At 43.1% G+C, this 260,211-nt stretch overlaps 5 protein-coding genes and 1 long non-coding RNA gene across 37 annotated transcripts; 3 read left to right on the top strand and 3 right to left on the bottom strand.

Annotated features, from left to right (window-relative positions):
* Positions 1-21,813: 21,813 nt before the first annotated feature.
* On the bottom strand, positions 21,814-46,110 carry MANBAL (mannosidase beta like). 9 transcript variants are annotated; one of them, XM_070589171.1, is made up of 4 exons: positions 46,050-46,100; positions 36,559-36,767; positions 22,876-23,008; positions 21,814-22,447 (listed from the first exon to the last, which is right to left on the bottom strand). In XM_070589171.1, exons 2-3 carry the CDS (start codon positions 36,706-36,708, stop codon positions 22,901-22,903), a joined length of 258 nt encoding a protein of 85 aa, XP_070445272.1. In that variant the 5' UTR covers positions 36,709-36,767; positions 46,050-46,100; the 3' UTR covers positions 21,814-22,447; positions 22,876-22,900. The 9 variants fall into 9 exon arrangements, with proteins under 9 accessions (XP_070445272.1, XP_070445273.1, XP_008533460.1 ...); XM_070589172.1 differs by lacking the exon at positions 46,050-46,100 and adding an exon at positions 45,707-45,985; XM_008535238.2 differs by having other exon boundaries at positions 21,814-23,008; positions 46,050-46,110.
* An 18,929-nt stretch (positions 46,111-65,039) lies between these two features.
* Positions 65,040-69,684, top strand: GHRH (growth hormone releasing hormone). The gene is made up of 5 exons (XM_008535251.2): positions 65,040-65,118; positions 67,631-67,731; positions 67,992-68,096; positions 69,253-69,372; positions 69,546-69,684. The coding sequence occupies exons 2-5, from the start codon at positions 67,652-67,654 to the stop codon at positions 69,559-69,561; spliced, it is 321 nt and encodes a 106-aa protein (XP_008533473.1). The 5' UTR covers positions 65,040-65,118; positions 67,631-67,651; the 3' UTR covers positions 69,562-69,684.
* A 5,565-nt stretch (positions 69,685-75,249) lies between these two features.
* On the bottom strand, positions 75,250-130,229 carry RPN2 (ribophorin II). 2 transcript variants are annotated; one of them, XM_070588365.1, is made up of 18 exons: positions 130,090-130,229; positions 126,368-126,561; positions 114,332-114,427; positions 113,607-113,782; positions 109,111-109,186; positions 107,999-108,133; positions 105,715-105,891; positions 104,059-104,177; positions 102,426-102,531; positions 91,728-91,819; positions 89,668-89,782; positions 87,142-87,336; positions 85,850-85,936; positions 83,726-83,821; positions 81,805-81,880; positions 79,860-79,989; positions 78,302-78,349; positions 75,250-75,581 (listed from the first exon to the last, which is right to left on the bottom strand). In XM_070588365.1, the coding sequence occupies exons 1-18, from the start codon at positions 130,100-130,102 to the stop codon at positions 75,569-75,571; spliced, it is 1,944 nt and encodes a 647-aa protein (XP_070444466.1). In that variant the 5' UTR covers positions 130,103-130,229; the 3' UTR covers positions 75,250-75,568. The 2 variants fall into 2 exon arrangements, with proteins under 2 accessions (XP_070444466.1, XP_070444467.1); XM_070588366.1 differs by lacking the exon at positions 78,302-78,349 and having other exon boundaries at positions 130,090-130,228.
* On the top strand, positions 129,858-179,756 carry MROH8 (maestro heat like repeat family member 8). 14 transcript variants are annotated; one of them, XR_547310.2, is made up of 24 exons: positions 129,858-130,236; positions 137,472-137,593; positions 138,233-138,378; positions 140,841-140,963; positions 147,400-147,479; positions 148,222-148,366; positions 149,801-149,896; positions 151,088-151,192; positions 155,286-155,421; positions 156,941-157,059; positions 158,170-158,322; positions 160,222-160,382; positions 163,523-163,658; positions 167,184-167,374; positions 169,333-169,470; positions 169,750-169,864; positions 170,199-170,339; positions 171,472-171,636; positions 172,348-172,503; positions 174,684-174,806; positions 176,283-176,378; positions 176,640-176,705; positions 179,167-179,374; positions 179,511-179,756. XR_547310.2 is itself a non-coding variant. In XM_070588358.1 (24 exons), the coding sequence occupies exons 1-23, from the start codon at positions 129,950-129,952 to the stop codon at positions 179,349-179,351; spliced, it is 3,117 nt and encodes a 1,038-aa protein (XP_070444459.1). In that variant the 5' UTR covers positions 129,858-129,949; the 3' UTR covers positions 179,352-179,374; positions 179,511-179,756. The 14 variants fall into 14 exon arrangements, 11 of the variants coding, with proteins under 11 accessions (XP_070444459.1, XP_070444457.1, XP_070444456.1 ...); XM_070588358.1 differs by having other exon boundaries at positions 167,256-167,374; positions 176,283-176,382; XM_070588356.1 differs by having other exon boundaries at positions 176,283-176,382; positions 179,167-179,279; positions 179,433-179,756.
* Positions 177,191-190,309, bottom strand: LOC103560903 (uncharacterized). Its single transcript, XR_011530819.1, has 3 exons — positions 190,168-190,309; positions 187,893-188,050; positions 177,191-179,347 (listed from the first exon to the last, which is right to left on the bottom strand). It is a non-coding gene; the product is annotated as an uncharacterized lncRNA (long non-coding RNA).
* Positions 190,127-254,326, top strand: RBL1 (RB transcriptional corepressor like 1). 10 transcript variants are annotated; one of them, XR_011530817.1, is made up of 23 exons: positions 191,396-191,821; positions 194,804-194,937; positions 205,051-205,251; positions 205,640-205,704; positions 205,811-205,939; positions 206,047-206,207; positions 208,636-208,685; positions 209,284-209,470; positions 210,309-210,475; positions 214,406-214,518; positions 214,708-214,811; positions 219,377-219,514; positions 222,002-222,166; positions 224,048-224,180; positions 228,774-229,040; positions 229,821-230,032; positions 236,053-236,229; positions 237,677-237,748; positions 239,240-239,330; positions 248,469-248,635; positions 248,897-249,045; positions 250,862-251,026; positions 252,528-254,326. XR_011530817.1 is itself a non-coding variant. In XM_070588350.1 (23 exons), exons 3-23 carry the CDS (start codon positions 194,885-194,887, stop codon positions 252,696-252,698), a joined length of 2,970 nt encoding a protein of 989 aa, XP_070444451.1. In that variant the 5' UTR covers positions 191,578-191,821; positions 192,007-192,171; positions 194,804-194,884; the 3' UTR covers positions 252,699-254,326. The 10 variants fall into 10 exon arrangements, 8 of the variants coding, with proteins under 8 accessions (XP_070444454.1, XP_008533465.1, XP_008533464.1 ...); XM_070588350.1 differs by lacking the exon at positions 248,469-248,635 and adding an exon at positions 192,007-192,171 and having other exon boundaries at positions 191,578-191,821; XM_008535242.2 differs by lacking the exon at positions 248,469-248,635 and having other exon boundaries at positions 191,392-191,821.
* The last annotated feature ends 5,885 nt before the right edge of the window (positions 254,327-260,211 follow it).

The raw sequence follows: 260,211 nt of genomic DNA, 5'->3' as shown, positions 1-260,211 counted from the left end.
TAACAACCCCACCAACCTCCAGGATTATGCCGACGTAAGAGTCGCTGGTCTGGCCTGGTGGGTAAGTAAGTGACTCGGTGCATTATTTTGCTTAAAACATTATTTGTTAGTAAAATAGCAGCTCATTGCTTCATACCTGCAAATCATCCATCATTGTTAATGGGCAGCAACTTATTGGCCACCGACAGTATACACAGCCCTGGCCCGGGTCTGGAACATCAAGAAGGACAATTTCCCAACTCAAAGCACCCGGCAGATGACAGATGTTATTGGTGTCAACAGTGTCGAGATGGTGAGCACCGGTTGTACTCAATCATCTATTTCCAGAAACCTCCTCTTCCCTTCTTCCCCATCCCTGGGTCAGAGCCACAGCTGAGGGCAGGATGGAGAGCGTGGGGAGAGGCCTGGTCCCACAAGACTGGCAGCAGGCCCATGGGTGAGAGCTTTCCCGTGAAGTGGGATCAAGGGTGCCCCCCACCTCATCCAGGGCCCTGGTGACTCTGGCTCAATGGTGGCCTATTTGCCGCACCCACCCTGAGCCCAGCTCATCCCTGGAGCAGCAAGTGGGGAGCTGGACCCGTCACAGGCACCCAGTGGGAAGTTCCAGACCAGCCCTGCTCTTCCCCAGATGGTTTGCTGTGAGTTGTCTATTCAAAGCCACCAGGCTCAGGGCTACAGGACAGGGTGGGAGAGTGGACAGGCTCCAGCCTGAGACTGTGGAATGGGCTTGGCACCTCCCGTGGCACTGCACTCTACGGTTTACACAGAGATGTCCAGTGCATCAGTGCATCAGGCTCTTGCCAACTGCTCAGGCCTCTCTTGCAGGCCCTGGTCCCCTTCCCTCCTTGTCAGGCCTACCTCCTTGCTGTCCCTCCATCACAGCAGCGCATTCCCGCCTAGAGGCCTCTGCACTTGCTCGTCCCTCTGCGTGGAGTGCTGTCCGCCCCCAGCCCCTGGCTAAGCCTCGCTCTTCCTTCCTCCAGTCAGTCAATATTTACTGAGCATCTACTGTGTGCTAGGTGCTGGGGATACAGCAGTGAGCAAACCAAGTCTGGTCTCTGCCCTCGAGTTGCTCACAGCCTGGAGGAGAAGACAAGTGCGACCAGTGCACTAGGCACAGAGATGGGGCCAGCACTGGGAGCTGGAGGGTCCCCTAACCCAGGATGTGTGTTGGAGTAGGGGGGCTGATGAAGGAGGGAGGTCGTCCATGGAGAGTGTAGACGCCTGCGGAGATGGGACAGAGGGGGTGTTCCAGCCAGAGGGAATAGCATAAGCAAAGACATAGGCGGAAAACACCGCTGGGTCTGGAACTCGGCCCCGCTGATGGAAGGCAGTGCTAATGGAGCACAACATGGTGGGCGGGCTGGAGTGGGGGAGTGAGGTGGGCAGGGTGGCCGGGGTGAGCCCTGAACATCCTTGAGGGCCGGGCGTGGCTCTGTCCTGGAGGCAGTGGGGAGCCCTGGAGCACTGTGACCAGAGAAGGGCCTGGGGAGAGGTGCTGTCACTGAGTGGGAGACAGATGTGGGGCCGCAAGGAGCAGTCTGGAGGCCTCTGCGCTGACGGCGGCTGCAGCCGAGGAGCAGCTGAGACAGAGCCTAGCTCGCCTGGTGTGCATGCGTGGGCACGCACGCGTGTTCCGGGGACCGAGGCCAGGGTGGCCTGAAGGCCTAAGACGCAGGGCACTAGAGATGCGTCCCCCGGCCCCATGAGTCAGAAGGAGCTGGGAGCAGGGGAGCATGTTTGCCCTCAAGGCTGGTTCCTCCAGCATTCCCCCACCCTCCGGGGAAGGGATAGAGACAGTGGGCACCTGAGCGGGCGGAGCCCAAGTCCAACATGCCAATGACGGCATTAACCATGAGCACCGCCCTGCACGGTCGACATCCTCGAGGCCGCACCTGCAGGGGTTGAGCGGCCAGTGCACAGGTGGGAAGGCCGAGGCTGCAGTGCTTCTCCGCCCAGCTCAGAATCTAGAGACAAAACAGGGGCTGTCACAGGCAGAAAAGACCTGCTCGCGTGAAAATGAGAGACTCCTGGCCCCGCCAGCTTCGTGTGAAGGTCGAGTGCCACGAAACTCAGTCATTCATCACAGCACTCCCCTCAGACCACAGTAGAGACCAGAGAGGGAAAGACACTCTCCCAAGGTCACAGAGAGTCACCGGCAGACAGAGCCAGCCCTGCTCCAGCCCAGGCCTCCTTCCGCCATGTCTCAGAATGTTTATGAGAAAAGATAAAAGGGCCCAGGGCCCTTGATCTGCCTGGCCTGGCAGGAGGGCAAAGGGCAGGGCGGAAATCTGCAGCCAGAGCTGTGACCCCCAGATCAGAGGGGGTTACAAACCCGCTGAGCAGAGAGGAGACAGTCTGCAACGGGAGACCTTCAAAGAATAACTGTGAAAACAAGCGTCGCAGCCGCAGCTCTCAGCGCCACGGGCTGAGCTCCAGGCAGCACCCCGTCATCCTGGGGGCTCTGTGTGTGGCGTCTCGTTCATTCTTCACAGCACCACGAGGTCGGGGTATTTGTCTCCAGTGGACAGATGTGGAAACTGAGGCGAGGCGAGGCAACAGGACACCGGGAGGAGGGCAGGACCTCGAATGCAAACCCAGGCAGAATTCAGGCCTCCGGAGCCTGGAACTCAGGAGCTGTGGTTCTGTCCTGCCCTGACCCGCTGGGAGCCGTGGCGGCCGGTACTTCACTTGAGGGGGACAGGCAAGACCCGCAGAGCCCGCCCCAGGCCCTGAGCCCCACCCCCTCCCCAGCCTCGTTTCCCAGGCCTGTCAGGAAGATGGAATGTAGCCACGCTTTGTGGGAGGACTTGGTGAAGTAGATCCTAGAGAAGAAAAAATGCTAATGCTCTACCCGCCCTCAAGGAGGGAGCAGAACTCCCCACTCCTCGGTGAGGGCCGCTCCGAGTGACTTCCTTCCAAGAGGACAGCATGGGGGGGACGCGTGACAAACCCTGCCTTAGCCAGGCCACCAAGGTCGACATCAACAAGGACAGGTCCTGGTGGCGACACGTCCCCTTAGTATGATGTAATGAGAACGGTACCTCACCTCGTGGTCTTCCCCCCAGAGCCCTGATCCCAGTGTAACAATGAGGAAATCATCAGACAAATTCCAATAGACATTCTACAGAACAGCTGACAGTGCTCCTCAAAAATGTAAAGGGCACCAAAAACAAGGAAAATCTGAGAAATTGTCACACCCAAGAGGAGCCTAAGGAGACACGAGGACAAAATATAATATAGTGCCTGGGATGGGATCCTGGATGTGAAAAGGGACATTCAGGAAAAAAACGAAACTCCGAATAAAGTACAGACTGAAGTTAATGATGAGACATCAATACTGGTTCATTAGTTCTAACAAATGTCCTGGACGAATGTAAGATGTTAATAAAGGGGAACCTGGTGCTGGGTATGTGCCATGTTATGTTCTAGAGCAAAGGACAGAATTTGGGGACAGGCAGGCAGCCAAGAGAGCTATCTCTAAATATTTCCTTCTAAAGCTGGGGAAACTGAGGACCAGAGAACAGAAGCGACTTGTGCAAGGTCATACTGCAGGTTTATGACAGCTTGGACTGGCAGCAAGGTTTCTTCATTTCACAGGCATTTATTAAATCCCTACTGTATACAAGGCACCAGTTTAGGTCTGCATCACGGTGAAGGCAGGTGGAGAGGTTTAAAGATTTGTCCATGGGTCAGCACCTCCTCGGGGTCAGGTGTCCAGGGACACACATCCTGCCTGTTGGGGGCTCTCAAGCCAGAAGGGGACACAGATGCTGAAACACCCTGAGCAAGAGAGGCAGAGAGCCATGAGCTTCCGGTCCAGAAGCCCCAGCCCCACCGTCTGCACCCCATGTGCCCTTGCTAAGCCTGGATGTGCTGCCGGCTGAAATGGAGCTGGTGAGAGTACAACTCTCAGTGATGCTGAGAGGATCCACTGAGGTGTTGAGGCCAGAGGCACCTGCCGAGTGCCGGGCGCCCTGTGAGCACCCAATGAACAGAGATTCTCTTTTTTCACTTTTAAGTGTGGTCTGAGTCTGGAGAAGCTCAGAGAGGGAGCGATCTGTTAGTTTGCCCTGGTAGGGGTTTCTTGGCTTCCCAGATGAGGAACATTTAGATTGGGTCTTGAAGGATGGGAAGGAGTTTGCCAGGCAGGTAGGATGTGGAAGCTGCAGCCCCAGCCTCCAGAATTCACGATCTAGCCTGGCAGAGAAGGAGATGCGTCAGGCCCCTCTCCCAGGGCATCCACACGTGATGGGACTTCCCCATCTCCTGGCCTTGATGCCTCCCTCCTGGCCTCCCCAGGCTTCGGGGTTCACCCTTGCCTGACCCAAGGGCCAAGACGGCAGGCGATGGGCAAGGGTGGGGGTAGGCGCCAGAGCAGAACAGCTCCAGGACTCGCCTGGAAATGAAACCAGGCCCTGCCGCCCACTCACAGGCTCAGTGTCACTTATACAACTTCCTCCTTCTGTTCCTGTTCAGGAATTACCCAGGGAGGGCCTGTGGTGGTTGGGGGACTGCCCAAAGGCTGGGCCGGGAGCCTCTGTGGGTCTAGTCTGGCCACCCAGACTCCCATACCCTTTGTCTTGTCGGTCTTCTCATTGTCCATTCCTGCCCTCCAACATAGCTTTTCTCCTTCCTGCCTCCACACATCTGCCCTCGCAGTCCTGCCCGCTGTCTCCTCTCTCTCTGCTGGTCCAAACCCCACTCACCCTCCTCAGCCCGTCCCAGGCCCCTCCTGGAAGCTTCCACAGAGACCTCTCCCTCTGCTGGCCCATCCATGCGAACCTCCTGCACGGCAGACCCTGTGCTGCGGTTGGGGACAGATGCCGCAGCGACCAAAACCGGCACATCCTCCATCCTTTGGAGCTTGGGTCTCCAACTCCTATGTCCTGTGCATCCTGCATGCTCTGTCCACGCCCTGGGTGGGGAATCGGAAGCCAGGCCCCTGGTGCAGCCTCTACACAGTGTGGCCTTGGGCAAGTCCCTACCCATCTCTGGCCAGCATTGCCTCCATAGCTGCTGAGGGAAGAGGTTCAATCGCACATCCAGGGAGACTTCAGGGAATGGGAGGAGGGACGGTGACGATGGCCCCACCCCACCCTGCCGGCCCCAGCATAAAGCTTCGCTCCAAGTGGAAACGGTAAACTGCATACACAGGGCTTCGGTTCATCAGAATTTCTGAGTGGAAACAAACGTGGGGGGACAAACAGGGGACCCACCAGCTGGCCAAATGCCATGGTTAAGAGCCCTATGGAGACCTGGTTTTGAATCGGCCTCGAGAGCCATGTGGCCTCAGGCAAGTCATTGCACCGCTGTCACCCTCTCTTCTCTCATTTGTAAACTAGGGGTAACCGTATGCACCTCACGTGGCTGTCTAGTGACTAGCATGACACACACATGCTGGATGTTCAGTACATGGCTATTATTGTTTACTATTATTATTATTTCTGGTGCAGCCAACCTAAGATTCCATTAATGAAGTGGTCCACTCTGGCAGCCTTAGAATTAACAAGGTGGATCAATACATTTTGCCATGGAAAGAGTTCATGCTACATTAGTAAATTAAAACGTTATAGTATTAACAATGTAATCCAATTTCTGTTAAAAAAAAAAAGTGGACATGGGAAAAACAACAGGGTAAACACTGCCATGTTTCCAGCAGTTGTCCCAGGGATGGGGGGGTCACAAGTGAGCTTAATAATTTTTTTCTTTTGTGTGTGTCTTTTTTAGGTTTTCTAAGTTTTCTGTTTGTTAAATGCGCTCATGTTACTGAGGCAGTAGAAAGCAGTATAGATCATTTTTTAAGTGCCATCACGGCTCCCTCTGATCACAGTAGGTCTTTGCTCCCCAGCTGGTCTGGATGCCCAGTGCAAGGCCTGGACCCCGAGCTCCGCAGCTCAGGGCTCCCGGGGGCAGAGCCCTCAAGGGTGAGCTGGTCATGGCCTTGACCTCTCCCGCCTGCTCCGGGCTAGCCCCGAAGGTGTATCTGCCTGGGATGTTGTTGCTCATTTTGCTTCTGGCCCCACCTGAGGAAGAAGAGAGAGACTCCCAGGGGAAGTGCCCAGTTCTCTCCCGGGACGTTCTGGGACCATGCTCTTCCCCGTCCCCTTAGCCTTGGCTCCCCCTGTTTATGTCACAAACCCTCCCGGGGTGGGGGGGCAGAGGCGGAGAATGAGTGGGAGAGGGCTTCTCAACCCGGGCCTGAGTTTGGGGCCAAGGACACAGCCCGTGCCAGCCCAGGAGGAGCCCACGGTTCCGTGGCTTCCACTAGACTTTATTTTAGTCGGGTTTTCCCTAAGCAGAGCCTGAGGGGCTGGCCTGGTGGCACAGTGGTTAAGTGTGTACGTTCCGCTTCTCAGCAGCCCGGGGTTCGCCAATTCAGATCCCGGGTGCGGACATGGCACCGCTTGGCACACCATGCTGTGGTAGGTGTCCCACATATAAAGTAAAGGAAGATGGGCATGGATGTTAGCTCAGGGCCAGGCTTCCTCTGCAAAAAGAGGAGAACTGGCAGTAGTTAGCTCAGGGCTAATCTTCCTCAAAAAAAAAAGACCTAAGCAGAACCTGAGACAAGTACTCACTTGGGATGTGATCCCAGAAGCCGCCGTGAGGGAACAGGAAGAGGCAGAGAAGGAGAGAAGTCAATATGAGGAGTGTCATCCAGGTCACCACAGTTGGCAACAGTCCGGTCCTCTGAGGCCTCAAATGACTTATAGCATGCCTCCCGGACACGTCTGTCTGTCCTAAGGAGGGAGGCTGGAACCTCTGTCCCCGACTCCTGACCCCCTGAGGCTGCAAGATGCCCGCAGGGCCGTTAACTCCCTCACACTTCCTGACCAAGCCTGTTCCTGCCTCCGGAGAGCCAGAGGGAGATGGTCTGAGAAGGGACCAGTCACCCAGCTTCGCCCATCCCTTTCCCAGCCCTGGCCTCTCTCCAGAGCTCTGGACCCATCTGACCATCATCCTCCAGACCTTTCCCTAGGACAGCCCCCACCTCAACCACCACCCCGGTATCCTGAATATTCAACTCATCCCAAGCAGAACACATCCTCTGTCCCCTGAAACTGGCCCCTGCTGGGTCCCCAGCTTGGGAATAGCTGCTCCATCCTCAGCCAGAAACAGGGCATCCCCAGCCTCCCCCCCACCCCGACACCCAAGACCTCCTGCCTGAGCCACCCCAACGCCCCTCCTATCGTCTGCTCCCCCATCCTCAGGGGCGCCTGGCTCATCCAGACACTCTCCTGGCCTCTTCACGGTCTCCTGGCCTCTGGTCTCCCCCTCCCCGATTCATCCTGTAACAGCCCTTATCTTCCTCTTTCCAAAACACAACTCTGGTCCTTCAGGGGCTCCCCGGTGGCCTCAGGCCAAAGTCCATACTTTGGAGGCCACCCAGGGCCCTGCCAGCCTCTCCAGTCCCATCTACGTCTTTCCCCACCGTGCCCCGTCTCACCTCCTGGCCTGTGCTCCCACCTCCTCCCACTTGGGATGTCCTTCTCCCTGCTTCTCCTTCCTGGTTAACTCCTGTTCGTTCTTGGGCCTCTCCTCTGACCCTCTAGCCTGGGCCAAAGCTTCAGGGACACCATCTGCACTTATCACAAGGAATGCTCGCTTTAACCCATCCATTCCCGCCCCCCACTCCCCCACAAGCCAAGAGCTCCCGGGGGTGTAGTTGGGGCCTGGGTCGTCCTTGTGCCCTAGCACCGCCCAGACCAGGGCTTGACACTGAGCAGGCCCTGTGCTTGTCAGGACAGGAGTCTCAGGCCTGGATTCCCCAGGTCTGCTGGAGCAGTGCCAGGCCAGTCCCAGCCCCTGCCTGAGGCCGACACATTAGCTCCGGCTTCCAGACCAGGAACGGAGCCAGCCACCCTGCCCCAGGTCACACCCTGAGTCTGGCCTCACCTTCTCCCCACACCCCTGCCAGCTCAGGGAGGGGCTCAGGGAGGGGCTCAGGGGGCGGGGATCCCAGGAGGAGTCAGGAAGGATCACAGCCCCCTCGCTGGCCCAGGCCTCAGCCCCGTGGGGTCACAGTCCCTGGCTGAGAGCTCTCTCACCCAGATGGTTTGATCTGGGGGGGGCCACAGTTGGCAGAAGGCTCCTCCCCACAGCCCGAGTCTGAACCCGGCTTCTTGCCTCTGTTGACTTCCCACCACAGCTGTGCCCCAACAGTTACACGTGTTTAATCACCCCGTAGTTCACCCAGCTCCCCCGGCCTCGAGCTGGCTCCTCTGCAGGCCTCTCACTCCTGGAGGGGCCGGCATCTGTGTGTCCGGGGCCTTAGGACAGGGCTGTGTGACTCCATTCAACTCAGCAAACACTTGCGGGTGCTCTCTGTGTCCACAGGAGGAAATGTACCCCAAGCAGTATACAGCAGGTGAAAGGGCCAGCCTGGGCAACCTCCCCTCCCCACTGCGCCTTGGGTCAGCGTGAGGGGGAGCTGTCCATTACCAGCCAGGCCTCTCTACCTGCCAGGCACCAGAAACTCAAGGCCCAGAGAGGGTAAGAAACTTCCTCAAGGTCACAGAGCCCAGGTCTGGAGATCTGGTTGAGGCCTTGGGAGTTGATGAAACACTTGCTGTTTGGTGGGTGGACACTGATAAAATACACACAGCTCCTGCCTTTGTGAAGTCCACAGGTTGGTATGAGAGGTGGTCGATAAAAAGGAGGACAGACCCACGGATGCAGAAATACAGACTGTACTACATGCTAGGATGGGAGTAAGTGGGGGACAGGATGGGGAGGAGGGGAGCACTGAGGACAGGAGGTCAGGGAGGGCTTCTCAGAGGAGAGGAATTGTAGCTGAAGCTTGAAGGATGAAAAAGAGTGGCCATACAAAGATTTGGGGGAAGAGCATTCAGACAAAGGCCCTGAGATGAGAACTGGTGTGAACTGATCTGGGTGGAGCGGTGGGTGGGGGAGAGAGTAGGGGAGAGGCAGGTGGAGCCCCCTGGGCTGGGCTAGGGGGGGCACTTGAGCTTTCCTTTATGCACTGGGGGCCTCTGTGATTGTTAAGCGAGGAGGGGTAGCAGCTGCAGGGAGGGGGCTGAGGGGGCAGGTGGAGGCAGGGAGGCCAGCAAGGAGGCTGGGAAGCCCTCCGGGAGCGGGCAGAAGGGGCTCAGCCCCGGCAGGGAGATGGCCAGAAGTGCGTGATTCAGGCGCCTTTGGAGGAGCGCCCCCAGTCCTCGTGAGGTCAGGAGTGTGGGCGGACGGAGAGGGTGGGAGGAGACTGACTCCCAGGCTTGGTCTTTGAGTGGATGGAGTTGCCATTTACTGAGATGGGGAAGCCCGGGTAGGAGCCCGCTCAGGGGAAAAAGTCAAGAGTTCAGTTTTGGCCAAATAATGTTGAAGAAACCCGTTAGGTATCCATGGAGACGTTGAAAAAATTAATGATACTTTAGCCAACACTTACTGAACACCCTCTGCATCAGGCACTAAATGCCTTGTGTGTGTGAATTCATTCAATAATCCCTTCATCAACCCCTTGGAAAAGGCCCGTTATTATGCCCATTTCACTGATGAAGCGACTGAGGCTCAGCGTAGGATACTGTATATAGATCCTGTATACTGTATAGAGCGAGAAGAAAGCCGGGCAGAGCCCTCATGTCTAAAAAGCTGCAGGAAGAGGCCTCCAAGGGGGCTCTGGGCTTCTCAAGAGGGAGTCCCCCCAGGTCAGATGTTGCCAGAAGGACACACGAGAGAAGACAGGCAACGACGTGTGCAGAGGATTGAGCCACAGGGCAGCAACAGCTGACCTCAGGCAGTGCGGCTGCAGGGGTGGGTGGGGGCTGGAGCACAGGAGGTCTGGAGGGAATGGGAGCAGAGGAGGTAGAAAGAGCAAGCGGGACTCACACTTTCCAGGGGCCAAGCCTGGCTGGTAAGGGCAGGAGAGAGACAGGGGCAGCTAAGGGGGACTGAGGATCCCAAGACACTGCCCTGCCCATCTGGGCTCAGGGACTCCAGTGATGTGCCAAAGAGATGGACACTTCAGAAGAATAATTTCCTTGCTGATACGGTCCAGCCGGCAGCGTGCCTGGGTCTCTGCTAGCACTGAGAGCTCTCCCGGGCAGCAATTCTCCAGCGGACGGAGGAAGGGCTCCGGGTCACGGAGGGGAGCGTGACTCATTGCCACTTCTCTCAGTGCAGGGTGTTCCCACACGAACTGGGCCTTGGTCCAAGCTGAGAGGGCTGTAGGGTGCTCCCATGCTCCCTGAGGACTACGGGCCTGTCGGAGATGAGGAGGGTGGAGGCCTCAAATGCCAGAACAAGGAGAGTCTCTCCTGGCCTCTGGACCAGGCGCCCTCCAAGCTCAAAAACTATTCAAGGCTTTCCCCACCCCAGAAGTCCCGAGTGGGGAGACCAAAGCTCTCAGCTGAGTCAGCCATGCCCCACAACTGTATTTTGGGGAGACTCAGGACCAGAATGGGCAAAGGGCTTGCCCAAGGTCTCACGCCATTTGGTCTCCCCTCCTTTCATCAGGGTCACCAGATGCTAATCTGCTGGCATTGTCACCTCCCCCGAGAAGCCCTCCCCGACTTCCTCCAGGCTGGGTTAGGGCCCTCCCCTGCATTCCCACAGCCCCTCAGGCATAACATCACCAGGCTTGCCACAGTCTAGTATAAGGATCTGTCCATGTGTCCACCGGCCTCGCAGATTGATCCACCTTAGTGTCCCCAGTGCCCGGCTCAGGGTCTAGACAGAGTGGGGGCTGAACTGAGCCACTTGGTGCCTTGTGAGGCGCCACAGGCCTTGATCCTTGTCTGGCTTGGAGAGCAGAGTGCCACATTTCAGGTTTGGCACTCCTACCAGGTGGCTGTGTAACTGCAGAAGGCCCCGAATGAGAGGAAACCAAGGGGGCAACCGCTTCACAGCCTCACTTTCCAGAGGAGGAAGCCGAGCGGCAAAGGCACAATCCTCAGGCCAGGAGCAGTGGGGATGAGTTACCCTCAGATGGCCTTCGCCCGCTCCACAGCTCCCCTTGTAAATGATGAAGGCTCGGTTTCCTCATCTGCGAAACCGGCTTGGCCCCAGCAGCCTCTGGAAGCTCAGCCGCGGTCCAGTTCTGGGAACGCACAGGCCCCCGGCCCAGAGGTGGCGGGAGGACAGATCATTCGAGAGGCTGTTTATCAACCGGTTGTGCCCCCTGGAGCTCTTGGAGCAAAGCATTCCCAAAAAGCAGGGGATTCATCCACAGCACCATTTGCCAGTTCCAGAGAAAAGGCAGAGCACGGAACACATTCTGCGCGACCATTAAAGAGAAGACAAAGAAACTTTAAGATGAAGTTTCTCTTTCGCGGACAGAGGCCAAAGGAGCTGGGACGTATGTAGTTTTCCTCCCAGAGAGCTAAGCGTTTTTGGGAGGAAACTCTCATGGTTTGAGCCAAATTCTCCCAGAACACATGGCGGGACACCCAAGACAAGGCTGCTCTTTAAACAACCTGGTGGGCCGAAGCCAACAGCAGCCTCTCTGAACGTTGACTGATGGCATGTGAGTTAAAACCAGATTACGCTGGCTGTTTGTGTTGTTCTTGACATGAATCCACGTTGAACTCTGCCTATCAAGGGGAGGACGAGGAACGCAGGCTTGCTCCTCAACTGAAGCCGAGGGAAGCTTGCTGGAAGCGTTGGAGGGTTTGGACATCTTGCGACCCAAGAAGACACGGAGAGAGGAAGCTGGTGAGGCTGCAGGGGTCTTGGGGCAGCACGGTTTAACCGCAGGAGAGGGAACGGTGAACGTGCACATCTCACAGAAGAGCCTGGTGGGCTATTCGGGCAGCGCAGAGACAGGCGAAAAGCTGTGTCTCACTTTAAAGGCACAGGATGTCTATGTCCCGTGTCTGGGTCTTCTACGGTATGAATGTTATACTCGACTCTTTAAAAATTGTACTTTTAGCTCCCAACCCCAAGCTGAGCACAAGTAGCAGTGAGCTTGACCTCTGTGCCCAAGTGAGGATGGATGATGCAGGAAGAAAGCTCCAGAGATCTGGGTTCTAGTTCCATTCTGATTCCAAAGAGCTAAGTGGCATTGAGCATGTCTCCAGCCCTCTCTGAGAGTCAGTCTCCCCATCTGTAAAGTCTTAGGGAAGAAAATGGGTTAAGGGAGAAGAGGGGAGCCTTGAGGCATGAGCTTTGGAGTCATGTTGCATGGGTTCTAATCTCATTTGCTTAACTGTGTGTCCTGAGGCAAGTTGCTTAACCTTTCTGAGCTTCGGTTTTCTCATCTGTAAACCAGAGACAATAACATCTACCCCATGGGATTTGCTGACAAGTTAAATGACATAAGGTATACAAAGCATACAGCTTAGTGCCTGGCCCATAGTAAAATGTTTTATTATATAAATTTTTATTTATTTTTTATGTAATTTACACATAGTGAAATGTTCCAATCTTAAGCAATCAATTTTGATGACCACATATCAAGACACAGAAGATTTCGGTCACCCCAGAAAGTTTTCTCATGCCCCTTCCTAGTCAGCCCTTCTCCCAGGAACAACCACTGATCTGATTTCCATCACCACAGGTTGGTTTTGTCATTTTAGAATTCCCTGTGACTAGAACCAGCCAATATAGCTATTTGTGTGCTGTGGGCACGTTTGGCTTCTTTCACTCAACATGATCGTTTTGAGATTCATGCATGTTATTGTGTGTAAGAGTAGATCATTTCTCTATGGTGCTGTGTAGTATTTCACTGTGTAAAATACACTACAGTTTACCCATTCTACCGTTAATGAGCATCGGGGCTGTTTGAGTTTTTGCCCATCCCGAGGAGATGTGCACATTCCAGCTAGGAGTGGATGCTGGGTCATAAGGGAAGTGTATGCTGAGCTTTTTAAAGAAACTCCCAAACAGTCTTCTAAAGTGGCTGGACCGTTTTACACTCCCCCCAGCAGCGTATGAGGGCTCCAGCCACCCCGTACCCTCCCCAACATTTGCTAAGGTCAGTCTTGGTGATTTTAGTCATTCTGCTCTCGCACTGTGGTTTTCATTTGCATTTCCCTGGTGACTAATGATGTCCTTTCATGTACTTATTTAGAATTTTTTTTGAGGTAGTTCCTCTCCCCTTTGCTGCCACGTAGCTTTTAATCCCCATGATTTCAAGGACTGTTGAATAAATGAGGAAGGGAAAAACTGATGGCAAAATCTATGAGATGGGGCTGGCCTGGTGCAGAGGTGGTTAAGTACACGGACTCTGCTTCGGCGGCCTGGGGTTCGCCAGTTTAGATCCTGGGTGTGAACCTACACATCACTCATCTAGAAGAACTAGAAGGACTTACAACTAGGATACACAACTATGTACTGGGCGCTTTGAGGAGAGAAAAAGAGAGAGAGGAAGGTTGGCAACAGATGTTAGCTCAGGGCCAATCGTCCCCCCCACAAAAAGAACCTACTAGAAATATAAAGAGCTCTGCAAAGACAAAAGCAAGCAAGAGCCCAGCTCTGGAACCCTTCCCTTAACCTTGGTTTCCCAGGACTGGGGGCTGAGGACACACTTGTCTTCTGAGGAAGCCAAGATCATGGCTGACTTGAGGTCAGAATGTTTTAATGATAAATTTGTCCCTGATTGGGTAGCCACTAAACTAAAAAACAGAATAGAGACACAAAATATAAATAAGGAAAAAGCTAAGAAACCCAGCATAAGAAACTGTAGAAGTCAATGGGTAGGCTAAAACACACAGGACGAGAAACAAAGGAAACACAGGAAAACCGGAAAACGAGTGACAGAATGACATCATTAAGCCCTCATGCATCAATAATCACCCTCATGTAAATGGATTGAACTCTCCAATAAAAAGACACAGAGTGACAAGATGGATTAAAGAACAAGATTCAACAATTTGTCACCTCCAGGAAACACATCTCAGCTCCAATGACATATACAGTCTCAGAGTGAAGGGGTGGAAGATGATACTCCAAGCTAATAGCAAACAAGAGAAAGCAGGTGTTGCAATACTTATATCAGACTAAACAGATTTCAAGATAAGGCAGGTAAAGAGAGACATAGAGGGCCAATACATAATGATCAAAGGGACACTTCATCAAGAAGAAATAATGCTTATAAATATCTACGCACCCAACACAGGAGCACCAAAGTTCATAAAGCAACTATTAACAAACCTAAAAGAAGACATCAAAAATAACAAATAGTAGGGGACCTCAACACCACACTCACATCAATGGACAGATCATCCAGACAGAAAATCAACAAGGAAACAGTGGAGCTAAACGAAAAGCTAAAACAGTTGGACTTAATAGACATATATAGAACACTTCATCCAAAAACAGCAGAATACACATTCTTCTCAAGCACGCATGGAACATTCTCAAGGATAGACCATATGTTGGGAAACAAGGCAAGCCTCTACAAATTTAAAAAAATTGAAATAATAACAAGCATCTTCTCTGATCATAATGCTATAAAGCCAGAAATTAATTACAAGAAAAAAGCTGAGAAAGGCACAAGGATGTGGAGACTAAACAATATGCTACTGAACAAGCAATGGATCATTGAAGAAATTAAAGAAGAAATCAAAAAATACCTGGAGACAAATGAAAATGATAACATGCCATACCAACTCATATGGGATATAGCAAAAGCTGTATTAAGAGGAAAATTCATCACAATACAGGCACATCTTAACAAACAAGAAAAATCCCAAATAAGGAATCTTAAACTACACCTAACTGAACTAGAGAAAGAAGAACAAATAAAGCCCAAAGTCAGCAGAAGGAGAGAAATAATAAAAATCAGAGCAGAAATAAATACTACTGAAATGAAAAAGGTGGTAGAAAGGATCAATGAAACAAAGAGCTGGTTCTTTGAGAAGATAAATAAAATTGACAAACCCCTAGCCAGACTTACAAAGAAAAAAAGGGAGAAAGCTCAAATAAACAAAATCAGAAATGAAAGAGGAGAAATAACAACAGACTCTGCAGAAATACAACGGATTGTAAGAGAATACTACGAAAAACTATATGCCAACAGAATGGATAACCTAGAGGAAATGGATAAATTCTGGGACTCCTACAATCTCCCAAAGCTCACTCAAGAAGAAGCAGACAATTTGAACAGACCAAGCACAAGGAAAGAGATTGAAACAGCAATCAAAAACATCCCAAAGAATAAAACCCCAGGACCAGATGGCTTCCCTGGGGAATTCTACCAAACTTTCAGAGAGGATTTAATACCTATCCTTTTCAAGCTATTCCAAAAAATTAGGGAGGATGGAACACTTCCTAACACATTCTACGAGGCCAACATCATGCTGATACCAAAGCCTGACAAGGACAGCTTGAAAAAGGAGAACTACAGGCCAATATCACTGATGAACATAGATGCAAAAATTCTCAACAGAATTTTGGCAACCAGAATTCAGCAATTCATCAAAAGGATCATACATCATGATCAGGTGGGATTCATACCAGGGACACAGCGATGGTTCAACATCTGCAAATCAATCAACGTGATACACCACATCAACAAACTGAGGAATAAAAACCACATGCTCATCTCAATAGATGCAGAGAAAGCATTTGACAAGATCCAACAGCCATTTATGATAAAAACTCTGAACAAAATGGGCATAGAAGGGAACTACCTCAACATAATAAAAGCCACATATGACAAACCCACAGCCAACATCATACTCAATGGGCAAAAACTGAGCGCCATCCCCCTGAAAACAGGAACGAGACAAGGATGCCCTCTATCACCACTCTTATTTAACATAGTACTGGAGGTCCTGGCCAGAGCAATTAGGCAAGAAAAAGGAATAAAAGGAATCCAAATAGGGAGGGGAGAAGTGAAACTCTCGCTGTTTGCAGACGACATGATCTTATATATAGAAAATCCCAAAGAATCCATGGAAAACTTTTAGAAATAATCAACAACTACAGCAAGAGTAGGGTATAAAATCAATTTACATAAATCAGTAGCATTTCTATACTCTAATAACGAACTAACAGAAAAAGAACTCAAGAACACAATACCATTCACAATTGCAACAAAAAGAATAAAATACCTCGGGGTGAATTTAACTAAGGAAGTGAAAGACGTATACAACGAAAACTACAAGGCTTTTCTGAAAGAAATGGATGACGACATAAAGAGATGGAAAGACATTCCATGTACATGGATTGGAAGAATAATCATAGTTAAAATGTCCATTCTACCTAAAATAATCTACAGATTCAACGCCATCCCAATCAGAATCCCAATGACATTCTTTACAGAAATAGAACAAAGAATCCTAAAATTCATATGGGGCAACAAAAGACTCTGAATTGCCAAAGCAATCCTGAGAAAAAAGAACAAAGCTGGAGGCATCACAATCCCTGACTTCAAAACATACTACAAAGCTACAGTAATCAAAACAGCATGGTACTGGTACAAAAACAGGTGCACAGATCAATGGAACAAAATTGAAAGCCCAGAAATAAAACCACACATCTATGGACAGCTAATCTTCGACAAAGGAGCTGAGGGCACACAATGGAGAAAAGAAAGCCTTTTCAACAAATGGTACTGGGAAAACTGGAAAGCCACGTGTAAAAGAATGAAAATTGACCATTCTTTTTCACCATTCACCAAAATAAACTCAAAATGGATCAACGACCTAAAGCTGAGACCTGAAACCATAAGGCTTCTAGAAGAAAATGTAGGCAGTACACTCTTTGCCATCAGTATTAAAAGGATCTTTTCGGACACCATGTCTTCTCAGAGAAGGGAAACAATAGAAAGAATAAACAAATGGGACTTCATCAGACTAAAGAGCTTCTTCAAGGCAAAGGAAAACAGGACCGAAACAAAAAAACAACCCACTAACTGGGAAAAAAATATTTGCAAGTCATACATCCGACAAAGGGTTAATATCAGTAATATATAAAGAACTCACAGAACTCAACAACAAAAAATCAAACAACCTGATCAAAAAATGGGCAGGAGACATGAACAGACATTTATCCAAAGAAGATACATGGATGGCCAACAGGCACATGAAAAGATGTTCATCATCACTGATCATCAGGGAAATGCAAATCAAAACTACACTAAGATACCACCTTACACCCATTAGAATGACAAAAATAGCAAAACAAATAGTAAAAAGTGTTGGAGGGGTTGTGGAGAAAAAGGAACCCTCATACGCTGCTGGTGGGAATGCAAACTGGTGCAGCCACTATGGAAAACAGTATGGAGATTCCTCAAAAAATTAAAAATAGAACTACCATACGACCCAGCTATCCCACTACTGGGTATCTATTCAAAGAGCTTGAAATCAGCAATTCCAAAAGTCCGATGCACCGCAATGTTCATTGCAGCATTATTTACAATAGCCAAGATGTGGAAGCAACCTAAGTGCCCATCAACAGATGATTGGATAAAGAAGATGTGGTATATATATATACAATAGAATACGACTCAGCCGTAAAACAGAACAAAATCGTCCCATTTGCAACAACATGGGTGGACCTTGAGGGAATTATGTTAAGTGAAATAAGCCAGATAGAGAAGGACAATCTCTGTATGACTCCACTCATATGAGGAATTTAAAAATGTAGACAAAGAGAACTGATTAGCGGCTACCAGGGGAAAGGTGGGGTAGGGGGTGGGCACAAAGGGTGAAGGGGTGCACCTACAACACAACTGACAAACAACAATGTACAACTGAAATTTCACAAGATTGTAACCTATCATTAACTCAATAAAAATTTTTTAAAAAGATTAAAAAAAAATTTGTGCCTGATTGAATAGTCATTTTCACTGCTACCATTTATAAACTACCTACTATGTATGCTCCAGGCACCTTATATACACACAGTATGTCTAATTCTTACGATAGCCCTGCAAGGTTGTTGTCTGATCTCTGTTTGGTGAACTCTGAAAATCAGAGACGTGAATTCCTTTGCTTAACACCACACAGCTACATCTCTTTGGGATCCAGATTCAAAGTGCAACTGTCTGTCTCCAAAATCTCATTCACCAGCTTGCCTGCCCACCAAAAAATACACACACACATGCATACGCACACGTGCACACACACCCCCGCACACACACATATATAATAGAATATTATTCAGCCATAAAAGCAATGAAGTGCTGACACATGCTACAACATGGATGAACCTCAGAAACATCACGCTAAGTGAAAGAAGCCAGGCATAAAAGGTCACATATTGTGTGATTCCATTCATACGAAATATCCAGAATAGGTAAATGTCTACCTATAGACAGACAGCAGAGTGGGAGTTGCCAGGGGCTGAGGGGAGAGGGGAATGGAGTGAAACTGCTTAATGCGTATAGGGTTTGCTTTTGAGGTGACAAAAACGGTTTGGAACTAGATGGAGGTAGTGATTGCACAACACTGAAAATATAACAAATGCCACTGAATTGTACACTTTAAAATGGCTAATTTTACGTTATGTGAATTTTGCTTCAATAAGATTAAAAAAAAACCCTCCACACTAGCGTCTCTTCCTCATTGATGAGCATAATTTTACCATTAGTGATTTACTCCTTTGAGTAGTGAAGCCTCCAGTACCTGGACCCAACCTTTTCTCCCCTGGAGAACTCTGCCTTGAGAATTCCAGGGCAGAAAGGGAGGAAACAGCAGCATGACTCAGAGAGTGAGCACTGGCGTCAGGCTGCCTGAGTTCAATTCTGGGCACCTCATGTCCTCATCTGTAAAATGGGGATGTTGATGTCACCGACCTCACCAGGTTGCTGTGAGGACAGAACAAAAACACGTGTGTAAAGTATCTGGGCACATGTGACGTATTCACTAGGTTGTATTGCGAGGGCAGCCACCTTCTCCTACTATCATCCATGCCACAGATATTTACTGATCACCTACTATGTGCCGGGCACTCTGCTAGGCCCTGGGGACGCATCTATAAGCAAGAACAACGGTAAAATTCCTTTCTTCTTGGAGCTCACCTTCCAATTACAGGATAAGACAATAGACACAGTAACTTAAATGTATATGTTAGATGGTGGTATATGCTAAGGAGAAAACAATAAGTAACGGATGAGAAATAGAGAGCTTTGCGGAAAGGTTAAAATTTTTAAAAAATTTTATTAAGGTCATATTGGCTTTTAAGGTTGTGTACATTTCAGGTGTACATTACTATATTTCAGCTTCTGCAGAGATTCCATCATGTTGAAAGGTTACAACAGGATGGCTTCCCTGAGTGATGACCCGAGGGAAGCGAGGCATATTTGTCTCCCGCTGCTGCCATACAAGGCACTGTGAACTCAGTGGCTTAAAACAACACAAATGTAGTATTTTACAGTTCTTGAGGGCAGGCATTCAAAAACGGGTCTCAGCGGGCTAAAGTCAAGGTGTTGGCAGAGCTGTGCTCCTTCTGGAGGCTCCAGGGGAGAATCCATGCCCCATCTCTTTCAGCTTGTAGAGGCTGACCACTTCCTTGGCTCATGGCCCCACATTACTCCAACTTCTTTTTCCGTCATCACACCTCCTGCTCTTTGACTTTCCTGCCTCCCTGTTTTCCTTATAAAGGCCTTTGTGATTCCATTGGGCCCACCTGGATAATCTCCCATCAGAATAATCCCCTATCTCAAGATCCTTAATTTGATCACATCTGCAGAGTCCCTTTTGCCATATGAGGTGACATATTCATGGGTCCTGGGGATTAGGATGTGGACATCTTTGGGGAGCCATTATTCTGTCTACCATATGAAGCATAGTATCTAGAGGAAGTGGGAACAGCAAGTTCAAAGGCCCTGAGGCACGGGTTGCCTGGCACGTTTGAGGGAGACGGAGGCCAGTAAGGATGCAGCAGAGTGGGCAAGGGGAGCGTGATCTCTCACGAGGTCAGAGAGGTGAAGAAGGTGGAGCGGCTTGTGCAGACCCTAGTGGGTCCCAGTGAGGACCTGGCCTTTACCTGAGTGAGGAGAGAGAAGGTGGGACGTGGTCTTACAGGTTTTAACAGGCTCCCTCTGGCTGCTGCATCGAGAAGAGACTATCCACAAGGGGGCTGCTGCAATATCTAGGTGAGATAATGGGGGCTGGACCATGGTACTAGAGGGAAGTAATGAGATGGGTCTTATTCTGGATTTTGAAGGTTGAGTCACAAAGAACCATTTAAGGTCAAAAATGGAGAGTCACAGAAAGCGGGGGGAATCAAGGATGACTCCAAGGGTTTTGGCCTGAACTGGAAGAACTAAGGTACTCTTTAGGGTGGGGAAGACCACAAAAAGGTCAGACTTGGGGCTGCTGGTGAGACAAGGACTTTGCTTTGAAACACTGTTTTTATCCAAATGGAGATGCTGAGCCGGAAGTCAAGTGTATGAGTCTGCAGCTTAGGAGAAGGGTCTGGGGGAGTCGTTTGGGAAACAACAGAGAGGTGGGATTTAAAGCTGTGAGCCTGGAGGAGATCTCTGAGGCAGCACATGCAGAGACGAAAGGACAGAGGACTGAGACCTGGGCCCCTCTGATGAGGAGGAATGAGTGATGGAGGAAGCAGGTGAGGGCGGGGTCCTGCAAGCCAAGTGTGCCAAGTGCCGCAGGCTCTGTCCACAATAAGTGTGGAACGAGGAGCTGGTGGAGGGGAGGACGACCCCTCTTGCTTTCCAGGGGCGTTCTCTGGCAAACAGTCTCTATGGGAGCCAATCTAAGGGAGTCGGACCTGCTGAGGCGGCCCTGCTCCTGTGAGCCAGAAGCTGTCTCCTTCCAGGAAGGTGGAACGGGTCTGCTCTGGAGGCGCGGCCTCTACTCTCCCAGCATAATTTCCCTCGGCTCTCAACTCCAGCTGGGCCTCTAAGACTCAGCTCAGTTACCTCCCTTCTGCCAGGTGGCTATGCTGACCCCCCAAGACTGAGCTGGGTGCCCCTCCAACCAGCTCCCACAGGACCCACTGCTCCCTGCTGGAGAACTCCCCACACCAAGCCTGCTTACATGTCTCAGCCTCCGAACAGGCTAGGCACACCCTGGGTTTCTGGGAAGCTTCCTTATTTCTGCATCCCCAATGCCTAGTGTGGTGCAAGGCATCTAAGAGACTCCCGTAAATGCTTGTCAACAAATACTCAGAAGTCCATTCTGCTGGTGTCTGGCCACGCCTGGCCCTCCTATGCAGAAGCTCCAGCCCCTAGACTTCTTGGGAAACCTAAGGCGCTGGGGGATGCCGTCCCACCCTTGGCAGCTCAGCAGGGACCCTCACAGCACTTGGCCTACTGACTCTCACTGACTGTGTGTTAGATGCCAAGGAAAAGGTCACGGACGTGGGCCCAAGTCCGAGTCCTGGCATTCTCAAGTAGTCAGGACTGCAGTCTCCCGTGTCTAAAATGGAAATGATACACGCTTATCCTTGAAGTCACTCCTCATCAGTTGTGACAACATTCGGGAAAGTGTTTGGCAAACTGTAAACCAGCCAGGCAAATCGGAGGCACGTTGAGGCTTTTCCTTGGCAGCTGATCCTGGGCACATGACTGGGCCTGTATGACCCATCCCACGCCACGTGAGGCCTTCTCCTTGGTTCTTCTCAAGCCACTGAGGACAAGCAGCATCTTCCTCAGACAACAGGAACTGGGGAATAAGTGGGGTCTGGCCCAGCGGAAACTCTAACACACATATGGACGTGCACAGTGTTTCCAGTGACTAAGGGCCACACGAAGCAGTTGGCTGGACCCTTCCTGAAACTTGTCCCAGAATGGGCTCAGCTGCGGAACTGCTCTGACCAGAGCTGCCCCGACTCTGGCCATCCTTGGCCCCACTGTCCCGCTTTTCTGGGGGCGAGCCCTCTCCTCCCCTCAGGGCAGGGACCCAGGCTCCCCCTTTCCCTCGGCAGCAGGCGACACACAGGAGGTTCAGCATGCAGGGTAGTTTATTGATATTTGCTTCCCCAAATAACCTTTTCTCACCAGTGAAGGTTGAAAGAATGGGGGTGGGGAGGCAGGGAGGGCGTACAGATGAAAGCCAAAAGGCACATCTTGAATGTGCTGGGATGGGTTCAAAACAGGTTGGTCTGAGACTGACAAGCCCCCATTTCAGAGGCTCGGAAAGCTTGGGCCTGGGGCCGGCCTCGTGGCCGAGTGGTTAAGTGTGCACCTTCCGCTTCGGCGGCCCAGGGTTTCGCCAGTTCAGATCCTGGGCACGGACATGGCACTGCTCATCAAGCCATGCTGAGGTGGCATCCCACATGCCACAACTAGAAGGACCCACAACTAAAAATATACAACTGTGTACTGCAGGGATTTTGGGAGAAAAAGGAAAAAATAAAATCATTAAAAAAAAAGAAAGTTTGAGCTCAAAAACGTGCACTCATTCAGCCAAATCCCGTCCATCTGCTGGAGAACAGGACGCTACACCCGTGCAGGTCTTCTGCTGGTCTTCTTCTGAGGCCGGGCATCTTTCAGACCTGGCTGTTGCACCAGTGAGACCACGAACACTGCAGTGGTCCTGGCGTCTTGAACTAAACACACAGGGGAGGCCTGACCTGGCTTCATCGGCACAGGCAGAGACAAAGGTGACTGGTTAGCAGGAGCTCCCCAGTTCACAGATCGGGGGAGAGGGCGGTGCTTGTCAGTATTAGATAATGACTCTAAAATGTAGTGTAAACCCCACGAGGTGGGTGACTAAAGGCTGGACACAATGATAAGTAAGAAAGTGTAACTCTGTGAGCTGACTCGACTTCTGAACAGACTTCTAAGACCATCTCTGCTCACAGGGTGTGTGCTCCCCTTGGCTCTAAACCGTCACAGAAACAGAAGGAAGAGGAAGTGGTGGTCTGCCCAGATGGGGCCTGGGGACTGTCATGACTGTCCAGATTGCTATGGTCAGAGGGCACCCCAGCCAGACCCTGAGCCCAGGGTGGAGCGAGGGAGCGGGACGCCAGGTCCCAGGAGGGCTGCCCGAGGCCCTCGCCCACCTGCCCGGCTCTGCAGGCTCCTCGTCTACCGCTTCTTCTTGGCCTCCTTCTTGGGCCTCTTGTTGGCGGAGGGAGCAGCAGCCTTGGGCTTCCTCGTCACCTCTGCACTTCTGGGCTCCAATGGTTCTGCCTCCTGTGTGGTGATAGAAAGAAGAGTCCTACTTAGACCAACTAAGCCAACCCTGGCAAAATGAGAGCATGTCGGACAGGACTTTGCACACTGAAGCAAGCCTCAGAAACACAAGGGATGGAAACCACGATTGCCAGGACCCAGAATCCACACGTCTGCAGGACCACCCCTGGGAGCAGGGCAGTTCTCAGTGAAGAATGAGGGAGGAGGCCCGAGGGGAGGAGGCAGTCTTTGGACTGGCTGGAATCCAGGTTCCTCCAAGTGACCTTGTAAGCAACTCACTTCCCCTTTCTGTGTCTTGGTTTACCCACCTGAGAAGTGGAAATAGTGATGCACACCTTGGAGGGCTGATGTAAGGAGGCAAAAATGCATGGACAGCACCCAGTGAATGCGGCTGCACCCAGGGGCTGGCTGACCACCCTACAGAGACTAGGCAGAATTTGGGTGAGGAGCAGCTGCGGGGCCGGCGTCCTGTGGCTTGCTCTCCTTCTGGCCCTGCTGTTCTCCTCCTCTCATTCAACCCACAGAATGCCAGGGCTGGGAGCAGGGAGCATGCCAGCCGGCAGGTGGGCAGCCACCACACTGTGTTCCGTGGGGCCTGGCAACGGTGCCCTGTGGGGGAGGGCAGAGGGCAGCCTCAGGGCAGAACTCCAGACCCTCCCTACAACTGGGGCGGCTCTGACTTTTATCTGTCGTGTAGATTGTGATTTGTTCCCTGAAAGATTTGGTTTAAACAAAGGGTCTGCTGCTAAAAAAGCTTCAAAACCGCAGATCTAGTCTGGCCTTCACTGTGCTGATAACAAAAATGGGCTCTGGGGAGGGGACTCGGCCTGCCCCGGCCACAAAGGCTCAGGTCAGAGAAGAATCAGATGTGGACTCAGTCCTATCGAGTACTGCCTCCTCCCAGGTGGTAAACCACACTGGGCCTGGCCGGCAGGACATTGGCAAGGCCTGCCTGGCCCAGAGAACACCAACCACAGCCCCCGGGCCTAGTCCGGCCCACAGGTAGACTTCATTTGACGTGTACTGTTTATTTTTAAGAATTTGAGCCAATTGGGAGAATTCTCATTCAATCTGGATTCCTAACTTTTCTTGAAAACTTTAAACATCCGGTGACACTGGCCCCAAATCCCCTCATGGAAGACATGGGCTGAGCAGTGACTGCCCCTTCATTCAGGTGCCCACGACCCCCACAGCCCCGCCACCCCCAGCACCAGAGTAAGGAAATGTTTCTCGCTTTCTGTGTTCTTTTATTAAAAATGGGAAAACAAAAAGCAGACTAAGAATACTAGGAGGGAGCACACTTTTTCTAGAAGAGAAAACTATTTCATGTTTAGTTGGCCTACTCCCAGCTTCCAGCTTGCTTTCCTCTAGCCCTCCCTGCTCCTGTCGGCCCCTGGCCCAAGCCTCCAGCCTCGTCAGACAGAAGAGGCAGGACTGCGGTTGGAAGGGCTGCTCCCCACCTAAGGCCCAGTCCAGAGCTCCGTCAGCTCCCTCTTATCACCAGCACTGTCTGCTCTCCACCCTGCCAGCCCACCAGCCTCGATAGCAGATATAAAGGCCCAGCGCGGTCCCAGGCACCCATGGGTGATCTTCCCAAGACAATGAGCCCTCCACACCCTGGCCAGGTCTCTGCTCTGGACTCCCCCCAGCCTGTCCCCTGTGCTGATACTGTTTATGTAACTTAGCAAAAAAGAAAAAAAAGTTAGCCCACTAGAAAAACAAACAAAACAAAACCTCCGAGGAGCCAGTGTGTCAAGTGCACAGGCTGCCGGCTGCAGAGCCCAGCGGGAAGGCTACTGTTTAAGGCAAGCCCCACAGGGCACAACGCCTTTGGGGACCCTGGGAGCTGGAAACTGCCCCCAGTGCAGTACCTGTGAGGCCAGTGGAAAGCAGTCAGGCCTGAGTGCCCTGGGCAAACAGGCCCTGACATGGTTCATACACGGGAAACCTGCTGAGGCCTGCCAGGGTCTCCAGGGATGGAGCCCCATGAGCTCAAAGCTGGCTGCCTCCTCCGGTTTCAGTGGGGGCTGGTTCAGAATCCAAAGAGATGGTGATACCCAGCTGCCATCCCCAGGGCTTCCCTCTCTCTATAGACCCTCTCCCGGATGCCTCATCCTTTCTGGCATCTCCCAGACCTCTCTCCTGATCCAGCTGTCCGTCAAATAACTGGGACAGGCACCTCCCAGGCACATGCAACTCAACCAAGCAGACCAAACAGGGCCCCTTCTCCAGCAGGCCTGCCTACCCACCAACAGGCAGACCAACCAGAGTCCCACTGACCCCACCCACCATCTCCCTCCTCTCCATCGTCCAATCAGTCACCAAGTCCTATTGATTCAACATCCTCTTTTTTTTTCTTAAGATTAGCCCTGAGCTAACATCTGTTGCCAATCTTTTTTTTCCTTCTTCTCCCCAAAGCCCCCCAGTACACAGTTGTATATTTCGGTTGTGAGTGCCTCTGGTTGTAACATGTGGGATGCTGCCTCAGCGTGGCTTGATGAGTGGTGCCAGGTCCATGCCCAGGATCTGAACCAGCGAAACCCCGGGCCGCTGAAGCGGAGGGCGTGAACTTAACCACTCAGCCACGGGGCTGGCCCCCATCCTCTACCTCTTGACTCAGCCACTCTCATTAGGATCAAAGTCCCCACTTCAGTCCCCCCACTGCCAACTGCCCTCTCCGCTCCCTACGCCATTCCTCATACACCTGCCAAAGGCATTTTTCTAAAATGCAAATTCTCCCACCTTCAACCTTCCAATGGCTTTCCAGCACCCATAGCCTCATGTCCCACCCCTAGGATGGCATCTAAGGAGGCCACCTCTCCAGCCTCCTCTGGGCTTTTTTCCACCCCCACACTGGGTCAGGCCCCAGAGCTTCCCCTAGTCACCCTTTATAAGAGGAGCACCCTGCTTTCCTTGCCCACCCAGCAAACCCCTCCTCATGGTTTGGCCCAGTCAAGAACACACTCCTACTCACTGTCTAGCCTCCTCTGCTTCTCACCTCCTCCTCCACCCCGACTCCTCAGGTCCCCAGGAACCTTATAATGCCACTATTATTCTACCATAGTTACATGTTCTCATGTAGGTCTCCCCTACTAGCCTGTGAGCTCCTTGGAATAGCTTCAACTGTTGCTGAATGAATGAATGAATGAATGAATGAACAGGCAAAATCTCCTATAATCATGGGAACTTCACTGTTATTTATTAGCATGAAAATACATCAGTTAAGAAAAGGCCACCCTTTTTCCATGGGCACAAAGGACACGGGGAGATTTTAAACCCAATATACATACCATAAAGTACGGCTAGACATAGCCACCAACAATAATAATAATAACAACAATAAAAACAACAGCCATGACAGCAGCTAATATTACTTACAACATGCTAGGCCCTATGCTACATGGTCTGCACATATCTTGGCTTCACAAAGTGCCACAATGAGCCCCACTTTCTAGATGAAAGAAGAGCCTCAGAGAGGTTATGCAACTTGCCTAAGGGCCCGACTGGCGAGCAACAGCAACAGAGCCAGGAACGGAACCTCGGCTCTTAACGGTTATCTGGGATCTCTCCGTTTCCTAGGACCTTAGGGCTAAAGGAAACCAAGAATCCGAGTTAACTGTGACATCTACTTTCTCTCTAGTCAGCAGCCCCTGCAACCACAGGCGACGACAGAACGACAAGAACAGCTTGTTCTAGATCCGCCGAGGGGTCATTCAGAACCCCGTTTGTGACTACAGTTCCTACAGGAGTCAGGAAAGTGGGTTAGTGCTCCTCGACTCACGCTTTATTTTTTACAGTCGAAAGCGGCTCTCTGTGGGTGTGTGTACATATTACAGTCATCGAGTCATCTGAATGTATTATCTGTCTCCTCACCCCAGACCTCCTTTCTTCCACATCTCAGTTTCTGGCATCGTCACCCACCCAGTTACCCAAGCTAGAAACCCCAAGTCATTTCTGAGTTCCTGCCATTCCCTCATGCCCCCTCATCCAATCGGTCCCCAGGGCCTGTCCATTCTACTTTTCAAAGGGCTCTCGACTCCACCGGGTTCCCTCTGGACACACACTCCTGTGCTGGTTCAGACCCCACTGTCTCCTGCCTACCCCTCTCATTGTCCCAGCCTCCCACACGGTTTCATCACCATTGGCTACATTGTCTTCAGTCTGTTCTCCTGAAACAACAGCCTTGACCATGTCTGTTTTCTGCCTTAAACATGTTGCTGGTTCCCTTGCTGTATAAGACAAATTCCAAGAGTCCCGTGTGGCCTCCTGGGCCATTCCACCCCAGCCTTGGCCCTCTCCTGGCGTGCCCCCTCATGCAGCCCACTCTCTGTCACTCTGGGCTACTGGCCAGCTGCTATCACCCAGATCCTCATTCCCTTTCACGCTCTGCACAGGTGCTCAGCATTTAACACCTCTCTATCTGCACCCAGTGTCTGCAGGTTCTGTGCCAGGCACCACGGGGCAATGAAGAGAATACATACTTAGTGCTGTGCGCTATGTGGGTGCTTCATAAACATCAGTTCACTAAGCCTCCCATCACCCTGATGAGCCAGACACGGTGAGCCCCATTTTATAGGCGAGGAAACTGAGGCTCACTGAGACTCGGTGACTGGCCCAATGGGCACAGCCGCCTTCCCCCTAAGCTGCCAGGAAGCAAAGGCAGCTTCAGATGATTCAGATGCTGGAGTCCTAGCCACACAGAGCTGTAGCTCCAAATTCCCAGCTGACAAGAATAACTCTGAATGAGGGCCGGCTCGGTGGTGTCGTGGTTAAATTCGTACTCTGTTTTGGTGGCCTAGGGTTCACAGGTTCGGATCCCGGGCAAAGACCTAGCACTGCTCATCAAGTCACACTGTGGTAGCATCCCACATAAAATAGAGGAAGACTGGCAACAGACGTTAGCTCAGCGCCAATCTTCCTCAAGCAAAAAAAGGAAGACTGGCAACAGATGTTAGCTCAGGGCCAATCTTCCTCACACACACAGAGAAAAAAGAATAACTCTGAATGAATGGCTGACTTTTAATTTCTCCTCAAATGCATGTTGCCAATACAAGCCAGGCAGACGGCAGACTCCAAACACTACAGCCCCATCTCTAAATCTGGGAAGACCTCTCCTTCTCAGAAGCAGGTTTTAAGTTTCCTCAGCAATCACACCGTTGGGAGAAAAAGAAAACCTCCCCGCCAGGTGGTTCCTGGGTCTGCAGAGGCATCCTCTGCAGACACAGGCCTCATCAATAAGGAAGCAGCTCCACAGCCGCATGAGGCCAGCAAACTGCTGCTGTTCACCAGATTCAAACAATCGAATCTGTGCCACAATGCACCCAATCCCTTGCAGCAGGGAAAGCACAGAGAATTTTACAATTTCCACTGCACAGTGCAGTGTGGATTCAGTCCGATAAATCAGGACAACACGTCATTCAACACAGACTGAAACCGTTCTTTCCCCTGAAATGGTCCAGGGAAAGAAAACCACTGCACTGAGCTCACGTGGCCTCACGCACCTCACCTCACCTGATCCTCAGGAGCTCCGTGGGTCGGGCACGAACGCCCTCCTTACAGCTCATGACACGGGCTCAGGGAGGTTAGGGCGGCTGGCCCTCAGACCAGGCACACCTAGTGCTGAAGCTCCTGCTCGCCCCGCTGTGCACTCTTGCCTGAGGCCCTGGGCAGAGTCGGGGCTGAGAAGACCTTGCAGAGATGGAAGCAACACCGGCCTCGAGCAGAGGATAGGACCACCTGAAAGAGGGAGCAGGAAGGCCAGACATGTGGGCTCAACAAGGCGAAGAGAGACACCGAGTCCAGGACTCGCCTGGCAGGCGAGGAGAACTGTGATTAGAACAGCCCCAGAGGGGCTGGCCCTGTGGCCAAGTGGTTAAGTTTGGGCGCTCCGCTGGAAGCGGCCCATTGTTTCGTTGGCTTGAATCCTGGGCGCAGACATGGCACCGCTCATCCAGCCACGCTGAGGCAGCATCCCACATGCCACAACTAGAAGGACCCACAACTAAGAATATACAACTATGTACCAGGGGGCTTTGGGGAGAAAAAGGAAAAAGATAAAATCTTTAAAAAAAAAAAAAAAAAAGAACAGCCCCAGAGTTCATTCCAGGCACAATTCAGCCAGACTGCAGGTCCTTCCCACTGGCTGGTCCTGGGTCCTTGTGTGTCCTGCCGTCTGTCGAAACGCTGTTCATACCTTCCCCCTGCCCACCACACGGCCATCTCTCAGAGGTGGCTCGTTAAGCAAAAAAGACCCTGCTGCCCAATTCAACTGCAAACTCCCCCCAGGTCTAAAAAATACAGCACAGAACCGCAAAGCTGGTGCTGCAGCCTGTCTCCCGAAGTGGTGAGAACGGGTATACACTTGCCCAAGTCAATTATTTACTATGGGAGCCTTCACTGGCAAGTGAGGCCGAGTTTAAAATCAAGACCCTCATGGAAAATTTTCCAACAGGGTCTTGAACTTCCAGGCCACCGGCCAAGGGTCCCCAGGAAGGCTCCCTCCTCGTCAGGGCTCCAAACACTGTAGGGCTTTCTGGCTGACAGTGGTGAAGTCTACGTGGCATCACACTGAAAGCCCGCACTCTTGCCACCAGTTCTGGCAAGTTCTCCACTGGATCACAATGCCGGGCATCAGCTATCTTCATCCGCCCAGTACCCCCTTTCCATTTGGTTCTGGGGAGACTCTCAGTCACTGTGGTCACAGGAGAGGCCAGTTAAATGTGGCCTGGCAGAAATGGTGCCCTTCACCCATTCCCATCTTTGGGGCAAGGTATGAGGATGTGGCCAAGCAGAGGCCTTCCATGAGTCTGAAAGTGAGCACAGGCAGAAATGGCTTCTCTTGCTTATAAATCATGAGCGGTAAGGATGCAGACAGGGTCTGCTGCAGCCATCTTCCTGACACATGGCAAGGGCCTAAGAATGAAGTCAAGAGTCACAGGAGGTGTTGGCCCCATGGCCGAGTGGTTAAGTTCGCGCACTCTGCTGCAGGAGGCCCAGTGTTTCATTGGTTCGAATCCTGGGCGCGGACATGGCACTGCTCATCAAACCACGCTGAGGCAGCGTCCCACATGCCACAACTAGAAGGACCCACAACAAAGAATACACAACTATGTACCGGGGGGCTTTGGGGAGAAAAAGGAAAAAAAATAAAATCTTTAAAAAAAAAAAAAAGGGTCACAGGAAAGCCAGGAAGGAAAGAGACAGACAGAGCCCTGAACCCAGCCTCTGAACCCAGCTCTGCCTTGAAATTCCCAGTTCTAAGAGCCAACACAGTTTCTTTCTGGGGAAACTGGTGGAGCTGAGTTTCTGAACTTTCAACAGAAAGAGTCCCCATTAATACAAGAAGAGATGGTGGCAATCCACAATGACAGGGCAATGGAAGTGAAGATACCTGCCTAGGGGCTGGCGGCTGGCTGGGGAGATGTGACATAGCACATGAGGAGATCAGAACAGTCGGCATTCCAACTACGGGAGAGTTGATGATTAATCCCCAGAGGAACTGTCACTATCTGCTCCGTGAGTCGCTGAACTAAAAGTCAACACCCACTTGCTGAGGGTGGACTGGATCAACACTCTGTGTAGACACTGACCCCAGAGAGGCCTGGGAGTCAGCTCAGGCAGACTTGGGAAGGGCGAGAGGGGCTCCCCACCTTTACTTCCTTGTTACCCATTCCCTGAACTCCTGGAATTTGGCTCCCACCTCATTAAACTATTGCACTCCACTTTGAGAAAAACTATAGACTATCTTTCCAGAAAATGTGCCTGAGCATAAACACATCACATTTTTGTACACAATTTCAGGGACTTCTGGAGCCTATCGAGGGACCCCCTAGGGATCCAGGAACTCCCTGTTAAGAACTTAGTTCTACTGAAACCAAACTGCAGGCGAGCAGCCTGAACACGGCGTCAGCGTCAAACTGAGCAGCTTTTCTTCAGTCGCTCGGTTGCCCTCCCGGCCCTGTCTCGGGGAGGACTGGTTTCACGTGTGCGCTCCTTGAACTACTCGGTGGTTTTCAGGGAGACCACGGTCTCCTGGTCCTCTGCCCCGTCTCCTGAGAGAGCGAGAGGAATGGAGACTCAGCTTTGTCTGCACAGCACTCATACTCCTTCGGGAACAGATGTTCCCCGCTACCCCTAGAAGTCAACCCACAGAACTCTCCCCACCCCCACACTGGCCATGGCGGTCCCAAGCTGGGTCAACTACAGTTCCTTCCCTGGGGATTTTGGAACTGAGACCAAGCAGGAAGGCAGTCTCTGGACACTGCAGCTGAAAGATATAAACTTTAGGAACTGTTAGTGGCCATGTTTCATCTTACCACAGAGACAGTGAGCAGAGGAAGCAGGGCCTCAGTAAGAGAAGTGAAAGGAGACAGCAGGGGAGGCAGATGGCAAGTGATGGGGGGTCTCACCCCTTCCAGGGGCCCAGCTACATCCCTGTTCTGGGACAGCACCTGCATCTTTTCCATAGATCTACATTGCACAGAAGCTACTTCAAGCAGGTTAAGCATGTCTCAAGTTCAGGCCTTTCCTGAATCTTAATTTCCCTTGAAAAGCTCTGCAACTCATTCTTAGGGTTTCAAGAAACTATGCTATGAGGGTAAAATAATTCCCAGGTCTCTATGCCCCACTTCTCACTGGCTCTCCCTCTTCCACCTGGAAGTCTTGCTATTATTCCAAACTTACCACATGTAGAACTGAGTATCTCCTGTCCTCCCAAAATTGGTTTGTGCTTCAGGGAAATGGTCTAAGGACTAGACCAGTGGCTGCATAACAGAATCACCCGGGCACTTGAAGAAAATACTGATCCAAGGCTTCAGAGAACAACTGAATCAGAGTCTCCATGGGTGCAGCCCAGGCCTTTGAAAATTCTCCAGGTGGATGCAGCCAGATGAAGAAACTTGGACCAGCCCAAGGATGGGCAATTTGGGCTACCACCACCTCCTAGCTCCTTGCTCATAGCAGACATCACTAATCAATTTCTTTACTCTGGAGCCTAGCAGCAGCCCAGAATCCTGTTCACCATGGCCACCATACAATCAATCAGACTTGGCCAGAGATGAAATGTATCTGCATCCTGGACTAGACAGAAATGGTGTAAGGATCTACCTTCTTAAATTTTAGACTCCAGCCTACAAGAAAACGCTTGGATTAAGTGTGGCCCAGACCTTGATCAGGCTCAAACAAATGTTTGTTTTCTCAGGTCTTAGTTTAATGAGCTATCAATGAGAAAACGGTCTCATTTGGTTTAGGATTCTCGGGGGCTTTGGTTTTGATTTTACGAATTGGTTCTTGCTCCTACTATGAAAAGGAAGGGGGTGGGGTGGGAAGCATTTGTATGTGTTCCTTTTTTCTTCCCTGATTGCCCCCAAAAGAGCTTTCAAATAATCTGCTAAGTATTGAAGTACTGAAGCCATAAACTAGTTGCAAAAAATCAGCTTACTCCAACAACAGGAAAGACATTCTTTTGCCTTTCAAAGGCTTTCCCATCATCTGGAGCCAAAAATATTATCTTCTGACCCAAAAAGCCACTAATAAACCTTGTTTCTATAGGCCAAGCGAGAGGGATGATTTTGCCCTAAGCAAAACAGCAAAGAGAGCTATTGTTCTCTGGGTCCCCCCACCTCCTGCGCCACTTCCAGGTACCTCCCTCCTGCCCTTGGGCTGCCTGCAGTCCCCACAGGCTGTCCCCATTCCCACCAGCTCCCTTCCTCCCTAAGAGCCAAGCCCCAAGTTAAACCCCCTTCTCTTCCCCTCCCCATTCAATTCCAAATCCCATCTAGCTGCTGGGCACAACCTCGAAGCACAGCCCTAACGCTCACCCCTCTCTGGAAGACTGTTTATGCACAGAATACTGTGTGTCCTTTCCATCTACTGAGGAGTGTGGGGGAAAGAAAAGGCTGCCTTATGGGCCACCCAGAGGAAAGCGAGCAGCAGAATCCCTGAATCCCTGCATAATTGGGGGCCGTTTGCTGGCGTGAGGCACCAATAAAAAGTTAAATTAATGGTACTGTATTTATTTTTTGCTACTGATTCATTGAAAAACTAAAAATAAAAAGCTAAAACAGTAAGGTTCAGTTATGAAGACAATTCACTTGAGTGAGCCTTATTCCCCTAAACTACAAGATAAATTAAAATGAGATGTTACGTACTACATTTATATTTTAAAAGATGAGGTTTTTGTCCCAAATTAACATCTAAATGGTAGCCACAGTGAGAGAGGAGGGATGAATGAAGGCAGACTGAGGACCCTTTGCCAACTCTCTGCCTCAGAAGACCTCAACCCACTGAGCCACTAAAAACCTCAAAGAGATCAGCACAGGGCACCCCTCCGCTGAAAGCATGCTCAACTAACCAGGCCTCTGTGGCCAGCCTTGAAGGGGTGAGAACCAACAGGAGGCGCGCAGCAGCGCTCGGCAAGGTTACACACCTCTGACTCTACATCTCTGCCTACAACACAGGAACATTCATCGCCTCTCTCCCTCGGGACTCTGAGCAGGCTTCATCAGTGGCCAACGACAATACAAATGTTTGTTATTTATAATACCCAACAGCATGCCATGTCTGAGGACAGAGCCCCAGAGCACAGGGATTACGTTTTTAGAGTGTGATACAACTGTGGGTGGAAAAACTCCAATCGTGACCTCCTTCTCAAAATGCCAGAACAAGAAATGGAGATAGACAGAACAATCCAGAGGCCACGAACCTGTCCATGTTCCCCAAAGTTTTCCCCGCCCTCCCGGCTGGTCCTCCCTGCCTGGTCCCCGGCCCAGGCCCTCTTCTCATCTCCATATTCTCTCCTTAGGAGAGCTCATCCTCTCCCACGCCTTCAATTACCCAAATATTGATCAACGCTCAGCCCAGACCCTCCTCCTGAGACAGACCTGTAGATCCCACCGCTTACTTGACAGAACCACGTGGACATCTTAAAGGTACCTGTTGAAAACTGAACTTAGTACACTCCTTTCCCTACCCCCACCCCAAGCCTGCTCCTTCGCCAAGGTTCTTCGTGGCATCAGTAAATTCCCATCAACCTCCCAGCTACACAACCAGGACGTCTGGGACATAGTCATTTCCAAGATACATGGATCTCCAGAATATACTGTATACTGTTAACTGAAAAAGAAAGATGTGAAACTGTGTTTACTAGTATGCTATCTTTTGTGTATCAAATGAGGAATGTAATAAATACATATATCACACACACACATGCATTTGCGCATGTTTTCAAAAAGAAACAAAGGAAGGATAAATCAAAATAACAAAAATGGTTGCCCATGGAGGGAGGAAGGGAAAAGGGTGGAAGATACTGAGATTAAAGGAAACTTCTGTGATTGCATCTTTTTACATAGTTTTGACTTTGGGAAATGTCTATAAATGTTTTACATAATTTTTAAATTAAATCAAAAAGGAAAAAAAATTCCTAAAAATTAAAAACAAATCAGCAAGTTAACTTAACTGTCTGTCATGGTGGGAGGATACCTATATGAAGGAAAGAATTCCTAGACACAGTCCTCTGACCATATGTCCCTACTGGGACATATCTGTAGGCCAAAAAAGAACAACAAAGAAATATTAAATTTCATTCTGAGTCTTATTGTTAGTAGTGAAAAACAATGTAAGTTATTCTAAAACCATAGTAAGTATATTGTAGGTGTGCAGAATATTAAAAATAAAATATTAAAAAACCTGCTATCCTTAGAAAAGCCAGCTTGCAAGCTCGGCCCTTAGCTGGCATCTGGAAAATTGGGTTGGGTGGTTCCCAGAATTCCTAGAACAGATAAGAGTGGCTCACTGTGCCAAAACTGTTTGTGGAAACAGTATGTTTTATGCCGAATAACCTGCTTTCCTTTTGGAAGTCTGGAATTTTGGTCTAGGCTAGGCAGAGTGCTTATGTGACCTGTCCCCAATAAAAGCCCTAAACAGGGCCAGCCCAGTGGTGCAGCGGTTAAGTTCGCACATTGTGCTTCTCGGCAGCCCTGGGTTGGCCAGTTCGGATCCCGGGTGTGGACATGGCACTGCTTGGCACGTCATGCTGTGGTAGGTGTCCCACATATAAAGTAGAGGAAAATGGGCATGGATGTTAGCTCAGGGCCAACCTTCCTCAGCAAAAAGAGAAGGATTGGCAGTAATTAGCTCACGGCTAATCTTCCATTAAAAAAAAAAAAAATCCTAGGCAACGAGTCACTCTAGTGGGCTTCCCTCGTAGACAATATTTCACACAATTTGATGGGGCTCCCATTGAGACCATTTGAGCATTAAAAAAAGCTAAAATTAATTAAAACATATCAAATATATAAAAACATATGTCCAAAATGATATGAAAATCAAAGCTTCATTGGTCAAGATTGGAGGTTGCTAGAGCTCAAACTCACTGAAAATTAATAAATAAAGGGAAAGAACCACAAGCATTTATCTTGCCTTTTCCGTATGAAGATCATTCTTCAAAGTAACCATACAGGTGATAAGGAAAAGGTCTTTAGTGAAGAATTCCAGCTAATAAATGCTGAAGAACATAATGAATCTAAGAAATGATCACCAGTGGAGGCTCAAACCATTTTAGTGAAAGATCGATAGGGATTTTATAAGAGAGGGATCAGCTAACCACCTGAACCCACCAATCAATCCTAGAATCTCTGAATGTGTGACAACCAGACACCACGCACCTGTTGATGACACACAACAGGAAGTACACAGCACCAGCTACAAGGTGTTCCCCCAAACAACCTGATGGCAATTGAATCAAGCCTCCAGATCAAACTTCCTGTTGATAGGAAATATGGGGAACAGAGAAATATGTTAAATGACACCACAGAGAAGCAATCAGCCAAATCCTGGAAATGGATATCGTACATGACAATGACCTGCTTTCTCCAAAAAATCAGTGTCATGAGAAAAGGGGGTGGTGGTGGTGGAGGGAGGGTGTATAGCAATAGAGTAAGAGTCAAACAATAAAAAGGCCAATTTGATCATGTCACTCTCTTCCTTAAAACCCTCTGGGCCCTGCCCACCCCTCTGGCTGCACCTGTCATTGTGTCCTCTCGGCTCTGGCCACAGTCACCTTCACTCAGTTCCTTGAACTAGCCTGTACCTATTCTTTGGGTCCTTACACATGAAGTTCCCTCTCCCTGGGAGAGGGGGAAGAGCCTGGCCCCTGCCCCAGAGTAAGACCAAGTCCTCCCTCTCGTTACACACCTCTGAGTGCCCTGTACTCCTCACAGAAACATGTGTGAGGGTTAGTTTCCTATCTGCCCTTCCCCTAAGGACGAGAAGCTCCTGAGGGCAGACACCACATCCTTCAGCAGGGGCAGACACCACATCCTTCAGCAGAGTCCGACAAGCAGTAGGCACTAAATAAAAACATGCTTAATGCATATGTAAACTAAGTATTGATCACGTGGCTCAATGCCACCAGGAGGGAATTTGGGGACATGCTCTATTAGTAAAGCCCAGCATAGTCCCTGCGGATCGTCATGGCTGTTCATGGCTGTGGTGACTATTTTTAGTACCTAGAACCGAGCCTGAGGAGCTGAGGCTCACAGGGAAGGACTCACCGCCTCATGGGACTTGGGAAGAGGTACGATGATGGCCAGCACACAGATGAGCTGGAAGATGGCCCCCAGGAAGAGTCCATACCGTAGCAGGTTCTCCAAGAAAGTGGGCTCAGGCACCTCGGGAGGTGAGAAGTCCAGGTCGGAGGCCATGGCCCCAGCTGCCTGCTGCCTGAGGTCTCCTCTGACTCACCACTCTCCAGAACCGATTTCTAAATGCAAAGGGTAAGTGTCATGTCTCTACAACTGACTTTTAAATGGTTCTGCTTGCGCGCGCGCACACACACACGCACACATACACACATACACACAAGAACATATAAAGCAATCGTGGTGAAATGCCAACAATTCTTGAATCTAAGTGGAGGCTATATGGATAGTCATTGGACGATTCTTTCAACTTTTCCGTACATTTCAAATTTTTCCAAATATGAAAGTTAGAGAAAATAAGTAAGTAAATGCAAAAACTTCAACAAAAATCTCAAATCAACATACACTTACCGAAGGCCTGCTATGTTTCAGGTTTTGTTTATTTGTTCATCCAGTCATTCACTCAACAATACTTATTGAACACCAAGCACTGAAAAGTGAGCAAGAGAGATATAACCCTGCTTTCTTGGGGCCTACATCTTAGGACAGGGACCAACAAAGGACACACCCAGATGTGTTATGACAGCTAATGTTAACTGTTTTGAAAAAACTTAAGAAGGGCATCATTTTATTTTGTATAGTGTGAGAGGGAGGGCCTCTCTGAAGAAGAGACAGGAACAAAGTGGCAGAGATATGAAGTGTGAGAGTGAGCCATTGGGACATCTCAGAGAAGCATACTCGAGCCAGAGAGAAAGGCAATGCAGAGGCCCTGGGGCTGGGAAATGAGTCCAAAATGGCCAAAGAGGAGTGCTGAGGAGGGAGAGAGGAAAGAGAGAAGATCAGAGGCCTGGGGGCAGACCTTGCAGGACCTAGACACTTCCAATTTGACTGAGTAAAATGTGAAGCCACAGAAGGGCTCTGAGCAGAGAAGTAACATTATCTGAGTCACATTTTAAGTGTGTGTGTTGGGGGGCGGGGAGCAGAGTGAACACAGGGAGACCAGTCAGGAGGCGACTGCTAATTACCCAGATTAGAGATGCTGGGGACACGGACGACGGGGGCAGTGGTGGCCAGCGGTGGAAGGTCCGGCCTCAGCCCACCTCTAGCCTCTCCTTGCAACAGAACCCCCCACTCCTAATACCCTGGTTGAGATAAAAGAAGTGCCTGTAGTTCTCCAAGAGCACTAGGCTTTCAAAATTCTTGGCCTCTACCCAAGCTGTGTACTCTGCCAAGAATGCCCTTTCCCACTTTGACCGCTTCGCAAAGCTCCCACTCCACCTCCAAGGCTGAGCTCAAGTGTCACCTCTCCAGCATGCCCTCCCACTCTAGGATGACTGAACTGCTCCCCCTCTACCACAACACCCACAAATGGCTTCCTTCTGCCCACCCCAATGAGAAAGGGGCAAACTTACTTTGGAACCAGGCCTATCTGACTCCAAAACCCTTTGTGTTTTCAGAGATCTGTGCCATAATGCAATTTTCTGCTAAACCTAAGCTGCCAACATGGTGGCCACAAGCCACACGTGTTTAGTGAGAGTTGAAATACAGCTAGTCCACACTGACATGGCTGTTAAGTTAAATACGCACTCAATTTAGAAGACAGTATGAACATAAGAATGTAAAATATCTCATTAATGTTTTTATACTGATTACATGCTGAAATGATACAGTGAGTTAAATAAATTATATTATTAATTTCACCTGACCTTAAAGAAGAACAAAGTTGGAGGATTCACTTTCTGATTTCAAAACTTCCTACAAAGCTATAGTAATCAAAATAGTGTGACACTGGCATAAGGATAGAGACCAATGGACTGGAGAGCCCAGAGATAAACTCTCACATATATATAGTCAATTGATTTTCAAATAATGGTGCCAAGATTATTGGATGGGGAAGGACAGTCTTTTCAACAAATGGTGCTGGAAAAACTGGATATCCACAAGCAAATAATGAAGCTGGACCCTTACCTTAGAGCATATACAAAAATTAATTAAAAAACGAATCAAAGATCTAAACTCAAGAGCCAAAACTATAAAACTCATAGAAGAAAATCTTTATGACATCGGATTCGGCAAAGATTTCTTGGATGTGACGCCAAAAGAACAGGCGATAAAAGAAAAAGTAAACTGGACTTTCTCAGAATTAAAAACGTTTGCGCATCAAAGGACACTACCGAAAGAATGAAAAGACAAACTGGAAAACAATTTGGTGGTTTCTCAAAAAGTTAAACATAGAATTACCACACGATCCAGCAATTCTACTCCTAGGTACACACCCAAAAGAACTGAACGCAGGCACTCAGATACCCGTACACCAACGTACACAGCTGCGCTACTCAAAACAGCAGAAGATGGAAACAACCAAGAGTCAGGAGACGAACGGATAACAAAATGTGGCATATACACACAAAGGAATATTATTCAGCTATTAAAAGGAACGAAGTCTGACACATGCTACAACATGGAAGAACCTTGAAAACATGCTAAGTGAAGTGAGCCAGATACAAAAGGGCAATATTGTATGATTCCACTTATATGAGGTACGCAGAATAGGCAAATTCATAAAGAAAAAACTAGAATACAGGTTACCAGGGGCTGGGGGAGGGGGAATGGAGAGCTATTGTTTAATGGGTACAGAGTTTCAATCTGGGGTAATGAAAAAGTTCTGGAAACAGATAGTGGGGATAGTTATACAACACTGAATGTCACTGACTTTGCAGACTTAAAAATAATTAAAATGGTAAATTTTATGTTATGTATTATATTTCACCAAAATAAGAAACATGACTTTATCGCTTTCCTTTTCCTTTTAAAATGTGACTACTGGAAAATTTAAAATTACACACATGACCCGTATTGTACCCCTGTAGCCTGGGCTGAAGGGACGGCCCGAGACCTTCCTCCACTTTGGCTCTGTGCCTCTGGCTTTGCGACATTTTTCCAACATGGAGGAGGAGTGACTGAAGGATAAGAAAAACGGCCCTCTGGGTGAACAGACTGGGACTGATGCAAACGCAGACGTCTCCCTTTCAGCCTGGTCCTGGAGGAAGATCACGTGCCCGTGCCAGCAGGGTGGCCACTTGTCATGTCACATCTGTCTTCTTTGGGAATGGCCTTCAAAGCCTGAGGCCCATTTTTTAAAAATCCACAGAGCTGGCAGATCTTCCTCCTCCCAGGAAGGATCTGACTTCTGGAAAGAGCCCAACATCATCTGGATTCAAGTGTGGTGAATCAGGTGGGGCCTCCAGCTCAGGAATACCATTTTTGGTCAAACACAAGGTATACTGCTCAGCCACCAGGCAGACTGTTTGGGGTGGCTCGTAAACTGGCCCTGAAGTGAATTCCAAGGCGGCTGCAACAACAGCTCCACGAACCGCTTCACGGGAGGAAACAGACAGCCGCGACAGGACACCACCGTGTCACCACGGCGTAAGAAAGCTTTCATTTCTTCACAGTTGCACCTCATAAATGCACATTTTAAAAAACGCCCTTGGCCCCAATCTTTATGCCTAAGGCTGTAACAAGCCTACTGGGCTTATCAACACTTACATTTATTAGTGTTACTAACAGCAACATTATTATGAACATTCATAGTACAACAGGAAGATGGGGCCAGGAGTCAGGAATTGGAGCGCAAACCCTGACTCTATGAGCAAGGAGCTACCCTTTGGGCCGACCTCTTGACCTCCTGGAGATCTGATGTTCTCGAGAGCCAAACAACAGTATCTGTACAAAGCTTTCATGCATTTAGGCTTTTTAAAAAAATGGCAATTAGGCAATATATAACAAGAGCCATAAAAGTGATTATATCCTTCGAATGAATAACTTACTTCCTAGAATTTACAGGAAGGAAACAATTCAAAAGAAGAAAAAAGCTTCAGATACAAAAAAGTTCATGGCAGTGCTATTCATAATCCTGAAAAACAGGAAGCAACTAAAGTGTCCAAGAGTAAAGAAGCAGGCAACCAACGACAGTGCACCCTGGCAGGCTCCCCCTTCACTAAAATGACAAAGGCAAACGCGTATCAGGTCAGCAAAAGTCTTCACCAAACAATATTAATTGAACCATGAAAACAAGTATTTAAAGACTGTGACTGCAGACACACCTAAAGTGGGATTTCACTGACTAAAGATCAAAAGAGGCCACAGGAAAACGGAAAGGGCTGCTGTGAAAGCGAAGCGGTGTTAAGTTTTAATTTTTTGGAATATTATTGAAACAATGAATACAATTTAAAAGAAAACTCCATGCCCTTTCTACTTCCTTCACGAGACTTTTATAGAGCCTAATGAAGCACTGTCCAATAGAACTTTCTGCAGTGATAGAAATGTTCTATATTTGTGCTCTCCAATATGGTAGCTACCAGCCACATGTGGCTATTGACCCCTTCAATGTGGCGACTGAGGAACTGAATTTTTTAATTTTATTTAACTTTAATTAATTTAAATATAAACAGTCACATGTGGCTAGAGGACTCCCATATTGGGCAGCACAGGTGTAACAGGGGCTGGTTATAAAAAAGTTCTGGAAAACAAAATGCTCTACAAATACTGCACATGCCGTAGAACTCCTGTCTTTTCTCTGCACTCCCGTGTTTTACTTCCAGCCTGCCTGCAGTATTTCTGGGTTTCCTTTTCCTGATAACAGAAGTCACAAGAGTCCTACTCATCCTTCAGCTCTCAACTAGGAGGCGCTTACTCCTCAGACTCCACAGGACAGGCTTTGTTCCCCTCCCCCCCCCAACCCCCAGCCACTGTCGCAGTAGTAGCAGTGAGCAAACCACTTGCCAGATGCGCACAGCACCACCACTGTGGGAGGCGGGGATTACTAAGGAGGATGAGGAAACCGAGGCTGGGAGAGGCTATGTGTAATCCCCCTACCCAGGGATTACTCGGCTGAGAAGTGGCAGTCAGGATTCAAACTGGCCGGGAGGAGTCGAGCTCTTCCTCACTAGCTCAGTGGTGTCCCAACTGCAGGCTGTGAGCCATGGGAACGGCTAAAGAGTCTGCAACCTGCACCTTTTCTTCTTAAATTTATTAGCTTTATTATTCTTACTTATCAGCCAGCACTTTATACAATTAAATAAATGACAACAGAAAAGATCACTAGTAAGGGTCGGTGTTGTGTCCAGAAGCTTTTTGTCATTTATATCCTTCTACACCCCAATGTGTATGTTCTGGGTCAAAACTCAGAATGTATTTCTTACTGTTTGCGAAATACTACACTGGCGTCCAAAGTTTTCTTACTTGCTGACCTGTAAGCTCCTGGACAGCAGGGGCCCTGAGTCCCTCCTGAGTTTGTTCCAGGGTCTGACTCAAATATTTGGTAAATGATGAAGCCTCTGCCTCTGTTTCCCACCTTTAAGGCAAGGGCAAACGCCTCAACCAGCTGCCTCATTTCACGGTGTGGATGAGGAGCTGAGAGGCGTGGGGTTCCCGCGGGCCTCCAGTGAGTCAGGGCCTGGGGACCTTCCTGCAAGGTCTCCAGCCCTCTGGTGCTCCAGACTTGCTCAAGAGCAGAGGTTTTTACACCCTTGGGAAATCTCATATCTCTAAGAATGTAATTAAAAAACACATACCCATTTGTTACCAAACATTGCAAATAATTTCAGGAGATTACTGGACCCCTTGGGGCTCATCCCTGAATGCCAGACACCAGTGGTCTGAGACATTCATTTACTGGACACAATTATTGAGCAACTACTGTGTGCCGGGTACACATATAACGTAATGTCAGGGGTGAGTATTACGAGAAAACATAAAAAGGAAGGAGGAGGGGGCTATTTTCTATGAGGTGGTCAGGCTAGGACCTCTCTGAGAAGGGGACATTTCAGCAGAGGCAGGAAGAAAGTGAAGGAACAAGTCACTTAAGTATCTGTCAGAGTGCCCTAGGATGGAGGAACAGCAAGGGGGAAGGTCCTGAGGCAGGAATGAGCTTCGTGGTCGAGGAGAACGGGAGAGTGGGCAAGCTGCGTAGGGCTAGGAGGCCACTGGAAGGATTTTGGCTTCTCCTCTGAGTAGGTTTTTAGGAAAGAAATGACATAGTCTGACCACTTTAAGATGGTCCCTCCAGCTGCTGTGTTGAGAACAGACTGCAAGGGGACAAGTGTGGAAAGAAGGAGCCCAGTCAGGAGGCTGTAACGGTGAGAGACAGGCCTGCACCAGCGTGGTAGCAAGGGGATGTAAATGCTCAGGTTATAGATGTATTTTGAAGAGAGGGCCAACAGGATTGCTGAGGTAAGATCTGAAAGAGAGAAGTTAAAAATAATCCCTGAAGGTGAAATTATTCTGTGTGACACTGCAATGGTGAATGCAAGACAGTAAGCACTTGTCAAAACCCACAGCACTTTACAGCATAAAAAGCAAACTTCAATGTAGGCAAATGTTTAAACAAATCATTTAAGAGGTGAGGGTATTGCAGAATGTGACATTCTGAATTTAAATGTAACACAAATATATTAAGCACCTTCACTGAAGGAGCAGGGCCAAATCAGGTGCTGACCTCGTAACTTTGGAAAAGAGTGGAGTGTCTAAGACTAGAGGCAAAAGGAACTGTCCATGTGCACTATACCCTAGTGGATAAAACTGCTTCCCACAGGGCAGAGGGTAACAACTCTGAAACCACTATGCGGGTACACCAGAAATGAACAATTAAATAAATGGACGGTAGATAGTGGGAGCTAGGTTTGCCACAGTTGGAGTGGGAGCTTACAGACAAGCCAGTGGAGGAGGTTAGAATGACCCATGTGGAATGGATGAGAGTTGCAGACAGCAGTACCAACTCATGTTTAGCTTAATATAGACACAAGTGGCTACAGACAGAAATACTTCTAGATCTGTGTACATATACAGTTTAGCACACACATATATATCTCCTGCTCTGTCCATGGAGAGTTTGGAAGTAAGGGCATCCCAGTCGCAACGCGCACACTAACACCCAGATCTTGGGCTCTAACACCATCCTCCAGGAAAAGGAGCCAGGGCTGCCTGCAGAAATGGTTAATTCTAGGACTGAGGCAGGAAATGTACAAGATGAACCTGGAGCAGGAAGTAAAAAACTGCTCAAAAAACATAACAACACAATGACTGGGGTATGTCAAGGGATACAGGAGCCAACTGAAAGAGCTCCCGATGGGCAAAGCTGGAACAATTTGAGCAATTAAAAATAAAGCAGTGGGCCCGGCCCCATGGCCGAGTGGTTAAGTTCGCACACTCTGCTTTGGCGTCCCAGGGCCTTGCTGGTTCGGATGCTGGGTGCGGACATGGCACCGCTCATCAGGCCACGCTGAGGCAGCGTCCCACATGCCACAACTAGAAGGACCCACAGCTAAAAATACACAACTATGTACCAGGGGCACTTCGGGGAGAAAAAGGAAAAAGAAAATCTTTAAATAAATAAATAAATAAATAATATAGTACTGGATTATAACCCAAAGTATGAAAATAAATATCCATGAGTCCATACTGATATAAATGATGGATAAGTAAATAAAGAAATGGAGATGAACAGACAAATTTCCCATGGAGAAGAACTCCAAGTAATTTATGTAGATAATCTGCCCTTAAGCATGAAGCATAACCCCACGCTCCTCAAGTGTGGGCTGTACACAATGACTTTCTTCCAGGAGTACAGCCTGGAAAAGGGCGGGAAAGGGAGTAACCTTACAGTGCAAAAACCTGACTGCCTCAAGCTCGCGATGCAGGCTATCATCAACAGTGGCAGCTCACATTCACAGCATGTACCTACCTCTGGGGTGATGTGATGACAAGGGCACTTTACCTCTGTGGTCCTCCTCCCCAAAACCCACAACTCCAGTCTAACCACAAGAAAAACATCAGACAAGTCCCAACCGAGAGTCATTTTACAAAATATCTGACCAGTAATACTCAAAACTGTCAAGTTTATCTAAAACAAGGAAAGTCTGAGAAACTATCCTTTTCTACCAGAGGAGGCTACAGAGAAACGACTACTAAATGTAATGGGGGATCCTAGCACAGAAAAAGGACACTGGGGGAAAAACGGATCGAATCTGAATAAAGCATGGACTTTAGTTAATAACTTATCACTATCAGTTCATTAATTATGAAAAAAGTACTATACTAACGTACAATGTTAATAATAGGGGAAATCGGATGTGGGGCATATAGGAACTCACTGTAGTATCTTTGCAACCATTTTTAAATCTAAAACTTTTCTAAAGTAAAAAGTTTATTTTAAAAAAGCCAACATTTCAAAATAAGTAACTCCTGAGACATGTATAGCTCCCCAGACTTGACAAATAGAAAGTACATCTTCAGGGGCTGGTTCAGTTGCCTAGGGGTTAAGTTCACACACTTGGGCTTCAGTAGCCCTGGGGTTCCTGTTCTGACCCCAGGTGTGGACCCACACACCACTCAACAAGCCATGCTGTGGCAGCAGCCCACATACAAAATGGAGGAAGACTGACACAGATGCTGGCTCAGGGACAATCTCCTTCAAGCAAAAAGTGGGACAGTGGCAAGAGATGTTAGCTCAGGGCCAATCTTCCTCACCAAAAAAAAAGTATATCTTCTCTAAGACTGAAAAACCCAGATTCCAAGTATGCTGGTAAGGAATTCTTGGCTTCTAATTATGCAATTTTAAAGTTCTGTTCTGAGAATTCAACTGAAACGGACTAGGGAACAGAAAACCAGCGTCAGGAGTTACTCACTGTCTTACAGCAATGGGCTGGATACCCAATTCCCAAGAGCTGCTCAAAACTGTTAAGAGTTTGTCCTAAGGAAGGCTAACTGACCTCCCAGAACAGAAGCACAACTGGCAGCCAGTGGGCTGAAACTGGTGTGCAGATGTCCTGCAAAAGATAGTTATTATGTCCGAATTTGTCGCCACCATTTAAGAAGTGTGAGATTTCATATATTCACTTCCCGCTTCACTTAAGGAGAATGATCCAACCAACACGCACTGAGCACCTTCTTAGGAGTTTGCATCACCATCTCACTCTGGCCTCAGATCAAGCCTCTGCGCCCATTTTACAGACTGGGAAACTGAGAACCAGCGTGGCAACCAGAGGGTGCGCGGGGTTACCGGGCAACACGGCGCACGCTCAGGCCCGGACCCCCGGCCGCCTGACTCCGGAGCGCCGGCTCCTCCGAGGCTCCACCCGCGGGAGGAAGGGCCAGGTCGCGGCCGGGAGGCGCCGGGCGGCAGCAGGCGCGGCCTCCGCCTCCCCGGGGCGCCAGGTCCCCTCCGCAAGCAACTTCCTGACGAGCGCCGGGGAGGTACTCGTGCCGCGCGCGGAGCACGCCCAGACCCGCCGAGCAGCGCCGCCGGGGACCGCCGGGGACCGGCCACCTCCCCGCTCCCGCCGCCTCCGGGGCTCCGCCCCGGCCCTAAGCCCCAGCCCGGCCGCCCGCGCGGCCGCCCTCACCTCCCGCGCCGCCGCGCCGCTCCCCCGGAAGTGGTTCCCCGTGAACCCGGATCCCGGAAGTGACGTACCCGAGCCACCAGCGAGGTGGCCTCCGCCCGCGTTGCCAGGGTGGCTGTTCGTGGCTTTGTCCGGCTTTTGTCCCCGGCGTGTGATTGAGCTGAACGGAGAGGCTTGGGGAAGCGAGATCCTGACGTTCTCGAGGCTCCAAGCCCCTGTATCGCTCAGACCATTTCCGCAAACGCTTATAGACGTTTCTAGAAGCCTTCATTCTTTGTCAGGAGCGTACAATGCAGAGGGAGACAAACAAGCACAGTCTTATAATTCAGACAGAGGCAAATTATTCGAATTGGTTCAGAACATTCTGCGAGTACCTGCTCTGAGCCTGTGTCGCTCTTGGGCGTATCGTGCTGAACCGGACAGCTGGGGTCTCTGCCCTCATGGAGCTTACCGTCTGGCGGGGGGAGTGAGACTGAAATAATTAAATGAACATGTAATCATATAATGTGATCGGTGTTTGGAGGGCAAAGAGCAGGGTTTCATGAGTATGGGTGGAGCAAGTAGAGGGGGAAAGGAGATCTAGTTTAGATAGAGTTTGGTCGTGAGCCTGCGCCACGGACCTGGATGGTTCTCAGCTCCTGGTGTCCGTGCCTTTGGGTAGCCCCTTCCCACACTGTATAGGCCTGACCATCTAACCAATAAGATATTGTGAAAATCGTGGAGGATAAGTTCCAAGATTAAGACATAAAAGACATTGCTCTTCCTGTTTGTCCTCTTGATCACCATGGGGAAGCCATGTGTGAGACACTCAGGCAGCCCTAGGCAGAGATCCACGTGTTTAATAACAAGCCTCCTACAACAACCACCTCCAGCTTGAAATGCATGTAAGCCCTCTCGGGAGTGGATCCTGCGGCCCCAGTCCAGCCTTCAGATGACTGCAGCTCTGGCCAGAATCTTGAATATAGTTTCACGACAGACTTTGAGCCAGAAACACCCAACAAAGTCACTCTTGAATTCCTGACCCACAGAAATTGTGAAATAATAAATGTTACGGTTCTAAGCTCCTAAGATTCAGAATAATTTGTTATGCAGCATAGATAACTAATAGATAGGAGATCAAGGAGGAGGGCTTGGATGTGAGAGAGTCAAAAAAGAATGAGACCTAATCTTACCCTCAAGGAGCTCACTCTCTCTTGGGGGACACACACAGAAATAATATATTCAGTCAACACCCACTAATCCATGCTATGTGAGGTAGGATGGAGGATCCAAAGATGCACAATTCAATCATTCAGTCATTCATTCAACAAACATTTATGGAGTTTCTACTCTAGATCATGAGCTATGCAACTGGGAAGGCATGGAGGGCAGGTGGGTCCTTACCTTCACTGTGGTTACAGACTAGGGGATAATATCTGCCACCTCCATTAATCAATCACACAGATTAACGTATACTTAGGAATCATGAGACGTGTTGGGAAGAAAGAAGGAGAAACCATGAGAGAATAAATAACATGGTAGCTACAATCAAGAAAGGATGATAAGGGAAGGCCTTTTTGTGGAGGTAACATTTAAACTAACAAATGAAGAATGAATAAGAATCTGCCAGGCAAAGAGAGAGAGGAAAGGGCATGGAGGGAGGAGGAAAGGCTGTTGGAAAGTCTTGGAGCATAAGAAGGGGGCAGAAGTTGAGACCTGAAGGGTACAGCTATTAGAACAAGACTTGGTACTTGCCCTGGAGGGGCTCACCATGGAGTGTGGATGAGGAGGGTCATAGAAGACAGAGAAGTTTTATGTGTCAAATTATGTCCCCAAAAGAGATATGTTGGAGAACTAACCCCCAGTACCTCAGAATGTGATCCTAAGTGGAGATCGGGTCTTTACAGAGGTAATCAAGTTAAAATGAGGTCATTAGGGTGGGCCTTAATCCCATACGACTCATGTCCTTACTAAAGGGGGGAATTTGGACACAGATGCACACATAGGGTGAATGCCATGTGATGATGGAGCCGGATATCGGGGTGATGATTACAAGCCAAAGAATGCCAGAGATTGCCAGCAAACCACCAGAAGCTGGGGAGAGCCATGGAATAGATTCATCCTCCTAGCCCTCAGCTTTGATTTCAGATTCCTAACCTCCAGAACTGTGAGAAAATAAATAAATATCTGTTGTTTAAGCCCCCAGGTTTGTGGTACTTTGTTCTGGCAGCCCTAGCAAACTAATACAGATGTGCAGGTGCTTTGAAACCTGTTACTCTTTGCATCTAAATGTAAAGGGTCCCCAGTGTGGCAGCTGTGGGCATAGCTACTCTCTCCATCTTTGGAAGCTTGTGGAGGGCTCCAGCTGAGTCTTGCTCATCTCTGTGCCCTGCATGGCTCCATTAGCACCACGGCATGGTGGAGAGCTCTGTGGCCTGCCTGTTCTATCCACAATATCTGTGCAGGGCACACTGCTTGCACTGTGAAAGAGTAAAATTTAAAAAAGCATGCTCTCTGCTCTGAAAAAAATTTCTAAACTAGATTAACACATGACAAGGTGAACCTGTTTCACATTATTAATTATAGCTGCCATTTATTGAGCATTCACTAGGTGCCGAGAGCACTTTACATATATCAGCATTCTCCCTCCTGCAACCTGATAAGGTAGGTATTATTATGCCCATTTACAGGTGAAGACACCTAGGGCTGGAGAAGTTAAGCAACTTCCCCAAGGCCTCACAGAGACTGCATGCATAACCATTGCACTAGTCAGCCAACCCCTGCAAGCTAGATGAGCACTCCAGGCCTGAGTGCTCTAGGAAGAGGGGAAGGCCCAGCAGGGACTGAGGTCCCACCACATGGAGGTGGTTCCATGTGGGTCCTAGATGTTGGGCTGCATTTGGACATAGGAAAAAGAAAGTAGAGGTGCAAGGCTCACTCCTCCACCTCCAAGCCTTTGCCTTGGTTGATCTCTTTGTCTGGAATGCTCTGCTTTCCTGGCTTTTCACAAGACAGCTTTGCTCTCATCCCTCAGCCCAAATACCACCTTTTCTGAAAGGGCTTCCCTGATCACCCTTTCTAGCTGATTGTTTTTTCTAAAGATGGCTCCAGCAGTATTGCCATCCCACATGCTCTTCTGCCCCCTGACTGCTTTGACCAATAGCATACTACTGACAAATAAAAATGGCAAGCAATAGGATATATTGGAGAATATGAGGAAGCCATGTGGTATAAACCTAATTCGGCCTGACCTTGTCTTTCCAAAAGGGCCTGACTGACCAAGGCCATTGAGCATGCATTGTATATCTGCTTTAGAGATTCCCTATGGCAAGAGCAAAGGCCCTTGAGATAAAGGTGCAACCTCCCTCCCCCTCCCAACTTTGGCGTCTCCTTAAGGATTAAGCATCTTTCCTTAGGCTGGAAACTGATTGCTGTGCTCACCTGTGACCGCCCAGCTCCAGACAATAGACTTGCCTCCTGCTACGCCCACCAAGATGGCAGACCCACTACCTGCTGTGTCCATCAAGCGCTGTGCTGACAGGGCAATCTTGTGACTATTGTGGGAGGGACATTTCAATCATATGTAAAGCACCCTCTTTGGGGGTATATAACCACTCTGTACACCTCATTTCTTTGGTGCCCCTTTCTTCCTTCGGGAAGAAAGGCCCCAGGCCATGGTCCTCAGATTTCAGCTCAGAATAAACTCACCCAAATTTTCATTTACAGATTGGTTATGGATTATTTTCGTCGACACTATGGAGGAGACACTGTGTCACTTTTAGTCATGGCACTTAAATGGCCTGGAAGTCAGCCACCAAAAGGAGTATGACTAGCCTGAGACCACTGAGCTGTGAGAAGTGCAAGCCATATGGAAGGAGGAGAACCCAAGAAGGCTCAAACACCAGACCCAGGAGTGAAGGAGCCATCTTGGAGAGGTGGAGAGATGGATAGATGTGTGATAAAACAAAGATGGTAGGATGTTAAGTGTAGAATCTAGGTGGTTGGTGTGGTGTTTGCTGTACAATTCTTTCAACATTTTTTATATATTTGAAAATTTTCACTGCAAAATTTTGGATAAAGAAGAAACCATGTTGGAAGTGGATTCTCCAGCCCCTCAGCTGATAGCACACGAAGCAGAGATGACCGTCCCAGCCTGGCCTTTCCCAAATTCCTGACCGGAAAATCATGAGCTAAATAAATGAGTATTTGAAGCCACTAAGTTTTGGAGTATAGACAACAAAACCTCTCTTTCCAGGTAGACCTCCCTTACTTTCTATCCTAGCTCCCTGCCCGTTTCTTTTATAGCATTATCACAATCTGTAATGATCTTGTTTGCTTACTTATTTATTATCAGTCTCCCCACCCACCCCACCTCGCCAACTAGAATGTAATCTCCATTTCTGTTGTTCACTCGTGTCTCCCAGCACCCAGCACACTGCCCGGTACATGTAGGTATATATGAATGTTTGTTGAGTGAATGATTGGGACCAGGAGATAGAGCCCTTCTGAAGGTAATGGAAGAGAATATTGTTCACAGAGTGGGAGAAAAACTGGTGTTTGTCAGTTGGGCTGCCCAACCTCCATTTGTGGAACTCTCAAGAAGCAGGAAGAGGCAGCCCCTTCTCCCACTATGGCAGATGGATGGGGAAGACTCACTGTCTTCTCAGTCTCTGCCGGAGCAAGGATGCTGGACCTAACCATGACCGGTCAGAAGCCCCCACCGGAGAGGTTGAATCTGGAGGCAGAAATGCCAGCTGCAAGGATCAGCTAGAGACTGTGATGAGTCCAGAGTCCAAGGCATTGTTCCGAGCAGGTGGTCCTTGGAGCAGGATCTTGGCCGCACCTGGCCTTGGGTGGTTCCTGCCCGAGCCCAGTTCTGCAGTGTTCCGTCAACTCCTTCTCTGCTGTAGATTCAGCTCCAGTGTGAAACCAAGAATGCTAAGCATGGCAGATCCTGATGAATCCGCAGGACCAAAACAAGGGGCCTCTTTCTTCCAGGCAGTGGGGACATCTTCTAGGCACTGGAAAGGCCAGGGACACTTTCATTTCAGAGCCAGCAGGGCCCAAACAGTAGTGGGGACTCAACACATTCTGGACTCTTTCTCTGGGCCTCTAGGAGCCTCACAGCAGATAAGCAACTTTGATTGTTCAAGGTCTGCTCTTCTATTGCTTTCTACAAGGTGTGAACTCAGGGCTGGGCTCCACTCTCAGATGTCTATAAACACATGGTGCCCGGATCCTATTCCTGTGCTCTAGGACCTTCCGGCAAGTCTGCTACAAAGATGAGGCTCACATTTCAATGTTGGCCTCATTAGAGAGGGCATCAAACAAAATTTCCACTGGAAGATGATTTCATGTCAGCACCGCAGAGGGTCTGTCCTTCCCAGGAAAATCTAAATGCCCTAACTTGTTCTTGAGACCCAAGATCTCCCACAGTTCTGAGACCTGAAAAGCTTTATTCAGCAGACATTTACTGAGTACCAACTGTATGACAGGTAAACACTGGGAACAAGATCTTGGGCTCTAGTGGGAGGAAATAGACATAGAAACAAACTACAAGATGTTTTGAGTTCTATAAAAGAGGTGTGTGCAGAGGGACATGAGAACCCAGGAGAAGCATCAGATTCTGCCTTTTGCAGTTATGGAAGGCTTCCCAGAGTAGGTGATATTTAATCTCCAGGAGGAGGTTACAGAAGAAGCCAAGTCCCAGGCCAGGGCTCACACTCCCCATCCCCTCAGAGGAGAGAGTCCAGAACTTCATGCCTCTGAAATGCTTCGGTCATGGAAGCAGCACGAATTTCACACGCAGCCAGCATCTGGATGGCGTTAGCTACCTCCACGTTTACTAAGTGCCCCATTAAACTTGACTCTAAGCAGCAGCACAGTTGGCTCCCTGGGTTAAATCCACAGTAGATATTCGATTACACACAGCACAAGCAGAACCGTATTTGGCAGGGGTTAGTTCACTTGTCCTGTGAAGGCACTTTTCCAGCTGAATAATAATGGTGCCTTTTAATTGTGTGGCATCTTCCTCTTGATGGACTTTAAGCCGGACCATTCCCCAGAGGGAGACAGAAACTGGGTGTTGTCATCTCCATTTTCTAGTTGGATGAACTCAGTAAAGAGACCTGGCCCTAGCCACCAAAGCTGGAATCTTACTCCTCCTTCAGGGCCCAACTCAAATTATCTCCTCTTTGAAGATTTTTTGGTTCCCCCAATAGAATTTCTTGGCAGTACAGGACACTGAAAAAAACAAATAAAAACGGCTGAGCTCTCACAGTGCACAAGGCCCTGTGACGGATACTTGACTGCATTCGTTTGCTTGACCCTCTGAGTAACACCCAGGGAGTGTTTCCATTTCACAGTTGAGGAAACTGAGGCATAGTGAAGTTGAGTGATGGGTCTAGGATTATACAACTAATAAGTGTTAGAGTCAGGATTCAAATCCAGGCCGCCAAGCCCATGGTCTTAACCACACACAATCCTGATCCATTCATTCACTCATCCAACAGGTATTTATTGAGTACCTACTGTATATCCAGTGTTTGCTAGGAGTGTAAAACATGCAGTAGTGAGGAAAACATGGTCCCTACCCTAACAAAGATTATCATCTAGCAAGCAAGACATATTTAAATACTCCTACAAACAATTATTTAATTACATATCAGGCATTAGGCAATGTTACCAGAACTTAACTGAACTAGATAAGACACTGGAAGGGCAAGGAAAGAAGTCAGGTCTCTAGATGGCCCTTTCTTTTCTGTAATTCAGGGGTCAGTCAACTCTTCCTTTTTTCTTAGATTCTGTAGCTAAGCAATGTCTACGGATGCCAATATTTGCTTTGGGAATTTCCAGAAAAATCACTTCCTGCTCTGAATCACAGCTTTCCTAGCTGTGAAATGGGGATGAAAATAGCAAAAGACTGGGAGCAATCCAAATACCCATCAACAGAGGGCTGCTTAAAAAAATAATGATACATCTACACCGTGGAATATGCATCTATTAAAAAGCATGAGGCAACGCTAGATGCTGGAAAAGGATCACTAAGACATATTGAGTGTAGAACAAGGTACAGAGCGGTGGGAATGGAATGCTGCCAATTGTATAAATAAAAAAGGAGAAGGGAGATAAAGGAATATGCTTATATATGCTTGGGCTGGCTCAGCAAAGATGCGCAAGAGATAGGAAATGGGACACCTCCCCTCCAGGGACTGGACCTGGACATCGGGGATCCTGGGGAGACTTACTCTTAATGTGTGCTATTTTGTACCTTTTGAATTTTGCACTGTTCATTTACCTTCTCAAAAGACAAATTAATCAATTCAAGAAAATTTTAATACAGCAGTTTGATGGGAATAAAAATGCAGTCAAATAGCCCTGCTCACCTCCGCCCCCCTGGTGGTGACATTGTTAGTTTCAAAGGAGAGGTCAGATTTGGCAGCCCTTGGAAAATCTAAAACAATGAGAGGGCACGTTGCTCCTAATGAGGCGAGGGAGGAATAAGGGCCAGAGAAGAAAAGAGGAGGAAGGAGGCGGAAAAGAGGAGAGAAACAAAGAGGCCCCACACAGACAGAATGACCGGCAGAGACAAAATCCACAATTACTTTAGTGCCGCTGAGACCCCACGGTGGTTGTGCTACCTGCTTCTTTCGAGCCAGCTGCCAGTTTGCCATGGTAATGTAATAGTCTGCAATAAGCTTATTTACGATTCTGAAAACATTTTAAAAACACACACACACACCAGCAAGCTGTAGATAGGCAGTGATGAGCAGAGAAGTTGCCGCGTGAGAGGAGGCATCAGGGTGACCTTTCTGGAGCTTGAGGTCCCCCTGTGCTTGAAAACTGGTGGGATCAGCCCAGAGCAGAGGGTCGCAAACCTGAGCGTGTGTCCAAATCACCTACAGGGTTGGTTAAAACACGGATTGCTGCAGGCGTCCCCAGAGATTCTGATTGAGTAGGTTTGGGTGGGGCATTTCTAACAAGTTCCCAGGAGGTACGGACTGTGGTTTGGGGCCCATATTTGGAGAACCACCATCCTAAATGATCTCTTAAGGCCTCTCTGCGAGCTGTGGGCTCCAGATTCCACTTGCCCTGAGCACATGCATTCCCTCCATCAGCTCCTCTGTTTATGAAGCAGCTACAATATCTTGACGGAGGACGGAGGGCCCAGTGCAGGTTGTAAGGTAGCCCACAGCGCCTGGTGGCCAAGGGCTTAGAGGGCAGTTTCTGAGGCAGAGGCCAGAGCCTCATACAAGCAATTGCATGGGAAGATTGGCCAGCATTCCAGCTGTCTTTGCCAGAACTCTCTCATGGGGCAAATTCACTAGGTGTGATGGCCAACAGGTGCCACTGGTCCAGAGGAAAGGCAGCTGCCAGTCAAGGCTGTGGCTAAGCAAGGGCCAGTGCTGGCTGGAGAGGATTTGAAGACGACAGAAGCCAAATCTTCAGACACTATAATTTACCGCAGTGGGGTTCTGATTCCCCACAGAAATGGAGATAGGCAGATGCATCCACACACTCAACCCCATCCAACACACACGTCAGGCCGAGCGAGACTGCTCAGGCCTGGGCTAGAACGCAACATTCACAACAAGTCCCTCTGAATTCAGGATTTCTTAACAAATATTTCTAGAGCACCGGCAATGTGCCAGACACATGCTAGGTGATGCACACATGGGTGGCGAGCAAAAGTGGCCCCCCCTCGTGGAACCCACGTTTAAGTAAAGGAGACAGACATTACTCAAAGAATCATGCAATTTAATTGTACTGTGGTTGTATAAATGAATGATTTTGTTCTTAGGAAACAATACTTAAATATTTAGGGGCAAAGGGGCAAGATGTCTGCATTCTATCCTCAAGTAGTTCAGAAAAAAATAACTATTATACATATAATATTTTATCTATACAAATATGACTGTATATATAACCTACGTAATCTATATTTTATGTATATTACACAGAGAGAGAGAAAATGATAAAGCAAATGTGGCAAAATGTTAATTGTTGAATCTGGGCAAAGGATATATGGGAGTTTTTGTATCATTCTTGCAGACCTTTCTGAAAGCTTGAAGTTATTTCAAAATTAGAAATCAAAAAAGAATCACATCAATACAGGAAAAATGATCACAGTGATGAGTGCTATTTTTAAAAGGTACGTAATGGTGTAAAGACCTAAAATTGGAGTGGTTTATCTCAGATGGGGAGGCCGAGGAGGGCTTCCTGGAGGTGGCAGTTTTGAGCTGAGTTCTGAGCAGAAGTTGACCAGGGGAAGAGAGTTGCCTTCCAGGCAGAGGACACAGCTCTGACAGAAGCCCTGTCGTGGGAAAGGGCAGAGCTCACTGGAGGAATTGAAACAAAGAAAGCAGGGCAGCTGTAGCTGAGAAACCCCCTGTTGTCTCCCCGCCACAAGATGGTGAGGAGCTGGGTCAGAGGGCAGGGTGTCTGGAAAGGGCTGCTCCTCTGGCCCGGGATGGGGTCTCTCTTGTTTCTCCCCTCTCCCTTCTGGTTCACGTTCTTGTGTGTCTTCCTCTGGCTCCCCTCCAACGTCAGTTCTTAAGACTCCGCTCAAATGCAGCTTGGCAGACCAAGGTCCACAACCCCAGCAACATAGGGCAAGATGACCTGACAGCTTCTCACAGCCCACTTCCCTTTTGTTCCATCTTAGCCCCAAATCCCTCGTTGCCATCAACCCCTTTACCTCTCGTAAAACAAAAACAAAAACAAAACACCGTACACTGGGCTGTCATTTAAACTTATTTCCACAATTTGCTTCCTGGGCCTTAGGCAACCGGCTCCGTCTGTGGATGGCTCTGTGCGGTTTCCATCTGCTCTCCGTCCACCGCTGGTTTCACGTGAGCTCACATGGAACTGCCTTTCGGATTTCCTACCGGGGGCTCAGCCAAGTGCACCCTGGGTGATTTTGAAGCACGAACCTGCATAATAAATGCATGGCGTCTCCGTGGCATCCTTCATCTAAGTTATCCAAGCATTTTGCAGACACAGGGCAACATCAAACCAAATCCTGGTAACACTTTCTAAACCCCAGGGGATGAGCACCATTTAATCAGGTGTTCGTTGAATCAGAGAATTCAGAACGTAAAGGGAACTTTGAGATCTGTGGTCTAACACCCTCATGCTGCAGATCAGCTCAGAAAGGTGAAATAACCTGTCCAAGGTCACAGAGCAAGTTTGTAGAGGAGTTGGACCTAGAAACCAGGTTTCCTGATGCCTAGTGAAAGGGCAGAGTCCAGTTAATAAACCCATTAATAAACAATACACAGAACGTGCCAGGAAGCTAGCATTCTGAACAGCAGCAGCGTAGTAACAGTCATTATCTGTGAAGTGAGCAGTGTGGACAGCTCTCGTGGCAAAGGAGCCCCATGAATCTGCCTTGTTGCATTTAGCAACTACGTATTGTGCTTTTTTTATCCGTTTGGTTTCACTTTAGGCCTGGTTCCTATTTCACATTTATGACTGGGTGAGGAAAAGGGAAGTCAGGAAGAAGGTGCTTTTCCTTTGTACTCTGCAAACCTTTCCAGACTTTTTTTTCTTTATAACATTTCCTTTCTTGGGCCGTGAGAAGCTGCTCAAATCTCCTGCATTTCCAATCCCTCATTCGCCTTCACTGTAATTATCTTGGGAAAATTTAAATTCCTTATCATGCCTTTGTGACAATACCAGCTCAAGATAAGCAAGCTGGGCTCCCATTCTGAGGTCTTGTCAAATTGCCCTCAATAGCTTCACTTAATAGGAATTATTGTTAGATTTTTTTAAGTGTGATAACGGTATCCTGATGATGTTAAAGAAAGAGCCCTTATCTTTTTGAGATACATACTGAAATATTTGTGGGTGAAACGATGTGAAGCCTGGGATTTGCTTCAAAATAGTCTATGGGGAGAAAAATATGCTGCCTTAATACACTGTCCTCCACTGCCTTTCTCCTGCAAGTCCTTTTTACCACATCTTTGCCACCTCCACCCTCCCACCCCAATCTATGAATGTGGTTTTTTTGTATCAAGGGACGGGATTTGCCTCCTGGAGTCTCAGCAGAGAAAAGAGGTTGGGTGCTGGAGCCAGAGAGGCTTAGGTTCAAAGTCCCAGCTCCACCCTGATGAGCAGAGTGACCGAGGACAAGCCATTTACAGGCTTTAGTCCTAGTTTTCCATCTGCAAAGTGGAGATAATGAACTGACAGCAGCCTGCTCTTCTCTCATGTTCTTCTTACCCACTTTTTCTCATTCTGCCCCCACCTGCTCTGAAGATGTGTGTGCTCTCTAGGATCCCAGCCATGCCCCTTTGCTCTTCAAAGGCTCCTCCCCATAGCTTCAACTACCTTCTCTGTGCCAGCCCCTGGCCCAGATCCGAGCTCCGCACTGGATCCAACTGCCTGTTACCACTTCCTCCTGGAGGTCCCATGACACGTATAGATCGGAGCTCAAGGTTCCTCCCCCCAACATGCCCCCACCAAAGCATCTGGTCACCCCCAAGGCCCCCAGCTGGGAACGTCAGCTTATTCTCAACACCTCCCCCTCCTCCACTTCCATCATCCCATCTACCCCGGGCGGGTGGTCCCATCTTCCACAGACCTCTCAAATCCAGCCCCACATGCTCCCTGCCACCTCCTTGGTGGGCCTTGGCTCAGGCCCGAGGGCCCGGGGGCCTGGACAGCTGTAAAAGCTTCCTAACCAGCTTCCTCCCTGTGGCCGCTCTGCTTCCCAGCCCCCACTCCAGGCTGCTGGCAAAATTCTCCTTCCAAAACTGTCACTCTTGGTCTTGAAGGCCTCCCAAGGGCTCTCTCCACTGAGAAGAGAAAAGACCCCAAATTCCTTAGCACGGTATTTGACACTCTGCACAGCTTGGCCTTCACATATTATTTCAGAATCATCGTCTACATTTCCTGCCCATGAAGCCCTAGGTTGGCCAGGGTGTCTCAGACTATGGTCTCCCACCCCTGCATCAAAATCATCTGGGGCCTTGGTTAAAAATGCAGAATGCTGGGCCCTACCCCAGACAACTGAAGCTGGGGTTCCAGGCCCCGTGCACACAAAAGGCCTGAGGACCCTCACTCTAGCCACGCCAGACAACTTGTCAGTCACTGACCACGCCTTCAGGCCTCTGCTCATGACCTCTTCAAGATCCAGCTTACATGTCATCTCCTCTGCAGAGCCATTCCTGCTCACTAGCAGAGAAAATTCCCCACCCACTCTGCTCCTGTAGCACCTGACACACACCCCTATCATAAACTGTGTGTACCACACTGTGTGCAATTATCTGTTCGCCCGCCTGCCTGCCTGCCCAGCTAGAATGAAATCTCCACCAAAGCAAGTCCACAGAATGCCTGGGGCCCCCAACACAATGGCACACAGCAGGCACTTGATAAATATCAATTAATTTGAAACGTATCTTACTACTTCTTGGCTCCCAGATACTAAACATGATGCTTAGCACCCAGCAGGTGTCATTACATTGATGTTTGATGGATGAATTATCAAAGGATGGATGAAAGCCTGAATGAATGATGAAACATGCAAATAAATCAATGATGAATTTTCACCATTGATTAGTATTCTGGAATGCCTGTGTATGGCTGAGACCATCTCCGACCTGAAGGATATGTGAATCGGGTCAGATGGAAGCCCGGGACTTTTGGTTCCAGGTTCACTGGTGAAATCACCAGACCCAAGTTCTGATGTTAATCAGAAATGTCGCTATCACCACGAAGTGCGTGTGACAAGTACAGATCTTCCATCACAACTTCCCTGTCATCAGCCATGGGAAATCCTCACTTAGTACATTCATCACTTCATCTCGCAGGATCCACAGAGACCCTACTGGTACAAAGGGAAACCTGATATCTGTTGTGAGGAGCTGGCAGAAATCAGCCTTAAGATGCTGTGGTTGGGAGTATCACTGCCCCAGGGCGGCAGGGCTTGTCTGGAGGCAGACAGCTGCCACTTCTAGCCCTGGCTTCCCCATTCACTGTCCGTGTGAGGTTGGACAAGTTACCCAGTGGCTCCAACACTCAGCTTCTTCCACCATAAAGTGAGATCACTTTGTGCTTCTAACCGTTAAGGTTATTGAATGAGATCATGTACGTTAAGTGACTGGCACTGAGAGACGCAACTGTTACCCTGCTGTGATGCAGGACCACTAGATTCCTGTCAGCAACTGGGTGGTGCTGAATGGGGCTGACCCAGGGGCTGGAGTGACAGGAGTTAGGCAGGAAGCCAGGTCTCAGCCATGGATTGGGGATGGATTCTGGGGTTTCGAGGAGAGTTCCAGCTCCAAGGATGGGGCTGGGCCTGAAAGCTGATCTTTCTGCTCTATGGCCTGGGTGTTCAGGGACCAAATGACACAGGATGGGGGAAGGCCAAGAGGATGTGGCCAGACTGGGAGCTTCATCCCCGGAAGGAAACCCCTGCCACTCTGCTTCCAGGCTGGAGTGTGGGCTTTTTAGCCCTGACTCTGGAGCTTAGGTTTGCTGCATCCACAGCTAATGGGGCTCCCTTGAGTGCTCTGTAACCGCAGAAGGGAATTGAAGCCACAACCTGGCCCCTGACACTGGGCGCTGATTTCAGATGGGAAACAAACTGGAGTCCCAGGCGGGCCTTGGGGTTTTCCTGTAGACACTCAAATAAGGGGAACTTCCTCTTGCTGTGTCTGCAGGTCCTGTTGTCACCAAGATCCTCCCATCCAGACTCCAAGTGAGAAGGGGCCTCCCAACAGATGCCCCCTCCTCACTGGGCCACGTTCGTGCCTGATGAGCCAGGCTGGAAGGAGGCTCCGAACGGGCAGTTTTCTCCTTCAGGCTTCCTCCCGGGGAGCCTGGGGCAGGGGCTGGACTTGGGGATCACACAGCCTCCCCTAACTGGAAACATAGCTGAGAACCCAGGGCAGGAACTGGGCAGAGAAAGATGGAGGGGAGGCCCGGGTGGCTGAGGAGGGGGTGGGCGGACAGACATAACCGTCCTGGAACCCTCCATGTTCCTGGGATTTCACAGAGAACAAAGCCCAGCACATGTGGCCTCTGGCGTTTGTAGGGAAGCCTGACATCGCCAATGACTGGGAAACAGCGACATCTCCTGGCAGCCTGTAGCCACGGCCACCTCCCTGGTCAGAGAACCACAGGGCTTCCAGGTGCCTGATGCCTTTAGAATCCTGGAGCAAGAGGTCTGGCCTCTGATTGGGCGGGTTTGGGGTGGAGCCCGAGAGCCTGCATTTCCAGCGAGCCCCCAGGCGATACAAACGCTGCCGGTCTGGGGACCACACCTTGATTAGGAAGCCTTATGTGTCAATTATATCTCAATAAAGCTGGGGGATAAAAAAGAAAGCTTTAGGGGGCTCAAAGATGAATCAGATCTGCTCCCAGACATCCTAAGGATCTCAGGAAAGGAGATACTCCTCCACGTATAAAATCAGTCAACCACAAGGCAAGGCCAAAAGGGAGGAGCGGGCTGTAGGAATGCTTCTTGGAGAGGTGGGGTCCAAAGGCTGGTCAGATCTTCACCAGGAAGAGATTACCTGAAGGATCAGCTGGGGACAGGCTTCCTGTGCCAGCGTGCCTGGCACCTGCACGCGTCTCCCAACCTGGAAAACCAACCTGGTTAACGTTTGTAATAACTGACCTGGGGCAGGCCAAAGATTCCAAACCAGGTGAGTGTTTAAATTACACAGGGGCGTAACATCTCCAAGCAACCCAGAGTCGCTTAATTGATTCGCTAAGTACAATCGACCTCCCCTCTCAAAAAGAGCTCTTCTAATGACCTGCCCAAATGCAGACTTTTCCAGAAAGAGATGAACTTCTGACGGTGATTGGATCACCATATAATCATGGGCTCTTCTGCTTGGGTAGGACGTGAAGTAGGAGAAAGGACCCCATCGGCCCCATTTTACAGAAGAGGAAACTGAGGCTCAGGGAAGTCAAGTGACTTTGCCTAAGGCCACCCAGCAAGACCAACCACTTGAACCCTGGTCCCTCACTCTGACACAGCACTCCTAAGACATCTGCCGCTGCTGACTCGATAAAACAGGCCTGGAAGGTGCAGTGGGTGCTGGAGATGGGTATCAAGGGAGTCTGGGGGTCTGGGGTCCAGGCCTCCCTTCCTCGCACAGTGGCCTCGGGCTGGGAACATTGCCATCATCCAGGGAGGGAGATGAAAGCAGCTTTTACAAAGCAGGGTCTGAGTCCCTCAGACAGGCCCCCTTTTGTCACGCCTTCCTCTGCCCTCCCCACCCCCGTGCCCACTGCCGTTAGCATCACCCGCTTTGAATGGCTGGCTCCAACACACTGGAAATTTGCAACACAAATGCACGTCTTGTCTCTCTTGGTGGAGCCTCACTGCCTCAGCCTTTTGGGGCCTTTTAAAGCCCTCCTTTCTCTGGGGCGCTTTCTTTCCACAGCTCAAGCCCCCAGCCCCTAGACACAGGCACGACCGCTAATTAACACTGCGTTAAAACTCGTCCTGGGAAGAGAGCCGGTGGTGAGCGAGAGTGAGCGAGGCGTTCCCACCACCTCTCAGAGGATAAGGACCAGGCAGCCAGCAACGGGAATTGGTGGAGGGGGCTGATTCCTCCCTCTTAAGGCTCGTTCTGCCTTCCTCCCTCGACAGGTTTGAGAATTTACTGCAAATAAAGCTTGTCACCCAAGATGGCTCCCGGCTCTTCTTGCCACTTCTCTGCCTGGCTTTCAGAGCTCAGCTCTGATCATAAGAATTACAGTAACAGCTACCACTTGCCAAGTGTATCAGACCCTTTACAAGGATATTGCTGATCCTCACAGCAACCTGGGGAGGTAGGTATGATCACTCTCATCCTACAGATGTGGTAACCGAGGTTCAGAGAGATTAAACGCCTTGCCCAGAATCACACAGCTTGCAAATGGCAGAGCTGAGCTTCAAATCCAGATCCCTTTGCCACCCAAACTTGTGCTCCTGTTTTAGGCTCCTCTCTGCTCCTGCCTGATGCTCTCCCAGTTTTACTGTGACTTCTCCCTTCCCTTCATTCTTGGAACACTTAATGGTGTGCCCGTCTCTGGATCTACCTGCCTGAGGGAATTAGCTTCTCACAAGCCTGCCCGCCGCCCCGCCCCCGCAGCTCTCAGAAGACAAGCACATGCCACTTTCCTCTGGGCAGCCAAGAAAATGCTGTGCACGGGGGAAAGGCTCGTCCCACTGCCCTAATGGCAGAAATGGGACAAGCCTTTCAGAGATGGACAGCTAATCCAGCAAGTTCTGCGTGGGCCTAGTTAGGTGCTTAAGAGGCGTTTGTGGGATGAGGAAATAAATGCTCATTTAAAAACTGGTCGGGGGGGCCCTCCATCACTACCGGCAGGAACGTAAATGGTACTGCCACCTTGGAAAATAGCTTGGCAATTTCTTAAAAAGTTAAATGTTCACTTACCATATGACCCAGCAATTCCACTCCTAGGTATCCAGCCAAGAGCAACAAAAGCATATGCTCGCACAAAGTCTTGTACACAAACATTCATAGCCACATTGTTCATAATAGCCCAAAACTGGAATCAACCTAAATGTTCATCAAGGTGAATGAGCGAATAAGAAAACTGTCGGACATCCATACAATGGAATACTACTCAGCAGTAAAAAGGAACAAACTATTGACACATGGGTCAGTATGGGTGAATCTCCAAGACATCAGGTTGAGTGAAAGAAGCATGACCCCTCCAAGACATCAGGTTGAGTGAAAGAAGCATGACACCAGAGTACATATTATATGATTTTTCCATAATTTAGATGAACTTTCCAGCAAAGGAAAAACTATAGAGACAGAAAGCAGATCAGTGGTTGCCTGGGGCAGGAGGTGGGAGCGGGAATCGATGGCAAAGGGCGGAAGGGAACTTTGGGCGGATGGAAGTGCTCTAAAGCAGGATTGCAGTGATGGTGGCGCAGCTGTATAGACGTATGAAAACCTGTTGAACTGTAGACTTCAAACAGGTGACTTTCACGTTATATGAATCACACTTCAATAAAACTGCTAAAGTTCTTTTTAAAAAAAAAAGTAGAGGGAGAAGAAGAACTGATGGGCCAAAGAAGGGTGTTAGGAGACTATTTGCTTGGTGTGGGGCACTGAATTTGGAAGTCAGAAACCTTTGTTTGAGTCCTGGCTCTACCACTGCCCAGCTGGGTGACTATGAATAAGTAGGTAACCTCTCTGTGCCTCTGTCTCCTTATTTATAACAACAACAATAACAGCAATGGTAAGAGCTAATTTCTGAGGCTTACTGCACGCAGAGCCTGTACCTTACGCACTGCCACAGCATCGTGAATTGAGCTTCATCACTTCCATTTTACAGATGAGGAACTGAGATCAGGCCTGAAGTCCTTAGTGCGATGCCCAGCACAGAGCTTCAACAGGGTTGAATCCTGATCCCCACAGCTTCTCCAGCCACCTCTGTGTGTCCCACACCTGCACTCTGGACTGATGTCCGTGCTGGGTGCCCAGGTCTATGTGGTCCCCACCTTACATTTGCTGAGATAACCCCACACCTCCTGCTGGTATAATAGCCCGTTGCCCTGGCGGCGCCCAGCTGGTCCATCCATCTGCCACCTGCTGCTGTGACCCATTGGCCCTCTCTGAATCCCTGGGGATCTGGCATGACCTGACCACTTTGTGTCCAGGCCAGCAGGGTGACATGCCATTCAGTTTCTGCTTCTATGGGGAACATCCCATGTTTGCCCTGTGCCACGAACATGGCTCAGTGCAACTAAGAAGCAGGATACAAAATATCGTTGCCAGGAGTTTCCTTCAGAAAGTGCTGGTCCTAACTATGACCCAAGGCAGGGTCTTAAGGGGAGGCGAACGGAGTCCCTTTCTCCTCTCTTCACTCAAGCAGCCCTGTTCTAAAAGTCTGTTCTATACACTGCACTTCCATCGAAGACTTCTGAAGAAAGGTCTATGCCACTCTTTTCCTTTTTGTGTTTTTTTTTTTTTTTGAGGGAGATTGGCCCTGAACTAATATCCACCACCAATCGTCCTCTTTTCACTGAGGAAGACTGGCCCTGAGCTAACATCCGTGCCTATCGTCCTCTACTTTATATGTGGGATGCCTACCACAGCGTGGCTTGACAAGCGGTGCTATGTCCGCCCCCGGCCGCTGAATTGGAGCATGCGCACTTAACCACTGCGCCACCGGGCAGGCCCTCACTTTTTAAAAATTTTGAAAGGTGCTCTTCTGTCAACGCTTGAGTTTCCAGGTGTGAAAACTGAGACCTGGAGGGTAGAAGTATCTTGCTGAGGGTCTCAGAGGTCGTGAGGGGCAGCAGGCCCCTGGCCTCCAAGCTTGCAGCTCCTTCCACTCCTCCAACACGGCCGCCTGGGAGCCAGCGCTTCTGCCGTGCACACTTCTACGCCGTTCCTGGGGATTCTCTAGCTGTAGGCTAGAAAAACCTGGAAGCACAACTCTCCCAAGCCTCTCCATGTCTCTCCTCTCCGCACATCTCTGAGGCAACTACCGGCGTTTGGCTGCCTTGACCCGCGTCGGCGGATGCTCCCGGGCTGGCTGCCGCCGCCGGCCTGTGACCGCAGCACGTGCACCTCAAGTAGAGGCAAGTCTGGATAAGTGGACGACCGGGGAGATAGCAGACAACCTTCCGCACGAAGGAGAGAAAAGCACCTGTCTGTACTGTTGACTACCCTCCAATGAAATAAAGTCGCACATGGACAAAACAAAATTATATGAACTTTTAAAAAGGCGCATTTATCTCAGAGAGTAAATGAACGCCGGGTGTTTCGCTGTTACGAGGACTCCAATTACGAGCAGCATTACACGCTTTATTCCTCTTGGAATAATATTGTAACTTTGTGCTCTGTCCGTTCCTTCGAAGAGAGAGAAAGTTCGCTATGAGTCTTAGTTCGCAAGGGGCTAAACCTCTTTCGCCTGTTAGGTTTGCCAGCGTGATGCTAAAAGTGGTCCATTGGTTGACTCGCGGTAATTGATTCGCTGACGCTGGCAACACTGACAAAAACGAAGGTATAAATGATGAGAGCGCCACGCAGCCGCCAGAGCAAACAGCGAGCTCGAGGGCCGCGTGACCGGAGCAGCGCCGCCTAACAGAGGAAGACCTGCCACATCGGAGGTGAGACGGGGATGTCCCTGGGTCCTGGGTGGATGGGGCGAGAGACGTGACCTTCTCACCAACTCAGAGAAACCGAGTCAAAGAGGCCCAAGACCTTCCTCTTTGCCCACGGACCGGTGAGTACATTCAGGCTTCTTGGTAAGGGCTCCGGAGCATGCTTTTGATGTTTGGCGCCATTTTGAGGTTGTCTCGGGTACATGGCGTTTCACCCTTGGAGGAGCGGCAGACAGACAGACACGTTCTAGGTGTTTGTCGGAGGCGGATGCGGTCTCAGAGCTCCGTCAAGGGTGAGCAGGCAGGTGTCTGGGGCAAGACATGAGCCGGCTAGATCCTCTTGACAACAATGGGACTCTACCATGGCTCCGAAAGGAGCCAAGCAGCCGCGTAAATCAACACCACTCATCTATCCCTCGGAATCGGTTCGATGTAATTGCCTGCAAATTGATAACATTCTGCTTCCTTGCGCGGTTGCAGCCATGCTCCTTACTCTAGGTTCTAGACACAGTTATCTGCCCTTGGAGCGCTCTGTCATCCCACGCTTGTCTCTTGATCTGTGCTTTAATTAATGGTCCTCAAGTATTTGTATCTTTCACCATAAACCGCCTCAAACCCCTTCTGAAAGGAGGCCAGGTCTCACTCTTTTGAATGATGATTCAAGATGTTTCCTCTAAAAACTTAGATCTCTTTCGATTTGGAACATTATTGCTGAAACCGTTTATAAATTGGATCAGGATGTGCGTGCTTTAGGGTTCTTAAATTATGGAGCAGAATATGTAAAAAGGGAAAAGATTTTTTTTTCCTAGGTGTTCAGAAGCGGCCTTGCTAGTATTGAGAGCTGACCTCTGCCGTTAGCGGGAGGCGCATCTGCATGATTCTTGTGTCGTTCTTGGCGTGAAAGCCGGCGGAAGGTGCCAACTGACGTAGATCAAGTGCCCATTTATCCTGAATCCAGAAAACCTCAAATCTCTGTAATCACAGGTTGCGTTTGTAAGTGCTGCGGAGAGCTGATACTCATCGTGATAGATGGTAAGCCCTAAAATGCCCTTTGGAGCCATCAAGGCGTTGTCGATGAGGCTGTTGGATTTGTGCTACACTTAATTCAGTGAATTTTGGGTCCTTAGATTGGTCATGTGGAATATGTCTGTTAACAGCTACTTTATCCTTGGTGACCAAGCTCTATTCTTTTCATATTATAAGCTGGATAATTCTTGTTGTTTCCCGTCTTTGTCCGGTGAGTTTTTGACCCCCTGTGGATTAGGTTCTCATAGCCCGTAGGTTGCAATGGCGTCTTGATGCATCCCGGGGGCTCGTGGTTTATGGTAAACCTTGTGCCTCTTGGTTGACCAGATTATGCTGTTGCTTGGCCTCATTCTGGATGAGTCGGGGGTCACAGTATTTACTGTGACTCCCCCGTCAAAGTCTGCCCTCTTCTCAGGTTATTTTCAGCTCCCTAAAACCACTGGATGTGCATACGAAGGTGCCGGCCAAGCAGCTGTCCCTGTTTGTCTCCCTTTTTTCTTCCCTAGAAACCCAGTGACAAAAAGCAAAAGCTTTCCGTTTTCTCAGAACCGTTTCCCATGCGCAGGTGATGAATTCTGAAGCGGCCTATGAATAGGGAGCGCTGTGAATAGGGTATTGTATCTTGGAGGCTGCCACGCGGAGCAGGAGGAAGTCTGCTGGCCTGGGAATTGCGAGGCCCATTCTGAAGTGCCCACTCTGAAACTAATTTGATGGAGAAGCATGGGAAAAAGGCCCTTTCCCCCTCTGGGCTCGTTTCCTCAGGTGTAAAATGAAGATCGTGGCACCTGCCCCAGAGGGCAAGTGGGGGGTGGGCTGTGTGGGCCAGGAGGGCACAGGGGCTCTGAGTGGGTCTAACATTAGGTCATCACAGCAAAGGTTTATGGAGAATTCCCTGTGTGCCAGGCTATTGTCATCTCATCTCATCCTCACAAAGACCCTCTGCAGTTGGTGCAGTTATTGACTCCATCTTACGGATAGGGAAACTGAGGCCCAGAAAGGAGAAGCCTCTTGTCCTGGGACACACAGCTTGTGATGGCAGAGCCTGGAGATGAACTCAGATTTGTCTGACTCGAAGCCTGAGCTGTTAGCCCCGCTCACTACCATCAGGGCCACACTGGGAGGGGTGACTTAGGGGACTAAGGGACGGTGCTTGCCCCTCCCCTGCCCCTTGCTGAGGCCTGAATTTCATGTATAATATGCTGCACAGCCACAGGCGGTTTCCCCATTATCGTTAATTTTCTCTTCAATCCCATGAGGTCAGCAGGGCAGCTTTATCATGCCAGTCTTACAAATGGAGAAAATGACTGGCAGAGGCAGAACTTGAACCCAGGTCTGTCTGACTTCCAGAGTCTGGCTTCTTTTTCCTACCCCAGAACATCCAAAGTATCGGGACCAAGGCTTGTACAGAGCCGAGCCAGGGCTGGACCCAGCCAGCAAAGGGCGTCCCTGTGGCTGGGCCTTCACTTAACCTTTCCTTCTTGTCGTTTTCCAGGTGCCACTGCAGGGGTGAACGATGCGGCTCTGGGCGCTCTTCCTCGCGATCCTCATCTTCAGTGGTGGCTGCCACTGCTCCCCACCCTCCCTGCCCCTCAGGTAAGCAGTCCTGCCAGCAGCCCCAAAGCCATTCTTGCCACCCAGGGGGTGGTTTAGGGGTGCAGAATAGAGCCATAAGCTGGCCCCCAGCTATCTCCTCAGGCAGCCCCCCACTGTCCATCTCTGGGACGGGGCAGACCCTGAGTTCCGGAGAGGTCACCCAGCCCGGGGTCCCTCCCTGTCATCGTGAGTGCAGCCTCCGCTGTCCCCTCGCCTGGCTGCACCATCCCACCCTTTGACCTCTGACTCCTTCCATATAGGATGCCTCGGTATGCAGACGCCATCTTCACCAACAACTACCGGAAGGTGCTGGGCCAGCTCTCTGCCCGCAAGATCCTCCAGGACATCATGAGCAGACAGCACGGGTGAGCAGAAGTTCTCGTGATTTCTTCCCATACTTCTATGCATCAGAGTTTGGAGGGACCAAGTTTGGTCACTTCTCTCACACAGCATCTGTCATTTCTGGACTTGCTATAGCAGGAGGCCCCCCCTGTCAAACCTCAGCTTACCTCTAACCATGAAATGATCCTTGAACACCTGCCAAACAGCCTGACCCCATTTTGTCGTTTTTATTTTGAAAAATTCCAAACTTGTGGAAAAGTTGCAGCATTAGTACAATGGGCTTCCACATACCCTTCCCTATATTCAACAAATCCTAATATTTTATTTCATTTGCTCACTCTGTGTCTATACCTAGATATGGATCTATGCATGCACACCCAGACACACGTACGCACTTGTTACTATTATTATTTTACTGAACCATTTGAGAGTGAATTGCAGTCGTCAAGACCCTTTACCCTTAGGTACTTCTGCATGTGTCTCCTAACACCTAACAGAAGGACGTGCTCAGACATAGTCACAGTATCGTCACTTAGAGTCCATGTTCAAATTTCACCAGTCGTCCCCAAATGTCCTTTATAACAACTATTTATTTTCCTGATCCAGGATCACAGTTCGCATTTAGTTGTCACGCCTCTTCAGTTTCTTTTCATCTGCAACAGTTCCTCTGTCTTGCGTGACACTGATGTTTTTGATTAGTAAAAGCTAACTATTTACAGAATGTCCCTCGTATTGGATTTACTCAATGTTTCCTCATAATTAGATTCGAGTTTGCATTCACAGAGGTGATGTGGTGTCCTTCTCAGTGGGTCACATCGGGAGGCACATGATGTCAGTTTGTCCCATCACTGGTGATGGTAACTGATCACTTGGTTAGCATGGTGTCTGCCAGGCTTCTTCTCTGTATAGTTAATATTTTTTTCTTTGTAATGAATAAGTAATCTGTGGGGAGATATTTTGCAAATGTGTATTTCACAGCCTATACTCCTCACTACTATATAGGCTGCCTTCCTAAATGTGGCTCAGTCTAATTCAGTTGGGTGGAAGCGTCCCCACTAGACGTTGGAATAGGCATCGGGACACACCCTACTTTGCTCGCTCTGCCCTGGCCCTCCCCAGGCCTCCCCACATCCTACCCAAATAGCAACCTTAGCTGTTTCTCTTTTTCTAATCTAACAGAGAGAGAAACCAGGAGCAGGGAGCGAAGACTCGGTTTGGCCGTCAGATGGACAGCATGTCGGCGGAACAAGAGCCAATGGCATTGGAGAAGGTCCTGATGGCCCTGCGGCAGAAGCACGGGTAGGAATATGTGTGTGCATCTAGGGGGCTCAGTGGTTTCCTTCACTGTGGGGTTCCAGGAAGAGGAAAGAATCCCCTCACTGCAATACCCATCACCCAAGTTCTAGGGGTCCTGCCCTAACTCCCCCTTACTGCAGTCCCCTCATTGAGCTTTCTCTTTCTTTCTGCCACAGGAATTCCCAAGGATGAAGATTCCGCCTGCGTCTTATGCGACCTGCAGCCAAAACCCAACTGCATCCAGTTAATCCTATTTAACTTCTAACCCACTTTTCCCCTCATAAATACAATAAAATTCCCCCATACTGGTCTGCATCTCAGTTTTCTTTTTATCTTCTGCCTAATTTTTTATGTGTTTTACATAGTTACTTTCCCCAAAGTGATATTACAAGGTGTAATAAAAATAGCTAACATTTACCCAGCAGTCAGAGCACCAGCCGGGCGGCTTCACGTGTGAAATCTCCTGTGCTCCTCAAACAGCCTAATGGGAGGGATGGGCATCCTTCTCATGTCATAGACAAGGAACACAGGCACAGAAAGTTTCACTGAACTGCCATGGTCACAGCCGACAAGGGAGAGAGCTGGGATTCAAACGCAGGCAGGCCAGCCCGGAGCCAGGCTCTCAGCCGTGTTTGTCTACTCTGGGCCAAAGTCATCCTTCCTCCACTGGGGACTTGTTTGTCTATGAGCAATGCCATTTATTCACTCAACAAGCGTTTGCAGAGCACTCACGGTGTGCCAGGCACTGTCCTGGGCACTGGGGCTACAGTCGTGAGCAGACAGACAAAGCCCTGATCTCGTCGAGCTTACATTCTAATGGGAGGAAGAATAACAAAAACAAAGAGACAGAGAATATGTCAGATGGTGGCAATTGCAAAGGAGATAAATTTAAGGCTAGAGAGTGCTGGGGGGCATCATTTTATCTATAACATGTATGTGTGCTGTGTAGGGGTCAGGAAAGGCCTCACGGAGGAGGCGACATTTAAGTGAAGACCTGAAGGAAGAGAAGGGGTTGGGCTTGTGAATATCTGGGTAGAGAACATTCCAGGCAGAGTGAAAACCCAACACAAAGGCCCTGAGGCAAGAGTGCGGAAGGAGGAAGAGCAAGGGGGTCAGCGCAGCCAGCTAGAGCAGGGTGAGGGTGTGAGTGGAAAGAAAGGAGGCTGAGAGGGGGCAGGAGGACAGCTCAGGGGGGCCCTTGGAGGCCACGGTAAGGACTTTGGGTCTCCCCCTTGGAGAGATGGGAGCCATCGCAGAGTTTAAACAGAAGAATGACGTGGTCTGACTTGTATTTAAAGTCACAGTGAGAAAGGGTCAAATTCTGGATACATTCTTAGGGTAGAACTCATTTGCTGATGGAAAAGGGGTGGGGACTGGAGAGGAGTCAAGAACGACTCCAGTTTAGGGCCCGGGCAACTAGAAGGATGGAGATGCATTTAGGAGCTCTGGGGGTGGAGGGAGGATTAGGAGCTCGGGTTTGGACGTGTTCAGTCTGGGATGCTTTGAATTCCCGGATTAGCTGTGTGTCCTTAGGCCCCCTCCTTCCCCCAGACCCACCTGCTCATCTCTTTCCTCCGCCTGTCTCGACAAAAGCAAAAACTGAGCGCTCTCTCAACTTCCAATTAGTTTTCGAGTGAAATAATTACCACTGGGACCCGCTGCTCCTTGTGGTTTTCAAGGTGAATGCAATTATAAGGGAGAAAACCAGGATGGCACAATTCCGGTGCTTTATGACCACTAACCACAACACTAACGGCGTCTCAAAAGACTCAAGCCCTCGCCACAGAGGTGCTGGGAGGTCCCCATTCCCGCGGGGGTCCTCCAGATGACCGAGCGCCGTTTTTGTTCCCTAAAGAAATGCTCTAATCAAGGGGGACTCGTCACTTTTAATGACAATCCCTTGTGTTTGTATTAACTTAAAGTTCACAAAGAGGGTTCCCACCCATGGCTTCCTTTGCTCCCTGCCACAGCCCTCCCTCTGAGAAAGGCAGAGCAGGGTGGCCGCCACCCAGAGAGGTGAGGGGTCAGCCAAGTCCTCCCCCCACTCAGAGGCAGCAAAGCTGGGCACTGACTCCTGATGCCAGGGCAGTGCTCTGGTGTTGGTTCCAAACTTCAGGCCCCTCAGGAAAGGGTAATCGAGTGAATTAAACAAACAAACAAACGTGGACCTGGTACAAACTGTGTACTCGGCTCCTGCTGACAACACACAGGAATCAACAAAGGTAACAACAGTATCCACACTAATCAGTGTAAACACTGAGTCAATGCTAAGTGCCGGGCACTGTGATATGTATTTTGGTGTGACCTCATTTAATCCTTATAAAGCCCTCAGAAGTATTATCTCCTTTTTTTCTTTCTTTTCTTTTTTTTGGTAAGGAAGACTGGCCCTGAGCTAACATCTGTTGCCAATCTTCCTCTTTTGGCTTGAGGAAGATTGTCGCTGAGCTAACATCTATGGCAATCTTCCTCTATTTTGTACGTGGGATGCCACCACAGCGTGGCTTGATGAGTGATGTGTAGGTCCACACCCAGGATCTCAACCCATGAACCCTGGGCCACTGAAGCGGAGCCCGCAAAGTTAATCACTACATCACTAGCTGGCCCCTTTTTTTGTGTGTGTGAGGAAGACGGTTGCTGAGCTAACATCTGTGCCAGTGTTCCTCGTCCATTTTTACTGATGGAAAACTAAGGCCCAGAAGGGTAAAGAAAGGTGCCTAAGGACACACAGCTAATCAGGGAATTCAGGGCAGGTCAGTTGGACTATGAACTGCTATGCTTAGTTATTTCCTAGAGAAGCCCAGGCCCAGGCCCTACCGTGATGTCAAAGAAACACCAGAGCTGCACCGTAGTTAAAGTGGTACAAACAGATTTCGCTCAGGACTATTGCAGTGGGGGAGAAGAGACCTCAGGATAGAACGGGGCTCAATTCCGAATGCAGCGTGGCCAAGCGGGCACTTACAGCCCAGGAGCAGGCTGGGATTGGTGGATGGAAACTTACTAAGAAGAAGATCAGGAGTCAGGGGATTCGGGGTAAACTGACCCAACAGGATTCTTGCTGCAGACAGGCTGGGGCGATCAGACACCACCTGGGCAATGGCGGAGGATGAGGGACCCCACCAGATATCGAGGGGATCAGATATCAAGGGTGGGAGGTTCCGGTTAAACCAATTTAGCTGGGTTTTTGCTAAAATTGATTTTACAAGGCAGTGCACTGAGGGGCCTAGGAGCAGCTTCAGGAATCTGACTAGAGTTTGGTCAAGCAAAGACTCTGTCAGGGGGAATAACTGGAGCAGCACATCTGGTGGACTTCATAAGACGGAGGAGTCAGGCCTGCAGTCAACTCCAGCCTCTCCAAACCCAGTGGGCTGAGTGCAAGCGGACTCTCCCCTCAGCCTCGCTCCAGAGCTGAGAGCCAAGAGCCCTTCTCGAGGCTTCGCCCAGAGGTGGGGCCCGAGAGCATGCGAGGTGAGATTCTGCCTCTGCTATATCCCAGCATGACTTTCAAGTTGCCTAAAATTTGCCGTTAGTCCTCAAATAAAATCTATCCCTTTGACCATGGCCCTTAAAGCCATATTTGTTCTGGCTTCCACACTCTCCTCCTTGCTGACCACACCCTACATACACTGGCCTGCTTTCAGGCCAGGGTTGCCACGCTCTGGCCTCAGAGACTTTGCACATGTTGATCCTCCGCCTACAGTCCCGTTGCCCAGCTCTGTAAACGCTCCCTCTTGTCCTCCTGGTGTCAGCTCACCCTTTCCAACCCTGTAGATAAAAGTCGCTTCCAGGAAGCCCTTCTGAGATCTGTGATCACTCTGCTCCCTTTCCCCGTCCCCTTCAGGCCGTAAGTGGACCAAGCGCAGGGAATGTACGTCTTGCTCGTTGCCGGAACTGTGGGTGCAGCACAAACGCCTGCTGTGCTTTCTTCTCCAGCTCCCGTCTGGGTCTGCAGGCCAGCCACTCCTCCAGGAAGCTGCTCCTGACCTTTTCTCCAGCCACCGTACTTCTGTCATCAGGCTCTACGACCCCTTCTCTACACCACTGTCCATCAGGCCTCATCTGGTCTGTCTTCCAGAACTGTATAGGTCTGCTTAAGGGTGTGGAAGTCCTGGCTGGGTGGGCTCCCCCTGCTCCCATCCCTTCTTCACCACTCTGAGCTGCTGAGGTCTCAGCCTAGCTAAGTAGGGACACTAGGAGCCACCCAACAGCAATGGGAGAACATGATCCTTTCCCCTCATGGTGTGATAAGAAGCTAAAAAAAAAAAGCAAGGAGCCAGCCCTCATGGCCTTGTGGTTAAAGTTCGGGGCTCTCACAGCTTTGGTGGTCCAGGTTTGCTTCCTGGTCTCGGAACCACACCACCCGTCTGTCAGGTGCTGTACTGTAGGGGTGGCTCACATAGAACTAGAAGGACTTACAACTAGGATATACAACCAAGCACTGGGGCTTGGGGAAGGAAAAAAAAAAAGAGGAAGGTTGGCAGAAGTTAGATCAGGGGGACTCCCTCCCTGTCTATAGGAGCCAGGCAGGTATCAATGGAGTGAAGTTGGCCCATGGAACTGACACCTGTGAGGAGTGGGGCTCTGGCAAACTGGAGAGTGCAGCCCCCACCCCAAGGAGCCTGCTATTCAGCTCCAGCGGATCACTGTCGTGCAGGAATCAGGCCCTGATTTTTTCAAGAGAATCCAAAACCCAAAACCTAGAGTTTTCTATGAACTTTCTCAGTTTATAAATGTTGGCAAGTAATTCCTTTTTTTTTTTCCTGAGGAAGATTAGCCCTGAGTTAACATCTGTGCCAATCTTCCTCTATTTTGTATGTGAGTCACTGCCACAGCATAGCCAAAGAGTGGTGTAGGTCCACACCTAGGATGTGAACCTGTGAACCCAGGCCACTGAAGGGGAGCATGCCAAACTTAACCAATAGGCCACAGAGCCAGCCTCCTAATTCAGTTTTTTAAAACACTATGGGTCAAATAAAGCATATCTATGGGATATGTTTGCAACCTCTGGGAAACAGATATGCCTGCCCTCTCGCCTGTGGAATCCCCTTCAGAACTAGCCCAAAGTTCCAGAATCTCCTTTTCCCTTTCCCTAATCGAAATCCCAATTTCCTCTCTGTAGTGGAGTTGGAGTGGAGTGGAGCTAAGTTGGAAAGCAATCTGATTAAAATAATTTCTACCCCCCAAATTCAACGAATACTGTTAGAATTACCTGAGTTTCAAAAGTTATCTAAATGAGACAATGAACCAAAGAACATAACTGGGGGCCACTTAGGAAAGATGCCAAGCACTGAGCCACAGATGCATGAAACTCCTTCAGTCACAGGAGGTAGGTACTGTTACTCTCTCTCTCTTTTACAGAAGAAAAAAGGAGGCTTAGAGAAGGTAAGCCACTTGCCCAAAGTCTGTCACTCTAATAAGTGGTAATAGCAGGTTTGCCTGACACTCAAGTCTGTATACCTAACCAACCTACTCAATATTACTCCCTAAGTGATACCATATAACCTCCACGGAGTGGTGGTGCTAGGCCCTTCAAAAGGGGCATTCTTGAGATGTGCATCCCTCCAAGAGCCTGAGATAACTCAGGTGGTCAACCTTCCTTTAAGACAGCCTCTACCCTCCCCTACTGCGGACACCACACTTCCAGGGCAAAAGTAGAGGGGCCTTCAGATACCCTCGGGGCTCTATGCAGACACTTGGTCCCACTGCTGGAAAGGAAGAGAGGATGCTGGTTTTTCCAGGCAGTTCTCAGTTCTGTTAGAAAAGAGGTGAGAAGGCCCAACGTAAAGGGCCTGCAGAAACACCCTGGCCGTCGTGTAAAGTCCTCAGGAACGTACCCCAGGCATCCCACCGCCAGAAGTGCTAGAGTAAACTCTCAGTCAGGCCTTTGTTCCCGTTATTCTCTTTATTCCCAAACAGATTAATTACATATTTCAACTTTTCGAATGCAACATGTGGGTAAGTTAGGAATATTCACAGCATCTTGCTAGGGCACCATGCCAAAGAAACAGAATATCTGGGCTCAAAGGTGTCTGCTCTGTGCTGGGGAAAAACAAAAACAACAAGCAAAAGTATAACCACAATTTTGACCTTTTTCTTTTTAAGTAAGTTTTTTTTTAATTCCTCTTTTCAATCGGTGAATTGTTCTTGACTCCTTTTCTTGATATTCATTTTAGCTTTCAGAATTTCCTTCCTTTTTCTGGAACTAATGTGCTGTTCTGAAAGAAAATGGAGACAAACAGAAAATTACTGAAGGTTTCAATTCACTGTTACAGTTCCTAACTGGTGACAACAGAGAGACCAAGGTACTCCCCCACTATAAGATCCCATTTATAAGGGGATCATCATTTGTCTGTTCATTCTATTTGTTTCTGCTCCATCTCATTTCACAAAAGAATGTTCATAGCTAGTTCCAACTAAAGCCGATGACAAATAAAAACAATGAAATCCGATTATAACTAGCTCAGAAAGGGGTATGTGAAAATTTAAGGAGATGAGGAAATTCCAGGCACACCTCTCACAATTCAAGGCCAAAAAGACGCTGTAAATTTCAACGAGATGAACAGAGAGGAAGATTTAAGAATGTTCATCTTCAATTTCCCAGACTCCAGGTCCACCAACCAACACGTGGCCCTCATGTAGCTTGGAAGACAACATTCGGGCCATTCAGCACAGAAACCTGCACCATATTCCTGCCACGCAGTCACATTCTTGCCAGTGATCAGACCCGATGCCTAAACTTACAAAAGAATGATTCTCAAAATGGGACTCAGGTCACAGGAAAATTTCAAGAGGGGATAAACCATTCAATCTCTTTATACAGTCTTTCCCCACAGCTGCCTTTCCCTAGACTCCAAGAAGTGATGGGGAGACACAAGAAAGCAAATGAAAATCTAGACAGACACTGTGCGACCAGAGGGTGACAGCAGCAAGTGAGTGACAGGGCGGCTCTGGCGAGCAGAGGCGGTGCCGAACCACAGGCCGTCCTGAGCAGGCAGCCGTGCCCAGTGCTGAGGGCTGAGTGGATGGCGATGCAGTCTTGCAGAGCGGCAGGCTCCAAACCAAGTAATCAACAGTTCCCAGGGGCATGCACGAGCTGGAACTACTCCCGAGGGCCGAAGAGAGCACCCCGCATTCCCGGCAACCACTCAGAGGTGCCCGGGTACAGTAAAATGAGTGTGTTCTGAAATGCTCACGCAGAGATGAGAGCAAAGTTAGAAATAAGAACCACTGAGAGGGTAGTGACCACCAGGCCGTCTTGGCTAAGAAGTTACGGCCTCTGTTATGCCCGATCAAATCAATCTGTCCTCAGAGCCAAAGCACTTAGCTGCCAGGGACGCTCCCTCAAAATATGAGGTCCCAACTTCAGGAAGCCCCAAATGTGCAAATGATAAAGTGACTTTCCTCTCTCATAGGCAGCATGATTTGGCGGTAGTAGGATGGGGGCGGACTATCCAAAAATCAAGAAAAAAATCAGTCCAGAGTTATTTTAAAGAATTAAAGAGCTCAATATTTAGCAGAAAGGACCACTTCTGAAAACAAATCTCAGACAGAGCAATTATAATCTAGGACAAAACCAAATGGATGTGGCGGGGGTCGGGGTGGGGAGAAGGAATGACTGCAAAGGGACATTTGGGAACTTTCTGTAGTGGGGAAAATGTCTATCTTGATTGAGGTGGTGTTTACACGACTGTATAAGATTTGTCAAGATTCACAGAATTGTACACTAAAAAGGGTGAATTTTACTGTATATAAATTAAACCTGACAAAACCCAAACAAAACAAACGTAGTTTCTTTCTGTGTTGAGAACTAGATGTTCCCACTTATGCTCACCGTTCAGTGGAAAAGCTCTACATTCTATGCTTTGTGGATTTCTCCTATTTTCAGAGGATTAAAAATTAGATGGCTTCGTTGCTTTGTGGAAAAAGACATTTCCACGGTGAGGGACGAGAGGGAACATGACTTGAAATTCAAATACCTCCCTCCTCTTTATTGTCTAGTACAGGGGTCAGCAAACTATGCCGCATGGGCCCAATCCAGACCACCACCTGTTTCTGTAAATAAAGTTTTATTGGAACACAGGCACGCTCATTTGTTTCCATAGTCTATGGCTGCGTTCACATCACAGTGGCAGAGTCGAGCAGTTATAACAGAGACCATGTGGCCTGCAAAGCCTAAAACATGATCTGGCTCTTTTGAGAAAATTTCCGCCTAACCCTGGTCTAGAGGAGCTGACCAACAAAGCATCAGACACTCTCTCCTTGCCTGCACTTGCATCCTCATCCCAGGACTAACACCTCAGTGGAGAATGGGTGATACTTCACTTGGTATTTTAGTCACACAGGGAGCGGCCCTGAATCCTACCCTGAGCTCTGGGAACCTGGGTTCTGCTGCCGGCTTTGATGATGGCCATCAGTCCTCCATCATTAGAGCCTCACCAAATCACACAGTTTGGCCCAACCAGAGAATCGTGTTATAAACAGGCCTAGAAACATGACGAGGTGCGCCAGGATTTGCCACGAGACCATCATCTAATGAATTCAGATGTTCTGAATGGGGTCCCCTTTAAAGAAGTGCAAGGTTGGATCTGTCTTATCCTCAGCTCTGCTCTCCTATAAACAAGGAGAGAGGGGCTGCTGTCTGTAAAGGACCCCACAGGACACAGGGAGGATGGAGTCACACAGTCAAAGCCAGGTCGAAGTTGCTGTGCTGCAGTTACTCCATCAGCTGGGCCAACTCAGGGGCTTTTGGCTTTTGCCCTGGTGCAGTCACAACCTGGTCTAGGAAGTGGGAAAAGGGCCTCAGAACTCAGCTTTGGCTTAGGGAGGGTGGGGAGGAACGAGTGGGTTGGAAATTAGATAAATAACTGACATGCACGAGGTGGGCAGGATGGGAAAGGGACCCTGCTTCTGGGAGGAGTCCGCCCTTCATCTTTACCGTAGTGTCCTATATTTTGCCAATCTACTGCTCTGCTCTGCAGCGATCCTGCCAAAGGAAAGAGGGTTTGAGAATCAAGAAAGGACAGTGAGAAGAGAAATAAGCTGAAGAAAGAAATGGCAAACACCCAACCAGAGCTTCCATTAAGGTCAGTGATTTCCCCAGTGGCTGAGTTTGTTCTAGGACTCACGACAATGGCAACAGAAGAGTGGGCTTTAACTGTCCTCATGGGACAGGGGTGGAAGGTGGGAGGATGAGAACTCTGGTCTCTCCCCCCGAGAAAATGGACACAATGTTAGGACTCCAGATTAGGAGCTCTTGCCAAACAGCATCTAAATCAAATGGTTTCCACCCCTCATCTCCTCTTGATTTTGTTCATCTTGTGTGGGCAACTTCCAGAAAAGACAGAACTCAGCAGAGCACAGCCTTTGGCTCCCTGGGGCCTGGACTGGCTGCTGCGAGGGAACAGGGCTCGGCTTAGAAGAAACAGCTGAGTCCCTGGTTCTTTCTCAGATGCCATGCATAGCTGCCAAGTTAAGGCTGCTGGAGGGGCATAAAAATGAACCAGCTGCCACTGCTGGTGCTAAGGGAAGCTCTGGTGGAACCTGGATTACAGGCGAGTCAAGCACGTCAGGGCCCAGCATCCACAGTGAGGTACAAGGAAGCTCATGATGGAGACCCGGGCAGGGATGAGACGCGTGGCTCTCCCGCCCACTAACGGTCCCCCAAAAAGCCTCTCTCTGATCCGACCAACTTAAATGGCAGGCATTTGGAGAGCACACTATTGAGTTACATTCTTCCAGCAAAAGTCCTGGAGAAGAGAAAGCATGGCACGTCTGGAAATGTTAACTTCCAAAGATGAAAGCAGTTCTGACCTTTTCTTATTGACCTTTACATGGCTGAAATCACCCAAGTTCTAATAAAGTCAAATCAATGAGAAACACCTATGTGACATTTAAATTTGCTTCTAATCCAGGTTTGAAAGTCAAGCTGCCAGCAAGCTGCCATCGCGTCAAGGTCTGACCACTCATGTGAACCTAAAGTTGTCTGGTTCTCCGGGACACGGTGTGGGCTCCTAAGCAGGGCTCCCCACTGGGGGCCTCTGCAGACCCTGCAGCAGCTTCTGCGGGGAAGAATACGCCCTCACAGGTAGGAGGAAAAGCTCCGGGAGCCTGTTGGGGGTTAGAGAGCAGTAACTCTCTGGGGCCCAGGAGGAGGGCAGAACAGGATTCTCTGTGGCAGCAGAGGAGAAAATTTCTAAACAGCCAGCACATTAATAACAATCTTCTGCCACGTGTTCTAATCCATTTTAATCTTCATAAAGCAATTATTTTCTTCTCTTGTTCTCATGTGTCGGGGCATAAATTGTTGTGATTTTAATACATTTAAAGCTGATCACCAAGGCCCTTCTCTGACTTAAAAGGCTTCTGGATCAGGCTGGATAAGGTGTTACACTTGCCCCTTCTGTCACAGATTGTTCTTCAAAGAACTGGGTGAGCAGAGCTGACAAAAATATTTCTAATCCCACTCTGGGTCCCTGGCCCATCCCCAGCATTACCTCTTGATTGCCTGCTGGGCCAGCATCCGATTGCCAGCCAGAAACGTCACGCTGCCCAAGATGGCCAGGTACTTCAGGGTCTGGAACATGTTGAGCTGAGTCCAGTAGACATACATGAGCCCCAGCATAGCTACAAGAACAGGTGTCATGATAGCTAATTAAATGAGGTAGTGACAACACCCTGGGCAGAAGACAGTTACGAACAGTAACTCCTGGATCCTGAAAAGGCCTGTATTCTAGACCAGCTTATTTTATTCCTCTTATTCTTTTATGCCAGAAAATAGATAACTCAATATACTTGCCCCTCAGCCTTGGCTACCAAGAAATCCAGAGGTAAAAACCAGATCTCAGCTACTTTAAATTATTTTGTTCTACCTTCTGGCTCATATCTATTTCCTTTAATTAGGTTTTTTTGGCTTTTTTTTTTGAGATTGGCCCTGAGCTAACATCTGTTGCCAATCTTCTTTTTTTTTCTCTTCTTCTTCTTCTCCCCAAAGCCCCCACAGTACATAGTTGCATATGATAGTTGTACGTCCTTCTAGTTGTGGCATGTGGGACGCCGCCTCAGCATGGCTTGAGGAGTGGTGTTAGGTCCATGCCCAGGATCCAAACCGGCAAAACCCTGGGCCGCTGAAGTGGAGCGTGCGAACTTAACCACTTGGCCACAGGGCCGGCCCCTAGGTTTTGTTTTTAAAAGTTACCGTCACGTTATATTTGGGATTCACTTCATTTTTCAAATTCTGAATGAAAGCACGCAGGACTAAATAAATGGTTTCCTTTTTAATGAAAAAATTTTTCAGTGATAATCTGCCACTGTGACTAGGAAAGAAGCGAGGAGGACTGAGGAGGAAGGTTTGGTGAAAAGGACTCAGACAAGGGCACTGAGAGCCTGGGTTCTGGTCCAGGCTCTGACCTTCCCAGCCTCTTATTTTCTCTGAACCTAAATTCTCTGACTTGTCAAATGGGATCCTAATTCCTGCCCTGGTCACCCCTACCATGGGTGTGATGAGAATCCAATGAGGGAATGTGCACAAAAAGCACTCCATAAAAGTCATGGCTCTAAACAAATTTATATTCAGGTTTGGTTCTCGGCCCGACCCAGGAGAGCTATCACTCAAGTCCAGGAACTAGGCTGGAGAGAAAGGTCATCCTGTCAATTCTGCCCAGAAGGATGGCGGACGAACTACGCGGGGCTCCTTAACCATTCTTCAGGCCACGGACCACTGTGAGAGTCTGATCAAAGTTATGGACTCTCCCTTTCCCCTGAAGATTACTGAAACACATTTGCCTAGCATTTCAAGAAATTCACCTGTGGGCCCCTACAGAATCCGCACACTACGGACACACAGAGGGTGATTCCGCAAGAGGGAAAGAAATGAGAAAAGAATATTGAAGTCTCAGTGAAACGCAGGGCACCTCTGATCCAACAGTGTCAAGTCTCTGACATGCTTCCCTGATTTATGAATTCACCATCTTGTTACCTTTAGGTCCTAAGAACAATGAGGGACAACGTGTCTGATCGTGGAAGGGACTGTTTTCTATTACTGCCCAGACACAGCCGCCAGTAAATGTGAAGATCGATATGGTGGGGCAAGATAACCTTTGGAAACTGCATTAATGCTCTTCATCCAGGAAGATGGCTCAATGCAAAGATACGATAAGTGAGTAATCTCTGGAAATGAACAGGGCTATTAAATGAGGGTAAATGGCCTGCCCACAGCAGCCTAGTACAAAGAAACCCAAGCTAATGACAGCTGTTCTAAGCTGATGGACCAAACAGGTTTATCATCATATTAACTGTCCTAAAAGGCCAGCAGGAAGAGGGAAATGTTATGCTATTAAGTCATTATAGTTAATAGGTTGTGGATCTACTTAACAGGGCTTTTGTGTGGGCAGGCTAAATGTCAGAGGAGGTTAAATGGAATTAGCAGCCTCGGGTGCTTACCAGCATGTCCCAGGTGAAAGATAATCGTGCTAGGAGCAAAAGTGAAGTTGGAGACATTGGCACCAATCCGGATCCACTAAATGACGGGGAGAAAGAAATTAAAGACATTCTTACTTGAAAGGGAGGCAACACATGTCAGGTCAATGCTAATCCAATGAACAGCCCTAAGGACTTAAAAGTTCATGCATACTTGAAGGACAGGGAGTTTTTCCAAGTGACAACCACCCTTTTATAAGTTGTCAGGAAAAATTGTTCCTTTTTTCTTTAGAAAGGCATTCCAACATCTGCTCTCAAATGTGCTTGGGTAACTCAAACCTGAACATCTTTTTTTTTTTTTTTTTAAAGATTTCATTTTTTTCCCCAAAGCCCCCCGGTACATAGTTGTATATTCTTCGTTGTGGGTCCTTCTAGTTGTGGCATGTGGGACGCTGCCTCAGCGTGGTCTGATGAGCAGTGCGATGTCCGCGCCCAGGATTCGAACCAACGAAACACTGGGCTGCCTGCAGCAGAGCGCGTGAACTTAACCACTCGGCCATGGGGCCAGCCCCTGAACATCATTTTTAATGACAGCACAGTCTTCTGTTTTAAAACAGCTGAAACCATGATGCTAAAAGGTCAGAAACTGAAGTTATGATGAAGTAACTGGCACCCCTGCAAATTTCCCTAAGTGTTGGTAAGATAAACCCACTGGCAGCTGGTGGGATGCATGCTCCTGCTGCAGGTTCTGTGCCTTTTGAAATTCTGCTCACTCAGATATGAGAGCAGGTGCCCACACCCTGGGTCCGGTGTCTGAAAGCTTGTGGCATGCCTTCCAGATTTAGATTGACCAATAATTCTTTTATTAAAATCAATGAATGAATTAGGAACATAGGCAACTTTCCAAAGGTAAGATGTAATGAGTTTTCTGTACAGTTCTCAAAATTTTCTGAAATTTGAGACTATGCATTTATACTTCTAATTTTAAGAAAGAAAACAAATTGGTAAAAAAAAAAAAAATTCAAACAGCACATTCAAGTATAAAAGATAAAAATTCCCTTCCTCAATACCCGCTAAAAGATGCTCTCGTTAGGTGACTGACACTGACAGATAACGAAAGGGCTTTTACACAGGCTTGTACTAAAGATATCATCCTACCCCTTGCCTTCTTCACTCAGGAGGACATCTCGGCAATCTCGTCACATCCGCATGAAAATCTATCCATTCTTTTAATAAGGTGTATACTATTCCACTGCATGGATGCACCACAATTTAACACTTGCTTTGATGGGGACTTCAGGTTGTTTCCAGTTTGATGCTCTAAACAGTGCTGAAAGGCACAGCCTCTGCACTCTATTTTTTTTTTTTTTTGAGGGAGATTATCCCTGAGCTAACGTCTGCTGCCAATCCTCCTTTTTTTGCTAAGGAAGACTGGCCCTGAGCTAACATCTGTGCCCATCTTCCTCTACTTTTATACGTGGGACGCCCACCACAGCATGGCTTGATGAGTGGTGCCATGTCCACACCTGGGATCCAAACCGGCGGACCCCGGGGCGCCAAAGCGGAACATGCGAATTTAACCGCTGTGCCACCAGGCCGGCCCCTGCACTCTATTTTTATGTAGCCGTCAGCATTGGGCTTGGTTTTATCACACTTGACCTCATCTGAACACTCCTATGAAGCATCACAGTCCATGTCCTTTTATCATTTTCAATGGCTATTAGGTGCTTTCTTATGCCACCTGTTAGTGGATCAGTTTACTTGGCTGCTCCCTCATAGTGGGGAATTTTAGTTACTCTAAAACTTTTTGACCATTGGTTCAGGTCACAGCTGCTAGACCCCTCTGGAGCTGTGCTGAGGCCAGAGCACAGAGCCTCCTTTGGATGGCTACATCTGCTGAGTCTGGGCCAGACACACGGGGCCCATGCTAACCACAGCCACGCACCAGAGCAAAGAGCAGGAGCAAGGGCGAGAGGATCAGGGCGGTGAATGTATTGGACACCACTGTGGGGGGCCTCTTCTCAGGCTCGCGGAACAGGTGCTGCCAAAAGAAGACACAGCAAGATATTTAAGAATGTGCCCTTCCCAGCAGCGGCTGCCACATATACCAGAGACCAAAATGCCAATGACAATCGAGAAGAGGAAACGCCTCCCAGAGGTTACAACCTCCTGGTAATGAGTAGCCACTTGGCCTTTTGCCTCTTCTCAATGCTGGCTTCTGATCCCAGAGTTCCTTCCAAAGACACTATACCAGTCCCAGCCCACTACTTGGCCAACCCTCCTCTTTCCTCAAAGACTCACTGCCATGAAGAGGTTGAAGAATGCAATCCATCAAGTGGCATCTGCCTATATCCAAGAGGGTGCCCAGTATATGGATGGCTTGGGTGACACATCCGAGGTAGGACTCTGGATTTCATAATGCTTCTGGGTTCCCAGGGTGGCACTATCATACGCTGCTGCCCACTTAAGTTAGCTAACTGGTGGTAACCTCATTCTCTTTTAAAATGTAACAGAGCCTCACTATGAATGATTCCACCCATAACTTATCCCTCTTACCTCTAGCCCATGGCTCTAAGGGAGCCCTAAATAAACTTCCTCCCTTACCTACTCTGCCTGACTTCCAGAATTGAACCAGAAAGCTGGGTGAGCATTCCTCTGATATTTGTTTTATTTGTCTTTTCTGCTAAGCAATTCTACATGAAGATCTTTGGGAAGCTCATCAAGACAGTGACACCTAGCAGAGGCAGTGCTGGGCTGGGAGCCAAGACCTCCATCTGAGCCCAAACTGATATATCTGGCTGTGTGACCAGGGTCAAGTTGCTTTGCTAACTCTTTCTCTCAGTTTCTAGCTAAAAAACTGGGGATGGGAGGATGATGACTATCCTACTCAGCTTGTAAGGACACTCTAAGGACCAAATGAAATAGGGCATTCGACAATGCTTTGTAACCTGTAACATGTAACACGTAAATTCAACTTTTTTTTAGACTTTCTTCCAATGTATAAACTTGTGGCTGTCTTTCCTACCTGCTGACGTCCAGCCAACCCAGCTCCATGATGAGGCAGCCCCACCTGAGACTCCCGTTCCCAAATTTTCACCTCAGCTCCTCTTTGCTGCCACTGCCATTAAGGGATTTCTAACATTGTCTGTGACAGTTGCTGCCACCTACTCCACCCTACAAATCACTCAGCACCCTTCATCATCATGGTTTACCATCTACTATTTAACTGCATTTTACATTCTTAATGCTATATATCAACATTAGGAGGGTTTAAAAAAAGAATCTGACAACTCTACTCTTTGGGCCCTTGTCCTTTTTAAAATAGTGAAATGAGAGTAAGTAGTCTGCTTGAAACAATTCAACATTAACTCATTCATAGGTTTCCAAGTTACTATAGTATGGTCATTTCTCATGATTGCAAAATAGTCCACTGAGTGGATCCACCTCAGTTTCCTTAACCAATGCCCAACTGTTTAACAATTGTTGTGTTTACTTTGTAAAATGCTTTAGAAACTTTTCAAAGCCTTCCTTTCCTTATCTGTTATCTGTTTTAATCCTCACAACAGTCCTGTGTGCTGGGCTGGGCAGGGATTGCTAACATTTGTGTGCCAGGAAGGTGGATCCCAGAAGAGAGGAAGGACTTGCCTAGGGGAGGAAAGCCCTGTTCTCTCAGCTGAGGTTTCCACCTGTAGGCGCCATCAGCCCTGACTTACGCAGGAGCAGAGAGGAAGACAGCCAAACCCATCCATGCTGTAGCTGTCCAGCTGTGACCTGAGGGCTGAACCTCCTGGATGTTTAGGAAAAAGAGACTCAGGTTCCGAATTTGTCTCCAACGATCTGTTTTCTGGGAGCTAGCCACTGGCTCTTTGAGCCTGTTTTTTCAGATCAAAGATGAGACTGATATTTGCCCTACCTAATTTACAAGGTGGCAAGGACCAAACTACAAAACATCATATAAACAGGTTAAAGAAGGGACCAGAGCCACAGTCCGGGGCTTTGCTGCCCTCTCTCATTGTGCTCACTGCACATTGCTCCTCTGTGTTCAGTGGAGAAGCCCTTTGGGATATACCTGAATTTCCTGTTTGGGAGTAAAAAGTTTCTTGGACAGGACAGTCGACGGAGCATCCTCTTCAGGGAACTTGATGACCACGTCAGCCTAAAAAACAAGTGCAGTCTTTAAAGCCACAGGAACAGAAGGGGGGGTGGGGCGGTGAAGCTCATCAGCAGGAGAGCACCCCATTAACACACGTCCAGGGCCACAGCTGAAGAAGCTCCAAGCAGTCCAATCACTCCTCATCCATTAGTTGATAAATTGAGGCAGGAAAAATTTCAAGAACAAAATATTTGTTGAAAATGGTTTTCAGAGCAAGAGTTCCGATTTCCTACTGGTCTGGTGAGCCCCACAGAGCTGCTTAATACAAAAATCCCAGCTGGTACTCAGGGTGTTACAGTTGCAATCAGAAACTGCTCAGTGTCCCTGGGAAGTGTGATTTAGTCACAGGAAAAAAAAAGAAATAAAAATGTGCTCTCGTAAAAGGAGCCCAAAGTCCAGGAGAAGAAAAGGAGCTTTGACTACAACACAAGAAAACGCAGCTGCCCCTTTGTCTTACAAAGGGAGCTAACCACCATTCGAGGCCTGCAATTTGGCCTCTGCCACCTTTCCAACCTCATCACCTACTCGCCTACTGCTCTTGACCAGATTCAGGTGCTCCAGCAAAACGGACCCACGCACGGCTCACTGAAAGCGCCTTCAGCTGTTCTGCAGGCCGGTCCTCAGCAATCATCCCACAGCCCGCAGACAACAATCTGATAAACCTTTGTAATTCTTCGGCCCCTCGATCAAATGCCATGTCTTTCAAGAAGTTTTCTCTTATCACACCAATCAAAAGTGAGATATGTAGGTGAAAAATATTTGCAAACTATAACATGCTTTGCAAATGTTGGATATTAGTTTATTAGTGTTTTGCGTATCCCACAATTCATTACCCCACACCACCCTGAATTGTTATCAGAATTCAAATCTTACCCTATGCGCTCCTACCCTGTGAGACTATACCATATCTCAGAGGCCAAGGCCTTTTTCTCTTTCATCTATGTATCCCCCACAGTGCTTTGCTGTAAGAAGAAAACCTCCTTCCAGTATAACTTTTATAGAAATTCACTAGAACCCATTAGGGCAAATTTATACTTCATTCATTCACTCGATCACTATATACTAAGCCCGTATGTGCCAGGCCATGTACATGCCCCTAAGACTACTAAAGGAGACAGCATACAGCCCCTTGCCTCACAATGCATATTTATTGCCCCGTGGGTGGCACAGTCACTCTTGCCTGGGTCAAGGTTCATTCAGGCACATACCACATTCCAAAGGATCGGATTCTTCAAAGTGGCATCTCCGATGATCAAGTACAGGGTGTAGGTACCGGATGCAGAGTCAAATTCGATCTTTCTTTCGGAGGTATCCAGTTCAAACTTGTATACATTCTTGCTGTCTGGCTCAGCAACAAACACCACTTCCTGGCCAGTCTTCTGGTTATGGAGTCGGACAAATGTCTGGGTGGAACAATAATACAACCTTTCATTCGATAATTTCAAAACTCCCTCTGGGCCCAACATCGAATCAAGGAGGCAACAGACACTGTCAGCTGTCGTCACAGCGGGAGCTCTGGGGTCTGCCAGATCTGCCTGAGAGAGCGGGGAAGGAGTGGCCATCCCACCCTGGTTCCCAGTTCAGAGATGAGAGAGAACTTTTTGCTAGTAAAAGAAATTTAACTTAGGAGTCCAGCCAATTCTCGACTACTTGGAGGCTGACTGCCCAGTTTGCGGATGATTTAAGCCTTTTGCTGTTACTGCGATTTCTTCTTCCTGCCAGCCTTTTGGCCACTTTGCTGCCCAATTAACTTCTTCACCAGAGGGTGAAAAGAAGGGAAATGAGGTGGAACTGTAAGAGGCCCGTTTTCCATTTCCTAGTGCCTCCAGCTGAAGATTTAGTAGAGGCGGCTTGGGGATTGAGAGCAAGGCAGAGTTCTAATCGAGCAGAGAAGCCTGGTGTCACAGAGAGAGCCCAGGCTTTGAAGACAGACAGATCTGCTTCCACTCCTTATTAGCTGAGCAGTCACTTAACCTCCGTGGGCCCTGATTTCCTCATCTTCAAGACAGAATGATTAACTTCCACATGCGGTGCATCTGCGTGAAGACGCACAGTAATGTACGCAAAGCATTGAGCGCAGGACCGAGTGTATACCAGCTGGTCAACGAGCAGTAGCTGATACTATCATCAATATGATGGTACAAGTCTAATCATCCTATGCCCCCAATGGCACAGGAAACTAAGGCTTCTGCACATTAAAACTGCAGCAAAACTTAATATCCACTCAGAGCTTTTTTTTCCAAGTGTCTCAAAATAAAGAATTTAACAAAGCAGGTAGACTGGTTCTATTTTACAGATCATAAGGCACGAGGATTAAATGAGTTGACATTTAATCCTTAACAGAGCTAGTGCTGGATCCACAGAAAAAATATAAATCTCATTTGTTACTCTACACCTGAGCAACAAAGAACCACCATCAAAGTGTTTAGGGAAAGCAGCCCAGAGATGTGAAGCATCCTGACCACAGCAGTCTCGGCCAAGAACCGGATTGAGGAGCCTGGATACCTCATCTTCCTCCTGTCACAGCCAAGTGCAGGCAGCAACCAGACTCATCTGCAAAATGCTCTCTCTACCTGGGAGGTCTCTAAGCCATGGCTTCCAAAACAGAATCTTGGAGGAGACAACTCTTCAAAGTTACGTTTCCTAACTCTCCCCCCGACCCAATGCCAACCCCACCAACTTCATCTTGTAATTTCTTCTTTTCACATTCTTTCTTCCCTTGTGCTGTCTGGTTGGCAAAGGTCATTCTGAGAAGGAGCTGGGAAATGTTAAGAGGGTAAAGTGCTTAAAGCTCAGTTAGCCATGGCTAGGCGCTCTGACCAAGCTCTCTAGAGCCTGGGCGAGGAGGGGAGAGAGGAACACAGAAGCGCCGGGACTGGGGTCAACACTCTGGGGCCCGGGCACAAGTGCCGCAGCTGCAGCTACGAGAAGCAGAAAGGAAAAGGTTTCCTAGTAAACCTACTCACCTCAGTGGTCTGCTCTGAAGCCGCCTCTCGGCATGGACACAGGTCTGCTAGCTCTTGCTAAAGTATCGCTACAAACACCTAAACCACAGCCACTAGAGCACATTCCTTCCTATCTTCAGCGTTCAAAGTATTTCTCTGAATTTCCCTTTACAATATGACCATTCTGGGGCAGGGCTGTGAGCCGTTGTTCTCAGCCAAGAGGGATGACAGAGGAGGGGAGGAGGAATCTGAGAGGACAAGGGGTCGTATCAGAGTTTCTGTGGAAAGGGAAAATCTTTTAAATAATAATTATCATTATTTTATATATGGAAACCAAAAATGAAGTCCTTTGCTTTCAGACTATGAAGTAGGCACAAGTTAAAAAGGGCTATTCTCCAGATTCCCACAAATAGAAATATCTGCTTTGGCCACAACAAAAATATGCTTTGGGCCCACTGCCTAGGTTTTCCTTTTTTCAAAATTATTTCAATATATGTTTTCTTTGTCAGAAAAAAGAGCCTCAATTAAGTACTAATCTGCCTTCAATATATGTTCTCAATACCAGCTAATCTTTTAAAAAAGAAGAGCATACGCCAGGGCCAGGGTTACAGCCAGTATGAGAAGAAGTAGAAGTCACGGGGGAGAACCCAATGGACCTTCAGGGTTCTGCGTGAGGAGCTGAAAGCAGGAATCTGGAACTTTTCTCTAGCCAGCGTTCCATGGTGCAACAACAACTCTAGTGTACACTAATGTTTCAGACCAAGAGAACTGTCTGGGCTTTTTCCTGACCTGGTGAGGGGTGAGTTCAGCGCCAGTGTTCACATCTACCAGCTGGAAGAACAAAGCAAAGTTCTGGTGGCTGTCAGCGACGAATGTGCCCTTGGCTTTGGCTGGGTAGGTCACCCTGAAAGAGACATTTATACAGTAAATCTTCTGAGAGGATCTGCATATCTCGAGAACAGGGTAAAGAACACAGACTTCACTTCCTTGCCCAATCCTCCCTCTCCCACTGTTAACACTTTTCTGCTGTGGGAGGACAGAGTGGAGAGCTGTCTGTGGCCTGACGGCAAATTGGACTGATAAAGCCAGGACTGAGAACAGCACAGAATGAACTTCCATCAGGGTCTGGGGAAAATGCTCTGTGCATATGCTCCAGGCTTTCACCTGAAGGACCTAAGGATGTCTATTCAACCAAGTCAGGCACAAGAGGGGCTCACACGTCCCCTTGCAGGCACACAGGTGGACTGGAGAGCTAGGCTGGCAGAGTGCAAGGAGAAATACTCACAGGATCGATGCTAGCAGCATATGTGAGCAAGGTCGAGAGAAGAGGGGGTGGATGTAAAGGAAAGAAAGGCACTTAGAGCTTTTTCGTTTTCTAATGCTGTATTTTTTTCCTAGGCACTGTTTCAATTTATTTTTCTGCTTGAAATTAGGTTTTAAAAGTCATTTTCTCAACAGGCAGACTTGATGAGAAAACTATTCTTTTCATAGCTATCTCCTGGGATTTTAGATTAAGATGGCCAGGGGATAAAACAAACCAAATGGTTACAGAGCTCACACTTGGCTATATTTTATCCTTTGGCTAAATATTTACTTATGAGTAACACCAACTCTTCATCTATACAGAGCATTAAATTTTGCCACGCACTCTCACAGACATTATTCCAGTGGGTTCTCAACAGTGCTCCCATCTCCAATGTCACTATGAAAATATCTAAGCTGGGGCAGAAAGGCCAGGCCTTGCACGTGACTTAAAAGGAGCGAATGCTTGGCTTCTAGGCTCTGGCTAACATTCTCCATCTTCAAAATGGCCTTGAGGGTTCATCTACTTTCTCTAGCATCTATAGCCACCCCAGCTGACTAAAGTTGGGGTCTGAACTATACCCAGAGGTCTACACGGGCTCCCCCCCAAGAATAAGGATCTGGGAAAGGGCTGACAAATGAGCTTCATACAGTGTCCCGGCCCAACTCTGATCAATTGCTAATGGTTACCCAGAAGGTTGCGTTAAAAGGATTGTGTTCAGCAGGAACAAATGCTGTGACTGATTAGTGATGCCTTCCACTGACCTGAGAAAGGGGATAGGAGCCCCAGTGTCAGGTATCTGCTGGCTCAGCTCTAAGGGCCTATGAGGCTTCCAGCTGATTTCAGACCCACTGTGGGCCAAAGAGAGTTGCCATGAGGCCACTAAAAGCAAATTCAGGATTGTGAAGAGAAAGAGATTACACTAGAATACAAATTAAAGCACTGCTTCCTTCATTGAGAAAGTCTTGTTTTTAAAAATATTGTCATTTGGGGCCGTCCCCGTGGCCGAGGGGTTAAGTTTCCACGCTCCACTCTGCGGCCCAGGGTTTCGCCAGTTGGGATCCTGGGTGCGGATATGGCACTGCTCATCAGGCCACACTGAGGCGGCATCCCACATGCCACAACTACAAGGACCCACAACTAAAAATATGCAACTATGTACCAGGGGGCTTTGGGGAGAAAAAGGAAAAATAAAATCTAAAAAAAAATAAAAATAAAAAATAAATTGTCATTTGAACTAAATAACGTGCTTGGTGACGTGGCTGACTGACTCGGATTTACATTCTGAGGTAAGCTCCTCATCTCACTGTGGACCAGGAATCAACAGTCTGCTCAGGGACTGGCCACTGGTCTAGACAAGCCCCAAGTCTGCGAGCAGGCCAGGCAGCATCCCTGGGGCGATGCCAGCGGGACTACAGCCTCTTTAATTTGGAGAGGGAGCTGCCTCACCGCTGACACAGAAATGACACGTGGAGGGCTCGGTGCCTAGGCTGCTCCTCTCAGCTCAAGCCAAGGCTCCTCTGTGCCCAGGAGGCACCCCACCTACCGGGTGGTTTTGGGTGCAATGCTCTGATCCTTATCCACGGTGGAGAGATCAACGTTTGTGATGCCGACTTCAGTAGAGATCTTGACTCTGAGCTGGAGAGAAACAGAAAAAATTGCCAAGTCAACTGGTGGATATGCCAGGAATTAACATGCTTACCCCAATTTTTCTCTTCAAGGTGAGTAAAGGCATAAAAAAATCCGAGGACAGGAGTCTTCAATGATTTTAGTAAAATTGACCCCGCCGGGTGGTATTTCCACCTCTCCCAACCTGAGGCCTAAAAGTAACTCCTTGATTCTTATCCTTTCTTCGGCTTTGGTTGGATGGTATAAAAAGAAAAGAGGAGGAGATGGGAGGGGAGGGGAGGACTGGGGAGGAAAAAAAAACATCTTTTCACATGTACTTTAAAATAAATAAGGGGGAAAATCCTTAAGCATAACCTTCAAATAACTTAATAAGTACTCAATTCTAATGACAGCTAATATTTATCGAGTGTTTATTATGTGAAAGACACTGACCTTATAAAGACTATCTCATTTAGTCCGTACCCTGTAAGGTAGTGCTATTTCAGATGAGGAAGTTAACGATTAGAGATGAAGCTACTCGCTCAAGTTTAGAGAGCTAGGAAGTGACGGAGCCAGTATTCAGCCTCAGGCATTTTGACTCAGAGCCCGTGTTCTTTCGCACCTTGCTATCCAGCCTCCCAGTAACACTCACTCTGTGCCAAGCAGTACTGTAAACCTGCCCATGAAGACCTAAGAAGCCACGGCAGCCACCTGTGCGTTCCCCAAGACTCCCTGTTCTCCTTCGACGAGTGGGGTAGAGTGCACTTCCCTGCACCCCGGGAGTCAGGCGTGGTCTCGCTCTGGCCAAGGAAATGTGAGCAGAAGTGAAGTATGCCACTTCCAAATGAAACCTTTAGGAGTCCCTGTGGGATTCTCTGCCTCTGACATGGACATGGACAACATGCAGAGAGAGGCTTGCTCCTCCAGCCCTGGGCCTGGAGTAAGGACGACATGGAGCAGAGCCTCCAGCTGACACATTAAGGAGACCCAGCGTGGGCAAAAAAGACCTGTGTGGTTTTAAGCCACTGAGATTTGGAGTTTGTTAGAAGCACAAACTAGACTCTTGCGGCGTTTGAATTCTATATGTTCCTCATAAATATTTTCACAAAGAGGAACTGGGCTAGCTAATGCCAGTAAACAAGAAATTTTTTAAAATTAGATGAAAATAAATGCAAAATTCCAAAAGGGACAGAAAACATGCTAAAAGTCTGTTCACGGGAAATTTCTGATTTAAAATCTAAGTCTGAATGTGCAAATTATGCAAACCCAAGGCACTTTTTATGTGTAAACATATCTGTCAGAGTTGCAAATATTTGATAAGCTTGAATGTAATGCTTAAGGAAATCCTTGCCAAATCCACTGGTTTACAGCCTAAGGCAGGATCAAAGAATATAGAGGGCGGGCAAGGAATTGAAGGATAGATTCAGCATTTTTCTAAAATGCACTATCAAGGTGTGATAGCCTCAAATCAAGGGCAAAGAAGAAAAATTAAAAAGGGATAAGATAGCTATCAAGTGATTCCTCTTAACAGCCTTCTCTCCTGCCGCCATAATAACTATTCTGCAACAACTGCCTCAATTATCAGGTTGAATAGGGGTGTTCTATTTTGCTTAAAAAAAAAAAACCTGAATGGAAAAGATTTATTACCAGAGGCTGTAAGGATATCATTACCTCCTACTTTTCAATACACAGCCACCTGTTGGCAGAATTATATTTAGCATCATTGCTTGTCACTGAGTCTAGGCAAGTGGGTGAACTTGGCAGTGGGGGAGGGGAAGAGATGGCCTTCAAGTTGAGTAAAGCCCCAGGAGAGAGCTGGGAGCCTCCACTTCGGCTCTTTGGGCTCTCTGCTGAGCAAACGGCTTCACAACTCACCTGGGGCTCGGGACCAGGGCAAGCTTTGCTATATAAAGCTCAACCCAGAGAAGCAGTGACACCACTTCCATCTGAAGAAAAACTAGCCTTGAGGAAGGCTCAAGCAAAGACGTAGCCCAAGAGCTTTGATTAGGCTACCGACTGGTAGCAAGACACCCCACTGAGAGCACTTTCCCTACGACACCCGAGAGTATCTGGAGTACTAGAGATACAGAGAAACGGCAAGATGCACTTCCTGTCCTCAAGGGCAGTAGATACCAAAGCCAAACTCCAACAGACCAGCCCACTGCTTTAACAGAGGGATGTACAAAGCGCTACAAAAGCACAGGAGAAGAACAGCGGGGGAGCCCTTGGTTGGGGGGCGGGGAACGCGCAGCAGGAGGGCTGAGGCAGTCCTCCAGTTTGGGAAGAGGTGAGAGTTTAGCAATATTCCATGCTTTAAAAATAACTGTCTTCATAGTTAACTACGCTGCACTCTTCATCAGCATTAACCAGATAACTTCCTCTTCACTTCGGTGACTCATTCGCTTAAGAACTCACTCATTTAATCTGTAAATGTGATCTTGAAATCATCATCCCACCTAAATCTCCATAAAGAGACTAGTTAAATAAATAACAGTACACGTACACTATGAATTACTACAGAGCAATTAAAAAAAACAAGGTAGGTGTCTACACGCAGATATGGAGATATTACCTCCTACTTTTGAATATACAGCCATCTATTGGCAGAATTATATTTAACATCACTGCCTGTCACTGAGTCTAGGCAAGCGGGTGAATTACGGATGGGGAAGGCCATCAAGTTGAATAGACCCCTGAGGGGAAAGCTGGGAGCCTCTACTTTCTGACAAAAGCAAAGAATACAACCATTTATAGAACAATTCTTTTTGTGTAAATAAGAAAGAATATGCATTCACTCATTTGATATATGCATCCTTCTTTTTCTTAAAGTGCACACAGTTAACTGTGAATAACATTCTTTTGAGCAGAGGAACTGGACTGAAGGGAGGGGAAAAGGCTCTTAGACTTCATTACATATATTCTTGTACTCTGAAATTTTTTAAACCACATGGGTATTTTACTCCTATTTTTTAAAAAGTAGGAATTATCTGGGGCTGGCCCCGTGGCCAAGCAGCTAAGTTCACGCGCTCCGCTGCGCTGTTTCGTTGGTTTGAATCCTGGGTGTGGACATGGCACTGCTCATCAAACCACGCTGAGGCAGCGTCCCACATGCCACAACTGGAGGGACTCACAACGAAGAATGTACAACTATGTACCGGGGGTCTTTGGGGAGAAAAAGGAAAAAATAAAATAAAATAAAAAAATCTTTAAAAAAAAAAAAAAGTAGGAATTATCTGAGCAATAAGATTGTATGCCAACTACTTTCTTCTTTATAAACATTTTTGTATTAAAAACTACCAGCCAATAGGGGCTGGCCTGGTAGGGCAGCAGTTAAGTGCACACGTTCCACTTCGGTGGCCCGGGGTTGGCTAGTTTGGATCCTGGGTGCAGACATGGCACCACTTGGCACATCATGCTGTGGTAGGTGTTCCACATGTAAAGTAGAGGAAGATGGGCACGGATGTTAGCTCAGGGCCAGTCTTCCTCAGCAAAAAGAGGAGGATTGGCAGCAGACATTAGCTCAGGGCTAATCTTTCTCAAAAAAAAAAACGTACCACCCAATAAATATGATTTTAAAAATAATCACTCTCCTTTCCAGCAGATGGATAAACATAAACAGATGTTTGAAGGCATGCGTAAGGCTCCTCAGTGTATCCTAATTATAGTGACAGGGAAGCCATCAACTTGCGAGTTTTTTGTTCAAATTCTGACTATAAACTTTCAACAAGAACTTGGTCGCTAAGGCCTGCTAATCAAGGTTCAACTGTGTGTTTGTTTTAAAGCTGTCATAAGCATTCCCAGACAATGCAGACACATGGAATGATAAAGGGCAAAGCGCACTTAACTCAAGGCATTCTGGGTTTGCTCTCGGCCCTGATTTTAAAATGCCCCTAAGTTACAGCTTTCTTTGTTGCACAGAAACACTGTAGGGCTGTTCTTGAACAGGGAACAGTTTAAAACAAGTCCTTCTGCTCCTCAAATCTTACTACAAATGGGTCTCTGGAAGCATTTAAAAGAAAAGCATTTTTAAGCTGCTTTTTTAAAGCAAACTGAGAAGCAAAAATCATTGTGACTTTTTCAAAGCCCTGTTGTAAAGAGTCCAGAGTAGAATCCCCATTGGTCAGCGGCTCCTTCCTTCACACTAGCGCTGCAGGGCTAGTTTCCTAAGAGGAAAGGGACTTGTTTAGCCACTTCAAGACGCAGCCAAGGCTGCTTTACAGTGAATCACGCTACTCCTGTCTTTGCCTGTGCTGCATGCCACAAACACCTCAAAAAATGTTTCAACACCAGGAAACATAGTCTTTTTGCTGAGAATAATAACCCTCCTGCTCAGCTCATTATTGTCAAAAATGATGGTGCATTAGGGGCAATTAATGTTAATGACAGCTTCTAAAACCCACGCTTCCCCTGACAGCAAGTCCAATGTCAATGAGTGCTATTACAGGCCTTCCACACCAAACCACCGTTAATGCACTCTGACCAAAGTGGAGCATCTCTCAGGAGAGTAAACAGGGCCTGCTGACCCGCTCTGAGGCCCTAAGTATGACTATTACTGAAATTACAAAGTAAAGTTGCATATGTGACAGAGGTCAGAGCAGGCACACGCATACCTCCCCACACACACATACACACTCACATGCGCCTAAAAGTCTAACGCAACGAAGAGGAACAGAGGAGATTTTGCAACACTTAGCCCATCACCAGGAAGGAAAAAGACAGCAATAGCCTCCATAGGGGCTTATTATCATTGCATGAGTAACAGCTATTAGCCATTTCTTCTATTTTACACTTAGAGAATTTTTCCAACCACCACAGAAACACTTGGACAAACACCAGATTTGATGTTACAAAAAGCCAAGCTGTTATAGGGATCAAGACAGCATAGTTTGGTATAAGGATAAAAACACAGATCAATGATGCTCAATATCATTAGCCATCAGGGAAATGCAAATCCCAATCACAATGAGATATCACTCCACATGCACTTTGGATGGCCAGGATGAAAAAGACAGATAACAACAAGTGTTGATAAGGATGTAGAGAAACTGGAACCCTTATACACTGAGCGCAGGAATGTATAATGATGCAACTTCTTTGAAAAACAGTTGTCAGTTCCTCAAAAAGTTAAACACAGAGTTATCATATGACCCAGCAATTCCATTCCTAGGCACATCCATAAGAATTGAAAATAGGTGTTCAAACAAAAACTTGTAAATGAATGTTCACAGCAACATTATTTATAATAGCTAAAAAGCAGAAATAGCCCAAATGTCCATCAATTGATGACTAGATAAACAGAACATGGTATATCCATATAATGGTGTATTATTTAGCCATTCAAAGAAATAAAGTACTGGCACACTCTACAACATGAATGAACCTTGAAAATATGCCAAGTAAAAAAGGCCAGACACAAAAGGCTATGTATTGTATGATTCCACTTATGAAATGTCCCAAATAAACAAACCATAGAGACAAAAAGTAGATCACTAGTTGCCAGGACTGGGAGAAGGATATATTCCTAGAATAGGGGTGTCTACTAATAGGCACGGGTTGCTTTTTGGGGTGACAAAGATGTTCTGGAATTAGATAGTGGTGATGGTTGCACAGCTCTGTAAATATACTAAAAACGCTGAAGTGTGTACTTTTTTATATATGTTTTTTTTTTGGAAGATTAGCCCTGAGCTAACATCTGCTGCCAATCCTCCTCTTTTTGCTGAGGAAGACTGGCCCTGAGCTAACATCCATGCCCACCTTCCTCTACCTTATATGTGGGATGCCTACCACAGCATGGCTTAGCCAAGTGGTGCCATGTCCGCACCCGGGATCCAAACCCGCAAACCCTGGGCTGCTGAAGCAGAACGTGCGAACTTAACCTGTGCGCCACTGGGCCAGCTCCATGAACTGTATACTTTTAATGGCTAAATTTTATGGCATGTGAATGATATCCTCAATAAACCTGTTATTAAAAAAAAAGCCAAGCTACTCTGTGTAGGGCACAAGGCTCACCCCTGGAAGACAAATTACCATGGTTCCAAGGTCCCTGAAATGGGAGAAAACATCTTTAGATCACTCCATCCTTTTCTTCTTCTAAGTGGTCTGAGATGGAAGCTAAGCGCCGAAAAAATATTTGGTGTCTGCCCACAGGGGGCTCCCAGCCCAAAGAAAGAGCAAAACATACATAAAGGCAAACAATGGCAATACAATGCAATAAGAACAATTATAGATGGAGTGTAAAATACTATAGCAACAAAAATAAACTTTGGTAGATTGAAGCCATAAGTAAAATGGGAAAAAACCCTTAAAAGCCGTCAGAAGAAAATATTGGAGAATATCTTTTTGACCTTGGAGCAGCATGGGACTTTTTTAAAAACACAAAAAGCACAATCTAGGAAGAAAGACCTTCAAATTAGGCTTCACTGAAATTAACTTCTATGCATCAAAAGATGCCATAAAGCAACGCTGGGGGAAGACAATCTAGTGCTAATAACTAAGGATTAGTATCCAGAACATATATAGCTCCTAAAAATCAATAATGAAAAGACTAACAAACCAGAAGAAAAACAGATGAGATATATGACAATTCACAGAAAAGGAAACCTAAATGGCCAATAAACATAAGAAAAGAGGCTCAGTCTCACTAGCAACCAAGGAAAAATATTAAAACAATAAGATACCATTTCATACCCATCAGACTATCAAAAACTCATAGTACCAAATATTGGTAAGAATGTGCAGAAAAAAGCAATTTGGCAACATTTAATAAAGCTGGAAGATGAGCACACCCTACAACCCCAAAACCTCACTCTGGACAAACAAACAAAATGCACACAAGGAGACGTGTGCTAAGATGTTCACAGTAGCACTGTTTGTAACCGTGACAATCTAAATATCCAACAACAGGAAATGAATTAATAAAATCTGATCCATTCATAAAAGGGGGATGATAAATTTCATGACAATTATCCATATTTATGCATATAGCTCAAGTTCTACACACATCACTATGTCTTGTCATAAAATTAATATTGAGTAAAAACAAGGAAAGTGCAAAAGGATACGTATAGTATAATGTAATGTTTAAAATCTGAGAAGATGCAAATCAATGCAATATATTGTTTAAAAATACATATATGTGCAGCAGAAACATAAAAACTGGCATTGGAACATCAAACTCCAAATCTAGGGAAAGAGAGAACAAGTGTTCGAGAAGTACACAGGGAGCTTAAATACAATCTATATGGTTTTATTTCTCACCTCCCCCTCAAAAGGAGCAAATATAGCAAAATGCTGGTGTCTGAAGGAGATGAGTGGCCACAGGTACATAAGGATTCATTGTATTACTCTCTGTTCTTTTCTGTATATTGAAATAGTCCATACTAAAAAACAAAAATAAAGTACTACAGGAGCACAGATGAAGGAGCAACATTTGAACTAGATCTTACAGGATGAGTACTTCAGCATATGAGCGGGGGAGAGGAAGAGCGTTTCCCGTGGAGGAAACAAGAGTCGAAGTCCAAGGGCATGTGCATGTAAAGTTCATCTGAGGACCAGTTTGCAGGCAAGAGGAGCCAGGGCTGAGTGGACAGGGATGCGCTGCCCTGAAGCACGTGCCTGTGTCCTGCAGAGGACCTCCTAAGCCAGGCTGAGGACTCTAGACCTCACTCACAGGCAACAGGGAACCAAAGAAATGTGTAACCAGAGGAGCGAGGCGATTTTATCACTCCAGTGGCACTTAACGAAAAATTAAATGGAAGGGGCAGAGATTAAAGACAAGGAAACTAGTTAGAAACTACCTTATCAGTCTAGATAAATAACACAGGGCTCTAACCAAGGAGGAACACTGGGACTGAAGAACAAAGGACTCAAGCAAAAGACTTCCAAGGTGGAATCAACAGGACTTTGTGACTGAACAGAAGTCAGAAAGGGGAAGAAAGGAAGAGGTTAAGAAGGACTGTGACATATGGTTATGGCACTTAAACTGGATAGGTTATTATCAAGATTGGAAAGGCAGAAGGAAGAAGAGGTTTCGGGCAAAAAGAAAAAGTTTGCCATTTAATGTGTTCAGTTGCAAATAAAGCCCCTTAATGAAGGAAATTAAAGTTGAAAGAATCTAGACTGTAGAGGTTCAAGGTACACACTACAATAGTTGCTGTCCAAATTCTGTGTTAGTAAATGGACTAGGATCAGATGTCTCATGCCCAAAAAGGTCAGACATGAAATAGAGAAAACGCAGAGACACTAGAGTTCCAGAAAATATCTTCCTTTCTGCCAAACTTTAAATATAAGCGTTTAATCTACCTATGTTAAGTAATGCCCAATTTTGAAAAGGTCAAACTTTCTAGCTGCCTTGTCCTTTCATTAAAAGAAAGTGAGTGTCACAGGAGCCAACGTGAGGAGCTCTCTAAAGGCCATATCTGGGATAATATGAGCAACAAAATAAATGATAATAACCTATACAGTAAAATAAATAGCCATGAGTCCAAAGTGTTATAAATAATTGAATAAATAAATGGGAGGGGGAAGAAAAAAGGAACAGCTTTTTCTTAAAGCAGAATTCCAACTAACAAACGTAGAAGAAAAGAAAGAAAGAGAAAACCACCTTAACAACTGTTGCAGGCAAGATCATCAGGATATTTGAGGAGTATCAAAGTATCATTCCACCAGGCACTTAATTACAAAGTAGAAAACAGCAACTTTACAATGGAGAAACCCAGCAGACACCACCTTAACCAAGTGATCAAGGTTAACATCACCAGCAATGAGACATATCAACATCATACTTCTCAAGACGATGCACTGAGAAGGGCAGCGCATCACTTCTGGCGTATTCGTGCACAAAATGCACGACCTGAATTTAATTATGAGGAAACATCACACAAACCCAAAAAGAGGGATATCCTACAAGGTAACTGGCCAGTACTCTTCAAAAGTGTCACGGTCAGACAGACAAACTATCCTACATTGGAGGAAGCAAAAGGGACAGGACAACTAAAGGAATATGAGACCCTAGGTTGAATCTTGGCTCAGAAAAGGGACATTAGTAGGACAACTAGTGGAATTTGAATTCAAGTCTATAGATTACTTACTAGTATTGTATCAGTGTTAACTTCCTGGTATTGATAATTATATTATAGTTACATAAAATGTAAACATTTGGGGAAGCTGAGTAAAGGGTATATGGGAACTCTTTCTACTATTTTTGCAACTTAAGATTGAAATTATTTCAAAATGATAATTAAAAAAAGAAAAGTGAGTGGAAAATGACATTAGAATACTGAAGAAAATAGTTGTCACAAATACCATAATACTTAATTATTCAGGAAAGGCACAGTACCACTCCAAGTTGCCCTGACCCATCAGAATACATGACAATGTAGTCAAGTAGATGCAGCAAAGACACAGTGGCAGAGAAATGACAGCTGAAAGGAGAAAGTAGTATTATAAAAAGGCCAGCTGTGGGGCCAGCCTGGTGGCTTAGTGGTTAAGTTTGTGTGCTCTGCTTTAGTGGCCCGGAGTTTGCAGGTTCAGATCCTGGGCGCAGACCTACAGACTGTTCATCAAGCCGTGCTGTGGCAGCATCCCACATACAAAACAGAGGAAGACTGGCACAGATGTTAGCTGAGGGACAATCTTCCTCACCAAAAAAAAAAGGCCAGCTGCTGGAGCTGCACACAGCTCTACAGCCTCTAGGCTAGCTCCATATTCACCAGGGCACACTAACTAAACTAGCATTGGGCAGGGATCTACCCAAGCACAGGCTGGATGACCACGGACAAGTTACTTTATTCCTTTGAGCCTCATCTATGAAATGCAGATGACTCCACCCATCTCTTAGAGTTGTTGTTTAGAATAAATAATGTGAGCAAAAGCATACAGGACTGTGCTTCTCATGTCACAGGCATTCAATAAAGGGTTCATACTGATGATCCTAATTCAGAATAAGAAAAGGTTAAACCATATCCCATAGTTTAAGAAGGTAGGAAAATGTGTAATTCACCTTAAATAAATTTCTAGCCAAAAAGATTAAAATGAGAGCCATAGTGCCTGAGGGGGCAAAATTAGCTGGGAGAACCACTAATGTGAAACAGCTCATTCCCACAAAGCATCAGAAAAATGAAGCATAGCTTTCCACCCTTGGATCCTCAACAAAACTAGAGCCAGCCAAACATCTGAAACACAGCTCATTAGGAAAGATGAGCGATTTTCTTCTGTACTTCACCTACACAGGCTCACTACAGTGCTATATGCCACGTGATACTTTTTGTCACCTAATTAGCATCAAGCAATTTTCTAAACCTATTAAGGCCTACCACAAAAAACATTTTAAGAATATTTATGCCTCGGTGGAATTATGGGTGATTTTTATTTTTTCTACTTCCAAATTTTATGTAAGATAGTAGTGCTGAATTATAATGGAAAATAAGTAATTTACAAGTAAAAGAAAACTCCCTACGATGAAGTCTTGGCTAAGTCTGTCAAACAGTATGGTTCGAACTTATCCCTCTCTTAACATATTCACATAACGTGGTCATAAAGAGAAGTCAATATAGCAGACGATTAACGCCACGTGCCTATGTGGTCATCTTCTTGGATATATTGACACAGCAATGGGGATGATGAGAAAAGCACTTACCTCTACAGAATTTGCAATATAACGGTTGTCTCCTTCAACTTTGACAGAGAAGTCATAATAACCACTGGAAAACTTGACATTCATGAAGTTTAGTTCAAAAACATCCCTGTTAAGAATGAAGCAAGGTTAGCAAGAACTCACATAGGAAAGTCAGGAATACAACAAGCAGGCTACACTGTGAGGCACTCCCTGGACAGGCCAGGGCCACACTACCTCTTCAGGTTCTGACTCCCCCCCGCCCCGGGGCAACCTCCTGCTCAGTCACAGATCACAATGTGGGGAAAACTTCAGGACAATCTAAATGACCCCCTCTTTCAAGTCTCCAAAGCCTCCTTTTCCTTTGTTTCCCCCTCCCAGCCCCTAAAATCCCACGTAAGCCTACAATATGATCCCAGTTATGTAAAAAAAAAAAAAAAACCAAACAGGAGAAATGTTCAAAGAGGTTGGTGAGGGTAGTATAATTGTAGGGAATTTTGGGTATTATTTCTACTTCTCTGTTTTGTGAATTTCCTAAAAAGGAGATATCTTACTTTCATAAGAATATTATTTATTTTAAAAGGGGGAAAAAGGTAGAGAATTCTTAACTCTAACTACAAAGCAAAATCCCCAATGTTTTCTATCATTCCACTGATCATCCTAAAAATGATTCTGCTTTTTAATTTCATATATTGTCTAGGTATCTTTTTTTTTTTTTTCCCACAAGGAAGATTGGCCCTGAGCTAACGTCTATGCCAATTTTCCTCTATTTTGGATGTGGGATGTTGCCACAGCATGGCTTGATGAGCAGTGTATAGGTCTGCACCCAGGATCCGAACCTGCAAACCCTGGGCCACTGAAGCAGAGCATCCAAACTTAACCACTATGCCGTTGGGCTGGCCCCTGCCTACGTATCCTTATGACCAAAAAATACATTTTCTCTCTAAAACTCAAAGTTCCTGGTCTCATTAATTTACTAATTTAACATTTAACAAAGCTTCATATAAAAATTGACCCTTAATTTTTAAAAATTTTACATAACAATAATATGCAGCCATTAAAAATAAGACTGCAGAACAATATTTAATCCTATGGGGAAAATGTTCATGATACATTACTATAGATAAAGTATAATTCTAATTCAATTTTTAAAATATATTCATATGCATAGAAAAAGGATCCACAAAAAAAGAGTAAAATGTTAAGAGGAAGTATATCTGGGTGGCAGCAGCATGGGTAATTTGTATTTTCTTTTCTCTGCTTTTCCATATTTTTCCTACAATAAACACATATTACTCATACATCAGAAAAAAAGAATAAATACTAAATTTAAAACTTGCTGCTTATACAATGACAAGACAGAGACAACTGGAAATAGGGAAAGAAAGAATAAAACAAAATTCTTTTAGTTTTAAAAATCCTTTTCTAGATGGGCATGGATGTTAGCTCAGGGCTAACCTTCTTCCAAAAAAAAAAAAAATCCTTTTCTTATATAACTAAAGCATTTTGACAGGGTGGTTAGGATTTTACCTAACCAAAGTTCAGGTAAATTTGGCTTTATGATTTTGGTAATAGCCACATTAATCTGGGTTATACTGGCTGCAAGTTAACTTTCCAAAAGAAGTTGGCACCCTGCAAGAACATGCTCAGGACTTACCCTACGGGGGTGAAAGACGTCTTCTGGAGAACAGTGGCTCTGGAGGCAGCGGATTTGGCATGTTCTAGTTTAACAGTGGCCTGAGTCAGAGGCTGGGACAGAACATTGGTGACCTGCAACTGGAAATAAATTTAAAAAGTTATCTATAGAAACAAAGGTTAAGAGAATCCAGAATTTTTTTCTGGGGTGCTTTATCCATAAGAAGTGAGCTCTGCAGGGGAAGAAACACCTCATTTCAGGAAATCTCCACTGACCTTTCGTCTACTGTCCATCAGAGATCAAATACAGGAAAACAATCAGGTCGGGAATGGGACAGATTACAGAATGTTACAGGTGGGAGGATCCTGAAGATGATCTTGCCCAATGATCCCATTTTTCAGATAAGGAAACTAGAGCCCAGGGGAGGAAAATGACTGGCCCCGGATCACACAGGCAGCCATGCTTCCTTTTTTCTGATCTCCTGTTTTATCCACTCTACTAAAGTATCTTTTAAAAAAATTTATTATCAAGAAAAATACTTTAGGAAGGTATGGGCAATGGGAAAACTGAAGAAATATGGGTAACATTAATAGTTATCATTCATTGAAAATCAACTATTTGCCAGTTACTAGGCTAGGCCCTTTACACATAGCCTCCCATCAATCGTCCAAGAGAGCTGGAATAATCTCTATTTCACAGATGAAGAAACTGACGCTGCAAGAGGTTAAGGGACCGTCAAAGGCCACATGGCCAGTGACGTGGCTGGTCTAGGACACAAACCCCAGCCTATCTGCTTCAAAGCCAACACTTTTGCTGCTTTGCTCTCTTAGCCCCCGCCGACTCATGGCGAACTATGTCAATCAGGTTATTTCCCACCCGAGTCTTTGCTGCGGGGACGTGAGTTGTAAGTATGGAGAGGAGAGGCAAGTTTGGAGTACAGGGCACTTCCTCAGGGGAATATCTGCAGGGCCTCCAAAGCAGAAGAACTGATGGGACTGACAAACCGTCCTGTGTGGAGCACCAGTGTTGAGACATAAATAAATAAAATGCTAATTTCTTATGACGATCTTCACTTATCACTTTTCCAAACAACAGCAACAAATGCCTCGCTTGAGATGAAAACTCTACGTATTTGAGATTTGTGCACTTGCTCTGTCCAAAGAGCTGACACAAAGGAGAAGTCTATGCTTACTGTTGAGTGAGAGGCAGGATTATGCTACCAAGACGCACAAGAGACACCATCAGCATCAGGGAGGAAGAGATCTGAGACTTAACAACTATAAGCAGCAGAATGACTTGGGAATTTAAAAAGCTGTCTTAAAAAAATGTATTTGGACAGTTTTGGTACTGGAAAATGCATTATAGAAGCAAGACTTCTCTATACATCTGGAGTTAAGACCCCAGAAATGCAATTTTCTTACACTTAATTTATTGAAAGCCTTACTATTTAAAATCCTCTAAAAAAAAAAAAAGCTTTCTTGATAGTTTTGAAGGGTTCTGTGACTAGTTTCAGTGGTCATGTCCCCATTTCCGGGCTAAGGGAAATGAGCCTTGCTCCACAGTTGATGGGTATGTCCTCATGGGGTTACGATCGGCTGTGCACCAGCCTTTAGGTTTCTGAAAGCCTCACACTGGACAGGGCAATCAAAGCGGCACATTTGGGCATGGAAGTCATACCCGCAGGATGGCCTGTTCGTGAGTGTCAGAAGGAGTGCCCTCGGGCACAACCACTACCGGCACGTGGTAGCGATTCTGGGAGAGTGCAGCGGCAGCAGAGGCCACACTGAAGGCTTCCGAGAGAGACTCAAAGTTCTTCTTGCTGAAGATGGCGTTCATTAGCTGGATGACCTGATCCTGAAAGAAAACGGAAACGTGACCTGAGATTTTCCTCCGCAGGAAGGTGGGAGAGCCACACTCCCTCCCCATCTGGCTCAAGTCACTCCTCATCTGTTTACGAGGTGTTCACATGGAAGCTCTTTTAGTCATTAATCCAAATAGGTAAAGGGGAGGAAAGAGGCAAATATTCTGCACTTAAGCTTAAAACTTGGAATAAGTTGCTTTTTTCCATCTTCTAGTACAAAGTGAAATTCATGCATTTATTTCAACCATTTATTGAATGCTTACTATACAAATGCAAGGTCCTTCGAGATAACTACTGAGACATGAGAGTATGTTATAAAATACATAAAATAGTAACCACCTGTTCAATGCCTAAACGTGCCAGGCTATGACAGGTGCCTTACATGCATTAACTCAAATCCTGACAAAAACCCTGAAAAGACAGATATTATCAATGTTTTCCAAACGAGGAAACTGAGGCTAAAGGAGGTTCAGTAACTTCCAGAAATTATAACAAAAAAAAAAAGCAAGATCAAAATTCACATGCAGGTCTGTTTGTTTCTGAAGTCGTTCCACAATAAAATATGTTCTTTCCTGATTCCCCACACCCTCCCAGCTAAGCAACTTTCCCTCCCGGCCCACCTTGAAGCAGTACACTGGGGCTAAGTTCATATTTACAAGACCAAACCTTATAGCCAAAATGTACATTAGAAAGAAACGAAAATAACTCTCCATTAAGAACTAATGGGCTACTTAGAGGAGAAAACTGAAAGCAATTTTTTAAAAAAGTGGAACCAAAAAGGCATTATTAAAATTCTGGAGGTTGTTTGCTTAAGAGGAAACATTTTCTGCTTCAATCAGTTTTGTTTTTTAAAACCTACCATCTAACAAAAGAGCTCCCTTGTTCCCGACAGTGTTATTCACAGTCGACATGAAATAATTTTCTTTAATTGTACCAATTACATTTTTCCATCACTAGGCTGTTGATATGTTAAAATGGGTGGCTGTTCACCAGAATGGTTATGTCAAAAGCAGTGACAACAAAATTACTCCAGACAAATACCTGCTTAGGAGAAGCTCAGGAACAAAGCAAGAAAAAGTTTAAGTTGCATAAGCAGAGTATTGTTAATTCACCTACAGGACTGCATGTAGGAGACTCCCTAAATAGTTCGTACACAGGACCCACAATCCTGCACTCACACTCAGAATTAAAAGAGTGTAGTATCTTTAGACCTCCGACACTTAGGATGAAGGAAAAGACAATATAAGAATGCCAATAAATGAATAAATTATTGGATCCTATCCTCTGGAGAAACTATGAAATTAATTCAAATTATCTAAGACATAATTATTTACTGTTTATTTGAAGAAACGCAGTGCAGAACTCATAATGCATCAAAGAAATGAACATTCTAACTTGGAACCCAAACCTCTCCTCCCCAAATTTAAACAACAGCAGCTTGTATTTCAAGTCTTTTAGATCAAGGGTTGGTAACCTTCTCACAGACAAGGGGTACAAAGAGGGCCCTACACAAAAAGACTGCTCACACACACTCCACCTAAGGGTTCTTTCAGGTTAATGAGCTCTTCTTGAAAAAAAAAAAAGAAAAAAATGACTAACTCTTGGTAGATGTCTGGTAGACACACATGCCTCAGTGAATTATGTCAATCACCCAAGATTAGCTAAGATCCAGCCGATCCTGAGATGGGGGGAGGGAGGAGAACAGGCAATTCTGAAGGACAGGGCACTCCGCAGGACAAAGGGGATCTGCATGGGCCACCAATGTGGAAAGCACTCATGAGACAGTAGGAAGGAGTATCACGAAAACAGAGGGGAAACGAGTAATACACTTGGCCTTCTTGCCACTACCTTGTGCCATATCCACACACCATTTAAAGCAAGTATAACAATTTGTTTACCTGTCTATCCTACTGACAACGAGTTTCTCGAGGACAGGCATTACATCTTTCTATTTCTCATTCTTAGTGCCTAACCCAAGACACTGAGTGACTGACTATACCCCAAGGCTAACTGAACAGTCCTCTCTGAAAAAACCTATTCTTAGCAGATAAAATCAACAACTGCTGTGGGTTTCATGCCTGAGAATTGTTAGACAAGCACCTCCTTAATGGATGGCTCAGTCCCCACATGGTCCATGAGCTTGTAGGTGGCAGCCACAAATAACGCTGTTGTTTCCAGTCCTTCTTCAAACTGGAGATACACACCTCCCAGTTCATCCAGGCGAGCAACAAGGTCCTGTCACAACCAAACAGAAACATGTTGGAAGTCAAGTGATAACAGAAATGAGATACACAAGCTATTGTTACCCTAACGCAGACACAGTTTTGAGAAATCTCCCTCTGAATCTGGAGACCACTTGTCACTTAACACTTTCTCAAAAAAAGGGGTTAGGCAGAGAGTAAAGTCTATCATACAGGCATCTGAAGAGAACAGGATCTTCTGCAGCTCCTGTGAATGCTCCTGCCCTGACCCCTTGTGCTCAAGCCCAAGCCCAGCAGTCCAGGCTGCAATGTATCCAGGAAGCATCATGACACAGACGGATTTCATGGCCATCCATTTGGATACAACCTACAGAGCACAGCATTTCTCTTTCTTACTCAATGCTCCAAAGGACAAAGAGAGACATACTGCTCTCCTGGGTAACATGAGGCAGCTGGTGTGCCTGTGGGGCATCCAGTGATGACACTGTCAGGACTGCCTGTCATCACTGGCTCTGCAGTCCCTGAGAAGAGTCTGAGCAGCAGAGGGTCCTGGGCACAGGAAAGGACAGAGTAATAATAAAAAGCACAGTGACTACTTGATGGGTACCTATTATGTCCTAGGCACTTTAGAACCTTACTTGTTCCTACAACCACCATACAAGGAAATTGAGGCTCAGACATTAAATAATTTGCCTGAGATGACAAAGTAGTAAGTGGCAGAAAAAAACACTTGAATTTCAGGTTTGTTAGGCTGTAAAACTCTGTGGACTATGAGACTATACCTACAAAAGGCTGAAAAAGTAGTTTGTTGCCTAATTGATGGTATAACTATATCAGCCTAACAAATTTTCCCTAGGACATATTGCTCTGATACAAAGAACCTAAGTGCGCCAAGGATATGAAAAGAAATGTAACTGGCCCTAACAAATTATGCACGTCTATCTGCAAGACTCTTCCAAAGGGTTTCAAAGACAGGAGCTGGGAAATTCATTTGGCAAAATAAATTCACACCTCAATCTCCTCCACAACGGTCCTCAGGTCAGCCTGCTGAGACAGATGGGATGCCGTCTGCAGAGCCTGGATGGTTCTGGAAGGTGAAGAGTAGAGCCCCAGTGAATGGCAAGTCTCCTTTCATCCACTCACCCCTTCCTGCATCAGTACACCTTCACAAGTCTTCCACTCTCACTCTTTAGAAGTATAAGACAGTCTCAGTCTTTAAGGAGCTTATTTAACATCCAGCTCGGAAAGACGTTACAAAGACCATGTTATAAAGATCACGACAGCTAGAGAGAAGGCAACCCAGGCAACGGGACCTGTGGCACTGTGGGCACAGGGAAGAGAGGGAGCACAGGTTCACCCCCCTCTGAAAACCTGTGTTGCTCCTAACGGTGTCACATGGAGAACACCGAGACTAAGACTTAACCGGGTTTCTAAGAGCTGTGCTCTTAGGGAGAAGAGGATTCAGTTCAGTCAAGGTGTATCTGGCGCCACCCATGCTGTACGAGGCGCTGCGCTAGGCAGAAGCGGGCTGCCTGTTAATTGACTTTTCTTACTCCTAGGCCACAGAAATATTGCGGAATCTACATTTGTAGATTACTGGGCAGCATTTGGAGCAAGTTTTCTGAAACCAGATTAATGCAGTATGAACAGGAAGCATTCGGTAAACACGTGCTGAATGGCTGATGCTTGTGCCACCATCACCCTGCTGCGAGATCTGAAAGCCATTCATCCTTCAGGCATAAAATAAGATGAAACAAAAGATTTGGTTCCAAAACTAAAGTCTATTCTGTTTTCCTTTTCCTACCATTTATTTCTGATTATAAAAGTACATATTTGTCAAAAATTCAATACATTATTAAAGAAGTTAAAATTCCTGTAACACTTATCCCTAAAAGACAACTGTTCTCCAATTTATTTTTAACTTAATAATATATCATATACATCTTTCCACACGAGTACATAAAAATGCATTTCATTCTTATTAACGACATTGCATTGCACTGCTTAGATGTACCATAATTTACTCAATTTCCAAATGATACACATTTGTTTTACTGTTTCACGCAGTACTGTAATTGATGACCCTTACTCATATATATACCCATATATTTTTAATTTATTGAAGTGAAATTCACATAACAAAACTAACCATTTTAAAGTGAACAATTAAGTGGCATTTAGTATATTTCTCAATATTGTGCAATCATCACCTCTATCTAGTTCCAAAACATTTTCACCAGTTCAAAATAAAACCCTGTATCCATTAAGCAGTTTCTTCCCATTTCCCCCTCCCACCAGCCCCTGGCAACCACCAATCTGCGTTCTGTGCCTATGAATTTACTTACTCTGGATATTTCACATAAATGGGTTCATACAATATGTAACCTTTTGTGTCCGTCTTCTTTCACTTAGCATAATGTTTTTAAGGCTCAACTATATTTTAGAATGTATTCAGGACATCATTCTTTCTTATGTCTTATTCATATATTTTTACCCATTTATGAGTATGTTTCTGTGAGATAAACTTTTTTAACGTAGAATGTGCTAGGTATGTGCACATGAGATTTTTTCCAGATAACGTGGAAAATATAAATGGTTCTTTTCTGGGTGGAATGGAGAAAGCTGAGGCCCCCTGGTGGTAAAACAGACTTCCGCTCAACCCGAGGAGGGTTCCCTAATTCCCCAGAGATGACTGGGCCCTTGTGCAAGACCACCATTCATCCATCCAGTGTGTCGGGGAATGTGGAGCGAGAACTTGTCTGCTTTCACCAAGATCATAACAATTTAGATTCCCTCCATGGAAAACTAATTCCATTAAGATGACAAATTGGAAAACAGAGGAGTCACGACTCATGGAGAAGCCCCAGAGTATTTGATGACTCCTACGGGATGCCTGTTGTTGTAATGCACTTGAGAAAATGAAACCTGAATTTCCAAACAAGATAAAAATCCCGCATCTGCCCATGATAAATGCTGAGCCCAAAGAAGGCTGCTAAGACAGTCTAGAAAGAACTTACAATTAAGATAGCATTTTTCTCTTCTTTGGAACAAGTGAGAGTCATGCTGGTAACAACTTCACAAGTTTTTAGAATGAAATTAATTCACTTAGCTTTTGAAAAGTTTTGTCACTGGCTTTAATTACTTATTCCCCAGTTAGCAATTTCGTTCCCTCTGGAGTACTATATTCAAACACTAAGAAAGCAGATCCTATTTTGCTAATATACAGCAGACTATTCAAAGAAACTGGGTTATGAGAAACCACAATGGCATCTTCTCAAATGGTTCATTCAAACCTACAAATATTTTTTTCCATTCTAGACAAGTTTACGGACCTTTACTTCCTTAATGTAGTCAAGTTAAATGAAGAAGGCCCAATTAGAAGAGTCCTCATCTATAACCAGATTTCCTTAAATGAGGCAAATTAGCAGTAACATTATATAAGGCATCCTGCCAGTTTGATCTTCACAATAACCCTATGAGACAGATACCATTCCCCCTGTTCTACATATGAAAAAGCCAAGGTTTAGGGGGGTTACACAGCCTGCTCATGGTTACAGAGTAATTAAGTAGAAGAGCCTGGATTTGAACACTGGTCTATCCGATCCCAAGCGTGTGCTCTTTCTACCTGTAAGCTTTTTAAAAGAGAACAGAAACACAAAAGTATAGTTTCAGCCTTTATTAACTCTTTGTGGGGTACGTACCATGTGCCAGGCTCTATGACACCACAAATAAAGACACTTACAACCTAATATAGAAAGAACTACAATACGAACAAGGAAGCAACCAGCTCTCGGAGAAAGGGACCTCAGAAGGAAGTCCTCTAGAGGAGAAGGAACTCCGTTTGTCACATGCCCACTAAGAACCAGGCCTTATGCTAGGCTTTTCACATGTGTCACCTCATTTAATCCTGACATTTGTTCTATGAGGTAAGGATGATTGGTCTCATTTTACAGATGAGGCTCAGAGAGGTTAGGAAGTTGCCCAAAGTTACACAGCAAGGAAGGAACAGAGTTGGTGTTCAAACCCAAGTCTAACTGACTCTAAAATGGACGTACTTTCCTTGTACTTCTTCCTTTCTGGAGTTTTGAGGAGGGAGCTTTTCTTTTTTTGCTCAGAAGGAAATGGGAAGATTTTTCTGTAAAAGGTAGCATCAGAGTGAGGCACTGGCAGTGACATCATGACATGAGATGGTGGAGACTGGGGAGGCATCCCACAAGGGATTATGAAAAAAGATCAAAATAATGTGACCTGATACCAGAGGATCACAGGGCCAAGCCTTGGGCAAAGTCTGTACAAAACATGAGCCCTGGGAAAGCATCAGCCCCAAAATCACTGGTTCCTGACCCTGGGAATATGAGTAGCATGTGAGAGTGACAGAGGGAACACCAACTGACTGTGAAGCCTGCCCTCAACAAAGCTTCAAGTTCAGAAACATTTTGGTTCTTAGCAAAAAAAAAAAAAAAAAAAAAACCTGGGGGGGCCAGCCCCATGGCCTAGTGGTTAAGTTTGGCATACTCTGCTTTAGTGGCCCAGGTTCGGATCCTGGGCACAGACCTACACCACTTGTTGGCAGACATGCTGTGGCAGAGACTCACATACAAAATAGAGGAAGATTGGCAGAGGTGTTAGCTCAGGGTGAATCTTCCTCAGCAAAAGGAGAAGAATTGGCACTGGATGTTGACTCAGGGTGAATCTTCCTCAGCAAAAAAACACAAAACAAAGCAAAACAAAACCTGGGAAATGACTGAACTGTTCTGCAACAGGGAATTGGTGGCACCAACCTCTTGCTAGAGAATTAACAGGAATCCAGGTACTCTACTCTTTCAGGGTTGCAATTAAATGGATGACACATAGAAAACAAAAAAACACATACGCTGTTCTAAATGAGAAGTTTCAGTGATAAAGAATAAAAACTACATATCCTATCACTGTGAAGTTTAGTAAACATCCTTAAGTCAGTTATGACATTTAAATTTATCATCAACAGGAAAGTTGCTAGAGTTCCTTTCCTACAAGGTGCTTCTCAGCTAAGCCTTTTGCAGAGTAGCAGAGTCTGATTCCAGAATACTCCCCGCTCTGAGCACCCTCTCCCCTCACAGCTTCAGGGGATCCCTCGAGCTCTCCTGCAGCGGGGTCTCCACGGCCACATCCCACCGTGCCCTGGCTCGGCCTCCACCAGAGACCACACGGCTCCCTGGCCTCACTCCCCCTTGGTTATCACCTACCCTCGCTTCAGCCTCTAACCTCAAAGGGCAATTTGTGTCTATGTTTATGTTCTGACTCAGTATTTGCCTTCTGCCTGAGCAGCTTGGGGAAGACTGTGTCTAGGTGAGCTCCATGAGGACAGGGACCTTACCTCCCTTAGGTCAATATTACGTCTGCAGTGCCTACAGAGCACCTAGCAAACACTAGGTGTCCGGAAAACATTTGCTGAACCAAGAATGAACCCTCTCAGGATAATACCCGACACAAATGAAGCCTGAGAGGTGCTCAAGATGACGACTTACGCCAGCACAGTCTCTTCCTTGCTGAGGCGAGTGGTAAGGGCACCAAGCGCCTCCTGGGACGCCAAGGGAAGGCCAAAGCCACTCAGGGCTGCAACTGCGTGGTAGATCTGGGTAACAGATGAGTCTTCACTGACAGCTGCCAAAAGCAGATCTTTGGTCTCATTTGAAATAGAGATCTAAGAAAGGATTGGCAGACACAGAGTTTTAGAACAGGGGCTGACAATGTGTAGCAGCACATCAAAGATGGCACGCAGGGCAACGGCCAAAGCAATCCCCCCCCACCTAGCACACAACCATTCCCCCTCGACTCCTCAGATGCCAGAATTAATTGTTTGTAAAATTTTAGCACTTTAGGAAAGAGTCTGGCAAGTCACTTGTCCACTTACATGGTTCTCCTACGTTCAATAAAGTGGATTTCCAGAAAAATGGTGCAGGGACATTCCTATTTTACTGTAAACGTTTTTAAATGTTAAAGGGAAATGAAAAGAAGAACCAAGGCTTCCCAGAAGAGAGGCAACTATAGGAAAAAGTTATTTAAAATCTATGAAAAGTGAAAACTCAGGGGAAAAATTAACTTCCTTAAGAAAAAAAAAAAATCACAAGAATGGAATTTCCACCCACACTAATGGATTCTCAATGATAAAAAATAATCTGACATGACCTTCCCTCTTGAAAAATACACCTTACAGTTTAAAGTAAATATAAAAGCAGGAAGCTGGACTCACCTCACACCCTGAGAGGGCCTGGCTGGACTGGGCGGCATAGAAAAGGGAATCCACGTTGCTGGGATCGAGGTTTGCTTTAACAAAGGCACATGCTTTCTAAACAGGGGAAAAGTCAATGATAAGTGGTGATACACACAGTGACTGAGAAAAGCATACGTGTTTTTTAGATGACAAAAGTCTAAGCACTCTATGATGACTTAAAGTATGAGCTACACAAGACTTTACTTTTTATGCATTTTCCATAGGACACTGTATTCCCCAAAATTGCTGACTTCACAGAAGGAGCAACAAACCTGAAGGCACTCCAGTTCTTCTGAACCTTAGAAAGGACGGAAAGAAACCACTGTCATTCATCCCCTGCTCTGGCCACGACCCATGCCGGGTGTTCGTGATGTTCTTCCTTTTAATGAACATAAGGACCCTGTGGTAGCTGCTGTCAACCCCATTTAACAGAAAAAGAAACTGAAGCTTGGAGTTTACAAGTAACCTGATGAAGGTGACAAAGCTAGTAAGTGGAAGAGAGTCTTCTCTGATTCTAATTGTACTGGGGTCTCCACTTAGATGTCTCCAAAGCTAAGTCAAGTTCAACACATCTAAAACAAGCTTGAAACCTTCTATTTCTTTACCTGGACTTTCCAGCTCACGCCCGGCATCACCATGCACCCACTACCTACAGCTGATACCGGGGAATCATTTTCGACTTTTCCCTTACCCTCCAAGCGGATCGCGCCTCTCCCCTTTGTTTCTCAAACTCAATCCCTGCCCTCTGGCTGCTCTCATTGCTTCATTTCAGGTCCTCGCCATTTCTCACCTAGATTGTCACAATCATCTCCTAACTGGTCTCAAGCCATGCAGTCCACTCCGTATACTGCTTCAAGAGTGATCTTCTCACTCTGCGAATAAAACCCTTGGGTGGCTCCCTATTATTCTCAGAATAAGACCCACAGTTTCTGATACAGCATAAAATGCCCACTTGAATCACCCTCTCTCTCTGTGCCAGCTTCATCACCACACTCCCACCCCCAACTCCAAAATCCTACCCTCCAGCCCACTGCAGCTCCCCAGACACTATGCTCCCGCCATTTATGGTTTTGACCTTGCAACTCCCCCTGCTGGGAGGACCTTTCCCTTGTCCTGCTTGTCTGCCAAACCAGGTCCTCTCATCATCTCTGCTCAGATGTCACCTCCTCCAGAAAGCCTTCACTGACGTTCATTCCAAGATAAGCCAGGTGCCCTCTCTCCTGAGTGCTCCCCAAAGCACTGACCACACTGCAACTACCTCCCCGGTGACTATTTATTTGCCTGAGAGCAGAGACTGATGGGCGCCCATCCCAGCGCCTGCACAGAGTAGGCCCATAATAAAACCCAAGCTATTTCTACTACAACAAATCCAAGGAATATTACTTAATAGTTATATCACTAAATATTTTGGTTGATGTAACACAAAATTCAAAATTGAATGGTAATAAAAACAGTTAAACTGGGTGCTTCTGGGGAGTAGAACAGGGAGTAGGACAAGGTGGACCATGAGATGGATTTTTGCTTTTCACTATTCTGTGTCATCTGATATTTTACCGTGTGCATGTGCTATTTCAACCAAAAACCTTTTTTTTAATTTTATGAATAAAATTTAAATAAGAGTCTCAAAACAAATGAACTTCAACCAGAAGTTTGAAAGAAACCACAGAGAGAAAGGAAAGAAACAAAATACTTCACCTGCACTTATGACAAAGTGGCTACAAATTCAGGGGTTCCTGCTATGACTTTAGGTTTGATAACTTACTAGAACAACTCAAATAACTTAGTAAGTGCTATACTTAAGTTTACAGTTTAAATATAAATGATACAAATCAGAATCAACCAAAGAAGAAACCCAGAGTGATGTCTGGGAGTTTCCAAAGGTGATGCTTTCATGTCCTCAGGAGGGCCCTTCAATGTGTACCACCTGTGGGGAATCTCAACCAAGCCCCAGTGTCCAGAGTGTTTACTGGGGGTCTTTACGTAGGCATGATTGATTGAATCGATTACATAACTGAATTCAACCTCCAGTCTTATTCTCCTCCCATGAAGTTGGGCGGACATCAAGTGTCTCACAAATTAGGGATCTGAAGACTGAAAACAATCTTTCAAGGAGTCCTTTCAGTAGAATGTAAGGTTAAGACAGGTGCTTTGTCGCCATCTGGTGCTTTAACAATGGAATAACAGCACACAAGGCCAAACAATGATTATGGTCATTGCTACCACTTTTTGAGCACTTAAAACGTGTCAAGCTCTGTTCTAACAGCTTTATGTGACTTTCTCATTTAATAAGGGGACCTAATGTACAGAACCATGCCTTAGGTCCTCTTACTATCTTAAGTGTACAGACAAGAAAACTGAGGCATTAGAGAGGAAAAGTAATTGGTCCAAGGTCACTCAGCTCTTAATGGAGAAGCCGGAATTCAAACCCAGGCAGCCTGCTCCAGAGTCTGAGCTATACAACCTCTGTCCCTCAAGGGACCACTACAAATGATCTGTTCCAGAGTAAAACCAGCATCATGCCTACTCGAATTCTTTGTGCAGACAAAGCAAGGTAAACGGTACCAGTGGTCAGTGGCTTCCAAGCTCACGATGCTGACAGCATGGTTTTAAGAGCAGCAGAAGTGGGGAAGACCTCATGAAACATGTTCTGGACTCTCAGGAAGCCCACCCAGTGCTGAGGCTCCAGCTGGCCACTTTCAGGGGATTTGTAAATCTGATTCCAGCTGCCCTCCCCTGTTCCAGGCTCATCTTCCCAAGTGACAGCTGAAAATCACCCCCTCCAAGTCCACTCCCTATCGGCTCCCTTCCAATCTCCTGTGTGCCCTGTGTGAATCCTCCAGTTATCTGAACATCCTGCTGAGTGGAGAACATCAGTGCTTTCCTCTACCCACTCTTCCCTACAACTCCCTGAACCAAGAAAAGACAGCCAATCTTTCCCTTGGCTGCCCTTTCTCCTCCTGTATTTCCTCCCTTAACTGCCCCCAGCTACTCCTATCTCGTCTCAGACTACACCTGTAACCTTGCCAGACTTTGTCACCATAACAAGCTACCGAGGCACACCTGGTGAGAGCCCCATCCCAGGTCCTTTGTACCAGGCCCACTTTATTCTTGCGCGTGTCTCACCACACCTCCCCACACCTCTGCTCCAGCTGCCCCAGACAACCCACTCACTGCTCCCCAAATAAACAAGCATGTTTAAGTCTCCAGGCTTCATACAGGTTTTTTTCTCCGTCTGGAAGCCCATTCATCCATCAGTTCAACTTCTTCCTCTCAACTGGTAACTCCCAATGTATTAACGAAACTCAAGACTTACTTTAAAATAAAACTTCCCTTGATCCTTTTCTCTCCCCTCTAGCTGCTACCTTCTCTCTCTTCCCACCAGGGACCTCCAAACTGTTAAACCCGAAGGACATTTCCCAGTGCTCATTCCCTCAGCAACGGACAGAACTGATCCCCTCCTCGTGCTGAAACATTCGCGTCCCTTCATTTCCAGGGCTCCCCGGCACTGCCCTGGATCTCGTCCCACCTCTAGGCTGCTCCTCAGTTTCACCCTCTTCTGCCTGACCAGCCAACCCTGGAGTTTTTCAACTCCCAGGCCCACTTCTCTCCCGTGCTCTCTCTCTCCCTAGGCTGTCTCGTTCATGCTCATGGCTTCATCCAGAATCTCTATGCAGGTAACTCTCAGATTTGTACCCCGAGCCAACGTTTCTCAGTGGACACCTACACGACTCAAAGACATTTTAAGCTCAACATGCTTAACACCAAATTCACGATCTTTCCCACGCAAACCTGACTCTGTTCCTGTGTTGCTATCTTATGAAAGAGCCCAAGCATCCATCTGTGTAGCAAAAGTTGGAAGTCTGGGTGTTATCCTTCATACCCTTTCTCATTCAGTCTTGGCCTGTGTCTCCCTGCTGATGCTTGTCCTCCACAAAGCAGGACAGAAATCTTTCCAAAATGAAAGCTGGAACCTGATCCTTGCTGCTTAAATCAACTGCTCTTTCGAGATAGAGTGAAATCATTCCCTGGGCTGCCAAGGCACAGAGGCTTGGCCCCCTCTTCCTCTGTCTCTCACCCTCTGTTCGACAGACGGCCTCCTTTCAGTCTCTCAAATGTAATCAGCTCCCTACCAGCACAGCCCTTTGCACATGCTATTCCCTCTGCCTGAAGTCCCTTCCTTCCCCATCTCCTCGTTACTTTCCCTTTAGAATTCGGATCACTCATACCTTCCCTCACTTAATAAACAGCTACTGAGTGCCTACCACACATCCCCTGCTATTTTAGGCGCTGGAGGTACACAACACATAGAATGAACAAAGTTCCTGCCCTCAAGAAGCTGTAATTTAGGGGGACACAGAGTTAGATTTAAGTTCAGAAATTTCCGTGGGGGGCCGGCCCGGTGGTGCAGTGGTTAAGTGCACATGCTCCACTTCGGTGGCCCGGGGTTCACCAGTTCGGATCCGGGGTGTGGAGATGGCACCGCTTGGCAAGCCATGCTGTGGTAGGCGTCCCACATATAAAGTAGAGGAAGATGGGCATGCATGTTAGCTCAGGGCCAGTCTTTCCCAGCAAAAAGACGAGGATTGGCAGTAGTTAGCTCAGGACTAATCTTCCTCAAAAAAGAAAAAAGAAAAGACATTTCCTTGGGAAAGCCTTCCCTGACCAGGTCAAAGGGCCCTATTTTACACCTGCTGAAGTCCCCTATTTATAACACCACGTATCTCACCTTCATAAAACTTACCATTGTGACAAATATTCACGTATATTTTTGATTACATGTTAATGCCTATCTCCACTATCAGAGAATACATTCTAACAGGGCAGAGGCTCTCTTTTTTGTTCAACGCTAAATCCCCAGTGCTAGCACCATCCCTAGTACATGGCAGAAACTCACTAAATATCTGCTGAGTGAGGTAAGGATTCATGCAGCAGCCAGCACAGACGGCGACTCCCCCTATACAAGTCTGGGGCTTATATAAGTTTTCTCGGCAGACGGTGAGTGAGCTGCTCCCTCTGCTGGACTCCCATGGTACTTTAAAGCCACATACTACATGTGTCTGTACTCAGCATGGGATCTCACTAGCATGGTACCTGTCTCTCGGACAGGTGACGGGCTGTGCTGTCTTCTCCGCTCTTAGCAGAATGCCTGACACGTAGAGATGTTCCATAAATGATTACCGCCTGAAGGAGTATCTGATTCTCTGCCATCTCCAGCAACTAGCTGAGTTCCTGGCACTCAGTACTCGTTGAACGCAAACAGATATACTTACCTTTATACGCATTCACTATGGGCCAGAAATATACTTATTATCTCATTTAATGCTCCCAACAACCCAGGAAGGTAGATCTTATTATCCCCAGTTTACAGATAGGGAAAGTGCTCAATTGACTGACAACCATGAACACTGTCTAATGTTTCCTGACTTCCGTCATTTGAATACTACCACGACAATTTCTGCCAGAGTATGGATCCCATTTACTTAATATTTTCATGAAAATGAATACAAAACAACCCCCATTGTTCTTAAGTCTTTTATAAAGCTAGGCAATAATATCTATAAAATCATCATTCTCGTGCTTTTTAAACATACACATACAGTACCTGACTATCAAAATGAAAGATGTTCACTCTTCATAACACCTAAAACCAACTCCCCACTGTGTTGGTCCCAGAGCTGCTTTCTACTCTCATATTCTCATTAAACCCCATTTCTCCCAGTTTTGCTGCTAAAATCCCGTCACAAAATAACCAAAATCCCCCCCAACGGTCGATCTGTGAGAGCAACCAGCTGAGAGCACCCAGCAGGGCTGGGGGAGCTTTCCTCAGCTGACAGCAACGACAGGCGAGCAGGGCCCACAGCACCACACGGAAGCAGCAGTCAGAGACCTTCTCTCGAGGGCTGATCTAGAGCGCACACCTAACAAGGAAACTCAACTGCTCTGCACCATCCCCACACCTCCCTTCCTTCCATCACTGATAAAGCACATGCCGCATAACCACCACAGCACATTTCATAAGCAATTACGAGAATGAAGTATATGATTAACCCATTTATCTTCTGATTAGGAGGCACATTTAGAGAGCTTCCATTCTTATTAAGCTAAACTTTACAGTTCCTTCATTCAACAAATATTTGTCGAATACTTTCTGTTCGTTAGGCATTAAGAAATGGGAATGACAGTTTGAGAAAAAAATAAAATGTCAACCAGTGTACATTAACCACTACTTTATATAACAGTACTACTACTAAGAGCTAACAGTTTACATACTCACCACACGCCATCACCATGCTAACTACCCTATGTACATCACCCATGAGCTGAGTACTATGATTATCTCCACCTCACAGATGAGAAAACAAAGATGCTGAAAGGTTCAAGAAGCTGCACAGGACACTCAGGTGTGAAGTCAAGATCTGGAAGCCAAGTAGTGTGACTTCAATGTCTGCATTAGAAACATAAAGCCACAGGGGCCGGCCCACTGGCACAGCAGTTAAGTTTGCATGTTCCGCTTCTCGGCAGCCTGGCCCGGGGTTCGCCAGTTCAGATCCCGGGTGAGGACATGGCACCACTTGGCAAAAGCCATGCTGTGGTAGGCGTCCCATGTATAAAGTAGAGGAAGATGGGCATGGATGTTAGCTCAGGGCTAGTCTTCCTCAGCGAAAAGAGGAGGATTGGCAGCAGATGTTAGCTCAGGGCTAATCTTCCTCAAAAAAAAAAAACAAAGAAACATAAAGCCACAGCTGCCTAGTCATGCAATTACTCCAAATCACACTGCACATTGGATGGTTTCAGCCTATGTCTTCAACCCTGACCAATGTCCCCTCAAACTCAGGACATCAGCAGAGAACAGCTTTAGGAGTATGTGTTCAACCTATACCCACATGGAACTCCACACGGTGAGACAGATAAAAGGGTAACACTTCGGTTACAGCGAGAGTGCCTCCCACTCCACAATCCACCCCCTAGACTGAATCCTGCGGTTCCACACAAGGTTGGAAATGATCAGAAGACACCTCTCATCCTGCACTCAAATCTGCCAAAATTTAACGCTAACGTAATACTCCAATTTTATCTCCTACACTTTACAACACAAAACCTCCACTAGTCAAGATTGCTCCACTCTACATCTCCAATTTGTTCTCTCTCCCCGCCAGGCCCTCTACGGACACCACGGGCCTTCTGGACACTACAGCACCTGCACCAGGAATCATCTGAGCTTGCCTGAATAAGTTATAAATAGAAGCAAAACTTTTTAAATATTAATAATAATAAGAGCTACCATTCGAATGACCTTTTGCGGCCAGTCACTTACCAAGCATAATATGATTTCACTTTATCTTTACAAAGATCCACTGAGGAAGGCATCATAACTCCCATTTTACAGAGGTGAAGCCAGAACTTGGGCTAACTGACTGTGATGCCTATATTCTTTATTTTGAGCAAAACTAATTTTATTAGGAGGTGCATTCACCCAGAGGGCTACAACGTTGTGATCATGAGAAAAGTCTTTCCTTAATACAGTCACACACAGGAAAGAAACACTGAGCAGGAACAAGAGAAAGCTGTCAGGAAGAAATCTAAGTAAGCGTGGGTCTCATATAGCAGGGATTAGCAAACTTTCTGTTAAGGCGCAAAGAGTAAATATTTTAGGTTTTTTGGGCCAGTCTCTTTAGTAACCACTCAATTCTACTGTTAAAGTGCAAAAGCAGACACAGACAACATTAAATGAATGGGCATGGCTGTGTTCCAATAAAACTTTATTTACAAAAACAGGCTTCAAGCTGGATTTGGCCTTGGAGGCCATAGTTTATCAACCTCTCTGCCAAATGGTATTAAGACAACAGTTGGCAGACACTGGGCAATTTTCTTAACCTCTCTGAGCTTCTATTTCCTCTACTGTAGGGTAATATTTCTAACCATAGACAATTAACTCAAGACAACAGATCCAATGTATCTGACACATATGAGGCATTCAATAAATAATAGCAATTACCGATTCCTGTCTGGGGCAGGAAATATAAAGGCTAAGGCTCAGACATCAGAAATTCTCAGACTATTGGATCATATAAAAACAAACAAAGAAAAAACAAACACAGAGGGGTCAGTCCCATGACATAGTGGCTGGGTTCACACACTCCACTTTGGCGGCCCAGGGTTCACTGGTTCAGATCTGGGTGCAGACCTACACACCACTCATCAAGCCATGCTGTGGCAGCATCCCACATAGAAGCACTAGAATGACCTGCCACTAGGATATACAACTATGCACTGGGGCTTCGGGGAGAAAAAAAAAAAGAAAAAAGGAAAAAAAAGAGGAAAATTGGCAAGAGATGTTAGTTCAGCTCAGGGCCAATCTTCCCCACCAAGAAAAAAGAAAAAGAAAAACAAAAAATACACACAGAGAGACATTTTGGCCCACGGGCAAAAATGGGACACTTTGAGCATTTAAAAGAATAACAACTTCAATGGATTGTAAGACATCAACTGGGACTACCAGTTCTCGCCATGACAGAATTAAAGGTACTAAACTTATCCTCCTGCCATAAGTAACTATAAAACTGAACAAAACAGTTGAAGTTGAGACACTGGACAAGAGACAACACAAGGCTGTGACCCTTGAAAGAAATTAAAAAGTATGACGACAACACACAAATGATGGGAGTTTAAATAGAAATATATTGTTATAAGGTCCTTTCATTACTCATGACATGGCAAAATAATAATTCAAAGTATACTGTGAGAAGTTAAAATGCACATTACAATCTCTAGAGCAACCACTAAAAAAATAAGTACAGCTAAAAAGCCAATAGAAGAGATGAAATGGAATATTAAAAATGTATTCAATCTAAGACAGGAAAGGAGGAGGAAAACACAGATAAACAAACAGAAAACAAATAACAAGATGGTACACTTAAACCTACAGTATAGTTACAGTAAATATAAATGGACTAAATTCCCCAATTAAAAGATAGAGATTGTCAGATTAGATTGAAAAAACAAAGGGCCGGCCCCGAGGCCGAGTGGTTACATTTGTGCACTCTGCTTCAGCGGCCTAAGGTTTCAGCAGTTGAAATCCTGGGCGTGGACACTGCACTGCTCATCAGGCCATGCTGAGGCCGCATCCTACATGCCACAGCTAGAAGGACCCACAACTGAAATACACAATTATGTACCGGGGGCTTTGGGGAGAAAAAGAAAAAATAAAATCTTAAAAAAAAAAACAAGCCTCTACCATATACTGTTCACAAGAGATAGATTAGTCTGACAACACCTGAATTCGCTGATCCAACTTTGTCATAACTAAGAGTGAAACAACCAGCTATTGCACATCCATCAATAGGAAGTACACAGCACCACCACCTACGGAATATTTCTGCCAAGAAAACTGACCCTGAATATAATTAAGCCTCAAGAGCTAACTATCAGTTTACAAGAATACAAGAGATAGGGAAATATGTTCAAAAACAGCATGAGCATGCAATCAATCAAAGGCAGAATGCAGAAAATTCTCCACATCAAGTGACCTGGCTTGTTCTATAAATAAAAGGTATGGGGGGATGTGAACTGTTACAGATGAAAAGGGTCTTGAGAGAGATCAACAAATTCAATGTGTGGACCCTGTTTCGACCCTGATTCAAACCAACTAATCAACTAACCAACAAAACATTTTTGCAGTAAGTCGAGATAAATGAACATAGACTGAGAATTAAGTGACATTAAAAAATTGTTAATCTTGCTAGGTGAAATAAAAGGATTGTCATTATGTTAAAAAAATTCCCACGAGAGATACAAGTAAAATGATACGTCTGGTATTTGCTTTAAAACACTCTAGCAAAAAATAAAATAAATAAGCAGAGGGAAAGTAAATGTAATAAAAATGGCAAAATGTGAGTAACTGTTCAAGCTGGCAAAGGATACAAGGAGCCTCGTAATATGTTCTCACCACTTTTGTGAATGTTTGAAAACTTCCTAATGAAAGGCCAAAACAAAAGAGTTGTTACTCTTTTAATTTCCACTACAGTGTAAGCTCTCTGAAGGCAGTGCTCACGACTGGTTCACCACCGCAAGCCCAGGGCCCAGCACAGGTGCTCAGTGAACAACTGCTCAACGAATAAAGAGCTCATCAGTTTAGTGAGCTAAACTGTCACTCCAGTGGGTCAGGGTGCATTCTGCTCTCATGAGAAAACGTTTAGCCTTGAAAGAAGCAAGGGGCAGGAGCTCTGAGACCACAAGCAAGGAGGATCACAGGACAGCCCTGAGACAAAGGGACTCAGGTGGCTAGTTGCACGAGTTACCATTCTCTAAAATACACTGTTCTTCTCTGAAGGGGGATTACACTTCCCTAACCTGTTGAACTCAGGTATGGCCAAGTGACTTGCTTTAGGCAACAAAATGAGAAAGATAAAAAGAAGCGACACTTATCTCTTCTGAGCAGAAGTTTTAAGAGCCATGCTTTCATTGGCACACACTCCAGAAAGAGACTGCTCCAAGAGGTGAAATCCTGGACCGAAGGAACATGGAGCAAAGCCCCAGGTGACCCATGATGGCCATATAACACAAGCACAAAATAAGCTTCTGTCATAAACCACTCAGATTTGGGTTTATTTCTATGCTAATACAAGAAAGGGTGGGCAGAATTCTAAAGGTGCCATCTTTAGATTTCCATTCATTGATTATTTTATTTGTCCATCCACTAATCTAGGAACCACTATGAACGGATCTTGGAGGTTTAATTAAAGCTCCAAGTCAGCTGACCTTAAAATTTGGAGATTATCCCGGTAAGACTGACCCGCACAGGTAAGCCCTCCAACAGCGGAGAGTTTTCTCTGGCTGGTAGCAGAGATCAGAGAGACTCATTATGCCATTACTGATTTAAAGCGGGGAGGGGGCCACATGAGAAGAAATGAGCGTGGCCTTGAGGAGCAGAGAACAGCCCCTGGCTGACAACCAGCAAAAAAATGGGGACTTCACACTTACAACCACAAGAAACTGGATTCTGCCAACAACCTGAAGGAGCTTGAAGCAGATTCTTTCCCAGAAGCTCCAGACAAGAGCCCAGCCTGGCCGACATGTTTATTTTGACCTTATGAGACACTAAGCAGAGACCAGACACAAGCCAAGCCTGCCTGGACTTCTGACCTACAGAACAATCAGCTAATAAATGAGTGCTGTTTTAAATCACTAAGTTTATGGTAATGTGTTATGCAGCCATAGAAAACTAGTACACAAGGCTTATATGAGAAACCTGGGCCTAATTTCTTACTCTAGCTGTCCACACTACTATAATAAATAAAATGTAAATTCACTTAAGACTGTTCCTAAATCCAGGAGAGGTTTTAGTCATGATGCATTTTCCTCATCAAAGGCCCAAAGAGTATACCAAAACTGCCTGATGCTGTGACGGCCACTGTTTAGTAAATTTGGATGCTCCTCATCTTGAATTCCTTCATTATTTATTAGCCACACACAGAGGGCACTTAACAAGTATATGTGGTATTGTACAGTCTCACTCAGAATTTTTCACAACTATCATTAATAATATAAACAGTAAAAGTTTCTAGAGGATCTGTGACTTGCTCTTCTTTATAGTCTATTATCTGGCATGGTCCTAAACATACATTAGGCATTCAAATAAAAAGGATCTGTCGGGGCTGGCCCCGCGGCCGGGTGGTTAAGTTCACACGCTCCACTGCAGGTGGCCCAGTGTTTCGTCGGTTCGAATCCTGGGCGTGGACATGGCACTGCTCATCAAACCACGCTGAGGCAGTGTCCCACATGCCACAACTAAAAGGACCCACAACGAAGAATATACAACTATGTACCGGGGGGCTTTGGGGAGAAAAAGGAAAAAAATAAAATCTTTAAAAAAAAAAAAAGGATCTGTCAGATTGGTATAAATATCTATTATACTGGCTTGGCCTTGGCTATCCTCAAATGAGCAAGAGTTAGTTTTCACGTACACAAAAGGAACACAGTGAAGGCATGAGGCCAGCAAGACAAAAGTGGCCTTACCTTGACATCTGGCACCTGGGCACCGAGGCTGCTGAGTCCCACGATGGAGTAGAAAGCAGATTCCAAGCTCGTGAAAGGGCGGTCCAGCGAGGCTTTCAGTCTCTCCACGTCGTGCTTGGTGAGGTAGTGAGTGGGCGTGAGAGCCTGGGCGCTGGCTATGATTGTCAGGGCCGACAGGAAGACAGTGCTTGAACCTTGGGGGGAAATGACTATTAAATATGCTCCACACTACTCCAAAGTTCTCTAACAGTTCCAATGACAACACGCACCAAGGTCTGGGAACCGAATCACGCGAGGAAGGGTGAGGGAACTGGGAGGGGTACCCTGGAGAGAAGCCTTGCGGAAGGGGTGGGCAGTCTCCAACTATCGGAAGGACAGTCCTGCCAGCAGCCCACACGCATCTAAAGCACAGGTCTCATCATGCCCCTCCCCTCTCAGGCACATTCGTAACTCCCACGCATCTCAGGACAGATCCGATCCTGACTCCTCACCACGGCCTTGCCTGCCTCTCAGCTGGCTCTCCTCCCTCAGCTGTGGCTCTCTGGCCTCCTCTCTGCTCCTCTAAGGAGTCATGCTCTTTCCTACCCAGCACTTCTTCACGCTCTCCCCTACTTCAACTTTGCTTAATTTTTACTTCCAGATTTCAGTTCAAGTACCTCTTCCTGAAGAAGCCCCCAACAGCTGTCCCTTGGATTAGGTCCCCAGTACCATAAAGTAGGGAAGAACATGGCCTCTGGGGCCAAGTTTAAATCCTAGTCTGCCATTTACTAGAAATGTGGCCGTGGCAGTTGGAACGTGGCCAGCCTGTGCCTCAGTTCCCTGAAGTGTAAAGCAGGGTCATAATAGTACCTACCTTAGCGTTGTTAACGGCATTACATGAAGTTAATATAGAAAGAGCTTAGAATAGTGACTGGCATTTAACAAATGCTATCTAAATGTTAGCTACTACTTCTGTTACCGTGCTGTTGTCGCTGTTGTTGCTATATCTACTCAGAGCAACCTGAACTTCTCCTAAGCAGTGTTTTTCACAACTATAAGTAATAGTGTAATGTCTGATTCGTCTGCTAAACTCTCAGCTCCGTGAGGACAGAGACTGTTTCTCTTGTTCATCCCAGTATTTCCAAGTCTTGCACACTACCTGCCACAAAGCTGTACTGAATTAATATTTGCTAAATAAATGGAAAAAAAAAAGTCTTCATCTATTATGCCCCAGGGAACAGAAAGAAGTTATAGGAGTGGTATATTCCTACTTTTCACTAAAAAACAAGAACACTTTGACTGGACTGCTATATGAATTGCGTCTGCCATTCATGTAACAGTTATGACAAGACTAACATCAATGGTCCTAAATCCTTTGCCCATGGGGTCAAATTTAGTTTGAACCAGAACCCCTTAAGAAAAGCATTATATCCCTTTTACAAATAAGAAAACTGAGGCCAGAGTAGCTTGTGCATAGCCAATCACGGACTCAAACCCACGTCTAACTGTAGAGTTCAGGCTACTGTATTTCGGAGAATGTTATAAAAGGGATGCCTACGTTAGGGGCACGAACATTAGTTCTATTTAAGTTCTTATGTGTGTTAAATAATCTAAAGAATGTGAAAGCTTTTTTAAAAAAACTAGAAAGAGAACCACAATGTGGAATATTCATTCATCAAGTATGTACTAAACACCTACTATGTACCAAGCACTATTTTTGGTGTTGCAGATACAAAAGGAACAGAACAAAAACCTCCAACCTCATGAAGCTTACATTCTAGTGGAAAAAGAAAGATATCACACAAAATAATAAGAAACTATTTATCACGTTAAAAGGTGAAAAGTGCAATGGAGAAAAATAAAGCACAGAAGAGAGAACTGGGAAGAGCTATAATTTTAAATATGGTAGCCTGTAAAGGCGTAACTAAGAAATAAAGATATTCTGTATAGACCAAAGGAAAAGAAACAGGAAGTCATGAAGAGACTGGGGGAGAAACTACCCCAAGGAAAAAAGTCAGTACAAAGACTCTGAATCAGGAGTGAAAATAGTGGGTTTTTTTCATTATCAAGGAGGAAAGTATGGCTAGAGTGGAGTAAGCAAGGGGTGAGACGAGGTGAAGGGACAAGGTGACAGAGGTAGTAGAGGCCAAATCTAGAGGTCCTTATAAGTCATTAGAGGGACTCTGAGTTTTACTGAGCAAGATGGGAGCCACTGGGCAGTTTTGAGCAGAGGAGCGATTTGATTTACATTCTAACAGGATCATTGCATTGAGAATAAACAACACTGTGTTGAGACTATGCAGGAGCAACGACCTAACATGGGACACGAGTTAGGAGACTACTGCCATAATCCAAGTAAAAAGATGACAGTGGTCTGAGCCAGGGTGACAGCAGTGGCAGTGGTCAGAAGTGGTTGGAGTCTGGCTAGAATTCAAAGTTAAAGGCAGGACTGCCAATGGAGAGAAGGATGCAAGAGAAAGAGAAGTCAAGACACTAATGCTGAATCCCCAGTGCCTTGTGTACATGTATTCAATCTATTAAGATCTAGTGAATGATTATGACTAGCATCTTCCCAGCTAAACTGCAAATTCCCCTACCACAGCATTTGTGTCAGAATCCTAATCTTCCCACCTCATGTGAAAGATAACAGTAACTTTTTTAGCTAAAATTTGGGCACTTAACATGTGTGGGGTATGCGCATACTATGCTAAGAACTTTGCATGCATTCAGTCATCAAATCCTCACAACATCCAAGTGAGTGCAGTTTACAGACTCAGAGGTTGAGGCTCAGAAGTAGCTTTCTGCCCTAAGACACATAACTAGCTGAGAATCAAACTGCAGGCAGTCTGAATGCCAAGTTTGTTTCTAATCACTCTGTTGTCCTCAACTTATCAAATAATAGAGGACTGACCCATTGATTATTCACTGGTATCTTGGGCAAGTTACTTTCCTTCTCTGGGATTCCATCTTTGTCCAACGGAAGTAACAAGAGTACACATTTACCAAGTCGTGGTGAAACTACACGAGATTCCATCCTGCAGAGCCCGCTCGGTAACTAGCAACGCAGTCAACTTTATTGAGCGCTTACTTAGTGCCACGCGCTGTGCTAAGCTATGCACGGAGATCGTCTCATTCAATACTCACAGCAACTCAGGAGGCAGATAATGTGACTAATCTACTTTACAAACGAGAAACCGAGCTGCAGAGGAGTTAAGGAACTTGCCTCTGGGTCACACAACGACTACGTGGCGGTCTGCAAGTTTGCACCCGGAGAAATTTCTACCTTCGGAAATTATGCTCTAAGTTCCCAGACAGAGATAAGTGGTTTTCTTGCCCCTTTTTACTAAAGAGAAAACTATGGCCCCAAGAAGGACGATTTGGCCAAAAGCTCACTCTTAGGGGGCCTGGCCCAGGAGCTCGCGCGAATCAAATGAATGAGCGAAGCCGGACCTGAGGTTACGGCGGCCGCGGTCCCCCAGCTGGGCCTCGGGGGCACCCGTAGCTCCGCGCCGCACTCACCCCCACCCCCTCCCCGGGTTGCCGGCAGTCCCACCCGCTCGCCGGCCCTCCGTCAGACCCTCGGCCCCAAAAGAGCCCGAGCCCATGCCCCTGCCCCGGAGGGGAAGGGGACCCCGCCCGGCCGGCTCCCGAGGGGCGAGCACTAGCCTCCCGCTGGCGGCGGCCCACTCGCCAAGGCGCGCCGGCCGCAGAGCCCCGTCGTTTAGCCATGCGCAGCGCCTCACCCGGCGGCGCCATTCCTCCGAGCAGGTCCCACCAGAGCCCGAGCCGCAGGCTGACTTCCGCTCGGAAAAGTGGCTCCAAGACCGCGCCGGAGGGGACGCCAGGAGCCCGCGGCAGGCTCCGCGTGCCGGGATGGGCTCCAGGCACAGGTCAGTCCCCGCCGTCCCGCTAGCCCGGGCCGCTCCCAGCAGCCGCGGCCGGAACTCCAGTCCCCGCGCGCGAAGGGCCCCACTCCTCGCGTACCGGCCCGCTGTCCCCCCCGCGTCCTGGCCCCACTTGGAACCGACCGCCTCGCAACGGTCTGCTCCCGGCGTCCCCGGGACGCGATTGGACGAGGCTTCGGGGGTGGGCCCGAAACGGGGCCGCCGCTGATTGGCCGATCGCGTTGATTGGCCGCCCGCACTGTCACTCAGTCGTCTCTCCGCAGCCCGGCCAATTTTAAAGGAATGGGAAGGGACTGGTGGGGAAGGACGAGGAATATTCGAGGGTTTTTTTTTTTCTTTAGAAAATTATGACAGTTTCCTCCAGAGATTTTTCAGTTGTTCGTAGCTGACCTATGAGTGATGTGTTACCTGATTTGCAAAATATTACGTGGACTCAGTGACTTCTCACAAATTCCTTAAGGAGTATGTTGGCCCATTTTACAGACGAAGTAACAGGCTCAAAAATGGAGGCGACTCATCTAAGAACTCAGTAACAACTATCTCCAATTATTGAGCGTTTACAGGATAGCCCGACAGTGCCCTAAGAGCTCTGCGTACACTATTTACCCCTTATCACCGTTCTGTGAGCTGTGTACTGTTGTTACTCCCATTTTATGGAGAAAGAAACAAAGATTTGAACCCATGCAGTCTGACTCCGTAATCTGTGCCTTTAACTCTTATGAACATATAAACTATGCACAATATGGTAACTCTTACTGTTATTAGTAGTGTCCCAGATATTATTATCCCAAATAGGGGAGAGTCAGGTCTTTCTATGTCTGGTACTGTGTTGTTCAATATGATAGATACTAGCTATATGTGGATATTTAAAATTGAATTTAAATTAATTAAAATTAAAGATGGAGTTCCTCAATTGTACTAGTCACATTTCAAGTGCTCAGTAGCCACATATGGCTAGTGGATATCATGTTGGACAGCACCAAATTATAGAACATTTTCACTATCACAGAAAGGTCTGTTGTACAACGCTGATCTAGAATATATAAAGAGCTCTTCAAACTCAATAGTAAGACAACCAGTGGTGTGCTGGAGCCATCTCACACTGGCTTGCGAGAGTCAGTTGTTAAATTTATCCGGAATTTTGCAAATTGGTTGTTAAATACAGCTACTTAGAAAAATTAAATTATGCAAACTTACAATCAAGTATAGTGAAAACTAAACTCATCATTTCCTAATTATTTTACCACGTTTTACATTGTCCATACTTTTCTGCTTGCTTATATTTATGGTATCTGTATGGTGGAAATATGATATGATGGTGTGCTACTGCACATCTCTTCCCAAAGTAGCATTGGTAGCTTGATTTTGGCCACCGTGAGAATATTTGCACCATAGAATCAGCAAATGCTACAAACCAGAGATTGATTTATTGCTTTGTTATTGTCTAAACTTAATGATTGAGAAAATGTTAATAGAGATTAAACTTAAAAGTGTGTCCTGTCTGGAAGAGGCTCCTTCCACAGGCATAATGGGTCTGTCAAGTTCCTGGTCATGGCCGTGGCCACCCTGAAGACGGATAAGGACAAGCCCAGGATGAAGACCAGAAGGATGCACTCCCCAGCAAGGAGGCAGGGCCCGGCCTGAGTCAGAGTAGCCCTGACTCCCTTTGGCTGGGGAGTTCACTGGGCTCCATGACTCACAGAAGTGATTTCTCATCATCATCCAGGTCCTTGACGCTACCCCATGGCTCCAGCTCCCTGGAGCCCAGATTTGAAGACAGCATCATCTGTGACCTCCTGCGGCACTCCAGCATCTAGCTGACTAGAGGGTGGCCTGCCAGGAAGGTGAGAGCCAGCTCCTTGCTGGTGGCATGTGGAGTCCAGGGCCACTGGCGGGTGAGCAAGAAGACCAGGCAGCAGCACCCGAGGAGCTGGCCTCCTCCCTCATGGTCTGGCAGATCCCCCTGCTGAATGTGTGAGCCGAGCACCCGCTTCCCAGTGTCAGGATCCACAACGGGAGATTCCTTTTCAGTCAAGTCAGGTGACCTGAGTGATTTAGGCCATGTCTGCACTGGTTGGGGATCAATTAAAAACCGTCTTTGGGGAAGAAATGTGCAATATCACACTGTTGGCATTTCCCTGCCAATTCATTCTTTCTCTTGCGGTGGCAGAGCTGAATATAAACACCTCTAAATAGGACAGGAGATCAACGCTGTGTTTGAGTAGTTCGAAGTTCTGGGAGAACACCACATTCTTTTTGACTTCTGTAGTCCATATATAAATATGAAATGCTCCAGACCTATTCTATTACTTAGAGTGTTTGCAAACTAAGAACTTATGGGAAAATACAGCGTATTCAGTAGTGTAGGAATTTATTAACAATTCTTAAAATAATTTTACTTTGATTCAGAGTCACTACTTTTATTTATATTGTATCTTTTAATTCCAGAATAGAATTTGTAACAGTGAACAAAGCCAGGTAACATATACCAGTCCAGATGGTGTTATTTGCTTTCTGAAGTAAGCTGGGTTTTCCAAAGTGGTATAATGTATGTGTTGTATATCTTAACAAAGTAGTATTTTTATATTGCATTTTTCTATTTAAAAAATTAACAGTTGGAAAAAAATATGTCATATCTGTAGACTTTACATTGTGAATGGCACCAAAACGTGAGGAAATATTCTTGTACTGTTTGAAAACTATTATCCAGTTCAGAAAAGAAGTCACTTCTGGACCTGTCCCCATGGCCTAGTGGTTATGTTCGGCACATTCCACTTTGGTGGCCTGGGTGCTCAGGTTCAGATCCCAGGCACAGACCTACACCACTTGTCAGCCATGCTGTGGCAACAACCCATATACAAAGTAGAGGAAGATTGGCACAGATGTTAGCTCAGGGCAGATCTTCCTCAGCAAAAAAAAAGTAGAAGAAAAAGAAGTCAATCTGAAGTTTCAATTAACATGTTACTCGTTAATGTAAATGAAAATATCGACCAGCATTCACTTATGAACTACACTTAGAGAGTCTGTTGACAAGGATGTGGAGTAACTGGAATTCTCATACACTGCTGGTGGAAATGTAAAGTGGTACAACCATTTTGGAAAACAGATTGATAGCTTCTTAAAAAGTCAGTTATGCAACCTACCATACGACCCAGCCATTCTACTCCTAGAGGGTTTGTTTTTCATTAACTAGGTTTTTAAAAAAATTATTAAAGAAATATATGCACACAAGAAAAAGTTCAAACTTTATGGGTTTGGGCTTTTCCCCCAAAATTGTTGTACTTACTATTGGCCAGATGAAAAAATAATATTTGTAAAACATACATAAGGAAAAAAGAATAATGATACAGTGAAACTGTGTACCTGCCATCTTGTTAAAAAAAGAACATAACTGTAACTTTTAAGTCCTCTTTCTAGTCCTACCCATTCTATCCCCTTTTCTCCTGCCTCAGAGATCCCTATCCTGCAGGTTATATTGTTTCTTTGCTTTTCTTGATAGTTTTACCATGTATGTTTATAACTCCAAACAGTGTTTGCTTACTTTTGCATATTTCTTAACCTCATATAAATGTAATTTACTGCATATTTTTTTCTGTGACTTTCTTTTTTCTCTCAACATTGTAAGTTTATCTGTGTTGTTGTGTATAGCTAGAACCCATTCATTTTCACTGCTGTGTAGTACTTCATTGAATGAATATACCGCAATTTATTTTACTGTTGATAGGCCATTGGGTGTCTCCAGTTTTTTGCTATGATGACTACTACTATGAAGATTATTTTTTTTTTTTTGCTGAGGAAGATTCACCCTGAGCTAAAATCCACTGCTAATCCTTCTCAGGTTTTTTTTTTGCTTGAGGAAGATTATCCCTGAGCTAACATCTGTGCCAGTCTTCCTCTACTTTGTATGTAGGTCACTGCCACAGCATGGCTGATGAGTGGAGTAGGTTCATTCCTGGGATCCACATCCAGGCCATTGAAGCGGAGTGTTTGGAACTTTTAACTACTAGGCCATGGGACCAGCCCCGAGAATTCTTAGATATATTCCTGGTGGACATGGGTAAGAGTTTCACTGGAATACATTCCTAGGAGTAGAATAGTAAGTCATGGTATATACACATTTTCAACTTTACTAAAGAATGCCAGATTATCTCCAAAGTGGTGTACCAATTTATACTGCCAACTGCAATTTATAGGAGTTCTCTTTGCTCCACATCTTTGTCAATATTTGATATTCATGCCAATATAAAAAAATTCAAGAAATATAGAAGTTTAAAAACTAAATTTTGGGGGGCCAGCCTGATGGCCTAGTGGTTAAGTTCAGCACACTCCACTTCAGCAGCCCAGGTTCAGTTCCCAGGGGTGGACCTACACTACTCGTTGGCGGCCATGTTGTGGCAGTGACCCACATACAACATAGAGGAGGATTCACACAGATGTTAGTTCAGGGCAAATCTTCCTCAAGCAAAAAGAGCAAAATTGGCAACAGATGTTAGCTCAGGGCTAATCTTCCTCAGCAAGAGAAAAAAGCTAAATTTTTCTCTCAACAGTTCTACTCCACAAATATTTAGTTGAATTACGTAAGTTTTTCTACATGTATCTCAACATTTGTGTGTGTGTGTCTGTGTGGGTACACGTATGCTTATCACTTTTGTGAAAGTATTGTTTTGTTTTAACAAAAATGGAATTGTATTATACCCACTGTTTAGCAGCTGGCTTTTGCATTCATTAATATATGCTAAACATTCAGCAAATAGAGCTCTGTTAAGGCGTTTACTCATTGTTTATTGAGCACTCCCATGTGCCAGGCACTAGTCTGGTCTCTTGGAGTATGTGCATCAACAAAGCAGCCAAAGAGCCTTGCCTTCATGGAGCTTACATTTAGCAGGAGGAAATAGACGATAAGAAATATCTTAATGGAAAACTATTAGAAATAATGAACAACTACAGCAAAGTGGCAGGGTACAAAATCTACCTAAAAAAATCAGTTGTCTTTCTGCAATAACAAACTAACAGAGAACTCAAGAATACAATCCCATTTACAATGACAACAAAAAGAAGAAAATAATATAGGAATCAATTTAACTGAGGAGGTGAAAGACCTATACAGTGAAAACTATAAGACGCTATTGAAAGACATCGATGATGACATAAAGAAATGGAAAGATATTCCATGCACATGGATTGGAAGAATAAATATAGTTAAAATGTCCATGTTATCTAAAGCAATCTACAGATTCAATGCAATCCCAATCAGAATCCCTATGACATTCTTCACAGAAATAGAATAAGAATCCTAAAATTCATATGGGGCAACAAAAGACCCAAAATAGCTAAAGCAATCCTGAGAAAAAGGAGCAAAGCTGGAGGCATCACAATCCCTGACTTCAAAATATGCTACAAAGCCATAGTAATCAAAACAGCATGGTACTGGCACAAAAACAGACTCACAGATCAATGGAACAGAAGTGAAAGCCCAGAAATAAAACTATACATCTATGGACAGCTAATCTTCGACAAAGGAGCTAAGAACATACAATGGAGAAAGGAAAGTCTCTTCAATAAATGGTGTTGGGAAAACTGGACAGCTACATGCAAAAGAATGAAAGACCATTCCCTTTCACCATACACAAAAATTAACTCAAAATGAATCAAAGACTTGAACCTGAAGCCATAAAACTCCTAGAAGAAAATATAGGCACTACACTCTTTGACATCACTCTTAGAAGGATCTTTTCAAATACCATGTCTACCCAGGCAAGAGAAACAAAAGAATAAACAAGTGGGATTTCATCAGACTAAAGAGCTTCTGCAAAGCAAGAGAAACCAGGAATAAAACGAAAAGACAACCCACCAACTGGGAGAAAATATTTGCAAATCAGATATCCGATAAGGGGTTAATCTGCATAATATGTAAAGAACTCACACCATTCAACAACAAAAAAACAACCCAATCAAAAAAATGGGCAGAGGATAAGAAAAGACATTCTTCCCAAAAAGATATACAGATGGCCAACAGGTGCATGAAAAGATGTTCAACATCACTAATCATCAAGGAAATGCAAATCAAAGCTACACTGAGGTGTCACCTTACATCTGCCAGAATGGCTATAATTACCAAGACAAAAAATAACAAATGTTGGAGAGGCTGTGGAGAAAAGGGAACCCTCATACACTGCTGGTGAGAATGCAAATTCATGCAGTCACTATGCAAAACAGGATGGAGATTTCTCAAAAAATTAAAACTAGAAATATCACACAACCCAGCTATCTCACTACTGGGTATTTATCCAAAAAACTTGAAATGAACAATTCAAAGAGGCTTGTGCACCCCTATGTTCATTGCAGCATTATTCACAGTAGCCAAGACATAGAAGCAACCAAGTGCCCATCGACTGATGAATTGATAAGGAAGATGTGGGATATATATACAATGGAATACTACTCAGCCATAAAAAAAAAAAAATCATCCCATTTGCAACAACATGGTTAGATCTTGAGGGTACTATGTTAAGCGAAATAAGCCAGACAGAAAAAGACAAACAGCATATGATTTCATTCGCGTGTGGAAGATAAACTAACACACAGACAAAGAGAACAGATTAGTGATTACCAGAGGGGAAGGGGGTTGGTGGGTGGGCATAAAGGGTAAAGGGGCACATTTATATGGTGACTGACAAATGATAATGTACAACTGAAATTTCACAATGTCATAAACTATTTTAACCTCAATAAAATAAATAAGAAAGAAAGAAGTGAATGATATATTAGAAGGTATTGTGTGCTATAGAAAAAAGACAAAGTAGGAAAGGGTAAGGGAGATGGAGTGAGGCAGGGAGGATGCTCTACCTCAGTCTCTTTTTAACAGGGGCATAGTATTGCTCACCTGTCCATTCACTCCCCGTGCGGCTGACAGTGTGCTAGGTGCTGGGGATACAACTCTGAGGATGTAGACAAGGTTTCTCCCCTCGTGGAGCTTATAGTCTGATGGGAAACAGCCAATAAACAAACACAAGTGAACTTGATAATTGTAGGTAATGGTTAAATATTATGAAAAAGGTAAGAAAATAACTATGAGACTGGGGTGGGGAGAGACTACTTAACCTAGACTGGTGGTCAATAAATGCCTCTCTGAGAAGGTGACATTTAAGCTGTCACTTGAACAATGAGACAGCAGCAGCCCTGAACAACTGTAATGTTTCTGATCTTCTCTTCATTCCTAGGATCTGTGGTCGAGGAGAAGTAGTGATCCCTTATGCTTCTGACAATGATTCAGGAAGTGTGGATTTGCAGCTGAGCAACTTAGAGGATATTAAAAAAGACCCAAGTAGCCTTGAAGTTACAGGTGAAAAGGGGAAGGGATTAAAAAAGTGGGGGGAGGGGGCGGGGAAAAGCGAATCTCTTGTCAAGTGAAGTTGCGAGGTAACCAGACCCTGACTAGACTTTGACAAGGAAGAGATCAGCAAGGGGCTTCTAGTGTATTTTAAGCTCTTGTCACCACAGAGTCATAGACTTTAAAATTTGAATAATAATATCTACCGTTTAAGTGCTTACTAAGGGCCCCATACTAGGATAAATCTTTTCTATGTATTGCCTCACTTAATCGTCACAATAACCCTGTTTTACAGGTGAGGAAACCAAGGTTCCAAGAGGCAAACTGACTTGATAAAGGGGTTACAGCTAATAAGTGATAGAGCAGGGATTCAAACTAGTCTCCAACTGAGATGTAAAGCCCGTGCTCTTAACTCCTCTGCTGTAGCTCAGTCGTAAAGGTTTTGTAGTTTAGAAGGCCCTTAGAGAACACTGAATTTGTAGTTGAGAAACTGAGACTCAGAGAGGGGAAGGGACTTGGTCAAGGTCACAGAGCAAATAGTAAAGGTGAGAAGAAGACCTGTCCATCCTAATGTCCTGTGGTTCTCCCCACTAAACCATAGAGCTTTACGTAGCACAGAGGTATCATCCAATGTCTTTCTTTCGGTGTTAGACTCGGACATCTTTGACATCCCTGGAATCCCTCAGGAATCCCTCACAGATGGCTTCAGACCCCTGACCCACCGGGACCCTCTTGGCAAGGCCATCGTTGAGAGGCTGATCCCGTCTATCCAGGAGTTTTTTAATGGTGAGCTGAAGGTATGCACAAGCAATCTTTACGAGTTATCCAACTTACTCCTCCATTTGAACAAATATTTTAAACGTTTATTATTTCCTTATTATATAAATAATTTATATCAAGGGCCACAAAATTTATTTATGCTCTCATCTTTATTTTTATACTTATAATAAATATATACATTTTTAAATTATATTTATACTTATAAAAATTAAATGTTAACCTTCCCTAATCCCACTTTCCTGAGATAACTACTAACATTTTGGTGTATATATTTTCAGACTTTTTCTCTGTATATAGATGCATGTAATTGTAGAAAAATAGACATCAGAGATGGTGGGAAAAAATTTTTTTCTAGGTCAACTATAAATCTATATTATTCTGCTTAATACAGTATTCCGTCGTTTAGGTGAAACATTCATTTATTCATTCATTCCATGAGAGCATATAACAGAGGAATTTATCTTAACTGGGGTAAGGGAAGGCGTTTCTGAGGAAGTAACCCTTGAGCTCAGATCTGAGGAAAGAGTAGGAGAAACTAGGAGAAGTTAGAATTGGTGGAAGTCTTCCAGAAATAGGAAGTGGTAGGTTTAACAAGCTTGTGGCAGAATGGAGCAGAGCATGTTTGCTGAACTCAAAGAAGCCTAGGATGTTAAATCATAGTGTCGTGGGTGACTGCCATCTGTAACAGACACTGAGGCTGTCTCCGTGTCTTGGCCATTGTGCGGAAAGCTGCAGCGAGCAGGAGGGTGCGGATGTATCGTTGAGGTCCAGATTCCATTTTCTTTGGATATATATATATATGGATGTTTTGGTTTGTGAAAATTCACCAAGCTTTACATTTTCTCTATGGATTATGCCAATAAAAAGTTTTTTAAGAAAACTTAAAGCCGGAATGTTGGTCTTCACCTCTGACTTGACTGTTCTTTATTCTTCTTGGCAGCAGGCATCCTTTATAAAGGATTTCTTTGTAATTAATAAAGGGCTTGGATTGCTGCAGTGAATTGACAAAAAAAGTCTGTTCCCTGCTTTGACCTGAATCCACAGCCCGTCAGGGAAATAGATGAATAAGAAGGTAATTTATGACAAATGCGATGACAGCAATGTACCATGTGGTTTATGGGTACAGTTAGAAAGGGTACCTGACATGCTTCAGGAGAAAAGGTGTGATCCAAGTCTTTTTTTTTTTTTTTAAGCTGCTCATCATGAGCTGTTTTTTTTTTTATTTTTTTTATTTTTGGGGGAAGATTAGCCCTGAGCTAACATCTGCTGCCAATCCTCCTCTTTTTGCTGAGGAAGACTGGCCCTGAGCTAACATCCGTGCCCATCTTCCTCTACTTTATACGTGGGACACCTACCACAGCATGGCTTGATGAGCAGTGCCATGTCCGTACCCGGGATCTGAACCGGCGAACCCTGGGCCGCTGAAGCAGAACATGCACACTTAACCACTGTGACACCAGGCTGGCCCCTGTGATCCAAGTCTTAAAGGATATATAGATTTTAGTCAGTGAACAAAAAGTGTAGAGAACTCAGATGATGCAAAGGCCCAGAAGCAAGAAAGGGCAGCATAAAAGTTACTTTGGCTAAAGCTTAGAATGCTGCAGGGGCAAGGCAAGAGATGAATTTGAAAAGGTTAGCGGGGGTCACACTAGGAAGCGCCTTGACCTCCATGGGTGCTTTTGAAAGATTTTTGATGGAGAGTTACCTGATGGAATTTGTTTTTTATGAAGATGAATCTGGCGATAGCTGGGGGAATAGTTGGAGCGGGGCAAAGTGGGGCAAGGAAACCTAGTGCTGGATTGTTGTGCTCATTCAGCTGAGAGGATCAGGCCATGAAGTCAGCTTCTTGCTATATATTGCTGCTTGCTGTGCAGACAGCTTGTACCGGTTTACAGCATCTATATGCAGGGGGAAAATACTGGAAGAAATTTTCTCAAATCTGTGGAATTATTGGTGTTTTTTATTTTCTTCTTATACATATTTTTTCAAAGTTTCTATGATATAAAACTTTCTTACTTTTTTAATCAGAGAAAGAAATACAAAAGAGGTTTTATTCTTCAAATCAGAACTTGCATTTTAATAGGAAACTTTAAAGACTCAGAATAATGAATCTTTAATGACATCAGGAGAGCTAGAAGTAACAACATCAGAGGTCACCTTTAGGAAGCTTAATCAGACAGCAGTATACGTGGGGGCCGGGGGGTGCCGCAGCAAAGATTAAAAGTGGGGAGAGCCATTATGGAGCACTTAGCAGTCTAGCTGAGAGGGAGAATGAGGTCCCAAACCCAGGCAGCGCCAGTGGACAAGGAATTTCATTCCTCTGTAATTTATTCCTTTGTTATAATAGAAGACTGACATTGGATTGAATGAGATATCAGATGTTTAAAACATTCCTGATAACTTTTCAAAACCCATCTATAATTATCAAATGAGATTATAATGTATAATTGTGTTTTTGTCATTTTTTCCACAAATTCAGAGTGAACCTGAGAAGCTGACATTCCTAAGGTCTTTGTCTTCTCTCAGCCAAACTTTACCTTATGATGAAACCACAGAATCTTTCATTCGCAGCCACATAACAGACATTGTGCATATCCTACATGTAAGTATTGTGACCTAATCACAAATTACTGGGACTGTGCAAATTCAGTGCCTTGGCAAACCAATTTTTTAGTGGCTTCACCTGTATTATCAATTCCTGTAGCCTCTTCTCATATTGGTATCTCTGCATAAGGGAGAAATACTCAGGGGTACTCTGCAGTATAATCAACCTTGAAAACCAGTTGAAAGAGGAGTAGAAAGGAGAGGAACAACATTTAAATTCCTCAGTAAGGACAATGCTGCATCCCATTAATCAAGCAGTAGTTTTGAGGCAGACTCTGTAATCAGGTGCCTAGGTTCAATTGCCAGCTCTGCGTTTTTCTAGCTGTGTGACTTTGGGAAACTACTTAACTTCTCATTGCCTCAGTTTCCTTATCTATAAAATAAGAATAGCTGTATCTACTTCACAGAGCTTTAAAGAACATTAAATAAGAAATAAATGTCCATGTAGCATGGTACCTAACACATATTTTGCTTTGGAGTAGCATGATCATATTCCTTTTAGTATTGTATTTTGTCCTGTTTGTACTTAACTCCAGCCACACTCTGCCGCTAACTCGTTCACTCATTGCCTTATTAAGTACCTGACAGTTCTGTGTGGTGTCCTGGGACACTACAAAGACAAAGAAGACATAATCCCTGTTCCTTCAACCAAGCAAAGTGCAATCAAGTGTCACAGAAACTGTGACAAGAGTCTAAATAGGTATAGTGAAGGCACAGAGAAGAGAGTGAGTGGTCAATTGCATGTCAAACAATCCAGAAGGGCTTTACAACAGAGGTGATGTACTCAAGCAGAAACTTTTTTTTTTTTTGGTGAGGAAGATTGGCCCTGAGATATCATCTGTTACCAATCTTCCTCTTTTTGCTTGAGGAAGAATGTCCCTGAGCTAATGTCTGTGCCAGTCTTCCTCTATTTTGTATGTGGGATGCCACCACAGCATGACTTGATGAGCAGTGTATAGATCCACACCAGGGACCTGAACCCACGAACCCCCGGCTGCCAAAGCAATGCACGCAAACTTAACCACTATGCTACTGGGCTGGCCTTAAGCAAAAACTTTTTGATGCTTTAGTTTTCTCATCTGTGAAATGTCCCCTTCAGTTTCTCTAAAGCTCTGAAATTCTGAATCTGAGATTTCTTATACACTCCAGGAAAATGACGGTTCTTTTTCAATCCACAGATCTGTAAGACTAGTTAGAATGATGATTAGTTTTCAGAATTGAAGGCTAACAAGCTAGCAGGTTTGTTAAGCAAAAGACAGTTATCAAGGATCCTCTGAATCTAGAACACTATAGCGCTTTGATAAAGGATACAAATTTCCAGGAAGTGTTAATCCTTGCCCTTCAGGAGTTTGTAGTCCCTTGGGAAGTGATCACATCTTAAATGGGTTGAGAACTATTCCAAATAATACATCAATGGAACAGAATGATATATGCAGATTTAAGAATGAATGCAGCTTTCTACTTGGCTATACCCGTGGAAGGAGGGTTATAGGCAGCCACAGGACCCAGCCAAAATGGCATGATTCTAAAGTCCCACTTCCACAAGAACTGGCAGCAGTGGGTTGCTACATGATTCAGCTAGCCAGCTCAGAAAATATAAAATGTAAGTCTCAAACAGCAAAAGAACACTGAATTTCCCTATGCTCTGCATCTAAATCTGCCCGGCTAGCCATAAAATACCCACTGTTAGGTATCAGCTGAAGTTTGGGCTGGCAAGGGGTTCAGCCTAGAAGAGGTAAGAGTGGTTGGTGTCCATGAAGGAATTGCATGGATCATTGCATCATCGTGCAAGTCCACAAAGTCCTTGTAAGCCCATGTGCAGGGGGTAAAAGAGTGCAGCTCCCCACAACCCAGAGGAGAGGTGCCCAAGAGGAGAGGCACGTCTGCTGAGGAACCCACAAGGAGGAGGAAGCCAGGGTCATTACAAAGAAAGAAGAATCTTAAGGCCTTTACCAGTCTTCTCATGACCCATGCCAATGCATGGCTGTTCAGTATCCAAATAAAAAGAGCCAAGAAAGCTAAGAACAGAATATGGGAAGGAAGGGGGAAAAATCCGTTATGACACTTCACCAAAGAAGATTTATAAATAAGCACATGAAGAGATGCTCCATTGTTAGGATTAGGGAAAGGAGATTAAAACCGCAATGAGATTCAACTGTACACCTACTGGAATGGCTAAAATAAAAAAGAAAGGTAATACCAAATGTTGGTAAGAATATGGCTCAACTAAAACTCTCACACACTGCTGGTGGGAATGTAAAATGGCACGACCACTTTGGAAAACAGTTTCTCAGTCTCTTAAAAGGTTAAACATACACTTAACATATGACCCAGCAATTCCACTCCTAGGTAAAATGAAGCATATGTCCACATAAAGACGTGTATGTAAATGTGCATAGCAGCTCTAGTTGTAACAGCTAAACGCTAGAAACAACCCAAATGTCCATCACCAGACGAATGGATAAACAAATGGTAGTGCATCCACACAATGGAATGCTACCCAGCAATAGAAAGAGAGGGACTGTCGCTGCACGCTACAACTTGGGTCAATCTCAGAGAAACTATGCAGAGTGAAAGAAGCCAGGCAAAAATGGGAATATGCTCTGTGATTTCATTTATATACAGTTCTAGAAAACGCAGACTTATTTACAGTGACATCAGATCAATGATTTCCTGAAGATACTGGAGTGGGGAAAGGCAGGAGGGAGAAATAACAAAGCAGCACAAAAAAACTCTTGGGAGTAATCCATATGTTCATTATTGTGGTGATGGGTTCGTGGATGTATACGTATGTCAAAAATCATCAAACTATATACTTTAAATATGTAGTTTTTGGTGCGTCTGTTACCTCAAAATCAAAAAGGCTGTAAAAAAAATCTGCTGAGAACTTTAATAGAAAAGAAAAAAATGCAATGGTAACTGGAATATAGAGTAAAGTAATGACAAGCTTGGGGTGAGAAGTTAATCCAGACAGTCCCCTGATCTAAGCCCTGAAAGGTGTGATGGGTAAGGTTGACAGAAGAGAGAAGGGACCCCTGGGTAGGGGCTTTGAATGGTAAACTACCACCTGGCTCTGCCAAGGCCCGGGCTCTACATCCTGCAGTGTAGCAGAGTGGCCAGGGAGCTGTTCTTTAGATGCTGTCAGCACCCGACAGCACCCCTGGGCGCCAAGACCTGTTGTAACAGAATTTAACGTAGCCAGATTTGTCCTTAGTGCCTCTTAATTCTCCTCTGCCCACTTGGGACTTAATTCTGCGTCTGGGGTCCTCCACGAAACCCTGCTAGTATGTTGCTGTTTGGTAAGTAGTTGAGGGGTACACTCCGCATTGAGGGGGCGCTGTATCACTTGAGCAGCAAGGCAGGAAATGGGTGAGAATGATGTTTCAGAAAGACCCCTCAGTAGCATGGATAGTAGATGCTGAAGGAGTTCAGAGGAGAAGTGGTTCCCAGGGGACTGAAGTAATATGCAAGGACTTTGTCCAGTTGTCCGAGTGAGAATTTGAGCTCCCTGAAGCAGAAAGGTGGAGAGGAAAGGGAGCTATTTTAGGAATCAGAAGACACAATTTCTGGTTCCACTTCTGTCAAGCTCAACCTTTGATCTTAGACAAATCACTTAGCTTCTCTGTACCTCTAGCTCCACCTGGAAAATGGTGATAGTAATATCACCTGTCTGCCTTTCATTAAGACCTTTAGACAAAATGTCTCATTTTGTTAAGATTGTTCTTGGGGCAAGCAACAAAAATCAACTCTGGCTCACTTAGATTAAAAACAAACAAACACAAAGGATGCTGGGATAAGGTTTGCTAAAAAGAATGCTAAGGAAGAGGTTTAACAATCAAGCCTCCAGAAGAGCATGTTCCAGGACAGCTCCAGGGGTCTCACAGGCAGGGGCTGCTCTGCCATCACTGTGACTCCAATCTCTAGCAGCTCCCAGTCTATGTCTGTCACACTAAAATTCCAAATTCCAGGAGACAGAATCTGATTGGCCCAGTCTGGGTCTGTTCTCCACTCTCACATCAATCAGGTATGTCTAGGGGCAGCATCATGTAGTAATGACATGACTTCTGGGCATCCTTCCCTGCATATCGGAGGCAGTTCCCAGAGAAGTTCCCATTGCTGTGATCTGGGTAGTCACCCCATAAGGTTCCTACTACACAATACTTTACAAACAAAAAATAGCCTCCCTCTTCTGAATTTGCCGTAGAGGTTAGCATGGTTGTGAACAAATAATAAGCCTTTCATACTTAACTAATTCAAAAAAGAAAACAAAAGTTTATTCTGGCAGAAATGGTCAAGTAGATTGAAATCAGAAGGGATTGCAGGCCTGGTGGTTTAGCTAAGAGGCACTGCCTTCATCCACACATGAGGTGTATGGCTGCGAGAATGGGGAATCAAGCTGCAGAGCAAGGAGCCACTGTCGCTGTGATTGATTGGATGTGGGAAGTGAATAAAGGAGAAAAAAGTCATAAATCATCCTTTTTACGAGCCCTGGGAAAGTGCACCGTTGACAACAATTGAAGGCTGGGAAGGTGTGTCCTTTGGAAAGGAAGATAATGAACTCATTTTTTAACACCAAATTGCTGGGTCCTAGCTGTGATCTTAGTGGTGATGCCCTTGAGAGAACTAGATTTAGGCAAGTAGAGCCCTGGGAGGCTGACGCAGAGTCTTGTGCTTTATCCCTTCCAGACTATAAAACCATAAAAACAAGTGAGCTCCCAAAAAGATATTTCCCAGTCCTAATCCTGGGTACCTATAAATGTGACCTTATTTGGAAATAGCGTCTTTGAAAACATTTTTAAGCATCTCAGGATGAGATCATCCTGAATTTATGGTGGACACCAATGACTGGTGTCCTTATAAGAGAAAAGAGTGGGAGATTTGAAACACAGAAACACACAGGGGAAAGGCCATGTGAAAATGAGGCAGAAATTGGAATGATGTATCTAAAAGCCAAGGAACGCTAAGGATTGCCAGCAGCCACCAGAAGTGAGGAGAGAGCATGGAACACACCCTCCCCCAGACCCTGAGGAAATAAGGAAGGAGAGCAGCAGGTCACCAGCAAGATCTGACCAGAGCTGGAAAGTGAGAAGAGAAAGAGAAAACTCAGAAAGGGGCAAGAAAGAGAACCCGGGAGTATTTACTGAACACTGCCTCCTGGGCGCTATCCTAAGTTCCTCATGAGATCTTTTTGGTGGCAAGTAAGAGAAATAGAGTATAGGCAGCTGAAATCAAAAGGGGAGATTTGTTCTTAGGATAACTGAGTGTTCCCCAGAATTCTATGACAAGAAGAGCAGCCTGCTCTAGGAAGGGAACGAAACCAGAAAAGAACCGTTCACGGACTTGGAGAGAACTTCCTCTCCATCTCTTACTCTTGCTGCTTTGTAGGTATTTCCATTTTTCCCTCTCTCTTCCCAAAATTGGCTCTCTCTGTTACTTTGTCATTAGGGCCCGGTGCTCCCAAATTTAAAAATTTTTCCTTTTAGTAGATCTGCCAGACTGAGATTGAAGCCCTTTGTCTCAGTTCCAGATACCTAAGAGAGAGAATCTAATTGACCTTGGTGCTAACTACTGGATGGACGAGCTGTGGTTAGTGGAACAGAAGGACTTAGCGGAAACGTGGCTGTGAGGTGCCCGTTCCTATGGGCCAGGGGCAGTTTCCAGAGAGGCTGGGTAGACAACTCAGTATGGCTTCTACTACAACCACTTACATTTGCTCATCAACTCCCTGAGGTATATCTCATTTCCTCCATACAGATAAGGAAACTCAGGCACAGGGAAGTTACATAATGCGTTCAGGGTCACGCAGTGAGTGAGTGGCAGAGCCAGTGCTCAAACCAAGGTGCTATCTAGCTCCAAAGCCTGTTTTCTTCTATCACTCTGCAGATTTTTCCAGCAGAGCAAGGCAGCTTTCCCTCTGCCAATTTGGAATTTGGAAAGTTAGTCCTTTTCTATGACAGGTAACATAATAATATTAGGCACTATAGTAGAGATGGCTGGTTTAGTAGAAAGAGGAATTCAGATGCCTAAACCAGAAATAATCGTTAGTAATGAAAATAATGAACAACAGACACTATCTAACAGTTATTGAGGGCTATTAGGTATTATGAATGAGCTCATTTAGTATTCACAACCACTCCAGGAAGGAAAGTAGTACCCTTATCTCCTGTTACAGGTGAGGAAACTGAGGCACAGGAGGTTAAATAACTTGTGTCAGCTCAAACAGCTGTGAAGAGGCAGAGCCAGGCCTCAGGCTCTGGCTCTGGAGAATAAACTCCTAGCCCAGCCACTGTCCTGTGGCCAGTCTTGTGGAGCCGAGGAGCAGGGCCTGCTGAAGGACTCGCTGCTGTTCCTGCAAGCCATCCACATCTCTGATCATCTGGCCTCGTGACTTGGCAAATTCTTGACTCTCTGAAGTTCTTTCGCTCTCATTGCAGAGGCTGGTGGTGGAGGAGCCCCTGCATTCTGTCTTCAGTCCTGTGCGCCAGGAGGTCTTTATCACCATCGCTGACCTCAGGTGATGCCAACATGCCCCACACATGTGTCCTGGTTCCTCATTCTGGGCCAATACCAGAGCCAGCATATTACATATTTTTAACTTCTGAAAACTATTTATATAGGGAAGGGGAAGCCAAATCCATGTTTTTCTGTAAGAACTTTGATTTCATGGATGCTGCCATCTATATCTGAAAGACCTTAATGGAACCCCTTTAGAGTTCAGTTTTGTCAAAGTACATTCAGTGGAAAGTTACTTCCATATACGCTTCATGACATTAGAGTTCCATGGTCCAAGAAATTTGGAAGGGCTGCCTGCTATTTACCTCTCTTGGAGATTTGTACTGCACATTAACTGGTTAAAGGTCCCAAGAAGTCCTGTAGTTAAAAAGGTTTTTTAACTTGGTCTAACCCACCATTCCCTGAACTAACCAACATGCAGCAGAACACGCTTTGGAAAATCATGGTGTACTACATTAGACTGTAGCAGGCTTCCCTCCCTGGTTGGACTAGAGGAAAGCCTGGAAGGGTGTCACTCCAGTGAGCTCTGTGGAGGTGAGGAGGGAAAGGGAAGAAGGATGGGGGCTCTGAACCTGAAACTCTTCCTCTAAGCTTTTGTGAGCTTTATCTACACAGACTGACAAGTATGCCATTTATCTTTCCCTCAGAGTGATGTACCAGTCAGTCTACCCTTTCCTTTTCAGTTACCTTGATCCCTGCTTATCAACGTCAAATCAGACTCTTCCCAAACTGTCTTTTCTTAGTTACCAAAATGTCCATTTGCTGTTTGGCTCTGAAGATCGAGCTGAGTTGTTCAGTCTTATCATGAAAAGTATAATCACTCTGCCATCTGTAACGAGTCTGACCCAGCTGCAGGAAATCACACCCAGTGGGCCCTACAATTCAGAGGTAACTCTTGCTTTGCTTTGTAACTTGCCAGCCACAGGGTCAGCTGATCTTGGCCTTTTGAGAGTGCATTTGATTTTTTGGAACTAGCCAAAAACCATTTAAGCCAAGTCTCGTGAATAAAATAGTTAAATAGCTTTTTTTCCTCTTTATTTTATCTTCTTTCTTTTCCATGTCATTCCTTCTTCCTTGCTTTTGACTTTAAAATAAGGTGAGAGTTGCTGGGGCCAAGGGCAGGCCACCCCAAAATATCCCACAATGGCATATTGATTACTTCGAATTAAAGTTACTTGTTTTGACTTAAAGTTTTGATCCTCCTCTCTCTGCTCCCCCTGAAAGCAGGAAATAAATCCCCCATGTGAAGAGTACTCTTCCCGTACCAGGAGATAGAGACATCCTCATCACCAGAGCCAGAGAATTCAGGGCTGAGAAGACTGCATAAATAAACCTTGTTACTTTTACTAATTTCCTACCTCAAGTCTAAACTCTGTTTAAATTCCTCACTAATTACATACACCAAACCTAAGTTTCTTTGTCCTCTCAGTTCCTCACAAATTTATTGTTTTTTTTTGTAAAAAAGATATATAAACTGCCTGCTTTGTTCACTTTCTGAGTGTCATTTTTATGATGATTTCCCATACATGCATATTAAATTGGTTTTTTCCCCTGTTAATGCGATCTTGTGTCACTTTTATTAGTCTAGCCATAAGAAATCAAGAGAGGTAAAGGGGGGAATTTCTTCCTCCCGGACGGAGTATTCATATCCTTAGCAGATATTTAGAATTAGCATGTGCTAAGCATCATGATAGGTGACAGAAATACAGCAGTAAGCACTCATCTGGGGAGCCTGTGTCCTGGTGCAGAGACGCAAACTGCTGATACACAGAATATCAGGTGGTGATAAGAGCTATGAGAAAATAAAAAGGAAAGGGGAGGATAAAATGTTCTGTGATTGGGAGGCTCAGGGCCTTTTCTACATAGGGTGGTCAGGGAAGCCTTCCTGATAAGGTAACAGTTGAAGAGAGAGGGTGTGTCTGTCTCTGGAGGAGCAGCTTTCTGGCAGAGAGAAGAGGAATGCAAAGGCTTTGATTTTCTTCTGCAGCTAGTAAACCAGTTGGTAAAGCAATTGCCAAAGGGAACTTTGCTCCCCTTTGTTTCAAGATGTCAGAAAGAGCCACAAGTCAAACTTGTATCTTAATGACCCTAAATAATTCCCCAAATGTAGTTAGAATCAGTTAACTGTTCCCCATGATGCTGAGGAGTCCGTTTAATATGAATATATATTGTTTCACCTCAGGTCACAAACAGCCTACAAATACTTTTACGCTGGTTCTGCACATTTAAGGAAGGTCTCCAGATAACGAGGAAAGCCTTAAAAGTGTACCGTGCTTGGGGAACTTCGTATAGGGGAGCATCACTGATCCTGTGCTCTTTCAGTGTCTCTACAGGCAGACGTTTCAGGCATTCTCTGAGATGCTCCAGAGTTTGGTGGTTAAAGACCCACATTTGGAAAATCTTGATACCATTTTTAAGGTAAACGGAAGATCAGGAGAGAATGGGAAACTATTCCTATTAACTGGTGAAAATGGAAGAAGAAAATGTGGATTAAGTTTTAAGAGAGAGCTTAATAGTTAAGAGGATCAGCTATCAGTTTTGAGTCAGACTTGGGTTCAAATTCTGACTCATTGCAATTCGTTGGTTATAAATTCGGGAAGGACTTTAATCTCTCAGTCTTTTTTCTTCACCTTTAAACTGAGATAATAATTACTATGAGTATGAATAAATGGCCTTCAATAAAGGGTTTAAATGGTTGCTATAATTTTTCCTTAAGTTATTATCAGTTACTACCATAGAAGGGTTTCAGTGACCAGAGAACAGAGTCAGGTTCATGAATGAGTAAATAGGCATCTGCCTACCAGGCAAGATTCAAAGTCATTAGTGACCACTTGCCACCACCTGTACGGGTTCTAGTGCATGCCATTCCATCATTAGGGATTTATTCATCGAGTGCATTTACTGCAGTTCAAGCAGGTTGCTCTCTTACTGCTTTTAAGATGAAGATATCCCAGAAAGGAAGAACCCCTTAAACTGTTCTTAATCATTTGAGTGTAAGTACAGATGGACATTTATCTTTGCCACAACTGACCTTAATGCTATTTCTCATTCCTCTTCTTCTTGTACATCAACACCCCAGGCAGGTTGGGTTTCTCTCTCCTATCCAGTTGTGCCTTATACTTTCCTGCCTTGGCAGCTTAATTCCAGCCGTTTCTTCCACCTGGAAGGCCACCTTCTTTATGCAGCTCCTACTCCTGGATATTATGCTCTCCGTGACTCCTTCCCTGACTGTTGCAGGCAGATGCAATTTCTCCATCCTCACAGTTCTTTAGTAGCACATGATTAATTTTCTTTCTTTCAGGTTTCAGAAGGCTAAAAATATACAGAAGAATAGTATAAATAATTGAAGGAAGTGGAATGAAGGGAAAACAAAACTAGAAAATAAGCCCCTGTAGAAGCCAGACCGCTGGCCCTCTGGGTCTTGGTGCCTTGTTTGTCATCCCCTCACCTTCAGTTCCAACCCAAACTGGCGTGTATCCTTTAGGGAAGTATTTTGAGACACAGTAGTGACATGTGGCACTTCTCTCTCCATATTTTCTTCCAAACAGAAGAAAGATGTTATCCCAAATCTTCCTGATAACCCGTTTAGGCTCCCTTTATTTTTCGCAGCACATGGACCCCTGGTTACAGTCAGCCAAAGACCCTGAGCGAGAACGGGCCGCAGCCAGCATGGCTCAAGTTCTGAAGTGCTTATCCAGACACCTCAGCTTGAAGGTAAGCAGCCTTCAGCTGCAGAGGAAGAAGGATCCAAAGCCATCTTATTACTGCCTGTTTCCCCTCCTGTTTCTGACTCCCCAAGCTGGTGACTCCTTGGTGCTCATGTAATATGGTAGCACTTAGCATTTTCCACCTGTCTGCCCTCTCCTGAAATTGGAGCAGCTTGAGGCCAGGTACTGCGTGTGTTGAGCTTGCACCCCCACTGCTTAGCACCAGAGCTGGAACACAACAATACAGTAAATGTTTTTGAGTGAATGAGTAAATAAATGTAACCTGAAAGTATCTGAGGGCTCACAGTGGCCGAGTCTCTGTGCAGTGTTGTATTTGAAGGAACAAAGTTCAGCAGGCAAATGTTAAGTGAATTTAAATATCTCCCAGCATCTCAGAGAGAACAGTTCGATGGTACCCCTTTTTAAATCCTCTCATTTCTCTGTTTCACTCTCTCAGTTCTCAGTTGTTCTGAATCCTATCCCATAACTCCTAAAAAGAATTCCCCAAAACTAAGATCCTCCTTCCAGGTCTATTCTTTTTTTTCATCTGTGAATCTCTCTTTCCTCTTTCCCAAGTAGATCTTGTAGGCACTGGAGCGCCTCCTGTTCTCCATCCATCATTTCTCTGGTCTGCGTAATAAGGCCTGGGAGTTGGAAGAGAAGTTGGGGGTTAGGAATGCTAGGACCTATGCCAAAATTTTCCTTAGAGAATTTGTCCTTGGTAAAAATATTCTAACAGTCATGCTTAAAGGGACAGCATCCACTAACTTTCTTATTTCTCATGATGAAAATATATCCAGAGGCTGGCCCAGTGGTGTAGTGGTTAAGTTCCTGCACTCTGCTTTGGTGGCCCAGGGTTCACAGGTTCAGATCCTGGGTTCGGACCTAGCACTGCTCGTCAAGCCACACTATGGCAACATCCTACATAAAATAGAGGAAGATTGGCACAGATGTTAGCTCAGGGCCAATCTTCTTCACAAAGAAAAAAAAGAAGAAAAGAAAATACATCCAAACTTTCCACCTCATTATTGAACTAAATTCAGTCCCTCAAGCTATGCTACTTCCTTTTTTCTCTCTTTAGTCAAGGAAAGCAAGTAACTTCTGGCCATACCAGACTACCTTATTATTCTGTCATCACTGACTACCCTACTGTTGTTATTCTAATAACAATAATGTATTGTTCTTCCTTCTGCATTCCTTAACCTCTAATTTTGGCTGCAGATTAAACAAGAAAAGAGTTTCAAATGACTCTCTCCTATATAATCTCTCTCTAGGCCCTGGATATCTTCCTTAGCATTTTCTTCCTAGGGAGAATTGCTAATGTAGGGGTGCTGTACCTAGGTGCCTTTGAGGTATGTGAACATCCGGAAAAGCGTATGCAGAATTTTGTGTGGTGCAGTCTTCTGGATTTTTCTGAGAAGGTCCATAGCTTTTCTTAAATCAACTTTATTAAATTATAATTTATATATAATGAAATCCTACCAATTTAAGTGTACAATTTTGAAAACTGCATATTCCCTGGGTCCCTAACTTTTTTCCTAGTCTCAAATAAAAGATAGAGATTTAGAAAAGAGATTGTTAAAGAACCACTTTGTCATCAGACTAGGAACATAATTCTCCAGTGGCCTTTTTTGTCTTAATAAAGTTGGGGGTCTTTTTGTATTATGAATATAAATATGTTTATTATAGAAAAATTTTTAAATATTTTTAAAAAGTAGAAGGAAGAAAAATTATCTTGTTGCTGTCATCCAGAGATAGCTACCATTAACCTTTTTTTATTCCTTCTGAGTACTTTTTTGTGCATGAGTGTGTTGGGATGGGGGCTTCCCCTTCAGTTCCTTCCAATGTGTTCTCTATATTTAGCCAGAGTTATCTTCTTAAAACCTGTGCCACTCTTTTGATCCAGCTGTTCTTGAATACAAGGTCTTGTATGATCTAGCTCCTGCCTGCCTCTCTACACCCCCTGATTTACTCCCCTACACTGGCCTCCTTTACATTCCTTATCATGTAAAGCTCTTCCTGCCTCATGGCCTTTGCACTTACTGCTTCCTCTGCTGGGAATGACCTTCCCCAACTCTTCACATAGCTAACCTGTCGTCATTCTTTAGTGCTCAGTTCAAATGTTTCCACCTCAAAAAGGCCTTTGCTTACAAATAGATCTACCCTTGCTCTCTATCTCATCACTCTCTTTCCTTCCTAGGGCTTCTTAGGTTCAGAGGTTATCTTGTTTGATTGTTTGTTTATTGACTTACTGCCTATTTCCCTCTAATAGAATGCAAACTTCATCAGTGATTGTGTTTATCTTGTTCACCGCATAATCCCCAGTGCCTACCACAGAATATACCACATAGTAGATACTTAATTAAATATTTATTGAATAAATGTAAGTCAGCTTATGTCCCCTCTCTGCTCAAAACCCTCCAATGGCTAACCCTCCAATGCCTTCCCATGTCACACAGAATAAAATCCAAAATTCTTATAATATTCTGTAAGTTGTTATGCCATCTGGCCCCATCCTCATCTATCTCCTATTTTTTTTTGCTCTTTTTTACTTTGCTCCAGCCAACCTACCCTACTTATTCCTCAGAAACACCACACATACTCCCTTCTCTTTGCACTTGCTGTTCTCTCTGCCTGGAGTGCTTTTCTCCCAGATATCTATATGGCTTAATCTCTCATTTCAACATCAACAGGAAAGTGACGTCTTTCCTGACCATTCTAAAATAGCAGTTCCTATCCTTTTCTCCTGCATTTTTCTTCATCATAGCATGTATCACCATTTGAGACATAGTAAATTTTACTTTAACGTTTGTTATTTTATGTTCCTCCAACTACAATATCACCTCCATGAACAGGGATGTTATCTTTTGTTCACTGCTTATATCCCCAGTGCCAACCATAGTGCCTTGCCCATAAGTACCATAGGCATAACCAGTTCCCGGATCATCATTGACACTCAGTGTTTGTTGATTGAATGTATGAATGAAGGTTATATCAGTGAATGAAAGATGTTAGACAGCTTTGTGTATATGTTACTATGTTTACTGTAAATAAGTTGTAGAGGCTGTTGTTCATATCTCTCTCTCTCTATATATATATATTTGTGTGTGTGTGTGTGAGGAAGATTGGCCCTGAGCTAACATCTGTGCCAGTATTCCTCTATTTTTTGTATGTGGGATGCTGCCACAGCATGGCTTGATGAGCAATGTGCAAGTCCATGCCCAGGATCTGAACCTGTGAACCCTGGGCCACTAATGTGGAGCCTGTGAATTCAACCACTACGCCACCGGGTGGGCCCCTCAGTATATTTTTATGAAGAGCCATAGAAGAAATTTCTTTTTGCCTCAATCCTAGGAAGAGTTGTGCTTCTTATCTTATGGGCAATGTGAATCATATTGTATATAAGATTGTGTGTACCTCTGCGTTAGCCCTAAGGAAGTTCAGAGCCTAGCTCCGTGGCCTACCCCAAACGAATGATGAGTGTGCGTTCTGCATGCTAACCAAATTCTTAACTTCATTCATCTTTTCTACCTTCATTTTTTAATTTGTCCCACTTTCTTCACTATATCTCTTCTTCTGATGTGATTTTTGCCAGCTACCTTACTATTTTTCTTTAGTCAGTCAAGATATCAATAAATAAAATTTTTAAATAGAATTAAATGGTACACCTCAACTTTGCATCCAGCTTTTTCACTTAGCAGACTAGCATATTTTCCTACCTTATCACAAATTCCTAGGATACTTTATCCCTAATGGCTATATTCACAGAGTGGCTATACCATAGTTCTCCTTGTTATTGCGCAATTATTTCCAATATGTGGTCTTTTAAAACAGTGCTAGAATGAACATCTTTATATACAAAGCTTTTGCTTTTTTCAGATTGCTTACTTAGGTCAGAACTTGCCCTATTTAATATCATGTGCTGGATATGTTGTATCTATACACGTTAAATGTTAACCTTAAAGAGATCCAAGGGCTGATTGGGACCCTTGCACTTCTCTGGAGTAGAGGGGGAAATGGAGTTACTTCTCAACGACCTAAATCTAAGGCATCAAATGCCCCTGTATTCTAATGGCATCTTTCTTTTTCTTCCTAACTAGCTTCCACTGCGATTCCAAAGACTTGGACACCTAGCGGCTCTGATGGCACTACTGTGTGGGGACCCACTGACAGAGGTGGCCGAGGAGGCTGCCGAGGGCACACACTACTTGCTGCATATCACGCTGAAGCTGAAGTGTAAGGCACTGCTGAAGGCAGCGAGGCCCTGAATAAATCCTCTAGCACAACACAAGCACAGTCCTCCATGTGTCCTCACTCCCCACATTCTAGAAAGACTTTTTACAGTAGCTCATAAGGGGAAGGGCACATAGTCAAAGGCAGAGAAGAAGCAGCACTGACTTGATAGAGTCCTAACAGTGGGTCTGCCCCGTCAGAGGCAGCCATCTGCTTGGCCATCGAATTGGAGTAGCTAAACATGTGGACGGACTGGAGTGATTAGTTTGGTCAGAAGTGGAAGAAGTTCCTGCCATCATTCGGGCCTTCATTTATTTATTTATCCCATAAATGTTTACTGAATACTTACTTGGGATCTAACAGTAACCAGCATATAGTCTAGTGGGGGAGTCAGACAATCAAAGAATCAACAAATAACTCTGTTGTTACAAACTAAGATAACTGCTATGAAGGGAAATTACAGGGGCCATGAATGAGAATCAAATCTAGTTGTGGGGTTCAGAAAATGCCTCTCTGAAGATAACCTGAAAAATAAAGAACATTAGTCAGGTGAAGAGGTGAGAAAAGCATATGAGGCAGAAGGCACAGCATAAGCAAGGACCCTTGGGAGATAAGAGCTTTCGGAGTTTGAAGAATAGAAAGAGGACCATTTGGTCAAAGAATGAATCATCAAACCCCCAGTTAGCAGAGACTTCAGAAACATCTAAGCCAGCATGCCCCCGGTGTTTGAGTCTGAGTCCACTCTATCCCCACCAGCTAGTCGCCCGGCCTGGGCTTGCTCATCCTAAGGATAAGGAAGCTGTGTGCTTCCCAAAGCAGCCGTCTCATCTCTGGGCAGCTCTGAGTGTGAGCAGTGTCTACCAAGACATAGAGCCGTGGAGATGCAAGTGCTTACTTGCTCAGCATAGATTTCTGAGGCACTTGTTCTCAGGATGCACTGGTGAACAAGACACACAGGGTCCTTTCCCCAAGAGTTTATTGTCCAGTTGGAGAGATAATATGCTCAACCAAGGGCCCAGACACATGGGCCCCATACATAAATTTCCAGCGACCATGAGTCACAACAAAACGTGAAAAAACCAAGGCACTGTGAGGGCATGTTGGCAGGTTCAATCATCAGCAAAACTAAACACATAAAAAGTTCTGATACACAGAATTATCAGACAGTACAGAATCGTACAATTTTTTGTGGGGACCTAAGCGTCATAGGGAGACCCCTCAAAAGTCCTCACCAGTGCGGGAATGGTTTAGCTCACCTTGGTTGTACTTCCAAATCACTCAAAAGCTCTGCTCTTTCAAAAAGCTCTTTTCTTTTTCTTTCAGCCCTTTTTATGGGTTGCTCTACAACAGAGGGGAAACAAATCAGCCTTCAGATTGACACGCACTCCTTCCCCCAGGCATTTTTATTCAAGTTTGAAAAAGACAAGAAGAGTGAGATCTTCAACCTAGAGATCAACCAGACTTGCAAAATCAAGATGAAAGATATAAGCCAGAAAGTATTAATATTTCATTTTTTTCTCAGATATCACTCATGACAAGAAAAATCACCAAAGCTTGAAAAGAGCCATGAAAAAATGTCGAGAACTCCTAGAACTCTATAGTATTAAACGGTTCTACAGTTGTCCCTTCAAAATTGCCCAGGTAATCAGAATGGCTGAAGTTATAAAGGCAGACCATATGAAATGTTGCAGAGGATGGGAAGCAACCAGAAGTCTCATGCATTTGCTTGTGAGAATGTGAAATGGTAAAACCACTTTAGGAAAAGTTTTGATAATTTCTTATAAAACTAAAGATACAAAATTGCCTGAGAAGGTGCTCTCTAAACATTCCCTGATTTGGAGATGAGGCACCATGGTCTTGAGACTTCTACACTTTGCCCTATTAGTTTAGTGGTTTAGGTCAACCCATCAGTGGGGCCAATATCTCTGTTTGGATATCTCTTCAGACAAACGGCTTCCATTGATGGCTCTCCTAACCCTAGCCAGGCTCTTGCAAATGTAAATCCTTGTCACAAAAAGGAGCTGCAAGAAAATGTAGTTGATCTGATAAGCCATACCCTTTTTAATTAATATATTTATCATTATTCAACACATATTTAAGCACCTACTGGGCACCAGGCACTATGTTAGAAGCTATAGAATAAAAGAAAACCTGCAGATCTTACTCATGTAGAGTCAAAGGTATCAGGTAATTTAAAATTCTCTGTGCATCAGTTTCCTCATCTGCACAATGAGGATCTGTAAAAATTGGGATAACTCAATTGTTGTAAGGGTTAAATAAGACATTGTGTGGAAAACGCCTTGCTCAGTGCCTGTCACATAGTAAGTGCCCAGTCATTATACCTGCTATAATCATGTGAAGGACTTTATACACTGTCAAGTACAATGAGAAGCAGAATCACACTTCTTTTAATATATTGTCTCCAGACAAGGTCTTTTAGCTATGCCTGGGACCCTGTCAGCTCTGTAGCTTTAGAGACTTTCCTTTAGTCCTACTCCTTTAAAAGTGTGACTCTTTCTGAAGATCTCGGTAATAAAACTTCTTTCTGAAAGTCAGCGGTAAAAGGCCATGCACAGACCCTAGCAGTAGACAGTTGGGTTGCTTCCAGTTTTTCACTCTTGTAAACAAGACTGAAGTGAACAGCCTTGTACATCTTTGTACACTTCTCTGATTGTTAACATAGAATCTACTTCAGGACTCTTTCTATGGTATCATATATCTTGGAAGTTCATTTTCCCTAAATCATTTCAGGTCTTTGAAGTTTTTCTCGATTCAGATGAGCTCTACCAGTTTGTAATGACCACATTGGATGGCTTGAAAAATGTGAAACATCCCTGCACCCAGCAGTCAGCGGGAGAATTGCTGATAACATTGGTGAAAAATGCAGAGTCCCGATTTGAGAAGGTAAAAAAGCTCAGTGGCCATTTTCTAGGTTTGAAATACTGGCACGACCTCTCCCCTGCTGCAGCTGCTGAGGTCTCTTCTGCTTTTCCTGTTCAGCTGAGAACTGCTGCCAGGGACCACGGTCAAAGCCTTAGTCCATTGGTCAGTGTCTAACATTCATCCATTCAACAAGCCTGTAATAAACAACCACTATGGATGCAACTAGGGAGGGAGATTTTTAGAAATCCAAGTTATGGTCTATATTTCCCAGAGATATAAAGATATAATTAACACATATGAGAATGTTAACTTCAATTTAGATCTTCATCTAGGTTAATTAAAGGTGTCAAATTTTAAAAAGTCAAGCTATCAGTGATCCTAGAAGGAAGCTGACTTGTAAGCTTAAAATCAAGAGAATTTATTTAAATCTGTCTAAAATTGTTACATCAAGAAATCACAATATGATTAGATCATCTAGAAATATGGAAGGACATACTGGAAGAGAGAAAGGGATAAAGGTAGTTGTCTCTGGAAAGCGGACCTGGGGAATGGGCAGGAGAGAGCCTTGAAGTACCACTGGACTTTTTAAATTGTGTGCATGTTGCACTTTGATAAAAGTAAAAAGTAATTTTTAAATGATGAAAACCCAGTTTTTAACCTATTAAAATAGCAAAAATGCAAAAAAAGCAGTATGATGAGAGCATTGTGAGATTGGCGCTTGTATCGGTTGGGTGCTTTCAGCTGTGAAATAACCAGACCATGAGAAGATAGAGAGTTTATGGTCCCATACACCAAGAAGGCTGGAAGTGGAGTAGATTTTCTAAGATTGGTTCAGGGACTCAACAGTGTTATCAAAGAGCCAAGGGCTTTTCCATCTTTCCACTTTGCCTGTTTGTTTAAGTCATAAGATGGTCACTGCGGCGTCAGACTTTATGAGCGGATAAGACAAGACTATCCAGCGAAGAGAGATGTTGCCTTCCTTTTGTCCCTTTAATCAGAGAGGAAAATCTTTCCCAAAAGCCCCCAGTAGATTTTCCCTCATGTTTCATCAGCCAGAGTCGCATCCCTTGCTCATCCTTAAACCAATTTCTGGCAGCTGGTGATAATGACAGCCATTTTATGTGAGGTCATTGAGGAGTGACTCTCTGAGAAGCTGACATTTCCACAAAGACCTGAAGCCATGAGTCTATGAGTGGGAAGAGTAGTCCAAGCAGAGAAAGACCAAAGCCCGGCGGCTTCTGTTTCCTTTACCCTGAGCGAGATAGGCATCACTGGGAGGAAGGCGGTGACTCCTCTGGTACTCTTACAGTCAGAGTGGAAAAAAACCCAGCTTCCTTGCAACACTTTTATTAGTTCATCTTATTATCAAATCAATACATAATCATTAAGGAAAAATTAGAAAAAATATATAAGCAAAAAAAATTCCATCACTCAAAGACACATTATTAACATCTTTGTACATATGTTCTTCCAAATCCTTTTATATGCATATGCATACATACAGATATGTTTTAAGTAGTTTTGATAATAAACTTTTTAACAATAATAGGGGCTGGCCCCGTGGCCAAGTGGTTAAGTTTGCATGCTCCATTTCGGCGGCCCAGGGTTTCGCCGGTTCGGATCCTGAGCACGGACATGGCACCGCCCATCAGGCCATGTTGCCACATGCCACAACTATAAGGACCCACAACTAAAATATACAACTATGTACTGGGGGATTTGGGGAGAAAAAGCAAAAAGGAACAAAAAAAAGAAGATTGGAAACAATTGTTAACTCAGGTGCCAATCTTTAAAAAAATAATAATAAAAACATTGTTTTAAAAGTCACCCCCAGGACCTCTTAGAAATAGCCACAATATTCTCAGTAATTATCACTGTCACACAGGATTAAGGTCTTAGTGATTTCTTTTCCTTCTTCAGGTGCCAGAAATTATGGATGTTATCTGTGCCAGGCTATCCATAATCAGCCAGCCTACAGTCCGCCACCAAATCATAAATACTGTGAGTTTGTTTATCTCCAGGCCCAAGTACACAGATGTAGTGATCAACCACCTTCTGTGTCATCCAGTACCATATGACAGGTAACAGAATCTGGTCCAGCCTCTGGATTAAATTGGGGTGTGTGACACAGCTGTCAGTATTGTGGAACATGGCTCCCCTCAGAAAACTAATGATATTCTTGTAGAGGAGATAAGATATAGACAGATACCTACAATATAAATAAAAATATAATGCATGAACATAATGAAACAATCCAAAAAATCCAGAAGGAAGAACATTTTACAAGACAGTTGGACTGAACTCTTCAAAAATGTTAGTGTCGTGAAAGAAAAAATGGTGCTGGGGGCACTGTTTTAGATAAAAAAACACTAAAGAGACATAACCAAATGCAATATGTGACTTTGATTGGATCCTGGATGAAAACCATAAAAGAAAATTGTGAGAAAATTTAAATATAGACTCTATACTAGATTATCAAATTATTTTCTTAGATGTAAAAGATAATGTGGTTATACAGAAGAATGCCCTTATTTTTAGGAGATAGATACTGAAGTTATTTAGGGGTGATGTCTGCATGCAATTGAGAAAGATTTAGCCAAAAAGTAATATGTACATAAAAAATATATGCATAAAGTATAAATATATGCATAAATAAGAATGGAATCAGAGAGAGGAACAAACAAGATGCCTTTTTTTAGATTAGTGGTTTTCAGAGGGAGGCAGTCTGGAAGGCCCAGGAGACGCCCTGTGGGGAAGGCAGTGCATCATGAGGAGAGGGCTCCAGGCGCCCACTCCACTTTAACCAGAGCAGCGCCTCTTTTTATCTGCTTTATATATTGTGATTGTGGGTAATTATTGTATTTGAAGAAAAGATTTCTCAGCTTTAAACTGTTTGAAACCACTTTCAGTGAATAGTTCTCACATAATGGCTTGCTGTAATGCTGATGTTTTCTGTAAGCTGAGTTAGACATTCTACCACTAAATCAAAAGGAGAACTTGTACCCATCCATGGAGAAATATGAGTTAATTTAGATTAAAAAAAATCTTCTTACTTTTCTATATTTCACTAATACGTTGTTTTCAAATCTTTCATACTTGCTTCAAGTTATCTACAATAGATTCTTGTACAAAATATCTGATTTAGTACAAAATATTAAATGTATCTAGTTATTTTAAGAGTAATTTCAGCATTATTTTATGGTGTGTGTTTGTTCTAGCTCTTGGAGGACTTGAGAACCACTGCTTTAGATCGTATGAGAACTGTAGAATCTGTTAGAAATGGAAATGACTTAGTCAGGAAACTTCATTCTGATTATATTTTTGGTCATTTGCCTGAAGTCCGTTAGTTGATCTACATACAGATTGGGGTGATTGTTCTTAGGAGTCTTTTCAAGGCATCTGCTATGTGCACGGTGCTGCTAGGCACTGGAGAAATAATGGACAGGACATGGACCTGGCCTCAAGCAGCAAAGTCTGGTAGCAGACACAGACAAATAACAAAGGATCCCAAAGCAAAATAACAGAGTTCTGTGGAAGTCCCTAGGAGGGGACTTGACCTAATTAGATGAAGGATTGGGGAAGAGTTTCTGAAAGAAGGGCTGCCTCAAGCTGAGTTTTCAGTGGAAATTAGCCAGGTAGATAGTGGGATGGTGGAGTGGAAAAGGCCTTCCAGACAGAAGGAACAGCGAAAATGAATGCAAGGAAGGTATGAAACAGATCGATGAGTCCCAAAGTGATGGTGAGCAAACAAAAACCATGTCACAGCTACAGAATCACTGTCACTGGAGGTGAAACCTGTTCCATATTTTTAACAAACTCTCCAGATGACTTTTTTCACACTAAAATTTGTGAACCATTGGCTAATAGGCCAATGTGTGTGTTTTCCTAATTTAGATGAATTCTCAACACACTTAACAAACGTACAGCAGACCTAAGGCATTTTTGAAACACTTCTTTCACAATAAATAACTTCTCAAAATACTTCATTTACTCCCTCAGGAATTCAGAGAAAAAAAGAAGGTTAAGTAAGTATAGGATTTCTTAGTTTCATCCCAGAAACGAATGTTCATATTCCACAATCTCTTTCCCCAGCCATGAGCCTTTTCAGCATCCCACATTGCTTTTCTGGCCTTCCCTTTAGGAATCCTTTAGGATCTTCTTGCTTTGTTTTATTTACATATTAGATCATGAGAATAGGGAGTATAATATTGGAATAGTTTTAAGCCTCTCCGTTTTTAGAGTGATTCTGATGGAGAGAGTTGGAAGACCACACTTTAAAAAACACTGACTCTAGCACACAAAGATACCTAGGTAGATTCTGAAAATAAAAGAATGGATTAAAAGCATGAGTAATTCCCAGTCTTCCCCCAGTAATTTTCCTCCACAATGTTTATATAACTCTCAGGCCTTACCTTTGAGTCAATGGTAGAAGAGATGTTATTACAAACTGTCTTTCTTTGAGGAGACAAAGGGTCTCTTCTGAGAAGGATCAAAGCCTTGTTTCAGGGCTTGGCCTTAGCCAAAATTTGAGGACCATAGACTGCATTGAATAAGTATGTCTTTGAATGCTTTCTGTGAGCCTGGCATTGTGCTAGGTCCTGAAGGATTCATAGAAGAAAAGCCAGACATAATCCCTGCCTTCAAGAGGGAACAGATATAGACAAACATACAGAGAACTGACAATAGTACATTTAAGATCGAGGCAACATCTCAAAGGAGGCATTCTTAAAGTGTTGGGGAAACTCTCAAGAGCAACATGGTGAAGAAGCAGCAAGGCTTCACAGAAGAGATGACACTGGAGCTGGACCTTGAAGGATTTTGATGGGCAGAGCAGAGTTATGGAAAGGGCTTCCCAACTTAAGGAAATAACATAAGCAAAGGTATAGGGTTTTCAAAGGCCATTGTTTGTTTGGTAAAGGTGAATAGTCTGGGTAGCTCCAGCACAGAGTATGTGCTAGGGGAGTTGTGAGAGTGAAAAGGTAGGTTAGGACAGTTCATGAGTGGTCTTGAAGTCCATGCTGTGGCAATGGGAACTTGAGTCTATCAAACCGTGGGAGTTACTGTTAGGAAATCAGATAGTAAGTCTTTTGATACCCTGAAGAACTGAGCAGATAGGAAAACCTCTTATAGATTGGATTCCAAACAGATTCCAGGGAGGTTGTGGTCATGGTAAGCCTATGATAAGCCATTGTCTTGAATCCTGTTACTCTGGGATCTCTAGGCATCTGGCTGAGTTGTGGAGAACTCTGGAGGTGGAGCTGCCCAGCACAACCTGGATTCTGTGGAGGCTCTTGAGGAAGCTGCAGAAGTGCCACAATGTGCCCACGCAGGAGAAGATGGCCTATGTGGCTGTTGCTGTAAGCCGTTGAGCCCCTCCAACGTCAGCCCACCATGCTCCCCTCCTAGGACGACTGCCCAACGCCCCATCTGGAGAGTATTCCTTTGGTTCCTCTGGAAGTTTGCTTCTGTCATGCATTTATAAATCTACAGTGTCTCTACCAAGGGATTGACTGGAGGGAGCTGGAGAGAGTGAAAGAATCAGTATGGTTTCCTATGTTGCAACATGCCTTCCCTCATCCTTTAAAAATAGTTAAGAGTAGGGCTGGCCCGGGGGCGCCGCAGTTAAGTTCGCACGTTCAGATCCCGGGTGCGGACATGGCACCGCTTGGCAAAAGCCATGCTGTGGTAGGTGTCCCACATATAAAAGTGGAGGAAGATGGGCATGGCTGTTAGCACAGGGCCAGTCTTCCTCAGCAAAAAGAGGAGGATTGGCAGCAGTTAGCTCAGGGCTAATCTTCCTCAAAAAAGAAAAAAAGTTGAGTAATACATCATCATAGTAATGCTAATAGTTCATCACAGTTAAGAGTAATACAAACTCATGAAAAAGAATTTCAAATAATATAGAAAAGTATAAAATAGAAAGCAGGGCTCCTCTTTGAGCAGAGATAGGTAAACTTTTCCTGTAAAGGTCCACATGGTAAATATTTTAGGTTTTGCAGGCAACATAGAGTCTCCATCACATATTCTTTGGATTTTTTTTTAATACAATCCTTTAAAAATCTAAAAAGCATACTTAGCTCATGGTTATATCATCTCCATAAAAATGAACTTTCTAGAAGTGCTTATGCATATAGAAACTTTTTTTGTATGTATTTGGTAAACTTTTTTCCCCCATATGTTTTTTTAAATAGACTTTATTTCTTAGAGGAGTTTTAGGTTCACAGCAAAATTGAGCAGAAAGTACAGAGAGTTCCTATATACTCCCTCCCTGCTAGACACACAGCCTGCCCCACTATCAATATATACATTTTTACTTTATTTTCTTCCCTACCAGTTTACGGTTCAGCTTTCTCTGGCCTAAGTTATTACCATACATGTGTTTTAGCTTCCAAAATCATTTTGACATCTCTAATGTATTATTGTCTCCTCTCCTATTCTGTCTGTTCTTGTGGGTTTATACCTTTTTAAAAATCCCTATAGTGTCATTTTAGTGCAGTTTTAGGGAGTTAGGGCAGATAAAAGTATATATTTAATCAGGTCAGTCTATAAATTGTATATGTATATTAATAGGATCATACTATATATTCTGTTTGATGATTTGCTGTTTTTCATTTAACAAAATATGAACTAGGGGCCGGCCCAGTGGTGCAGCGGTTAAGTGCACACGTTGTGCTTCTTGGTGACCCAGGGTTCGCCAGTTCAGATCCCGGGTGCAGACATGGCACTGCTTGGCAAGCCATGCTGTGGCAGGCGTCCCACATATAAAGCAGAGGAAGATGGGCATGGATGTTAGCTCAGGGCCAGTCTTCCTCAGCAAAAGGAGGAGGATTGACAGCAGATGTTAGCTCAGGGCTAATCTTCCTCAAAAAAAAAATGAGCTATATTTCATATCAATATATAGTGCTCTCTGTTATCTTTTTCATGCCTGCATAGTAATTTATTTATTTTTAATTACCTTTTTAAAAATAGGTAATACTTGGGGCCAGCCCCGTGGCCTTGTGGTTAAGCTCAGCACATTCTGCTTCAGCAGCCCAGGTTCACTTCCCGGGCTGGACCTATACCACTCATCAACCATTCTGTGGCAGTGACCCACATACAAAATAGAGGCAGATGTTAGCTCAGGGCAAATCTTCCTCAAGCAAAAAGAGGAAGATTGGCAATAGATGTTAGCTTAGGGTGAATCTTCCTCAGCAAAAAAAAATAGGTAAGGGGCCAACTCCATGGCTGAGTGGTTAAGTTCACTCATTCTGCTTCTGTGGCCCAGAGTTTTGCTGGTTCAGATCCTGGGCACAGACCTAGCACCACTCATCAAGCCATGCTGCGATGACATCCCACATGCCACGACTAGAAGCACCCACAACTGAAAATATACAACTATGTACTGGGGGACTTTGGGGAGAAGAAGAAAAAATAAAATCTTAGAAAAAAATAGGTAATACATGGTACAGAACCATTTATTTCACTATCACGTTTCATATTAGTGAACATTTTGACAGTTTTCAAACTTCTGCCATTAAAACAGTGCTGTAGCAAACTTAATCATGCATACATAAATTTTGTTATACATACCCAATTATTTTCTTAGAATAAAGTCCATTGAAGGGAAGTTTCTAGGTCAAGGGGTGGACTTATTTAAACTTTTGATAATGTTCCCAGATGGTCCTCTAGAATGTTGCCCTTCTCCCAGTTGTGTGTGAGAATGCCTGTTTACCCACACCCTCACCACACTGAGCCTTACCAGTCTTTTCATTGTTGCCTAGCTGATAGGTGAAAAAGGAACATGTTTTAATTATTATTTCATTTTGGTGAAGTTGAACATTTGTATATTTTTTTAAAAATTATTTTGTTGAGGTCTTATTGGCTTTTAACATTGTATAAATTTCAATTGTACATTATTATATTTCACTTTCTGTATAGACTGCATCGTGCTCACCACTAATCTAGTTTTTATCCATTACCATAAATATGTGGCCCTTTACCCCTTTCACCCTCCCTGTATATGTTTTTTTTTTCTCTAAAGATTGGCACCTAACAACTCTTGCCAATCTTTTTTTTTTTTTTGCTTTTTCTCCCCAAATCCCCCCAGTACATAGTTGTATGTTTTAGTTGTGGCATGTGGGATGCCACCTCGACATGGCCTGATGAGCAGTGCCATGTCCACGCCCAGGATCCGAACCAGTGAAACCCTGAGCCTCCAAAGTGGAGCGCACGAACTTAACCGCTTGGCCACAGGGCCAGCCCCCTCCCTGTATATGTTTTTTAATTGGCCATTTATAGTTCTTCTTTTGTGACTTGTCTGCTCATGTCCTATACACCAGTGCTCCTCAATTTTAATATGCACACAAACCACATTCATCTGTGGGTCTAATCGAAATAGAGATTCTGGTGCAAAATGTCTGGGGTGAGGGTTTGGAATTCTCCATTTTTAACCAGCTCCCAGGTGATGCCAGTGCTGCTCCTGTGTGGCCCACGCATTGAGTAGCAAGCCTTTATGTTTTTTTCTGTACTGATATGTAAGAGCATTTTATATATTAAGAATATCACATTGATGCAAATACTTTTCCGGGTTATTTGTCATCTAACTTTGTTTATGATAAATTTTGCCCTGGCTTTATATTTGTATGTGGTCAAATATGTTAATAGTTTCCTTTATAGTTTCCTTCTGGATTTCAGGACTCCCCTCACTCTTTGGTAACTTTTAATGACCACTTCACTCCTATTCCTTTTCCCCTCACTTTCGTGTTCCTGCACGACTGCCACTACTGTTCTGCGTATGGGATAGTAGAACCAGAAAGCATATTCTGGCACAAGCAGACATCAAGTAAAAGTAAGGATTAGGGCTAGCAGGTGTTCAGCTCTGCTGTGTGCCTTTTCTACCACAGGCAACAGATGCCCTTTATGAGGTGTTTGTGGGAAACAGGCTCCGAGCAGCTACGTTCCGACTCTTTCCTCAGCTTCTCATGACACTGCTCATCCAGATTCACCACAGCATCGACCTCACCATGTCTGATGTCGCCATCCCAAGTGGCCTGTACACAGGACAGGAAATGTCTTCCGAGGTCACTCCTCTGTGGTACTGCCCCTTGTGATTTCATTGACCTTAACTAAGCACTGGGCACTGTGGTAGACATGAGGATAGCCAAGATGTGGTCCCAACTGTGGGAGAGTTTACAGTCTGCCACTCCCAGGAGACAAGTTGAAATGCCTGTGAGTTACTGTGGGCTTTCGTTGGTTGTCTTTTTTTTGATTGGTGCCAAGGTAAATGTGGCTGTCTGGGTCCAGATGCCCTGTAAAATAATGTGCGATATCGTGCCAGCCCCTTCTTTTTTTTTTCTTTTTTTTTAAAGATTTTATTTTTCCTTTTTCTCCCCAAAGCCCCCCGGTACATAGTTGTGTATTTTTTTAGTTGTGGGTCCTTCTAGTTGTGGCATGTGGGATGCTGCCTCAGCGTGGCTTGATGAGCGGGGCCGTGTCTGCGCCCAGGATTCGAACCAGCGAAACCCTAGGCTGCCAAAGCAGAGCACAGGAACTTAACCAGTCGGCCACGGGGCTGGCCCCTGCCAGCCCTTTCTTGATAAGTCAAGTAGAGACAGAGACAAGTAAAACAGCCTTAAACCCACCTCCGAAACCGTACTGATCCACACTTGAACAATAGCTCATCTCCGTTTTATTGCATGGAGAGGTATTTTTAGTTCCCCATTAGGGTCTCAGTAGAAATCCCTTAGTGTCGCTATGGCACATGGATTTCTTTCAGAGGAAGTGCTATGATGTGGAATATTTAAGAACACCTAAGAGTCAGGAGAACTGAGTCCTAATTCCCATTCATTTAACCAGCTGTGTACCATGGGCAAATTTTTCTGTTGCTCTGTGCCTTACTTTCCTCGTCTGTAAATGAGATCAGGCCAGGTGTTCTCCAAGGACCCCTCCAGCTTTAAGACTGTCTAATGTGGGCTAGCCCCGGTAGCCTAGTGGTTAAGTTCAGTGCGCTCTACTTCAGCAGCCCGGGTTCAGTTCCTGGGCACGGACCTCCACCACTTGTCTGTCAGTGGCCATGCTGTCATGGCAGCTCTCATACAAAAAGAGGAAGATTGGCAACAGATGTTAGCTCAGAGTGAATCTTCCTCAGCAAAAAACAAAAAAAGAGGAAGACTGGCAATAGATGTTAGCTCAGGGCAAATCTTCCTCAGCAAAAAAAAAAAAAAAAAATTCTCTTATGTCCAGGATACTATTCAATAACTAGCGTTTTTGGGGTTTTTTAAAAAGATTTTATTTTTCCTTTTTCTCTCCAAAGCCCCCTGGTACATAGTTGTATATTTTTAGTTGTAAGTCCCTCCAGCTGTGGCATGTGCGACACTGCCCCAGCATGGCCTGATGAGCGGTGCCATGTCCATGCCCAGGATCCAAACCGGCGAAACCCTGGGCTGCCAAAGTGGAGCATGTGAACTTAACCACTCGGCCACGGGGCCGGCCCCTCAATAACTAGTTTTAAAAAGCAATGGGGGTAAACTTTATGGAGTGTAAATTGTATTTAAATAAAGCTTTAAAAAAGCAGTGGGGGAGCCGGCCCGGTGATGTAGTGGTTACGTTCACACACTCTGCTTCAGTGGCCCTGGGTTCATGAGTTCAGATCCTGGGTGTGGGCCTACACACCACTCAGCAAGCTATGCTATGGTGGCGTCCCACATACAAAATAGAGGAAGATTGGCAACAGATGTTAGCTCAGGGCCAATCTTCCTCACTGAAAAAAAAAAAAGCAGTAGGTATCTGTTTAGCATCCCACATCATTTGTTTTATCATAGATTTCTTTCCAAACTCCCAGGGAAACAAAATCTAGTTATTAGAGCATTAAGAGTCTTTTTTTTTTTTTTTTTTTTTTTTTAGCATTAGGACTCTTTTAGGAAATCTAGAAAGAAGAGAATTACAGTCCAGCAGCTATCAGTGCATGGCCCTCCTCAGGGAGAGCAGGGCGATTGTGTGCTGTACATTGGAGGGTCCTGTTCTATTCACTTGTACTGTTTTTGTTTGATTTAGCTTCGCCATACAGGCTACAAAGACTCTTCTCCTCAGAACATGGTGCTGGCAGGAATTCCACATCATGGAAAAGAATAAAGGATGGGCCCTCCTGGAAGGAAAAGAGTGCCATCTTCAGGGAGTCTCTCTCCTTGCCAAGTAAGACTTCCTTGCCATGCATATCTTCCCTAAATCAGCATTGTTTTAAGGTATTTTTTTCCCTTTTAGTTATCACAGCAACTAAGTTCGGATAATCTTCTCATCACAGGGTGGGCAAAGACCCGTAATGCTAGGGAGATTTCAGAGGTCCTGACCCTGCCATGCCCTCCTGTGTACCTGAATCTGGTCAAAAACTTCAGAGGGCCCCCAGCCCTGGGAACGATGCTCTCTGGATGGGAGCACCTCTGAGAGTTGTTCTGTCTGTGTTCTGTTTTGCAGTGCATTGCTGGAAAGAAATCACCTCCTTGCACATAAGGTCATGTACTTGTTAGTCCCTCTTCTTAACCGAGGGAACGATAAACATAAACTCACATCTGCAGGCTTTTTTGTGGAGGTAAGACTCATTCTTTAGAAGCTGGATTCGGGAAGCCTATAAAGCAGTAATACCTGCCTCCTAGACCCTATTGGACTAAGTGGCAGGCTGGGATCCATTTCAGATGTGGGACAGAAATAGTTTCAGATTCAAGCCTATTGAAATTCTTCCTTCCACGTGTTCATTATTCAGCGTTCCTTATGTGCCTACAGTGTAAGCACCATCCTGTAATGTATGTGCTGGATAGTAGAGCTTTCAAAAGAGAATCTGTATTTTGGAGTTGGTGAGAAGGTGGTTCCTCTCATGAAAAAGGGCCTAAAAGTAACTTCTTTGGCTGATTTCTGGGTTCTTTCAGCTTCTCCAGAGTCCAGTGGCTAGGAGACTGCCCAGCATATACTCTGTTGCCCGCTTGAGAGACTGGCTACATCATGGAAATAATCTCTTTAAAAATCTTGCCCTGAGGGGACTGCACAATCTTCTCAGACACCAGGAGATGGTAGGAGGGGCCCCCAGACCACTGATTCTTAAGTCACAAATAAAACACACCCCAGAAAGTTATCCAAGAAACTGGTAATGGCTAAGGAGGAAATTGGGTAGCCTGTGAACAGGAGTGGGTAGGAGTACATTCCTTTGTACCATTTGAATTTTATTCCTAGGAAATATGCAAGTACTGACCATTAAACATTTAATGAAATTAAGAGGAATAAAAAGTCCAAGTCACATATATTCATAATATTTGAAACTTGCAGTTTGTGTAGGAGATACCCTCATTATCACCACAACCTGGGCAACATTCAGGTGTCCTTTTATGCTTTGTACCGTGTCGCCCTGTAGGTAAATTGGATAGGCCATTGTACCTGCTTCCAAGATGCTTATCATCTAAGACCAAGATCACTGACATTCATGTTGGAAGCTCATTTCCACAGGCCTACCTAGAAACTAAGCCTAGGTCAGAAGAGAAGATTAACCCCTGAAGCTTCCATTTTATCACTTGAGTTCTATTTCTTTTATGTAAAAAAATATATATACATATATGTAAAACAAAAATGACAAATGTTAACTTATGTCAATTCTGGTTGATTGGATACATGAATATTTGTTGCCTTATTCTATATACTTTTTACATGTATGTTTTAAACTTTAAAACCCTGAGACTGCTTCCTTTTGGAGGTTTCAGAAGAGCAGAATCCCAATTCAGAATGAGAAGGACCCTAAGGGTCCTTAGTCAATTCCTGCTTGAAGTCCTGCAAGGAATCTTTTAGCTTTTGTTTGGATACCTACCATGCTGGGGAACTCAGTGTGACCTGAGGTAGCCATTCCACTTTCTCTCGTGGTTAGGAGAGCAATTCCTTACCTTAAGTCCAAGTCCATGTCACTAGACCATCCCCACCTAGTCCCACTTCTGCCCTGTGAGGCAACTCACAATAGCTTGCTCCTTTCTCTACATATCTGCCCTGCCAGTACTGAGAGAGGGCAGCCATGCCCTCTTTACTTCTCTGTTCTTGACTAGCCAGCATCACCAAAAATTCCACAAGCACCAGGTACTGAGTAAAGGTGGGGAGCCCTACTTTGGTACCAAACGAAGTGCTATCAGGGGAGGTGATGGTGCACTCCCTTTGGACACACAGAGTGAAGACATCAAGAGCCTGTTGCCGAGCATCTTAGACCTCTTGTGTGAAACCGACGAGAAGGTTGTTTTGTTGGCCATCCAGATACTCCTGCAACTTGTCGGCATAATGGATTTCACCACCCTGACTGACATGATGAGGACCTTATTCTCCTTATTTGGTGATGTAAGACAAAGAGAGAGGAGAGACTTTCCTAGGGGGAGGGTAATTGGCATAACAGCAAATAGAAGTTGGGGTACTAATAAATACACTATTTTATGTAGTACTTTTTATGTTCAGAGCACTTTCACATCTCCTCTTTTAAGACCCTTCTAGGTAACCCATGATGTTGGTAGGGCTGGTCTTAGTATTTTTCAGATTAAAAAAACTGAGACATAGAGACTTGCCAAGGTACCCCCCTGCTTCGTGGGATGGGGAAGGAGTTTGTATAAGAAAAGACATTGTCTTTCCTTTCAAGGAACAATCAGGACTGGGTCAAGATGGTGGACTATACATATGCCCCCATCCCAAATCCCAAAGGTTATTCAAAAAGGAAAACATGGAGCACAAAGAACCACATCCGTGGAAGAGTCAAATATGCCAAGGCGGGGATTTTGAATTTCAGCAAAACAGCTTGTGTGAATGGTTAGTACCAGTCAGGAATAAGCTGTGACGACTACAGGTGGGATTGCCCATTTCTCATTTGTAGAGTGAAAGAACAAGTAGTGCAAAAGCAGCAAGTCTTGCTATCTCCACATATGTTTGGTTTCTTGCCCTCAGCTGCCTAAAGCTAAACAGCCTCGTGTTAGGACTGGTGTTTCAACTGACTTGGAGCTCTTATAAGTTAAGTACGAACACTTTCAGTGAGTTGCTTCCCTTTGGATACTCCCTTCACAGGTGAGGCCTGATATTCACCGCTTCTCCATGACCCTCTTTGGAGCCTCCGTAAAGTCTGTGAAATACACAGATAAGAAGGGTGTAGAGAACCAAGTCCTGGACAGCTTGGTCCCACTACTTTTGTATTCTCAGGATGAAAATGATGCAGTAGCTGAGGTAATCCCTACTGTCAATTTCTTTCAGCCCTGAATAACTTCAAATCCAGAGCCAAATCTGTAAATAAGTATTCATATCTTTGAGGGCAGAGACTTTGTGGTATCCTCTTTATTTCCCATTTCCTCCGGCACAGGCTACCTTTCAATTATTTTGGCCAAATGAATTGTGCAAAAAATCTTACTCCTTATTTCTGTATAGCTAATTATGGCCCTTTGTTGGTAAGAATGATGTATTATACCTTGTTGTAGCCACACCTCAATATTCAGCCTAGCATAGAGCCCTAACAGTGCCCAATTCAATAAACTCTTTTTGTTGATGATAATGATAATATTTTATTATCTGTATTCTTTCACTCAAGAACTGCCTCATGGCCTTGAGACAAATGGACTTGTGTTGAGGCTAAGTAAGAAATAGTAGCGTCTCTGACAATCTGGAGAAGACTTTACCTCTCCTTAATCTTCCAGGGGTTTCTGCCATAAGAGTTGTGGGTGGGATGTCATCATCTTTAGTGCTGTCCCTCAGACTGTCCTTTAGATTGTCCCACACCTCAGAAGCCTGTCCATTCCAGTGTGCTAACTATGACCACCAGTTACAGCAAAACAGAGAGATAGGTTTAGGCTGGAAAAATATTTGCTGGAGCTCTCACCTACCCACGCTCCCTCTTACAGAAATGGAAGAAGGTTCAGAAACAGGATTTAAGATTATGGTGGGCCTTGGCACCTTGTTATGGGGGAAGTTTTATGGCCTTATAGCCATAAATATGAAATATTTCAGACTCCAATCAAGTATAGAGCAGAGCTTCCCAACCGAGTGATGGGAAAGTATGCCCTGTAGGGGTTACAGATATACGGAGGTATTGATACCCAACCATCCCCTGCCCCGCCAGCCTTTGGCAATCAGGCAAGGTGTAGAGCAGCCGAGGCTCTGGGCTTATTTTCCTTCAAACCTTGAGCAACCTCTATCCACCTCTTTAAGGTTCCTCAGAGGGTAGCCTAAGCAGAGAAGAGGGATCTAACGTTAGACAGGTTAGGAATCACTGACAGGGAATATAAGAAACACCCATGTATCCACCACCCACTCCAAGAAATAAGACAGAAATAAATCATGCACCTATTCCCAAATGAGTTCCCCCAAGAACTACCATCCTGAATTTTGTTTTTATCATTTCTGTAGTAATATTTTTCATGTTTTAAAACTTTATATGTTGTATCATTTATAAATCTTTCAGCAACTTGCTTTTTTGTTGTTTTTGTTTAACATTATATTTGTAAGATTTATCCATGTTGTATAGCTCTAGTTCATTTGCTTTCAATGCTATAGAGAATTCCATCATGTGATTATCCTACAATTTATTTCATTCTCCTATTCCTGGACATTTAGATTATTTTCAATTTTTCATTAGTACAATGCTGCAATGAATATTGTACATATTTTTGTGTCTGTACATGTGTGAGAGTTTCTTGAGGGCATAAACCCAGAAGTGGAATATCTGGGTATCTCTAACTTTACTAGATACTTACAAATCGTTAAGCAAAGTAGCTTAACTAATTTGTATTCCCATAAGTCCCCAGAGGGTTTTTAATGGCCCAAATATCTGGTGGACCTGGGACAAAACACTTGCTTAGAGTCATCAGAAGAGTTGTATGGTGAATGGGAGGCATTCTGAGAGCAATGAATAGAGAAGAGGGCCACTTGCTAAATTTTGCTCAGGTATCTGGATCAGGAAAGGATCAGTACTCTCCAGAGTTCCTTCCAAGCCAGAGATTCTATAAGGATGTGAAAAAAGGAGCTATACTTCCCTGTGTAGACTGACAGAAAAATGTCATAGGAGTAGCAAGTGGGCATAGGAGCCTGCCTCTCGGACATGGGGTAATGGGAACTCCTGCACAAATCTCTGGTCTGGGTATTACAGCTGATAGCTCTCACTTTTGCCCTAGAGCAGTGGTTTCCGCATCCTCTCCAGAACCCCACAGGTTTATGAGTCCCCTTTAGGGACAGTTTGGGGAAGGTGAAGGAGAGCAAGACTCTGGTTCCTTTCCTCCCCTCCCCTCACTTCAACCAGGATAATTCTGAGTTTATCAGCTTTTCATATTAGACTTTAGTGTCAGTGTTATTTGAAGAAAGGTTACCCCAGCTAAAAAATGTTATAAAATGCTGATCTCTGATAATCCTTTTCACAGGAGAGCAGGCGAGTCCTAACTATATGTGCGCAGTTCCTGAAGTGGAGGCTGCCCCACGAAGTGTACTGCAGAGATCCCTGGTACATCAGCCCTCGTGAAGTTGGAACAGTCTGCAAATTCTTTGTATGTGAACAATAATGGCTTTTTTTAACTCTTTAATATGCTGACTTTTTTTCAGACATAGTTTTTAACGGAGGAACAAGATATGAAATATTTCCCATCCCTTTTCACATCAGCAGTTAATATCTATGAACTGTCTTGTACTGTGAATCTATTCTTCTATAGTTTCTTCCCAACTGGGTCACAAATTCACTTTGTGTTATCACCCTTCCTTACAAAAAGACTGATGAACTCTTGGGAGCCCCGCTAACCTGGGCCAGAGACTACAGGGTCAGGCTGATAGTACATGCTCAAAATCTGCTTGTGGAGTGTGGAGTTATATATTGCCTTTACAATGATCTCTAATCCTTTCCTTGGATTTAGTGGATTGTTTTACCCTCCATCAGAGCATGTTCAGGGAGCCCCAAGCAAGGGCTGCCATGCATGATGGCAGCATGCTGCTGGCTCTGCCTGGACCTAGATGGCATCCTTTCTCTTCAAAAACTTGACAAAGGCTACTGTGGCTGATCTTAGGGGCAGGCTTGAGCCAGGGAAGCCTCAGAGTGCCCATCCATGGCTTTCTAGACAACTGACTCTAAAACCACTGGGATCCTACTATGAAGACCCTAGGACTGACTATTCCCAGAGATCTTCTATATGTGTAGCCTGTTTAGGACCAGTAAGGGCTCCTCCAAGCAGATTTACAGGGCTAAGAAGCCCCACAGTGCCCTTGCATCAGGCTTTCCACTGGGCATTCCCTCTGTGACCTGCAGCCAAACCTATAAGTGATACACTGATTGCTGTATTTATAGCAGGAAATTCAGTGCTCTCAATGAATAAGACTACAGATTGTCCATGTTAAATCATAAGTTCTATGAGAACAAATTCCTGTTTTTCTCCACCTATCTCTAAAGTGCCTATCCTTGTAAGAGATCCAGAGAGGTGAGTTAATTCATCTAATAAGCATAGCACATCCAGTGTGCAACAGGCTGTAGAGAACCCAGAAACGTGCCAAGGATTAAAACTTCCTAGGAGGAGTTTTTTGCTAGTTACTAAGGGAGATAAAACCTCTGAGGAACATTAAATAGAAACTCAAGGTGGAAAATGATATGTGTCAAGAGAGGAGTACCTGTAAAACGCTCAGAGCAGAGTTAGGTCAGGAAGGCAAGAGCTGTCAGGGAAGAGCCCACAGGGAAGCAGAGCTCAAGGTGGAGCTTAGAGAATGGAGAAGAGTTAGATACAGAGAAGTGAAGATGGATTTAGAGGTGTTACAGGCACAATATGCAGCATGAATGAGTGTGAGCAAGATGTATTCAGAGAATTTAACTTTTTCTGGGGCCTTGTTATTCTGAATATACAATATTCATTGAGCAACTGTAGTTATTTCAAGCACTATATACGTATATCTGACATAGTCCCTCACTCTGGAACTATAATGAGGCTGATAAAAATAGTGCTGCTACTTCACTCCTTTATATTCTTACTTTTCTCCCCACTTAGGGAAAAAAATGCAAGGGGAAAGTTAACATCCTAGCCCAAACATTGATGTTCTTCAAGAATGCAAAACTTCCTGTCAGAAGAGCAGCAGTCTTGTTTGTAGGTACAAAGAAAATCCGTTCATTTCTGTAGTCACTTTTATCCTATACTTTGCAAAATTGTGTTGTTGAGTATCCTACTCTTTATGAAGGTGACCTTGAAAATACTTCTTTGGAGAAAGGGGCTATGTTATCTATAGGTAACTATCAGGTACTTGGAAGTCCAGTTTTTAGAATCTGTCTAATTATCAAAAGGCCAGTTCTGCCAGCTGCTTAGAGCCAAAGCCAGATTGCAGACTCACTGACTTTCTCCTGCATTTAGGGCTCTTAACAAAGTACATGGATGACAATGAGCTCAGGATGAAGGGTACTGGCTGGATAGAGGATGGTAAGTGATAATACACTTGGGTTTGGGGTACCCCATTTTTGGAAGGTATCTGAGGCAGTGACTCTGGGTAGGCTCTGTGGCAGAGCTGAGACTCTGGGAACCAGAAAGCCTGAGTTTTGTGATAATAAAGCTCTTGGAGACTTAATTGAGTGACAGTCTCATCCCAGTCCAACTCCCTCTTTAGGAAAGGAGATGACTCTATTTGTCTGGAAATCAGCTTTGATGAGTGTCTCAGGGACAATTCCTGAAATTTGTCTGTCAGGACATAAGACACTAGCTAGAAATAATATCTTAGTAAATTATGATGCCACCTCTCAAGTATCACACAGATGACTGCAGCACTATTTCCTATAAGCGGTTGTCCTGTAGGCTGGTAGGACTCGATAACAGAGATGTGTTATAGTTGTATAAGTCAACCATCGTGCAGTTGGTTTTCTGACTTGTCAGTGAGTGAAAATTTTCTGTAATTATACAATTTTGAGAACTTAGCACACAAAGAATGATTTATTCCCACTTAAAAAGTAGTCCTACAATTAGAAAATGCCACAAAATGCTAAATCTCACAATCCAAAAGCATGTACTTTGAGAACCAAATTAAAATACTGAACAATTCACTGCTTTTTAAGTAAAAATAAATAACTGGTAAAATAGCCAGAAGCTGAAACTTATTTAAGAAAGATCATGCCACTTTTCTCTAAGGTCTCCTACTTCTCCACAGATATCAGAAGCAAAAAAAAATAGGAAAAGTCATGTAGATTATTTTATTCTGTGAAGTAGGATTCTACTTGGTTGATTCAATTAAAAGGAAATTATAATCTAAAACACTGGAGAACCAAAGTTCCTTTTCTACTCTCAAGTTATCTATATGTATTATTATATTATATACATATATATTAGGGTGAACCATATGAAATTACCATTTTGTAAGGCAAAACTGGTCAAATATCAGCAGTCTTATGTGGTTCAACCTAATGGAATAATCCCACCCTCTTCCTTCCCTAACAGTGGCTTATCTGTCTTAGAAATAGGGTAGAACACCCTAGCACTCTTTTTTAAACAAGTTTATGTCATTTACCACAGGTAATTTTAAGCTAAATTTAAACAAAAATAAAATTTTAAATATCAATTTAAATCAATTTCATGACAAAATAAGTTTCACTTCCTTTGGATTGCAAAATTTATGTCTGCCCCCTCATGTATTCTGTGGAACATGTAGCCAGATCTTAATGCAAGAACTGAAAGTATTCCATTTTGGAAATAAACATGAATTTAAAGGCTAAAATACAACTTAAGTAATAAAAAGCTCCATAGTATGAAGAGATCCTGAGCATTTTGTGACCTTGGAGAATTAGAAATTAAAAAGAGAGCTTTTTCTAATAGGATCAAAACACAGATCCATAAAGTAAAAGAATAATAGATTTGTCTACATAAAAATTTTAAAAACCACCTTTGAAAAAAAAGAGAAAATGACAAAACTGAAAAATAAACAATAACATGGAAGGGATTATTTGCAAGATGATGAAGGGTAAATATTCCTTAAACCAGTACTTTCTCAAAAGAAAAGTGGAAAATATTATGAATGATCAGTTCATAGAAGATAAATGGGCAATAAATATATGAAAAATATTCAGTATTACTAGTAATCAAAAGTTTATAAAGCAAAACAATGATGAGATACCAGTATGTGTTCTTCTGTCAAAATGGCAAAGACTACTAATACTCAATATTGATGTGTTAAAGGAAAACTGACATTATGATCCACTGTGTTGAGATGAGCATAAATTGAAACAACTTTTTTATAGGGAAGTTTGGCAATACATATTAAAACCCTTTAAATAATCATATCCTTTGACTTATCAATCCCACTTCTAGGAATTTAACCTATGAAAATAAGCAGAAATAGTTACAGGAATGTTCATTTCAGTGTTATTTAAAAGAGCAAAAATGGGAGACATCCAAGATTAGAAACAATAGGAAGTTAGTTAAGTATAGCATATCCACATTGTAGAATCATATGCAGCCATGAAAGACATTGTAGAAAAATATTTAAATAACTTGGATAAATGATGATGCAATGTGATTAAATAAACAATAATTAGATAATATGTAAAATATGGTTCCATTTAGACAAAAAATAAAAGTATACATTGTGTAAATAAATGAATAGAAAGAAGAACAGAAAAATAACAGTGTTTTTCTCTTAACTTAGAAGTTAACAATATTAGACATAGCTTAGCAGGTCCAACAATTTGACTTTAAGTAGACTACTTGGCAGTGTGATTATTGTAAAGGAGTGAAATATTTGGCAACTTGGAAACGAGTAAGTTTTGTAGGTCAAAGTTGGAATTGACCTATAAACATACAAACTTTCAGACAGAGGCTTGCAAGAAGTTCGCCCTTTATCCCAGCTTCTGTAGGCATGTTGGCTGTTTGGTGTCTGAACTAGTGATCATTTCCATAGGTCTTCACCTCCACCCTGGGGTTTCTTGCCACTTGGATCTGAGAGATCTGCTGCGTGACCCTGAGCCCTCTCTGCGTGTCGTCGCCTCCCAGGCCCTGTTCCGAGTCCAGAAGGTGGGGGCTGAACCAGATCATGGGCAGACAGTTTTCGGGTTGAGGAAGCTCATAGGTTGTCTTCCTACCTAGAGATGCAAGGCAAACAACATCAGGTAAAAACTAATCCTTTCAGAAACCACAGAAGCAACTAGTGCTCCATTTTTTTTTCAGACTTAATGCCAGCATGAAGCTACCTCCTCTACCTATTTAATTATATCAGAACTTATTTTTTCTTGTCAAAACCTTAAGGAATTAGAATATATAAGGGAGAGAAGCTCTTGGTGTAAAGTAGCAGAAACAGTGGAAATCTGCTGAGTTTTGGAGCCATGCCAGAATATCCATGAAGTTCCAGTCTTGATAAACCTGTCTAGGACAGCTTCAGAAGAGATTCCAAATAAATGTTAATGTCGCAATGTTTGTATTATTAGTTCTTTTGTCAAGGCCCAGGTCTACTTGTCAACAATCTTAAGAATAAAGTTAAAACGAGTTCTTATAGTTTGATAGTAATGATTTTTTAAATAAAATCCCTTATGGTCTTTCTCTTTCCTTTTCCTTTTCCTTAAAAACCTTCAAGCAAGAAAAAATTTCTGAAGTGATGTAATGCTAACTCTATCCTAATATATTCAAAGTTTCCATGCCTCACTTTCCCTTTTTCATTTTCCTGATTCCCTCTCCTACAATGCTGTCAGATCCTGAGATGGCTCTAGGATGGGAACTGTTACTTACTGAGTACCCACTGTCTGCTTTAAGCATAGATGGAGAAAACTGTCTTACAAGCAGAAATTTCCTGAGAAAGAGATTAACTCATATTTGGTGAATACTTTGATAAGCTGCAAGAGGCATGGTAGATTAATTAGAAATGGTCACTATCAGTCTAATTCCCAGGGTCTTGTTTGGATAAGTAACGTAAGTGGAACTCATGCCCCAAACTCATGTACTGAAACAAATGTTGTAAACTGTTATTGAGACTCAACTCATAAATACAAAGTTTGAACACTTCTTACCTAAAAGTTAGTATACCTTATTTTATTTTTTAATAGGATAGAATGTACATCCTCCACTGTAAAGAGCGGAGTTAGAGCAAAAGGTGGTGGTTATTCTTGAGGAATATTTTTTGAGTCCTTGATCTGATCTCATGAACTATCCCTCCCAGCAGAAAACAGACCTCTAGCTTTAGGATGCAGTTTAAATATCCAGTGACACATCCAAAGGATTGAATGAATCCTTTCTCTTTACTCATATTTACGCTAGAGTCCCTTTCCCTCCTGGCAGATTTTTATTTTCTGAATAATACCACTAAGAGGGAGTAGCAACACAACAATGCTTATTCTATTTTACTTACACTTTATTGTGTTAAAGTTCACAGGAAGAAGCATCCATTAAGAGACAGAGGACTGCTCTTTTCTGAACTACCTTAGCAGTTTGGGAAGGGTTGAAGTACTTAATAGTGGTTATATTAACAAGTCTATTTATTCCAAATATCTCCATTATTTTTATACAAGGCTCTCCTCAGAGATAGGTTTATGTTTTTATGGAATTTTTTAATATACGAAACAAAAATTTCTGGACATTTAATTTTATTATATGTTGAAATAAAAGTTCAATATAATTGGATTTCATTTTGGCTTTATTTTCATTATATACTATTAAAATGTATTGTTGATTATATTACTGGGCCAGCTATGTCTTTATTATTTTAGATTCTCTCTTTTTTTACTTTGAGTATTGCTTTCCCCCCTTATACTGAGATACTTATTTTCTAAGAAATGATTTTTTTTTTAAAGATTTTATTTTTTCCTTTTTCTCCCCAAAGCCCCCCAGTACATAGTTGTATATTTTAGTTGTGGGTCCTTCTAGTTGTGGCATGTGGGATGCCACCTCAGCGTGGCTCGATGAGCAATGCCATGTCCGCGCCCAGGATTCAAACCGACAAAACACTGGGCCACCTGCAGCGGAGCGCGTGAACTTAACCACTTGGCCACAGGGTTGGCCCCTCTAAGAAATGATTTTTTTTCTCTTATTGAAAGATTAAACTATCATATAAATAAAAAAATGGGATTAGGGAAGGGGAGAATCTCTCAGGCATCAGCCCAGCAAGTAAAACTGCACTAGGTAAAATTGTAAAATAGATCAAATAGCTCTGTCCCTTAGGGCTTCCCCCTCCTTCCTTCTCCCAGGTTCTTGGCTCCATGCTCCTTTTTCTCTCTCTCTCAGGAAAGGATCTGATGAACTCACGGTTAATGTAATTAATCACTACACTGCAAGACTTAATGAGGGTAACTCCTTCAGAGATTTTTGCTTTTTAACAAAGTAGACTTAAGCTAAAGGCATGAACCTCTAATTGAGAAATTTTAGGCATTACTGAGCAGGATGGAGAGAGGAGGTATTTGGAGGTGGGGCTGGAGGTGATGGTGAAGGATAGATATTTTCCTGTCATCCCCAAAAACATATCTATCATATGAGCAGCTGCTTTCCCTACCTCTTCCCAAATGCTCCTCAGAATCAGAACTCAGCAAAAGAAAAGGATTAGAAAGGATAACTAACAACTGCCTTCTGTTGTGCAAAACACAAAGGGAAGTTGTGGATTCTATCTTTCCTGAAAAATGATGATGACTTCCCAGTACATCGGATGACTTCCCTTAAATACCAAGTGGCAATTGCTGAATGATTCAGTTATGTCTTCTCTACTTTCTATCACCCTGCAGAGTTTATGGTCTGATGTCCAAGGAAGACAGCACTGGTTTAAAATGGTTCCTGTGGATATTGATAAAGTTAATTCGTAGATCGGAACCCACAAAATGGAGGCTGCCCCAGTGGCCCAGCCCGTGTTACAAATCTAAACCTAAGTCAGCCTGCACTTGTGGGAAACCCCTGTCAAGGAATCTTAACATACACCAATCACAATCCTCCAACTCAGCTTTAGCTAGCTTACCTTACCCTAGAAAACAGGACCTGCTAGCCTCCTAAGGAAACCCTTGGCCTCCTAGGCAATCATGCTGTTTCCGTGTTGCCTCTTCTAAGGTTCTATAAACTTCCTGCCCCAGATCCCTTGGGAACAGTGCTTCACCACTCATAAGGCAACATACCCCCCCAATCCATGGATTGTTTTCCCTTGAATAAAGGACATCAAACTCATTACTAAATGGTATTATTTTTGTCATTTGACAATACCAAAGAATCTTTATGAGGGAACTGTCACACCCAGCCCCCCCCCCTTTTTTTTAACAGAAATGATGGCGTGAATATAGAAAGGGAAATTTTAAAAGGGAGCAGGGACATGGGAAGAGGTTAGGAGGGAGATGGAAGCTGGGAATCTAGAAAGGATGTCCACCTGTGAATGAGATTAAACGGCAGAGAGTTGAGATAATATAGAAGACGCATCAAACACAGGGTTCAGACGTGCTGGTCCCTCGGACACTGGTTTTCAGTAAAGTGTTCCCCAGCCCACTTCAGAAGACCGCAGTTGGGGTAAAGAGTGATTCCTCAGCCACTCATGGGTTTAAAGACCAGGTCAAAAGTGTACATACGCTATATAAGGGGACACCTCCAAGCCTTCGTCTTTCAAGCAACCGCTGACCAAACCAAACCTACTAAATTTAAACTCTGATTGTGTATCAGTTCATCTTAGAAAATCACTTATTTTGTGGCAAGAAAGTCAGGACACTAAAAAGGAAAAGAATTTATAGGCAATTTAAGTGTTGTGACCTTAAAACTAAAGAACTTGATTTTTCCAGAAAGACCTCAAGCCTTTTTCCTGCAATAGCCTTGGTGGTTTCTAAAGAATTTTTCTGTTGTATTACATCCCAGATTATCATTGCAGTTCAAGACCTCACAGAATTATAAAGTCTGGCCAAGCAATCCCACTGGATTTTAGTAGTTTTATATAAAAAATTTTTTTCAAGTAGGTTTTAAGCCAAATACATTTCTACTACTTCCTTTGTGGTAACCTGTTTTAGAGCTTTAATCTGCTCAGGATTTTTTATTTTAGACTTCTAAGCCAAAAGTCCTTTGCAAAACTATTTCCATCAACTGTATTATTAAAATAATTGAAATTATTATTAAAATAATTGAAATTATTATTAAAATAATTGAAAATTTAAAAAGTTATAAAAGGATTTTCTAATTCAGACCTTCATAGTTTTCACTATTTAATAATTAATGAAATTGCTGTAGCACCCGGGTTGCTAAAAGAACCTTTCAAGATGTTTGAAATACTAATATTCTAACACCACCCAGGCCTCATCACTGCCAAAAGTGAAATAAAAATATGAAATAGACATTAGTTAAGTGGTCTGGTCTTGAAATCAGTAAGCGACTGAATCTGAAAATAATCTCAAGACACTCATCTCTGTATCCGATTCCTTATATGAAAGCCCTGACCTCAATATACTTTTTAAAAATAAGAATATTAAGTCAGGGTTTATTTGAAATTAAAATACAGTATTTAAAAAGAGAAAGAGTTCAGAAAACATTTTTGTTTTTCTTGACTTATAAAGTGGTAATGCATATATATGTTCAAAATTCAAAAGTTACAAAATGTTCCCAGCCATCCACTTCACCTCCCTGAAGGCACCCAGTATTACCAGTTTCTTGTATCTCTTTCAAGACATAGTATGCATTTATGAGAAAATATGTGTATTCTCTTCCCTGCTTTTTTTACAAATTATAGTATTCTATACATAATGTTCTGCACCTTGCACTTTTTCTCCTTAATATCTTTGAGATTTTCCCATATTACTCCAAAGAGTTTCCTCATTCTACATTCCTGCCCAGTATTTCACTGTATTTATTAAATTAATGGACCTTTAGGTAATTTCCAATCTTTGTCATATAGAATACCATAGTAACTATGGACATACATATTTCACACATGGCCAAGTGTGTCTTTAGGATAAAATCCTAAAAGGGGAATTACCAGATTAAAGGGTATGTCCTTTGTGATTTCAAATTAAAATATTGCCAAATGACTTGCATGGAGGTAGTAACAGTTACACCCCGGTGATGTCAGACTGTGCTTTTCTCCTCACATCTTTGCCAGCATAATGGTATTCATTCACTCTACAAATATCTATGGGCTCAACACCATTCTAGATAACTAGGAAACATCAAGGAATAAAACAGAACAAAATCCCTGCGCTAGTGGAGTTTATATTCTAGCAGGCGGAGAGAAATAACAATGTATAATAATATAAATAAACATAAAATCATACAGTATGTTAGAAGCTGGAATATGCTCTGGAAGAAAGATCAGAGTATGAGGAATCAGAAGTGTGGTGGTTGTGAGGAGGAGGCGGTGCAATTTTAAACAGGATGGCTAACAGTAGGCTTCATTGAGAAGATGATATTTGAGCAAAGACTTGAAGGAAGTGAAAGTGTTAGCTATGCAGATGTAGGGAAAGAACATTCTGGTCAGAGGAAATAGCCATCTCAAAAGTCCTAAGGCACTAGGGTTGCCTAGGGTATTCAAGGAATCACAAGAACGCCACTATGACTAGAGCGGGGTGAGAAAGGAGAGAGTAATAAATAAAGGCAGAGAGAAATGAAGTTATATAAGGGACCAGATCTAGATCCTTAGTGACTTGTAGGCCATGACAAACAGTTTGGCTTAACTCTGAAAGAAATGGGAAGTCACTGAAGTATTTTCAACTTTTGGATTTTTGCCAATTGAATACATAAAAAAATGGTTTTTTTAGTGGTTTAAATTTGCATTTTTTTCTTATTAGAAAGGTTGAGCATCTTTTCACATCTAAATGCTATTTGCATTTCTTTTTCTAAGACTATATTCAAATCGTTTCCCCATTTTGAGGAGGTTTGTTGGTCTTTTTCATGTTGATTCATAGGAGCTTTTTATATATTGAGGAATTAGCTTTTAGTCTGTTCCTTTAGTTACAAATTCAGTTAACATCTGAAATGGTCTGACTATCTGGGTTTTTGCTTTTGTCTGCTGCATTTCAAACTTTAGGACCTTAGCAATAACACTGTAATTGTATATGGAAATTAACTCATGATTCTCCACGCCTGTGTCTTATTTTTTAAAATCAAATATACAGAGAAAAATAGTTTCTGAAATGACAAAATGCTTAAAATTTCTTAGGAGCAGTTGTTAATTAACTGAGCTTATCAATAAAAACAGGTAGTAAAAGAGTATCTTTATCATAGCATACATATGTGATGGTCTATTTTATAGCATACATCTTATTTATTAAGTTAATTTTTGGCATAAGTACAAAATTCAAAAGATACGAAAAGATACATAGTAAAAGGTAACTTTCTTTATGCCCACCTCACCACTACTGAATTCCTCTTCCCTTAGGCAATTACTGTTCCTGATTTCTTACGTATCCTTCCAGAGATAATTTATATAGATGCACATGTATATAATCTGCGGTCTGTTTGTTCTAAGTGGACCCATTCCTAATCTCAGTTATTCAATTTAAATTCATGCACTTAAGAATCAGTTATATTGATTGAGGTGACACACTTCAAGATGTGGAAATAAAGTAGATTAGAGTTGGCTGGAAAGCAGCCAAGTGTTTCTGGTGCAGTAGGAAAACAGTAGAGGAAAGAATAAGTTATAACTGTCATTTGTATACGACTTTCATGTTATTTTTTTTAACTTGCTTTAATTGTGTAATTTAGAGATTATGGTTATTGCCATTTTACAGATGAGGAAAGAGGCTCAGAGAGGTTTAGATAACTTGCCAGAGAGCACAAAATCAGCAAGCAGCAGTGCTAGGACTTAGACTTTAAGTCTCTTGATTCCAAGTCTCTGTACTTTCTGTAGTAGCTCCATAGGTAAAAGCCTTAATTGTTTCAAAGAAGAAAAGGAAATTCCCTAAATTTGAAGAAATTGAAATGAGGAAAAAAGCAACAGGGATAATCTTACCAAGATTGTTTGCTGTTGCTGTATTTGGGTGTCAGAGAGCCCTCTCATATGGTTTGACTTTTCCACCAAGACCTTCTGCTTAAGAGCTAATGTCTGGGGTGGTTTTTAGCTAATAAAGTTCAGTTTTATAGCTTCTCTGGGATTACAGGGGAGCAGGATTAACCCAGATATGTATGGATTCAGGAAACAAAAATGACCCTGAGTTTTGGTTCTAGGTAGACTGAAGTCTGTGTCAGAAGAATCTTTTAGAGTAAAACTTGAAAGAAACTGCTATTCTGAAATATCTTCTTGTGACCAAGTTGAGTGCCCTGGGCATAGATTTTGATGGCAAAAGGCCTTAGAACTAACATTTTTAAGTTAAATTGGGCTTTTCAGTTTCTCATTTTCTTATCCAAAGTCTAAAGGAGGTACAAAAATCACTTAATTGTCCTTGTGAGTAGGGCTGGCACTACTTTCCCTGCAGGCTCCCAGCTTAAGGACCACCACTTTAGTTTTCATTTGGGGAACAAGAACAGGAAGAATAATGAGGTTAGGTCTAGCCCCTCCCCCACACTATCAACTGCTTTTTTTGACAGTTAGAAGGTTAGATGAGTAGTTTTTCCTAAGAAGGGCATGTGCAGACCAAGTACCTGCTTAGGGCATAGCAAAGCTGGAGGACAAAAAAAAATTTGTTTTGGAATTTCAAAATAAAATAACCATGTTGGGAAAAATTATCAGAACTTGTTACACTTTCCTACACTTATTTTGTGGTTTAGAATTGTTTATATTTTGAATTACATTTGGGAGAGTGTGTACTATAAACTTCTTAGTCTTGGAGCCTCTAAAGGTCTTAATCAAGCTCTGCTCACATACTCTGGGGAACTCTGAAATATTAAACCACAACAGGGAGGCTAATCATAGAGGCTATCACACAATGGGATCAAAATAGGAACAAACTTCGTGATATATTTGGATCAGAAATGAAGAGCAGAGTAAATCGATTTCACTTCATTTTCTATTCAAAAGCTCAGTTTAGTGTTAAATGGGCATGCCACTGGATAATAAGAAAAAAATAAAAACCAACATGAACCCTGATAAAAAATAGGGAGAGCGTATTGATAAAAGGGAAAAAAAAATCCTGCAAGTAAGGCTGGATCTGACAGACGTGTCCTCAATGCCAAGCTGCCTCAACTTGATTCATTGGTAATAGTGAATCCCCAAAGAGTTTTGAAAAAGAAACTGATATAATATAAATGCTGCTTGAGAAAAACTAGACTAGTAACTAAACGTAAGATGGATTGAAAGAGAAAATATGAAATGCTGAAAGCCAACTAGAAACCTGGTGGAGGAGGAATGCACAGATTTAGCGATTAGGTGTAGGGGATGAAGGAGCAGGGGAGTCAGTGGTAACAGAGGAACAGCATGGGCTGGGTTTTTTTGGTGAGTATGGCAGTAGTGTCTATTGAAAACCAATGACATAGTTCAGTTACAATCCAGAAGAAGGGAAAAAAAAGAGTACTGTTTAAATCTGCTTTATTTCATAAAGGAAATAAGGGAACTCAAGAGTATTTTCCTTTTATCTTGGCCTCATTTCCAAAGCCTGTATTTTCTAATAATTCAATTCAGGACAGTCTGTGAATTACAACATGGCAAAAGAAAAAGTCGCAGAAGCGAGTGATTGATTGGATGTAAAGGGTGACAGATCAGGTGAATCAAAAGATAGGAGATGAAAACAGAAGGCTTTACATAGACAGGATACAACTTACTGAAAATCCAAAGTTAGAGCCCAGATTCAGTCCCAAGGAGAAGAAAAACGTACGTTTCTCAGTTTTTGTTTGTTTAGTGGATGACCTTTGAGAGGTGTTTCTTTTGTTCTTGGATCATTTTCAAGCCAGCAATGCCCCTCAGTTCAAGTCTGGACGATCTGAAAGTGACGGCAAAAGAACAATCATATCTTGCACATGGCAGGCATTCAGTAAACATTTGTGGAATGAAGAAATGAAAGGTCTTCAGGATTTAGTACGTATAAACTGGGAAAAGGATCAGGAGAATCAAATCCAGTAGCAAAGAAGAAATGCGCTATAGTACATATACTGCAAGTCACTGAAAACCAAACTACTAAAGAGATGAAAATGGGGCAATGAGTCTCTGGTTTTGTTTCGTTTATAATTCCCAAGAGCTGTTTCCTTTTATCTTGGTTTCTTTTCAAGGCCAGAATCACCCTCTGCAGTTCAGATCTGGATAAAAAAAAGAGATTAGTTATGGTAAAGGTAAAAAACTTAAGGTTTCTCAGCTTTTGTGATCTTGTCCAGGCCCAGCCGTGAAAGCCAGGATCCCATGGGGTAGACCTACTTTTACTACATTTTTCCTCAAAAATTCTACCATAATGTTTGCATTTGACAGACCCAGTGATATTTCTCAACAGCTGTTCCAAATCTTCACTATTCTCAACTCCCTACTCTATTTTCCTCTCAGCAGAGCACCTAGCAGGCCTGCTTAATCTAGCTGTAAGGTGATAACCTTCCAGACAGGAGCTATTTAGAGGAAGGACAGGCTCTGGATTCCCAGCTTGGCCACTTTTTCCAGGGCCTAGCTACATCAGTGATCTTTTTTTTTTATCTTCAGTCTCTGCCTACTCCTGTCCCTGATTATTCACATGCTTGTGTCTTCCCTATCCCAGAAAATCCTCTTCCTTTCGCCTCTTCTCCACCAAACTTCTTAACGAGAAGTTTTTACTTCCTACTTCAGCTTTCTGACCTTCCTCCCGTTAGCCCCTCAGCCACAGTAATCTGGCTTCCACTCCTACTGTGCTAAAGAAAACTCCTCTGGCAAGGGTCACTAAAAATATCTGAATAATAATACAGGAGGTCTTCTTTGACTTCCTCATCCTATTTGAACTCTCTACAGTGTTGGACTCTATGGAACACTTCTTTCCTGACCTCAGTTACCACTCCTTGTTTTTATACCTTTCTGGACAGTTTTTTTCATTCACTCCTCAAATTCTGCTCATCTTCGAAATGTTGGTGTTCCTGAAGGTTCTACCCTTGAGTCTTTTCTCATGCCAACACACTCCCCGAGTGATATCAACCTGCTCCCTTAGCTTCAGGTGCTGCCTGAATATTTCCAAATCCTCATGTCCAGGCTGTCCCCACTCCCCCAGCTGTTATTTAAGCACAGTAGGTTAATTTTCTAATTAAAAAATTAACAAACGAGCCACCACAGGAGGACCTTCATCCATCTCACCTCTAGTAATCCTGACATTTCTCTGCTGACAGAAAAGGAAGTTAGGAGGAGGGATGACAACCCGTTACAGAGCCCTTGGCACTGGAGATAGACCTCCCCACAGCTGCCCATAACAATCCTCTAAATAAGTAAAAACTCATGGGAGAAGAGTCTCTGTGCAGACACTGTGTGCCAGCATCCCCTCCAGAGAATGAGATGGTGCTGAAGTCAGCTGCAGCAGTAACTTCTAGAAGGAAGCAGAGTTGAAAGTGGCACATGGGTGGTTAAGTTTGAGTTTGAGTTTCGGGGAGGAGTTTGAGTTTTTACTCATTTGAGACCTGGCTTGTGGCTGGTTCCCACGTCCCACCCCTCTCTAACTGTGGAGAATGCAGAAGACTGGGAAATTGCCAAGAGAGGGGGGCCATCTCCCAGGAGCCCACAGCCTCCTCTGAAACTTCCTGCAAGCATCCCAGACACATTTCCAGAAGTGATCTCATCCCTCTGCTTGTACTCCCATTCGGGTTAGCAGCATCACTTTTCACGCTCTTGGCCCAGATGGAAACCTATGTTATTGGGGACCCCTACCTCTTTGGTAGCGTCCACCTCAGTTCTAGGCCAGAGACCTCTCTCCAGCCTGGCTCCTTCCTCTGCTGGACGAGCCCCCTACCATTCCCATACTTCTAGTCTCCAAACCATCTGTCACCCTGCAGCCAGAAGAACCTGTCCAAAACACATCCCAATCCATCGCCTCCTTTTGTTAAGACCCCACCCACAATGCGCAGGCTTTCAGTGGGGCCTATGAGGCCCTTTGCAACCCACCTTCACCTGTCTTTCATTTTCGTATCCAGTGACTCTTTCCTTCATCCAAGCAACAATGGACTTTTGTAATTTTTCAAACACATGATGCAAAATGCTGAGTGCCAACCAGGAGCCAGGCACTAACCTAAACTCTGGGATGTAGTGAACGTGAAAGGAAGGCCCCCGCTCTCACGCAACTCACTTTAGTAGGAAGAGCCAGTGAACAAAGAAGATAACTTCACAGAGTGATAAGGTGCTAGGAAGACAATAAAATGGGATGTTGGGGCAGGGGGTCCGCTATTTTAGATACAGTGCTCAGGGATGACCTCAGAAGGTGACATTTAGTTGGACTTGAATGAAGAGGAGGATCCAGACAAGCCAAGACCTGGTGCAGAGTATCAGAGAAAGGCCTGGAGGCAGGAGCGTGCTTGGCAGCTTGGCTTGTTCAAGGTTCCAGAACAAAGCAGTAAGGCTGGACCTTACACACACCTCGGGGGACAGTGCCCCACCTGGGGAGGGGCCAGATCACTTGGGGCCTCGTGGGCCGTGGAAAGGAGTCTGGCTGTCATTTTAAGGGCGAGAGGAATCTACTGAAGGATTTTGAGTGAAGTGACATGCTATGGTTTACCTTATAAGGTCACTGGCTCTTCCTGGAAGGGGTCTTGGTGGAGCAGAAGGGTGAGCTCCAGACCAGCCCACGCCTCCAGGCTTATGCTCAGGCCGCTCCTAAGCCTGGAATGACCGTCTACTGGGCCGGTTCCCTGGGTCAGGGAGCCGAGAAAGGGCCTCCTTCCCGCAGTCCTCTCAGGCCAGGTCGAGCCTCTTTAGGGTCAAGCGGAGACGGGGAGGAGTTCCCTACTATCCGTGCCTCACCAACCCTTCAATCATCGACAGCCCAGACAGCCCGCTCACTGGGCGTTTGGGACCCTGAGGAGACTCTGACCAGGCCCCGCGCTGTCAAGGGACCACTTTTTTCTGTTCCCGCTTCCATCTCCTAACTCAAGGGGCAAGTCTCAGTCAGACTATGTTTGGCGCCGCGGGGCATTGACGAACCCAGGCCCACGGGTTGGCGGCACAGACGAGGCTTCTCCCTAAGATGAACGAGGCCACCTCGCAGGCCTTCCCAGACCCAAGAGCCGCGGAGACCAGGGCGGCGCCGCCAGCTTCAAGACAGGAAAAGGACTACAACTCCCAGCAGACCCTGCGCGCGGACTGCCGATCCCTCCGCTCCCAACTTGCCCCGCTGGCTGTGTCCACCGCTGTCCGCCAAGGGTCCAGTCCAGGTGTTTTTCAGGACCCGAGGTCCGTCTTATTATGACATTTCCGGAGAGGGACGGCCAGGAGCCCTAGAGGACGAACGGACTTTTTTGAGGGGAAACGCGGATGCAGACTGTCAAATAGACGTTCCTCTGTCACTGCCGATTTTCGCGCGCTTTGGCGCAGGGGGTTGTGGGTAGCGCGCCCAGGAGGGAGAAAGGAGTGGGGGGCTGCGACTGCGCCGCCCGCAGGGCCTGAGGGGATGTTCGAGAACGAGCCCCACGCCGAGGGGGCGGCGGTGGTCGCCGCGGCCAGGGAGGCGCTGCAGGCCCTGTGCCAGGAGCTGAACCTGGACGAGGGGAGCGCGGCCGAAGCCCTGGACGACTTCGCCGCCATCCGGGGCAAATACAGCCTAGAGGTGAGCGGCGCCGGTGGGGCGGCCGGCCCGACCCTCGCCAGGCCCCACCCCCGCCCCGCCTCCACCCCCCTATGGGCTGGGGGCAGTTCCCCACCCAGGAGGGTCGCTGCCCCGCCGGGCACCGAGGGGCGCGAAGCTGGGAGGGCCGGTGTAGACCGATCGATCCTTTTTTTTTTTTTTTTGAGGCGGGAAACTGAAGTCCGGAAAAGAAGCGGCTTGTCCCAGGTCACACGCCCCTCGGGGTCCCCTGGGCTCCAGACCAGACTCCCTGGGCCCCGCCGAGCGCCACGCACGCCGCGGTTCTGCCCTCACGTCGATAAAACACAAAGATTGGTCAGAGCCCGGAGGAGGTGCGCGCCGGGACTCCCCCGCCCCGCGCTTGACGGGTGTCGGCTCGCGTGGCACGCGGCAGCCCCCGCGGAGGGGAAGCTGCCTGCCCGCGCTCGCAGGGCCGCTGTGGGGCCCTCGGCCTCCCGGCCCCGCCTCGCCGGGGCGGAGGTGCGGGCGGCCCCCCCCGGCGCCGGCTGCGCTGCACTCTGGTCCAAGCCGGTCCGCACGGGATGCTGCTGTCGCCGATGGGGCCGTTCGAGCCTCCTGAGGCTCAGCACGGAGTCCGGCTCCGAGTAGAGTAACTGCAGGCTGTCGTGGTTAGGCTGCCCCGACGCGCCTGTCTCCAGTCCTCGCCGCGGCCTGCGAGCGGGGCGGGCAGCGCTCGTCTGCTTCCCGGGTGCTGCTGGCCGGGCCCGGAGGGGCGGCTTGCCCGGCTCGTCCTGCTCCTGATTGTCGCATCCAGACGCGCTCAGCCCGCTCTGGGCAGAAGCGTGACGCGCTGGCTTTCGGCGCGTTGCCCCGGTGGCCTTGGGTCGGAGGCTTTCGTGGTCCCAGCGGCCTGGACCCCCCCCCCCCCCCCGAGCGCTCCTCCGACTCCCCGCCCCGGGAGCAGTTATGCCGGGTCCAGGGCGTGCGGTTGGGACTGTGGAGCTGAGCGTCCAGTGTCGGCCTGGGAGGGGAGGTGCCCGAGGAGGCCCCGGTGCGTGTCCGGGATAGGACTGGGTGCCCTGGGTGCGGGACGGGGGTCGGCGGCCCTGGGCGGCCGGCTGAGGGCTGAGGGAAGAATAAGCGAGTGAGGGAGGTTGTGCGTTGCGGCCTCCGTTGGAGACAGACTGGTGTTTGAGAGCCTGAGAACGCATTTCTGACATCCTGGGTCTCCCTGAATAAGCGTTTACTGAGAGCACATGGTGGCCGGGGAAGCGAACGGGGCATCGCTTCCAGATTCTCGAACGGGCCGAGTTTGCTCCTGCTGTGGACCTTCTCCGGCCGTTTCCTCCGCCTGGAAGCTCCCTCACCCCGCGCTCCGGGGAAGAGTAAAGAGCTAACTTTCCGGTTCGGCAGAGTTGATCAGGGCATCTGAGGTGTGTGATTCAGAAAGCACAGATGTGTGAGTTAAGATTTTGTGTTAATTCTGTCCAGAGTGGGTTTTTTTCTTTTCTTCTTCTTCTTTTTTTTTTTTTTTTTGGTGAAAGGCTCTTGGCGTAGGCATTTTCATACATCTGCTGCTTCCTGAGAACCCCCCTCCCCAGCCCTTACCCGCCCCTAGTCCACCTGACAGCCTCCTGTGCACGTTTTCCCCTTGGCCGCCCCCTCACATTTTGGTGACTTACCACTCACCAGTTTTAACTCTGTCTTGAATCCTTCCCGGACCTCCAGTCAAAATCAGGTACTCACTACACTGTACTCTCCCAGACACTTTAATAATTCTTATGGCTTGTATCTCACCAATTAGACATGATAGCATCTGTTCCTCCTCTTACCTCTAGACCTGGAGTTCTGTGTGGTCAGAAATCATCTTTGTATTTCTAAGGCCTAGCATCAGGGAACTAGAATAAATAATATAGGTGACTTTTTTTTCTTTTTAAGGAAAAAAATCAAAGCAATACTGTATCTCCAGTATTTAAATTTTCTTTCTTAATGGTGTTTTCCTCTAGCAGCCTGTATCCAAAGGCTCCATAATACTTGGATGTTATTTCCAAACAATTCACTAATCAAGGCTTCTAAAAACATTCAACCTTAAGCTTTCCTGCCTCGTTTAACGCCTTGAGCAAATAAGACCTCTCACTACTTTAGGGTAGGAACACTGGGTTTTAGCTTTATTGGTGGCACCCTTTTCTACTCATCCCTTTTGGATTATTGCAAGAAAACTTTTCATCAATCTTTTTATCCTTCTAGAGTCTGGCCTTAAAGAGGATCTGCAGAAGAGTAAATAGGAGCAGTATGATGTCGTGCTGTGAGATTTGTGTCTAATTCTTAATCCTTAAATTTCATATATAGTTCAGCAGTGAAGTCATAACATGATCCTAGCATGGAGATGTCTCAAGTCTAAAGCAGAGAATTAAGTGTTGAATTCCAAAATGTTATCTTTTTTGTAGCATTGTAAATTGAGATATCTGCTGAGATAGAGAGCCATACTTACTATTTTAAAGATTGGAGTAAATCCTCCAATTTTTACCTCACAAAAATGATAGTCTTCTTTATGTTGTACAAGATAGGTATTAATTTTTATTGTGACTCCCTTGCCATCTTTCTACTCTCTTCTTTCCTTTCTCTGCCAAACTTAAACAAAGCTAAAATGGTAGAAACTTCAGCATCAATTAAGGGCATGACTGGTGTTTTAAAATTGAGAAAGCTAATGCTAAGAAATTTTAAGAGAACTCTCAGTAACATTAGATTTGAGGTGTAGGTGACAGATCCATCTTTAGATTAATACTGATTTAGCATGTTACACTGGACTGAGAATAAGAAGTGTTATACCCGTTACTGCAACCAACTAAGCTCTGTGACTTTGGGCAAGTATCTTCCCCTCTCGATGGCCTGTTACATACAGAATGAAAATTATACCAGTTAATTCTAAGATCTCTTCTAGTTCTAGAATTCAAGCATTTTAACATAATGTATCCATTTTGCTGTTTGTCTTTTGCCTGCCAGGGAGAAGTTATACACTGGTTGGCATGTTCATTATATGTTGCATGCCGCAAAAGCATTATTCCTACAGTTGGAAAGGGTATCATGGAAGGAAATTGTGTTTCACTTACCAGAATACTACGTTCAGCTAAATTAAGGTAAAGCACTTTGATTTTTCAAACATTGTTTTAAGTCCTAAATTTAATTTTAGAGTTTAATTTCTCTTTATTTTAAATCATTTAACTTTATTTCATTCTAAGTTTATTATCATATAGGTATCTTTTCTCAATTCTCACATTCTTCTTCAGCCTTTCTTCCTCAAATTCTGACTTCAGCCAGAGGCCTCTAACTAAATCTTTTTTATCTATAATTTTTTCATTAATTTTTTTATACCTTTTTTTGGTGAGGAAGATTGGCCCTGAGCTAACATCTGTTGCCAATCTTTCTCTTTTTTTTTCTTCCCAAAGCCCCAGTACACAGTTCTATATCCTAGTTGTGGGTCATTCTAGCTCTTCTGTGTGGGATGCCACCACAGCATGGCCTGATGAGCGGTGCATGTCTGCGCCCAGGATCTGAACCGGCAAACCTCAGACCGCTGAAGCAGAGCACACAAACTTAACCACTCGGCCACAGGGCCGGCCCCATTAATTTTTTTAAATCTGGAAATAATTTCAGGCTTTCAGAAAAGTTGCGAAAATAAGAAAAGTTCAAAGAAAACCTGTGTATCCTTGACCCAGATTGATTTATTATTGACATTTTACCCCATTTTTGTCATTGACCTTTCTCTCTTAAATAATATTTTTCCTCAAATGCTTCAAAGTAAGGGGCGTACATTATAGCCCTTTACCTCTAAATACTTTGGTGTGTATTTCCTTAAATGACTACAATGCACTTATTTATAAACTTCAGCAATATTAACATTGATCCAATAATCTGTCATCTCTAATCTAGTTTTATGAGTTGATCCAATAATATAGCATTTTTTTTTCTTCAAGTACAGTCTCTAGTCTAGGATCAAGTATTGCATCCATTTGTCAAGTCTCTTTAGCTTCTTTTGATCAGGGAAGTTTCCACAGCCTTTGTCTTTTATGACATTGATTTTTTTTTTTTTTTGAGGAAGATTAGCCCTGAGCTAACTACTGCCAGTCCTCCTCTTTTTTGCTGAGGAAGCCTGGCCCTCAGCTAACATTGTGCCCATCTTCCTCTACTTTATATGTGGGACACCTACCACAGGATAGTGTGCCAAGTGGTGCCATGTCTGCACCCGGGATCCGAACCGGTGAACCCTGGGCCTCCAAGAAGGGGAATGTGTGAACTTAACCACTGCACCACCAGGCCGGCCCCATGACATTGATATTTTTGAAGGATATAGTCCACGACCACCTTGTCCTCCTTTTTAATAGATTTTTCCTCATTTTGGATTTGTCTCCTGTTTCCTTATGATTAGATGCAGGTTATGCATTCCCAGATGGAAAACTACATAAATGATTTTGTGTCCTGTGTATATCATGTTTGGAGGCACATGATATCCATCTTCCTCTCATTGGTGATGTTAATTTTGATCATCTGGTCAAGGTGTTGTCCTGTTTCTCTCCTGTGTGGTTAATATTTTTTCCCTTGCAAATACTAGCAATTGGTGGATCTTAGCTATAGCTTTTACTTGCTCTAGAATCAGCCGTGTGGAACTATTTGCCTGGATACAAAACAAATGAAATGGAGTGATCCAGATTGGGATAGGTGATATTATTCTCTATTTCTGGATTTTTTACCCATATCAAAACAATTTAGAGTCATTATCTCTTTGTTATCTTGGATTTCCAGGATAGAAAAGAAACAAACTTTAAATAAAGCCCTATCCAGGGAGGACAATTAAGTTTCGTTCATGCTAAATTTAAAAAATTTTGCAGATCAATTTTGGTTTCTATAAATAGAAAAATAATAAAGTCAAGACAATTTTTAAAACTTAAATAGATAATCAATTTTTGTCATTGATGATAAGAATAAAATGAAAGTATAGTTAAGATTGATGGAATTTAGGTAATTTTTTAATTGAGCAAAACTTTATCCATTGTAGTATAAAACAATCTGATCTTTTTCTATCAATATTTCTCATGACTGACAATATAAAAATTTTTAAATCTTTGTAATAATAGATTGGGGAAACTGAACAAAAAAGGAACAACTTAAAATTTAGAGCAGTATAAGCTCATGATAAAAATTTGAAATAATGAAAAGACTTCTGGAGATGGATGGTGGTGATGGTTGCACAATGTGAATGTACTTAATGCCACTGAACTGTACACTTAAAAATGGTTAAAATGGTAAATTTTATATATGCTTTTACCACAATAAAAAAAAGATTTAAAAAATTTCAAATAATGCAGAAGAGTTGAAAGTAGAAAGATGTCTTCTTTTTTCACTCCCCAGAATTAACTACTATTAATAATTTACTGTTAATAAATTGTTAAAGAGAAAAAAATCTTTTTTTTTAAACATAAGATCATATTATATGTATTGTTCTGCAGTTGCTTTTCTTACTTTGTATTCTGTAAATCCTTCCAAATCAGCATATGTAATTCTACCTCATTATATTTTTAATGACTCTAGGATATTTTAAGATATAAGGATGTTTCGTATATTTAGTCAGCCCTTTTTTTTTTTTTCCTTTTTCTCCCCAAAGCCCCCCGGTACATAGTTGTATGTTCTTCGTTGTGGGTCCTTCTAGTTGTGGCATGTGGGACGCTGCCTCAGCGTGGTTTGATGAGCAGTGCCATGTCCACGCCCAGGATTCGAACCAACGAAACACTGGGCCACCTGCAGCGGAGTGCGCGAACTTAACCACTCGGCCATCGGGCCAGCCCCTAGTCAGCCCATTTTTGATAGACATTTAGGTTGTATCCAGTCCTTTGTGATTACAGACAAGTGAACATCATTGTAAATATCTATTTCAGATTAAATTCCTAAAAGTGTAGTGATGGGTCAAAAGTTGTATGCTTTTTAAATGTAGATTGATGTAAAAAAAATTTTTAAGTGTCAGATTCTTAATTGCTAAAAGAACAGTTGACCAGCATCAACATGTTCATTCAGACAAATAAAAAAGTATTGCAAGTGACCTTGTTATTTGCATTGATTTATAATAATTTGGGCTATTTTCAAAATGTCAACTTTAAATGTAATTTTAAATGATTGTGTAGATCTTTATAGACATGGGGAAATACCCATCAAATATTTTACTAAATCCTACTGGAAAAGGCTATATAAGTATAGGTTATAGATACACATGTAAAACTAGCAGATTTTTATTGAGTACTTACATGTGTGCCAGACACTTACTATGTACTAAGGGTTTGCATGTATTTATTCATTTAATCCTCACAGTAATTCCATGAAATAAATCTTGTTTTCCAGATAAGGTAATCAAATCACTAAGAGATTAAATTAACTCCCAGAGGTTATATGCACCTGGTAAGGGGCAGAGCCTCCCAAGTCCATGCTGTATCACATGTGTATCTACACACAGATCTATATTAGTATGTCTCTTTTGAACTGTGTTCCTCTTCAGTTTCAGTTTGCAAAAACAAAAACTTAACCAAAACAACTTACAAATTTAAAAAAAATTTTCATGTAAAAATTTGTTTTATTATTGTGTAGTATTTTAAAAAGTAGTATCTGTTGTGCAATTTGAATTTTTAATTCATTTTAATAAAGAAGTCTGCATCTCATTGTTTTAAGTATTGAGAAGTAATTTTTCCACATTTTTTCACAAGTTTTTCAGTAACTTGTGATTTAAATCAAGATGACTTTTGTTTATTCATTATTTTTATATTTGATAGAGCCTGAGTAAAAATTTACTTCATGAAAAATTATTTTTTATATATTTTAATTGGAACATTGATGATGTTAGTTTTTTACAAAGTAATTTTCTTTTTTATCTTTGGAGTGCCATTAAAATTCAGTAGTGTGCCAATATTGGGACATATGCCCCATATTTACCATCTCTATAATTTGTTTTTGGTGTTGTGTGTGTTAAAATATACGTAACATAAAATTTACCATTTTAACCAATTTTAAATGTACAATTCAGTGGCATTAAATACATTCACGTTTTGTGCAACCATCACCACCATCCATCTCCAGAACTTTTTCATCTTCCCGAACTGGAACTCCATACCAGTTGAACAGTGACTCTCCTTTTCCTCCTGCTCCTAGCCCTTGGCAACCACCGTTCTACTTTCTGTCTTTATGATTTTGACTGTTCTAGGTACTTCATGTAAGTGGAATCATACAGTATTTATCCTTTTGTGACTGGCTTATTTCACTTAGCATCATGTCTTCAGGGAAATGGGTGATTCAAAAGCTGGGGCAGACCTATTTTTTCTGAAGAACCTGGATCAGCCTATTATGCCAGAAAGTAAAGGAAGTGCACGAAAAATGTTGGGATTGTGTCCAAGGGACATAGGCTATCTTTTTTTTTTTTAACATTTTATTTTTCCTTTTACTCCCCAAAGCCCCCCAGTACATAGTTGTGTATTTTTAGTTGTGGGTCCTTCTAGTTGTGGCATGTGGGATGCCGCCTCAGCATGGCTTGACGAGCGGTGCCATGTCCACGCCCAGGATTCGAACCAGCAAAACCCTGAGCTGCTGAAGGAGAGCATGTGAACTTAGCTACTCTGCCACGGGACTGGCCCCTGGACATAGGCTATCTTGAAAAGCCTCATGTTGGTAGTCAAATCTGGGATAATTTGAACATTGAAATGAATAAGGACAGTAATAGATTATAACTGAATAAAATCTATGTTGATAAATAGGGAAGAAGGGAAACCTCTTCCTTACATTAGAATACCAACTAATAAATGTAGAGAATTGGTAGTTAGAAACAAATCACCATTTCAACCTCATGGTAATAATTGGTTGAGGGAAGAATCATCAGTGGATGCTAAAACGAGTGGATAGAAGTCTGGTGAGAGCAGAATATTTACATAATTGCAGAATATCTCCCTACAAGTCACCAATTAATTACAAAGGGAAAATAGAAATTTTGAGGTGGAAAACTTGGTAGATACCACCTAAATCAAGTGCAGAGTTATCAGCAGTAATGGGACAAATGGATATGATCCTCTGAGGATATGACATCACTTATATAGTACTCTGTCAAAAATACAAAGCCTAAATCTAATAATGAGGGAAGCATGAGACAAACCCATATTAGGGACCACAAAATAACTGGCCTGTTCTCTTCCAAAATGTTGGTGTCACGAAAGAGAGTCTGAGGAACTGTTCCAGATTAAAGGAAACTAAAAGGAAATAACATATAAATACAATGTATGCTGCTGGATTAGATCCTAGATTTGGAAATTAAAAATTGCTATAAAGAACATTATTATTGGGACAATTGGTGAATTTTAAATTTAAATGTGAATCAGTAGTATTTTATCAGTGTAAAATTTTCTGATTTTGATAATTGCACTTGGTTAGGTAAAGACAATGTCCTCTTTCTCAGAAAATAGAAAGTGAGATATTTTTGAGTAAAGGGGCATGATATCCACACCTTACTCTCAGTTGATTCAGAAAAAATGATATGTATGTTAGTTAGAGTTCTCCAGAGAAGCAGAACCAATAGAATGTGTAAAAAATATATGTATCTACTTATAATATATATTATATTATGTTAGAGAATGAATGTGCACATATGTGGGGTGGAGGGCGAGGGAAAGTCATTTATTTTAAGCTATTGGCTCACACAATTGTGGAGGCTTGAAGAGTTCAAAACCTGGGGTAGGCCAGCAGGCTGGAGACCCAGGGAAGAGTTGTAGTTTTAATACAAAGGCAGTCTGCAGGCAGAAGTCCTTCTCACTTGGGAGGAGGTCAGGTTTTCTTTGTTAAGACCTTCACCTGATTGGACAAGGCCCACCTGTATCATGAAGAGTAATGTGCTGTACTCAGAATTCACTAATCTAAATGTTAATTTCATCCAAAAAAAATATTTCACAGAACCATCCAGAATAATGTTTGACCAAATGTCTGGGCACCCATACACATCTTCTTAAACCATACTTAATCCCTATGTAAAGACAATAACAAGATCATACTTTCACCTACATGATCCCACATACAACCAAAAATGCACTAACTCTTTCCTCAAGAGAGGATGCAAAGTCCTTGGGTGATGTTTACTCTTCTCCTTGATATCCTATAATTTAAATACTATAAAGTTGGTACATATTATGTTACAGGACAAGGGGATAAGAGAGGAAAGAATACAAAGATATTTGATACATATATACACATACACATATTTATAATAAAACATGGAAGAAATACTCATAACAATTACAGTCCTTATTTCTGTAACTGGTCACATGGTTGTAGTTGGTATTTATAACTACCTTCTTCCACTGCCCAGTCCATTTGTCCTTTGACCTCAGCAAGCACCTTAGCTGGTTATGATTCTTACCTGGTGGGGTGACCCAGACCTTCATTTCTGAAGAGTTTGGACCGTTAGTCGTCCTGCCTGAATTGCGCTGTCGTAGTTTTCCATTGACTTTAATCACAGAGCGTGGTAATACTAAGTGATGCCCTAAGGGATCTCCTGTATTCTACTCTTCTTTACCTCCATTGTGGAGTAGCACTCCAGTTTCTCCTTGATAGTTGGGATCAGTGACTCCACCCAGCACAGGAACTCCCTTCTTTGCCTGTTGCTTTAGAGGCATAAGGAGCCCAAAGTGCCCAGATGGCAGTCTTCAGTGGATCATTGGTGTATCTCTTGGTGGAAGCATTCCTCTTTTTGGAAATAAGTCCTTTAGGCCAACAGAGCATAATGTCATGGGGTCAGGAAGCAAAAATTTTGCTGGTGGGTTACCAGGGGTAATAGTGAGTGGTGCCACTCCCATTTCCGTCCCTTGATTCCTGATTCAGAGCATATACAGCTCCCCGAAGAACCTTACCCCAGCCATGCAAGGTCTTGCCACCTAGCTGGCACTGTAACTGAGTCTTCAAAAAGTCATTCCACAGTTCTTTCAAGACAGCAGCTCCAAGTTGGTAGGGAACATGGTAAGACTAGTGAATTCCATGAGCATGGGCCCATTGCCACACTTTATTTCCTGTGAAGTAAGTTCCTTGATCAGAAGTAATGCTGTGTGGAATACCATGACAGTGCATGAGGCATTATATAAGTCCATGGAGATATACACTTTTGGCAGAAGACTAATTTTGTAGTTGTGCATTATCTATTAAAAAAAGGAAAATTGTCACACAAAGGTTATCGTGGTATGCATCTTTGTATAGATATTTGTGTCCATATCTTTGACTGACTTTTTTTTTGTTTTTAAAGATTGGCACCTGAGCTAACATCTGTTGCCAGTCTTCTTTTTCTCCCCAATGTCCCCCAGTACATAGTTGTAGATCCTTCTGGTTGTGCTATGTGGAATGCCGCCTCAGCGTGATCTGACAAGTGGTGCCCTGTCCGCTCCCAGGATTCAAACCAGCGAAACTCTGGGCCACCAAAGTGGAGCGTGCAAACTTAACCACTTGGCCACAGGGCTGGCCCCTCGACTTTCTTCTTAATTTAGATTCTTATAAAAGCAATTTTTGGATGAATTTGAGGATTTTTAATGCTTTTTATTCATGTTGCCAAGTTGTCCCTAGAAAGGTGAACAAATTAATACCTCTAGAACATTTCACTGTACCTTTTTGGAAGTAGTATTTTTGATTTTTTAAACAACCTTATTGGATTTTAACGCACATACTATACAGTTCATCCATTTACGTGTACAATTCAGCAGCTTTTAATATATTCATGTATTCACCACGATCAACTCTGGAACATTTTCATCCCCCCAAAAGAATCCTCATACCCATTAGTATTCATTCCTTATTCTCCAGCCCCCCAACCCCTATCCTTTGGCAACCACTAATCTACTTTCTGTTTCGATTGAATTATCTATTCTGGACATTTCCTATAAGTGAAATCATATAATATATGGTATTCCTTTATGATTCACTTCTTTTACTTGGTATAATATTTTCACGGTTCATCCATGTTGTAGCATGTATCCGCACTTCATTTTTTTGTGGCTGAATAATATTCCATTGTATGGATATACCACATTTTGTTTATCCATTTATTAGTTGAAGGGCATTTGAGTTGTTTCCACCTTTTGGCTATTAGGAATAATTCTGCTATGAACATTTGTTTACAAGTTTTTGTGTAGGCATATATTTTCATTTCTCTTGTGTGTATATATATGTGTATGAGTGGAATTGTTGGGTCATATGGTAACTCTGTGTTTAACCTTTTGAGGAACTGTCAGACTGTTTTCCAAAGTGACCACAGCAGTTTACATTCCCACCATCAGTGTATGAAGGTTCCATTTTATCCACATCCTTGCCAACACTTATCTGTCTTTAATATTACCTCCCTCTTAGTAGTCATGAAGTGGTATCTCATTGTGGTTTTGATTTGTATTTCCCTGATGGTTAATGATGTGGAGCATCTTTTCGTGTATTGGAGTAGTGTGTTTTTTATAATAGAATCCAAGTGAACAGAATTGTTTTAAAAGCCATGAAGTTTACTTATTTTAGTTTTAAAAATCACAATCCTAGTTTGTGGTAACAATGCTATAAGTGTTTTTGTTTTCAAACACTCTGATGCACTTTGTTCCAGGTTAGGACAGCCGTTTTTAGATTTATATGAGGATGTATTAGTCAAGGCTCTTGTTTATAAAAGAGAGATACCAACTACCAACTTTGCTAACTTAAGGAGAAAAGAAATTTACTAGAAGGATATTGGATAGCTTACAAAGTCTTTAGGATGACTTGAGAAATTAAGCTTGGAAAATAGCCAGGAATAAAAGGAGGCTGGCTACATTCCCAAAAAACATACCACAGAATCCATCTAACAAGAACACAGCTTGCATGGCCATCCCTGGACATTGCCACTGTTTTTGTTCCTAGGAGCTAAATATTGCTATTGATCCTGCTGTAAGAATTTACCACTTCCTTGCTTCTCTGCACCACCAGCTCCACATTCAAAATCTCAAGCAGATATATCTGATCAAAGATCTCAGGTTTTATACATTCACCCTAACTTCCAGTGTAGCTGATCTATCTAGTAGAAGGCAAGACTCAAAAGTGGGAAATTTCCTCAGACAAAGGAAAGGATTTCACGTACTGAGCATCCCCCACCTCCAAAACAAAGTCCTATATAAGGGGCTGTAATTTGTTAGCCAAAAAAAAATTAAGTAATCCGGCAAAATTTTTTTGCTGCTGCTGCTAAGAACTTTTTTTTCCCTGCTTTTTTTCCCCCCCAAGTCCCCCCCAGTACATAGTTGTATATTTCGGTTGTGGGTCCTTCTAGTTGTGGCATGTGGGACGCCACCTCAGCATGGCCTGACCAGCAGTGCCATGTCCGCACCCAGGATCCAAACTGGCAAAACCCTGGGCCACTGAAGCAGAGCAAGAGAACTTAACCACTCAGCCACAGGGCCGGCCCCATGATAAGAACTTTTTAAAAAGATTCTTAGATTCTCAGATTTCAGTCAGCATGTCTGGGGTTTGAATACCTATGGACAATTAACTGATGATGTCTTCTATCACCTTTTTTTTGAAAAAAAAATTAGTTGTCACTCCGTATATAGTGCAAGACACTTAAATAAGCTTTAACACTACAAATTTTCAATCTAAGACGGTACTAACGTGGGAACATAAAAAATATACCCATAATTGGATAAGCCAAAAAGGTAGAATAATAATCTATTAAGTGATTTTCTGGGTATGTGCTACCTTCTTAGTTTATGTGTGGTGATGGAACCACATGTTGGAACACTTGAATTTTATTCCTAACCTGTAGCAGTCTGGTGCTTTGTGATCAATGTCCAGAATCCACCACTTGCAAGATTCTGTCTTTCCTCAGACTAATTCTGTGACCTCATCAATCTGTTGACTAACATTTACTTTGTAATTGATGTGCAAAGCATTGTCTGTAATGCCCTAAGTGCTGTAGCCAATAAAAGAAGTAGATACTGTCACTCCCTGCATAGTAGAAGACATTTTATGTAATAACCATTGATTCAAAATCTATATTCCCATGGTAATTCTGGGAACCAAAGCAGTTGCATAGTACCTGGGAGTGAGGTTTTTGGTTCTTTGTTTACTTTTTCTTTTTTTTAATAAATTTAGGCTTTTTAATAAAGATTCTTAGATATAAATGGAATGTTTCCTTTTCCATCTGTTATATGGACTCATTTTAAAGTTGCTTTTTTCTATTTTTTTAGTTTAATACAGTTTTTTAATAAAATGAAGAAGTGGATGGACATGTCAAATATGCCACAAGAGTTTCGTGAACGTATAGAAAGGCTAGAAAGAAATTTTGAGGTGTCTACTGTAATTTTCAAAAAATTTGAGCCAATATTTTTAGATATATTTCAAAATCCATATGAAGAGCCACCAAAGTTACCACGAAGCAGGAAGCAGAGGTGAGACCCTTAATCCTTGTATAATTGACATAAAAATTATGATACAAACTTATTAAGGGAATTTGCATTTTTAAAAGTCTGCTTTTTACCAGAAGTATGCATCTGCAAAAAACTTAGATTTCTTTTTAAATCCATCTATAATTACCCATATCTGGAAGTTCAGGGTAATACTTTTACTTATTTTTCTATGTCCTGATTATTTTATGCAAATTGGAAAGGCTTAATTGTTTAAGTCCATTTAGTGAAACATAGATTGTCTTTTGTGAATGGAATTTTATATGTAATTGGACTTTACTATTTGTTATTTATATTTGCTGTTTCAGTTTAAATGACAAATGTGGAGTGATATTTCGCTATCTAGTCAGTACATTTTTTTTCCCCGTTTTAGGAGGATTCCTTGCAGTGTTAAGGATCTCTTTAATTTCTGTTGGACGCTCTTTGTTTATACTAAGGGTAAGGTGACAGTTTCAGTGGTTTTACATTTCTGCTATGGGAACTTGGTGCTATTTGACATGAGAGGTTTCTGGTCTTTGTGTCTTTCATTTTTTTTCTTATAAAGGTAATTTTCGTATGATTGGAGATGATTTAGTAAACTCTTATCATTTACTCCTGTGCTGCTTGGATCTGATTTTTGCCAATGCCATTATATGCCCAAATAGACGTGACTTGCTAAATCCGTCATTTAAAGGTAAGGCCTTATTTATTTTCAAAAACTGATCATTTTTAGAAAAAGAGTTTTAAAAGTTGACCATATTCTTTTCCCCCCTTGTTGCTCTTCACACCCTGCTGCACTAGGTTTACCATCTGATTTCCATACTGCCGACTTCAGGGCTTCTGAAGAGCCTCCCTGCATCATTTCTGTTCTGTGTGAACTGCATGACGGACTTCTAGTAGAAGCCAAAGGAATAAAGGAGCACTACTTTAAGCCATATATTTCAAAACTCTTTGATAGGAAGGTACTGTACTTATGATTAAATGACTCACTTTTTTTTTTTAAAGCTTCAGTGCATGGTTGTGTATCCTAGTTGTTAGTTTTAATTGACTAAGATTTTTAGGAGTCAGCAGTAGCAGCCTCAAAGGGAAAAACGTTTTCAACAAGTTCTAAACATTATAGAACTCAGGGTCAAGATTCCCAGGTTTCAGCCTCTGTTGTGGTACAGAATTGTCCTATGATCTTCTGTGATGAGCAAAACTGAGCTGTTGACGAATGTGACCAGTCATATGTAGTGTCAAGTAAGTGCACTATCAGAGGCAGCCATAGGAGGTTCTGGTAAAGAATCATGAAGAAAAGAACATCAGAGTAAGCTGATAAAGAATTATGAAAAGTAGGAGGTCAGAATAAGCTAATTTACTGCCACAATTTGAATAACTGCTATTTACTAAAAGTAGGGTGATGTGTGACAACTTTAGCTTTAATTCCATATAAATAGAGCAGAAAATCCCTTACAGTTTTGTAGCCACTTGCAGGCTACCTACATGCTTTCTGGATTTTTTTTCTCAATAATTTACTTACCTATTTCTCTGTTTATGAATTGGTTTGTTCCTTTGGGTCTCAATTTCTTATTTCCCCTACCTGGAGCTACTTAATCCAGTTAGGCGTTGAGTTTTCTTTTTGGTGAAAAAACAGATTTGGATTAGGTCATCCCTATGGTCCTCCCTCTTGGCAAATATTAGGAGATTTTTCTTTGAGCATAAAGTCTTTCCTTACTGGGTGGTTCTTCTCTTATATAAACTTTTGTATTTAGTCTTATCTTTCCTCAAATATATACATATATATATATATATATATATATATATATGTATGTATTTGTGTGTGTGTGTGTGTGTGTAAGTAATGGTTCCTGGTCTGTATGTTAAACATCTCCAGCGAGTAAACTCTTAAAGGAACCAAAGGATGATGTCCATTGTGCTCTGCAGAAGCAACACACTAGTGGCCCCTGGGTACAATGACCATACATCTTGGTTTGCCTCAATTATCTGGTTTTTGGCCATTTTCTTGGCATGATTATTATAGCACCTCCTTTCACTACAGAAGTATCCTGGTTTGGACGATGGTTTTCTTACCTATGGGCCACAGATGTCCTGTTTGGCCTTTGTAGGGTGTTCTTTGTTTTTCTTTTGTTCAATTTTTAATTTACATATAAAGACCTTTTATATGAAAATCTTTTAAAAATCAGAAGCTATGGCAAAACTAGGTTGGAATTTCTACATGAATTTTTACATGGGTAGCTCTTGTCAAGGTAAATCATTTCCACCTCTTTTAGGATGGAAAGTGCACTTTCTGCCCTCTTCATTTATATATGTTGAACTCTGACCCATGAAAGCATTTGAGTTTGCAAGCCTTGATATGTAGTAATCTAAGTATAATTTGCGTACACAGAAAATATTAATGACAGTGTAGTTTTTCTCTCTTACCAGCAACAGTACCTATATTCCCTTTGAATCTTTTACTTGTCTGACACATATAATCATTCCATAAATGTCCTTTTCCCTTCTCCATAGACTGCTGTTTAAAATTGGGCAGCTTTCATGAGCATCACTTGGGGAATTTGTTAAAAATGCTGCCTTAGGGCTGGCCCAGTGGTGCGGCAGTTAAGTTCGAAGGTTCTGCTTCAGCAGCCTGGGGTTCACCGGTTTGGATCCCGAGTGTGGACATGGCACTGCTTGGCAAGCCATGCTATGGTAGGTGTCCCACATATAAAGCAGAGGAAGATGGGCATGGATGTTAGCTCAGGGCCAGTGTTCTTCAGCAAAAAGAGGAGGACTGACAACAGTTAACTCAGGGCTAATCTTCCTCAAAAAAAAAAATGCTGCCTCAGCTCAGGCCTTGAGGTCCATCAGTTTGCTTTCCTGTTTTTTTTTTTTTGCTGAGGAAGGTTCTCCCTGATTTAACATCCATTGCCACTCTTCCTCTTTTTGCTTGAGGAAGGTTTTCCCTGAGCTAACATCTGTGCCACTCTTCCTCTGTTTTGTATGTGGGTTGCCACCACAGCATGGCTGACGAGTGGTATGTGTCTGCACCTGGGATCCAAACCTGCAAACCCAGGCCGCCAAAGCAGAGTGTGCAAATTTAACCACTAGGCCACCGGGCTGGCCCCCAATTTTTAACAAGTTTTCCTAAGTGACTCTCATGTCACTAAAATTTGGAAACCACTGCCATAGACTAATTTCAAAGTATTCTCAAAACTTGACTTTAAGTATTTTTTAATATTTTATTTGCATGCTAAATAGGATTTACTGGTCTGAAAGAAATATTTAGTAATTCTGTTTTATGTATGTGTTATTTATAACTACCAATGTGAAAATTTAGGTAAGTGTTATGTCTTTGTGTGTACGTTAATATGCTTAATTATATGATGTCACAAAATGACTTTTTCTTCCCAGATTTTGAAAGGAGACTGCCTCCTGGACCTTTCCAGTTTTACTGATAATAGGTAAGTAATCTAGCACTAAGTGGTATCTGGCATTTTATAGGCTGTCAATAATGATTTGTTGCAATTTGTAAAGTGAAACATGTCAAAGGAGCTTGAAATTCGAGTTCCTTCTGAGTTGGTGGCATTGAGTGGGTGTTGTCATTAAGCCTTGTTGTCTTTAAGTATATTTATTCTAAGAAACCATTGGCACTTAAAACAGCTGCTGTCCTGATAAACTCATGAATGGACCCAATGACTTATGTATTTGATTTTGCATTCTTTTATTAATCAAATGTTGGCAAATTCGGAATGTGCTTGTACTTCAAAGCCACTATTGTTTCTTCAGTGATCAGATCTTTATTAGGTTCAACTAGTTTTCAGATTAAGTATGTATTCTCTTTTCCTTTACTTTTCCAAGTAATTTATTGCTGTGTATATGAATGTGAAGACTATCCATAATCAGATAGGAACCTCTGATATGTTAGATGGTCAGAGTTAATAAAAACTAGAAAGTCATCAGCTTTTCCAGGCTGTGGAGTCCAAATCTATCTTCAAGTCAAGATAAATCCATTGTGTAACTTAGTTTTATTCTAGCAGCTTAAAATAATTCTCTTTTCAGCAAAGCAGTGAACAAGGAGTATGAAGAGTATGTTTTAACTGTTGGTGATTTTGATGAGAGGATCTTTTTGGGAGCAGATGCAGAAGAGGAAATTGGAACTCCTCGAAAGTTCACTGGTGATGCCCCATTAGGGAAACTGACAGCACAGGCTAATGTGGAGTGTAATCTTCAACAGCACTTTGAAAAAGTAATATAACCTAGCCTGGCCTCAGTCTTGAATGATCTTTTTCTCTCTGTGTGTGATTCTACTAACAGCAGAAGCATCTTTCAAGTTAAATCTTGAGTTTCTTCTATTAACTGATATTTTTCATGAAAGCCTTTAAAAGGTAATTTTTAAAACTATGGCACTTAGTATTTTTAACTCATTTGTTGCTATTTTTCATATTTTGCATATGTTTTCCCAGAACGCCTGGGTTTTTCAGTAGAGTATGTCTTTTGACATAAAGAAGGATCTATGCTTTCTTACCGTTCTTTCTTTGCATCACTTTGGCCACTGTCCTGTTGCTTTGAAATTTAGTTTGCTTTCCTACCCATGACAGACTATATGCTCTTCCCAAGCTTCAGCCATATAATACTGGACTTGATTGTTAGTAGCCAAGGCTTAATTCTGTTATTTATGTGTGAAATGTGTTGGAGGATGAGGTCTAATGGAAAATTCACTGGCTTAGAAGGTAGAAAACCTAAGTTTTAGTCCAAGCTCTGCCATTAACTATGTTAGCTTAAACAAGCTTTTTACCTTCTCTGTGCTTATTTCCTCATATGTAAAATGAAAATGTGTATGTTGTGTTTCAAATGAGTGTGGTGAAGATAAAATGAGGTTATAGGCAGAAAATACTTTGAAAAAGTGTTACTCAAATGTAAGGGTGTTATTAGCATAATATTGGTAAAAATTTGATGGGTAACCAGAAGAGGGGAAAAAGTAACCTACTAAATATGACAAAATAAGATGGCATATGTACTGAATTAAACACATAATGACAGGGGAAGGTAACTTTTTAATCTCACAGGTTTTTCTTTTCTGACAGAAAACATCATTTGCACCTTCTACCCCACTGACAGGACGACGATATTTACGAGAAAAAGAAGCAGTCATTACTCCTGTTGCCTCAGCTACCCAAAGTGTGAGCCGGTTACAGGGTATTGTGGCTGGACTGAAAAATGCACCAAGTGAACAACTTATAAATATTTTTGAGTAAGTACATTACTATTATTTTTCTAAGTGTCTCTTTTAAATTAGATTCTGTGTTCTACTTTTGGCATATTCAGAGTTCTTGAGATTGTAGATATACATTTGGCAAGTTTTACTATACCATTTCAGTCACAAAGTATGTTGACATAAAATCAGATAGAAGTACCTGTTAAAAATACATATATATAAATATTATTTCGTAGTATTATAATAGACTTTCAAGGTTAAATCTATCTTAAAGTATATTTAACTCTGACATTCCACTTTTTTAACTACCCTTAAGTTATGCATTATTTTTTTTCTTTTTACATTAATTTTAAGTGGGTTCAATCTAATGTGCATCAAATGGGAAACTGATTACATATTGATGGTGCGACCATAAATGGAATTTTATGCAATCATTTAAGAAAAAGAGGCATGTTTCCTAGTAAAGATGGTAGGCTGAACCTAGATTAGAGAACCTTCTTTCCTAATACCTAATGAAATAGGAGAATAGTAAAAACCAGCAAACTATCAGGAGTAACCAAATGAGGAGAGAGATAGGATTTCATGCTACAAATTTCCAAAGTTGTGGTCAGGAAAGGAAATGAATGATTCTGGTATCCTCAACCCCAAGAAGTATTACTGGGGAAAGAGGGTATATTGATAGGATCTTGAGAATGTTCATTAATACCCCAGATGTGGAGAGAACAAATGGGCTGAATAGGCAGGTGGATAAAAAGTCAGAGAAACCTCCCCAAGTGAAAGTCAGTAGTCACAGCACAACTATGGAAAATCTCCACGGGCCTGACATTTCCCAAGATTTCTTATTGATTTGGCGAGATATCTTCCTAGAACTAGAAGATAGCCCTTACCTAGGTATAGTGAATCCTGGAATGAGGTCATTTAACTACATCTCAGAAAAGAAAGCAAAGCCCTTGTCCTCCAATAAAAGCTGAACATAGCACCAGCTGAACCCTCCCCCTACTCCCCAAACCTTCAATCTGTAGAAAAGGTGACAGAACAATCCCAAGCCTCAGACACAGCTCAGGGTATGGTAAGCAGATTGCAAGTAAGGTAGGAAGACTTTCATGAAGATCTACCCTCATAGCATTTGGATAAATAGGTCTGGACTGAACTACCCATTTAAGCATGGAAAGTTGAAAAGAAGTGGCAAGACAACTATGCAAACGTTTTATAGCAACAAGAGAAAGGAGGGAGGAAATGTAAACTGCAAAAAACAAAGAGCCTAGAAACAAACAAGTGGGAAGATATTCCATATTCATGGGTTGGAAAGTTTAATATTGTTAAAATGTCCATACTACCCAAAGCAATCTACAGATTCAGTGCAATCCCTATCAAAATCCCAATGGCATTTTTTACAGAAATAGAAAAAAAAAAATCCCAAAATTCGTGTGGAATTTCAAAGAACCTTTAATAGCCAAAACAATCTTCAGAAAGAAGAACAAAGCTGGAGGCCTCACACATCCTGATTTCAAAACATTACAAAGCCACAGTAATCAAAACAGTATGGGATCCACATAAAGACAGACATGTAGAACGAAGGAGCAGACTAGAGAAGCCCCAAAATACACCTTCACGTACATGGTCAAATGATCTTTGACAAGGGTGCCGAGACTACACTATGGGGAAAGGATGGTCTCTTCAACAAATGATATTGGGAAAACTGGATATCCACATGCAAAAAGAATGAAGATGGACTCTTATCTTACACCATATAAAAAGTTAACACATGGAACCGGCCCAGTGGCGCAGCAGTTAAGTACACACATTCCACTTCAGTGGCTCAGGGTTTGCCATTTCGGATCCTGGGTGTGGACATGGCACTGCTTGACAGGCCATACTGTGGCAGGCGTCCCACATATAAAGTAGAGGAAGATGAGCACGGATGTGAGTTCAGGGCCAGTCTTCCTCAGCAAAAAGAGGAGGATTGGCAACAGTTAGCTCAGGGCTAATCTTCCTCCAAAAAAAAAAAAGTTAACACAAAATGGATTAAAGGCCTAAACATGACACCTAAAACTATACAACTAGAAGAAAACATAAGGGAAAAACTTCACGACATTTGAATGGGCAATGATTTCTTGGATATGACACTGAAAGTAGAAGTAACAAAGGCAAAAATAAACAAGTGGGACTATCTCAAACTTAAATACTTTTGCACAGTAAAGAAAATAATCAACAGGGTGAAAAGGCAGCCTACTGGAATAGAAGAAAATAACTGCAAACCATATAACAGATAAGGAGTTAATATCCAAAGTACATAAAGAATCTAAGTCTCTAACCATAGAGGATTAGGGAGGAAAGCCATGACTCGTCTACTAGATGGATGGTTGTGCAGTCATTGAGAGTGAGTTTGTGAAGAATATGTAACATGGTACAGTGAGGGTAAACCACTCCTACAACTCAGTAACAAGAAGATTCATCTGTTTAAAAAATGGGCAAAGGACTTGAATAGACATTTCTCCAAAGAAGATATACAAATGGCCAACAAGCATATGAAAAAATTCTCAACATTACTAATCATCAGGCAAATGCAAATTAAAACCACAATGAGATATCACCTCATGCCCATTAGAATGGCCACTCTGAAAAAAACAGAAAATAACAAGTGTTGGTGAATATGTGGAGAAATTGGAACCCTAGCCCACTGTTGGTGGTTTGTAAAATTGTGTAGCTTGTATGGAAAACAATATGGAAATTCCTCCTCTTAAAAATAGAATTTTTATGACCTAGAAATCCTCCTTCTGGGTATATATCCAAAAGAATTGAAAACAGGATCTCAAAGAGATATTTGTACGGCCAAGTTCACTGCAGCGTTACTCACAATAGCCAAGATGTGGAAGCAACCTCAGTGTCCGTGAATGGATGAGTGAATAGAGAAAATGTAGTATATACATACAATGGCTACATTTATTTCCTGAAAATAGGAGAGAAAAGTACTGACAAACGTTTTGTTACAAAGATTATTTAGTAATGACAATAACAAAATTTAGCAGCACCCTATTAAACAAGAGTATGTTTAACTGCACTAGGCATTTAGTAAACTTTTTAGAAATAGGCAATTTGGACATTTATTTTAGAAGCCAAACAAAAAGTCAACTTTTTCCTTAACATAATTGCTTCAATACCAGAAGAAATACTATTCAGAACTCTGACATTATGGAATTTCAGCATAGTAACCTGAGAACAGTTTTCTTCATATGTCATTTATGTTGCCGCAAAATCCGTACTAAAAGCATGCGGTGATTACTAGTTGGTTCTATTTTGACATTAGATACTATGCAGAATTTATGCAAGGCCAACAATTTCAAAATTAATGCTGATTTAAACGAGACCATGAAGGAGATTCCCAGGAAAAAGGTTGCTGCCAAAAAGGAAAGATTAAGATTTAAGGCTGAATGGGAATGACTGTGCCAGAAAACTATGGAATGTGTAAAATCTGTTTTTCTTGAATCAGGTTTATTGAAGTATAATTAATATACAATAAGAATCATCCTTTTTACTTACAGTCCTATGAGACTTGACAAATGCATATGGTTGTGTAACCACCAACAACCACAATCAAGACATAGAACAGTTCCATTATGCCCCCAAATTTATGCTCCTTTGTAGTCAAACCCTATCCCATCCCCAACCTCTGGCAACCACTGATATGTTTTCTGTCCCTATAGTTTTACCTTTTCTAGAATGTCATATAAATAGAAGCGTAATATAGAAGACATTGACTCCTCTAATGTTGAAATTCCAAAACAGTATGCTGAATGATTTTACTTAAAGGCTGTAGACTTGTTTGAAATATGCAATGTTTACATACGAAGGTTTACAGCTGAGAACAGAACTTTGGTCCCTAAAAACCAAACTAATTCTTGTAAGAAGAAATGTTGGTAGTCTGGGGTTTTTTCCTCATAATTGAGTTCCTCTTGTATTTTATAGATCTTGTATGCGTAATCCTATGGAAAACATTATGAAAATAGTGAAAGGAATAGGAGAGACTTTCTGCCAACACTATACACAATCAACAGATGAACAGCCAGGATCTCACATAGGTAAGAAGACAAAACTAAAGTTGACACAGCATTGAAAGTAGATAGATTGTCCCCCAAAAAGTAGAAATTCAAGGTTTTTTTCCTTCCTTGCTAGCCTTAATGTACCATATTTGTGTTTATATAAGTTTTGTTCTTTAGTCCTTAACGGCTACTTTTCATTAGCACATTTTCCCTTTATTTCTCCTGCAGACTTTGCTGTAAACAGACTAAAGCTTGCAGAAATTTTGTATTATAAAATATTAGAGACTATAATGGTTCAGGAAACTCGACGACTTCATGGAATGGACATGTCAGTAAGTAAATCCACTCTCACAGCTGCTGGCAAGGTCCAAAAATTCTAAACTTGGAAGTAGTGTGTTGAGAAGTTCTATAGTGCATTGTGGAGTCAGCAGTTAATGACATGCTTAGCCAAGATGACATATTAGTTTACCTTAGTTGTCTTTGGCACGTCCGGAGCTAGCCACCTCTAGGCAGAAATGTGAAATATGTAAAATTCATCTTTGGTACACCATCAGTATCATCTTTTTTTGTCCTTCATTACCAGCTAGCTAATAATGAAAACCCCCAACTATTAAGCCAACTGATAATTAAGATATTTGTCATACTTCTCAGGGATTTGGGGCATATAAAATGTTGGTGACTATCTAAAAAAATTGCTTTGTGGGGCCAGCCCTGTGGCCAAGTGGTTAAGTTTGCGCGCTCTACTTCTGCAGCCCAGGGTTTTGCCAGTTCGGATCCTGGGCACAGACATGGCACTGCTCATCAAGCCGTGCTGAGGCGATATCTCACATAGCACAAGCAGAAGGACCTACAACCAGAATATACAGCTATGTACAGGGGGGCTTTGGGGAGAAGAAGAAAAATTAAGCTTGTCAACAGATGTTAGCTCAGGTGCCAATCTTTAAAAAAAAAAATTCCTTTGTTTTCGTTGAACATTTGATCAAGTCTGACCACTCTCTCCAATAGCTATGTAAAGGAGTTTTTCTAAAAAGTCACGTCTGTCATATGATCTTTCGTTTTTCTCCTCCTTATCCCTCTTGTTACTCTTGGAGTCTTCTGATGTTCAATTTCAACAGGAACAGGTTGATGTCTATGGGTGTTGCATAACTGCATAAAATTTCTCTCTGTGTCACCCTGGAAGTTTTCATCTCTCTTCTGTGTTGGTTCCCTTTTTGCTGGATTCCTTGTCTTTCTCTTTTGTGATTTACCCTAAAATTTGATAGAGCATATGCTCTCATAGCTTCCTGAGAAAGTAAATTTTCAACTTTTTATTTTGAAATAATCATAGATTCACAGAAAGCTGCAAAAGTAGTACAGAGGCGTCCCATGTATCCTTTACCCAATTTCCCCCAGTGGTTACATTTTACATAGTACAATCAAAATTGGGAAATTGATGTTGAAACAATGTATATGTCTCCCTCTATGCCAAGTGTGTAGATTATGTAACCACCACCAAAATCAAGATATACAACTGTTCTGTCACCACAAAGGTCTCCCTCATGCTACCCCTTTATAGTCACACTCACTCTCTTCAACCACTGATGTTTTCCATTTCTGTGCTTTTATAAGACACTCTTTATGAGTTCAATTCTTTTAAATTTATTGGGGTTTATTTTATGATCCAGAATATGATATATCTTGGTACGTGTTCCGTGCACTTGAAAACAATGTGTATTCTGCTGTTGGGTGAAGTGTCTGTAAATGTCAGTTCTGTCTTGTTGATTGATGGTGGTGTTGAGTTCTGTTACATCCTTGCTGATTTTCTGTCTAATTTTATCAATTATTGAAAGAAGGGTATTGAAGTCCCCAGATATAATTGTGGCTTTATCTATGTCTCCTTTCAGTTTCATCAGATTCTTTTTATTCACATATTTTGAAACTCTGCTGTTTGATACATACACATTGAGGATTGCTGTGTCTTCTTGGTGCATTGATCCTTTTATCATTATAAAATGTCCCTCTCATCTTTGTTCTGAAGTCTGTCTGATGTATATATATATAGCCACTCCTGCTTTCTTTTGCTTAATGTTTGCACAGTACATCTTTTTCCGTGCTTTTAAAAACTTTTAAGCTACTTGTGTCATTATCTTTGAAGTGAGTTTCTTGTAGGCAGTATATAGTTGAGTCATGTTTTTTTTATCTACTCTGTCAGTCTCTTTCTTTTAATTGGTAAATTTAGACAACTTACATTTAATTATTGATATTTTAGGACATAAGTCTTCCATTTTGTTTTTTGTTTTGTTTGCTCTGTTTTTTGTTTCTCTATTTTCTTTTTCCTACCTTCTTATGGGTTACTTGAACGTTTTTTAGACTATATCTCTTTGTATGTTTTTTTTTAGTGGTTGCTCTAGGTATTACATTAACATACTTAACTTCACAGTCCACTGGTATAAACGTTTTACCAGTTCAAGTAAAGTGTGGAAACCTACCTCACCTTAAGTCTCCTTTTTAAAACTAAACTAAATGTCTTTATTTAGGCTTACACTTAATTGATAGTTCTCTCTGTATAGATTTCCAGGTTGATAATTAATTTCCTTTATGATTTTGAAGACATTGCATTGCTCCATTATCTTCTAGATTCCTGTGTTGCTAGTTAGAAGGTCCAGTGGCATCCTAATTCCCAGTATTGATATGTGACCTGTTTTTATTTTCAGAAATCTTAGTATCTTTCTTTTATCACTGATGTTCTGAAATTTATAATAAAGTGCCTTATTATAGGTCTTTTCTTCGTGTTTGGGCACTCCTACAGAGTTGCTCTTTTAGTCCAGAGATTTATGTCCTGTCATTCTAAGTCATTTTATTGCATTATTTCTTAGATAATCTATTGCCCACTGATTTATCTTTCTGTAGCTTTTATTATAATTCAGATAAAGTACCTTCTAGATTGATCCTCTCATTTTCTTCTCTTGTTTTCCATTTCTTTGTTGTATTTCTAAGGATATTTGCTTAAGTTTTCATCATCAAATCCTAATGAATTCTTTTTTTTTTTCTTTGTGAGATTAGCCCTGAGCTAACATCTGCCAATCCTCTTTTTTGCTGAGGAAGATTGGCCCTGAGCTAACATTCGTGCTCATCTTCCTGTATTTTATATGTGGGATACCTGCCACAGCGTGGCTTGACAGGCAGTGCATAGGTCCACACTCAGGATCTGAACCGGTGAACCCCAGGCCGCCGAAGCAGAACATGCAGACTTAAACTAATGCTGCATCACCGGGCTGGCCCCCCTGATGAATTTTTTATTTTAGCTATATTTTCATTTCTAAGACCTCTGTCTTGTTCTTTGAGGTTATTAATTTAGATTTCTCTGAGATTTTCTTCTGTTGCTTGCATTGTCTCTGTTTCCTCTTGAATTTCTTTTCTGTTTGTTTTGATCTTTGTCTTTCAATTGGAGGCTTTCCTCAAATATTGGATTATTGTTGGATGTCCACTTATATTTGAATGAGGCACTAAAAATGAGGCATTAAGTCGACCTTATGTTGACAAAACAGTGGTTCAAAGCTCTATGTGCAAGAGTGGGAATAAAAGTCCAACAGCTTCAGGTGATCATGTAGTATTAAGGACCCTCAACTATTGGTGTCTTTAAGGCTGTTTTGGAATATTTTGGTTTCTCGGAGAAGTATCTGCTAATCTCTTGCCTGGCTCTTGGTGTTGTGGAGCAGAACAAGGAAAGGAAACTTGCTGTCATGATTCAGTCTGCTACTTTCACCTAAAATCGTAGTCTTTTCTATTTCTGGTGTTCTCAAGCTCTGAGTTTCTCTACTTTAGTCGTAGAGGGAATAATTCTTCAGTAATACCCTTGCTGGGATTGGCTAGATAGTCAGACTATTGTCTGACTCCTTAGAGTGGGGTTTGGATGGGGACCTGAGGAGTTCTAATTATCACAAACTTTCAAATCATTCATCTGTGTCAGCCCCTGCCTAACACCTACTTTCCCTTCTGCATGTGCCCTCAGTTTCTGTGTTTTTTCCAGATTCCATAGAGCAAATTCATTTGTTTTAAGTCTCTCTTCTGGCACAGTTTAGCCATCTTACCTTCTGCTGAGTAATTTGTCATTCTTCCATCCACTTTCAGTTTTCATATATTATGGTTTGCAATTATAGATGACTCCTAGTTTTATCTGAGATAATTTGTTTCTTATTCTCTTTGTTGATTTGGAGTGATATTTGAAAGAAGGATGGCAACAAACACCGTATTTAAAACTGAAAACTTATGCTCTTAAAGTCCTGTTTCACCATTGAGAATCTTCTCGGTGAAATATTTCTTTCTCTGAACTTTTTAATTCTCAGCTGTGACATTATAATACCTTTGATTTTAGTATTTTGATTAATAAACACTTATGTTGACCAAGCAGTTGTTGTAAAACTATCATTAAAAAAAAAGGAACCAGGGCCGGTCTAGTGATATAGTAGTTAAGTTTACGCACTCCTCTTTGGCAGCCTGGGGTTCACTGGTTCAGATCCCAGGTTCAGACCTATGCACTGCTTATCAAGCTGTGCTGTGGCAGGGTCCCACGTATAAAATAGAGGAAGATGAGCACAGATGTTAGCTCAGGGCTAACCTTCCTCAAAAAGAGAAGGAACCCATACTATAATGCTTTTCTCTTGATGGGAATTTTGACTGTTTTATTGTTTGCTCAAATTTCAAAGCATATTGTTGTATATGCCTCATTTAAATTTAATATCTACTCTGAAAAAGATTATATAAGAATACTACCAGTTTGGAAACTTGAATTTTTATCTGATAATCTGGTATAATGTAATGTCCACAAGTTATTCTATCTTGTTTTTGTAGTCTTTATAGAACGGCAAAGGCTGAAATTGCTGAGAAATGTTAAATCATGATCTTTCTCTTCTCCAAGGTCCTTTTAGAGCAGGATATATTTCATCGTTCTTTGATGGCCTGTTGTTTGGAAATTGTGCTCTTTGCCTATAGCTCACCTCGTACTTTTCCCTGGATTGTTGAAGTTCTCAATTTGCAACCATTTTATTTTTATAAGGTGAGATGAAAATAGAGTTCTATTATGGTGTACCTCACATAAACATTCTATTTATCATAGTGCTGAAGAAGCAAGCTGCAGTGATATCTGGAAAATATTTCCAGAAGTATCCTGAAAGCATATAAAGTGCCCTTAACCCTTCTTCATTGGGATACATTCCAAGACTCCCAGTTCCCTGAAACCACGGATAGTACCGAATTCTATATATACTATGTTTTTTTGTATACTGACATACTTATGATAAAGTTTAGTTTATAAATTATGCACAGTAAGAGATTAACAACAACTAATAATAAAATAGAACAGTTAATAGCTATTTACTGTAATAAAAGTTACCATAGATCTTAGCAACTTCAGCATACAATTTTCTTTCCTTATTAAGTCAAGAATTTTCACCTTTCACTTACAGAAAACACTCCATGGCTTTTTGGCATATTCGAATTGCCACTATCATGACTTTTGTGCTTCAGGGCCATTGATAAGTAAAATAAGGTTATTTGAACACAAGCACTGCGATACCATGACAGTTGACGTGAATAACCAAGACAGCTACTATGTGATTAACAGATGAATAGCATGTAACAGCATGGATACACCAGGCAAAGGGATGACTCCATCCCAGGTGGGACGGAGCAAGACTACACGAGAGTTCATCAGTTCATCATCAACTACCCAGAACAGCGTGCAGTTTAAAATTTATGAATTGTTTATTTCTGGAATTTTCAGTGTAATATTTTTGGACTGCAGTTGACCATGGGTAACTGAAACCACAGAAAGTGAAACCATGGATAAGGGGGGACTACTGTATTTCTTTTGGGTGGAATCAAGGACAAAGGGGAGAGGATGAGAGTATCGGTAAATTGAGCCAGTCTCACTGACTTGCAAGTGTAACCAGGAACTAAGTACTTCTCTTTGAATTTTCCATATCTATGAATGAAAATCATAATCCTGTTAGAGGATTTGATGGTGAACATACATGATGAAGATTAAAAACTCTTTTTCCCAGGAGAAAGAAAGGGTCTAAAATTGATTATGGCGACAGTCTAACTAATGAAGCTGTAATAACAGATCATGCTCCTTCCCCAGTTTGAGCTAATTCAGTGTGGATGAATCTTTCTTAACTTACCTTTTTTTTCTGCTAGAACTATTTTTATTAACCTTTTTCGTATAAAACATAGAGGTCATAGCTACAATAACATTTCGTGTTACCTAGTGTCCGAATTTGACTAATGCTACTGTTACACTAATTGGCATGATTTAGTTAATATTTTGCCATCTTTGCTACTTTCAAACTATTGACAGTAGAAAAGTTAGTTTGAAGAGTTAAATTTTTATACCTAAAGTATGCCTGAAGTTGTAGAAAATACACATCATTGGAAAGCTTATCTGAATTGTTGACTAAGTGGGATTAAAATTTTTTTTAGTTTCTAAGGGAAAATTGCTTCTGTATATTCACTTTAATGTTCATTTGCGTGTTCAGATTTTCCATTAGGAAATATCTGTTTATGTAAATATGTATAATTTTATTCAAGGAAAAAGTTTAGTTTTTGCACTCGCCTAATAACAATTTATTTTTAATTGTAATATCCTTTTTTCACTCAAGAAGTTAAAATAGGGGCTGGCCCCCGTGGCCACGTGGTTAAGTTCTCGCGCTCCGCTGCAGGCGGCCCAGTGTTTCGTTGGTTCAAATCCTGGGCGCGGACATGGCACTGCTCTTCAAACCACGCTGAGGCAACGTCCCACATGCCACAACTAGAAGGACCCGCAACAAAGAATATACAACTATGTACTGGGGTCTTTGGGTAGAAAAAGGAAAAAAAATAAAGTCTTAAAAAAAACCCAAAAAACTTAGATCCTCTATTTAAAAAAAGAAAAAAAGAAGTTAAAATACTTTTGTTTTTTAACCACATATAAATATATGGGTATGTAAATAATATACACTCCTTGAAGAAAAACAGAAAATACACATAAATGTAAATATTAAAATCGTACATTATAATCCTAATATAAAAATCAGTATTAATATTTTTGTGTATATACTTAGACTTTGTTCTAGATATTTACTTTTATTAAAATGGAATTAGAGTGTATATAAGCAAAATTTCTTTTAAATATGTTATGGATTCTATTCTTTTGAGCTATTGGGAAGAATAGTCTGAAAATGGGCAGTAAATTCAAAATACCACTGGACTGGGAACCTAAAACCTGACTTTTACCACGATTGGGCTATTGCCCAATTTCCACCTCTGGCTGCCTCAGTTTTCCTCTTTAAAGTAAAACATGAAAAACAAAAATGCATGTGAAAGTATTTTGAAGATCTTAAAAACTCCTTTATAAATTAAAATATATTATTAAGGTATGGAATTATGGTTCAAAGGAATCCTTGGTTCTATGTTATTAATAAGACCAGAACTAGTCACACATGCAAACTTGGTCTAGAACTGACTGCTTGAGACCATGTTACCTTCTTAATTTTCTCGTCTCCAGGTTATTGAGGTGGTGATCCGCTCAGAGGAGGGACTCTCCAGGGACATGGTGAAACATTTGAACGGCGTCGAAGAACAGATTTTGGAGAGTTTAGCATGGAGTCACAATTCTGCACTGTGGGAGGCTCTTCAGGCCTCTGCAAACAAAGTTCCTACCTGTGAAGAGGTGAGTCAGGGCAAGGCTGATATCCCATCGTTTTATAAAATAACAGCTTTACTGAGATATAATTCACCTACCATACAGTTCACCCATTTAAAGTGTACAGTTCAATGATTTTTAGTATATTCTTAGATAACACGCAGCCATCACCACCATCAATGTTTTGGAATGTATTCATCTCAACAAGAAGCAGTACCCTTTGGCTCACATTTCCCTACCCTCCAACTTCTCCCTAGCCCTAAGCAACCAGTAATCTGCTTTCTTTCTGTATTGATTTTCCTGTTCTGGACATTTCATATAAATGGAATCATACAATATGTGGTTCTTTGTGACTGGTTTCATTCACTTAGCATAATGTTTTCAAGGTTCATCCATGTTGTGGTGTGTATTAGCACTTCATTCTTTTTCATGACTTAATAATATTCCATTGCATGTATATATTACTTGGTTTATCCATTTATTAATTGATGGACATTTGGGGTTGTTTCCACATTTTTGGCTCTTAGGAATAATTCTGATATGACCATTCATGCACAAGTTTTTATGTGGATATATGTTTTCATTTTTCTTGGGTATATGTCTACGAGTGTTATTACTGGGTCATATAGTAGATCTGTTTAAGCTTTTGGGGAACAGTCAGACTATTTTCCAAAGGGGCTGCACCATTTAACATTCTTACCATCATCAGTATGTGAAGATTCAAATTTCTCCACATCCTCTCCAGCATTTATTATCTGTCTTTTTGATTCTAGCCATCCTAGTAGGTGTGAGGTGGTATCTCATTGTGATTTTATTTATTCTCTGATGGCTGAGGGTGTTCAAAATTTTTTCATGTGTTTATTGGCCATTTGTACATCTTTGGAGAAACATCTATTAAGATGTTTTTCACTGGGTTGTTTGTCTTTTTATTATTAAATTATAGGAGTTCTTTTTTATATTGTGGATACAACTCCCTTATTCAATATATGATTTGCAAAACGTTTCTCCCATTCTGTGGGTTGCCTTTTTACTTTCTTGATAATGTCCTTTGGAACACAAAAGTTTTTAATTTTGATGATGTCCAGTTTATCTTTTTCTTTTGTTGCTTGTGCTTTTGGTGTCATATCTAAGAAACCATTAATCCCATATAAAGAATTAAACACTGTTTATTAGTAGTTTTAGAATAAAGAAGGAAAAATGAAAAGCTTTTGCTTAATACACACAAATCACACGTTTGCCAGTTTAATATCATGTGAGTTTTTTCTGTCTACCTCTGTGTTATTCTTTTGTAACTCCTGTCTTTTCATCCTTCTTTGCTTTTCTGTGTCTCCTTATGCTTCATTAATCTGCTTAAATTTTTCCCTAATCCCAAACTACTAGAAGAACTATCTGAGACTGGGAAGAACTGAAAAGAAGATGGTTTCTTGAAATCTCTTCTATGCTTTGGTTTTTTGTGGCAGATTGTGATGAATTGGGCAATGTTCATTATTCATCAATATTTCCATTGTAGAATCCATTGAGACGATGAATAAAAACTATAAGCTTGAAGGAAAAGGATTTGGTTTGAAGCCCTTACTCTATTACTTGGTGTAATAGTGTGTCCTGGGGCAGATTTCACATTTTGAGCCTCCATTTTCTCATACTGAAGTGGAGATCAATAGCGCCTACCTCATAGGTTTACTTTTAGTGGTCAACAAATTTAAATAGATAAATTATGAGATTAAGTGAGATGCATTCTTTACGTATATTTAACAACATTTAACTATTGCAAATTTTTATATTTTGTGAAGAAGAAGGAAAAGGAAATAAAGCAATAAAAGAAGTTAAAACTTTTTTCTCATTTTTTGTTGTAAGTTTTCGTCTGTGGGATGATCTCTATATAAAGCAAAGGGTTTTTGTTTTCTACAGGTTATATTCCCAAATAACTTTGAAACAGGAAATGGGGGAAGTATACAGGGACATCTTCCCATGATGCCAGTGTCTCCTTTGATGCATCCAAGAGTCAAAGAAGTTCGGACTGACAGTGGGAATCTTCGAAGGGGTATGTTCAGCATTAGTAAAACAGTGAAAAAATAACAAAGATTTTTTTTTTCAGAGAGAATTTCAAGTCTTACTAATATATTATTGAGACATCTAAGTTCTTCGTCAAGATTTGAAAAGAGGCTTAATCCTTATGCCAACACTCTCATTTGGCTCATTGTATACTTTTTTATACTACAGTAATAAGATTTCCATCCTGATTTTGAATACAATCTATTTTTTTAATTGCAGTTTCAATTATTGTGGAAATAGTATTTTGGCCTTTTAATAAACACACATAACCTTTCCTAAATGCTTAATGGAAAACTATTTAAATAGGCCAAATACCTACTTTTCCAAATGTGACAGAAGTTATATTCTTTCTCTGTCTATGTATGTCTCTATAGAAAGACAAATATTTAAAGCAGAACAGAGAACTCTTTGGGCTTTGTAAGTTCATCTAATAAATGACTTATCTATACTCTCTTAAAATAATTCATTTGAGCCTTACTAATAGGAAGATATTAGTACCTTTTTTTCTTTTTTTCTCTTGTGATGTATCAAACTATTATGTGCATCTTCTGGATTACATAGCTCTTGAATTTTTTAAGAAACAATTAAGAAAATCTTCTGATCACAGAATATCCCTGAACAAACCTCAGATGAACAAGTATTAAGGTTACTGAAGTAAGGTAGCTCTAGGTCCATTTTTGGACTATAATTGTGTGTGTGTTTATGTGTATGTACAGTCTTTGCTTTACATATAGTGCAAGATCATAAACATGTGCAAGCTGTGCATGCAAAACAATCTTGGTAAGCAATGGGAATAATTAAGATTGTTTTATGACCTGTAAGAATCTTGTCAAAACTTTAAACTTGTCTTACTATCAGTTACTAGTGTTTAAAGAAATGAAGAAATAGTAAAAATATTTACTTAGTACACTATAATTTAAAACATTGGAAACATTGAGAATAAAAGTGTTTTTTTTTTTGAAAGAAGTTTAAACAGAGCTTGCTGCCTTCTTCTCTTGTAACTTACAATACTGAATATCTTTTCTGTGCCTTGGTGAATTGTCATGTTCCTTTCTAAGTTTGGATCAGCTTTCAACATTTTATACTTTGTGCTTTCAGTGTTGTGAAATATCTCTGAGAGTTGCTTTAATGTGAAGTTTTTTTGCCATCATCACTTCCTGTTGCACATATTCATCTTTTTTGTCTCTAACTTTTTCCTCATATTGATAAGTTTCATTTTTACAAAGTTCTTCTGGCTGCATATCTAATTTCTTGAACAGCAGCAGTCAACATTCCTAGGGTTAGCTATTTCTTCTGTAACTTCATTGATACTCTATTTTAATTTTACTTTCAGCATTATTACTTTTTATTTCTTTGTGGCACTTTCATCTTTTTTTTGACAATTCCCTCCTTCATTTGTCTGTTTTTGTAAAATGTCTTATGAAATTATCACTGGGAGACACGGAGACAACGTAACTATACACTTTACTGTCTGTATGGATTGAATAAGAGATGTGCCCTGACCAGTCATCGACAGACTTTGAAAGAAGTGACATGATTGGTCACTAATCATGATGCACATCTATTATTCACATAATGACTTGTAGACTAAAGTTTGAAGTGTATGCAATTACTCACAGTTACTATGCCATGGCAACTGAAATTTGAAATTTGAACCATTTTGTTAAGGCTGTTGTTAATTTAACTGAACTGTGGTAACTAAAATTCATAGAAATTGGAACTGCGCAAATCATAGACTGCCTCTGTGTGTGTGTTTGTATCTGTGTCTGTAATTTATATATATAGTATATATACCTGTGTGTGTGTGTATTCGCAGCCTAGCTAGAGATCTGAGAACTAAGATCATGAAGAATGGTCCCCAAATGTGATTCTCTCCAGGTGGTGAGATTTTGAGTGAGTGTTACTTTCTTCATTATAGTTTTTTGGTATTGTTTGAATTTTTTTCAGTGAGCTTTTTTTAAATCAAGATATAGTTTACATACCGTAAAATTTACTCTTTTGGGGCTGGCCCCGTGGCCGAGTGGTTAAGTTTGCGCATGCCACTTCTGCGGCCCAGGGTTTCGTTGGTTTGGATCCTGGGCACAGACATTACACCACTCATCAGGCCACGTTGAGGTGGCATCCCACATGCCACAACTAGAAGGACCCACAGCTAAAAATATACAACTAGGTACTGGGAGGATTTGGGGAGAAAAAGCAGGAAAAAAAAAAGATTGGCAACAGTTGTTAGCTCAGGGGCCAATCTTTAAAAGACTGTTTTTTCTTTTTTTTTTAAAGTATACAATTCAGTGGTTTTTAGTGTATTCACAAGATTCTACAACTTTCACCATTATCTAATTCCAGTATGTTTTCATCACCCCAAAAAGAAACCTCATATCCAATAGCAATTGCTCTCCATTTTCCCTTCCCCCAAGCCCCTAGAACCACTAATCTACTTTCTCTTTCTATAGATTTGTCTATTCTAGACGTTTCATATAAATGGAATCACATAATATGTGGCCTTTGTGATTGGCTTCTTTCACTTAGCATGTTTTCAAGGTATATCTTTGTTGTAGTATGTATCAGCACTTCATTCCTCTTTATGGCTGAATAGTTTTTCATTGTATCAATATGCCACATATTGTTTGTTCATTCATTAGTTGGTGGACATTTGGATTATTTCTACTTCTTGGCTACTGTGAATGATGCTGCTGTGAATATTCAGGGCTTTTAAAAATTGTAGGGAGTGCCCCTGTGTGGGATTGAATGTTATTTTATAATTAAAAGAAAAAGTTATTACCTTTTAGGGGTTCAGGCAAGAGAATCAAATAATGGAAAATCCTTAGGAAACAATAATATTGAACCTTGACTCTGGGGAGAAAAAGACAGTTTATTAATTTGTGTATTTATTAAATTTATGTTGTGTGTCCACTGTAGCTTTTCCAGTACTGTGCTAGGAAAAGATAATTTCAAGGAGTTTGTAGCTAACTTCGTGGCTGTAACATGAGTGCTCCCCTGAAAGGTCAGCTTTGAGCATCTCTAGTCAGATTCAAGGACTGCCATGGGTTTCTTAGATATAAGGCATCCAGGTATACTCCTGTTAAGGGGTAATAGGAGCTACAGTAGAACTTTCCACTTGTTTACTGAAGATGAGAAGTCAGATCTTCATTCATAACCACCAGAATTGTGGAGAGATTTTTATTAAACCATGGCTATTTCCCCACTTACCTCGGTAATACAGACAGCTGTCAAATCATTGTTAGAGGTAATTTTTATACCTCTTAAGCATATTTTGAAAATAGAGTACATGGCTGTCTAATTATCTAGTGAATGTAAAAATAAACAGTGAAATGCTTTCACTTTAAAAGAATATTATATACGGAGGCTGGCCCCGTGGCCGAGTGGTTTAGTCCGCGCACTCCTCTGCTGGTGGCCCAGTGTTTCGTTGGTTCAAATCCTGGGCGCGGACATGGCACCGCTCATCAAACCACGCTGAGGCAGCGTCCCACATGCCACAACTAGAAGGACCCACAACGAAGAATATACAACTATGTACCGGGGGGCTTTGGGGAGAAAAAGGAAAAAAGAAAATCTTAAAAAAAAAAAAAAAGAATATTATATACCAGTAAAGAAACAATGGGGTTGGGGGAAGTGGGGAAGAATTGTGGAAAAATATGTAAGGTTGTAAGGGACTAGGAGAACCTTTGTACTTAGTGAAGAGGGAAAGGAGAGCAGCTCCTGCAGATAGCACTGAGAGAGAGACATAATCCATGCCCTTTTTTCTTTTTGATCAACATACTACTGCCAACCCTCAGATTAAGGCAAGTTAAGCAGAGTCATATCACCTTTACTCATCTTCCTCTTCTGGTAGGCTTATAAAAGGTGATTCTGGAGGCCGGCCTCGTGGCGTGGCGGTTGAGTGTGCACATTCTGCTTCAGCAGCCTGGGGTTCACAGGTTCGGATCCCAGGTGTGGACATGGCACCACTTGGCAAGCCACGCTGTGGTAGGCGTCCCACATATAAAGTGGAGGAAGATGGGCACAGATGTGAGCTCAGGGCCAGTCTTCCTCAGCAAAAAGAGGAGGATTGGCAGATGTTAGCTCAGGACTAATCTTCCTCCAAAATAAAAAAGATGATTCTGTATCTACTAAATCAGAAAGGCACAGCTACTGCCTTAAACTGCTTGAAGTGGGTGTGTGGGAGGAGGCAAAACTGTGAACTAAATCACTGATTTTTCCTTCTCAGGTATTAATTACTAGATAAGATTGGGAGACGGAAGCTAATTGGACTACTTAAATTTAGTGGTCACCTCATACTACCTCTCAGCTTCTACTTTACTCTTAATATTTTGCTCCTTTAATATAGGCAGAGGTTCAGGAAACCAGGAAGGTGAGCTATCATAATTTTCACAATTTATTGTAATGATTTACTTTGTGCCTCTCTCTCCCACCAGATTTGATATCCCATGAGGACAGAGGCCATGTTATTCGCTAGTGCCTAGCAGAGTAACTCACTATCTATTTGTTGAATGAACGAGTGCATCTGATTTATTGTTTTGGAATACACGTCAAACTCTTTTAAATTTATTTTTCTCTTTATTAGATATACAACCATTGTCTCCAATTTCTGTCCATGAACGCTACAGTTCTCCTACTGCAGGGAGTGCTAAAAGAAGACTTTTTGGGGAAGACCCCCCAAAGGAAATGTTTATAGACAGGGTCATAACAGAAGGAACAAAATTGAAAATTGCTTCTTCATCAAGCATTACTGCTGAAAATTTATCAATTTCACCTGGGCAGAGTCTTCTAACAATGAGCACAGCCATAGTAACAGGAACAACAGGACATAAAGTTACAATCCCATTGCACGGTAACATTTCGATGCATTTATTTTTTTTTTTTTCTGAGTTGGATAAAAATTTAAGAAATGTCTTACTGGGTTGGATCACGTGGTCTTTCTAACTCAATGTTTTTTCTTGAACCTATACTGTTTTTCTTCTTTAATTTTATTTGTTTGGGCAGTTTTAGATTCACAACAAAAATGAGTGGAAGGTACAGAGATTTCCCATATACCCTCTGCTCACGCACACACAGCCACCCCCACCAGAGTGGTACATCTGTTATAATTGGTGCCTACATTGACACATCATTATGACTCCAACTCCATGGTTTACATTATGATTCACTCTTGGTATTGTATATTCCTTGAATTTTGACAAATGTCTGATGACATATAGCTACCACTATAATATTATACAAAATAGTTTCATTGCCCTAAAAATCCTTTGTGCTCCACCTTTTGTTTTGAATCTATACTGTTTTTTGAATTTTCACGTTTTCTAAATTTATTATCCTCTTTGTTAGGACTTATATTGTTTTCTTATCTGAACTTCACAAAAGAGTGTATGGAGCAAGAATTTTGCTTCTTGGTCAAAAACATCTCCTTTAGAGCTCAAAAAAAATATTGTTGTTTCAGAGCAGAAATAAAAAACAAGAATATTATAACCTAGAATTACTGTTTTTGTGGCCCGCATCTCCTTTTCTAGCATATTCCTTGCCTAGATAGATAGGTAGATACCAACAGTTGACAGATTTTCTGGAACACATGCAGCTTATTTCTAGAACTGAAAACTCTTGCTTGTATATTCAGGTATTGCAAATGATGCTGGAGAGATCACACTGATACCAATTTCCATGAATACAACTCAGGAGTCCAAAGTCGAGAGTTCTGTATCACTTACTGCTCAGTCATTAATTGGTACTTCTCCAAAACAGACTCATCCGTCTAAAGCACAAGAGGTACATCCAACCGGAGTAAACAAACCAAAGAGAACTGGGTCCTTAGCACTGTTTTATAGAAAGGTATGTGTTTTTATAGCATCTGAAAAAGATCTAAGTTAATTGATGCAGGAAAGATTGAATAACAGAGAGCAGTGTTAGCCTTCTTTTTTGCGTGTGGTAAAATATACATAACATAAAATTTACCATTTTAACCATTTTTAAGTGTACAGTTGTGTCATTAAGTACATTCACACTGTTCTGCAGCCTTCACCACCACTCATCTCCAGAACTTTTTCATCTTCCTAAACTGAAACCCTATTTAATAGACATTAATTTCCTGTTCCTCCCCTTCCTTAGCCTCTGGTAACCACCATTCTGCTTTCTGTCTCTATGAATTTGACTACTCTAGATTCCTCATGTAAGTGGAATCATACAATATGTGTCCTTTTGTTACAGGCTTATTTCACTTAGCATAATGTCTTCAAGGTTCATCCATATTGTAGCATGTGTCAGAATTTCCTTCCTTTTTAAGGCTGAATAATATTCCATTGTATGTGTATACCACATTTTGTTCATCCATTTGTCTGTAGATGGACATTTGGGTTGTTTCTACCTTTTGATTATTGTGAATAACACTCTTATGAACATTGGTGTACAAATATCTATTCAAGTCTCTGCTCTCAGTTCTTTTGGGTATATACCAAGAAGTGGAATTAATTTTTTGAGGAACTGCCATACCATTTTCCACAGTGGCTGCACCGTTTTACCTTCTTGCTAGCAATGCACAAGGGTTTCAGGTTTTCCTCATCCTTGTCAACACTTGTTGCTGTCTGGGTTTTTTTTTGATAACAGCAATCCTATTGAATATGAAATGCTACCAGATTCTAGTTTTGATTTGCGTTTCCCTCGTGATTAGTGATGTTGAGCATCTTTTCATGTGTTTATTGGCCATCTGTATATCTTCCTCGGAGAAATGTCTAGTCAAGTCTTTTGCCCATTTGTCATTTGAGTTTGTTGTTGTTGAGTTGTAGAAGTTATGTATCTATTCTGGATATTAATCCTTTACCAGATATATGATTTGCAAATATTTTCTCCCATTCCATGTGTTGCCTTTTCACTATGTTGATAGTGTCATTTGTTGCACAAAAGTTTTAAATTTTCATGAAGTCAAATTTATCTAAGTTTCGTTTTGTTGTCCTGTGCTTTAGGTGTCATATCCAAGAAATCATTGCCCATTCCAAAGTCATGAAGCTTTTCTCCTATGTTTTCTTCTAGGACTTTTATAGTTTTAGCAGTTACATTTAGGTCTTTGATCCATTTCGAGTTCATTTTTGTATATAGTGTAAGATAAGGATCCAATTTCATTCTTTTCCTTGTAGATATCCAGTTTTCTCACCACCGTTTGTTGAAGAGTGTCTTTCCCCTGTAGAATGATCTTGACACCCTTGTCAAAAGTCATTCGACCATTTATGTGAGGATTTATTTCTGGACCCTCTATTCTATTCATTGATCTCTTTGTGTCTGTCTGTATGGCAGTACCACACAGCTTTGATTACCTGTAACTTTATAGTAAATTTTGAAATCAGCAAGTGTGAGACCTTCATCTTTTTTTTTTTTTTTCAAGATTATTTTGGCTATTCAGAATTCCTTGAGCCTGCATATGAGTTTTAGGATGGATTTTTCTATTTCTGCAAAAAAATCATTGGGAATTTGATGGGGATTTCATTAAATCTATAGACTGCTTTGGGTAGTGTTGATATCTTAACAATATTAAGTCTTTCCAGTCCATACACATGGCATTGGTATGTCTTTCCATTTATTTGTGTTTTCTCTAATTTCTTTCAGCAACATTTTGCAGTTTTCGATGTATAAGTCTTTTGCCTCCTTGGTTAAGTTTGTTCCTAAGTATTTTATTCTCTGTTATTATAAAAGAATTATTTTCTTCATTTTATTTTTGGATTGTTTATTGTTAGTGTATAGAAGTGAAAATGACTTTTGTGTGTTGATTTTGTATCCTGCAACTTTGCTGAATTCATTTATTAGTTGTAACATTTTTTTGGGGCTCTTTAGGTTTTTCCAGTTTTCTACACCTAAAATCATGTCATCTGTGAACAGAGATTATTTTACTTCTTTTCCAATTTGGATGTCTTTTATTTTCGTTTTCTTGCCTAAGTGCTCTGGCTAGAACTTCTAGTCCTGTGTTGAAATAGAAGTGGTCAAATTGGGCATCCTTGTCTTATTCCTGATCTTAGAGGAAATGCTTTCATTGTTTCACTTTGAGTATTATGTTAACTGCAGATTTTTCATATATGGCATTTATTATGTTGAGGTAGTTTCTTTCTATTTCTAGTTAGTTGAGTGGTTTTCTTTTTTTTTTTGAGAGGAAGATTCACCCTGAGCTAACATCTGTTGCCAGTCTTCCTCTTTTTGCTTGAAGAAGATTGTCACTGAGCTAACACCCATGCAAATCTTTCTCTGTTTTGTATGTGGGATCCCACCACAGTATGGCCTGATCAGCAGTGCATAGGTCCACACCTGGGATGCAGACCTGCGAACCCTGGATTGCCAAAGCAGAACATGTGAACTTAACCACTACACCACCGGGCCAGTGCCTGTTGAGTGTTTTTATAATAAAAGGGTGTTGAAATTTGTCACATGCTTTTTTTCTGCATCAATTGAAGTGATCATATTTTTTTCCTTCACTCTATTAATGTAGTGTAGTACCCTGATTGATTTTCGTATGTTAAACTATCCTTACACTTCAGAAATAAATCCTACTTGTGCATGGTGTAAAATCCCTTTAGTGTTTGCTTTGCATTCAATTTGCTACTATCTTGTTGAGGCTTTTGACATCAGTATTCATAAGAGATACTGGTCTGTAGTTTTCTCTTTTTTTTTTTAAAGATTTTATTTTTTTCCTTTTTCTCCCCAAAGCCCCCTGGTACATAGTTGTACATTCTTCATTGTGGGTCCTTCTAATTGTGGCATGTGGGACGCTGCCTCAGCGTGGTTTGATGAGCAGTGCCATGTCTGCACCCAGGATTCAAACCAACGAAACACTCTGGGCCGCCTGCAGCGGAGCGCGCGAACTTAACCACTCGGCCACGGGGCCAGCCCCTGTAGTTTTCTTAATAGTGTCTTTGTCTAGCTTTGGTATCAGGTAATGTACCTTAGCCTTTTTAAAAAACATATTTGACCTCTAAAGAGAGCATTATGATCTTGGTAAGCTATGTTTGGACTCAGGCTCATATGATTTGACTCCATTTCCTGATATAACTTACGTTTCCTGCCAGCTTGCGTTCTTACATAACTTTGAGTAAGCAGTTGGCCCTCCTCTGGAATTTGTTGGACTCCATTATGTTATGTGCTGTAGATAGATAGGAGTTCATTGTGGGACAGGTGCATCTTAGATCTTATGGATCAGCTTAAATTGCTAAAGAACCATTATAAAGATTAGTGGGATAGGATGGGAAGGCTGCATAGTTTTTACCCTAAATCCAGTATGTTACCTTTTAAGCTAAAATTTGACCAGTTCTCATTATAATGCCTAAATTATTTTAGTATTAATAAAAGGTACTGAAAGATTTAACATAAAAATAATTTCAACTTGTCCTACCTATCTTTTACAAGCACCATCAGCTTCAGATAAGGCATACATGTTAATCAGATATTTGTAACCAAACATGCCTCTTCTCTAAAATAAATCCTAGAGTGAAAACATGTTTTTTTCTAGCATTGTAATTAAGGTTTGAGACTGAAAATTTTTAAGAAATTTCATTGTTTTTTCCCCAAATTGTCTCTTGATGCAAATTTAAGTTTATTTCTTCTAGTCTTTCTTATAGTAATTGTTGAGAGACTTGCCATTTTTCCCCACCTCCCACTGCCTTCTCTACTCTGCTCCCCACTCCTGCCCACCTCTTGTACCTAAGGCTTGCTTTAAAAACAGAGTTCCAAAATGCAGCATTTTCCCCATTCATTACCTGTTTTTAATTTTCAAAACGGCAAATTACTGCCTTTGGTAATGAACCTAAGACTGATAAAAATGAGGCTTTAGGGGGCTGGCCCCGTGGCCGAGTGGTTAAGTTCGCGCATTCCACTGCAGGCGGCCCAGCGTTTCGTTGGTTCGAATCCTGGGCGCGGACATGGCACCGCTCATCAAACCACGCTGAGGCAGCGTCCCACATGCCACAACTAGAAGGACCCACAACAAAGAATATACAACTATGTACTGGGGGGCTTTGGGGAGAAAAAAGGAAAAAATAAAATCTTTAAAAAAAATGAGGCTTTAGGGGCCGGCCTGGTGGCATAGTGGTTAAGTTCTCACACTCCCCTTCAGTGGCCCGGGGTTTGCAGGTTTGGATCCCGGGCATAGACCTAGCACTGCTTGTCAAGCCACACTGTGGTGGCATCCCACATAAAATAGAGGAATATTGGCAACAGATGTTAGCTCAGGGCCAATCTTCCTCACACACACACAAAAAATGAGGGTTTATTTCTGAATTTTTAATTCTAAATTTATTTCAGAATCCAACTTGGTTTTTTTCCTTCCATTTAATTATAGCCTACTTGCTCTAGATTAGAAGCTACAAAAATTTTATCCTAAAAGGGAATTGAAGTGTCCGTATCTATAATGAATTCAAAATAACCATTCCTTGAGTAAATTACAGCTGCTATTATCCATGCTGAACTCAGCGTGATGCTGGTGTTCTATGCCTGAATAAAATTTACGTTCAGCTACAACATAACAACGTTTCAGTCAATGACAGACCACATATACAATGGTGGTCCCATAAGATTAGTACCATATAGTCTAGGTGTGTAGTAAGCTAAATCATCTAGGTTCGTGTAAGCACACTATATGATGTTCTATAGTGACAAAATCTCCTATTGACACATTTCTTAGAATGTATCCCCCATCGTTAAATGACATGTGACTGTACTGTGAATTTTTTATTAGAATCAAAAGGTTTCCAGAGTATATGTATCTTTAAGGTATTAGATCAGCTCTGTAAAAGACACTTAACAAGCATTACTTAGTTACATATTTTTGGTCCTTCTAGCTAGGACATTATCTGTTATCCTCTCCTATTATGAATGTAAAATTCTAGCATCTTTCTCTCTGCTCTGACCCCAGTAGCTCCTGTTTATCTTTTGGCCAGCTAGAAACAAAGGGATAAGGTCCAGAAAAGGAGTTTTCTATAAAATGAATCACTGGTGGCTTTGGAGTCAACCACTTGTCTCTCTTTCTATCAGATTAGTGTATTAGATAACTTAAATTTGTTTTTAAGCTCTAATTTGTGGGTTTTTTTCCTGCCAAAGATACTTTTCTGTAAGGGATGCCTCACTCTTTTTCATTTTTTTCCCTGAACACTTAAAGACTTAGTTTGAATAGAATAGTCTGGTATAGGAATACCACAGCAGGGTTACTAGCTCTTAAAACAATAAAACATGATGCTTCCTGAATGATTAGAAACGATTTTACAATCTTGCAGGACTTCAAGTCATTTGCATTAGTCTCAATTCATATAAAGACTGTATATATAAAAGGTTCAGGGCATTGAACTGACATGCTTAAAAGCAACAACCAAAAAAACTGGTATCTCATTTACTTTAACATTCCTTTCATGTGCTCATGTAGGTTACAGGGGAAATTTTTTAAGTGGTTTTGTTTCTGACTCATTTTTGGAGTCAAACATTGTAGTTCTTTATTATCTAACATTTTAGACTTTCTAGCAATTTTACCTGGGGAAAAGAAAAATGACTTCTGAACACTTGAAAAATTCTGTATTCATAATGGTCATGATGCAGGTAAATCCTGCTTTTTAATGTTTCTCACTTTATATAGTTGGCAGCATACAGTAGAAGATAACATCTTTTCAAAAAGAATTTTTAAGGTAGTTTTCCAAAGAGAGTTTTGCTTTAATCTATATTCTTCTGCCATAGCAGTGAACTAGTACTATAGAATAGAAATTTTATGTAATTTAATGTATCAACAGCGTAGTTGTTTGTTAATCGTGGCCTGATATCCCATGTTGATGATAAGACATATATTTGAGAAATTATTTAGTTTTTTTGCATCAATGTGCTATCTTCCATCTTAGGTCTATCATTTGGCAAGTGTACGCTTACGTGATTTATGCGTAAAACTGGATGTTTCAAATGAGTTACTAAGGAAGATATGGACATGTTTTGAATTCACTTTAGTTCACTGCCCTGATCTAATGAAAGACAGACATTTGGATCAGCTCCTTCTTTGTGCCTTTTACATAATGGCACAGGTAATGTATAGTTGGGGAAGCTCTTTGCCCTAATTGCCTATATGCGAAGCATGAAGTGAAAATCTTTCCCACTTGATTGTTAGTTTGCCTTAAGTGCTATAAGCCAACAGTGCCACCGTTGTTAATTAAGTAGTAAGTTCCAGCTACCATATTTATTCTCTGGACTCTCCATTTAGTTTTATCTTAATAAGCTTTCCCACTTCATAAGAATACATTGGTTGTAAAGAAGTTAGGAAAGATCTTAGAGACCATTTGTAGTAAAGTGGCTCTCCACGCTATTAATTGAAGAACACCATTTCCACCCCCACCTCTGTGACACCTCTAATCTGATAATTCAAAGGAAAATGATGATTACATTGTAGGTGAGTGGAGGCCCAGAGCTGAAAGTAATTTGGCCAAAGTTACACAATTAATGAGTGGCAACTTAGGATCTCCTGATTCATAATCTGGTGTAAAATACCTTCTATACCACATTATTTTCCACTGATTTATTGAGCCGCCTCGTAAAAGCATTTTGCTTTCTAGTTCTACAACGTGTTTTAAGTCATAAAATAGCATGTCTTACTTGTTTTTTAAAATTCTGATATATCTGAAACAATCATCTATGACTTTGGTCTTAATTATTGGCCACACTGGTAGTCCTAGCAGATGTACATAGTTAAGACCTAATTTTTAAGCTTTTTGAAGCAGAGGACATGTTTTCAAACTCCCCTCTCACAATGCCTCTTTAAAATCTCTATACAAAATAGGTATTAATAAACGTTAACTAATTATTTGTGTTTTCCAGAGAATTCTCAGGCTTTAGTCTTTGCTGTTTCTAGCTCCTCATTATAGAGAACAGGTTTAGTGCCAATGGACAGTGAAGCAGAGAAAAGGAGTAATTTAAGAGAACTTTATGATAACAAATATATCAGAAGGGATTCCTTCATGAATCAGTAATCCATTTTCTTCCTTTGGGCCACCACTGTGACTTTTCTAAGTATTAGAAACCCTATAGTCTGCCCTGAAATGTTAAAAGCCTAATCCTATGATAACCGCTCAGCTTTATTGTGAATCACTGCAAGACATTTTCTCTCCTTTAGTATGTGGTTAATTTACTTTTAAATAGGTAATTAAAAACTAATAAAACCAGAGACTACAGAGGATTCAGCAGATCTGAGTTTACTTATATTCTTTTTGTAAAGAAATGCATTTTCTGTAGAGTTATACTACAGCAATCTCAGTGTTTTTGATTAATGAAATTATTAGCTGTGTCCCCACAGGCTACAAAGCCTGAACTTTAAAGGTAGTAAAAGATCATAAACGGTAGTCGCTTTTAGTCATGGACTGGCCTGGGGTTAATGGCTTTCTGCAAGACTGCTCTCAATGCCAACCTATAATTAAGTTTTTGTTCAGAGCCATTTTTCTTTTAAAAGCAATTGATAAGTGCAGTTTTTGTTTTCCTTAGGTAACAAAAGAAGAAAGAACTTTTCAAGAGATAATAAAAAGTTATAGGAATCAGCCCCAAGCTAATAGTCACGTGAGTTACATTATTTTTCCTCCTGTCCAAAAATAGATTTGTAGTATTTCTCTGCTGATATCATATAAAAGGTAAACTTCTTTTATAGTTTTACTATACTTTGGTTTTTTTGGTTTAATGGATACCATATAAACTCAAGAGACAGTTTTAGTAGAAGCCAGGAAATTGGCTGTTTCTCATTTATCCATATATTTGCGTATACTTCTCACATGTTTTCCTGTTCCATTTGTTCATTTGTTGAGTGGGGACAGTTTTCACTAGAAAGTCTAATGAAAAATATCTATAGTAATAATATTCTTTAATTGTGTGAGACTTGATTCTCTGATGGTGTTTAAATCCAGTGAAATTTGAGGATTTGTTAATTTAAATCCAGCTTCTTCTGCCATCTGCTGAAAATCTTAATGTTTGCATCTCTGAATACTTGTCAGGCATTTCTGATAATGTTATATATAATAGCCATGGTGAGAATCCTGCATTAACTGTTCAGTCATGGAAACATAAAATGTTAGCATAGTGACCTGGCACATAGTAAGCATTTAATGATTGTTAGGTTCGTATTATTGTTATTATTGTATCTAAAGAACACAGGGTTAGGTTACCCTAAGGCTTGGGCCGTTCAAGAGTCTAAGGGAGCGTAATGGTCTCTTCTCTGACCCCGGTGATCTGCCATCTTAGGAAGAGAGATGTTGTGGATCAGATATCCCAGGCCCCAGTACTTGTAGTCACACTCCCTTCTAAGAGAGCCCCACAGATAATTTCACTTCTTTACTTAAGCTCCAGAATACTCTGATAGTAAGTGATATAGAGGTATTAGAAGAGCCAAGTACAGGCATTTGTTCTATCCTACAACAGGCTAAGAGTTTCTGGGCCTCTTCAGAAAAGTCCCTCAGGAACAGAGCCTGGAGAGGTCCAGATTGTCCCTGAAGACCGTTAAGGTGAGGTTAGTGTGGGTCAAAATGGGCCAAGCCATAGCTTCCTAAATATCTTCTCAATACCAATACCCATAGGATGAAGGGGAATGGATCATGCCTTTCAGCTATCTTGGAGATAGGAAAGAGTTTAGGGGCAAGGAGGAGCCCACAGTTTCATGTAGCCATGTGACAGAAGATGGGAATGGGATGGGAGCAGGAAACCAAGCCCCAGTGAGATCAAATGACTCTTGTGCAAGGAATTAAAAGGAAGGAGGAACGTGTTCAGATCTTTGAAGTGGCTTTTATTTGGCAAAACCTGCTTATCACTTACTTAATTCTTCTATTTTGTAAATTCCTACAATGGCATATTTTAGATGGTAGGCTCTGTTTCAGTATCTCCTCTTCTAAGATGTTTGCCGTAATCTACATTTACTAGGCTAATAACGTCTTGCTCTTGATTTTCACCCATACAGATAAGTACTTTTTAATTGGCTTGATATCTTGCTCCTCTTATTTTGGTTTTGCTTAACATGTGCCTCTTTGCGACTCAGCAGTCCCTTTTTTCCCCCCTGACCTGTAGGTCTATAGGAGTGTACTATTGAAAAGTATTCCAACAGAAGTTGTAGCATACAATAAAAACGTAAATGGTGATTTTGAAATGAGAGATTGTGGTAAGTTGCCCACTTTAACATTCTTTATGTAACACACCTTTGATTACATTGTACATCATACAGTGATGTCAGGCATCATGGGGTCCATGATATAGGTAGGGTGCCTAATGCATATGTGTTTTGGGAAGAAACAAATAAATTTGAGAGAAATATGGGTCAGGTGCTGCCTTCCAAAGAGGTTGTGTGTTGAAACCATTTTTAGTTTGTCCCCTGTTAATTGTGTTTTAAAGATTGGCAACTGAGCTAACAACAGTTGCCAATCTTTGTTTTTCTCCTGCTTCTTCTCCCCACATCCCCCCAGTACATAGTTGTATATTTTAGTGGTGGGTCCTTCTAGTTGTGGCATGTGGGATGCCGCCTCAGCATGACCTAACAAGCGGTGCCATGTCTGCATCCAGGATCCGAACTGGTGAAACCCTGGGCCGTCAAAGTGGAGCACGCGAACCCTACCACTCAGCCACAGAGCTGGCCCATAATTGTGTTTTAGAAGTTTCCTCTACTTATACACATTAATAAAACTCATAAAAGACACTTAATAAAATTTAAAAATAAATCTGAATGATGGGAAAGTAAGATAGCCATCAGTGGTCTGCCTAAGGAAACAATTAAAGAAATTTCCTGTTCATTAATAAGTGTATAGGTGTTCTGCCACCACTGACAAGGCTGCCATCCTGTTACTACCACCATGCTAAGACTTGAGGCACTAGTAACTTTTTTTCCCAAGAAGGGAAAATCAAATGGTCAGTATTCATATGTTTGATAAGTTGTGAAAATGCCTGTTCTACCCATCTGCTTTTCCTAGTCTCATCTTTCCATTACATAATGTGTATATATGTGAACATATGTATTGTATGTACCTTGTTATATTTAATTCCACAATGTGGGATGTTGAGGTTGTTTCCAATTATACACAGCTTTATGAGGAACATCATTGTAGCTTAATCTTTGGTTTACATCCTTAAGATAAATTCTTAGAGAAAATGGGCTCGTTCGAAGATATATTTTATTTATTTATTTATTTATTTATTTATTTATTTATTTATTTATTGGTTTACATCCTTAGGATAAATTCTCAGAGAAAATGGGCTCGTTCAAAGATATATTTTATTTATTTATTTCTTTATTTATTTTTATTTATTTATTTTTTTTGAGGAAGATTAGCCCTGAGCTAACTACTGTGCCCATCTTCCTCTACTTTATACGTGGGATGCCTCCCACAGCATCGCGTGGCAAGCAGTGCCATGTCCACACCCGGGATCCGAACCGGCGAACCCCAGGCCACCAAGAAGTGGAACGTGTGCACTTAACCGCTGCACCACCAGACCGGCCCCCGAAGATATATTTTTTTTAATTACACAAATATATCTATGATCATTATGATGTCTTCTGGCATCTTAATTTTTAAGAGCTTACTCACCAAAAAATCCTGTAATAATGATGCCCTAGAATCTGGCCCCATTTAAGGATACACAGACCAAACTCCATTCTTTATTTTTTTCTTTTTGGTAAGGAAGATTCACCCTGAGCTAACATCCATTGCCAATCTTGCTCTTTTCTTTTTTTTGCTTGAGAAAGGCTAGCCTTGAGCTAACATCTGTGCCACTTTTCCTCTATTTTTCGTATGTGGGGTACCTCCATAGCATGGCTGACAAGTGGAGTAGGTCCACATCTGGAATCCAAACCTGCGAACCCAGGCCACCGAAACGGAGCATGCAGAACTTTAACCACTCAGCCACAGGGCCAGACTCCAAAACTCAGTTTTTTTTCCATAGATACATTAACCTGAGCCTTTTCAAAGCAATGAGAAGTATATTAGATAGTAAACCTGACAAAATACCAAAAGAACCCTTTCTATTTTTGTTACACGTGTTGCTTGTCTGTCCTGGGTGGTTTTTCTTTCCCTACAAAACCAGGCATCAGAGGTTAGCTAGGAAACAGTGCGCTGTACAAGAGACAACTGCTAGTAAGTTTCTGGGGCATACTAGGAGCAGTGAAGTTCAAGAGAGTAGAAGTAAGGAAAAGGAAATAGATCATAGTTTCTTTTCAATAAAGTATCTGCCAGTGAAGTTTGAGGTGAGTCAGGGTTAGCTACTCTCCTACACCTGAAAGTTTCATAGTAAATTCTCTTGTATATACATTTATTAACTAGATATTTACTAGCAGGCAAACAGAAAACTATTCGTAAGATCCTATCCAGTGGTGATGACACAGAGCAGGGAGAGTATTCAGTGATAATGGACTCAGGAATGTGGCGCCATAAAACGGAGAAAGTTACAGAAGAGGATACAATCAGGCAAATCTGTTCAGATTAGATGTGTTCCAGTTCCTGGAACTGTGGCTATATGCTGTGACCTAGACTTGGACATGCCAAAGAACAGCACCTTGGGAAGAACAGTTCTGGTTCTATAAACAAATTCATGAGTAGATATAAAATGATTACTGTTTTAAGAAGTACACACAGTTCATGTATGCTATGCAGTTAGCTCAAACCCCAGCTATCTGTCCAGCCAGCACCTCACATAAAAAGTTCACTAGAGGCAGATGTCAAGATTCCAGTTGCAGGATTCTGTTAGCCTTAAAGCCAGGATCAAGCAAACAGCATGCATCAGAGTTCAGACCTGGGCCTCATCCATAAAACCAGAGCCCACAGACTTCACTGGATCCCTCATCCCCTTCATGGTATTGTGCATAGTTATCTCAAATATTTTAACCAATCTGCTTACTTTAAATACTTCTGATGTTCCCAACATAAGTCAGTTTATAGCATTAGGCATACTTAGTAAATGGTCACTGTTTTCATCAATAAAAACCGATTTCTGATGTTGAATATGTTAATTAGCAAAACATTGGTCATTAACTGAACTACGCCTAACAAACCATTACTGTAGCCAGCTGTGGAGAGTGAGCTTCCACATTAAAATACCAATCCACTCATGGACCACGAATTCTTCATTATCATGTTAGCTGACCACCCCAGACTGCCGTTCTTTTTTTTTTTTTAATTGTGATAAAATTATATAAATTTCAGGTGTACATCATTATATTTTGATTTCTGTGTAAATTACATCATGTTCACCACCCAAAGACTAATTTACCATCCATCACCATACACATGTGCCTAAACACCCTTTTCACCCTCCTCCCTCCCCCCATCCCCTCTGGGAGCCTCTGGGAGCCCCTCTGTCTCTCTCTTTGTTCTTTTTATCTTCTATTTATGAGTGAGATCATACAGTATTTGACTTTCTTCCTCTGACTTATTTCGCTTAGCGTAGTACCCTCAAAGTCCAGCCATGTTGTCACAAATGGCAAGATTTCATGTTTTTTATGGCTGAGTAGTATTCCTTTGTGTACATATATCACATCTTCTTTATCCATTCGTCCCTTGATGAGCACCTAGGTTGCTTCCAAGTCTTGGCTGTTGTGAATAATGCTGCAGTGAACATAGGGGTGCATGTATCTTTACACATTTCTGTTTTCAAGTTCTTTGAATAAATAACCAGTAGTGGAATAGCTGGATCATGTGGTATTCTATTCTCATATATATATATATATTTTTTTTTTTTTTGAGGAAGATTAGCCCTGAGCTAAGATCCATGCCCCATCGTCCTCTATTTTATATGTGGGACACCTGCTATAGCGTGGCTTGATAGGCCCTGCATAGCTCTGTGCCTGGGATCCGAACTGGTGAACTCTGAGCCACCAAAGCAGAGCGCACGAACTTAACCACTACACCACCAGACCAGCCCCTCTATTCTTAATTATTTGAGGAATCTCCATACTGTTTTCCATAGTGGCTGCACCAGTTTGCACTCCTACCAGCAGTGTATGAGAGTTCCCTTTTCTCCACATCCACTCCACCACTCATTATTTCTTGTCCTGTATAGCCATTCTGACAGGTGTGAGGTGATAGCTCATTGTAGTTTTGATTTGCATTTCTCTAATTATTGATGTTGAACATCTTTTCATGTGCCTTTTGGCCAACTGTATTAGCTTCTTTGGAAAAATGTCTGTTCAGATCTTTTGCCCTTTTTTTAATTGGGTTGTTAGTTTTTTTGTTGTTGAGATGTATTAGTTCTTTATATATTTTGGGTAGTAACCCCTTATCGGATATATGGTTCGCAAATATCTGCTCCCGCCTGTTAGGTTGTCTTTTCATTTTGTTGATAGTTTCCTTTGCTGTGCAGAAGCTTTTTAGTTTGATGTAGTCCCATTTGTTTATTTTTTCTACTGTTTCCCTTGCCTGGTCAGACATGGTACTTGAAAATGTACTGCTAAGACTGATGTCAAAGAGCATACTGCCTATGTTTTCTTCTAGAAGTTTTATGGTTTCAGGTCTTACATTCAAGTCTTTAATCCATTTTGAGTTGATTTTTGTGTATGGTGTAAGACAAGAGTCTACTTTGATTCCTTGGTCTGTGGCTGTCCAGTTTTCCCAACACCATTTGCTGAAGAGACTTTCCTTTCTCCATTGTGTGTTTTTGCCTCCCTTGTCGAAAATTAGCTGTCCATACGTGTGGGTTTATTTCTGGGCTCTCGATTCTGTTCCATTGATCTGTGTGTCTGTTTTTGTGCCAGTACCATGCTGTTTTGGTTACTATAGCTTTCTGTAGTGTATTTTGAAATCAGAAAGTGTGATGCCTCCAGCTTCGTTCTTTTTTCTCAGGATTCCTTTTGCTTTTCGGGGTCTTTTGTTGTCCCATATAAATTTTAAGATTCTTTGTTCTATTTCTGTGAAAAATGTTGGAACTTTGATAGGGATTGTATTGAATCTGTAGATTGCTTGAGGAAGTATGGACATTTTAACTATGTTAATCTTCCAATCCAAGAGCAAGGAATATCTTTCCATTTCTTCGTATCTTCCTCAGTTTCTTTCAACAATTTTTATAGTTTATATTATAGTTTTCAGTGCACAGGTCTTTCACCTCTTTGGTTAAATTTATTCCTAGGTATGTTATTCTTTTTGTTGCAATTATAAATGGGATTGTATTCCTAATTTCTCTTTCTGCTACTTCATTGTTAGCATATAGAAAGGAAACTGATTTTTGTACGTTGATTTTGTATCCTGCAACTTTACCATATTCATTTATTATTTCTAAACAAACTAGCATCCTTGATTAGAACTCTTGAGAGACCCAGGTTATAGCTTACTCAAAGTACAATAACACAATTATGTAAGTTGAAAACTTTATGATACTTCCTGAGAGGCTTGTTTTAAGGATTAAAAAGGATAATGTATATGTGTGTGTATGGTGTTTAACACAATTCCTGCTCATAGTAAGGCCTCAGTAAATAGTAGCTATTTATTGTTTTGTTTATAAGCCATATAAAATTTAGTGTATTTTATTAATGAGTATCGCTCTCTAAGTATCCTTTTTTTTCTTTCTTTTTCTGCTAATTTGTCTAAGCCCATATTCCTTACTTAAAATCCTTTAAATGTTGAAAACATAAAGATCACACACACACAGTTAAAGCAAAGTCTCTTGAGGGACAAAAATTAAAATTCTCTTTTCATGTGAGAGGTATAAAACTGGTAACTGCACATTGATAATTAGGTAACTTAATTTGCATTATACCCATTTTACAGTCACCAGAGAGACAACCAAGATATAAGCAGAGCACATTTTTACTTGTTTTTAGATTACAGTGATCCCTTTCAGAGCTCACAAGTAACTCCCCAAATATTACTGAAATGGTCTGAAACCACTGAAGACTTAAATTGGTCTGTCAGTGGCTTTTCCATAACTGCAGCTAAATAGCACGGCCCTCTCAATCAGAAAACCAGTCTGAAATATTTACTGAACACTGTTATTGTGAGGAGCAAAAAAGTTGAGTGAGGCTGTGGTGGGAGAAATACAAAGCAATATTAAGTGCTTGCTCCAGCAAAGTACTGCTGTACTGGTCAAGCCCATCATATCTTGACCCTTTGATTTATAAATAAATTCTGATCTTCTTTCTAACTTTCATTTTTAAATAATTTTGCTTCTTTACTTTCTCCATCTTTAAGTGGTAAAAATGAATGCCTCGGACCGGCCTGGTTGCACAGTGGTTAAGTTCGCATGTTCCGCTTTGGCGGCCTGGGGTTCACCGGTTCGGATCCTAGGTGCCGACATGGCACCTCTTGTCAAGCCATGCTGTGGCAGGCGTCCCACATACAAAGTAGAGGAAGATGGGCACAGATGTTAGCTCAGGGCCGGTCTTCCTCAGCAAAAAGAGGAGGATTGGCAGCAGTTAGCTCAGGGCTAATCTTCCTCAAAAAAAAAAAAAAAAAAACACGCCTCTTCTCAGTTTGCAGACTAACGACAGTATATGTTAAGAAACCAGCATCAGTCAATTGAGCAGCTCCCCTGGTGGTGATGGATGGGCGTTTCATTAATATATGCATCCCAAACAATTTGGGTGTGCTCAACCTTTGAAAACCAGTCCCCTTGAAAAATGGTTATCTACACTTCCCTCAACATCTCTTCCCTTGGATGCAGATATATTGTCTTGGAATAGAAAACTAACCATGTGGGGGCTGGCCCCGTGGCCGAGTGGTTAAGTTCGCGCGCTCCGCTGCAGGCGGCCCAGTGTATCGTTGGTTCGAATCCTGGGCGCGGACATGGCGCTGCTCATCAGACCACGCTGAGGCAGCGTCCCACATGCCACAACTAGAAGAACCCACAACGAAGAATACACAACTATGTACCGGGGGACTTTGGGGAGAAAATGGAAAAAAAAAAAAATCTTTAAAAAAAAAAAAAGAAAAAAAAAAAAAAGAAAACTAACCATGTATTATAGTTGCAGTTGTTGGCCACCTGCAATGCTGGGTTAATTTGCCTTCTCCCTTCACACTTTCACTTTAGATCCTTGGAAAATTTTGAAGCATGTCTCTCTGGAGCTCTGCAGATATTATCTCTATTCTCCTGAGGGCTTGTCTCGTTCACTGATTGTTTATATAAAACCACGTTTTAGGAGCCAGCCCATTGGCATTGCTTCAGTGGCCCAGGGTTCGCAGGTTCAGATCCCGGGTATGGACTTACACACCGCTCATCAAGCCATGCTGTGGCGCCCTCCTGTGTACAAAATAGAGGAAGATTGGCACAGATGTTAGCTCAGGGACAATTGTCTTCAAGCAAAAAGAGAAGGATTGGTAACAGGTGTTAGCTCAGGGCTAATCTTCCTCACCAAAAAAAAAAAAACCCACACATTTTAATTGTTTGACAGTGTTATATGATAATCCAAAAAAGACATTCCTCTTATTCATGGCAACAGCAGGGAAAATTATGAAACCATAATTTCAAATGGTCACAAATATATATCAAACATATACCATATAGCACAAATTATATTAGGCAGAGGTCCCTACCTTCTGAGGGGAAACAGATTTGTAACAGTTATAGCACCGGGCATGTAAACCTTTGATCTCATTCTCTTTCCCAGTCTTCCATAAGTTTCATCTCCTAATGTATATGTGGTTAAGATAATCACCAGGCCTGCTGAGGCTTTAATGTCAGAGTGCTAGAATCCTTAAAGAGATGGGAAGGTAGACATCTATCTCTTGCATAAGGGACAACTGACATCTTGTTTCCTATTTTGAAATGAAAAAATATATACCTAAGAAAAACCATATTTAGTTAGGATCCAAGGTCCCAGAGAGTTTTAAATGTTTGATTCCTTCAAACTAAGTATAGCTCCTTACTTTTTGTAAATATTAACAACTGGAATTGGAGTGACACAGAAATATGGAAACTATAGTCTCTGCCTCCAGAAAGTTCTAATCCAAGGAGGACATTAAATAATTTTAATTGATCCACATAATGAGAATAACCTACAACTGCTGTTACCAAGCCAGTGTGCCTTGAAACAGTGTTCCCCAGGGTGGTAGTGTTATGGGAAATAGGGATTGTGCATAAAAAATTAGAAAAGTATTTGGGGCCGGCCCGGTGGTGCAGCAGTTAAGTGCGCACGTTCTGCTTTGGCGGCCCGGGGTTTGCCAGTTCAGATCCCGGGTGTGGACGTGGCACTGCTTGGCACGCCATGCTGTGGTAGGCGTCCCACATATAAAGTGGAGGAAGATGGGCATGGATGTTAGCTCAGGGCCAGTCTTCCTCAGCGAAAAGAGGAGGATTGGCAGCAGTTAGCTCAGAGCTAATCTTCCTCAAAAAAAAAAAAAAGAAAGAAAAAAAAATAATTTGACAAGTATGCAGTTAAAGTGAACATGTGTTTTTTTCCAACTGCAGAACTTCTCAGAGCCTTTAATCTACTAACATTTATCCTGAATTTCCAAAAGGAGGATAGAATATGCAGCATTTGTTCAACTTATTTGACCACAGAGCTCCCCGCCCCCCACCACCACCATTAAGATCCTTTAAGTCATATCAAAAATGGCAAGAGTGGAAAAAGACATCCAAACTGGGACTGAGATTCCAGGGGACTGCCTGGCTCTTAGATCATGGTTGAGTTTTCTGGTTTTCCTAAGGTGAAAGCATACTTCTACTCATTTTCTCAGTGTTTACAGGCCAGTGTATTGATAGTGAGAACTTTCATATGCTGAATTCTTTTTATCAGTGGTTTTCTTAGCTCCTGTAAGCAGATGATTCTTGTATGTACAAGTAGACGATGGTTTGTAATAGTCTTCCCAAAAGAAGAGTAGGATAAATTTCTGCCTGGTCTCACAAGCTATCCCAGAGTTACATCAATAAATAGGAAAGCCCCAGGGCTAGCCCAGTGGCACAGTGGTTAAGTGCGCACGTTCTGCGTCAGCAGCCCGGGGTTCGCTGGTTTGGGTCCCAGGTGCGGACATGGCACTGCTTGGCAAGCCATGCTGTGGCAGACGTCCCACATCTAAAGTAGAGGAAGATGGGCATGGATGTTAGCTCAGGGCCAGTCTTCCTCAGCAAAAAGAGGGGGATTCGCAGCAGTTAGCTCAGAGCTAATCTTCCTCAAAAAATAAATAAATAAATAGGAAAGCCCCTTGGGGCGAGCTATCATTTTACAACCAAAGACTCTGGCTATAAACTGAGCACTAAGGTTCCTGTTGTGTGTGGGAAAATAAGGCTCTTTGAACAACTGTCACCTGCCACGTATTTGCAAAAAAATAAACACAAGCAATTCATCTTGCTTCTTCCTTAACCTCTGAGAATATGCTTTACCTTTCAGAGTCTGTCCACCTTTGACAAAGAGCCAATATGAATATCTGCAGACCCTTTTGTTATCTAAGCTCAAGGTTTGCCACTGCCACCCATACTCTAGAGCTCATTTTAGCTAAACCTCAACCCAGGGCTAGTGCCCCCTCTAAAGGCCACCAGTGACAGTAAGCTCAAAAGGTATGGTTGTGAAAACATTCTTGCTGACATGGTATGTAGAGGAAAGAGCACTACCTTAAGTTTGCATGTTTGCATTTCTCTAGATTTCAATATAATTTATACATAATATACATAGATTTCTGAACCTTCTCTAAAAACATTAATTGCTTTACATAAAGGTTTCGTTTGATTTTTTTTTTAATGTTGTAGAGACAGTTGTAATTCAAATTACCAACTCATATTTTAAAGTACAACTATCACAACACTGAATTCTTTTAACAGACTTAGAAGATGCTACAAAAACACCTGACTGTTCCATTGGACCAGTGAAAGAGGAAAGAGCTGATCTTATCAAATTTTACAATACAATATATCTAGGAAGAGTAGAGGCATTTGCATTGAAATACGACTTGTCAAATCAGGACCATGTGGTATGTTTTATGTTTTACTACTTCATTAACATATATATAATCGTAGTTGGATGACTATGAGTTTATTTTGCTAGATAAATGTTTCAGATAAAATAAAAAATAAAAGCTTCACTGATGCGTTATATAGGAGAAAATACACTGCTGATTAGAGAGTGATTAAGGCTATGATGCGTGAGACCAGAGGAAATCATGGAAATTTTATCCATACTGTGGTTATGTTGCTAGAAATTATGTATGTATATAGGCAGGGACTACATGGGAACATGGGAAAATGAACCCAATTAATTCTGGCAATTTTTTTCTCTTGTTTTTTATTTCTGTTGTTATATTTATGAGAGAGATGTTTTTCTCAAGATAAAGAAAAAAGGAAATAAATAGGCCTGAATCATTAATAGAGGCAACACTAAGAAATTTTTGTGCAGACCCTAGATTTGGCAGTACCGCCAGGCATCTGAAAATGTTACCAGTATGTAAGCTGAGGTTGGTTCCCAGGAGACCGGACTTTAATTATAAGAAAGAAGGACCTAATAGGAGCTGCATCCAGCCAGTAGCCATGCGTGTGTATGTGTGTGTGTCTCTCTAAGTTTCTCTCTTTGTCCCTTTCAAGGAATATAGTCTGTGACTATCCTCAGAAGCCATGACTGCTCGTCCTGCTTCATCAGTTCCACCTCCCCCAATCATGTACTATCCTGTGAATATCAGCCAGTTGAAACTAGTTTTATCACCTTCAAGTGAAGATTATAAATGAAATATTAAGACCCCATCTCCATTTATTCTCCTAATGGAAACATTGTACAGAATATTAAAGAAAAGTGCAGTCCCTACTCACCTAAATCTATTTGTAAATCTTTTGCGTTTCAAATTAAAGTCTTAACTATTTCTTTAACAGATTTGTTCCATCTTGGAATCATCCTCCTAGTTCATAGAATTCTCTGCCTCTCTTTTATTCTCTCTGCTGCTGCTTGGGTTGTCAGTATGCATGTGTATAGAGAGATTCTTATTGCAAGTGTTAGGACATTGATTACTCTTTGCCCCTACTTTCTGAGCATGGACACAAGGTTCCTATGCTCTTGGCTTACTGCTTCTAGTGTCTTGCCCAGAATTCTTAGTACTGTTTACAGGATTTCCTGGAAAATAAGTTTTAGTTTATATGTTAATAATTGTTGAGGGGCCAGCCCGATGGTGCAGCGGTTAAGTGCACATATTCTGCTTCGGCGGCCCGGGGTTCACTGGTTAGGATCCCAGGTGCGGACATGGCACCACTTGACAAGCCATGCTGTGGCAGGCGTCCCACATATAAAGTAGAAGAAGATGGGCGTGGATGTTAGCTCAGGACCAATCTTCCTCAGCAAAAAGAGGGGGATTGGTGGCAGATGTTAGCTCAGGGCTAATCTTCCTCAAAAAAAAAAAATTGTTGAAAAGCAAGGGTTATGGACCACTTCTTTGCTTTTTTCAGGCATAAATAAGCAATTACAATATAACTTACTCCTAACTAAGAGATGCCAATAAGAATAAAAATGTGGGTCCGGCCCCGTGGCCAAGTGCTTAAGTTCATGCGTTCTGCTTCGGTGGCCCAGGGTTTTGCCAGTTCAAATTCTGGGCGCAGATCTGGCACTGCTCATCAAGCCATGCTGAGGCGGCATCCCACATGCCACAACTAGAAGGTCGCACAACTGAAAATACGCAACTATGTACCAGGGGGCTTTGGGAGAAAAAGGAAAAATTTTTTAATAAATTAATTAAAGAATAAAAATATGGATTCAAAAAAGAAAGAAAAACTTTTATCTTAAAAAAACTCACTTTTGGGTTGTTTCAGATGGAGGCTCCACCGCTCTCTCCTTTTCCACATATTAAGCAGCAGCCAGGCTCACCACGCCGCATTTCGCAGCAGCACTCCATTTATGTTTCCCCACACAAGAATGGGCCAGGCCTGACGCCAAGGAGTGCTCTGCTGTACAAGTTCAATGGCAGCCCTTCTAAGGTGAGGTGCACACAAACTTTACTCCAAAATAACTTCTGTACATGTGTTAAAAATTGGATTTCATATTACCAATTAGTTATCTTTAATCTTGCTCTTTTTTTGCTAACTTTCTACTAATAAATCTAAACTGTTACTTAGTATGGCAAATTCTTGTGATCAAGAGCAGTGTATTCAGTTGAGGCAGTTTAATCCTCATAATAATTTAATCCTTGATAACTATTGACATCATATTGGAGGGTTCAGTGCAAGAGCCCAGTGTGTCTCCCCGTTCAAGCATGATCTTGAGAAGGGACCAGTAAGGCAATACCTGCAAGTGGTCAGACTTGGGGAACATAAGGTTTAAAGAGAGGCCTTGGAAGTGGAAGTTCATTTGGTGGATGGCAACCAGGATAGTGAAAAGTCTGAAAACAGAGGCCTACTCTTATTTGCACAGACAGCTCTGTGGTTTTAGCTCCATCTTTACAGTGATGGAGATGCTACTGTTTGCAGATATTTCAAGGACTGTCAAGCAGATATATTCAGTATGTCTTCAGACGCCAGAATCAGTACCGACTGGAAGAAGTTGTAGTGGGACAGATTGTAACTCAGTCCAAATGCAATGGCAGCCCCTTAACTTATTAGTTTCTCTTCAGTTCCATAAACATCTTTTGATTTCCTACTAAGCCAAGAAAGTTGACTAAGGTATAATACCTCACATACTTGCATTTCCTTCTTCATAAAAGTTGATTTCCTTTAACGATGTTTAGAAGAGATCTTGTATGAAATCAAAGACAGAACCAATGACTTCTAAGGCAATGATTTCAAAATCATTTTTCAGAATCACCTGGGGAGGTTGTTGAACGCACATACCTGTCCCGTAAACCTACTGAATCACAAATCTGTGGCAGGCGGGTTCCCTAGATGATTGTGATGCACAGCTTTCAGGAACCACATCTCTAAGGCCTCGCTACTCAGAGTGTGGTTTACAGACCAGCAACATCAACATTACCTGGGAGCATGTTAGAAATGCAGAATCTCAGGCCTCACACCAGCCCTACTGAATCTGAATCTGCATTTTAACAAGATCCTCAGATGATTAGTAACACATTCAAGTTTGAAAAGCATTGCCCCAGGAGGAGGATCTCAAACTTTAGGGAGCATCCAAATCACCGGGAGGGCTTGATAAACCATAGATTGCTGGGCCTCACCCCAGAGTGTCTGATTCAGTAGGCGTAGGGTGAGGGTTTATAATTTGCATTCCTAATAAGTTCCTAAATGCTTCTGCTACTTCTGGTCTGATGTCCCCACTTTGAGAACTACTGCTTATAAGGTAAAGCTAATATTTAAAATCACCTGAGAAGATTAGTTCTAATCATCATTATTAGCTTGGCCTATATTCAGAAGTAATCTCTGCCCCAGTGTTTAGCTTTGGATGGAGGACAGAGGGCAGGAAAAAGCAGTTAGCTTAGTTCCTTGCTGCTATTTCCTCTTTTTCTCACGCATGTCCTCTTTTTTTGCACAGAGTTTGAAAGATATCAACAACATGATAAGGCAAGGCGAGCAGAGAACCAAGAAGCGAGCAATAGCCATCGATGGTGATGTAGAATCACCTGCCAAACGCCTCTGTCAAGAAAATGATGATGTTTTACTTAAACGGCTACAGGATGTTGTCAGTGAAAGAGCAAATCATTAGTGCCCTTCCTGTTTCTGTGGTAAAAGCACTTTCAGATTGTTTTGCAGAGAGTTGGGGCTCTATCCTCCAAAATTTTCAGCCCTGCAGATGGTAAATATCACTGGGTTATAAGAAAAATTGCACCAAAATTATGTGCTTTCTTTTTTTTACATTTATCCAAAATATAGTTGACAGATATGTATTTTGAGTTGGATTGGAAAGGAATGTTTTAAGTGCCTTTTAAACATATTAATAGCCATAGAACTTTTTAAATGTTTGTTCCTTGGGTTAGTTTTTAAGATGAAGCAAGGAGAAACCTCATAATTTTTTAGCTCACTTTTTAAAATAACCAAATTTCTCCTCCTTCTGTACTTTGTAATATAAGGGTAAATAATCTGGTTTTGGTAAGCATGCTTTGAGATATTTGTATTCTCAATTTAATATTGAGTAGGGGTTGGTTCACAAAGCACCTGGGCCGGAGGATGATGCACCAGCCTGTCTCTGTCCCACTATGGTAACACCATGTTCTGGGTTGTGTAGATCCCTTCTCATGCCCTTCCTCTCCGTGCATATAAGCAGATTTGTACCTGGGCCCATGCACTGCTCTCACTCCTTGCTTTCCAACCCTAAGTCCTCTTAGCCTAGTGTCACAACCCAATAAAAGGAGTGCTTACTCCTTTTTTAAACTACTGTCATTTTGTTTTCCAAACCATTAATTTAATTATACCAGATTATATTATGACATGTAATTCTCAAAATAGAAAGCTGCTTCTCAATCAAGTAGAATAAAATACAGATGGAGCTGTTAGAAACTAAATTTCCTGTTAGTGAGGTAATGCCATGATGTGTAAGAGACTATTTTTGAGGTCATCATAAGATCAGTCATTCTCACTGTCTAATTGATTCCCTAAGAATAGTTGAAACCTTTTTCACAACCATATTAATATCACCTCATGCCTTATAATTACAATACACATCAGTAAAACAGCTGCTTATTACTTCCCCCTCTTTATTCTCGGTATTACTGGTGCATTGTGAGTTTCCCATTAGAGTTTGATCTCTGGGGCCCCTTAAGGATGTTTTCCTGTACTAGGGATACAGCTTTCCAAAGAATTGGCTATTGAATATTCTCTTTTTACAGTGTGTTTCCAGAATCTGGAAGGACATAGATAAGCCATTCTTAATTAATTTTGAGAAAATGTTATCAAATGTATATTTTTAAACTGCAAACCTTATTTTTTAAAATGCAAAATATTTAACTTAACCTGTGTCTAACCCTGGCTAATTTGAATTGGTCTAATATTTGACTGTAAATTAGTAATTACTGTTGTCAGGGGTTTTTTTTTTAATTTTAACAAGAAAAGTGATTTTGGTCACGTCTTACTTTTCTGAAAATTACACCTTCATTATTTGTGTAGTATCTACACACGTTATAAGCCAAATAACATCGTCTGTCTTGAACCCTTGTATATATTTTTATGTAGCTATAACTATTATGTCATTTTCATCTTCATTATTGATGTGCAAAATATAAGTTAGCATTTGTACATTGACTATGTAAGAAGCTCTGGACGTGTTTTTACCAGTTTTAAGGACTTAATATCAATGTACATAAAATGGTTAATAAAACCTTGTTTTTGAGATTAAAATGTATTCGTGCTCTTTTCTGTGACGAGGAGCAATTGTACAGCCATCTAGAATCTATATCTCTTTAAATATCTGCTTTATATCTTTTAAATATCTTAATGCAACATAAAAGTTAATGTTCCTGGTGGTTTCCAGGGGCTAGGAAGACAATGGGAAGTGACTGACTCCTTAATGAAATATTGTGGAACTTGACATAGGTGGTGGTTGCTTAACATGGTGAATTTACTAAATGACACTGAATTGTACACTTTAAAATGGTTAACTTTATGATAGGTGAATTTCACCTCATTTTTAAAAATGCCTTAGACACATATAAAGAAACTTTTTTCTTAGACACATATAAAGGACTATTTCAAGGTCTTAGAGTGAATGTGTGGGCCTAATTATGGTACAGAATTAAGAAAAAGGCTTATTTTTTCCTGGGAGTGCTTTCAGGCATATCTCGCCAGATGAGACTCACAGCTTGAAAGTTATTTTCTAATTAAGATTTTTCTGTGGTTAAATAATATTAAATCAGATTTTTTTTTAAAAGGTCATATTCCTGCTTGTTTCTATTTTTTTTCTTTACAGTTCTTTTACTAAGTCAACAAACATTATTGGCTGCCTGCTCTATGCTTGGCCCATTGCTAGGTGCTAGGGACGTAGAGATGAACCAGACATAGTTTCTGTCCTCAAGATATAATGTAGCCTCTTAATATAGTGTGATAAGTATACTAATACAACTCTATGTAAAGAGGGATAATGTTAGCACAGAAAAGGGAGTGATTCACACTGCCTGGGCAGGTGTGTCAAGGAAATCTCTAAAGGGGAAGTTAAATGGTAGTTTAGTCCTTAGGGATGAATGACTGTTGCCAGGGCATTTGAAGTATTGAGACAGCACAACCTGTTGCAAGCCCCAGAGGCATGAAAGTACTATCTGTTTGGGCATTGTGTAACCGCGGGCCCACTAGGACCAGTTCACCTGACCATATCTTACCCACAGAGTAATTAAGAGTGGATTTGCAGGAACTGACAGTCAACTCCTTGTCCAGTTCAGGCCAGTTGAGACCACCAACCCATCAAACGAGCCTGCACAAATGCCCGATAGGTAACCCTTTTGACATCAAGGGCTCAAAACTGCACCCTCAGATCATGCTAATGCCACCATTCTGTGAACACGCAGCCTACGAAGAGCCATGAAGCTTGACTGCACTTGTGCAGATCGTCAATTACCTCCCTTCTCCTTGCCTCCAGTCACCCATCTCCACACTTCAGACTGCTTTGCCCTTTCATCCCCTAAATTTTGCCCCAAGCCCTGGATCAGGGAGATGGATTTGAGAGCCTTTGCCTCCTGTCTCCTTGCTGGTCAACCTCGCAATAAAGCTTTTTCTTTTCTCAAAAGCTGATGCCATAATAACTGGCTTTTTATGTGCAGCAGGCAAGAGAACCCCATCTTTGTGTGGTAACAATTGCAGGTAGTTTAGTAAGGCTGGAGTGTAGTGTGCACATGCAAAAGTGAGTAGCAGAGTAAGATTAGACAGGTAAGCAGGAGGCTTTCATAGTTGGGCTTTCTAGGCCTGGTAAAGGTGCTCAGGTTGATCATTTCCAGAGGTTCTCAACACTGGCTACAGATGGGGAGTTTTGAAAACACATCAATAGAGGGGTCCCTCCTCCAGAGATCTCTGATATAATTGGTTTGGGGAACAGTCTAGCACGGGGATTTGTAAATACTCCCTAGGTGAGCACCTAAGATTGAGAACCACTGCTGTGGGCTATGTGGAGCCATTCAAAAGGTTTTAATTTTAAGTGGATAATGACACAATCTGATATTTATTTTAGACCAGCAGCTCCCCAGCTTGTCCAAGGATAAGGATTACCTGAGAACATGTTAACAACAGAGATTCCTACGCCTCACCCATGATTTATGGAATCATAATATCCAAGGAAGGACCTAGGAATTTTGTTTTGTTAACTTCTGTTCCTAGTGATATTTACCCTCAAGAAAGCTAGAGACTTTCTGGCAGTGCTTCTCAAACGTTAATGAGCATAGGAATCACTGGGGATTGTTAATCTTCTTAAAAACACAAAGTCTACAAGCTAATAATGAACAAAAGAAAGCAGGTGTCGCTATACTAATATCAGACAAAGTAGACTTTAAAGCAAAACAGATAAAGAAAGACAAAGAGGGGCAGTATATAATGATAAAAGGGACACTCCACGAAGATCACATAACACTTACAAATATATATGCACCCAACACAGCAGCACCAAAATTTGTAAAGCAAGTCTTAACTAAATGGAGACATCAACAACAATACAGTAATAGTAGGGGACCTCAACACCCCATTAACACCAATGGATAGATCATCCAGACAGAAAATCAACAAGGAAATTATAGAATTAAATGAAAAACTAGACAAGATGGACTTAATATATGGAGAGAGAGCACTTCATCCAAAAACAGCAGGTTACACATTCTTTTCAAGTGCGCATGGAACATTCTAAAGGATAGACCATATCTTGGGAAATAAAGCAAGCATCAATAAATACAAGAGAGTTGAAATAATAACAAGCATCTTTTTTTTATCATAATGCTATGAAACTAGAAATCAACTACAAGAATAAAGCAGGGAAAGGCGCAAAATGTGGAGACTAAACAACACGCTACTGAACAAACAATGGATTATTGAAGAAATTAAAGAAGAAATCAAATATTATATGGAGACAAATGAAAATGAAAACATGCCATACCAACTCATTTGGGACGCAGCAAAAGCAGTCCTAAGAGGGAAATTCATTGCAATACAGGCTCACCTCAATAAACAAGAAAAATCTCACATAAGCAACTTCAAATGACACCTAACAGAATTAGAAAAAGAAGAGCAAGCAAAGCCCAAAGTCAGTAGAAGGAGGGAAATAACAAAAATTAGAGCAGAAATAAATGATATTGAAACAAAAAAGACAGTAGAAAGGATCAATGAAACAAAGAGTTCGTTCTTCGAAAAAAATTAACAAAATCGACAAACCCTTAGCCAGACTCACTAAGAGAAAAAGAGAGAAGTCTCAAATAAATAAAATTAGGAATGAGAGAGGACAAATCACAACGGATACCAAAGAAATACAAGGGATCATAAGAGAATACTATGAAAAACTATATGCCAACAAATTGAACAACCTAGAAGAAACGGACAAATTCCCAGACTCTTACAACCTCCCCAAACTGAATCAGGAAGAAACAGAGAATCTGAATAGACCAATCACAAGTAAAGAAATAGAAACAGTAATCAAAAACCTCCCCAAAAATAAGAGTCCAGGACCAGACGGCTTCTCTGGAGAATTCTACCAAACATTCAAAGAAGATTTAATACCTATCCTTCTCAAACTATTCCAGAAAAGTGAGGAAGATGGAACACTCCCTAACACATTCTATGAAGCCAACATCACTCTGATCCCCAAACCTGACAAGGACATCATAAAGAAGGAGACCTACAGGCCAATATCATTGATGAACATAGATGAAAAAATCCTCAACAAAATTCTGGCAAACTGAATACAGCAATATATCAAAAAGATTATACACCATGATCAAGTGGGATTTATACCAGGGACACAGGGATGGTTCAACATGTGCAAGTCAATCAACGTGATACACTACATTAACAAAATGAGAAACAAAAACCACATGATCATCTCAATAGATGCAGAGAAAGCATTCGACAAGATCCAACACCCATTTATGATAAAAACCCTCAATAAAATGGGTATAGAAGGAAAGTACCTCAACATAATAAAGGCCATATATGACAAACCCACAGCCAACATCATACTCCAGGACACAAACTGAAACCCATCCCTCTGAGAACAGGAACAAGACAAGGGTGCCCACTTTCACCACTCCTATTCAACATAGTACTGGAGGTGTTGGTCAGAGCAATTCAGCAGGAAAAAGAAATAAAAGGAATCCAAATAGGCAATGAAGAAGCAAAACTCTCGCTTTTGCAGACGGCATGATCTTATATATAGAAAACACAAAAGAATCCATAGGAAAACCATTAGAAACAATCAACAGCTACAGCAAAGTTGCAGGGTGTAAAATCAACATACATAAATCAGTAGCATTTCTATACACTAACAATGAACCAACAGAAAAAGAACTCAAGAACTCAATCCCATTCACAATCGCAACGAAAAGGATAAAATACCTTGGGATAAATCTAACCAAGGAAGTGAAAGATTTATACAATGAAAACTACAAGACTTTCTTGAAAGAAATTGATGACGACATAAAGAGATGGAAAGACGTTCCATGCACATGGATTGGAAGAATAAACATAGTTAAAATGTCCATACTACCTAAAGCAATCTGCAGATTCAACGCTATCCCAATCAGAACCCCAATGACATTCTTTACAGAAATCGAACAAAGAAGCCTAAAATTCATATGGGGCAACAAAAGACCCCGAATTGCTAAAGCAATCCTGAGTAAGAAGAGCAAAGCCGGAGGCATCACAATCCCTGATTTCAAAACATACTACAAAGCTACAGTAATCAAAACAGCATGGTACTGGTACAAAAACAGGTGCACAGATCAATGGAACAGAATTGAAAGCCCAGAAATAAAACCACAGATCTACGGACAGCTAATCTTCCACAAAGGAGCTGAGGGCATACAATGGAGAAAAGAAAGCCTTTTCAACAAATGGTGCTGGGAAAACTGGACAGCCACATGTAAAAGAATGAAAATTGACCATTCTTTTTCACCATTCACGAAAATAAACTCAAAATGGATCAAAGACCTAAAGATTAGGCCTGAAACAATAAGTCTTCTAGAAGAGAATATAGGCAGTACACTCTTTGACATCAGTTTCAAAAGAATCTTTTCGGACACCATAACTCCTCAGACGAGGGAAACAATAGAAAGAATAAACAAATGGGACTTCGTCAGACTAAAGAGCTTCTTCAAGGCAAGGGAAAACAGGATTGAAACTAAAAAACAGCCCACTAATTGGGAAAAAATATTTACAAGCTACTTATCCGACAAAGGGTTAATCTCCATAATATATAAAGAACTCACACAGCTCAACAACAAAAAATCAAACAACCCGATCAAAAAATGGGCAGGGGACATGAACAGACGTTTCTCCAAAGAAGATATAAGGATGGCCAATAGACAATGAAAAGATGCTGATCATCACTAACAATCAGGGAAATGCAAATCAAAACTACACTAAGATATCACCTTACATCCGTTAGATTGGCAAAAATATCCAAAACCAAGAGTGACAAATGTTGGAGAGGTTGTGGAGAAAAAGGAACCTTCATACACTGTTGGTGGGAATGCAAACTGGTGCAGCCACTGTGGAAAACAGTATGGAGATTTCTCAAAAAGTTAAAAATAGAAATACCTTATGACCCAGCCATCCCACTACTGGGTATCTATCCTAAGAACCTGAAATCAGCAATTCCAAGAGTCCCATGCGCCCCTATGTTCATCGCAGCATTATTTACAATAGCCAAGACATGGAACCAACCTAAGTACCCAGCAACTGATGATTGGATAAAGAAGATATGGTATATATACACAATGGAATACTACTCAGCCATAAAAAAGGACAAAATCGTCCCATTCGCAACAGCATGTATGGACCTTGAGGGTATTATGTTAAGGGAAATAAGCCAGACAGAGAAAGATGAATTCTGTATGACTCCACTCATAGGTGGAAGTTAACATATAGACAAGGAGAACTGATCAGTGGTTACCAGGGTAAAGGAGGGTGGGGGGGGTGGGGGAGGGCACAAAGGGTGAAGTGGTGTACCCACAACATGACTAACAATAATGTACAACTGAAATTTCACAAGATTGTAAACTACCATAATCTTAATAAAAAAACAAAAAAACAAACAAAAA

The sequence above is a fragment of the Equus przewalskii genome, chromosome 21 (assembly GCF_037783145.1).
Source record: "Equus przewalskii isolate Varuska chromosome 21, EquPr2, whole genome shotgun sequence".
NCBI classification, from domain to species: Eukaryota; Metazoa; Chordata; class Mammalia; order Perissodactyla; family Equidae; genus Equus; species Equus przewalskii.
Note: the sequence above shows the minus strand (reverse complement) of the source record. Positions and strands in the feature narration are given on the sequence as shown.

What these genes read in the sequence shown, in the direction of transcription:
- MANBAL (XM_008535238.2), bottom strand. Translation starts at nt 36,708, where the DNA reads ATGGCCTCCGACCTGGACTTCTCACCTCCCGAGGTGCCTGAGCCCACT. An exon ending in TTCCCAAGTCCCATGAGGCG is followed by an intron (nt 23,009 to 36,558) that starts GTGAGTCCTTCC and finishes ATCACCACACAG; the next exon opens with GAGGCAGAACCATTGGAGCC.
- GHRH (XM_008535251.2), top strand. Translation starts at nt 67,652, where the DNA reads ATGCGGCTCTGGGCGCTCTTCCTCGCGATCCTCATCTTCAGTGGTGGC. An exon ending in CCACCCTCCCTGCCCCTCAG is followed by an intron (nt 67,732 to 67,991) that starts GTAAGCAGTCCT and finishes CCTTCCATATAG; the next exon opens with GATGCCTCGGTATGCAGACG. An exon ending in ATCATGAGCAGACAGCACGG is followed by an intron (nt 68,097 to 69,252) that starts GTGAGCAGAAGT and finishes CTAATCTAACAG; the next exon opens with AGAGAGAAACCAGGAGCAGG.
- MROH8 (XM_070588355.1), top strand. Translation starts at nt 129,950, where the DNA reads ATGCCCCTGCCCCGGAGGGGAAGGGGACCCCGCCCGGCCGGCTCCCGA. An exon ending in TTTTTAATGGTGAGCTGAAG is followed by an intron (nt 138,379 to 140,840) that starts GTATGCACAAGC and finishes CCACAAATTCAG; the next exon opens with AGTGAACCTGAGAAGCTGAC. An exon ending in ATCACCATCGCTGACCTCAG is followed by an intron (nt 147,480 to 148,221) that starts GTGATGCCAACA and finishes GTCTTTTCTTAG; the next exon opens with TTACCAAAATGTCCATTTGC.
- RPN2 (XM_070588365.1), bottom strand. An exon ending in CCCAGGTGCCAGATGTCAAG is followed by an intron (nt 114,428 to 126,367) that starts GTAAGGCCACTT and finishes TCCCCTGTTTAG; the next exon opens with AAAGCATGTGCCTTTGTTAA. An exon ending in AGGCCCTCTCAGGGTGTGAG is followed by an intron (nt 113,783 to 114,331) that starts GTGAGTCCAGCT and finishes ATCCTTTCTTAG; the next exon opens with ATCTCTATTTCAAATGAGAC.
- RBL1 (XM_008535242.2), top strand. Translation starts at nt 191,666, where the DNA reads ATGTTCGAGAACGAGCCCCACGCCGAGGGGGCGGCGGTGGTCGCCGCG. An exon ending in AACCATTTTATTTTTATAAG is followed by an intron (nt 219,515 to 222,001) that starts GTGAGATGAAAA and finishes TCTCGTCTCCAG; the next exon opens with GTTATTGAGGTGGTGATCCG. An exon ending in CCTTTTACATAATGGCACAG is followed by an intron (nt 236,230 to 237,676) that starts GTAATGTATAGT and finishes TGTTTTCCTTAG; the next exon opens with GTAACAAAAGAAGAAAGAAC.